Source organism: Pongo pygmaeus, chromosome 2 (assembly GCF_028885625.2).
Source record: "Pongo pygmaeus isolate AG05252 chromosome 2, NHGRI_mPonPyg2-v2.0_pri, whole genome shotgun sequence".
NCBI lineage: Eukaryota > Metazoa > Chordata > Mammalia > Primates > Hominidae > Pongo > Pongo pygmaeus.
This window is the reverse complement of record NC_085930.1, coordinates 39,692,869-39,981,226: the sequence shown is the minus strand read 5'-3', so window position 1 is coordinate 39,981,226 and position 288,358 is coordinate 39,692,869. Positions and strand designations below refer to the sequence as shown.

At 38.7% G+C, this 288,358-nt stretch overlaps 1 protein-coding gene and 1 long non-coding RNA gene across 3 annotated transcripts; both read left to right on the top strand.

Annotated features, from left to right (window-relative positions):
• Positions 1 to 82,850: 82,850 nt before the first annotated feature.
• On the top strand, positions 82,851 to 208,050 carry LOC134739150 (uncharacterized). Of its 2 annotated transcripts, XR_010125671.1 has the most exons (4): positions 82,851 to 83,045; positions 187,936 to 188,040; positions 205,704 to 205,790; positions 207,832 to 208,050. It is a non-coding gene; the product is annotated as an uncharacterized LOC134739150 (long non-coding RNA). The 2 variants fall into 2 exon arrangements; XR_010125670.1 differs by lacking the exon at positions 205,704 to 205,790 and having other exon boundaries at positions 82,867 to 83,045.
• Positions 208,051 to 210,768: 2,718 nt separating this feature from the next.
• On the top strand, positions 210,769 to 213,126 carry LOC129033816 (tyrosine-protein phosphatase non-receptor type 11-like). The gene is given in 2 exon segments (XM_054482849.2): positions 210,769 to 211,677; positions 211,988 to 213,126. Coding segments are annotated over 2 exon segments (1,779 nt in total). The 5' UTR covers positions 210,769 to 210,839; the 3' UTR covers positions 212,929 to 213,126.
• Positions 213,127 to 288,358: the final 75,232 nt, after the last annotated feature.

The following is a 288,358-nucleotide window of genomic DNA, read 5'->3' as shown; positions in this document are numbered from 1 at the left end:
TCTTCACCTCCACCCCCAACAAAAACAGATATACATTCTTCTCATTACCACATGGCACATACTCTAAAATCAACCATATAATTGGATATAAAACAATCCTCAGCAAATGCAAAAGAAGTGAAATCATACCAAACACATTCTCAGTCCACAGCACAATAAAAATAGAAGTCAAAACTAAAAAAATCACTCAAAACCATGCAATTACATGGAAATTAAACATGTTCCTGAATGACTTTTGAGTAAATAATAAAATTAAGGCAGAAATCAAGAAGTTCTTGGAAACGAATGAGAACAAAGATAAAACATACCAGAATCTCTGGAACACAGCCAAGGTAGTGTTAAAAGAGAAATTCACAGCACTAAACGCTCATGTCAAAAAGTTAGAAAGATCTCAAATTAACAACCTGACTTCACAACTGAAAGAATTAGAAAAGTACCCAGCACTTTGGGAGACTGAGGCAGGCGGATCATGAGGTCAAGAGATCGAGACCATCCTGGACAACATGGTGAAAACCCATCTCTGCTAAAAATACAAAAATTAGCTGGGTGTGGTGGCATGCACCTGTAGTCCCAGCTACTCAGGAGGCTGAGGCAGGAGAATCACTTGAACCTGGGACATGGAGGTTGCAGCGAGCCAAGATTGCACCACTGCACTCCAGCCTGGCAACAGAGCGAGACTCCATCTAAAAAAAAAAGAAAGCGTTAGAGAAGCAGAACAAATCAATCCCAAAACTAGCAGAAGATGAGAAATAACAAAATTCAGAGCTGAACCAAAGGAAATCAAGACATGAAAAACCATTCAAAAGATCAATGAATCCATGAGTTTTTAATTAATAAAATAGGCCACTAGCTAGACTAATTAAAAAGAAAAGATCCAAATAAACACAATTAGAAATGATAAAGGGAATATGTCTATTGACCCCACAGAAATAAAAACAACCATCAGAAACTGCTATGAACACGTCTAGAAAAGATGGATAAATTCCTGGACACATACACCCTCCCAAAACTGAACTAGGAATAAATTGACTCCCTGAACAGACCAACAATGAGCTACAGAATTGAATCAGTATAAATAGCCTATCAACCAAAAAAGCCCAGGACCAAATGACTTCACAGCTAAATTCTACCAGATGTACAAAGAAGAGCTGGTACCATTCCTATTGAAATATTGCAAAAACTTGAGGAGGAAGGACTCCTCCCCATTTCATTCTATGAGGCCAGCATCATCCTGATACCAAAACCTGTCAGAGACACAACAAAAAAAAAAAAAGAAAACTTCAGGCCAATATCCTTGATGAACAGTGGTGCAAAAATCCTTAACAAAATACTTGCAAACCAAATCCAGCAGCACGTCAAAAAGCTAATCTGCCACAATCCAGTAAGCTTCATCTCTGGGATGCAGGGTTGGTTCAAGATACACAAATCAATAAATGTGATTCACATAAACAGAACTAAAGACAAAAACTACATGATTATCTCAATAGATGCAGAAAAGGCTTTAATATAATTCAACATCCTTCATGTTAAAATTCTCAATAAACTAGGTATTGAAGGAATACATCTCAAAATCATAAGCACCATCTATGAAAAATTCACAGCCAACATCATACTGAATGGACAAAAGCTGGAAGCCTTCTCCTCGAAAACCAGCACAGACAAGGATGCCCTTTCTTACCACTCCTATTCAACAAAGTGTTGGAAGTCCTGGCTAAAGAATCAGCCAAGAGAAAGAAATAAAGTACATCCAAATAGGAAGAGAGGAAGTCAAACTACTATCCCTGCTTGCAAATTACATGATCCTGTATCTAGAAAACCCCATAGTCTTGGCCCCAAAGCTCCTTCAGCTGATAAACAACTTCAGCAAAATTTTAGCATGCAAAATCAATGTGCAAAAATCATTAGCATTCCTATACACCAACAACAGCCAAGCTGAGAGCCAAATCAGGAAGGCAATCCCATTCACAATTGCCACAGAAACAATAAAATACCTAGGAATACAGCTAACCAGGGAGGTGAAAGATCTCTACAAGGAGAATTACAAAACACTGCTCAAAGAAATCAGAGAAGTCACAAACAAACGTAAAAACATCCCATGCTCATGGATAGGAAGAATCAATATCATTAAATGATCATACAGCCCAAAGCAATTTATAGATTCAATGCTATTCCTATCAAACTACCAATGACATTCTTTTCGAAACTAGAAAAACACTATTTTAAAATTTATATGGAACCAAAAAAGAGCCCAAACAGTCAAGGCAATCCTAAGCAAGAAGCACAAAGCTGGAGGCATCACACTACCCAACTTCAAAGTATACTACAGGGCTACAGTAACCAAAATAGCATGGTTCTGGTACAAAAACAGACACATAGACCAATGGAACAGAATAGAGAGCCCAGGAATAAGGACGAACATCTACGACCATCAGATCTTTGACGACGCTGACAAAAATAAGCAATGGGAAAAAGACTCTCTATTCAATAAATGGTGCTGGGATAACTGGCTAGCCATATGAAGAAGATCGAAACTGAACCCCTTTCTTAAACCATATATGAAAATCAATTCAAGATGGATTAAAGACTTAAATGTAAAACCCAAAACTATAAAAACCCTGGAAGACAACCTAGGCAATACTATCCTGGACAAGGGAACAGGCAAAGATTTCATGATGAAGACACCAAAAGCTATCAAAACAAAAGCAAAAATTGACAAATGGGATCTAATTAAACTTAAGAGCTTCTGCACAGCAAAAGAAACTATCAACAGAGTAAACAGACAACCTACAGAATGGGAGAAAATGTTTGCAAACTGTTTATCTGATAAAGGTCTAATATCCAGCATCTATAAGGAACTTAAATTTACAAGAAGCAAACAAACAAACAACCCCATTATAAAGTGGGCAAAGGACATATACACACATTTTTCCAAAGAAGACACACATGTGGCCAATAGATATATGAAAAAAGCTCAATATCAGTGATTATTAGAGAAATGCAAATCAAAACCACAATGAGATACCATCTCACACCAGTCAGAATGGCTATTACTAAAAGTCAAAAAATAACAGATGTTGGCAAGGTTGCCAAGAAAAGGGAACCCTTATACACTGTTGGTGAAAGTGTAAATTAGTTCAACCATTGTGGAAAGCAACCTGGAGATTCCTCAAAGAGCTAAAAGCAGAACTACCATTCGACCCAGCAATTCCATTACTGGGTATATACCCAGAGGAAAATAAATCTTTCTACCATAAAGTTACATGCACACGAGTTCATTGTAGCACTATTTACAATAGCAAAGACATGGAATCAACCTAAATGCCCATCAATGGCAGACTGGATAAAGAAAATGTGGTATGTATACACATATATTTCTAAGCAGCCATTAAAAGGAATGAGATCATGTCCTTTGTGGGAACACGGATGGAGCTGGAGTCCATTATCCTTAGCAAACTAACTCAAGAACAGAAGACCAAACACCACGTGATCTCACTTATAAGTGGGAGCTAAATGATGAGAGCTCGTGGACACAAAGAAATGAACAACAGATACTAGGGCCTACGTGAGGGTAGAGGGTGGCAGGAGGGAGAGAATCAGGAAAAACAACTAATGGGAACTAGGCTTAATACGTGGGTGTTGAAATAATATGAACAAAAAACCCCCATGACATGAATGTACTTATATAACAAACCTGCACATGTACCCTCGAACCTAAAATAAAAGTTAAAATAAGATTTTTTAGTTTTCTGAAGTTGCAACCACTTCTAACGCACTAAGAAAACTGACAAATGGCATGGGCTATATACTCATTTTAGCCACTACCTTCTACTCTGATGCAGAATCTTAATTAACTGACTTGGCTGTTACTGGTGTTAAAGAATATTAAACGAGGTATTATAAGTAAATCGGCCCTTGTAGTTAGATTGACTTACACAGGTAAATTTGGTTTTGCACTTACGTTGCGCTAATACCCACTTTCAGCTGCCTCCCAACAGATGTCTGCTTTTGATTTTAAGCATAGGTTTTCAAACATTTTTATGAGACTAAAAACACATAGAATCTTCTGAGACATTTTTCTCTAACCACATTCTAGTGAATATTAGCACTCTCCCTTATGTTGTGAGAAAAAAATTAAGTCTGAAACGTCATTTTGTCCATTCTTTAAATATTTCCTATTGCAAAATGTCATAAAAAGTCAACATTAGTAAAACATTGTTCCTAATTTTAACAACTACCATGTGTGAGTTCAAGTTTACAATTGAAAACGAATGACCACACTTGTTATGATGAACAAATATCAGGAACGGCAGTAATGAAGAGTTTTGTGGACCCACTCCCCAACAAAACAAGCATAACTAGTAACAATTATTTTGTAAAAACCTCAACCATTTCAAGTCTCTGGAACTTTTTATAAGGGCACACAGCAGATGAAGAAATACTTATTTAAGAAAATCTACTAAAGTCAGGTAAGAATAGCAAGACTTTGTGGTACTTGATCCGTGACTCTCTCTTCAGTGCAACTTGATTGAAATTCCATTCCAGGTAGGGGTAGCCAATATAATGGATGCCTTTCCTAAACTCATAGCCAAGGATACAGCATCTCACAGAGAGGCACAGGCTTTTAGCCTCTGTCATACTCCAACTCTGAGTTACAGAAGCTAAATCCCTGGTGAGTGTGGTTGTGTCCTGGTGCCCTGCATTTACCCAGTTGCAATTCATAGGAAGGAGGCTCTACCCAGACATGGCAGGCTAAGAGCACTGGGGCCCTGGTAACTTTTGCCACAGCTCACTACTGGAGTGGAAGAGCCATGCCAGGAGAAGCAATCTGGGAAGACCAGAGGCTACTGCTCCTGCTCAGTACTCAGACCAGTCTGCTCAGAGATTTTTTTTTCCCCAGGTGGGGAGGCAATCTATAGGAACAGAGAGCTCCAAAACTCTCCCCACAGGGACTGATTTTATTTGAAACCGAGTGTGGTAAAGTTCAAGCCTAAGGGTGCTCTCAAAAACAATGGAGATGTTGGCGGAAAGCAGTTAAGAGGAGGTTGGTACATCTATGGGAGTAACAACCAAAACCACAGGCCAGCTAATTTAACAGAGACACCCAGCAAGAGACAGTTGAGGAGCCCTCCAGGGGAACAAACCTCAAAAACTGTCCTCCAAAATATTCTATCCCTGAAAAGTGGTCCAAATTCAATTAGATCAGACTGTGGAACAATTTATGCCCAAGGGCATTGCCAAAAACAAGAGATCAATCAGCCAGCAGTCAATAGAGCAATCAGCAAGCAGTTAGTGGAGCCTAACAGCTCAGTGTGATACCAAAGGAGGCAGACAGCTTAACAGAGAGGTCAGGAAAAGGGGCAGTCAAAGAAAGTTTTGCTGAAATCACTGTCAAATCAGGGTGACTGCCTGCATGCCCAAAGCTATGCCCTCTGAAAAGCAACATCGGAGGTTTCACACTGTAGGGGAAATAGACTTCACTAAAATTATCTATCTAAGCCATTAAAAAAATAAACAAGCAGGCAACAAGAAAAACAAGCTCCAGAGCGGGGAGAGGGGAACCAGTATCCAGTTTCTGCAATATATTGCCCAAATGTCCAGTTTTCAACAACAACAAAGAATGAGACATGATAAGAAACAGGGAAATGTGACCCATACAAAGGAAGAAAAAGCAGACGAGAGAAACCGCCTGTGACCCAAGACAGTAATAAGGATCCCTGTGACAAAACAACACTGGTAAAGGTAACTAAGCAATTATAAAATACAGTATACATGCATTTCTTTTATCTGATTTAAATGCAATTGTGTAAAAATTACATATGAATTGTATTGTTGGACCTATAACACATAGAAATGCAATATATTTGCCAATAACAGCATAAAGAAGGTGGGTGAGAGCAAAGATTTATTGGAGTAAAGAAGAGACACCAGACGGTAACTTGAATCACAGGAACAAGTGAAGAGAACCAGAAATGATAAATAAGATCAATATAACAAATTGTATAAATATATACTTGCTTTTTTTTTCTCAGCCTCTTTCATGGACAGAAAAGTATATAAAATAATAATTATAACAAAATATTAACAGGTTTGAAACATATTGTAATATAACAACAATAGCTCAATAATGAGTAAGTGAGAGTAGGCCTATATAGGAATAATATTTCTATATTTCACTAGAATTAAATTTGTTTAGGCTGGGCACAGTGGCTCACACCTGTAATCCCAACACCTTGGGAGGCCAATGCGGGCAGATCACCTGAGATCACAGGTTCAAGACCAGCCTGGCCAACATGGCAAAACCCTATCTCTACTAAAAATACATAAATTAGCTGGGCGTGGTGGTGGGTACCTGTTATCCCAGCTACTCGGGAGGCTGAGGCAGGAGAATCGCTTGAACCCAGGAGGTGTAGGTTGCAGTGAGCTGAGATTGTGCCACTGCACTCCAGCCTGGGTGACAGAATGAGACTCTGTCTCAAAATAATAATAATAATAATGATAATAATTAAGAAAGAAAATAAATTTCTATAAATCTAAAGTTTATTCTGATAACATATGTTTATGGTAAGCCCTAGAACAACCACTAAGAAAGTAAGTGGGGGAAAAAGCGAGAAAAAAAATTAAATGTGAAGACTGATGCAGAGATTGGAGTGATAAAGGTACAAGCCAATGAATGCCAAGAATTGTGGTGTTGGGGCTCAGAAAACAGTACCCTAAAATGAAGTCCTCAGAAGCAAAAGTTTTTCTCTGAGCTTCTGCCCTCCTGTTTCTCAGTCCAATTCTCCCCTGAGTTTAACCATAGAAACTAGAATCCCTCTTCCCCAAACCCATAAAACCTAAAAAGAGTACTCTCACTTTCCCTCTGCCTTTTGGTGTCAAAAGTGGCCATAAAGAAATTTTTATCTGCCTTATTTAACTGTGGGTCATAATACCCCTATGCCAGAGAGAGCCCTACCCCACACCCAGAAGACAGGAATGCATGCTCAGAGAGGCCGAGAGGAATCTAGACAGACAGGCCTTGCTGGCTTCCCCCGTTTGGTCTATTAGCATTGGATCACACCCTTGTTTTCCAATCATATTTCTACACGGCTGTCCGTACTTTGTTGAACTTAAGCATAAAAATGGACTGTTTCCCCTGTTCTTTAAGTCTTCATTCTGGAGACTCGTATGTATACACATTAAATAAATTTGTATGCCTTTTCTCCAATTAATCTGACTTTGGTGAGCTGATTTTTCAGAGAAACTTTAGAGGGCCAAGGGGAGCTTCTCCCTTGAGAGAGGAGAAAAGATTCTGGCCGGGTGTAGTGGCTCATGCCTGTAATCCCAGTACTTTGGGAGGCCGAGGCAGGCGGATCACACGGTCAAGAGATGGAGACCATCCTGGCCAACACGGCGAAACCCATCTCTACTAAAAATACAAAAATTAGCTGGGCGTGGTGGTGCATGCCTGTAGTCCTAGCTACTCGGGAGGCTGAGGCAGGAGAATTGCTTGAACTCGGGAGGCGGAGGTTTCAGTGAGCCGAGATCGCACCACTGAATCCAGCCTGGCAACAGAGCGAGACTCCAACTCAAAAAAAAAAAAAAAAAAGGAGGGAAGATTCTTCCCTAGAGCCTTTAGAGCGAGCACAGGCCTGCTGACACCTTGATTTGGGGCTTCTAGCCTCTCAAAATATGAGAATGCATTTTTGTTTTATTTTCATTATTGATTTTATTTTATTTTATTTTATTTTATTGAGTCAGGGTCTCACTATGACCCAGGGTGGAGTGTGGTGACACATTCACAGCTTACTGCAGCCTCGACCTCCCAAGCTCAGGTGGTCCTCCCACCTCAGCCTGCTGAGTAGATAGAACTATAGGCACCTGTCACCACACTTGGCTAATTTTTGTATTTTTTGTAGAGGCGGGATTTCGCCAGGTTGCCCAGGCTAGTCTCAAACTCCTTACTTCAAGCGATACGCCTGCCTCAGCCTCCCAAAGTCCTGGGATTATGGGTGTGAGCCACTGTGCCCAGCCATCTCTGTTGTTTTAAGCCATTTGGTTTGTGGTAATTTGTTACAGCAGCCCCAAGGAAACTAATAATACAGACATCTAAAACAGTTCTTGAGTATTTTGGGAAATGGGTGTTGGTATTATTTCTTAACACTTAGAAAGTGAAGAAAAGTCTCAGAAAAACTTACCCAAGATTATGAGTCCTGCCCTCCCCCCGATTCATATATTGAAATTCTAACCTTCAATACCTCAAAATGTGGCCTTATCTGGATACAGGGTTGTTGTGAATGTAATTAGTTAAGATGAGGTCATACTGGACTAGGATGGGTCCCTAATCTAATCTGATGGGTTGCTTTATGAAAAGTGGACATTTGGACACAGACACACAGGGGAATCCCATGTGAACATGAGTTGTGCTGGCACAAGCCAAGCACCCACCACACACTAGGAGTCCTGGCACAGACCCTCCCCTCCCTCCCCTGGGGCCATCAGAGGGAGCAAGGCCCTGCCAACACCTCGATCTAGAGCTTCTAGCTCCAGAACTGTGAGACTATAAATTTCTGTTATTTAAGCCACTCTGTGAGTACTTTGTTAACGGCAGCTCTGGAAAACTGTAACACCCATTATGCCATTTCCAAGTATTAATTTTTTGGTTTCTCTTCTTTCAGTTTCACATCTATAGAGACCAAAGTTTACTTATACACATACATACATATATGTAATCTCCATCTAAATATTAGAGGCAGGTTCCTCTTAAGAACATTGTCCATGGCCGGGCAAGGTAGCTCACGCCTGTAATCCCAGCACTTTGGGAGGCTGAGGTGGGCAGATCACTTGAGGTGAAGAGTTCAACACCAGCCTGGCAAACATGGTGAAACCCCATCTCTACCAAAAATACACAAATTAGCCTGGTGTGGTGGCAGGCACCTGTAATCTCAGCTACTTGGGAAGCTGAGGCAGGAGAATTGCTTGAACCCAGGAGGTGGAGGTTGCAGTGAGCCGAGATCATGCCACTGCACTCCAGCCTTGATGACAGAGTGAGACTCTGTCTCAAAAAAAAAAAAAGAACATTGTCTAAAATTTGGAAATAAAGCAGAAAGATAACTGTGTGACCTTTCAAACTCATACTGAAGACTAGGTAACAAGCTGGTCTGAGTCGTCTATCACACTAAGCAAAGGTAATTTGTTTGATTTACTATTTACTTTTGGTTATGGCCCAGATTCTATAAAGTGCAGTCAACTTGGAGAAAATGGATAAATTGCAAATTACTTTTTTTTTTTTTTGGTGGCAATTCAAATGATTTTTGTCCTATAGAAAAAAATAACCTCTGAGGGTTATGATTTCATTGCCCTGTACCTAAATTAGCAATCTTATTTCAGGTTTCTTCCTTTAGTAACTCTCTTTTTAATTTCTCATATCCTTTTTTGAAACAGGCTTACCTTCCCTGCTGATTCTTTCATTAGTGAGTTCTAAACATCTTTGACATCTGTATACTATATACCCATATAAGAGCCATGTTTTTAATTTTTTGAAAATTGTACTTTGACATGATTTAGATCAGTGGTTCTCAGACTTTCAGATTTCATAAAGAAAAAAAATTATTAAAACAAAATAAAGTTGGATGCCAGTTTTAATTTTCCAAGTAATGTCCACTTAAAAATCACAAAATGGAAAACTATCCTCTACAAATACCACCATTTTATTATAGGCTGTGCAGGGCTTTTTAATACCAAAAGAGTGGAATAAAATGCAATATTAACCACATGATATTATGAAAGTTTACCCCATTCTACTTATTTTCCTCATTGCACTGCATTTTGGTAAGAACCTCAGTGGCAGGCATAATTTAGCAAGACTGTGTATAAATGACTGGTTTCCTTTGTACTTGTGCAGCTTCTTTTATTCATTCACTCCAGGTCTTCACTGAGATCTTTCTATGTTGCAAGAAGTGCCTACTATGAGAGAAAGAGCACCAATGATATGCCAAGGAGCTATCTTCTATGTACAAACATGGTTCCTGATGTCCTGGAAAATATATTCTAGTGGAGGAAGATTGACAATGAATAATTACATAATTAAGTGATTATATAATCAAAATTTTGACCAAATTATTATACGATTAAAATTTTGCTAGATATTATAAGGAAAGAGCACACATTTAACAATGTGCATTGAGTTGCTTGTATGCCAGTCATTTCTCAGTGAAAACTACCACCCTGATAGAAGGACCTAACAAATTATTCTCAAAATTGCTTCTCCCAACAAAAGAAATCCACTCTTTAAGGATTAAATGTGTGCCTGAAGGTAGCAGATAGTCAATAGTAGTTGATTTGCCTTGCAGGGCTTCACAAAACCCTCAGAGAGAACAGGGACCTCTTACCTTCCCCTTCCTTCCTTCATCCCTGGAAGAAAGAAACTGGGCACTGATTAGTTTTCTCTAGAGAAAATAAAGTAAATGAGTTTAGTTCATAAGTTAGTCTTTCTGAGAGACACAAAAGTGTGCTGTTCAGCTGATAATATTATTTAGTTAATTGACACTAATTAGCTCGCAGTCCAACAGACTTAGGCCCCATGGCTATGAAGCAATTCTACAAGGAGGGGAGAAGAGTATTATCATGTGCAAATATCCCTTCTTACAAAGTTTCTGGAGAAAAATTTTGACCTGATTGCATAAGTGTGGGCAACTTAGGCTACAGCATAGTTTGTAAATATATAAGAAGAGAACAATAAACAGTTGAAACAATTTGTGCTCTCCCAGGCTGCATTTGAAAGGTGATGTGGAGGACAAGAAACCAAAACTCCTAAAAATTTCTTTAACAAATGTGGGGATGAATAGAGAGAAAGACAAGGTAAGGTAGTTTGACTGAGAATTTGAGACTATTAAGTCGGTTGAGAAACATAAAATAACTGACTCCCAGGAAGCAAAGCCTGTTACATATGCGACCAAAGTGGTTGGGAGATTTCTCTTTGTTAGATAGTCAGGGAATACACTTCTATATTTGTGTATGAAGGCAATTTTCACAAAATAGGTTTGGCAGAGGAGTGGGGCAATAAATAATCTTCTCACTCTTCTACCATCACCAAGATTTATCTGTATTCCTCTGTAGACTTCATGGTTTGGGGATGACCTACACAAGTCAGGCTCGGTGAAGGTGAGGAATGAAAGCCTTTATACACTTTTGAAAAACCAAAAGAAACAGGTATTTAATTTATAGAAAACCAATCAGGTAAGATACTCTGAGGACAAAGGGCCCATTTTGCAACTCAAGGTAAGAAAAGATTGATGAAAAGTTTAGCAGTGTTAACTCTCTACTCTCCCCACCCCCAATAAACCACCAGAAAAGACTATCGATCAACCAAGAGTGAATTTATTAGACTTACAGTAGTGAGAGAGGACACCAATTTGATAAAGTGTTTATAGCTTCTCAAAATGGGGGTATTTATAGGTATTTATAGGGGGTAGTTATAGGTATTTAGGTATTTATAGGGGAGATTTCAAGCTGAGTCGTGAAAAGTAGGTAACTTGGTATTGGGCAGAGTTTATGATGTGGTAACTTTGGCTTGATAAGCACAGCAAGATGAGGTACTTGAAGAGAGTCTTGATAAACAAATTGTTAGTCTTGCTAAATAAGCTGTTAAGTTGGTTCACAGTTTTATTGTCTTGACAATGAGTATTTCCTAGAGTAAGACCAAGTCGTTATTTTTACTTGCCTCAGTATGGTTTCACATAAGAATAGGAAAGTATGCCCAGTCCCGGTAGTGTTTAACTTAAGGCCTCGGAACTATGTTGGTTTCAGTTCTCTGGAGTCTTTTTCATTTTTCTCCAGCCTAAGCTACAGAGTAGAGGATTATCAACTAGGGACGTGATCAATCCAGATTTATATCACTGTTTGATATGTTGTGGTTATATGAAGGGTTTCTGGTGATAGTCACTCCATCCATTATTAGTAACAGATTTTTTTTTTATTGTTCATTTTGTTGGAAGATCATGTTTGGATCATTTTATGGAACAGCAACCGCATAGCAGAATTTAAGACTCTGGAGAGCACACATTTGACAGTGGCAATATAATTTCCATAATTTCTTTCTTTTTTTTTTTTTTTTTGAGATGAAGTCTCACTCTGTTACCCAAGCTGGAGTGTAGTGGCGCAATCTTGGCTCACTGCAAACTCCACCTCCCGGGTTCAAGCCATTCTCCTGCCTCAGCCTCCTGAGTAGCTGGGATTACAGGTACATGCCACCATGCCTGGCTAATTTTTGTATTTTTAGTAGAGATGGGGTTTCACTATGTTGGCCAGGCTGGTCTTGAACTCCTGACCTCGTTATCCTCCCGCCTCGGCCTCCCAAAGTGCTGGGAATACAGGCATGAGCCACCACGCCAGGCCCAACATAGATAATTTCTATGAGAAATATTATGATATGAACTTGTAGTCACTTTTAAGGCAGAAGCCAAGAGTGACCACATTTTATCCCCAATATGAAGAGGCCACACAAGCAGATAGATGGTATTAGCCAAATTACATAATTTCACAATTTTTATGTTTGCCACCCAGATAATTTTAGCAACATTAAAGATCCAAAAGAGGTCTGTAATAATGCAGGTACAGCATTCTTTCCCTAAGTCAGCACACATCCTACCTCGAAAGACCTCTGTTTTGAACCATCACCACACTTGTGAACCTCTTAGGTGAGAAGTTCTACAGCTGTAGCAATGTTGCCATTCTCTGGCTGTTCTCTGTACCATTGTCTGTAGAATCCTGCCTACTTGTTGAGTCTCATGGAAAGTGTGAAATGAAGAAGAAAGCAGTCTGAAATGTTCTTTCAGGGGTTACTTTTAAAATGTAAACCAAAGTTCATCATTTTTGAATTAAATTATCTAAATGTCTTTTTTTCTTAGAAGGGAAGTTTGCAGGTCAAAATGGAGGCGGGGTGATACTAAGAACTCTCCTGAAGGCAGACCTCAGTTTACTCACATTATAGATCCCTGTTCAATTTACAGATCGCAGATCACAGTCAATAGTCTTTTGTGCTTCAAATACTCATACGGGGATGTCAAATAGAATTGGCCTGGCGTAAGGTCTATCACCTAGTGCTAGGCCAATTCTATCTGACATCCCCATATGAGCATTTCCACTGAAAGCAGATCATTGGGTAATCCCTCACAACTAGTAATGGATTTGAAGTACAAAAGACTATTGACTGCAATCTGTAAATTGGACAGGGATGGGGGTTTAGCTTAACTAGTGCACCTTTCTTGCAAGGTCTGTAAAAGTTAGGCAACGTTTTAAATATACCCCAACTGTTCCCTGGCTTTTTCTACATTCTATTTCTGTAAGGGTTGATTGCAAAGGCTAACTCTTCTGTGTATTTTTTTCCTACAGAAAAAGAAACACCACATTTATAGGTTTGACATAGCAGAGAATTTAGACTTCTTGACTCTCTGGTCTGTTATGGTTTTTGTCATCTAAATAAGTTGATTTGTGGAAACCAACTTATTTATAACAAGGAAAAGGTATCAAATAAAGCTGGATGGCACCCAGATAAAAATGAGTACAAATCCAAAGGTCGGTTTGATTGTATTCTTTAGCCAAATTGCAATAAAACTGCTGGCAGTTATTGGAATCAGGCCAAGAAGTATGTAAGCATGCCGAAATATTATTAAGGATGGGAACCGTACAGATATTATGTTTAAGAAATAATAACTTTCTGTTAGCAATCAGAAACTTTAACAAAGAGGAGAGAAAATAGCTAGGGAAATAAAGAATGACATATTGCAGATTAAAGCATGGGAATCACTGGTTCTGGTCATCTGGATCTTCTTCACAGATCTTGAATGGAAGTTGTCTACTATTCACAGTTGTTTCCATGATCTGATGGTCTTAATTTGAAGCTGTCTCCACCCTCAAAATCTATGCTTTTGGAGAATTCCTAAATTCCTAAGGATCCTCAGCTTGAAGTCCTGCTAAGACAGTCTTTTCAGTGATTCATGGATGAATTATATTTCTTTAATTGAGAGATATAGATCTTAGAGTCCGCACCCTACAGTTTTTCTTTCCTATTATGTATTAATAGGATCTGAAAATATCATTTTCATCAAGCTTCAAGGACACTTTTTTTCCTGTGATGTCTCTTTCGAAATCTAAATCTTCTGGATATATAGCAAAGCAAAATTCTCTTTTAGCTTTGATACACAACACAAGTATAAGGATATAGTCAATAATAACTCTGGGAATAAGAACACATTATGAACAGTGAAGACATTGACAAACCTCCAGGGCCTTTGATTTGTGCTATAAAGTATACTATGATCAGCCCTGATTAACGTAAGTATTGGAATCAAGTAACCTAGATATCAAATATTTTAAACAATTATTATACCAGTCTGTGTACATGAACAATAGCATGCTTATTTTAACATAAAAATGTGTATGATATTAAAATGTTTTGTTAATTAAGATAGGAAGTCTAAACTATTGTGATATGTCCATTTTTTGTTAAGTTGAAAAAATAAAAGGTCTCTCTTCATTTTTGACTTAAAAACATCTGGAGAATGCTAAATAAACCTAATTATCTCCATTATTTTTACTTTATGAGGTAAAGGAGCAGAATTTTGTGTTACCTGGTGGAAATTCCAGGAAATCTAAAAATAATTTCAGCATAAAAGACATCTTAACAGTTTGAATGATCTGAATTTATGGACTGAATTCAGAAAATCATAAATTAAAATTGTCTTTAAGAAGAAAAAACATTTAAATACAAGTCCTAGTTTTAAGCAATATTTTGAAGATATACAATGATATATGACTTTTAGTAACTTATTTTTTCTAAGAAAACAAGAAAACTTTTATCAAAACAAATGAGGAATATGTCAAAAACTTAGAGAAATATCTTGGTGATAAAAAAGTTCTTTATTACTGAGCAAAGAACAGCTGAAAATTTCACAAATTTGGTGATGGAAAATAAATGGACAGATCTAAGAAGCTCAGCAAGTTCCAAGCAGAATAAACTTAAGAAAAATCTTCCAAACACATTATAATTGAACTGCTGAAAACCAAATATGAAAAAGAAAATTGTTGAAAAGAATCATTGAAAAATGTCAATGGACTGGGCATGGTGGCTCAGCTCATAATCCCAGCATTCTGGGAGGCTGAGGCAGGAGGATCACTTAAAGCTAAGAGTTCGAGGCCAGCCTGGGCAACAAAATGAGACCCCACCTTTACAATTTTTTTTTAATAGCCAGGCATGGCAGTGCCTTTCTGAAGTCCCAGCTACTTGGGAGGCTGAGGCAAGAAGGCTTGAGTCCGGGAGTTTGAGGCTGCAGTCAGCTATGATTGCGCCACAGCACTCCAGCCTGAACAGAGTGAGATCCTGTCTCTAAGAAAAAAAAAAAAAGATTAAGAAAAAGAAAAGTGTCAGTGATTTGAATAATTGAAGATTTCTCATCAGAAACTATGGAGATTAGAAGATAGTGTAATAACATTTTTCAAGTGCTTAAAGAAAAAAACTATCAACCCCAAATTCTATTTCCAGTGAAAAAAATTCTTCAGGAGTGAAGGCAAATAATACATTCTCACATGAAGGAAAACAGAGAGTTTATTGCTATAAGATCCTGCCTTAAAAGAAATGCTAAAAGAAGTTCTTCAGGTGGAAGGAATTATAACAGAGTAAAAATAGGAACTTTATGAGTTAAGGAAAAGAAACTGAAATGATATCTGTATTATTTTCCTAGAACTGCCATAATCAATTACCACATAATTGGCGGCTTAAAACAACAGAAATTTATCCCTTCACATTTCTGAAAGCCAGAAGGTGTGGCAGGACTGTGCAGTCTCCAAAGCTCGGGGGAAGAATCCTTCCTTGCCTCTTCCAGCTTCTGGGACTGTCAGCGTTCCTTGGCTTCCTTGACTGCATCATTCTAGTTTCTGTGGTCACATTGCTGCCTTCTCTTTCATGGCAGTGTTTTCTTTTCTGTCTTTTATAAGGACACTTATCATTGAATTTAGGACCCATTTGGGCAGTCCAGGATGACCTCATCTTGAGATCTTTAACTTATTTATATCTTCAAGGACCCCTTTTCCAAAGAAGATCACGTTCACCTGTATCAGGGGTTAGGACAGGGACATATTTTGAGGGGGACAGCATGTAATCCATTACCCATAGTAAATCTATAGGTTACTTTTGGGATTTTATGTACTCTTAGTCCATTTTGGCTGCTATAACAAAATACCATAGACTGGGTAGCTTATAAACAACAGAAATTTATTTCTCAATTCTTAAGGCCTGGAAGTCCAATATTAAAGTGCTCGCATAGCTGGCATCCAGTAAGGACCCATCCCTCATAGGCAGCACTGTACCTCTGTATCCTCACATGATGGAAGGGGCAAGGCAGCTCCCTATGACCTCTTTCATAAGGGCACTAATCCCATTAGCCCTCATGCCTAATTACCTCCCCAAAGGCTCCATCTCTTAATACCATTGCCTTGGGGATTAGGATTTCAGCATACAAATTCCCTACATATGAACACATATGTAGTTCATAGCACGTACTTAAAATATATATATATACATCCATCTCTCTCTATATATTTCTATTGAAATTGAAAATTATAACATTGTGAGATGGAATTTTCTATGCAATTTTTTCTATGCATTAGATGTAATATATGTCACAACTACAATATGGGGGAGGTAAAGGTAGTTATGGATTGTAAAGTTTCAGTAGTTTGTCTGAAAGGGTAAAATATTGACTCTCAGTTTACATTTTAGGTAATAATTCAAAAGAAGGTAAGTATGTATACTATAATCCCTAGAGTAACTATTCGTGTGTGTGTGTGTGTGTGTATGAAGAGGTATAGTAAAACACCAACAGATAACAAAATTCATGTAATCCAAGAGAAAAGAAAAAAGGGCAAAAAGGGATCCAGAGGAATAAAAGAAAAGAGAAGGGCTATTAAACAACTAATAATAATATATAGACCTAAATCCAGCCATATAAATAATTACATTAAATGTAAAAGTTTTTGTATTAAAAACAGGGATTGTCACATTGATGATAAAACCAGGACATAACTATATGCTGTCTACAAAAACACCACTTGACATATAATGATATAGATAGATTAAAAGCAAAAGCCTGAAAAATGACATACCATGCAAACACTAATACAAAAAGCTGGAGTGGTTATATTAATATCAGACAGAATAGGCTTCAGAACATGGAAAACTACCAGGAAGAAAGAAGCACTTTAAACAATGATATAAGGCTCAATTCATCAATGAGACATTACTATCTTAATTGTGTATGCATTTAATAACAACTTTAAAAGCTCTGTTTTACCTAATACAGGCAGTAACAGAACTGAAAAGAGACATAGACAAATCCACAATTATAGACTTTAACCTTCCTCTTTCAGTAATTATTTAAAAAGTATGTAGAAAATCACCAAGGATATAAAAGACTGGAACAACACTACCAAGACGTTTAATCTAATTATCATTATGGAACACTTTAATCAACAACAGAATACATATTTTTAAGTGCACATGAAATATACACCAAGATAGTCCATGTTTTGAGTCACCAAAAATTTATTAAATTAAAATAAATGAAATCATACAAACCATAGCCTATGACCATAAATGGATCAAAAAATCAACATAAGAAAGTTACCTAAAAAAAAACTCTATATCTTTGTAAATTAAATGGCATAGCCCTATAGATTACATGAGTCAAAGAGGAAGTCTCAAAGAAAATCAGAAAGTATTTTGAAAATAAAAATATACTAAAATTTGTGGAATGCAGTTAAAACAGTCCTCAGAGGGAAATTTATAGCACTAAAATCCTTATACTGAAAAAAAGATAAATCAATAAGGTTAGCTCTCATATTAATAAACTAGAAAATAAGTGCAAACTACACCAAAAGCAAGCAGAAGGAAGAAAATAATAAAAATGACAGTGGACATCAAATAAATTGAACACGTAACAATAGAGGAGAACCAATAAATAATACCTTGGAAAGATAAAGAAACTGATAAATTTTTAAGAAGACTGATGAAGAACAAAAAAGAGAAGACACAAGGCCAGGCTCATGCCTGTAATCCCAGCATTTTGGGAGGCCAAGACAGGTGGATCACCTGAGGTCAGGAGTTCAAGACCAGCCTGGCCAACATGGTGAAACCCCATCTCTACTAAAAATACAAAAATTAGCTGGGCATGGTGGTGTACGTCTGTAATCCCAGTTACTTGAGAGGCTGAGGCAGGAGAATTGCTTGAACCTGGGAGGTAGAGGTTGCAGTGAGCCAAGATTACACCACTGCACTCCAGCCTGGGCAACAGAGTAAGGCTCTGTCTCAAAAAAAAAAAAAAAAAAAGAGAAAGAAGACACAAAATACTAATATTAGTTATGAGAGAAGAGATATGACTATAGACCCTACGGACATTAAAAGCATAATAAGAGATTACTATGAACAACTCCATGCACATGCATTTGACAACTTAGATAACATGGACTGATTTCTTGAAAGATTTAAAGAAAAAGAAATAGGGAACTCAAGAGTCCCATATCTATTTTAAAATTGAATTCATAGTTAAAAATGGTCCAAAAAAAACCCTCCAGGCCCAGATGATTTTACTGATGAAATACCAAACATTTCTGGAAGAAATAATGCCAATTTTGTACAATTTCTTTCACAAAATAGAACTATTTCTTAATATATTTTATATAGCCAGCATTGCTCTGACACCAAAACCAGAAAAAGATAGTACAAGAATAGAAAATTGTAGACCAATATCTCTCATAAAAGCACACTAAAAAATCCTCAATAAAATAATAATGTAATAACAAATTGGATCCAGGAAATTAAGTGACATAGTTCTATAGATTATATGGGTCAAAAAGAAAATCTCAAAGAAAATCAGAAAGTATTTTGAAAGTAAAAATATAACACACTAAAATTCATGGGATGCAGTTAAAGCAGTCCTTAGAGGGAAATTTATAGCATTAAAATCCTTACACTGGAAAACAAAAATATAAATCAAGAAGAAAAGCCTTCACATTAATAAACTAGAAAATAAGTGCAGACCACCCCAAAAGCAAACAGAAGGAAGAAAATAATAAAAATGAGAGCAGACATCAAATAAATTGAACATATAAAAACATAGAGGAGAACCAATATAAAAGAATAATATTAAAAAACCCTCAACAACCATACATCATAAGTAAATAGAGTTTATTTGGGGGAATGCAAGTCTGGTTCACCATTCAAAAATCTTCAGTGTAATTCACCATACTAATAGACTTAAGAAAAACCATGTGGTCATATCAATAGATGCAGAGAAGGCATTTGATAAAATCCAATGTCCATTTAAGATAAAAATTTCCTCACAAACTAGAAGGAGGATGGAACATTTGCAACATAATAATGCTCATCTTCAAAAATCACCTAGAACTAACATCATATCTAAAGTGAAAGACAAAATATTTACCATCTAAAATCAGGAACAAAGCAGAGATATCCACTCTCATCACTTCTATTCAATGTTTTATTGGAAGTTCTAGTTGGTGAAATAAGCTAAGAGAAAAAAAAGGCATAAAATCAGAAAAGAAGAAATAAAATAATACATATTAACAGACAGCATGATTGTTTACACAGAAAATCCTAAAGAATTGATTTAAAAAATCCAAGAACTAATTCACTAGCAAGGAACAACTAGAAATCAAAGTTTTAAAATCAGGATCATTTTTCAAAAGACTGAAAATTTGCCTAGGTATAATCTAACAAAATATTTTTAGGATCTATCTGCTAGAAGTCTCTAAACACTGATGAACAATATCAACGAAAATCCCAATAAATGTAGAAATACAGTGTATTTGTAGTTGAAAAACTCAACGTTGGCAAAATGCCAATTCTCTCCAACTTTACCTATAGATTTAATGTATTCCCATTTAAAATCCCAGGAGGATTTTTTGGTGGATATAGATAAACTCTTTCTAAAATTTACATGAAAGTGCAAAGAAACTAGAATGGCCAAAATTATTTTGTATGAAAACAAAGTTGGAAAACTCACACTACCCAGTTTTAAGATTCACTATAAGGTCAGAGTTGTCAAGATCTTGTGGTATTGGCAAAAGGGTCAATAGAACAGTACCAGTGGATCAGTATCTGGATTCTAGACATAAACTCACATTTTACGTACCATATGGTCAATTAATTTTTTATAGAGGTGCAAAGGCAATTCAACGGGAAAAGTATAGCCTTGACAAATGGTACTAGAACAATTGGACATTCATATGCCAATAAAATGATCATGCACTCTTACCTGACATTGTGTACTAAAATTTAACTCATAAAAATAAAAGGTAAAAATATAAAAATTTTAAAAGAAAACAGGAGAAAATCATTGTGACCTCAGATTAGGCACAGAGTTCTTAGATATTACACCAAAAGCATGAATCATAAAAGAAAAATCAATATATTGAACCTTATAAAAATTTAAAACATTTGCTCTGTATTCTTTTTTAAGAGAGTGAAAAGACAAGCCACAGATAGGGAGGAAATAATTTGAAAATCATATATCCAACAAAGAACTCGAGTTCAGAATATTCAAAGAATTCTCAAAACTCAACAATAAGAAAACAACCCAACTGAAAAAAAAGTCAAAAGATTTACAGAGACACTTTATCAAAGAAAAATATGATTGTCAAATAAGTGCATCAAATATGCTCAACATCATTAGTCATTAGGGAAATCCAAATGAAAACCAAAATGAGATACCACCACCCACCTATTAGAATGACTTTTTTTTTTAATGACAATATCAATGCTGGCAAATATATGGAGCAACTGAAACTCCTATAAATTGTTGGTGGAAATGCAAAATGAAATAGCTACTTTAGAAATGTTTGGCAGTTAAACATACACTTATCATATAACCCAGGAATCTGGTTCCTAGGTATTAACTCTAGAGAAATAAAAACTTATATTCACACAAAAACCTGGACATGAAAGTTTATAACAGAACAGCATTATTCATATTGCCCAAAAATAGAAACAGATTAAAAGTTCTTCAGTGGGTAAATGGATAAATAACCCACAAAATACTTCTCAGCAATAAAAAGAAATAAATTATTGGTACATGCAACAACATGATTGAATCTCAAATGCATTTACTAAGTTAAAGAAGTAAATCTTAAAAGGCTAACTATGTATGATGTTCTAAAAAGGCAAAAATAGAGGGAAAGAAGATCAGTAGTTGCAAGGCTTAGGCCTGAAGGGAGAGTTTGACTATCTACTGAGCAGGAAAAGAGACATTTTGGGGAGGGTGTGGAATTGTTCTATAACCTATTTGTGATGAAGCTTACAAGAATTTGTGCATGTGTTACACTCATAGAACCATACAGAAAAATGGAACTTTACTTTAAAAATTGAACTAGAAGAGTAATATAGAGATTAAAGTACATAAATATATTTTTATGTATAAAATGTATAAATGTCTGCATAGTCGATTTTATTAATTACCACCTTTAACAAAATTAACCAACTTTTATTTTTCCAGTCACAAGAGAAAACTAGAAGATAGGTAACCAAGATCAATAAAACTATTTTTATGAGCATATATGTTATTTTACTTAAATAAATTTTAAGATGGCAAAGTAAATGCATTTGAGATAATTTAAGGACGTTTGTACATCTCCTTAATCTGTAGTCGTTTTATATATAAAGGCAAAACAAATTTAAAATTATATCTAATAATCAAAGTTTTCTGTTTTTTTCTCATGGAAAAATTATATATCCAAAGATTATTTATTAAATAAAACAATTTAACATTAGTTTAAAATCTTACAGTGACTAAATATCTGGAAAGTACAATTTAAGTCAGAAGATTAAATCCTATGATTTGTAGTATTAGAAAAGTCCACAAGATTATACTCTTTGAAAAACATGTGTCAAGACAATTTCATTTAAATTATTTATATATACACATATATATGTATGTATGTGTGTGTGTGTATATATATATTTTTTATCTTATCTTTTTTTTTTTTTGCTTTTAAAAAGTGATGTATTGGCCTCACCCTAGGCCTCTTTTTCTTTTCTTTTTTTTATTATTATTATACTTTAAGTATTAGGGTACATGTGCACAATGTGCAGGTTAGTTACATATGTATACATGTGCCATGCTGGTGTGCTGCACCCATTAACTCGTCATTTAGCATTAGGTATATCTCCTAATGCTATCCCTCTCCCCTCCCCTCACCCCACAACAATCCCCAGAGTGTGATGTTCCCCTTCCTGTGTCCATGTGTTCTCACTGTTCAATTCCCACGTATGAGTGAGAACATATGGCGTTTGGTTTTTTGTCCTTGTGATAGTTTACTGAGAATGATGATTTCCAATTTCATCCATGTCCCTACAAGGGACATGAACTCATCATTTTTTGTGGCTGCATAGTATTCCATGGAGTATATGTGCCACATTTTCTTAATCCAGTCTATCATTGTTGGACATTTGGGTTGGTTCCAAGTCTTTGCTATTGTGAATAGTGCCGCAATAAACATACGTGTGCATGTGTCTTTATAGCAGATGATTTATAGTCCTTTGGGTATATACCCAGTAATGTGATGGCTGGGTCAAATGGTATTTCTAGTTCTAGATCACTGAGGAATCACCACCCTGACTTCCACAAGGGTTGAACTAGTTTACAGTCCCACCAACAGTGTAAAAGTGTTCCTATTTCTCCACATCCTCTCCAGCACCTGTTGTTTCCTGACTTTTTAATGATTGCCATTCTAACTGGTGTGAAATGGTATCTCATTGTGGTTTTGATTTGCATTTCTCTGATGGCCAGTGATGATGAGCATTTTTTCATGTGTCTTTTGGCTGCACAAATGTCTTCTTTTGAGAAGTGTCTGTTCATATCCTTTGCCTAATTTTGATGGGGTTGTTTGTTTTTTTCTTGTAAATTTGTTTGAGTTCATTGTAGATTCTGGATATTAGCCCTTTGTCAGATGAGTAGGTTGCGAAAATTTTCTCCCATTTTGTAGGTTGCCTGTTCACTCTGATGGTAGTTTCTTTTGCTGTGCAGAAGCTCTTTAGCTTAATTAGATCCCATTTGTCAATTTTGGCTTTTGTTGCCATTGCTTTTGGTGTTTTCGACATGAAGTCCTTGCCCATGCCTATGTCCTGAATGGTATTGCCTAGGTTTTCTTCTAGGGTTTTTATGGTTTTAGGCCTAACATGTAAGTTTTTAATCCATCTTGAATTAATTTTTGTATAAGGTGTAAGGAAGGGATCCAGTTTCAGCTTTCTACATATGGCTAGCCAGTTTTCCCAGCACCATTTATTAAATAGGGAATCCTTTCCCCATTGCTTGTTTTTGTCAGGTTTGTCAAAGATCAGATAGTTGTAGATATGCAGCGTTATTTCTGAGGGCTCTGTTCTGTTCCATTGATCTATATCTCTGTTTTGGTACCAGTACCATGCTGTTTTGGTTACTGTGGCCTTGTAGTATAGTTTGAAGTCAGGTAGCGTGATGCCTCCAGCTTTGTTCTTTTGGCTTAGGATTGACTTGGCGATGCGGGCTCTTTTTTGGTTCCATATGAACTTTAAAGTAGTTTTTTCCAATTCTGTGAAGAAAGTCATCAGTAGCTTGTTGGGGATGGCATTGAATCTTAAATGACCTTGGGCAGTATGGCCATTTTCATGATATTGATTCTTCCTACCCATGAGCATGGAATGTTCTTCCATTTGTTTGTATCCTCTTTTATTTCATTGAGCAGTGGTTTGTAGTTCTCCTTGAAGAGGTCCTTCACATCCCTTGTAAGTTGGATTCCTAAGTATTTTATTCTCTTTGAAGCAATTGTGAATAGGATTTCACTCATGATTTGGCTCTCTGTTTGTCCTTATTGGTGTATAAGAATGCTTGTGATTTTTGTACATTGATTTTGTATCCTGAGACTTTGCTGAAGTTGCTTATCAGCTTAAGGAGATTTTGGGCTGAGACAATGGGGTTTTCTAGATATACAATCATGTTGTCTGCAAACAGGGACAATTTGACTTCCTCTTTTCCTAATTGAATACCCTTTATTTCCTTCTCCTGCCTAATTGCCCTGGCCAGAACCTCCAACACTATGTTGAATAGGAGTGGTGAGAGAGGGCATCCCTGTCTTGTGCCAGTTTTCAAAGGGAATGCTTCCAGTTTTTGCCCATTCAGTATGATATTGGCTGTGGGTTTGTCATAGATAGCTCTTATTATTTTGAGATACGTCCCATCAATACCTAATTTATTGAGAGTTTCTAGCATGAAGCGTTGTTGAATTTTGTCAAAGGCCTTTTCTGCATCTATTGAGATAATCATGTGGTTTTTGTCTTTGGTTCTGTTTATATGCTGGATTACATTTATTGATTTGTGTATATTGAACCAGCCTTGCATCCCAGGGATGAAGCCCACTTGATCATGGTGGATAAGCTTTTTGATGTGCTGCTGGATTCAGTTTGCCAGTATTTTATTGAGGATTTTTGCATCAATGTTCATCAAGGATATTGGTCTAAAATTCTCTTTTTTTGGTTGTGTCTCCACCCGGCTTTGGTATCAGGATGGTGCTGGCCTCATAAAATGAGTTAGGGCGGATTCCCTCTTTTTCTATTGATTGGAATAATTTCAGAAGGAATGGTACCAGTTCCTCCTTGTACCTCTGGTAGAATTCAGCTGTGAGTCCATCTGGTCCTGGGACTCTTTTTGGTTGGTAAGCTATTGATTATTGCCACAATTTCAGCTCCTGTTATTGATCTATTCAGAGATTCAACTTCTTCCTGGTTTAGTCTTGGGAGAGTGTATGTGTCGAGGAATTTATCCATTTCTTCTAGATTTTCTAGTTTATTTGCGTAGAGGTGTTTGTAGTATTCTCTGATGGTAGTTTGTATTTCTGTGGGATCGGTGGTGATATCCCCTTTATCATTTTTTTATTGTGCCTATTTGATTCTTCTCTCTTTTTTTCTTTGTCAGTCTTGCTAGCGGTCTATCAATTTTGTTGATCCTTTCAAAAAACCAGCTCCTGGATTCATTAATTTTTTGAAGGGTTTTTTATGTCTCTATTTCCTTCCGTTCTGCTCTGATTTTAGTTATTTCTTGCCTTCTGCTAGCTTTTGAATGTGTTTGCTCTTGCTTTTCTAGTTCTTTGAATTGTGATGTTAGGGTGTCAATTTTGGATCTTTCCTGCTTTCTCTTGTGGGCATTTAGTGCTATAAATTTCCCTCTACACACTGCTTTGAATGTGTCCCAGAGATTCTGGTATGTTGTGTCTTTGTTCTCGTTGGCCTCAAAGAACATCTTTATTTCTGCCTTCATTTCGTTATGTACCCAGTAGTCACTCAGGAGCAGGTTGTTCAGTTTCCATGTAGTTGAGCGGTTTTGAGTGAGTTTCTTAAACCTGAGTTCTAGTTTGATTGCACTGTGGTCTGAGAGACTGTTTGTTATAATTTCTGTTCTTTTACATTTGCTGAGGAGAGCTTTACTTCCAACTGTGTGGTTAATTTTAGAATAGGTGTGGTGTGGTGCTGAAAAAAATGTATATTCTGTTGATTTGGGGTGGAGAGTTCTGTAGATGTGTATTAGGTCTGCTTGGTGCAGAGCTGAGTTCAATTCCTGGGTATCCTTGTTAACTTTCTGTCTCGTTGATCTGTCAAATGTTGACAGTGGGGTGTCAAAGTCTCCCATTATTATTGTGTGGGAGTCTAAGTCTCTTTGTAGGTCACTCAGGACTTGCTTTATGAATCTGGGTGCTCCTGTATTGGGTGCATATATATTTAGGATAGTTAGCTCTTCTTGTTGAATTGATCCCTTTACCATTATGTAATGGCCTTCTTTGTCTCTTTTGATCTTTGTTGGTTTAAAGTCTGTTTTATCAGAGACTAGGATTGCAACCCCTGCCTTTTTTTGTTTTCCATTTGTTTGGTAGATCTTCCACCATCCTTTTATTTTGAGCCTATGTGTGTCTCTGCACGTGAGATGGGTTTCCTGAATACAGCACACTGATGGGTCTTGAGTCTTTATCCAATTTGCCAATCTGTGTCTTTTAATTGGAGCATTTAGTCCATTCACATTTAAAGTTAATATTGTTATGTGTGAATTTGATCCTGTCATTATGATGTTAGCTGGTTATTTTGCTAGTTAGTTGATGCAGTTTCTTCCTAGTCTCGATGGTCTTTACATTTTGGCATGATTTTGTAGCGGCTGGTACCGGTTGTTCCTTTCCATGTTTAGTGCTTCCTTCAGGAGCTCTTTTAGGGCAGGCCTGGTGGTGACAAAATCTCTCAGCATTTGCTTGTCTGTAAAGTATTTTATTTCTCCTTCACTTATGAAGCTTAGTTTGGCTGGATATGAAATTCTGGGTTGAAAATTCTTTTCTTTAAGAATGTTGAATATTGGCCCCAACTCTCTTCTGGCTTGTAGAGTTTCTGCCGAGAGATCCGCTGTTAGTCTGATGGGCTTCCCTTTGTGGGTAACCTGACCTTTCTCTCTGGCTGCCCTTAACATTTTTTCCTTCATTTCAACTTTGGTGAATCTGACAATTATGTGCCTTGGAGTTGCTCTTCTCGAGGAGTATCTTTGTGGCGTTCTCTGTATTTCCTGAATCTGAATGTTGGCCTGCCTTGCTAGATTGGGGAAGTTTTCCTGGATAATATGCTGCAGAGTGTTTTCCAACTTGGTTCCATTCTCCCTGTCACTTTCAGGTCCACCAATCAGACGCAGATTTGGTCTTTTCACATAGTCCCATATTTCTTGGAGGCTTTATTCATTTCTTTTTATTCTTTTTTTCTCTAAACTTCCCTTCTCACTTCATTTCATTCATTTCATCTTCCATCACTGATACCCTTTCTTCCAGTTGATCGCGTCAGCTCCTGAGGCTTCTGCATTCTTCATGTAGTTCTCGAGCCTGGGCTTTCAGCTCCATCTGCTCCTTTAAGCACTTCTCTGTATTGGTTATTCTAGTTATACATTCTTCTAAATTTTTTTCAAAGTTTTCAACTTCTTTGCCTTTGGTTTGAATTTCCTCCTGTAGCTCGGAGTAGTTTGATCGTCTGAAGCCTTCTTCTCTCAACTCGTCAAAGTCATTCTCCGTCCAGCTTTGTTCCGTTGCTGGTGAGGAACTGCGTACCTTTGGAGGAGGAGAGGTGCTCTGCTTTTTAGAGTTTCCAGTTTTTCTGCTCTGTTTTTTCCCCATCTTTGTGGTTTTATCTACTTTTGGTCTTTGATGATGGTGATGTACAGATGGGTTTTTAGTGTGGATGTCCTTTCTGTTTGTTAGTTTTCCTTCTAACAGACAGGACCCTCAGCTGCAGGTCTGTTGGAGTTTGCTAGAGGTCCACTCCAGACCCTCTTTGCCTAGGTATCAGCAGCGGTGTCTGCAGAACCGTGGATTTTTGTGATCCATGAATGCTGCTGTCTGATAGTTCCTCTGGAAGTTTTGTCTCAGAGGAGTACCCAGCCGTGTGAGGTGTCAGTCCGCCCCTACTGGGGGGTGCCTCCCAGTTAGGCTGCTTGGGGGTCAGGGGTCAGGGACCCACATGAGGAGGCAGTCTGCCCATTCTCAGATCTGTAACTGTGTGCTGGGAGAACCACTGCTCTCATCAAAGCTGTCAGACAGGGACATTTAAGTCTGCAGAGGTTACTGCTGTCTTTTTGTTTGTCTGTGCCCTGCCCCCAGAGGTGGAGCCTACAGAGGCAAGCAGGCCTCCTTGAGCTGTGGTGGGCTCCACCCAGTTCGAGCTTCCCTGCTGCTTTGTTTATCTAAACGAGACTGGGCAATGGAGGGCGCCCCTTCCCAGCCTTGCTGCGGCCTTGCAGTTTGATCTCAGACTGCTGTGCTAGCAATCAGCGAGACTCCGTGGGCATAGGACCCTCCAAGCCAGGTGCGGGATATAATCTCCTGGTGCACCATTTCCTAAGCCCGTTGGAAAAGCGAAGTATTCGGGTGGGATTGGCCCAATTTTCCAGGTGCCATCTGTCACCCCTTTCCTTGACCAGGAAAGGGAACTCCCTGATCCCTTGTGCTTCCCGAGTGAGTCAATGCCTCGCCCCTGCTTTGGCTGGCGCACGGTGCACTCACCCACTGACCTGCGCCCACTGTCTGGCACTCCCTAGTGAGATGAACCCAGTACCTCAGATGGAAATACAGAAATCACCCGTCTTCTGCATCGCTTATGCTGGGAGCTGTAGACCGGAGCTGTTCCTATTTGCCCATCTTGGCTCCTCCCCCATATCTTATCTTAAAAATTTTCTAGACAGAATTGTATCTTCCAAGATCCAAGAAACTAATGGAGGACATTTTAAAAATAGAAATTAGCTCCCTCTCCCTCTCCCTCTCCCTTTCTTCGGTCTCCCTCTCCTTTTTTCAGTCTCCCTCTGTTGCCGAAGCTGGACTGTACTGCCATGATCTTGTCTCGCTGCAACCTCCCTGCCTCGGGCTCCTGTGACTCTCCTGCCTCGGCCTGCCGAGTGCCTGGGATTGCAGGCGCGCACCGCCACGCCTGAATGGTTTTTGTATTTTTGGTGGAGATGGGGTTTCGCCGTGTTGACCGGGCTGGTCTCCAGCTCCTGGCCTCGAGTGATCTGCCTGCCTCGGCCTCCCGAGGGGCTGGGATTGCAGACGGAGTCTGGCTCACTCAATGCTCAATGGTGCTCAGGCTGGAGTGCAGTGGCGTGATCTCGGCTCGCTAAAACCTCCACCTACCAGCCTCCTTCCTTGGCCTGTTAAAGTGCTAAGATTACAGCCTCTGCCCTGCCGCCACCCCGTCTAGGAAGTGAGGAGCGTCTCTGCCTGGCCGCCTATCGTCTGGGATGTGAGGAGCCCCTCTGCCCGGCCACCCCATCTGGGAAGTGAGGAGCGCCTCTGCCTGGCCGCCATCCCGTATAGGAAGTGAGGAACGTCTCTGCCCGGCCGCCCATCGTCTGGGATGTGAGAAGCGCCTCTGCCCGGCTGCCCCGTCTGGGAAGTGAGGAGCGCCTCTGCCCAGTCGCCCAACGTCTGGGAAGTGAGGAGCGCCTCTGCCCGGCCGCCCCGTCTGGGAGGTGAGGAGCGCCTCTGCCCGGCCGCCCTGTCTGGGAAGTGAGGAGTGCCTCTGCCCGGCCGCCCCGTCTGGGAGGTGAGGAGCGCCTCCGCCTGGCCGCCACACCGTCTGGGAGGAAGTGAGGAGCGCCTCTGCCCGGCTGCTCCATCTGGGAAGTGAGGAGCGCCTCTGCCCGGCCGCCACCCCGTATGGGAAGTGAGGAGCACCTCTGCCTGGCCACCCCGTCTGGGAAGTGAGGAGCGCCTCTGCCCGGCCGCCACTCTGTCTGGGAGGAAGTGAGGAGCACCTCTGCCCGGCTGCCCCGTCTGGGAGATGAGGAGCACCTCTGCCCAGCTGCCCTGTCTGGGAGGTGAGGAGCGCCTCTGCCTGGCCGCCACACCGTCTGGGAGGAAGTAAGGAGCGCCTCTGCCTGGCTGCCCCATCTGGGAAGTGAGGAGCGCCTCTGCCCGGCCGCCACCCCGTATGGGAAGTGAGGAGCGCCTCTGCCCGGCCACCCCGTCTGGGAGGTGAGGAGTGCCTCTGCCCGGCCGCCCCGTCTGGGAGGTGAGGAGCGCCTCTGCCCGGCCGCCACCCCGTCTGGGAGGAAGTGAGGAGCACCTCTGCCCGGCAGCCACGTCTGGGAAGTGAGGAGCGCCTCTGCCCAGCCGCCCTGTCTGGGAGTTGAGGAGCGCCTCTGCCTGGCCGCCACCCCGTCTGGGAGGAAGTGAGGAGCGTCTCTGTCCGGCCGCCCCATCTGGGAAGTGAGGAGCGCCTCTGCCCGGCCGCCCAGTCTGGGAAGTGAGGAGCGCCTCTGCCCGGCCACCCCGTCTGGGAGGTGAGGAGCGTCTCTGCCCGGCTGCCCTGTCTGGGAGTTGAGAAGCGCCTCTGCCTGGTGGCCCCGTCTGGGAAGTGAGGAGCGCCTCTGCCCGGCCGCCACCCCGTCTGGGAGGAAGTGAGGAGCGCCTCTGCCCGGCCGCCCCGTCTGGGAGGTGAGGAGCGCCTCTGCCCGGCCGCCCCGTCTGGGAGGTGAGGAGCGCCTCTGCCCGGCCGCCCCGTCTGGGAAGTGAGGAGCGCCTCTGCCCGGCCGCCCTGTCTGGGAGGTGTACCCAACAGCTCCGAAGAGACAGCGACCATCAGGAGCGGGCCATGAGGACAATGGCGGTTTTGTTGAAAAGAAGAGGGGAAGTGTGGGGAAAGGAAGGAGAGATCAGATTGTTGCTGTGTCTGTGTAGAAAGAGGTGGGCATAGGAGACTCCATTTTGTTCTGACTAGGAGAAATTCTTCTGCCTTGGGATGCTGTTGATCTATGGCCTTTCCCCCAGCCCCGTGCTCTCTGAAACATGTGCTATGTCAACTCAGGGTTAAATGGATTAAGGGCGGTGCAAGACGTGCTTTGTTAAACAGATGCTTGAAGGCAGCATGCTCTTTAAGGGTCATCACCACTCCCTAATCTCAAGTACCCAGGGGCACAAACTCTGCAGAAAGCCGCAGGGACCTCTGCCTAGGAAAACCAGAGACCTTTGTTCATGTGTTTATCTCCTGACCTTCTCTCCACTATTATCCTATGACCCTGCCATATCCCCCTCTCCGAGAAACACCCAAGAATGATCAATAAATACTTCATAAATTAAAAAAAAAAAAACAAACAAAAAACTCAGCACAGACAGTGGCACTTAGGACTGAGGGCAGGAGATCCCTAATCCCATCACCATGGCGATATGGCATCATAAACATTCCAGGGTGAAGGCGCAATCCACATTGTGAGGTCCAAATGCTGCCATGCAGACAGGTGTGCTTTTACATGTACAGGAAGGTCATTGAAGGCTCAGTGTTTTATTTCAAAAACTGAATCCCAAGCCCACACATTATTATGCTGTGCTTCTTAAAATAAGTTATGAGATGGGAAATAGGACACCCCCAAATATAGCCAATAGTGAGAGTTTCAAATTGAAGAGAGGCACAACTGATATGTTGAGAACAAGCAGAGATTCCATTCTGTTTTTTTCTTTTTCAACTTTTATGTTAGATTCAGGGTGTACATGTACAGGTTTGTTACCTGGGTAAATTGTGTGGTGCTGAGGTTTGGGGTATGAATGATCCCAACACCCAGGTACTGAACATAGTACTCAGCAGTTTTTCAGCCTTTTCCTTCTTCCCTCCCTCTCCTAGCAGTCCCTAGTGTCTATTGTCACTATCTTCATGTCCATGGGTACTCAGAGTTTAGCTCCTACTTATAGGAACATGAGGCATTTGTTTTCTGTTACTACATTAGTTCACTTAGTGGATTCCAGCTCTAGCCATTTTCCCTCAAAGAACATAATTTCATTCTTTTGTGGCTGCATAGTATTCCATGGTCTATATGTACCACATTTTTATCCAGTCCACTTTTGATGGGCACCTAGGTTGATCCCATGTCTTTGCTATTGTGAATAGTGTTGCAATAAACATACAAGTGCATATGTTAAAAAAAAATAAAAAATAAAAAAAATAAAAATAGAAATTATAGGAAATTAAGCCCAAGTGTCATGTTAATAAAAATACTTTGCAAGCATTATTTTTTACATGATGACAGAACCAAGAAAAAGACATAGAGTTGTTTTTATTGTAAAATTAAATCACTCTAATTTTGTCCAAAGGTTCATCTATCCTCAATGTAAACTCACATGTTACTTACTATATGGTCAATTAATTTTTTATAGAGGTGCAAAGGCAATTCAATGGGAAAATTTTTAAGATTCTTGATTTTATTCTAAACTCTCGGTGTCTAGCTTTTCTTCTCATTTGGAATCCAAGGTCATTAACCAAATTTGCAGTTAAACTTCTTCTCTGAGTTAGTGTTTTATCTGGGAAAACATACAAAAGAAACACAGTTTAATATTTATCTTTCTTTTTGACTTTCTTGACTATTTATCTGGAGTAGATACTCTTAGAGTGTGTACATTAGTATAGAACCATTTTTAAATAATCAGTGAATCTCCAAAGTTTCCTAAGAGTAGGGAAAAGGAGAAAGAAAGGAAGAAAAAACAAAAACAAAAACAAAAAAACACAAATAGCTGGCATCAGATAAATATAATATTAACATTGTAAAGGCTCATTATCTCCCCTCTGCAAGGAAGAGGTGCTATGGTTTGAATGTTTGTCCCCTCCAAACCTCATGTTGAAATTTGATCCTCAATATTGGAAGTGGAGCTTACATGGGTGGTAGAGGTGTTTGGGTCATGCAGGTGGATGGACAGATTAATGACCTCTCTTCAGAGTCGAGTGAGTTCTCAGTGTGTTAGTTCCCCTGAGAGCTGGTTTTTAAAAAGAGCCCGGCACCTCCCCCATGTCTCTCTGGCTTCCCCTCTCACCATGTGATCTCTGTATACCCTGGCTTCCCTTCTGTCTTCCACCACGAGTGGAAGCAGCCTGAGGCCCTCACCAGATGCAGATGCAATCTTGAACTTTCCAGCCACCAGAATCATAAGTCAAGTAAACCTTTTTTCTTTATAAATTAATTACTCAGTCTTGGGTATTCTTTATAGCATTACAAAACAGACTATGACAGGGTGTTTTAATCCATTCAAGCTACTATGATAGAATAATGTAGACTAGATGGCTTAAACAACAGATGTTTATTTCTCATCATTCTGGAGACTGGAAAGTCCAAAATAAAATTGTCGACAGATTTGATGTCCTGTGTGTTAGTCCAAACTGCATAATTGTGTAAGTCCCTCGCCATTTCCCAGACCTTGGTCAAAGTGAAACATTCCGTGGGGATTCAAGCCATGAGAAACAGCCTGCCCAGCCACCGGACTTTCTTATCATATTCTGCTGAGAGAAAGTGCAAGAAACATCATATTCTGCCGGAATAAGGGCCAAACCGCCTCATCATGAGAACATATTATTGACATTTTCCCAGGCAGCAGGCCGTGTTCCCCAGACCTCTCCTGCCCAGGCCTATAATTGCTCCAGCCTGTAAGCAGTGGTGGGCACTAACATTAAGCTGGTCCCCCACCTCTGCAGGTCTTATGCTGGACATAGAGCCTGGATTTGCTGTAGAGCCACCACTCTCTCTCTCTGTGTCTTTAACCTTTGCCTTCCCTTCAAAACCTAACACTGTGAGGGTCTGCTTCCTGGTTCATAGATGGCACCTTTTTGCTCCATCCTCAAATAGTGGAAAAGGAATAAAGTAGCTCTCTGGAGTCTTTTTTATGAGGGCACTAACTCCGTTCATGGGTGCTCCACCCTCATAACCTAATCACTTCCTAAAGGTCCCACCTCCTAATATCATCACATAGAGGGTTAGGATTTCAACACATGAATTTTGGGGAGACACAATTATTCAGGCCATAAGAGAGGGCATAGACATAGATGCAGGAAAACTCATTTTTCACACACGTATATGTGCACATACACAGGATTAGGTGAGAGGAGAGAGAGAGCATGTGAGAGGAACTAAGCCCGTTTAAACAGTAACTCAGGCCCTTGACAATTCTATCAAATTTATAACTTAAAATGATGCTTCTTAATTCCCTGAAGTACAAAAGCAGAGAAAAGGGTTTCTCCTTCTTTATGGAAGTTATCTCTCCTTTAGATTAACAAGACAGAGAATCTCCTCATGAGGGTTTCTTCCTTTTTTCTTTGAATGTACCTGTCAAATGAATAATCTTATTCATGTCAAAATTTTCCCCAAATGGTCACTAAATATCAAAGTGTCCCTGGTGGAATTATGCCAGTTAGAGAGAAATGCACATGAAATAAAATAGGAAGGGAGGAGGCATTCTACCTGGTAGGCAAACAGAATGAGAAGATCCTATTAGAATTGCAGGGGTTACTAAGAATGATGCTTGTGCAAACCTCTGATCTCTAGAAACTGACCAAAGATTATTTATCACCAGTTGGGATCCAGTGAACCCTCCCCTTCTGAGCAGCAAAACCAAATAAAGCAGTTCTCAAGGATACAAAGACAAGACTGAGGAAGATCCTAATAAGGTGTTGCAATGTGGCACAGGACAAACTTTGTCCAAAGGAAATTGATCTGACAAGAACTTCGGGACTTGTCAGTTCTTAGGGCTGACTGGTCTATCCTCTTTGTATTGACTTTGGCTTACTAGACTCAAGCAGAAAGTGACAAGGGAAGAAAAGGAAACAAACAGAAGCAAGTTTCCAAGTACAAGTTTTATATCAGGAAGAGCCAATCAAAGATCATATCTGGAAGACTGCTGCAAAGTTGTGATAAAAGACCAAATAGTATTTTTACAGAAGGTGGAATGAATGACAGACTAAAGATTTCAACTGATTAAAGAAATTATGGAGTGCATCATTCTCAGTTTATATTGAACTGGGGTTGCTGAGAAATTCCTCCTTATAAATTTACATGGAAATTATCATTTTTACTAGTTGATTTCAGTTAATTAGCCTACTGAATAATTTGATGCTTGCACTCACTAAAAGATTATAGAGCACAAGAATACCATTTACAAAATACTTTAAAAGTGGGGATATAAACACAAATAAAGTCTTGTACCAACCTTCAAGGGATTTTCAGTCTAGGTAAAAACCATTTAAAATAAAAAGAGGGCATCCTTGTTTTATTCCTGTATTTAAGAGAATGTGTCTTTCAGTGTTTAAAATAATGTTTACTGCTGGTTTATGATAAATACTTTTAAAAATCACATTATGGGAATGTTTTCCAATTTTCATTTCCTAAGAGATTTTTGTCAGTAATGTAGTTGAATTTTATTGTGTCTTTTCTGTATCTCTTGATATAATCATGTGATTTTCAGCTTTAATAAATGTCTTAATATTGAACTGCTCTTGTGTTACTGATATAAAACAAACTTGCTTTCATATTTCTTTATTACACTTCTGGAATAATTTTATAACATTTTATTTAGGATTTTGGCATCTATATTTATAGGTGCTATTTCGAGTTTCATTAGGATAGCTCAAATAGAGCTTGGAATTGGTTTAAAGAGCAAATAAGAATTCCTTGTTTCAGAAGTGTTTGATGGAGCCTTTCTCTAAAATCATCTAGTACTCTTGCCCTTCTGGGTGAAAAATCTTTCTATTTTTTTCTTACCAATTTGATTCATTCAATGACTCCACATCTATGTGCTGAATGGCTCTATCCAGTAACTCGGGGAGGTAGTCCATGCAGGAGTAATTACCGTGGTGGGCAGTATACTATACTCCTACTTTCTGCCTATTTGGATCTAAGGATCAGTTCAGATTTCTTACCTCCTCTTGAATTAGTTTGGTAATTTTTGTTTTCTTAGTGTTTATGTGTTTAATCTGGGTTTTCAAATTTATTATCATAGGATATACGTTGTAGTGTCTTAAAAATTTTACATTTCTCTCAATTTCCCCGTATATTTGTAAGAATCAACTTTTTGATATTCTTTCCTTTTTATTTTTGGTCAGAAAGAAGATCTAAAAAGATGAATTATTTTAAAAGAGTTAATGTATACATAGTATTTCCAATCTGTTCTGTTTTCTTCATATTGTTTTACTTAACCCTCACAAAACCATATGAGGTGGAGCTAAACTGAAAACCTGTGCCCTTTTAAGAAGCCTATGCCAATTTTCTGTAATTGGTATACTGAAATCTTCATCTCAGTATCTTGCTATTATTTCTTTTCCCTGAAGGAATATTTCTATTCCTTCCGTTAAATTTTTTCTACGTATTCACTGTCTCTGCAAGAAATAATCACTAGGGTGAAAAAATGAGAATACTACCATCACCATGGAGAAAAAAATAAGTGATTTTAAAAAAGAAGTACCTCTTGCTGCCTACTCAAAGCAGGCACAAATGTTTATTTGTTATATGACTGAACATTCCAAAAGCTTTTACCAAAAACAGGTAGGAAAAAGTAGATATACAGGGATTATAAATATTACAAATCTGCTTGGGTAGACAAGAAACAGAAGATAATATTTAAAACATTTCTACTGAGGAAGAGGTTCTGGAATTGAATTTATGTAGGTACAGAAGGCAGAATTAAATTTTAAAAAGTTTATCAGAAAGGAAATTTTGAATAAGTGTGAGGAAGAACTTTCTAGTAATTGTAGCTTCTAACCATGGATGAGAAGGGCTGTCTTACAGTGTAATGGATTTCCTCCCCACATAGGGTGACCATATAAAAATTTGAGAATAAAATGGCATGCTTATAATTATAATTACATAATTCTTGAAGTAATAACTGATTGCTAAATTGATTGTCTTTTATTTGTAAACATATAAATTCTATTCAAAAACTATTTAAAAACGAAATAACAAGATATAATCATAATTTTAAAAATTCCATTGCTTTAAAATAAAAAAGTAATGAAAAGAAATGCACACAAACACTGTCTTGGTGTTTGCTGCCCTGTCATCTTACTGGTGGCCCATCCAGTGGAGCATGGCTGATGCAGCGGTTCTTACTACAGGCTTTGCCACAGCTAACAGGATACCTGAAACTGTCAGCTCACCAGTTGGTGGAGTCTTTGAGAAATAGGGAAAATTATAGGGTGAATTAAGATGAGATGTGCAGGGGAAATAAACAAAGAGATGTCCTAAACTATAGGTATTTTGTTGTTGTTGTTTTTTTTTTTGAAGATGGAGTCTCGCCCCTTTTGTATTTTAAAGCAATATTTTTAAAGTACTTATATGAATTATCTGTATATTAAAATTATATAAGCAGGAATTTTTTTTCTTGGTACTTATTTGGGTACTATAGTCAATAACCTATAGGGGCCGGGCGCAGTGGCTCATGCCCGTAATCCCAGCACTTTGAGAGGCTGAGGTGGGCAGATAACTTGAGGTCAGGAATTTGAGACCAGCCTGGCCAACAGTGGTGAAATCCTGTCTCTACTAAAAATACAAAAATTAGCTGGGCATGGTGGCATGTGCCTGTAATCCCAGCTACTCGGGAGGCTGAGGCAGGAGAATCACTTGAACCCGGGAGGTGAAGGTTGCAGTGAGCCGAGATCAGGCCACTATACTCCAGCCTAGGTGACAGAGCAAGACTCCATCTCCAAAACAAAAACAACAACACAATTACCTATGGCTTAGGACATCTCTGTCTTTATTTCCCCTGCACATCTCATCTTAATTAACCCTATACTTTTTCCTATTTCTCAAAGACTCCACCAACTGGCAAGGTGACAGTTTCAGGTATCCTGTTAGCTGTGGCAAGGCCTGTAGTAAGAACCGCTGCATCGGCCATGCTCCACTGGATGGGCCACCAGTAAGCTGACAGGGCAGCAAACACCAAGACAGTGTTTGTGTGCATTTCCTTTTGTTACTGAGTCCTGCATGATGTCTGTCTTAGTTTGTTCAGGCTACAATAACAACATATCAAAATCTGGGCAACTTATAAACAACAGACATGTATTTCTCGCAATTCTGGAGGCTAGGAAGTCAAGGTCAAGGAACTGGCAGAATCTATGTGCGGTGAGGACATACTTCCTGGTTCATGGTGTCTTCTTGCTGCATCCTTACATGGCAGAAGGAGAGAGGAAGCTCTCTGTGATTTCTTTTATAACGGCACTAATCCCATTTATGAAGACCGAATCTCCCAAAGGTCCCACCTCCAAATACCCTCACACTGGGGTAAGGAATTCAGCATCTGAATGTTGGAGGGAACATAAATATTCAGCTTGTAACAATGTTCTTGAGAAGTTGCTGTTAGTTACTTTGTGTTTAGAGAGGGTTGGAAGTCAATCAGATTTAACCATGTGTTAAAGTCAGAACTCTGCTCACTGCACAAAATCTCAATTACTCCTTGCTGAGACCAGACTGAAGCTCGGAAAGTCAAAGTTCACCAGACCCATCTTAGCATGTTTAACACAACTGTTGCTAATAGCACTAGGTTAAAAATGGAAATCCCTGAGCAAATGCTAAACTGAACAGGTCAACGACACAACAAAGTATACGTGGGGACTATCCCTGGCAAACTAGTCATGAAGATATCAGACATATGAGTTGAATTCTCTTTTATTTAAACATAAATGCCACACAGGCAGAAGAAAGTCAGAATAAAAATTCCATGAGGTGTTTTAAGTATGTCCAAAATGGGATGACCCTTGGTCATTTGTTTAGTCCTTCTTACCCTGTTGGAGGCATCCAAGAAGGGAAGAAAGTAGCCAGCTGGTTGCCTTCTTTCTCTTTGCCCCTGTCTGACGCTTGGGCAAGGAGTGCAGCCTCCTGTGAGGGTGTGGATTGTGGAGCTGAGTAATCTGCATTTGAATCTGGGCTTTGCCTCCTGCTGACTGTGTGGCCTGGAGCAATCCCTGTGTCCCACTCAGTGTCTCATTTTCTCCTCTGTACATTGAGATAACAATAGTAACTACGTCACCAGGTTGTTATGAGGATGAAATGAACTAACACTTGTAAAATGGCATTCAATATATAGCTGTTCGTCAAAATAAAATAGGTTCCAGAGTCATGTGGGAGAGAGAAAAAAATGGTAGCTACTGTGTTCTATTCCTTAACAGACGGGTTCGGGCTTCTCTTCAGTCTACAAGGAAAGAATTGCCTTTGGTGCTAAAATAAGAATCCTATTTGATATGGGACAAAGATACAATGACATGAATGCTACTCTCAAAGGGCCCTTAATGTAGGACCATCTTGCTTGTGATCAGAAACTCGATTAAGGGCTTTTAGGTCCTTGCACTCTGGTTAGGAAATATCTTTAAGATTCTGAAATCCAGAGCTATCTATAATCCTTTTTGCAAAGAGTATCAGCAGCAGACAGTAAGTAGCAGCTTCAGTGAATGAGTTGAAAATCTCTTCAGACTCCCATCATAGTTACAAGAGAGAACAAAATGTTAGCACTGTAAACAAGACTGTGACTCATCAAAATATGGTCCCTGAAATTATGCTCATGAAAACCAAAATGCTATGCATAAGAAATCATATAGCAGCTTCAATGTACTGTAAGATGATGTCATTATTCTGGTTTTATATTAAACTGCCTGTCATTCCATGTTTATGCTAACCCCACACTACTGAGGGGCATTTGATATTATTTTCATTCTGGAATAAAATGTTCTTTAACTGAAAAATTGCTCAAATGATTCATAACCTAAGAAGTACACGTGGGCAGCTCATAATAAAATAAAAGCATTACCTTTGCTAAAGCATTAGAATAATTTTTTAAAGCAGTATATGCTTTGGATTCAATAGTATTTACTATGTTTTTATAACAGCAGTTGAAAAAAAGCACGTACTGCTTTTTTTCTGACCTGCTGTCTTACCTAAATTTTAGTGCTTCTACATGATGCCGGATGCACTTTTTAAGAAAGTAACATCCCAGATTTAGCTACAAATTTGGGTAATCTGGTCATAGCATTCATACTTTTCTCACCACCTCCATCCATTATCATCTAGTTGCGTCAGTCTCAGCTCCAGTTTTTATTATTCTTCAGACACCGTGATGAAAGGAGTCTGAATCACGCGTCAACAGGTAGCTCTTGTCTCAAAAATCAAGGGTCAAGCTCTATGCATATACCTTTGGAGTGGACTTGGCTCAATTAAGACTCGTTGAAAAGCTCTCTGCAGGGCTATGTTACAAAGCAGTTAGTTGCTAAGGGATCAAGAGACCTGATTAGCCACACTGGAACATAGAACATCCACACACAATTCACATACATTTCCATCTGTTCAAATTCTTGGACCCTTGAAAACAGAGGCCTGAGAGTAAGAAGAGGAACACAATTAATGAAGCTCTTCCTCTTTAATTCCAGGGTTTCCTAATATTCCCCAAAAATTTAGGTAGTAAAGGTAACAATTTGTTAAGCAGGAAAAATGTTCTTAGGAGTGGAGATTTTGTTTGTATAAGAAGGCTCGTCTATTTTAGATATGTGCAAAAAAAAGAATTTGGGTCTTTATTAATTTTATTGGTGAGGGGTCATTTTTCATAGGTATAACTCTTTTGTGGTTTCATCAGTAAAAGACCAAGTAATTTATATTTGAAACTCAGACATTTAGTTGTACTGATTTAATTGATGCAGGAATTGGCAAACCATGCCCCTGAAACCCAGTGTAATCACCTGTTTTTGTAAATGTTTGTTAGGACATAGCCACGCTCATTCATTTGCACATTGCATATGGCTGCTTTCACTCAAATACCGAGTGGAATTCAGTTTAAAATAATTACTATCTGGATTTTTACAGAAAAAGTGTGCTGAACTCTGGATTAATGCATGATTTCATAAAACTTCCTCAAACACCTCATGGGTTTTCTGTATGGTTGCTCGCCTTATGGGTCCTGCAGGAGCGGGGGGATGTGATGTAGTTACAGCTGGGCTAAGATCTATTCAGTGATTTTATAGGGCTCTGTGCTGCCTTTGTTTACCTACCCAGACAAAGTTACTTCTTCCTTTGTGTCTTTCTAGACTCTAGAGATGTCTATTTTTAGAGCCATTATTTTAAATGCTTGTGTTTCCTGTTTGTTGTTGAGTAACTTGAGAATAAGGCTCATGCTTCACTTAATTTTTGACTCCCAAAATCTAACACAGTGTTTGGCAGAATACTACAGAATTGAAGCAGTTGAATTAAATTGAGCAGAGTCTCCCAGCATCATCAAAACAGGAACATTTTGTGATGGGTGCAAAGAAAAGAGGCTGAGAGTACATGCTCCCTCACATCAGTTTAAATTGCTTTTTAATAATTTAATATCAACTCTAACCCTAGAGTTACATGAAAGAAAAGGAATTGAAAGCCTGTGATGTGTCTTGATGACACAGCTCAAAGTCAGTAACCAGGAAGTATAATTAACAAAGACAAGGATTAGTTTTTGCTTTTGATTTTAATTTTTCTTTTAAAACAGTTGAACACCATGAACTTCTATTAACTGAAATGATTGAGGGAATGCAATTTAATAGTTAATTTAGTAATCTGGCTAAATAGTAATGGGTTTTCAATTATTTTAGAGGGAAAATGACAAAATAAATAATTATAAGGTCATATTGAAAAATGTTAAACTTGCTTTAATGATTTAGAAAACACCTCAGGATCTCAAAGTAATACAGTTATCGTAATGAACATAAATAGTAGGTGGTCAAATATGTATTGATTTGAATTCTACACTTCTAAGTAGACTGTCTACGAAATTAGGTGGAAAATATGCTGACCCTAGGGTATATTTTTGAAATTGCATCAGAAATTCTTGATATCAGCTTGTTTACTTGTCATTTATATCTTTTATATGAAAGTAAATTGCAGTTTAAAAAAAGTCAGTTATTTGAGTTTCTTAGCTATTTGCCTTGTAGATAAGGAAAGTTTTACAGTTCTCATGTATCTTGAGATTTGGCAGACTTCTAAAACTCTTTTCCTTTCACTTTTGATGCCAGGAGTAAGTGTTAGTTTGTACCCATCTTAAACATCAAAAACAAATATCCTACTATTAGTCTTCTTCAAAAAGTTTGGAAAAGAGATAAAGTAATAGCATATCCTTCTACCAGTGATTGGTTTTCTGTCCCAATGCTCAAAGTAATGACTGGTAAAGACTATGGCTGTAGATGGATAAAGATAAGTTAAAATCCTAACTGAGCCTAATTTGTGATCATGGACAAATTATTTGATCTCTCTATGTTTAGATTTCCTCATCTGTGGAATAAGGATACTTAAGTCACAGGACTATGGTAAGGATTTTAAGTTAATGAACATAAAGCCTTTAGCTACAAAGGTCCTGGCATGGCAGGGCGTGGTGGCTCAAGCCTGTAATCCCAGCACTTTGGGAGGCCGAGGCGGGCGGATCACAAGGTCAGGAGATGGAGACCATCCTGGCTAACACGGTGAAACCCCGTCTCTACTAAAAACACAAAAAATTAGCCAGGCGTGGTGGCGGGCGCTTGTAGTCCCAGCTACTCGGGAGGCTGAGACAGGAGAATGGCGTGAACCCGGGAGGCGGAGCTTGCAGTGAGCCGAGATCGCGCCAGTGCCCTCCAGCCTGGGCGACAGAGTGAGACTCCGTCTCAACAAAAATAAAATAAATAAATAAATACATAAATAAAAGAAAGATCCTGGCATGTAGTTAGAGATCTGAAAATGATAACTTTTTTCCTTAGAGTTTAAATTATTAAAAATTATTGACATTTTATTTTTTAAATAAATTTAAATTTATTTAGATTTTACGTACAGTCAAATTCATTTTTTCTTTTTGGTATATAGTTCTGAGTTTTACCACATGTATATATCCATGTAACCACTATTACAATTGAAGTGGAGAACAGTTTCATCATCCCCTCAAAATCTCTCATTCTCTCTCTCTGTAGCCATACCCTTTCTCCAGCCCTAACCCGTCACAAACACTAACCTATTTTCTGTAGCTATAATTTTTCTCTTTCTAGAATGTCATATAATTGGAATCATCAATTTTTGAGACTGGTTTCTTCACTCAGCATAATGCCTTTGAAATTCACCCACGTTTGTATATGTGTTAATAGTTTGTTCCTTTTATTGCTGAATAGTACTCCTCAGTAAACAGATTTTCTATTCACTCATTGATGGAGGGGTTGGTTCCAGTTTTTGGCAGTTTGGGCATGTGTGAACACATGGGTGTGTGTGAACATATGTTGTATGAACATCTGTTTTCATTTCTCTAAGGTAAATATTGAGGAGTGGGATTTTGGGTCATGGCAAGATATATTTAACTTAAAAAGAAACTGTCAAAATGTTTTCCAGAGTAGCTCTACCATTTTCATTTCAGGAATGTATCAGAGTTCCAGTTGCTCTCCATCCTCAGCAACACTTGGTACTATCAGGTTTTTTTTTTTTTTTTTTAAATTTTAGCTTTTCAGATAGGTGTGAAGTGGTACATCATGCTTTTAATAATAATGGTGAGGATATTTTCATGTGGTTATTTGAAAACTTTGTGGGGTTTTTTTTGGTGAAGTGCTTATACAAATACTTCACCCATTTTAAAATTAGGTTATTTGTTTACTTGTTGGTGAATTTTTAGAGTGTTTTTTAATATTCTTTATATATTCCAGATATATATGAGATATGTATCTTTGTCAGATATATGATTTGCAAGTGAGTTCTCTCAGTTAATGACTATAGAATTGATAGTATAGAATTGCTAGAATTGATAGACTATAGAATTGATGGTATTTTCAACCTTTTTATTTTTATTTTTTGATACAGGGTCTTTCTTGCTCTGTCACCCAGGCTGGCATGCATTGGTGTGATCATGGCTCACTGTAGCCTCCACCTCCTGGGCTCAAGCTGTCCTCCCATCTCAGCCTGCTGAGTAGCTGGAACTATAGGCATGTGCCGCCATACATGGCTAATTCTTGTATTTTTTGTAGAGATGAGGTTTCGCCATGTTGGCTAGGCTGGTCTCAAACTCCTGGGCTCAAGCGATCCTTCCATCTCAGCTTCCCAAAGTGCTGGAATTATAGGTGTGAGCCACTGTGTCCAGCAGTCTTTTCAATCAACATCCTTTCACAAAAGTATTAACATTTGACAAAGTCCAATGTATCAATTTTTTTATTTTATGAATTGTCCCTTTGATGTTACATCTAAAATCTCTGTCTAACCTCATGTCATGAAGATTTTCTATGTTTTCTTCTAAAAGTTTTATAGTTTTATGTTTTGTATTTGTATCCAGGATTCACATTGAGTCATGTTCCAGCGTGGCTAATCAGGTCTCTTGATCCCTTAGCATCTAACGGCTTTGTAACATAGCCCTGCAGAGAGCTTTTCAACAAGTCTTAATTGAGCCAAGTCCACTTCAGAAGTATTGAGGTTTGAGATTCATTTTTTGCATATAGATGTTCAGTTGTTCCCTTGTAAGATGATTATTTCTCCATTAAATTGCCATCACATCTTTGTAAAAAAATCAATTGGCCATATTTGTGTATTTGTGTGGGTCTGTCTCTGTACTTTATTTTTTTCTACTGATCTTTGTGTTTATCTCTTCACCAATAGCACACTGCCTTGATTATTATAGCTTTGTAGTAATTCTTAAATGACTTTCAAGTTCATTCTGCTGTTTCAAAATTGTTTTGGTTAGTCTAGTTTCATTGCCTTTCCATATAAATTTTAGAATCAGCTTGTATGTGTTTACAAAATCATGTTGGGATTGATTGGAATTACATTGGAATTGACACTTTTATTATGCTGAATCTTCTAACCCATAAACACAGTATGTCTCCACTTATTTGGGACTGCACTGACTTCTTTTCCTCAGTATTGTATAGTGTTCAGTATAAAGGTTTTACAAATATTTTGTTCGATTTCTACCAAAGATCAATTTTTGTGTGTCGATTATGTATCCTGAGACTTTGCTAAACCCACCTATTAGTTCATCATGGTTTTTTGTGGATTACTTTGGTGTTTCTTCATTGACAATTTCATCTTTTGCAAACAGGACCAATTTTATTTCTCCTTATCCAATCTTTATGATGTTGACTAGGAGTGATGAAAGTGGACATGTTTTTGTTGTTCCTGATCTAAGGGGGAAGGTATTCAGTCTTTCATCAACAAGTATGATGTTAGGTAGAGGTTTTTATTGTTTTTGTTGTTTTTTGGTAGATTCTCTTTAGCATGTTAAGGAAGTTTTCTTCTATTCCTACTTGGCTGATAGATTTTTTTTTTAATAATTAAGTGATGGTGAATTTTATCAAATGGTTTTTCTGCATCTTTAGTATGATAATATGGTCTCTCTTCTTTAGACAGTTAATGTGGTAGATATATAGTTGGCCATGGTATCCAATGGTCATTATTTCTTTTATATATTTCTGTATACTATTTGCTGATATTTTGTAGAGAACTTTCATGTCAGTGTTCAGGAGTGAATGATTCTGCTCTGTAGATTTATTTTACTTTGTTGACCTTTTTGTCTGGTATTGATATCAGAGAAATTCTGGCCTCATAAACAGATTTGGGAAGTGTTCCCTAAGCTATTATATTCTGGAAGAGACTATAGAATTGATGCTATTTCTTCTTTAAATATGCAAGTGAAATAATCTAAGCCAAGAGATTTCTTGTTTAAAAGATTTTTTCATTAAAAAACTCAGTTTCTTTAATAGTTATAAGGTTGCTCAGGAATATTGATTTCATCTTGGGTGTGTGTTGTTGGTTTATGGATTTTGAGATATTGGTCCATTTCATATAAATTATTGAATTTATATATAATTAATTGTCCATAGCATTCCCTTATTTTCCTTTTAATTTTTGTAGAGTCTGTAATGATATCCCCTATTTCACTCCTGTTATTGGTAGTTTACGTCTTCTCTCTGTTCTTCTTTTTCAGTTTTTCTAGAGCTTTATTAATTTTATTAACCTTTTTAAAGATTAATAAAAACTAATTTTTCCCCTCTATTTATTTGTTTGAGATGGAGTTTTGCTCTGTTGCTCAGGTTGGAGTGCAATGGTGCGATCTCAGCTCACTGCAACTTCTGCCTCCCAGGTTCAAGCAATTCTCCAGTCTCAGCCTCCCAAGTAGCTGGGATTACAGGCACGCACCACCACGTCCGGCTAATTTTTTTGTATTTTTAGTAGAGACGAGGTTTTGCTATGATGGCCAGGCTGGTCTCAAACTCCTGACCTCAAGTGATCCATCCACCTCAGCCTTCCAAAGTGCTGGGATTACTGGCGTGGGCCACTGCGCCTGGCCAGATATAATATATTTTTTAACTTTCCTTGAATTTTCTCTTTGACCTATGGGTTGTTTATAGCATGTTAATTTCCAAGTGTTCAGAAATTTTTCAGTTATCTTTATGTTACTGATATCTAGTTAAATTCTATTATGCTTAGAGAATATATTTTGTAAGGCAAAAATTTTTTAAAATTTAAGTTTTGTTTTGTAACTCAGGATATAGTCTATATTGGTGATGATTCCATGTGCACTTGAAAAATTGTAGTTTGCTTTATTTGATGAAGTTTTTCATAAATATGAATTTAATCCACCTAGTTGATACTGTTATTCAGTTCTACATCCTTTCTGATTTTTGTCTGCTTGTTCTATTAAATACTGAGAGAAACTGAGGTTGTCAAATGTAATTAGGAGTTTGTTTCTCTTTCTTTTCTGTCAGTTTTTGCTTCACATATTTTGATGCTCTGTTGTTATGTCCATATTCATTTTGAAGTGTTTTGGCTTCTTGGTAAATTTATCTATATTATATTAATGTAATATCACTTCTTATCACTTTAGCTTTCCTTTGATTAGTGTTTACATGATATACTTTGTCCATCCTTTTACCTTTAACCTACCTATAGTTTTTCTTTGTAAATCTTTCCTGACAATCTCTATGTGTTTAGACTATGTATCTTTAATGTAATATTGGTATATTTGGATTTAGGTCTACAATTTTATTTTATTTTTTCTATTTTTCCTTTTCCATATTCTGCTGTTCTGTTTCTCCTTTATGTCCTTTCTCTGGATTATATAAACTTTTGTAGTATTCCATTTAATTTGTCTATTGCGTGCTTGACTCTCTCTCTTTTTTTTTTTTTTTAACAATTTAGGTAGTGGTCAATCAAGAGGTATGCATATTTAATTTTCCTGATCTCTTTAGAATCTATTTTTTACCACTTCAGTTAGAATGTAGAAAGCTTAACACCGTATAGGTCCTTTAATATTCCTCAATTTATGTTGTACTTTCCCCACATATTTCACTGATGTACATTAAATAAATCATCAGATAATATGACAATTTTGTTTTTATCTATCAAATGTATTTTTAAGAGCTCGAGAAGTTGTATTTACCCAAATATCTACCATTTCTGTTGCTTTCTCTTTATTCCTGATATTCAAAGTCTTCCTTTTACTTTTCATTTTACTTTGATCTGAAAAACTTCCCTTAACAATTCTTTTGGAGTAAGTTTGCTAGCAACAAATCCTCTTGGTTTTCCGTCATGTGAGAAAGCATTTATTTTTTCTTTATTCCTGAAGGAAACTTTTGCACTTGAAAATGTTGAGTCACTTCTTTGTGGCCTCCATGATTTCAGTTTAGAAATCCACTGTCATCTGAATTATTGTTCCCATTTTCTAGTTAATGTCTTTCTTTCTCACTGCTTAAAAAAAATCCTTTTTCTTTATTTTTAGTTTACAGATGTTTGATTATAATGTATCTTGGCATGGAATTCTTTGCGTTTATTCTGTTTGGGGTTGACTAAACTTCTTTAATCTATAAATCTATGACTTTCACCAACATTAGGACATTTTCAGCCATTATTTCTTCAGATATTTTTCTGCACCGTCCTCTTTTTCTTTCCTTATGGGATGCCTATTCCACAAATACTAGACCAAAATGTACTGTCCCCGGGTCCTCTTTCCTGTCACTTCCATTCTATTATTGAGCCTATCCAGTAAGTATCCTGCCCAGTCTTATATTAGCCTCAGGTTTTACATTTTCAACCAAGTATTTTTATTTTAACACATGTAGCCAGCCAGTTAGATCAACAAGGGAAAACTACGTGTGCATGTTGTGGTTTGTGAACATGTCCACAAACTTTTTATCACTTTTTTTTTTTTTTTTTTTGAGGTAGAGTCTCACTCTGTCTCCTAGGCTGGAGTGCAGTGGCGTGATCTTGGCTCACTGCAACCCCCACCTCCTGAACTCAGGTGATCCTCCTATCTCAGCCTCCCAAGTAGCTGGGACCACAGGCATGTACCACCACACCCAGCTGACTTTTTTGTATTATTTTTTGTAGAGATGGGGTTTCACCACATTGCCCAGGCTGGTCTCAAACTCCTAGATTCAAGCTGTCCGCCTGCCTTGGCCTCCCAAAGTGCTGGGATTACAGGCATAAGCCACCATGCCCGGCCTAACACTTTTTTCATCAAAAGGTTTGCTTTAACTACCCTCCTCTTTAATATTGTTCAGTGTTATATTTGTCATTTGCATCTAACAAATAGAATGCATTGAAAAGTAATGCTGTGTCACTACTACCACAGTCATGCTAAGAAAGTCAACAGCTTCCCTGTGGCTTTCTTTCTTGAGAAACTCATCGCTGGAAATCAGCCGCCATGTTGTGAGTGCACATGTAGACAGCACGTATAGGTGTTTTAGCTGACATCCATAGCTAATCCAGCAGATGCTTGGCACATTATCGCTGCCAAGCCTTGTCAAATTTCAGATTTCTGGGAAATATAAATATTGCTATTATTTTATGCCACTAAGTTTTGAAGAGGTTTGTTACATAGCAAAAGGTATCTAGACTTTTGTGAAATAGAAGCTGAGTGTTTTGTTAAGCTCTGTTTTCTCTTGCTATGGAAGAAGTTTTATCACTTACTGTAGGAACAAAATACATATCTACTTATTTTATTGTTTTGTAATTTTTAAAAGATTTGGAATGAACTTGATGTATTGAGTGGATACTGTTTTGAATTGCCTCTTTTGAACTGTGACTGCATACTATGTACAGCAGAAAGGGCAAAATGAATATTTGGTGAGCAGGTAGGTAGACTATCCGAGATAGGATTGATCAAAGCTGTTTCTTTTTTTTTTTTTTTTTTTTTTAATGCCTTGAGTCTTTTGGCAGACTGCTAAAGCATATGGTGTTCTTTTCACTGTTTTTATACTTTGCTCTGAGGACACTATGGTCTAATGACCATGACCACAGATCTCTACAAATCAAGGCAAACAAGTGGCTACTATGCTCTTGCTTTCTGTTATGGTAATGATATCAATGTTGCCTCTGACAGTTAAATGCTACTAGTTGTTCTCCACTATTATGCAATTCTACCATCCCCACTGACACTAAGGATTCTAGTCCCAAGATAGCATCTACCCCAGTCAATCCTGGGCTACAAAGTAGAGTCACCCAAGAGTGTCTCAGTGATGCTGGTGTCCCCCTCACTGGTGCATTCCTTGCTTCCCTAAAGAAGGATGTGTCTTCCCTTTCCACGGAACATAGTCAGGCAGTAGGTTCTCATAGCTCACATAATTAATCAATTTAAAGATGCCCATTTCCATGATCACTTTGTTCCCTTTATCAACTCCCTGAACACAATCTGTCATCTCTAACTCATTTATTATAAGACAGTGTCATGTCCAAGCTCAAAAGAATCATTGCAGCATCATCTTAGAACTGGCTCCAGGTGTCCTTGCTAGTACATTAACTTTTGAGAGAATGCAACCATGTGAATCATCTGCCCCCATTGTGAGGCTTATATTATGCCCCATATCCTCAGGTCTATTATTCTCAAGATCCACTGCCAGCTTTTGTCAGTACACGAGCCAAGATTTGCAAATCTTTTGGTAAGCTATTTACTCTTGTAGCAAGAACTATTCTTCCTTGCTTGGACTATGCTGAGGTCTTTAGTTACTGTCCGGGAGTCAATGAAGGGAAGGGGAGTCTTACAAGCATCTACTGTAAGATCACTGCATGGTCTCCTGGCAATAGAAGCCTGCTTTTCTAGCAAGGGGCAGAGACTACTTTTGATGACCTAGAGTTTAGGATAAGCTGGGCATTCTAGGCTCTCAGTCATACCTACATATCCCATTCTTTTCATTACATTTACCCCATACCATTCAAGTGATATAGATGCAGCATACGCATTTCACCTGTACCACATCCCAATATGCCATAGATAAGCATCTTAGTCATTGTGAGGCCACAGCAATCTAGGAGTTAGCTCCTTTCCCAACACTTGCCACATGTGACAGTTGCTATCTGACTGTTTAGTAATTCAGTTTCAAAGTCGATAATGAGGGGCATTTTTCTAGAGCCTCTTCCCACACCAATGCTTAAATTGGATTGTCATGAAAGCAGAGGCTGAGATGATGACTTGGTGCAGGTAGTTTATTTGGGACATAGTCCCAGGAAACAGAAGTGAGACAGTGAGGAGAATAAGACAAGAAAGAGAGAAAAGCCAATAAATCTTACTGTGTTGGTTGCTGCTGAGAATAACTGGAACTCAATGCTACTTGCAAAGTTCGAAGTTTATAGAATGTGCCTCAGAATAATCTTGCTAAAGAACTCGAGACTGGTCTGTTTACATAAACACTACTGTTTAACATGGTTCAAGTGTTGTCCCCATGGTTATTAACCCTCCACACTTCTGAGCTGCACCTTGCATCTACTGAGTGACCTTCCAAGACTTCAGATAAATCTCTAAAGCAAACAAAACAAAACAAAAACCAGAGAGATGTCATACCTGCAGAGAGTCACCGACAGTATGCATGGAATTGTTTATGTCAGCTGCACTGAAATCAGATGGACTAAGTAGAAATGGCTTTGGGCACTACCAGTGTCTATCATACCTACATTTATAATGGAGGGAAATGCTAAATTTCAGTTTGAGGTTAGAATGGAATTTCTTTTCCATCTAAGCTAACAGAAGTTTTGGTAACCCATGAAAACCATGTCAAAAACTCTAGGCCTAGATTAGCTGTGGTGGCTCATGTCTATAGTCCCACCACTTTGGGAGGCCAAGACAAGTGGATCACTTGAGTCCAGGAGTTCAAGACCAGTCTGGGCAACATGGTGAAACTCCATCTCTACAAAAATACAAAAATTAACCAGTGGTAATGGCACGCCACCTGTGGTCTGTGGTCCTAGCTACTCACAAGGCTGAGATGGGAGGATCACTTGAGCCCAGGAGGTGGAGGCTGCAGTGAGCCAAAATTGTGCCACTGCACCTCCAGCCAGGTGACAGAGTGAGACCTTGTCTCAAAACAAAAACTAAACCCAAAACAAGACAAACTCCTGGTCTAGAAGCTCGTAATTGTGCATTCTCTTTCCTGGCATATGGGAAGCCTCATTCTTCATGTAAGTTGATCATGTGACTGGGTTCTAGCCAGGCTAGGGGACAGAAGCACAGTATACTACTTCCATGCATAGCCCCTGAAATTATGCCACTCTTCACTTGACAGCCAAGAGAAAATTCAGTGTGAAGATGGTGGAGTCACACAATAGAAGGAACCTGAATCACTGAGTCATCACTTGGAAGAAAGCAGCCCAGACTAGTTACCCAACTCCCATCAGACAGTGACTGGAGTGAGAAATAAGCCTTGTGTATGGTGTGTGTGTGTGTGTGTGTGTGTGTGTGTGAATTTGTAGGTATTTGGGGTTGCTTACTTTAGCAGATTATATTACTTTAGCTGACACAGTCAATGTAGTGTCTTATATAAGATCGATACTTTCCTGATTTGTACTGCACTTTGGTCATTGAAGAAAGTATTAGTTATCACATCTTTATCTCATAGGCACGTGATGAAAATGGACAGAATCATGTTTGTGGTTTGCTTTTAGCCTTTTAAGGACTAGGCAGATGGTTAGCTCAAAGCAGTGGTATAATTATTTCCAGATAAATGATTCCTTTCCTCCTAGTTAGGGAGAATTGTCCGTTGCTATTTTGCACTTGCTGAACACAACTTGACAAAGAAATCCTCCTTCACAATCCCCAGATAATAAACGTGAGAGAAAGAACCAGTATGAAATACAGTCTGCTTTCTCTTTTATCATGGCTGGTTAAGAAAATGTCCTGGATATAATACATAGGAAAGACACACAGATAATCACTCATATTTTAGATGAATAAAAATGAAGCTTGTTTAATAATATGTCTTATCATTAAAAAAAAAAAAAAACGCAGAAGGGTACTATCTATCCAGTGTCAGAGATGGACAGTGACAAAGAAGTAAGAATACTCCCTCTTGTGGTTCTTGAGAGAAATAATTCCTGCTACAAGATCATGTTGAGAAAACAGAGATACTGGATTCAAAGATCACTTCAGTGGATAATTAAAGCTTATCCTTTTCACTGTGACCTGATTTAATGAAGCTAAGTAACCATTTTAGGCTGGGTTGGTGTGGCTCTTCTGGAGAGTGTGAGCTTGCACCGCTAACCTCAGGGGACAACTAAACATGTGACAGGAGGAAAGGACTCTTCAACCTGAACTGGAAAAGATTTTTTTCCCTGAAGGGTAAAAGAAACAGTCATTGTCACTAAATTTCCTTTTTCTCTAACTTGGATCTGGTTCCCCAATGTGGCCATGTACTTGCACTTGGGGAAGATTTGATTTAAGAGGAGTGAATTTGGTTTAGCGCCCTATCTCCTCTAAAACACAGCTCATGCTATTATTTTGTGTGGGGGTATAAATGTGTTTCTCTGATATATGCTTTTCCCCTTTTCTAGGTGGAATCTTACTTAGCAGCTTTGTTTTTCTCGAGGGAGAGTTGATGCCCCAAAATAGGAATTTCCTCATTTCTTAAGAAGTAAAATAGGATGGCACAACTGGAAGACAGCACAGATCCAATGTCAGCAGACCTTTGATGTGCAATTGTGATTTGTTTTCTCACAATTGATATCCCTTACTTTTTGCTGCTAGTGTTTCACCATTAGAAATATGATATCCTCCAGTTATGAGGAGGGTTGACATCTGCATGGGAAATCAATATCATCTATCTATCTATCATCTATCTATCTCTATCTATCTATCTATCTATCTACCTATCTATCTATCTCTATCTATCTATCTATCTATCATCTATCTATCTATCTATATCTATCTATATCTCTCCCTTTCTCTCTGCTTCTGTAGTTAAGAAGTACATATTGTTCTACTCTGCCCAGAGAGGTCCTGGTTTATGCCACTGTCTCATTTGGTTTAAGATTTGTTCCTTTTTCATTTTTTCCAATGAAGAATATAATAATTTCAATTTTATTAATCACAAAATGTAACTTTAAGAACATTGGAGGTAATCTTATTAAAAAAAGGTTTAAATATTATATTAAAAAACACATTCTTCAGAAAAATACCAGACATGATGTTAAAAGCAAAGAAACTGATTAAAATGCATTAATGTGTACCAAGAATAATTGTTCAACTTTTAGCATTTTAAATGTTCAACCAATCAATATAATAAGTTTTTAAAACATTTTGCAGCCTCTAAGATGGCCCCAATGAGACTCACCTCCTGATATTTATTGCCTCGTGCGATCTCTTCACTGGCAACATTGAGGGCATATCATTTCCCTGATCAAGTTACAAAAGACTGTGACTTCCATCTTGCTAGTTGACTCTCCCTGTTGATTTCTCCACATAACGCTTTAATGAAGCAAGGTGCCAGGTTGAAGAGGTCCCTTTAGCAAGGAATTGATGGTAGCCTCTGGTCAATGGCCAGTGAGGAACTGAGACCTTCAGTTCAAAAGCCTGTTGGCTGCTAACAACTAAGTGAACTTGGAAGTGGATCCTTCCCCATCCAGCCTTCAGATGAGACCCCAGCTTTGTGAACACAGCCAAGGAGAGACCCTAAGACAGAGGACCCAACTAGACGTGCACAGATTCCTTAGACATACACAGATTCCTAATCTATACAAACTGTAAGATAGTAAATATGTTTTGTCCTAAGCTGCCAAGTTTGTGGTTTATTTATTTATTGAACAGCAATATATAACTAATACAAGCTCAATCCCTTCTCCCAGCCCAAATTCATTTCAGATTTTAACTTCACTGGAGTGAAGATTGAGCCCAAAGTGAGGCTTAAGCAGTTCTGAATTACCCAAAAGGTATAATAAGTATGTATTTAAAGATCAAGCAAAATAGAAGTAGTTTTTTTGGGGGGGAGATTTGAAATTTCAAATTCAAAATAATAAGCAAAAACACATGGGGGTTGGGTGTGGTGGCTCATGCCTGTAATCCCAGCATTTTGGGAGGCTGAGGCGGAAGGATCACTTAAGCCCAGGAGTTTGAGATCATCCTGGGCAACATATGGAGACCCCCATCTCTACAAAACATTACAAAAAAATTTAGCCAGGTATGGTGTCCTGTGCCTATAGTCCCAGCTACTTGGGGGCGCTGAGGCGGAAGGATTGCTTGAACTGAGGAGGTTGAGGCTGCAGTGAGCTATGATTGTCGTGCCACTGCACTCTAGCCTGGGTAACAGAGTGAGACCCTGTCTCAAAACAAATAAACAAACAAACAAACAAAAGAATCACTGGGGGAGTCATGAAAAAAATCAGAATTTTGTTGAAATGCTTCATATATATTTTATGATGAAATATTATTTATATTTACAATTACAGTTAGGGACACCACAATCTTTTTCATACCTAGAACCTCTAAAAATCTTAAAATGACTTTAGGCTCTGGCATGGAAGAGCCAACACTGAAATGGACTTGAAAGTGCAAGAGGTTTATTGGAGGAGAAATGCCTATGAAAGGTAAAATGGAGAAGAAGCAAGAGTGGGCAGGAAAAACCTTCATATCATGCTGTTGCTCTGACGTGAAAGGAAAGAATGAAGAACTCAGATAGGGCAGGGGGAACCTCAAACCGTGATGCAGACTTGACAAAGTCTCAGCCAATCCAACAATGGGCAAAGATTGTGAGCAAAGATTGCCATTTGAGGAGTCTCACATGAGGCATTAAAGGCCAGGCCCTCACACCCACAGTGTGCCCAGTAATTTGGCTGAAGCTGCTCAGCAAGAACACAAACTCAGCTAAAGGCTGAGGCATATCTTGGAAGTGCTTATGGTTGGCGAATTCTTGTTTAATGGGAGATTCAAGGAGCGCATATCCATGGCTGCCACAGGGCGTGGCATATTCATGGCTCTCCTCTGCTAATTTAATCTGTCTCCTGCTTATCCCTGCAAACTTACCTTGTTTTTGGTTTCTGCTTTTGTCTGTTTTTTTTTTTTTTCATGGATTTTCTGTTTCTCTACAACTTAATCTTGCTTATGGCACTAATTTACCATTTGGGCCTCTGGGTGCCACATCGATTTAAAGCTTGGCTTTTCCTAGCAAACTGACTTAGTACATGTTCCACCTCCAAATTCCTAGGTAAGATAATTTGGTCAGGTAACCATACTGGGGCCATCAACTCTAATGGGAAAGGAGGGCCAAATTATTTGAGACACAGAGCTATTCTTTAGAGAGGCTACTAACAGAGTAACGGACAATTTGCTAATTTCTGTGGCTTAACATAATACAAGTTATTTCATTCACATGAGTCTAATGCAGATGTTGGGCAGTCTTCCTGGATGGCTCTCCTCCAAGTGCTGTCTCAGAGACTCAGGCCTTCTCTCCTTCATAGGTAGCTCTGATATCCTCACCAAGGGCCTTTATTGTCACTTCAGAGTGATGGATAGCGTGAAGAAGACACCTCTGCTCTCAACTACCTCAGGCAGGAAGGCACACATCACTTTTGCTCACATTATATCGGTGCGAACTTGACGTGTTCCCATCTTACACACAAGAGGGCTGGAAATGTGGTTTACCAGTATCCCCAGGAGAAAACAACAACAACAACAACAAAACATTTGATAAGTATCATATAAGCTTCTGCCATAGTTTGCCCTTTTGGTCATCAAATACCAATTTCATGCTTCCTCCCACACATAGAATAAATGAGCCCCTTTCTTAAGTGGAAAACACAAGATCTCATCGAGTCAGTCCCTGATTCCAGTTCTAGGTTCAAGATGTTCAAGTGATGTGAAATTCTCTCCTTTAGTCCTAGATGTGGCTCCTTATGGTTGTGTAGCCCATGATCTGAAAAGACAGTGATCAGTTTGCTGATCATCCCCAATGCACAGTTAGTAAAACAGGCACAAGACAACCTGTAAATATTCTCATTAAAAAATCGGTAGAATGAAAGACACAGGAAAATCATTAGGCTATGGCAATTGTGAAATTCCACTTAGCCAATATTGTGAGAATTTGTCAGTGTGGGGTAGGAGAAGTCCTTTGATTAGTGCCAATTTCTACCGTCCTTGAGGATTTTTTTTTTTTTTTTTTTTGTTAGTCTGTTGCTTTCTGTGACCCCTGGCTTTGCCCTCTAGCAATTTCTTCCAAGTTTATTATTTTCCATGGCCTTCTCTGAACTGGGTATTAAGTGTAAGCCCTCTTTGGGAGTTATATAGCTTTCCTAACTTTATTTGTTCATGGAAGTTAAAGGCTCAAGCTTTTTGTAAGTCTTAAAAGTCCGACATTTTAATTTCAGACTTCTGGTACTGGACAATGTATTTCTCAAAAAAAATGTAGTAGCTTTCTACTTACTCATTTTCATGTGTTTATCAAACCCAAAGTACCTTCCTAGATATAGTTCTCAAGGGTGCTTTACTTTGCTTCTTCAGCTCACTGTCTCACATACTCAACTTAATGATGGCAACCTTGAAGCTGCCAGGCTAGAGTGGGAACAGCAGTCTTAATATCTTTTTGCTGAAAGGCTGAGTCATTCTATCCAAGAGGGTACTAGGCTTCCCTCTAGGCTTCGTGTCTGTTTTTAAATATCATCTTCTATGATTTCAAGTTCAGAAATAGTTGACTTTTCCACCCAGCCAGCCCTTGACTTTCTGTACTCCTCATTCCTTTTAAAGTCTTTCCCCAAACTGCCCAGTCCTTTCCTGAGCTTTTTTCTTGTAATACTTTGCGGCCAGCAGTCAGTAACAACCAACGCACACTATTCATTCTCCATTTTCCAACCTCTCCCCGTAAACCTACTTGCTAAGTAGGTATGTAGTGTGCCTTCCATTTTATGGCAGATGACAATTTTAACAGATATTATGTCACTGTATGGTATGACTCTGTAGGCATTCTGCCTATTATCGCTGTGTTCTTGCTCTTCATTGCTCAAGTGCCAAGCTAGTGACACATATTTCACGTTTTTATTATAGCAATGCTCCACTTTGAAGTACCAATTTCAGTGGCAGGGTAAATAATACTACTGTAACAAACAACCCCAAAATCTCAGTGGCTTATTATAGTATAAATTTATTTTCCATGTAGGTGGAGTCAATTACATATGTTCCTGGTCAGGCAGCTCTCTTCCAAATGGTGACCCAAGGATCTAGACTTTCTATGTAGTATTTCTGCCGTCTTCAAAATGTGGCCTCCAAGATTACCCTGTGAGGGGAAAAGAAACTGCCTCATACTGGATGAGACACATAACTTCTGCTTCTGTTCTGTTGGAGAGGCCTGTCATAAGGGCCACCTGGATGCATGGCTATTGGACACCATCATTCAGCTGCTGGCCCAGAAATAAGAAACAGGTTTGGGGACTATGTAGTCAGTCTCTGCCACATTATCTCAGAATAGGAGGAATGAAGAAAGGAGGCCATGGAAGACATATGCAGTAGAAAAACAAGAAAGGTGTTCTTTATACCTTATAGGCAAGGAAACTGAGGCTCAGAGAAGTTAAGAAAAATACCTATAGCCACCCAGTCACAAAAAGGGCAGAATTAAGCACCAAACATGAGTCTATGTGACTTCCAGTCCCAACACTTACCATTACATCTCAAAGCTCTTTTGGTAGTTTTCAGCAATTAAGCACTATTTACATCTTTATCTACGGTTAACAGAAGCTAAGATTTAAGTGATTTGGGTTATTACTTCTCATTTTACCTGAATTTTAATACTTGCACATATTTTTTGGAAGCCATGGCTGGCTAAGTATAAATATGGAAATGATTTATATATACTTGTCTTCCGATAATTTAGATTCGATGTCAACTTCCTTCTTGTGAAAATTCATTACCTTAATTCTTCATAGACAGAAATTAGCCTCTCCTTTTCCCCATGTATCCACTTACTTTATTTTTCATTTTTGTTCTGATTTGAAACCACAGAGTTAGAAATGGACAATTATTATAGGATTATTATATCTCTTATAGGAGATTCTATCATTTTTCCTTGGTTAAGCATAAACATATAACCTGGTTGTTGCTCAGATTCCTTAGTTTTGAGGGGGAGTAGAATATAAACCTGGAAGGTATCTCTCCTCACACCCATCATTCTCTTCTACGTAAATTATCTTGAGACTCATAAAAGGAAAATGAAATTCTGAAATTAAATTCTTCGTTGCCTTTGTTGGCTGATTTTATCAACTGTCTATTGAATGAATGGTTTAATAGAAGAACTCCCTAAAAACATGCAATATACTGACCAATCTATTTTGCTATTTTCCACATTTTTTCAGAAGTCAAGACACAAAATCTAACTTTTTTGTTTTTGCCAAACAATGAACAGCATTATGTGGATCTTAGACTTTGAAAAAAAAATATGACACATATTATGTAGCCTGAGTACTAGTGCTATGTCCTGCTTTTTGAAGTTACTTTCTGGCAAGGGTGATTTTATCCAACACCAGTTACCGAAGTCGAAAAATATTAAAGATTGGTTGGTGGCCTTTTTTCCCACTTACATTTCTGTCTGCCTTCTTCACAGTTCAGTCAGTTCACAACTGAGCTGTGTGTTTAAAGCAAACTGCATGAAAAAAGTAAATGGAAAGGACTAAATCATTCCTTCCCATAATGCAAATGCCATTCTTGTTTTGATGCTGCTGTTCTCCATGCTATATTTAGAAAACAAGGCCTAATTTTTTTACTTGGCTCTGGACCTGCAGATCTTCTTGCAGAAATGACACTGAATAGTTCTCTACCTGTCCTTTCTGGCAATGTGTTTGGTTAATTGTTACCTTGCCCTTACTCTTTCCAAGCACAAAAACTCTGAGGCTTGTCCTTTGAGGAAGCACAGAAACGAGGGAAGCATAAATCTCCATTTGTCTCAAATGACATGTCAGACATTTAGCCGCTGAGCAAGAAACATGCTCTCTGTGTTCCTCGGAGAGCAGCAGCTCAGAGTGCTCAATGTTCTCTGAGACAGGAAGCTTGGAGATTCCTTATCAATAGTATGTAAATGGAGTAAGAGAACAGGCTGTAGACTTAACTGGAATTCAGACAGGTCTGGGCGTGCCTGGTGTACTGGTAAGGCCATCTCCTCAAAAGAGTTTTCCTGAAGGACTGAGATTTCCGAGAAAATATTTGTCTTAAGAGAGGATGAGTCTGACTCTGTGATAAAGCGTTAGTTGTCTGCGTGATTGTGCGATTCTGTATATAGCATCAACATTTGTATTTTCATTTGACTTGTAGCAAAGACCCTATTATGTTTTGGTCGAAATACTGTGGAGAGCAATAGGTCTATACATAAATCTCCAAAGATCTGATCTTCGAAAAATTCTTACATATAAATGCGCAAACAATGCTTTTTACTGGACCTCTCTGAAATAGTGGGAAGCAGAGATGAAAGAGGATCTTCACACAGTAACTGGGAGGCAGGATTCTAAAGATGCATCCGTGCCCAAGATTTCTGACCTCTGCTTATTCATTCAAATACAAATCCAAGTACTTCTTTGAAGGGATTTTGCAGATGTAATTAAAGTCTCAAGTGAATTAATTGACCTTAAAGTATGGGGATAATCCAGGTGGGCCTGATCTAATCAGATGACCCCTTTTAAGGCAGAGCGTTTTCTGTAGGATCGGAAGAGGAAGTCAGAGATTCAAAACATGACAGGGAGTTGACGCACTGTTGCTGGCTTGAAGATTAGGGAGGGGCAGGTTGTGCCACAGAAGGCAGGTGGTCTTAAAGAGCTGAGAGTGGCTCCTGGCTATAGCCAGCAGAGAAACATGGACCTCACTCAGTCCATATTTGGCCAACAACTTGAATGAGTTTGGAAGCAGATTTCCTTCCTAAGGCCTCCATATTAAAAAGCCCAACCAAGTGAACATCTCATTTCAGCCTTGAGAGACCCTAAGCAGAGAACTCAGTTGAGCTATGCCAGAATTCTGAGCTACAGAAGTGTGAGATAATTTGTGTTATTTTAAGTCACCATATTTGTGGTAGTTTTCTATACAGCAATAGAAAGTTAATGCAATAACACGAGGTTGTGAGGCTTTGTATTTTGTGGGACCCAGGCCTTAGCTGTGGTGGGAGGCCCCCAGCATCCCAGACACGTCATGGTATGCAGTGTTTACCCAGTGGTAAAGGATGGCGAACGGTAAGAACAGACTTGATGAGTGCTTGTGAAACCTCCCCTAGGAATTCCTAGAAATTCTCCTGGGTGGGGAAAAAGAACACTGAAATTCTCCTGGGTCGGGGAAAAGAACACTGAAATTTGTATTATTACAGTAAATATGAGTGACTAGAACCTACACGCTGATGAATTCCAAGGAAATTGACTGCACACGTTTCCATAAACTCCAGCTTAGTTTGATCTCCTAGTATATGCTTCATTTACCAAAAGGAATACGGGGTTTTGTTTCTCTCTCTTTTTTTTTTTTTTGGTTTTGGTTTTGTTTTCTGATTTACTCCTCCCACTCCTAAATTCCCTTGCCTTATTCACAGATCCTGACCTCTTTTGCTAGATGCCATGGGAAGGATTTAGTTAGTATGTCCTTGGATGATTGTGACAGTAGAAAATATCTTTTTCTTTGTTAAATCTTTGCTACTGAGACAAAATAGCAACTTATTCTTGAGAGATAGATGACCTCTTTCAGTATACTTAGGTGCCTTTCACCAACTTCCTATTAAAAATAATGAGCAAACATTTTGTATTGGATTATTAAGAAAGGAAACTGGGTGAAAATTTAGAAGAGTATAGGATTTTCATCTTCTAAGCCAGGATACAGATTAGTACAGAGATGAGTGTGCTATAATTGTACTGTAATTTTATAAAAATATTGTTGGGAAACAATTTTCCACAGATCTTTTGCATTTCTGTACATCTTCAGAGCAGATACATCGACAGCTTTTATTCTGAAATGTCTTTTCAAGTGTGTTTGCATGGCAAACAGTTTTGGAAGGTAAAGATAATGTCTCCCTCCAAAGCAAAGGACAGATTTGCTTGCTATTTAGGATAATAAAGATAATGTCTCTTTCCAGGGCAAAGGATGGACAAGTTACTGGCAGTCCTTTAAAAGTCTGCTATCTCCTAAGCTCAGGGAATCTCAGCTCTTATATAAGTCTTGTGTGTACAGGGTGACAAACTTGTCAGAATTTGCCTGAGACTTTCCTGCTTACAGTAAAGTAAATCTTGAATATTAAGAAACCCTTTGATCTTAGGTAAATGAGGGAGGTGGTCACCCTAGTGAGCTGCATCCATCTGAGATGCACCATATCACTCCCATGAGATTTGGAAGACATGGAAACCAATGAAAAACTTGAAGCTCATGCTGCTTGCTGTGTTGTAAGAAATAACTTTCTTTAGCTCTGACCCAGGAGTCTTGAGCCTTCTTCCAGCATCCTTAAAATTGTGATAGGCTAACTTCTTAGCAAGTAGAAAAAAATCTCACACAGACCCTTCACAGTTCTTTAAAAACATAAGTCTAGTAGTTGCTGGAATTATAATTGGGAAAAAAAAAGGTTAGAGAAATGGAGTAAGACCATAAGCTTCCTCTAAAGTTTTCCAAAATCTGTTTTATGAAATGGATAATTCAAAAGCATATCAACTTATAAAAGTGATTTGTAAGAACCTGTACTATTTTTGTGACTTCCATTGCATTTTTCTCCTCTTATTAATAGATTATTTAGAAGTATGTTACTAATTTCCAAACATTTAGGAATTTTCTAGTATCTTTATGTCACCATCCTTTAGTCTAATCCCACTCTGGTCAGAGAACATACTCAATTCTTTGAAATTTGTTGAGATTTGCTTTGGTTTATTTTGGTAAATGTCTAAGTGCACTTGGAAAAAATGTGCACTTCGCAGTTGTTGGCTATAGTGTTGTCTATATGTCAATTAGGTTAAGGTGGTTGATTATATTGTTCAAATTTTCTATTTTCTTACAGATTTTTTGAATTTTGTGTCTGCTTGTTCTGTCAGTGATTGTAACATTTCCAAATATGATTATGGATTTGTCACTCTTGTCTTTATGTACTGTATTAGGTGATACAAATTTAGGAATGTTTTATTTTCCTATTTATCATTTGGACTATTTCCAGTAATACTTATTGATATGATTTGGCTGTGTCCCCACCCAAAATCTCATCTTGAAATGTAATCTGAATTATAATCCCCATGTGTTGGGGGAGGGACCTTGTGGAGGTGATTAGGTCATTGGGGTGGTTCTCCCGTGTTGTACTCATGATAACAAGTGAGTTCTCATGAGATCTGATGGTTTTATAAGGGGCTTTTCCCTGCTTCTCTCTCCAGCTACCACGTGAAAAAGGACATGTTTGCTTCCCCTTCCGCCATGATTGTAAGTTTCCTGAGGCCTCCCCAGCCATGCAGAACTGTGAGTCAATTAAACCTCTTTCCTTTATACTTAGCCAGTCTTGGGCAGTTCTTTATAGCAGCCTGAGATCAGACTAATACACTTATCTTAACGTCTACATTACTTGGTATTAATAAAATTATACTAGCTTCCTCCTGTTTAGTTTCTGCATGGTATATATATTTTCCATACCATTCCATGGTATATATTTTTACTTTCAAGTTTTCTGTGCCCTTGTATTTAAAGTGTGTCTCTTGTAAACAGCATACAGTGGAAATTTTTTTTGAGACAGGGTCTCACTTTGTCACCCAGGCTGGAGTGCAGTGGCATGAACACAGCTCACTGCAGCCTTGACTTCCTGGGTGCAAGTGATCCTCCCACCTCAGCCCCACCAAGAAGCTGGGAATACAGGTGCATGCCACCATGTCCAGCTAATTTTTATATATTTTTTGTAGAGACGAGGTTTTGCCATGTTGCCCAGGCTGGTGATTGTTTGTTTGTTTGTTTTTAATTTAGTATGACAGTCTTTGTCTTTTAATTGACATCTTTGGTCCATTTGTATCTCATATAACTACTAATATAGTTGGATTTAAGTCTACCAACTTGCTATTTGTTTTCTATATGTCCTATCTGTCCTTGATATTTTACTTTTCCTTTCTTGAATTATTTTGGATTAATCAGTGTCATTTATTATTCCATATTCCCTCTATCAGTTTTTTAGTTACATATTTAAGAAAATTCTTTTAGTGCTTTCCATATAATTATAATATATTCATCCATATCTTATTGCAGTCTTAAATTAGTAATTCACCAGTTACTGTCAAATATAAAAATGCTCAACAGTTTAACTCCATTTACCCACCTGTCACTATTTGTGCTAGCATTTGTAACATGAGTTGAGGAATTTGAATGAAGATTTTTGTATCCTTCTCTCAATCTGTTTACTATCTGAAATTTTGAGACTCAATTCCAAGCCATATTGGCTGCTCTGAACTCAGACCTCTTTCCCCTCGGTCCAATAAGACCGTCACTTTTGGTTTCAGCTATATTTCCCTTAGTCATTATTTGAAAAATGCTCTCAGAAAAAAGTCATAGCATGAATACAGACCTCACCATATGTGCTTTCCTTCTTTCAGGGACTGAGAAAGTCCAGCCTGTACTGTTTGTTTGCCAATGCCTTCAAACAGTTGATTTGTATGTCAACCAGCTTTTATAGTTGTTTTTGACAGAAGGGTTAGTTCAATACCAGCTATTTTATCATGCATGGCTGAGATTGGAAATCCCTTAGAACATTTTTACAAAGAGAAATTTTCGTTTATCTCCTATTTAATAGAATAGTGTTACAGCTCATGTAAATACATAATTGCTTCAAAATCATGTTTTCAAAATAACGAGATGATTCCCTAGCATCCCCAATAATTTTTAGTATAGTTAGGAACTCACAGATTTAAACATATTTGCTATGCTTTAATCCACTGTAGGTATGATTCTTTTTATTTATTTTTGAGACAGGGTCTTGTTCCGTCACCCAGGCCAGAGTGCAGTGGCACAATCACAGCTGACTGTGGACCCAATCTCCTGGACTCAAGGGATCTTCCTGCCTCAGCCTCCTGAGTAGCTGGGACTATAGGTGGGCACCACCATGCCCAGCTAGTTTTTGTATTTTTTATAAAGATGAGGTTTCACCATGTTGCCCAGGCTGTTCTCAAATTCCTGGACTCCAGTAATCCTCTTGTCTCAGCCTCCTAAAATGCTGGGATTATAGGAATGAGCCACCATGCCTCGCCATTGTAGTGTTATTCTTAATGATGTTAAAATGTTCCTATCTTTGACCACTGAAAGCCTCTCTAAGTTAGCTCCTGGGTCCTCCTAATATGACCTTGGGTGTCTTCACTATCTTCTTTGTTATGTGTATGACAAGATATTCCAAGCTTATCTTGTGCATTTTTTCTCTCTAGCGCTGGAATCAACCAAGATAGAGTATGAGAGAAGGATCAAGGGTAAGTTGTGTTCTCAGGGCACTGCCAAGTTTCAGTTAAAGCAAAAAGGTTATAGAGACTAACCAAAGGGAAAGCTGAATTCATAGGCAATTTTTCTGGTGGCAGTTCATGCTTGCTACAGGGCAGAGAGAAAGATTATTAGAAGTAAGCAAAGGGTGAGAGATTAGGTAAAATGAATTGAGTAAAAGAAGAAAAGGAGATGAGATGAATGAAAGCCCAGTAAATACTAACATGTATTGTATTTTAAGCAGATCAGCGTATGTGTGGTTATTTTTTGTTATCAAAATTTTTGGTATATTAAAAATCACCATCAATCAATTTCCATGTCACTGGTAGTTGCATAGACTCAAGCACTGTGCAGGATTGACTGTTTAAGGATATTTTTGACCATGCCTTTGTTTTGATCAAAGATTTACCTGAAAAAAGCATTTCTTTACAGAGCTCAGAAAATTGTGAAGATTTTCTCCTTCTCATTGTCTTGGTATTTTTACTTTGAGTAGTGAGAATAATTGTCAGACACTATAGAGAAAGAGAGTAAAATGTACTTTAATTTGTACATTTTATTCATTAATAAGTCTCCTCCATTCCCTATTACATTACCATAATTGTAATATATTTAAATATATTTATTTCATCTACATTCATTATGTAAAGAATCTCAGGATGTAAACTGCTGGGTAATATTTTCTAGTGAAGAATTGATGGATTTCAGAGAAGTTCCGGGGATGAACAATACTGTATTATCACTTGTAAGGTAATCTTCCTGGGCAGAAGTCTCTTGAAATAGTAAAGATATGCTAATGATGGTAGTTGAATCGTAACGTCATGTTAATAGCGACAATAAAATGGTGTGTTTGTGCGTGCTTTAGATGATTCTCACTGTGATAGATGCAGCAACATCTCTAACTTCAAGAATTTCATTAAGTCTAGTGGTAGAGGCAGGTAAGTTATAGAAAATATTGAGGATAAGTATTAAGTGCTTTAAGAAAGTATGCTTGGGCTGCAGGGAGCATTGTAGGGTTCTCAGAGGAAATGATCCTTGCTCCTTTTTGGAATCATTCCAAGCAGAGGGAACAGCAAGTACATGTGTATATAATGGGGGAAGGATAGGAGATAAGGTTGTAATGTGGCTATATCTAATGGACCTTTATGCCATACTAAAGAGTTTGTACTTTATCCTATACAAATTAGGTAAGGGCAAAGGAATCAGGTAAGGGCAAGGTAAATTTAGTTAGCAGAATAGAACTAGAAGATTTTTAGTAATTAGGTACGGGAGATTAGGGGAAGGGACAAGTTAAGTGTGCTTCCCAGGTCTCTGATTTTAATAACCCAATGAATAACAGAGTGGAGTTGGGTGGGATACAAATGAGCAGCCATTGGGGAAGAGCGAATATGATGAATTTGGTATTTATATATCTCTATTAGTATATTTATCTACAATTGTGTGTGAGTGTATCTCTCACAGTACTTTTTAACCTTAGATATCTCTCCGGATAACCTTTCTACATTTCACAGATAACAAAATGTATTCTGTTTTGACTAGGAAACATTCGTCTTGTCTTGCTGCCCTTTTAGTTGTTTACTTGTTCTGTATGCTTTCTTGTTTTCTTGAGTAATGTTATATACTCTGTGGATATTTTTATAATGAAAAGTCACACATAGGACTTTTTCTCACAGATATAATATTAGTCTCTTTAGGAAAGTGTCATCGTACAAAAATGGGTCAGATTTAAAGTTAGAAGAATATGTCTTGCTGGTTGCAGCTATGACAGAGGTTTCGTACTTGCCAGCTGATCTAAAGTTGAAGGGAAGAGTTAACTGAAAATCTATGAGGAAGACAAGGGCAACATGGAGAAAGACAGAATAATGCTACAATGGAAAAGAAGGCACAGTTTACAAAACTGCTCACACACATTTTTGGCTAGCATGACAGTATGCCAGAGTAACTTGCTATTTGTTTCATGTATAATTTTGAAATGGAAATATTTATACCTCTGAAAGTACAAATGTTGAGACAGATGTGGATTTCCATTTTTTTATTTAACCAAATTCCCTGGCTTTAAAGGAGTTAGCCCAAAGTTGTGAAGAGTCATGGAGCACCACCCAGCATACCTCATGTGTCTTTTTTCTGTCTTGGTTTTGCCTCTTATTACTTCACTCTTGACCCATTGAAATAGCTTCCTACCTTTTATGCCCCTAGTTCCAGACTTCCTTCCTTCTGATACATGTCAAACACTACTAGAAAGAACTTCAAATGCCGTTCTTCCAGTCTTAACAATATGCATGTTCCTTGAGTCAGTTTGTTATCTACAAGACTTCTAGCTTTGTTTTTCACTTCAATGTGAGGTTAATGTTTTTGACATTTCTCTCCAAAAGGCTTGAATGAAGTCCAAATATTTTACCTCATCATTTAAAGTCTTCCATGATCTGACTGCAAATGGATTAGCAGCCATTTTTCCCTTCAGCCATCATGAACCATGTCGCATTTCTTGTTCATGTCTCTTCAACTTCACATGTCCTTGCTACTCATCACTCAAGCATAGGCACCATGAAAGCGGATCTCCAGAGACTAAAGCAATGGGAAGATTTTGAAATGAAGAAAAGCACTCATTCATCTTAGCACATAGTAAATGCTTAGCAATTGTTCCTTGGACCCAATTTAATTAATTAATTTAATTAATTAACAATTAAAGTTAAAAACCACCTTGGAGGTATTTTATGGTTTGAAAACTCATGTTAAAATTTAAGTACCATTGACTTGTAAGAGTTAGGTCACGAGGGTTCCCTGATCATGGGTGGGATCGGTACCATCATAAAAGGGCAAGTTCGCCCCGTCTTTCACCCTCTTCTTCCACCATGTGTGGATACAGCAAGAAGGTCCTTGCCAAATACTGGCATCTGGCCCTTGGACTTCCTATCCTCCAGGACTGTGAGCCAATAAATTTCTGTGCATTATAAATTACCCAGTCTCAGTCGTTCTGCTATAGCAGCACAAAAGACAAAGTGGTTGTTGGATAGGTTCCTAAATCTCTAGAATAGGTTATCTCCAAACACACATACAGATCTCTCTTTTTACAATCAAAAACTAGTGAAAATAAAATTACAGTCAATTTTGGTATTGGCATTTCAATGATTAGCAACTTTGATAATAACGGCCATGATTTACTGAAAACTGACTGTGCCAGGCAATCTAATTACTTTAAGTAAATTATCATGAGATCTTTAAAACTACCTTGTGAGGACTCTATCAATTTAAATAATGAGCGTATTGAGGCTGAGGCTGTCTTTTATTTGCTAAGTACCTCAACTGAGGTTTAAATATCGATCTGAGTGACTCCAAAGCTCAACCCAGTCAGCCATCTGCATTCTTTCATTTAGGAAATATTTTTGTTAACCGACTTAAATGTCTTGTGTGACACTCACAGTGGAGACACAAACATGACCAAGAAACCTGGGTATCTCTCCCTAATGGAGATTTGATGGCTGTATTGCCAACAAAGGAAGAAGATAACCTGAATAAAATTCCTAAGTGACGTTTCAGAATTTAGGTCTATTCTGATCATCATTTTCTATAGTAATCGAATATTACAAGCTGGAGTCCAGTGGTGAAAGTAAATTTTGAGAATATTCCTAACTGTGCTACCTGATTACAGTTTAAAGACCCGTATATTCTGAAGAACAGGAGGTCCCAGGATTGCCTTTCTCTATGCTTCCTCATTAACCTAATTTCCTCTGCCTACTTTATCTCCAGTCATCCCTAGGATACACTAATTGTAATGTTTCAGTGGGTCAATGGAAGGTAAAACCACACAGGTACAAAACAAACTGACTGCAGAATCATCAGTTTTATTTCACAGCATCAGCAGATTTTTGTCCTTATGATTTTTGTTTTAAAAGAAAATGTAGTATGGTTAAGTCAATGAACTTTTAATTCTTTAATTGTGTAGTGGGTGTTCATTATCTGTTACAGGGGAACCACAGAATATTGCCTTTCTTTTTTTTTCCTGAGTTAGGTCAGTAAGGAATATTCTAGCTCCTTCTTGACTGCCTTCTTCCTGCTACTCTAATCAGTAAGGACATTTTTTGTCTCTCCACTTCAGATCTTTTAGTACCTCCAAGTAGTAATAATTAATACATGAAAATCCCCCATGATTTTGGTATTGTGACTTATATGTGGCATATCGATTATCTTATTTTAGCCTTAAATTACCATCAAAAGAAGGTAGATTGGTAGCATTTTCATTTCTATTTTACAGATGAGAACACGATCCTGTTCTTTCTGAATGTAAAAAAAAAAAAAAAACAACAACTAGTATTTGTAGTCTTGCTACCATCAGAAACATCAACCTCAGTTGTAGCAGAGGACCAGGAGAAATGTAAGCTGAACTCGGGTTCCTATTCCTCATTTTCTGTTGTATTTATCAATAAGTACAACACTGAGTCAAGAGCATGACCTTGGACTAGCACAGCAGGAGACGTCCCAGCTCTGACACTTTGTAGCTGTGTGTTCTTGGGCAAGTTATTTGACCTGTCTAAATATCAATTTCATACTCTAAAAAGATGAGGATTCTAATATTTAAAACCTACCTCAATGAAATAATGTTAGGAGCTATTTAATATCCAGATCATCCTCATTATACTTACACTCATCTATTCAAACTGCAGATGTTGTTCTAGTATTCGTTCATTCCTTCAACGAATATTTGAATGTCCACCATGTATTAGACATTGGCGGTGCACCAGACACACATAGCCCTTGTCCTCATTAGAATGTGCATAGCAAAGTGTCTAGTTCATTCAGATATCAGAATCTACACAGTGTATTTAAGAAAAGTCAAATGTCAAAGGTCAGGATTCTGATAAGGAGCTAAACAGTAGATGGACAATGAACTTCCAGTAAGGAAGAAGGAAAACTAGGCATATACTGTTGTTCTAGAAACCAAGCCAAGAAAGTGTTTCCAGATGATGGTAGTGATCAACTGCATTAAATGCCTCTGAGAATTAGAGTGAGAGTCTGAGTATGAAACGTCAATTTGGACAAGATGGACATCATTGGTGTTCTTGATAAGGACAGTTTTAGTGAAGAATGGGAGAACAGAAAATAACTACTTGGTACATATACATTTTCAGGAATGAATTTCCAGCATCCTTAGCTCATGATCACTAGAATTCTTCTGTTCTCAAAAAGAATATTCATCTTTTGGTAGTGTGAGTGACTTACTCAAATTGAGCATCTGCAGTACTGCTATCGACATACCTATTCACCATCAAGTCTTTATCACTGTTATCCGAATATCTGGAAATATAATATATCTTTTGAACTAGCCTACCCATTGCTGGTTTGCCTTTATACTTACCACTGAGTACACCCTAATATCCGGTGATAAACATTCATCACCCTTTCTTATTTTTCAAATATCTAGAATTATTTTTTTTGAGACACAGTCTTGCTCTGTCATCCAGGCTGAAGTGCAGTGGCACAATCATAACTCACTGCAACCTCTGCCTCTAGAGCTCAAACAATCCTCCCACCTCAGTCTACCAAGTAGCTGGGACTATAGGCATGGGCCACCATACCTGGATAGTTTTTCATTTTTTGTAGAGACGAGATTTTCCATATTGCCCAGGCTGGGATATCTAGAATTTCATAATGTGTGATAAAAAACATAACTCTTGATGGTCTGATGAGATGTTCAGTATTTTGAGAGATTTCAGCCATTTTAAGAAACTCGTGCCACCATTTTTAGGCTTCTTTTAGTACATGGCACTTATTTCCCATGCAGAACAAGACATGGACATCTTTTCTTCTGACATGGATTTACTTCTCATAAAGTAACTGGGAGACAAGCACATTTGAGTAAATCTCTCGTTTGGAGTTTTTTTTGGTCTCAAATATTAAGTGTATAAGCTCTGGCACTTGATTTCTTGTTTGGGGAGAATGCTGAGTCTTGAGAGACGGCATGCAAGCTTGCTTTTGAGCTTGACTGCCAGGGCTGGGGTATCTAACTTTCGATGATAATCACTCTCATATTTGAGACAAGGGCAGGGGCATTCACTCTAGAAGTTATAAATGATATTTCAGCCTGGATTGATTTATCAAATTGATAAAGCCAAAAATAATCCATTCAGAGTGATTTTATTACTTCTTAAAAAAGATTTTAAATTTTGCTTCTATTAAAAAATTACCATAAATGGAACATAAAATATACTTTGTAACATGGGTAATATCTGACATTTAACTGTAGTTTTCCCCTTGTTATTATGAGCATGTAAAAGAATTCTAGTATCTTAATTTTTAAAAATGTAATGAAGATTTAGAGAATGGCTAGGACTTTTGTTTTTTAATTTAACTGTAAGTATTTTGTAAGTGAATAAAGCAGGGTTTTGTTTTTCAATAAAAGCCTTATCTTAAGTCTTCTTTATTAACATATACAGTTGTGGAAATTGGCTTTATTGGTTACAAACAACACATACTTTCGACATTTGGAAAAAAATGCTATTTGTTTAGCATTTTGGTTTGTAAAGACAGAACTTTTATTTATTTATTTATTTTGAGATGGAGTCTTGCTCTGTTGCCCAGGCTGGAGTGCAATGGCGTGATCTCTGCTCACTGCAACCTCTGCCTCCTTGGTTCAAGCAATTCTCCTGCCTCAGCCTCCTGAGTAGCTGAGATTACAGGCGCGTGCCACCACGCCTGGCTAATTTTTTTGTATTTTTAGTAGAGATGGGGTTTCACCATGTTGGCCGGGCTAGCCTCAAGCTCCTAACTTCGTGATCTGCCCGCCTCGGCCTCCCAAAGTGCTGAGATTACAGGCATGAGCCACTGCACCCAGCATAAAGACTTAACTTTTAAATGGATACCTTTAAGATTTTCTTGTAGAAAGATCCTTACATAAGTTTTCTAAAGCTAGAGCCTTTCTTAGTCTGCTTTCCTAACCAAGTGTGAGTGTAACAAACTTTTCACCCAAGGATGAGTTACCTGTCTCATGTAGATGGACTATCAGCAATGTAGGCCGTTGCTTCATTATGTGAGATAGAATATGTTCAGTTATTTATTTACAGAATCTATGAGTGCTTGCCTGTCATTGAATATATGCAACAAATCCATAGGGTGAATGCTATGAAGCTATTTCCGTCAAGGGAAAGCTATTCACCAAATAGAGAAATCACAGCTATCATGTTTAAAGGTATACATGCATCTATAGGAAAGGAATAGGGCCTCCAGTGCACATAACATGCCATTTCTTTGTGTAGGTTGCACTGGGGAAAAATATTTTAAGAAATATAGGTAGTACTCATAGCAGATAGGAATAGCAGATCATTTGCTTCTTGCTGCTCACATTTGCTAAGACTCTTATGAAGATTTTCCCTGGGCACATGAATCAGTTTAATAATGATTGCTGCCAGTTGGTGGCTAGACATCAGACTGCCAGCCTACTCAACAGTGTTGCCATCTGCTATTTGGATTCACAGTGTGTTGCTGCTATGCACCACCTCATTAAGAACGGGACCCTTGTGAGCCATAGACAGTGGCTTATTCAAGCGAGCGAAGCAAACTCCTCCCCAAGCCAAATTTGTAGAGGCTGCATGCATCTCATCTTGTTTGGAAATTGCTCTACGTTGATCATGCAGTCTGATAGTTCATTGTCTCTGATCACTTAGGTTTAGTATTTCAAGCCAGGTCCTTGTTTCAAATCAGTGTCAAAATACAAATATGATTATTTCAAAGACTTGTAAAAACTACTCACTCCAATTTTTTTTTGGTAATGCATTCATATCTTAAAGTGGTATTAGTCAGTGGCTTGCCAAACAAATATTTTAATAAGTTATTATAATCCACTGGGCTTTTCTGGATAGATCTTCCAGTCCTGAAGATTTTTCAGTTTTGTAGAATTCCTACTGCAGTTTTTATTTCTTGGAAATGGACTTTCAAAGGCTTTAATCATATTTTCTCTTTTCCTCTCCTGTTAAATATCTAAAAGCAGCTGGAATGCAAAATATTTGTATCTGTCAGATAGACATGAGTGCATTTTACCTGACAACCATGGATTATCTTAGAGTTTTAAACACTGTTACAGAGAAAAGAAAATGTATTCGCATAGGTCACGTAATATTTAGATCTTCTCCATAGCACCTCCATAGATAGTAGATCCTGCAGTACTTTAAACATTAGAGTTACAAATCAAAATTAAGCTAGTTTCAAATCTCAAAGGAATTCATAAGCTGAGATTTAAGTCTTGGGTACCCCTCCCCTTACTTTCCACATAGGTACTTAGTTCTCACACCTGCACTTACCAGCATCCAGAATGTATTTCTTAAGCCCTACACTTGTTAGGTACTCTATGAAAAGGGCTTTAGGCCAGGCACGGTGGCTCACGCCTGTAATCCCAGCACTTGGGAGGCCAAGGTGGGCGGATCACTTGAGGTCAAGAATTTGAGACTAGCCTCACTAACATGGTGAAACCCCATCTGTACTAAAAATACAAAAAGTTAGACGGGCGTGGTGGCGGGTACCTGTAATCCCAGCTACTCGGGAGGCTGAGGCAGGATAATTGCTTCAACCTGGGAGGCAGAGGCTGCAGTGAGCAGAGATCATGCCACTGCACTCCCTGCCAGGCGAAAGAAGCCTCCGTCAAACAAACAAACAAACAAAAAGGTGGGGGGATGGGCTTTGATGCGCAAACAAAATTAGAAAGTGGGGTGTCTCAGACAGCATTCTCCAGGATGCAGATTCTGAGATATACTTTAATTGCAGGATATGTATTAAGAAGTGCCTTTTGCCAAACATTTGTTAAAAGAGAGAGAGAAGTGGAATTGGGAGAAGATGAGTTATAATGTAGGTCCAACGACAGCCTTGGCCAACCCCACAGGAAGCTCTGGAGTTAAAACGGCCCTCAGAGATGTCCTCAGATGGGCAAGAGAACAACTTTGTATCTCCACACTGATCAATCCTTGGCTATGGGCCACTTCACAAAAAAGTGTGACCTTAGGTGAAGTGGTTTTCTACAGCTATGCCAATTTCTGAAGAGGGCTGACAGCTGCAGGCTGCCTGCTAACATTACACCCAGCAAGTGGGGTGCAAGCTGTTCTTTGAAGGGGGATCTGGGTTGCACATCATACTACTGCCACATGGAACACATCAAATAATCTCTTTTGGAGAGTTGCACTAAACATTCACATACGAATGGCTTTGAGAATCTGGCACTGAAGAAACTTTCTAATTTAATTTTTCTCCTGACATCAGTTCATATCCTATGGAACTAGTTTTCCACAGAACATAATTTGATAAATGTCTCCCTAATCTTACAGTGCCTTGCAGGCTGTTAAAAGAACTGCATATAGATGGTTTGCTCCGGGCTTGCCTGCCCTTCAACACGGTCTATCAGTTCTGCCTGAAAACTTTGATGTTGCTATATTAGTTAAGGACCTGCTATACAATGGCATGTATGTACTGTGATGAAATTAACCATCACACCTTCATAGGGGTCAGATGAATGAATATGTGATGGATATACTGTGATGAATATGTCATGAAATAGTGACAATTCACTAAGGCCACCAAGAATGAGCCTGTGAGAAGGTACCAGTATCACTAAGTGCAGTAGTGGCTTTACTCTTTAGACCAGGGCTGATGGTAAATGAGGTGGTCACAGAGCTGGGATTGTTAATATGATTCAGGGGTAATGGACCTTCAAGTCATAGAGGGCTCTGGAGGACTAGTGCTTAACTACCAAAAGTCAAGAGGCCATAATTACTATAACAACTGGTGAAATTGGAGGGGTAGTTAAGGGGGTTTGATTCACAGGGTGTTTAGGAGATAATTAATTGAAAGTAACACCCCTATAGGCAAAATAGATGGGCATCTAACAAGAATGCTGCTTAACGCCTATAACCAAATAAGGCACGAATGGAACCGCACTGGCTCCAATGACACATCACAATCCCTTTCTCAGTTCCTAGACTTGAAGCACTTTTCAGGTAAGGAACCCACAGATGGAAGAACCCATAGGCGGCTGGGTTACTAGGTCACAGGTCACTAGGAGGAAGAACCCTGCTATACATGTACAGACTTTGATGAAATGGCAAGTTCTTCCCCAAATAGATTTATGACTATATGCTGGCAAGGAAGAATATCCAGACATTTCCAGGTTTACTGGGCACAGAGCCTGAGTTGACAATGACACCTAGTAATCTTCCTGGCAGCTAGGCCTGAATAGAGCTGTGCAGCCCAAGCGGTGGACTGAGCCAGCGGTGGATATGCACCACTGAGATCTCTTGCTGTGGAACATAACTGACTAGGGGGGTACCCGCTATTGCTCTCTGAATCCATTGATATAGTCATGCCAAGGCTACATTTCCCATGGGTTGTTTCCAGAATAACAATGATTGAATGAAGAAGGTACGCTAATAATGCAGGCCTATTCCTGTGAGGTAGGGGGCTCCTCCAATGGGCAACTTTGGTTTGAGTGTTCTTCATCAGCTGACCTTAAACTTTTATCGGAATTGTGCTACAGCCTAAGCTTTCTGCTACTCAACCCTCCTTTCTTCCCTCTCTCCTTCTGTATTAGTCAGGGTTCTCCAGAGAAACAGGATCAATAAGACCTATGGATCTATCAATCAATCTATAAGGATTTATAATCAATCTATAAGGATTTATCAATAAATAAACCCTTATTTATTATAAGGAATTGGCTCACACAATAATGGAGGCTGGGAAGGCCCCCAGTCTGCTGTCCGAAGGTCTGAGAACCAGAAGCACTGATGGTGTCAGTTCCAGTTCAAGGGCAGGAGAAGATGGGTGTCCCAGCACCACAGTCAGGCATAAAATTCAAGCTTCCTCCACCTATTTTATTCGGGTCCTTAGAAGACTGGATCAAGCCCATCCACACTGGGGACTGCAATCTGCTTTATTCAGTCCATCAATTCAAATGCGAATGTCTTCCAGAAAAAGCTTCATGAACACAACCAGAAATAATGTTCAATCAGATATGGGGCATCCTGTGGCCCAGTGAAGTTGACATGCATAAAATTAACCATCACACCTCCATGGAGGCCAGAAATTTTATGTATTCTGAGGACTCTTGTCTCTCTGACTTCCCCTCTATTTAAACCGTCAGGCATTCTTTTTTCCCCCAAATAAATGTCTTGTAAATCTACTCCTGTCTTTACATGTGTTTTTTTTTGGAGGATTGGAACTAATAAATTTGGACTTTGTTCTGTCAGGTAGTTTAGTTACTTACAGATCAGCTTTATACTATTGAGGCTTGTTTTTAAGCTTTTTGTGTGGGTGGGGAGCAAGTGTAGTGTAGTTTTTAGTCAGGATAGTTTAGCCCTACGTATATAACACGTAACCTTTCTGGGATCTTCGGCAAGTGCCTGGTTTTCAGTCAGGACTCTCCACTGTGGCTGAATGGAAATTAGGTATTTCCCAATCTCACGCTAATTTTGAGAATTGTTAGGCTGTGTTCCACGATGTACACAATGGGGTCTGTACGTAGATTTCTGGGTTTTTTTTCTTTGTCTACCTTCCTCCTTGTTGATACTTTGTCCTGAAAATTCAAGCTATCTCAGTCTCAACTCCGATCTTCCTCTCCTCAACTCAGCAAGACCCTGATCTCCTGCGATGGGATCCAGAGTGCTGACCTCGGAAGGGCAGGGCAATCGGAGGTCTCACTTTGTTTCCCTGCCTCAGCGATCAAGTTGTATAAACTTTCTCCCTGGCTTCTGGAAACACTGATAGCCAACCCTTTGGTAAAATTTCTAACATATGTACTTAGAGTTTTAATATGCTAAGTATTTAATGTGCTAAGTATTTTCTTTAAAATTCATTTGAAAATATTTTTGCAATTTTGCTGTGATTTATTTTTTGGCTCATGGGTCATGAGGTGTATGTTCCTTAAATTAATGCATTTAGGAAATTTTTTGTTACCTTTATGTACTTGATTTCTGGTTTAATTCACACTCTATATGATTTCAGTCTTTTGAAATTTCTTGAGACTTGATTTGTGATCCAGCCTAACATGCGCCCCAGAACACGTGGTAAATGTTTTGGGGTATACTTTGAAAGAACATGTATTCTGATGTTTTTGAATGTAATATTTTATGTCTTATTCATATTTATAGTATCAATACATAGCACATAGTAGAAACTTAACATATACTGAGTTAAATAATTCAAAGGTTTTATCCTATTGGTGGCAATTCAAGACCAAATAAGAGAGGATGATGATGACATCACTATTTCTGTTAAGATAGGGCCTCACACAACATACAGGAATGTCCAGTTGTCAAGTCATGCAGTTTCTCCCCTATTCTAACCAATGTTAATGCCAACACTTTATGTGATGAAAATTATCCCAGTATTTTTCTTCCTATGTTTCTACCAGTTTTCCCTTCATTGGTTGTAAGATTTATATCACTAGAGCTATTTGACAGTAGGAAACAATTATCTTAGGAAAAGTTAGTGACATTGGTCTATAAAGGTCACGGAGACATAAGAAATGGTTAATTTTTTCATTTTTCACCAAACAATTCACAACTGTTTCTGAGATTACAAAATATTAAACGATAGCTAATATTTCTATGCAATGTTCAAATTTTTCAAGTAAAATCATTTTTTAAATTTTTCGAGTTCCAATGTCACTTTCTCTTTGAACATGACTCAAGGTTAAAACTTATAAATGTACACCTTCTAGTACATTTAACTTTCCTATTTAACCCTTCTGCCAACTTTATTCTGGACACTGAAGTTTTTATTATAAAGAAGGAAGGAAATAGATTTCGATGAGTCTAACAGTATGTTACATAGGCTTATAAGATGCTTCTTGAGTACAGTCTCACATCTTTTCAACCTCTGATTCCAGTCATAGCTCTGGTGAACAGTTACGGAAGATTTTACCCTGCTCTGTGCTGACACTGTCTCACTTCGAGCATGCACCAAGACTCTAGCTTCCTGTCTTAAGACCTCTCTGATGCAGCAATGTGTGATGCTAAGGTACCAGCTGGGCTTTCAGCTAGCTCTGTGCAGCCCAGAGGGATGGGGTGATGGGGGCGGTGGGTTAATGCCCCAAAGGAGTAGCCCTCAACACACAGGAGGTGGCTGCTGATGGAGAAATACTTCTCCTTTCTCCCTGAGGCAGACAGTTCTGAGATAAAGTTTAAGAAGAATCCTGAGAAAGTTTCGCATTATGTAGCCATTAAGAGGGGTAGACCACTTGATAAGAGCAGTATCTGGTTTTGCTTGGACTTAGTTTCCCTTTTCCCCATGTTCACTCCCTTATCTCTCATTCCTGCTCCTGGGTGTTAGACTCATAAATAGAATGTGTCTACCTTTGTCTCAGGCTCTGCTTTCAAGAATAACCTAGATTAAAACAGTGGGTAAGTGCATTGTTGGTACATTACATAATGCAGGGATGTAATTTTCCTTGACTCTGTGTATCTACAAAGAAACGCTTATTCAGATGGCAGCATAGTTGAGGATTTCCACCTTTTTCCTTTTTGAAAGCTCATGGTCCATCCTGAGCCTGACCACCTAAAGAAAAAAAAGTTGTCATAATTAGGTTATAATTAAACAGGCAAATTTCTTTGTGAGGATGGCTCTAAACATTTTTTTTCTGTCTGAGGGAGTCCTCAGCAGTTTGGCTGGATATTTTCGTCTAATATGGAAGAGCCCTCAGTCTACTTAATCATGCAAAGCTTTTGTTGCTTTGGAAACAAGCATATTAAATTTCTTATTTTCCTTGGTAAAAAAGCTGGATCTTGGCTGGGCGTAGTGGCTCACATCTGTACTCCCAGCACTTTGGGAGACCGTGGAGGGTGGATCACTTGAGTCCAGGAGTTCGAGACCAGCCTGGGCAACATGGTGAGACCCCCCTCTCATCTCTATTAACAATATAAATTTTTTTTCAAAAAGTAAAACAAATAAAAAAGCTGGATCTTTTAGTGGTAAAATTCTTTTTGTTAAGAAATTCAAACATAAAAAACATAAATTACTGGAACACTATCAGGGCTTTCTTCATTCATGAAGGAATGCTCTGAAAGATACAGGCAGTTATTAGAAATAAATTGAGATTGCCTATATGCTAGCATGAAGTGAAAACGTTAACAATGATAATTTTTTACTCATTTGGTTCTGAAGACACTTCAGAGAACAAAACTGATTAAAATTCCTCTCTTATTGAACCTGTATTCCAGTGGAACAGAAAGTTAAGACAATAAACCAAGTAAATCATTACAGTACATTGAATTTAAAATAAGGGCTACAGCCAGATATGATGGCGCATGCCTGTAATCCTAGCTGCTTAGGAGGCTGAGGCAGGAGAATTACTTGAACCCGGGAGGGTGGAGGTTGCAGTGAGCTGAGATCGCTTCACTGCACTCCAGTCTGGGCGACAGAGTGAGACTCCATCTAAAAAAAAAAAAAAAGGTGGGGGGCGGGGGCGACAGATGAAAATAAACAAGAGATGGTGTATGGCCTGAATTATGTACCCCTAAAATTCATATGTTGAAGGCCTAACCCCTAGTACCTCATAAGGTAACTATATTTGTAGAACAGGTTTTTAAGGAGGCAATTAAGTTAAAATGAGGCCCTTTGGATGGGCCCTAATCCAATCTAACTGCTGTCTTTATAAGAGAAAATTTGGGCATGCAGAGAGACACCGGGGCACTCACGCACAGAGGACAAACCATGAGAGGACATAGAGAGAAAGTGGCCAATGGCCGGCCAAGGAGAGAGGCCACAGGAGAAATCAAACCTGCTGCCATCTTGATCTTGGACTTCTAGTCTCCAGAGCTAAGAAAATAATTTTCTGAGGGTTAAGCCACTGGGTCTGCAGTGCTCTGCCATGGCAGCCCTGCAAACTAATCCAGATGCTGAGAGAATGTACAAGTTTTTTCTTTGGTTTGTTTCATTGGTAGGTCTCACTGAGAAAAATGACATTGGAACAAAGACCTGTGGAAGAGTCAGTTATATAAATATTTGGGGGCAGGAGCATTCTGGAAGAGGGAAAAGCAATCCCCAAAGCCCTGATCTGGAAGGAGGCCAGGGAGGTTTGATACATAGAGCATTAGAAGATGAGGTGAGAAAGGTATGGAATAGGGAGGCAGTGGCAGATCACAGGAGAGAAGGGTTCTCAGTGGATGCAGGGCCGTACTGTGCACCAATGGGATATTTTGAAAAATTGTGAGGAATTTTGGCATTACTATGATTGGGGTGGTGGTAATGTTAGTGGGCAGGCAACATTTATGTTAAAAGAATAGCCATGCTCAGGACCCTTCCACCCAGCAAAGTATTTTTTCTACATTCAATGTGACTTTTAAATGCCCTGCTGCTCATTCATGGAGATGTAACACTTTATAACTTTTTATGCTAACTTCTAAACTCCATTAATGGCAAAATAGGTAACTGGGATCAACTCTTCATTAAACATGTAAACATTCTGGATAAATATATTTGATCAAATTTGGGGAACCTTTGCTAATACTTTTTCAAGTATTTTTCTGCCTGATAGTTTCTCTCTTTGACTTCTCAAAGTCCAATTTCATGTAAGTTAGATGTCTTGACATTATTTCATGGGTCACTGATGTTCTGTTTATTATAAACTTTTTTTTTCTCAGTGCACTTTAAATTTGGATGATTTCTATTGATCTTTTTTTTCTTTTTTTTTTGAGATGGAGTCTCACTTTGTAGCCCAGGTGGAGTGCAATGGTACAATCTCAGCTCACTGCAGCCTCCATCTCCTCAGTTCAGGCAATTTTCCAGCCTCAGCCTCCCGAGTAGATGGGATTACAGGTGTCCACAACCACACTCAACTAATTTTTGTATTTTTAGTAGAGACGGGGTTTCACCATGTTGGCCTGGCTGGTCTCAAACTTCTGACTTCTGACCTCAAATGATTCGTTCGCCTAGGCTTCCCAAAGTGCTGGGACTACAGGTGTGAGCCACTGTACCTGGTCCTCTATTGACCTATCTTTAAGCTTCCTGATTCTCCTTACCGTGTGTCCAATCTACTGATAATCCCATCAAATAATTTCAGTTATTGTATTTTTCAGTTCTAGGGGTTCCATTTTGCTCTTCTTCTATTAGGTGTATTTCTCTTGAAATTCCCTGTCTTCATTGATCATATCTACCCTTAGTAAGAATCTTTAATAATTTAAAATAGCCATAAATATATTTTAAATTCCTTTTCTACTGATTCCAACATCTGTAGGTCTATTTCTATAGATTTATGATGAAGGTGATGTTGCAGAGCAGTGGGGAAAGGACTTTCTTTTCCAAGAAAAACTTAGGTCAGTTGGATAGCTACATTAAAAAAAAAAAAAAAAAAAAAAAAAACTAGTCCTCACTTCACACCATATGCCAGAATTAATTTTAGGTAGTTAGCACATCTAAGTGTTCCAAGAAAAAACTTAAGGTTCCAGATGGTAACATAAGAGAATGCCCTTGTCACCTTGGGGTAGACAATGATTTCTTACAGGTTAGCAAAAGCACTAACCATGAACAAAGAGTGCTAAGTTAGATCTCAATAAAAATAAAAGATTTACCTTTATCAAAATCTAAAAATGAGAGTTAAAATGCAAGCCTTTAATTAGGAAAAGGTGTTTGCAGCACTTATCTAGAATATACACATCAAGTAGAAGAAGATTAGCCAATAGAAAAGTGGGTGAATGCCTAAAAGGCACTTTACTAAAGAGGATATCCGAGTGGCCAATAATCACATGAAAGATGCTCTTTATCTTTAGTCATCCGAGAAATGTAAATTAAAACCACATAAACCCCAAATGTTGGAGAGGACGTGGAACAATGAGAACTCTCATCATACAATGCTGGCAGGTCTGTAAATTTGAAAAACTGCTTGGCACTGTAATTATAGCTGGTTATGAGCATACCTTAGATATGTATCGCAATAGAAATCTGTATCTATGTGAACCGATTCACAGAATAACGTTCACGGAAGTATTTTCTGTAATAGCTCCAAACCTGGAAAGACCTCGAATGTCCAGTATCAGCATAAGGGACCAGTCACAAAGACCTCATATCATATGGTTCAATTTTTGTGAGATGTCCAGAATAGGCAAATCTATAGAGCAGAAAAATTAGTGGTTGCTTGGGGCTAGAAAGGATAGGGAAGTGGGGTTGCGGGAGTGATAGCTAAAGGGTATGAAGTTTCCAGGTGATCAAAATTTTCTAAAATTGACTGTGGTGATGGTTGCACATATCTGTGAATATGCTGAAAGCAATGAATTGTACACATTGAATTGCATACTTTAAGTAGATGAACTGTATGGTGTGTGAATTATATCTCAATAAATCTGTAATTAAGAAAAAACAACAGGAGAAAGAGTAAATTGTCTATACTCATATAACTGAATTTCATACAGCATAGAATACAATTTTAAGAAAGACTTGTTACATGCAACGACACGGATGCATTCAAATATAATATAAAGGGAAATAAACCAAATACTATAAAATATTTACCAAGTAATTCATTTCATGTGAAATGTCAGGATAGACAAAACTAACAAGGGGATGAAGAATGCTACTATTAGTTAATTTCTTGAGCTGAGTTGCGGTTGCCCGGACATGTTTGTGTTAATCTTTGAAAGTTTACTGAACTATATTTGTAATTTGTACACTTTTTTGTATGCTGCACTTCAACACAAGTTTTATTAAAAATATTTCTAAAAATCCAATTGTTCAGTTGTCCTATAATATGCATTAAAAAAGAATTAAAAAATACACAAGCACTTCAAAAGTTATTTTTTGTGGTTTAGGGTTATGGAGAATTTATTTTCTCCTCTATACGTCTCAGAATTTTCCAAATGACCATGGTAGACATATTACATTTATCACTAGAAAAAAAACTATTAAAATACAATTGTCTGAGATAATCTTGTATTACTTTTATACTAAACTAATTTAGTTCAAATGTGGGGACTTCAGCTTTTGCTCCCAGATGAAAAGAGCTTGTCATTTTGGAGCAAAGGAGGGCGTGGCAGTTGGTCGGAGTGTTTCCTGGTGGCCTAGGAGACTGCCAGGAACTCACCACGGGCCACCGGCCTAGGGGGAGGAGCAGAGGTGCGGGTGCAGAGAGGGATTCAAGAGACTGTGAACTAAACCTGGGTGGGTCCCAGTCCTCACAAAACCTGGGTCCTAACCGCAAAACTATGGCCGGGCCTGGGAAGGGGTGGAGGACTCACTGGCGCTCTAGCCTCTGTGCTGCGTGAATTAGTGATTAGGCTCTAATCTTCACAGTCCTCATGATTCTATTTTTGTAAGGCCAGCAGCTAAGAGTGGTTTTTACATTGTCAAAACAAAGACGAATACGCTACAGAGACAGTTCCAGGCCCAAATTCTAGAGTATTTGCTTTCTGGCTCCTTACAGAAAAAGTAGGTAAACTTCTTGATTAGAGACTTTAGGCAGAAGAATTCTAAGGTATTTAAAATTTTTACCTGGGAATGCGCTTGCTGGTGAGGCGGAGCCGGCGTGAAGCGAGTGTGCCCAGCGGCACTGGTACCACGCGATGCTGGATTGCCTAGGCTGGTCAGACGGAGCAAATTGGAATCCACCGAAGAAAATTCACCTCTGAAGGATCCAGTCTGGAAAGGGATGGCCGGGCTCTTCCTGGGCAGGGGTGCCCAAATGGATGAGGATGCTCTTTGCAGCCCTCGGCGGATCGCAAAGGAGCAGGGCTCCGGTCTTCTATCTGGGAAAGCATGGTTGTCACTCGTGGAGAAGCCAACGGAGCCCCTGCGGAGTTTTCTTTCCTTTTCTCTGCGGCGGGCAGAAGAAGCGCATTGCGCGGTTTGCCCGGCTGTCTGCAACTTTGGGAGCTGCGCCGCGTGGGTGCGGCCGGCCGACAGGCGCGTGCGCAGTGAGTTCTCAGCTCCTCCCACCGCGCAGGCTCGGCGTTGGCCCCCGCGCCCCGTGCAAGTGCGCCCTTCTCGGGTGCCCTAGGTCGCGGGGCAGCTGGGGCGGAAGGGCTTGTTCATTATTTTGAGAGTTTGTTGTGAACGTCATAACCCTTCGTCCTTAAATATTGCCGATACTTGACCTACGCAAGAGACAATGTCATGTGATTCAGCCTAATATCTCAGTATGTATCCCCTAAGAATAAGGGATTGTTCTACATCAGGGTTTCTCAACCCCGCGCTATTGACATTTTGGGCAGGATGAGTTTTTGCTGTCTGTACCCGTAAGGTGGGGGTGACGGGGTGGGATGGGGGGTGTCCTGTGCTAAACAATCACTTTAGCAGCATCCCTGGCCTCTACCCATTAGATGCCAGTAGCAACCCCCTCCCCCAGTTGTGACAACCAAAGATGCCTCCAGACACTGCCAAACCCAAACGGTGTGGTTGGGGGGGTTGAGGGAGGAGGGGTGGTGGTGAGGGTTGGGGGAAAAAGGAGAAGGGCAAAATTGCCTCAATTGAGGACCACAGGATCACAATGCACATCATCATACTTAGGAAATGTAACATTGTTATATTACAATAATCTGCTCTGTTTCATATTTGAATTTCCTCAATTGTCCCAAAATGTCCTTCTTTACTCTATAGTTTGTAAAATGTAAATCCGAGATTTAACAAGAATCACATAGTGCATCAATAAGAACCACATATTGCAGTTGTCAAGTCTCTTTCGCTTCCTTCAATATAGAACAGTTCCCTAGCCTTTTTTGTTTGTTTCTCCTGGTATTGACATTTTTGAAAAGTCTAGCCCAGTGGTCTTCCAGAATATCCTTCAATTTGGAGATGTCAGATTGGTTCCTCATTATAAGATTCACGAGTAATATATATGTACACACAAACATATGCAGGAATTCTACCTGGGTGATGTATCCAATTTTATCTATTTTCAAATGACTTTTTAGCTGTCATAACATTTAATTTAAAAAGCACCCCCCGACCAGCAATTTGAAATATTTTTATCACATACATAAATTTCCACATTGTAATTGGGTCTAAGATATATTTTCTTTTTTTCCCCCCATTGATCTTATTGGCTACTTATGGGCTAATATTATATTGTTTTTATTAGAGACTATATTTCAGTATCTGGTAGGGCTAGACTGCATCATTGCTGTTTTCTTAAGTGCTTTTTTTATGCTGGGTTATTTTTTCATGTTAACTATAGAATATAGCCCCATAAAAATACTTTCAAAAAAAAACCTTCTGCATACCTTTTCAGTTTATGATGTTGCATTTTCCTTTTGAAAAGCAAGGTTTATTTTTTCTCTTGCTCAAGTTTCAGCTTTGTGTCTTTCAAGAAAGCATCGTAAAGGTTTTTCACTTGTTAAGTTTATTCTTAGAGTATTTCTCTTTTTTGATGGTATCGTAAGTGGGATTATCTCTTCCACTTTTCCTTATAATGGCTAGATTCTTACATAAATGAAGGTACTGATTTCTATGTCTAATTTTGTATCTTGCTACCGTATTGAATCTCCTGTTGCTTCTAGGAGTTTCATGTTGGTTGTATCTGCATCTCTCTTTATACTTTTATATAATTGCAGTGATTATCCATTTTGAAGTTCAAATTGCCCATCTTTGGCCATTTTTGGCTCCTTTGTTTATTTGACACAAGCTCGAATGTCTTGATAGCTTTCTTGCTTTCTGACACTGTAAGAGTTCCAGTCTCATATTGTACATTTACTGCCTCAGACCTAGAATCAGCCATTTCTCAAAGGTGTCCTTGTTGCTTCCAGTGAAAAAGGTATTTGAATGCTACAATATGCACTTAAAGATGTTCATGGTTAAATGGCTTATCACTTCCCAGACTCTTCAACACAAGATCTAGGAGAGATGTAGTTTTTCAAAGAAAGATGAAAATAAATAATAAATTTATGTTGATATTTCAATTCTAATAGAAGATTATAGGGTTTTTAACTTACTTGATTTTATATTGCATCTCTTTTCCCCTATGCTGAAAATCATGGCTCCTAAATGATATTAACAGAATTATTTACTTGTCTCCATAAAATATATAATAGTTTCCAAAATCTACCAGTATTACAACTATTAGTAAAAATGTTAGATGTAGTTAAATACAATTAGGCTTATTTATCTCATGTTGTTTTAAAATCTAGGTTGCTTGCTGGGTGCAGTGGCTCATGCCTGTAATCTCAGCACTTTGGGAGGCTGAGGCAGGTGGATCACTCAGGGTCAGGAGTTCAAGAGCCGACTGGCCAATTGTGCCACTGCACTGCAGCCTGGGTGACAGAGGGAGACTCCTTAAAAAAAAAAAAATCTAGGTTGCTCAATTAAAAAGAAATTTAAATCCAAAATGGAAAAGAACCTTAAATATATCTAACGTTTTCTTTTTGAGTGGAATATCTAATTCATAATTTCATTATTTATTTAAATTATCAGTTTTGTTCTGAACACTCTTTAGCTGCATCTTGTCAACTCTAATGTCATGTTTTCATTTTTTTCTAGAAATTCTCATTATCAATTGATATTTCCCTTTGAGACAAGCTATGTTTAATAGAAAAATTTTAAATTTCAAAATGGGGCTTTCTTATGTTTTGATTATAAATTTCTAGTTTTATCATATTATGGTGAATATTTATATCATTTTTATGTGATTTACTGAGGCATACATGTCTGTATTGTAAATTAGAGTCAATTTTCTAAGTGTTTTTGTATTTTTTTGTCTAATTAAGAGAAATGTACTATAGTCTGCTATTATTAGTGTATTTCAATTTCTCTTTGAATCTCTTATAATTCCTACTGTATGAAAGTAGCTGCTGTGTTATTCACTGCATACCTTTTCATAAATCTTTTATTTTCACTGGGAATTGTAGCCTTTAGGATTATAAGATGTTCTTTGTCTCAGTAATGATTTTTGGTCTGAATTTTATTTTATTGAATTGCAAAATCCCAATTCTTTCTTTTTTTTAATTTGCATTTTCTTAGTAGAACTTTACCCATCCTTCCTTTCATTGTTAGCATTTCTGAATTGTTTTATTTTAGGTGGATCTTTGTCTTTTATATACAGCATAGAGTTGGGTTTTCCTTTGAAATCAACCTGTTTTTCTTTTTGTTTTGACACTGAGGTTGAGCCCTCTGTTGGCTGATATGTTTGGTCTCAGTTATCTCCTGTATTATATTTACCTGTGTAGTATGTAGCATATTTGATGGTGATACGTGCTATTGAGGAAAATAAAGGAGAAAGGGTGCATAAAAAATGCTGGGGAGAATATTCTATTTTAAATAGTGGTAGGGAAAGCCTCACAGAGGAAGTGATTTTTGCACAAACACTTGAAATAGGCAAAGGAATGAATCATTTGGATAAATGAGATAAGATTGTTCCTGACAGAGGACAGCTGGGGCCGAGGCCCTGAGGCATAGAGTAGCTAGTGTGTTCTGAGGAACAGCAAGGGAGCTGGTGTGATCAAAGTTGGTAAGCAGGAGAATAGTAGGAGATAAGGCCAGAGGATCAGATAGGGCCCTGTCAGTAGGGAGCAGAGAATCCCTCCTTCAAGAGGAATTTTGGTACCAGATGTTGAAATAATACATCTGCCATACCACAGTAATAAATTAATAACTCTATGAGAACACATAAATAACCCTGGGAATTCCAGCCTAGGTAGGAGAGGAAACTAGGCATGCGGGTATGGTATTTTGGGTACAACTCAAATTATGCATGAAAGTAGCCTCGTATTTGCTAACTTTGGGGGTTGGATTACTAAAGCACCTTTCCCAATCCGTACGATTGCAGCAATCCTTGACTGTTCTTCAAGTCTCTCATCTTTCAGTTTGTAGTTCATATCCTACCTCCAAACATATCAGATATAGATAACAACTATAGCTTTTGGCTATTTATCTGAAGCTGTACATTTACAGAGGAAGAATTTTATTGCAACATTCATATTAATGAAAGGTATTTTGACTAATACATGTTCAAAAAGCATGAAAACACTAAAATTCTATACTCAGAAGCTTGATTAAAGGACAGAAAATGAGAGATTTTTTTGAATTTTTTTAAAAAGTCAAGTATTTGTTTTAAAAGAGTTTTTTGTATTTTTTGTGTTGTTTTTCTTTTTATAAGAATTCTGTTTTGACAGAAAACTATATGGCAAATGTGTGTTTGTGTGTGTGTGTGTGTGTGTGTTGGGGAGGAATAGGGATGAATTCAGTCTGTAATCTAGAAAAACTGTGTCCAGGATAGGAACAGAGAAGGGACAAACTTTATATGTATACACAGGATTACTTTTTCCTTTTCATGATGTGTTTTATTTGGAAGCATTTACATGTTCTCTTTCTCTTTGCCTCCTTTTTTTCTCCTTCACCTTTCTTTTTCTTAAGCTAAGCTGTCACAGTGAAATACTGTGACTAAGCCACAACTCATATAGAAAACTGAACGGTGCATTGTAAAATAGGACACAAAACAAAAGACTTCATCCGAGAGCTGAGATCATCACGAGTACACAGACCCACTGCAGTAATTCAACAGTGTTTCTCAGAGCCCAGGACAATTTCTTCAATTCTTGATATCCTACTGCCCCCTGCTGTTCGTGTGGAAGCACTGACTACAGAAATTAAAGTTTTCATAACATTGCACAGGTTTTAGTGCAATGTTAGCGTGCTATCAAAGAAAGTTAAGTAGTTCAAAGATTTAAACAGAGTAATTTAAGGAATTGCTTTTTAAAAGGCTGAATATCAAAGAAATTACAAAGCAACTTTCTCTACTCTCTAATATGTTGAAGAGAACTCTAATCCAGTTATTTGGCTAATGAATCCGGTTTCGTTTTTAAGTTTCTGAGGGGAGCAGAGCAGAAGGCAATTGAGGTACCTTAGAGATAAATTAGTAAAGAGAGAGCAGGGAGTAGATGGAGAAAATGAAAGACAAAATGTACAAGAAGGAGGGGGTAATGAATAATTTACATCCTCGAGGGTAAAGCAGTTCAGTCCTGAACAGATCGTTTACATTCCTCAGGAGGGTCGGGCAGAAACGGGCTCCACGGAAAAGCCCGGATGGGCCATTTGTGAGCCTCAGCTCTTCTGTCTCCTGCTCCTGGATTTGATCATGGAGACCTCTCAGGGCCGTTAGGATGAGTTGGGGCCTCTGAAGCAGAGCAGAGGCACATCATCTTTAGAGCTGATTTCCTGGCCTTCTCTGCAATTTGTAAACAGCTCAGGGGCTGTCTCCTGGATGTAAGTCAGCCCATGTGCAAATGCGTATGTGTGAGCATGCGAGTAGGATGTTATATGTTCCACGTTTTAGACTCTTAGGGCTGCTAGTTCCTGCGTGGCAGACCTTCCCCTTGGGATTAACTAATAAGGTGCCAGCGTTCCCCATCACTGAGTAAAAGTAGTTAGAAACTTGGGGCCTTGCTTCAGCATTTGTTTTTTGCTGGGACTCTTTTTCCATGAGGAACACGACTGGAGAAGAAACGTTCAATATTTAGAAAATTAAATGTATCCATGTTATGATAGACGTAGATATCCAGTCCGAACTGCTCATGAAAGATGTAGTTTTTGCTATAAGTACTATAGGAGTGTCACTTCTAAAACTCCAGAGCTCCTACTTCAAAGGCACAATGATGGATTTTAAAACATAAAACTTTGAGAAAACATTTATATGGTTTATTTCAGGTAACAATTAATAACCTGATTCGTTAATACTTGGGGCTGTTATGTTCATAGCATTGCTTTTAGTGCTGTCATTTCCTATTTCTCTTGTATGACATATTGTATTAGTCTGTTTTCATGCTGCTAATAAAGACATACCTGAGACTGGGCAATTTACAAAAGAAAGAGGTTTAATTGGACTTAAACTTCCACGTGTCAGGGGAAGCTTTACAATCATGACAGAAGGCAAGGAAGAGCAAGTCATGTCTTACATGGATGGCAGCAAGCAAAGAGAGAGAGCTTGTGCAGGAGAATTCCTCTTTTTAAAACCATCAGATCTCACGAAACTTTTTCACTATCACCAGAACAGCATGGGAAAGACTTGCCCCCGTGATTCAATTACCTCCCACCAGGTCCCTCCCACAACACGTGAGAATTAAAGATGAGATTTGGGTGGGGATACAGCCGAACCATATCATTCCTCCCCTGGTTCCTGCCAAATCTCACGTCCTCACATTTCAAAATCAGTCATGCCTTTTCAACAGTCCCCCAAAGTCTTAACTCATTTCAGCATTCACTCAAAAGTCCACATCTGATACAAGGCAAGTCCCTTCTGCCTATGAGCCTGTAAAATCAAAAGCAAGTTAGTTACTTCCTGGGTACAATGTGGGTACAGGCATTGGGTAGCCATTCCAAATTGGAGACATTGGCCAAAACAAAGTTGCTACAGGCCCTGTGCAAGTCTGAAATCCAGCGGGAGAGTCAAATCTTAAAGCTCCAAAATGATCTCTTTTCACTCCATGCCTCTCATCTATGCTCACACAAGAGGTGGGTTCCCATGGTCTTGGGCAGCTCCGTCCCTGTGGCTTTGTAGGGTATAGCCCTCCTCCTGGCTGTTTTCATGGGCTGGCCTTGAGTGTCTATGGTTTTTCCAGGCACACGGCGCAAGCTGTTGGTGGATCCACCATTCTGGGGTCTGGAAGATGACGGTCCTCTTCTCACAGCTCCGCTAGGCGATTCCTCAGTAGGGACTCTGTATGGGGGCTCTGACCCCACATTTCACTTCCACACTGCCCTAGCAGAGGTTTTCATGAGGGCCCCACCCCCGCAGCAAACTTTTGCCTGGGCATTCAGACATTTCCATACATCTTCTGGAATCTAGGCCGAGGTTCCCAAACCTCAATTCTTGACTTGTATGCACCCACAGGCTCAACACCACATGGAAGCTGCCCAGGCTTGGTGCTTGCACCCTCTGAAGAAGCAGCCTGAGCTGTACTTTGGCCCCTGTTAGTCACCGCTGGAGTGCCTGGGACGCAGGACACCAAGTCCCTAGGCTGCACACAGCATGGGGACCCTGGGCCCGGCCCAGGTAACCATTTTCTCTTAGGCCTTCTGGCCTGTGATGGGAGGGACTGCCGTGAAGACCTCTGACATGCCCTGGAGACACCTTTCCCATTGTCTTGGGGATTAACATTCAGCTCCTCGTTACTTATGCAAATTTCTGCAGCCAGTTTGAATTTTTCCTCAGAAAATGGGTTTTCTTTTCTACCACATTATCAAGCTGCAAATTTTCCAAACTTTTTATGCTCTGCTTCCCTTATAAACTGAATGCATTTAATAGCACTGAAGTCACATCTTAAATGCTTTGCTGCTTAGAAATTTCTTCTGCCAGATACCCTAAATCATCTCTTTTAAGTTCAAAGTTCCACACATCTCTAGGGCAGGAGCAAAATGCTGCCAGTCTCTTTGCTAAAACATAACAAGAGTTACCTTTGCTCCAGTTCCCAACAAGTTCCTCATCTCCATCTGAGACTACCTCAGCTTGTATGTTGCTATCAGGCTTTTGGTCAAAGCCATTCAACAAGTCTTTAGGAAGTTCCAAAGTGTCCCACATTTTCCTGTCTTCCTATGAGCCCTCCAAACCGTTCTAACCTCTACCTGTTACCCAGTTCCAAAGTTGCTTTCACATTTTTGGGTGTCTTTTCAGCCACACCCCACTCTACTGGTACCAATTTACTATATTAGTCCATTTTTCATGCTGCTGATAAAGACATACCTGAGACTGGGCAATTTACAAAAGAAAAGGGTTTAACTGGATTAGTTCCATGTGGCTGGGGAAGCCTGGGGAATTCCTCTTTTTAAAACCATCAGATCTCGTGAAACTCACTATCATGAGAACAGCATGGGAAAGACTTGCCCCCATGATTCAGTTACTTCCCATTGGGTCCCTCCCAGAACACGTGGGAATTCAAGATGAGATTTGGGTGGGGGCACAGCCAAACCGTATCACTTATTAATATTTATTTTCTCAGAGTTATATTCTCCATTTGGGCAGTGCTAAAGATGTGAAGAAACACAGGGTAGGTTGTGTCTTTAAGACTTTTATAGTAATTTAGAAAAATGTAGAACCACAGCATGATAATCATGTAAGAGTGAGGTGGGGCCAAGAGTAAGAAAATAATCTCCCCATTATCTTTTATTCTATCAGTTTATCCTATCCCCTCCCCCCCATCCCATCCACATCCCCTCCCATTTCTCCCATCTACTCTTTACTATTTCATTTTCTTTGTATTGATATTTAAATTTCAAATCAGGAATACTGGCTATTCTGTTTATGTAATTTTGCTCAATCCATAGTACAATGTTTACATATAGTTGCAATAAATCTCTGTTATGAACACCAACACACTTACTAATTGCCTAGCATTATGCTGCTCCTATGTAAAACAGATGTACATTTGATTTTAGGAAAGGAGAAAAGTGAAGTTGGAGGGAAATTATGTGACCTATAGGAAGAATTAGAAATATTTGTTTGTATTCAGACTCTTAGGGGTGATGAGAAAGTTCGTTAGTGAAAAAAGCTAGAACACAAAAATTTCACCTTGTAAGTACCTGCAGAAATATTTCTCTTTAATGGTTTTCTTATGTTGCTAGGAAGGATCAACTTTTAACATTTCCCTTTGTGTAGTTCCTTGTCAGATCTGTGTACATGCGCCTACCAAAGATAGGGTGGGAATTTGCATTTTTGTCAATCCCAGAGAGCAGATAAGTTTAGGAAAAGAAATTTAAACTTACTTTTTTTTTAGAATCAAGAACTAACTTACCAGTGTTTCGCTGTACAAAATTTACAGTTAATTGAAACTTGGTTTTGCCTTCTGAACTGTTTGCAACCCAAATTCTCTGCTCTTATTTGTTTTACTTAAATTGTATTGAATACTAATATCTAACAAAGTTGTAGCCCTAAGTGGTTCCAAAATTTCATTAAGTTACTGAGAAGTGGATCTTCTCTGCAAATGTATTGTGGTGTATATGGTAAAGCTGTATTTCTATTCTCTTCTCTTCCCCTTCTGCGGTTCCAGGGACTCTTCATAGAAAGTTTGGAACCATTTTCTATTACGTGGTAGTGGTAGAAATTCGGATGGAGGAAGTTCACAGGGTTAAAAAAATAAATTGCTGATAATAACAAAATAGTTTCAAGGCCTCTTTTAATTCTCATATTTTGTGATTTTCCTTCACATCAGACATTGCATAAAGTATGTTAAAACAAGGTCCCAACTTTTGAGTTTCATTTCAATTAGACAGTAGTTTGCTGTCTAATTCAATCACTAGGAGAAAATATTTTGTGAGTGTTTCATTGCGTAGGGTGCTGGAATAGATGCTGATTAGAGAGAACTGCACAGACTATGTTCCTGTCCTCAGGTTATTTATAATAGAATGTGAGATGAAAATTTAAAAAAGGTCAAAACACAGAATTAGAGGAAAAGGTGAGTAAAGTATTTAGCATTTTACTTCTATTTCAGAAAAATGTCTCTTGGGAGCCTTGGGAGGCAGGATCAAATGATTAAAAATGTTCAAAGAACAAACCTTCATGTCAAATTATCCACCTGAAAAGTTGGAATTCATAAGTGTAGACCTCCTCTAAGATACACCAAAAAATCAGCCTTTCTCTATCCCCAGACTCCCTACGTCTTGTTTAAGCCTGGATCATCTCGGTTTGGATTGCAGAAAACCAATGGAAATTGTTAGAGCTCCTCCTTATTGATCTTCCTTGCACAGCCAGATAGATAATATGGTTGAGATTTAGAAGAAAAAAGAAGGTCCACGTGACTGAAAAAAAAAATAAGTGTGTTACTGAGATGCTGAAAATATATGATTAAATAGCCCAAATAGACATCACAAATAATTTATGTATCTTTTAAGTTGGTCAGTATGAGGTTTGTATTTAAATTGTATCTCTCCTCAATTCAAATTGCCTTAGGCTTTTGGGTATTTAAAAATATTTTGTATTCATGAACACTTCTTTTATAATTGATGTGGATGTTTGCTTATAGCCCAAGTCTAATTTGTAAGCTGGAAAATTCATTTATTTATTCATTTCACATCTATTATATGTTTACTATGAGCCAAATATGATGGTATGATGGTAGGGATTTTGTTTTGTTTTGTTTGTTTTGTTTTTGAGACGGAATTTTGCTCTTGTTGCCCAGGCTGGAGTGCAGTGGTGTGATCTTGGCTCACTGCAACCTCTGCCTCCTGGATTCAAGCGATTCTCCTGCCTCAGCCTCCCGAGTAGCTGGGATTACAGGCATGTGCCACCATGCCCGGCTAATTTTGTATTTTTAGTAGAGATGGAGTTTCTCCGTCAGGCTGACGGATTTGGTCAGGCTGGTCTCGAACTCCTGACCTCAGGTGATCCACCGGCCTCAGCCTCCCAAAGTGCTGGGATTATAGGCATGAGCCACTGCGCCAGGCCTGGGATAGGTTTTTAAGTTAATTTTTAAGCTTACTTACATTATCATGAGCTCTATTTACCTAAATTCCAAGAAATTCTGTGTGTGGGACAAAGCAGGGTCCCACCAAGTGGCCCTGCTACACTTTGTCTAGATCTCTGTTGTAGCACTTATTGCATTTTTCTTTTTTGACATTAATTTTGTCAGCTGGAATGAGAGCAGAGTGTGGTCTGACTCGATCTGATTGTTACTGTGTCCTCAGCACCTAACACAAAACATACAACACAACAGAAACCCAAAAAGAGTGGCTTGGATGAGTAAAGCATCATGTACACATGCATTGCTCTATCTAAGGGCATTTTTATTCTCAATGGGTGTTAAGGCCATTTCACACTCTGGCATATCACCTCCAGGAAAAGGCAAAACCCCTCTTATCTTAATATCTTCCATAATTTGACTGAATATTGAGCTGAAGCACTTTCACATCACAGTGAAATCTGATTCAAGTCATTTTTGTAATAATTAGACCTTAAGGTTTAGATTGAGTTATCTGGGTGATATTTATGAGAACAACTGTTTTATACTATTGTTAAGAATATTTTTCAATTTCCTAGTAGGTAAAATCAGGCTTTGGAGAAGCAGTTCTTGCCTGGAGAAGCTGATGAGGGGTTCTCTGAGAAACCTTCCTAGCCATCCAGCATTAATTGCTTTCCATGTATTCAGTGGGTTTATGTCCACATAAATACATTTTATGAGTACTTTGAGAATGAAACAGTGCTGAACGGAGACAGCAGTCATATGCAGCCAGAATTTATGTGAAATTACTGATCATTCTCATTTAGGGTGGGAGTAAATGATAGTACTTTGGAGTGAAATTTCTGGTTCTGTCCTTATAGCTCATACAGGATTGTCATTTACTGTTGAGTGGATTGTGAATTGCACAAAAAAACACATTTAAAGTGTATACTGCTTACAGACATTATAAATTTGGTTATTTATTAAGATAATTTTATAAGCAGTAAAGTGTCTTGTTTTAATAAAATCAATATATTATGGCCTATTTTATTACAGATGGAATAACATTTGATGAAGAGGTACATTGTTTTTTTATTTTGTTTTGTTTTGTTTTTGAGACGGAGTCTCGCTCTGTTGCCAGTCTGGAGTGCAGTGGCACGATCTTGGCTTACTGCAACCTCCGACTCCTGGGTTCAAGCAATTCTCCTGCCTCAGCCTCCCGAGTAGCTGGGATTACAGGTGCGTGCCACCACACCTGGCTAATTTTTGTATTTTTAGTAGAGACAGGGTTTTACCATGTTGTCCAGGATGGTCTGTATTTCCTGACCTCGTGATCCACCTGCCTTGGCCTCCCAAAGTGCTGGGATTACAGGTGTGAGCCATCGCACTCAGCTGTTGTTTTTAAAATTTGTACAAAGGCTGTATATGGACTTGCGGTGGCCTGAACTTGGACAAGTTACATAACTCCTTTGGCTTTCATATGGAGATATTAATACCTACCTTGCTAAATTGGTTATAAATATTAGATGTGTGTGGCACACAGTCAGTGTTCAATAAATACTTTTGAATGAATATTAAAGCACTAAGCATAATGTCTGTGACAAAGATTTGGTAAATTGTGGCCCATTTTTGCCTTGAATGAGGGAAATTTTAGATTAATGGTATATGTGTAAATACGTGCCTTTGAAGTTTCTTAAGTGTTTCATATTTTGCACTTAATTACTGCATGGTACTACCTAAAATGTTCCTAATAAGATGCTTGGGATCCTTCTTTAATTTCCTGAGGAGTACACATCCAGTATAAAGGAAATTATGACTATGTGACACATTGAAAGGAAAAATTAGTGACTCATAGTTGGGCTTATTTTGGAATCCTAAAATATTGGAATCCTAGGTTTGGAAGGAAACATTTAATCCAAACTACCATCAGTTATTGAATTTCACTTTATTTATCAGATATATATTGATCAGTTATTATATGTTGGAACTGTGCTATGCATGAGGACTACAAAGATAAATGAGATATTCTTGTTGAGAAGTTATAGACCTTTGTGTGAACATTTCCAGGGACAATTCACAATTACTAACCTTATTTTTAGAAATCTCATGACAATTCAAAATTTATCTTTATCTTTCATTTATTGGCTTAGCTTTTCTATTTAGGGTACAAAGAAGTAAGCATAATTATTTTTTAGAAAAATCTTTCTTATACATGAACGAAATTAAGTTTCTTCTGAGACATCTGTTCTTCAACTGAAACATCACTGCATTACTCTGCTGTTCCTCAAGCCTCTTCACCATTTTGCTCACTCCTCTGAATGCCTTCCAGGTTGTCTGCTAAGATGTGGAACATACACTTACCAGGGTATCCAGCCTCCAGCTGTAGATCAGCCATCACAGAACAATTTCTTTCGCATGTCAGATACTGTCTTTCAAATCTGTGGCATGATTTATACTCAAAACTGTGTGACCAGTATGTACTATAAACTGTCTCATCCCTATTGTTATTTAAAAAGAATATAGATGATCTCTCTAATTCCTTAAGGAGCTTTTCATATACTGTTCCAACCATCAAAATGATAATAATGAGGGCAACCTTGCTAGAGCTCTAGGTTATTGAATTACTATTTGGAAGTCATTTTTGGTCCAGTTAATTAAAGCCACTGTAATTTATATAATTTATGACAGGTAGGTGGTAGGTAGCTAAGGAAGGACTTATATAGTTTTGCAGATCTGTTTTCTATAAATTGCTGTCTCACTTAAACAATTGTTTTCAATAAACAATGTGATAGGTAATTCTACTTATAACTCTAAGCACTTACTAAAAAACCTTAATATCTATTCACTTTTTATTTTAGTTAACAAATGCATGAAATGCCTCTTTGTACCAAGTATACTCTGACTCAGCACTTGGGACAAGTGCCCTGCCTACCAGAACAGTAGAAGAAGACAGTTCTAACTCAGTGACAATTTATAGCTGTGCACACTGCTATGCTTTGCTGCTTATAGAAGAAGGAAAGGACAAGCAGGTGTAGTAATGAATTGGAAGATGGAGACAGGGAAGAGACCTCTGTCTGTATGAAGGGTGAATGTTTGGAAGCAGTGGGAGAGGTAGACCTGGGTAGATGGCATGTTAGTTTCCTAGGGCTGCTATGCCAAATTACCACAAACTTTGTGGCTGAAAACAATAGAAATTTGCTCTTCCATAGTCAGGAGGCCAGAAGTTTGAAATCAAGGTTTTGACCTGGCCATGCTACCTATCAAGGCTCTGGAGAAGAATCTTCCTTTGTCTCTTTCTATCTTTGTCTCTTGGCAATCCTTGGCATTCTTTGGCTTTTATATGCATCCCTCCAATCTCTGCCATCGTCTTCACTTGACCTTCCTTCCTGTGCCTCCTCAGTATCTCTGTGTCCAAATCTCTCTCTCTCTTTTTTTTTTCAATAAAGACACTAGTCATGAGATTAGGGCCTGACTTAATCCAGTATGACCTCACTTTTACTTGATGACATCTGCAAAAACCACATTTCCAAAGAAGCTCACATTTACAGGTCTGGGTAATTTAGTCTGTTTGTGCTGCCATAACAAAATACCACAGACTCAGTAATTCATAAAGACCAGAAATTTATTTTTCATAGTTCTAGAGGCTGTGAAGTCCAAGATCAAGGCACCAGCGGGTTTATCGTCCAGTGACGGTCCAGTCTCTGCATCCAAGATGGCACCTGGAATGCTGCATCCTCTAGAGAGGATGAATGCTGTGTCTTCACACAGCAGAAGACAAAATGGCAAAAAAGGATGAACTCTCTCCATCAAGCCCTTTTATAAGAGCAACAAATCTCATTCACGAGGGAGGAGCTCTCATGTCTAATCACCTTTTAAAGGCAATACCTCTTAATACTATCACATTGGCAGCACTTGAATTTTGGTGGAGAAACTTTCAAACCATAGCCAGGAGTTATGACTTGAACATATCTTTTAGGGGAAACAATTCAATCCATAACAGGTGAGATGGACCAAATTATGAAACACTTTAAATGAAGGTGGAAGAGTGTGGGTTTTATTTATAAGTCAGGGGGCCACTAGAAACTTTAAGTAAGGGTGCTAATAAGATAGTTATTACAGGAAGGTCTGGTGGAGGTATGCTGTAGCATGCTGAGCTGAAAATGAAGTTTAGAGATGAGGATATTAATGAGGTTATCACAGCAGTGTTCCATGGATAAAGCAAAGGAAAGTTCATAAGGGAAGATGTAGAAGAATGTATTTTTTCAAAGATGGCTGCAGCAATGTCTCTCATAGCACTTGCTCTTTGTAATGAGACCTTCTCACAGCCTTATCAATAGGTAGTATCTGTTTCTCTACCTATGCATCTGGGCAGACCCAGTGACTGTTTTGACCAATAGAATAGGGTGAAAGTGACACCTTGCCAATTATTAATATACGCGTAGACTTTTCCTGCCCCTTTCCTACCCTGAGAGCACCAAGCTGTGAGAAGCCTGAGCCATGGAGCTATGTAGAGAGGCCCTGGAGGCAGGGCCAGGGCCAGGGTGAGGCAAGAGAGGTGCCTTGTACAAAATTTAAGCAGGTGCTCTGAGGTGCATTTGCATGACACTGAGAAGAAGTGTCCCTTAAATTTTGCACCCAAGGCACCTCTCTTAACTCGATTCACACTGGTTCTGGACCTGCCGAGGGAGAGGGAGAGGGAGCGGGAGAGGGAGATGGAGAGGGGAGAGGGGAGAGGGGAGACCAGAAACACCATGGGAAGTGCAAGACATTAAAGTAAGGAAGCCATCTTGAACATTGGTCCTCCGGCCCAGGCTAACAGCTGGCACCAAGTGGATCAGTGGTGAACCACCAAGCTGACCCGTCCTAAACTGATCCACAAAATGATGAGTAAAACAAAATTGTTGTTTTAAGCCACTTAGTATTGAGGTAGTTTGTTATGCCACAATAGATTACCTAAAACACCCTCATGTCTTGCCAGTATTATGTGAAGCTAGTAGTTGATTGAGAAAAACCAGGTTGCTCTCTATTTACTGAAATTTAACAGAGCTGAATGCTTGATAGTTCCTTAGGGTGAAAGGATGAAGGAAGTGATGAGAGAGATTATAGTGGGTAGCAGTCTAGGAAATAGCATTTAATGCCTACTTTCTTCAGTTCCGTGCTTAAGCTACATAGCCATATGGCTTTTAATGTTTAGGGTTGGCCAGAACAAAAAGGTACACACACTCACAGTTGGAGTCTTTATAGAAACAAAACTCAAACTCATGTCTGTTTTGATCTATGCCATGCAGAGTGCTGTGAAATTCCCATTTTCAAACAAATGGTCTGAATTCTGATGATAAATGAGTAAAATTTTCCCTGGATCTCATTAGCCCCCACTTGGGAAGGAGGGGAGTCAGTTAACTTCTTTCTTCTTGGCTCTGTCTGAACAAATCAAGCTTTGAATAAGAAGTTTATTTTTATGAAGACTGAAGTTACTAATTTTCATTGAGTACCTCTGTTTTACAGTAATTTACACATTCTTTTGAATGGTTGTTGGCACATTTACTTATTGTCCTCTGAGGCATTTTCTAATTACTTGTAAGCAAGGCTGAGGAAAAAGAAAATCCAGAAAAAATGTTAAGCAAGGGACTGTTTGGTAGACAAGGTGTATTACACATAAAATTAAAATATAATGGATACTTTTAAAAGCCTTTAGTCCATTTTATAGCTTTCTCTGCTTCTACAAGTACATAGTAAGTGAACATTTCGCAACCCATTCATTTCTACGTGATGTTAGACATTTTTATGACCTCCTAGAGTACTTATAATCTGTACTACACAATTTAGCACATAATTATATTCTGTTCATTATTATGTCATTATAAGTTCTCATCCCCTCAACTAGATTATATGATCTTAAAAGTCAGAGACCATGTCTTACACTTCTGTATTCACATTCCAGCTAGCATAGCCACCACTTGGGGCATTTTAATTGATAGAAGCATATTGAGTTCTAGTCCCTCAAATTTCAGTGAATGTATCTGTGGAGCACCTGTCACAGCTCTGGATATAGGGGCAGAGATAGGCAAGTTACTTTTTCTTTCCCAAGGAGTTTGTCAACAAGTGTTAAGTACCAAGTACTAAGGTGAGGGATTGCTTTGATAGACTGACTTCCTTTCTCTTTTTCCTTTAGTATCAGAACAGGGCAGAGGAAAAGCACAGAGCCTTGAGCCACCATGTCATCATTATCATTTTGATGTAGATGGATTATTAGCATTTTTTTACTTCTCCAGTTGGACAAAACCTAATGGTGTCTGACCCAGGGAGTCTTACTTGTCTGAGCCACTAGGCTAAAAGGTTGGCAGCCTTACATTTCTCTTGTTTTGAGTAAGCATCAGGGTATCAGATTCACATTTTTTTAATTGTGATAAAACATACATGACATACAATTTACCACTTTAATCAGTCTGAAGTGTACAGTTTAGTGGTATTAAGTACATTCACATTGTTGTACAATCACCACCATCATCCATCTCTGGAACATTTTTATTATCCTAAACTTAAACTCTGTACCCATTAAACAAACACTTCCTATTCCTTCATATCCCCATTGCCTGCTAACCACTATTCTACTTTCTGTCTCTATGAATTTGACTATTCTAGATACTTCATATAGGTGGAATCATACAGTATTTGCCCTTTTGTGTCTGGCTTATTTCACTTAGCATAGTATTTTCAAGGTCCATCCAAGTTGTATGAGGTGTCAGAATTCCATTCCCTTTTAAGACTGAGTAATAATCTGTTGTGTTGTAATAATCCATATATATAATATCTATATTACATATATATATAATGTTTTGTTGAACCATTCATCCATTGGTAGGCATTTGGTTGTGAATAATGCAGCTATGAACATCGATATACATACTGATCCCCATTATTCTGAACACCAACACTGATTTAATGCTCACAGTGAGCAAAGTATCCTTCTTAGCCGTTAAAATGCCTGGAAGAGTCAATGAATCTCTGGAATTTCATAACTTGAATTCAGACTTAAATACTCATTAAGAAAATATGACTTGGCAACATTTTTTAGATTAGGATCGTGACCAATACTGGGATTCAGTAAATATGTCCTGTTTATTTGTCCTTCAGAGTGTTTCCTGTGTCCATTTTTTTTCTATTTTCTCATGACCAAATTGTATATCCTCATTGCTAGGCAGCAGGACTCCAGCAGTCACATTCTAACTGGTCTCTCCCTTTCTGATTTTTCTTCTAAAATGCTGCTTTGATCATTTTATATTACTGAACAAAAATTTTCAGTGGCTCCTCATCATGTACAGGACAAAGCCCAAGCTCGTTTGCCTGGCACATAGGCCTCTTGGGATCTGGCAGCAGCTTACCACTCAGGCCCTACTTCTTTCACTTCATGTAGAAAGTACCTTAGTACTTGGTACTTAACACTTGTTGACAAACTCCTTGGGAAAGAAAAAGTAACTTAGGCCTATCTCTGCCCCTATATCCAGAGCTGTGACAGGTGCTCCACAGATACATTCACTGAAATTTGAGGGACTAGAACTCAATATGCTTCTATCAATTAAAATGCCCCAAGTGGTGGCTATGCTAGCTGGAATGTGAATACAGAAGTGTAAGACATGGTCTCTGACTTTTAAGATCATATAATCTAGTTGAGGGGATGAGAACTTATAATGACATAATAATGAACAGAATATAATTATGTGCTAAATTGTGTAGTACAGATTATAAGTACTCTAGGAGGTCATAAAAATGACTAACATCACGTAGAAATGAATGGGTTGCGAAATGTTCACTTACTATGTACTTGTAGAAGCAGAGAAAGCTATAAAATGGACTAAAGGCTTTTAAAAGTATCCATTATATTTTAATTTTATGTGTAATACACCTTGTCTACCAAACAGTCCCTTGCTTAATGTTTTTTCTGGATTTTCTGCCCAAGCCAACATTGTCTTCTCATTACCCTCTGAATAAATTATCATTTTCTTGGATTTTCTCACTGCTGTTTGTTCCATCATGTATAAACATTTGGATACTGTCTTCAAGTTTTAGCTTAAATATCAGCATCTCTGCTAACTCTTTTTTTAAAAAAAGGATTTTGAAATGATTGCTTGCTCTTTTGAATGTGTGTGCATTTATTGTAAGACTAATCATGTTAATGATGTTTTTGCAATAGCTAACATTTTTGAGCCCTTGGGCTAAAGCTAAGTGCATTACTTGCATTATTTCATTCATTTTTATAGCATTTTATATGAAGTATATACTATCATTATCCATTATACAGATGATGAATTTGAGGCTTTGAGATGCTAACTTGTCCAAAATCACACAACTGTTAAGTAACAGATCTAGGTCTTGATCTCAAGTGTTTGCCGCCAAAGCATCATTTAAGATGTATATTTATTGCATTAATTAGATTATAGGCTTGTAAGTGAATAAGGGCTTTACTGAATCCCCCGTGGGAGCTACCCATCTGTGGTCAAAGTCAGAAAAAGGCTGTCCATTGAGTAGAAATGTTTTTTAAAATTAGCCCACTGTGGATAAGCTTAGCATGATTTTTCAACTGGTTACTTCATACTGTTTATTCAAGATGAGGAAAGCTTCACAACTGTTCATGTTTGATTAGGCACATTCCTGAGGCACGTCTTTCTGTCATAGCACTGACCACACTGACTGTAGTTATCTGTAACCTGTGTGTCTCCCAAACATCTTTGCTTGGATTCCTGGTACCTAGAACAATAGCTTGCCTGCACATATGCTCAATAAATGCTTATTAAATCAATGAATGCATCTGTGGCCATTGTCCATCCTAAAAATTACTTTCCAAATGTGTTGCTGTTACAGAGTTGAGTAATACTTAAGTCCAGTAAAGTCAAACAAAGTATCTCCTCAAGAAAGCAAAATGACAATGTAAATGAAAACTATATTTTAAAAATTTGTGCTGCAACTTACCTTTCATGATGTAATGGTTTTTGTGGTAGCATTTAACAAAGGATGTTTGAATGTAAGCGGATGATGTCTATATTCATGGAAAAGAGAACCTGTATATTAAAGGCATGAGTGTATTTGGTCTATAGGCCATTTGGGAGCAGGCATATTTCAGAATTTCATACAGTGTTCTTTAAAATTAGCCAATTCTGTTTTTTCTGGTTATGTGCTTTCCAAACAACCTACTGATTAATAATTGGATTACTCAAATACCTCGATACTTAAAAGCCAATACCATAGAGAGTAGATATTAATATACTAGTAAACGTATATTCTACACAAAAATAGAATATGAGTCTGTATGTTTTAATTATTTATGAGTTTGTTAACTTTGTTTTAAAAAATTGAAGCAGAAAAGCTGAGGACCTACCTGACTTAGACAGCAGTGACACATCTAAAATATTTCCCCTAGAGTTCTTGCCTGAGAAGCTAGTAAGATTTTTCTTAATGTTTCTATATAGATAGATCCATCAGTATCTGGCACATTGCTTTGCATACAGTGGACATATAACAAATACTTTCTTTTTATTTTGTCAGTTCAGTAGAATATAGTACTCTGAAGCAACAGTTGTCAATCATTTTCTCTTTGTGACACACATGATAGATGTAACTTCAACCTTCTAATACGTTTCCACTTGCCAACTCAAGTTTATGCTTCATTTTATGTATACCAATTGTAGCTGTACTTTCTGCCTCCCATTCTGGAAGCATATGGAAATGTGCATGAGAACGTGTTGTTGTAGAGGTGATAATAATAAGAAATGATAATAATAATAATACTATAGCAAGAATATTTCAAATACCAATGTAATCACTGTTTTGTTTGTAACCTTGCAATAGTTTCTTGTTGCCTAGAGCCAGTTCCCAAACTTTTGTTTGGGACACAGAACTCACCATAGTGGTAGTACTGGTAGCAGCTGGGTGCCTCATCCCCTGCAGGATGGAGATTCACTCTGGCAGACCTCCAGGACCCTTCACATTCCACACCATCTGAAAAATCTCAAGAGACGTAGGAATTACAACTTAGCATTCATTGTGAGCTCATCTTGCTTCCCAGTCAGATGCGGGTATGTGTAGATTCCTGGACACTCCAGGATTGTGAACTACTCTAGGGAAATCTCAGAGGCAATTTGATATGAACTGTACCTTCCTGAAAGTTTGTTAAAAATGCAGAAACAGAAATACTTTGGCCTGCTATGAAGTTAGAGAAACTGCCCAACAAGGATAAACTTACTTGACTCTGAAGATTTATTTTTGAGCACTGTACTGCCACTTCCCATTTCATTAGGAGTTTAATTCTGATAAAAATTCAGCTCCTCTGCACAACAGAATGTTAATTTTCCTTGAATTTCAGACATTTTAATAATGTCCATCCTAAAAATTACTTTCTGAATGTTCTTTTGTTCTTTTATCCCTTATAGGCTAGTTTATGGTACTTCCAAAAGGATTCCCCAAGCAATTTGGAGCAATCGAGTCAATGATGGACTATCTTTTAATATCCTAAAGCTAAAATAGTAATTTATTTATTTATTTGTGTATTTATTTATTGAGATGGAGTCTCTCTGTCTCACCCAGGCTGGAGTGCAGTGGCGCGATCTCGGCTCACTGCAACCTCCGCTTCCTGGATTCAAGTGATTCTCCTGTCTCAGCCTCCCAAGTAGCTGGGACTATGGGAGTGTGCCACCACACCTGACTAATTTTTTGTAATTTTTTTAGTAGAGACGAGGTTTCACTGTGTTAGCCAGGATGGTCTCGATCACCTGACCTCATGATCCGCCCATCTCGGCCTCCCAGAGTGCTGGGATTAACAGGCGTGAGCCACCACACCTGGCCAATAATTTATTTTTTTCATACTCACATTATGGTGTAATGGAAAGAATGACTAGGTTCAGATCCTGCTTCTACAACTTACATGCTAATTAGACATTGGGCAATACAGTTTCTTCATGCATTCATTCATTCAGCAGATGTTACTGAGTCCTTACTTTGTGGCAGACATAGTATTAAGCTCTGAGAAGAGAAGTCACTAAAAATAATCTCTGAACGTCCATGGAGATTTTAGTCTATTGGGGGAGACTGGCAAGCAAGTTAGCAGTTAAAGTGGAGCGTTACCGTGGAATTATGTAGCAGGGTAGAGTCCTGTGGAACTTAAAACCGAGGCAAGGGTGAATTGAGAATGGGGGAGAGTGTTAGGGAAGGCTTGTTGGGGAAAGCAGTGCTTAAGCTGAGTCTTAAAGCCAAGTATAATTTAGTTGAATATAGATATAGAAAGGAGATTCTAGTAGCATGAACAAGCTAACAGGGAAACATAAAATAATAAAACATGTTTACAGATCAGTAATTACTGTTCATTATTACTGTTACAAGTGTTCCATCTTGATGAGAGAAAGGAGATAAATCTTGGCAAATGTTTCCATTTCCTTTTCTCTAAAATGGAGATAATTATATCTACCTCGTGGATTTGTTGTGAGCACTCAATAAAACAGCCTTTGTCTGGTGCATAGCCCATGCATGGTGTTCAACAATGCCAGCTCCTTTTGCTCCCTACCGTCCACCCTTTCTCTTGCCCTTTCTCACTCCTAATTTTCCTAGGTAGAAACACCCTGTGATGATTAAGTTATCAGTTTGGAAATGATGGCCCTGTGTTGAAATGTGAAGTCTGTTTTGTTTCTGACCTGGATTGTGGAACTGAATGGGGGCCGGGCTCAACAGCAGCATCCCTTATTTTGACCCTGCTCAGCTTCCTATGTCATTGGTATTCAAGGAGGGCACAGGCTCCCAAAGGGCACTGTATTCTTGATCTGTGTGCTTTGCTGAGCCCGGTGCTGAGCACAGGTCATGTGTGCTAGAGTGCCTGGAAAAGCCTTTGAATAATATCGTTGTGTATGCTGTCTTGTTTTTTACCACTTTGAGGTCTCTAAATTTGGATGTGTGTCAGGGAGCACAGTTTTTCAGTACATATTTTTTTCTGCAGAGCAGGTCCATAGCTTCCATAATCCAGAAAATATTAAGGACCCTTCCCTTTGGGGATTTTTAATCTACATTTTAATATTTCTTTCAAGGAGCATTGTCTCAAATACTGAATTGGGTCACGGGGAAGAATTACCTAGTGTGGAGAGATTTCCCTCATCCCATGGTTTATTGTTAGTAAGAAGCTGTTATTTATGTTCAAGTGAAGTTTTCCCAAATGTTTGCCATTTGCAAATATCTTTTATTATTTTCGTCATACCATGGACCATCTATTCTGTAACCTGCTTAATATTTTTCTTTAAATCTCCAGCCTTTTAAAAACATACATAAGTTTAATTTCCTCCCAAGTAATAATAGTTGTGAAGTCATGGGCTTGATGTGCTGGTTATATTTTTCTAATGTATTTTCAAGCAAATCTTAAAAAATTGTTCATTTCACCACTTAATATAGGAGATGGCAAACACAGCCAAGCCATTTTAAAATATATTCTTCATGGCTGCTTTTAAGCTATATTAGCAGAGTTGTTGAGACAGAGACAATATGGCCTGGGAAAACAACCATATTTATTATTTGGCTCCTTAAGAACAGGTTTGCCAACCCCTCATCTTAAATTATCTCCAAACTATGAGCAGAACATAAACCTACTCTGCAGAATGTCACCCAGTGCATTCGTCAAGGGACAGTGTGTTAGATCCTTAACATTTTTTCCAGAATCAGCAAATACTTTACCTTTTTATTCTGGACATGAAATATTTAGTCAATAATATATGTTCTGAGAACTTTGGTGACAAGCCTATTTGAGATCAAAAGAAAAACACAGACATTAAGGATAATTTATATATTTTAAATAAAGGTAATTTTTGCCTATAAAAAATCTAATGGTTAAAAAAAAAAGCATAAAGTAAGAAGTCAAAATTTCCCGGCAAGGAAACTCCATTCTCACCCATTAAAAACAAAATTCCTTATATTTCCTGCTAGTCATTTTTCTGTGCCTATTCAAGAGAAAATACATTCTTTTTGTTTTTTAAAATATAGTATTTTTTAAAATAAAAAATATAAATATGCACCACTTGTTTATAACATATATACTTCTTTTGTTTAGAAGTATAACTAATATGCCTAAAATTATAAGTTGTTTAATATTCCTTCCAAGTATTTCTTGAATTTTATTGAGACGTAATTTCTGTATTGTAAAAATCACCCATCTCAGGTTTACAATTCATTGATTTTTTAGTAAATTTACAGACTTGTGCAACCATTACCGCAATCCAATTTGAGAACATTTCTATCATTCCTGAAAGATTCCTCATGCCCATTTGCCTTTAATCTGTGTTCCTGCCCCAGCCTCAGGCAACCACTAATCTACTTTGTTTCTATGGATTTGCCGTTTCTGGACATTCCACATAAACGGAGTCATATATCATACAATTTTTTGTATCTGGTTTCCTTCACTTAGCATTTCAAAGTGACTTTAAGGTATAAGGGGGAAAGGGTTCAAATAGCCCAAGGTATCTTTATTCTTTTGCTTAGGTTGCTCTAGTTACAGTCAATGATCTGTTTCCTTTGCTTTGGAAATTTGCCTTTGAGACAAGCAGTGATACCAGTGCCAGGTAACCTTTGATGTTTTTAAAGCAGTTCCTGACATTCACCACTTCCCAAACCTGTATGGCACACATGGAAATGTTGATATTTGGGCAGCACTCTGGAGTGAAGAGAAGAGGCTGCTCACCGCTGGTAGCAACAGGTCCAGGTGGCTCTGGACCCTGCCCTGGCCACTTTGAGGGGAATAATATCTTGGTATAGCTGTAGCAAATGTGCGTCAGCCCAGTGTGCTCTGCCATACAGGCTAGGAAGTTCTCCTATAAAGCTTGTGGTTTTGATGTAACAAAACCTTCTCAGTATTCTTATGAAAGTGTTATATGGGCCCAACTCCAAGATCCCTTTTCTCAGCTCAGCTTTTATCTAAAAGGATGACTAAAAGCCTGTTCAGAGGCTGCCAAAACCAGTGAGGAGCTGAGTTAGTCTTCTCTCTAATATGTCCACAAATACAGATGTACCTATTCCTTTTTTAACAACTGAATTAGAGTTCCATTGTTTCAACAGAATTAATTTAATCAGTTCATTAGTTAGTGTGTTTTCCTCCTTTTTCATTATATGAGCTGTGGTAAAATTTCACATTGCCATTTGCATGTTCTTTCCTTCTTGTGCAAATATCCGTAGAATAAATTCCTTCAAGTAGGCCTGCTGGGTCACAGGCTGTGTGCAATTCAAATGTGGATATCTGTTACCTGAAGTGGCAGGTTGATTAGCGCGATCCTGGCCACAGCTGATGATGGTATCAGTGAAAGGCTATGAGTACTAGAGCAGTGGTTCACAGGGTGGGTGCAGGTGGGTGAGGATGAGTGTATTTCAGTGTGTCCTGGATGTGGAAATTGACCGGGGATTCTGATACGGGCACCGCTATACGTGCACGGGTTCACTTCCAGACCACTCATAAAGTGAATATTAAAATAAAGCAAATCACATGAATGTTTTGGTTTCCCACTCCCTATAAAAGTTATGCTTACACTATACCGTAGACTGCTGTGAATACAATAGTGTTATGTCTAAAAAACAATGTATATATCTTAATTAAAAATTGTTTATACTAAAAATGCTAATGATCATCTGAGCCTTCAGTGAGTTGTAATCTTTTTGCTGCTGTAAGGTCTTGCTTTGATGTTGATGGATGCTAACTAATCAGAGTGATGGTTGCTGAAGGTTGGAGTGGCCATGGCAATTTCTTAAACAACAGTGTTGTTTGCTGCATCAGTTGACTAACTTTGATGAAAGACTTCTCTGTAGCATGCAATGCTGTTTGGTAGCATTTTCGCTACAGCAGACCGTCTTTCAAAATTAGAGTCAATCCTCTCAAACCCTGCCACTGCCTTATCAGGGAAGTTTATGTAATATTCTAAATCCTTTGTTGTCATTTTAACGTGTTCTCAGCATCTTCACCAAGAGTAGATTCCACCTCAATAAATCACTTCTTTTGCTCATTCATAAGAAACAACTCCCAATCTGTTCAAGTTTTATCATGAGATTGCAGCAATTGTCACGTCTTCAGGCTCCACTTTTAATTCTAGTTCTCTCACTATTTCTACCCCATCTGTGGTTACTTCCTCTTGAATAATCGAACCCTTCAAAGTCATCCATGAAGGCTAGAATCAACTTCTTCCAGATTCTTGCTAATGTTGGTGTTTTGAAATCCTTCCATGAATCATGAATGTTCTTAATGGCATCTAGAATGGTGAATCCTTTCCAGAAGATTTCCGATGGACATTGCCCAGATCTATCAGAGTAATTACTATCTATAGGGGAAGCTATAGCCTTATGAAATATATTTCTTAAATAATGAGACTTGAATGTCAAAATTACTCCTTGATGCATGGGCTGCAAAATGAATGTTGTATTAGCAGGCATGAAAACATTAATCTACTTGTATTTCTCCATTGGAGCTCTCGAGTGACTAAGTGTCTTGTCAATGAGCAGTAATATTTTGAAAGTAATCTTTTCTTTGAACAGTAGGTCTCAACAGTGCAGTTAAAATATTCAGCAAAACGTGCTATAGACAGATGTGCTATCATCCAGGCTCTGTTGTTCTACTTGTAAAGCAGAGGCAGAGTAGATTTAGCATAATTCTCAAGAGCTCTAGCATTTTTGGAATAGTAACTGAACATTAGGTTCAACTTCAAGTTAGCAGATGCATTAGTCCCTAACAAGAGAGTCAGGCTGTCTTTTGAAGCTTGAAGCCAGGTGTTGATTTCTCCTCCCTGGAACATGGAAGTGGCAATGTGAAATTTTTCTCTATGCCCATATGGAGTCCTATATGGCATCTTCTTCCAACAGAGGGATGGTTTGTCTACATTGAAAATCTGTTGTTTTCTGTAGCCATCATCATCAATGATCTTAGCTAGATCTTCTGGATAATTTGCTGTAGCTTCTACATTAGCATTTCCCCTTGCACTTTTTTGTTTTATAGAGTTTTTTTTTTTCCTTAAACCTCATGAGCTAACCTTCCCTAGCAAATGTTTCTTCTGCAGTTTCCTCACCTCTTTCACCCTTCATAGAATTGAAGAGAGTTAAGGCCTTAATCTGGATTAGGCTTTGGCTTAAGACAATATTGTTGCTGGTTTGATCTTCTATCCAGACCATTAAAGCTTTCTTCATATCAGCAACATTGCTGTTTTGCTTTCTTATCATTTGTGTGTTCACTGGAGCAGCACTTTTAATTTGCTCCGAGAAATTTTTCTTTGCATTCACTACTTAGTTAACTGGTACAAAATACCTAGCTTTTTGGCCTGTCTTGGCTTTCAATATGTCTTCCTCATTATGCTTAATTGCTTCTAGCTTTTGATATAAAATGAGAGATGTGCAACTTTTCCTTTCACTTGAACACTTACAGGGTTATTACTTGGCTAATGTCAAGATTGTGTCTCAGGGAAAAGGGAGGCTATACGAGAGGGAGAGAGATATAGGAATGGCCAGTTGGTAGAGCAGTCAGAACACAACATTGATTAAGTTTGCCGTCATGGCTGGGCATGGTGGCTCATGCCTATAATCCCAGCACTTTGGGAGGCTGAGTCAGGTGGATCACTTGAAGTCAGGAGTTCGAGACCAGCCTGGCCAACATGGTGAAACCCCGTCTTTACTAAAAATACAAAAATTAGCTGGCCTGGTAGTGGGTGTCTGTAATCCCAGCTACTCAGGAGGCTGAGGCAGGAGAATTGCTTGAACCCAGGAGGTGAAAGTTGCAGTGAGCCAAGATTGCACCACTGCCCTCCAGCCTGGGCCACACAGTGATACTCCATCGCCAAAAAAAAAAAAAAAAAAAGCTTGCTGTCATGTGGGTGCAACTTGTGGTGCCCCAAAACAATTACAGTAGTAACATCAAAGATCGCTGATCACAGATCACAACATGTATAATTGTAATGAAAATATTTGAAATATTTTGAGAATTACTGAAGTGTGACACAGAGACACGAAGTGAGCACGTGCAGTTGGAAAATTTGTGCTGATAGACTTGCTGAATGCAGGTTTGCTGCAAAACTTCAATTTGTAAAAAAACAAAAAATGCTATTATCTGTGAAGAGCAGTAAAAGGAAGGGCAATGAAGTGAGGTATGCCTGTACTAGAGTTTGTTTCTGTGTTTTCTGCCCAAATGGTTGAATGCTGTTCTGATTGTATTTGGCATCGAGCTAATCAGAGCTGTCGTAAGGGGAACTATGGTTTTGGGGTTTGTTGTGCTTGGCAATTCTAAGGAAAGTAGCCATTAGAGCAGAAGAAAGTGACCTTACAAACTGATGCTAAAAATATCCCTGGTATACATAAAGAAAATACACACAAACCTCTCATAGCCTTTCTTAAAGAAAGAGTAGAGTTACCTTTCCTAGATATCAAACATTCAGTCTCTATACTGTCCTTTGGTGATGGGATTTTTTTCTCTGCCAATCTGCATTCACTGCTTATTTTAAGCTTTGGAAATGAGCAAGCAAGGGCCGAGAGTGAAGAAGCTGAACACATGCAACATTTATGTGGTTTTGTGCACCATCAAGTAACAAACTGTAGCCTTTGGATCTCTGGACATCTACTTTTGCACTGTAATAAAATAATTCTAGGGCACAATTTCAAGTTATAGGACAATGATACTCTGAGTTTCAACAAGAGGGGAAAATGAAAAAGGATGTTTTTAAGTGAGGGTAGAAACACTTTCAAAATGAATGAAACTCTTTGAATTACAGTGTACTGTGAAATAAAGAAACAGTTGTGGGTCAACTTCAAAATTCTGGTGTTTTCATCTCTCGGAATTTCTTGGCAGTGTCTCCCACTTGAAGGTTTATAGTGAGTATAATGTACCATTTCTACTGATCAAAGAAAGTTACTTGGTGTCAAAAAGCTACTTGGGAACCAGCCTGATTACTGGGTTATTTCTTAATGAGTTCTGGCACATGGTTCTCATCTTTTTAAGAGGGAAAAATGTAACTCGGCAGCACCAAGTGGAAACATAAGCATTTTGGCAAGTGTGGAGATGCAGCACAGCTGGATAAAAACTCTGTGCTTTGAAATCTCATATCTCAAATGCTACATCCGTTTTTAAGCACATTGCACTGTCAGTTCAGGTTTCAATATGAACAGGAACTGGGGCCATTTAATGATATAGTAATAAAGATTGGGATCTATTCGCTGGATTGCTCGCGCTCTCTCTTTTTTTCTTCACAAATAATTTGTGAGGACAACAGGTGAGGGACAATGAAGGAGGAGAATATGATGCACGGGTGTTGCGCTGTTGGCAGAAACCTTGGCAAGCAGGAAACTTAAGACAGTAATTTATCCTATGGCATGGTCTTCGCCTCCTGAATCAGCATTCCTCTGGTTAATCAGGGGAACACAAGGCACTGATGGTTTTTCTTTTAAAAATGCCTTTTATTTTTATTATAAAGTAATACATGCCTATAAAATGCAGGAAATAAAGGAAAATTTAATTGGTAAAGATGTTGCCTACTGCAGCTTTCAGCTTTCCATCTTTGACACACAATTGTCCCTGTAATCCAATACAACTTGAATAAAGACCTCAGTCCCCCAAGCATACAACCTAGTCCTTCATTGGCAGTCAAGAAACATACATCAAGTTGCATACCCTGAGTCAGGCACTGGACTAGGTGCTGAAAATACAAAGGGAACACAGATTTGGTCCCTGACACACAAATCTTACTGGATAGTGGAAAATTATGAGCAATTAAACTAGTGACTAAGTCTGGGAAATTACTGGATATCTGAAGGCTGAATGAATCTGTATAAAGACTAAAAGAGAAGAAGTGTAGAAGTGGCATGTGGTTTTTCTATGAACACATGTGTTTTCTATGAATCTTGGCTTCCTCACCTGTGAAATGAGGAGGTTAGACCAGATGGTTTGCTGGATGATCAACTTGTCCCGGCTTGCTTGGTACTTTCCCATTTTCAGCAGTGAAATGTCCTAGGAATCTTTTTAGTCTCTGTTTTAAAACTGAAAGTCCCTTGTCCTGGAGACCCCAAAGTCCTGGGAAAACTAAGAGGGTTGACCATCCTATTTATATGGTTATTTCTAGTTCTCATATTCCGTGATTGTATTTTGAGAAAGAGTACTTGGTGAAGTTTATGATATGGCCACAGGGTAAGACAACTTAGATTGAAATATATGTACATTAGCAGTACTATTATTATGTTTTTAATCCTAAAGTGTGATTTATTTAAACACATTTTGGGCAAAACAAGCTTTGTGTTCTAGCTTACGACAAAAACATTAGTATTGTATTTATGGGAAAATGAGTTTTATTCTTCCAAGAAAATATCTCACAAATAAATATTTGCAAGCACTTTGCAGGGTCACTAAGTTTTATGCAAGCAGTTATCTTTGTTGTGATTCTCTGTTGTGTCCTCTGAAAGTCTGGTGTAGTGGAAAGAGTACTGGCTTTGCAGTCAGGCAATTTTTGCCTTTACTTACTGGCCATGAGAGCTGGAGAAAATAACTCCTCTGTGATACAGTTTCTTCTTTTGTAAAATATGAATAATAATGGCCACCTGGTAGGGTTGTTAGGAGAATCTGAGTACATGGGCATGTAGAAGTGCTCAATGCAGATATTTTTTTTAAATTTCTGTAAACAGTTTGCTTTCTGTTATACTTAAAGGGATCTGGATCTGTTTGGGATTCAAGTGAGAGAGATGATCTTTGTAGGAGTGTATCAACAAAATCTTGACTATGAATACATATATCCGTAAATACACAAGTATATACATATACAAATATATATTCCTCATTAATATTGCACAAAAGAGCCAAGCCATGTCCTAAATGTTACTACTCAAAATTAAGATCCAGTCTAGGCCATAGAGTCCTGTAAACCCCATTTAAAATAGGGTTGAAAATTTGACTATTATAATGAGGTAAAAATGGATTTGACTTGTCCAATAGCCGTTAAGTCTGATGATTTATTTGTATTTTAAAACACAAAAAAAGGACTGGATATTTGCAGGCGGTACCTTACTGAATGCTGATCCATAGGTTAATCTAACAAGGGTAATTTTACATTTTAAATAGTAACATTTAAAGTCAAAATTCTTAAATGTACACCAAGAATGATGGCTAATGAGTAATAACAGCTTAAGTTAAAAAGCTTAACAATAAGTTAATTCTTGTGTGCATATATTACAAACACTACTGTGAGAAGTAATGTCTAAAGTAAAAAAGAGGGCAGAAGAAAACATCTGATGCTATAATGCATCTAAATAAAGAATGTGAGACATAAAGTTTTGTTCTACATCTTCACTGGAGATTTTAAGGGGCAAGGAGACCTAGCTCCTTGAGATGTATACCATTTGATGACAAGTTGGAGTGTCATTACCCAGTGTTCTAGAAAGTGAATAATATAATTCCTCACCAGCTCTACACTGATGCATTTCTTAGCTAGTAGACAAGTGTCAGTTTGTATTTCATAGACCAAGCTATTTTAACATCTCCATTTTCATTTGTCTATAGACAAAAATGTTTGGCCTACAAAGACACAGCCGTGAATATTGAATGACCTAGTTCAGTATCTATTACCTGAATGTTGTTGTGTCCCCACTGTGTGCAGGGGAGATGTGGTAGGCATTGGGACGGATGATGACGATGATGATAATTAAATGAGTGAACAGACAAACAAACGGCAGGCATATTTCCTATCCTCTAAGTGTTTACAGTTTTGCTGCAGAGGAATGATTTTATGAAATAACATAAGCAATTTAGCTGAGATTATTTAAACATGAGTTTCTGGAACATTTTCCCCCAGAATCAAAAAAGTAGGGTCAGTGCCAAAGCAGCCAGTTCCAAAGCGATGCTCTAAAACCTTAGAAGTTTCCTCGGAGTAACAAAAACTTTCCAGGAAGTGAAGCAGTTTATAAATAGTTTCAGATCTTTGTGGAAATACACAGAGAAACTGGCAGAAAATGAATCCATGGAGATTTTGACAAGACCCCTCTAAGCAAGATCTAAAGACAACATCAAATGGAGTTGTCTGTGGATTATGTACGTATTGTCAGAGACATTCATGCAAAATAATGGGTTCGGTGGTGACAGGGTTACAGCCACAACAAGAAAGTGAGATACAGTTAGTGGAATTCTCAAGTGCTCTCTTAGGATGAATAAACCTTAAGAAAGAACACCCTGCTTTTATAACAGATGAAGAAAGGCTATGGAAGAGACAGATTCTGGTAAGACAGAGCATTCTCTAACACTAAAGATGACATTTCTGATCTATGGGCACGGGCTTTCACATGGGTTAAATGGGTGCAGCAAATAGTGTTTCAGCTGTTTTTGGATTAAATGAGTTGTTCAGGATTTGTAATGTAACAGGCATCCATGGAACACATTTCAGTATTTTAGAGAGCCGTACCTTCTATGTGTCTCAATAGTGTTATTTGAGGGCTCTCTGGGAAGGCTTCTCTTATCTAATTCTCTCTCAAACTTTTGAATAAAAGTCTTATTATTAGCAATTTCTGCGTGGTGACCATCATCATTTCCCTTTGTCTCTTTTTGAAGGTGAATAATTGCCGAGAATGGAAGTACCCTTTCTCCATCACACCTTGGATCAGTGCTTATTAGATTACTTTCCTGATTGATGACAAAGATGGGAAAACTTGAGAACACTTCTCAGTATAGAAGGGGGAGGGGTGAAGAGAGGCTGCAGAAATGGTGTTAGAGTCCCGGATGACAACAGTGCTGGCTTATCAATGTTTTCAGGGCTCTGCCGAATGAAACATGAGATTTGTATACAAGAACTTGAGAGCTAAGAAATGTTTACTTTGCCTAGGAAATACCCACTGGGATATTGTTAGGATGGAAGTAATGAGGAAATAATAATGATGATAACATACTTTTTAAGTTCTCTCAGCATTGTTGAAAAATATGATTATAACATTGCAGTGGTGGACAACTTATCAATACCAACTTCCATGTAAATCTAGGTCAAAGAAAAACTTAACCACAGGGCCGAAAAGATAAATCCATGAGATGGCCTTTAGCAAGGTCACAGAAGAAAATAATTTCCAGCCCTGAGAACCCCGTGATTTCCTTCTTGTTTCTTTTCATCTTTATCCATTCTGTATTCCAGTATTTTGTACCTAATGTTCTTCTCCCAACCCTATGCCTTTCTCAGTATGGATATTTTCGGTCTAAGACCTGAGGATATTGCCACTGTTTTGGTGATTGCTTTTGCACTTGTGTAGCAGCTTTTAAATTCCCATCTTTTTTAGCAGCTGCAGCCAGACAAACATTATGAGTCAGTGGGAGGGGTTTAGAGGAACTGGCTCAGTTCTCAAGGGAGCAGTAACCTTTTGGCAGTCCAACAAAAAGAACATTTAAAGTCCAGTGACTGCAAAAGCTCTCTCTGTACATGTGATAGCAACTGCAGTTTTCCCAAGGTCTACTAAGGGTTTTTTCAGGAAGAGTCAGGTTTCTGCCTATAGAGAGACACATTCCTGAAGGCTTAACTCTGACCTCATAGCTCAAGTGGATACAAAATAAAATCTGGAGACAGCTGGGAAGTGATAAAGGGCAAGGAAGAAATTTGGGGATATGAAAGTGACAATGTTTTATTAAATGTTCTCACTGGGTTTTGTTGCCTGTATACCCTACAGCTCAAATAATGAAGGACAGCTAATCTTTCTTTTTTCAGTACTAGTTCAGGGTACAGGATCTTTCTCTCTACTGTGTTCACATAAGAGATTCTCCAAGAGTTGTTTCCCTACCTGGTGGTCCTTGAGAGCCTCTTAGAGGAATGCGCATTTACAACTCAATCCTTTTCACCTGTTCATCCTCCAGCAGAGGTCCACAGGCTGGGATGTGCCTGTATCTGAAACTTCTACTTTAAGCAACTAGTTGCTGATATTTGACTTTTTACAAAAATGCCAATTTGATCAACTTAAGAGGAATACAAAGATAAGCGTGGCTTGTTGATTTCTACAGGAAACCAATAAATGATTCCTTGTTTCTCCATTTCCTTGCATTGTTCTTCCCTGTACATTATTTTCTTTCTTCTTTATTGCTTATCATAAAAAGAAGAGTAAGGGAGTCTTATGTGGAAGGGATGAATAATAGAAGATTATTTTTGTGGCAAGTAGAAACAATAGATTCTTTTGCTAAATGAAAATTTAGACAATACTTTCTGTGATACACGTTTTGCTAAGATAAGATGTCACAATCAAGAAGTCCGTTTACACTGAAATAGGCAACATAATAGTATCTTAATTAACATAGAAGAAAGTGGTAATTAGAGGTCATTTGGAAAGCTGGAGACGGTGTCCCAATGAGACTGGAAAGTTTTACTTCACGACTCAAGGTACAGGTCTGGGTTCTTAGTTGCAACTAACAGAAAACCTCTGTCCAACATAGGCAGAAAAATAATTTGTTGGAAGGATATTGAGTTTCTTACAAATTGGTGAGAGGACTAGAGATCAGATTTAGAAAGAGATTGGAAATCAAGGGACAGTAAACAGCTGAGGATCCAGCTGAGATCACACCATTGAAGCAGGCTGTTGAGGATCAGTCACTGTTCCTGCTGCCATTTCAAGTGCTGCTTCTGGCAACACACCAGTGTACTGCTGGCCACTAGCCTCTGGCCTCTGCTATGGGGGCCAAGAATATCTCTGACTCTTCCAGCAACTTGGCATCTCTCTCTCTCAAGAATCAAAGGTCTACTCAAGAGCATCTAATTGGTTGAGCCTAGGTCACATGCCTTTGTCCAAACAGCTAAGAATGGTGCCCAAGGCCGGGTGGAGGGTTGAGGGGAAGGAGACTGGGAGGTGGCATTTTCATTTCCAACTCGATTTGATCCATGTACTTATCCTCCAGCAATGATAAGAAGCCCCTTATTTTTTTTAGCCTGTTGGAGGTAATGACATCTACCCTTCTTGTACTTTTGCAGTACTTTGTATATTGGTCTTACTGTATTGTTCTATTTATAATTTATATGTGTGTTTTTCCCCACCTGACAGAATTTATGGAGAAGAGGGATTGTGTTGTGTTTTTAGCATCATAACCTACAGCGCCTTACATGCATTAGGTGCTTAAAATATATGGGTTCAATAAATTATGTTTAATGATGATGTCACAGGGAAACCTAATATAATGCTAATAAATCATAGCAACAGATGTTGAAAGAGTACTTGTTATATACTGGACATTTTCTCATTTCATCCTTATAACAATCCTATGAAGTAGGTTCTATTCTTTTTCATTTTATGCATGAGGAACTAAGGCTCAGGTTAAATAAGTTGTCCTTGTTTATATAACTGAAACTGACAGGGCAGAGATTCTAGCTAGGGCGGTCAAATTCCAGAGCCCATCATCAGAACTGTACTGCCCCCTGGAGGTAAACCACAGAGAAGAGGAAAATGGATCCAATCTTAGAGAACAGAGACCACTAGTTTGCTATATTCTCAATAGATGTTCACTTAGAGTGTATGGTATTTATTTGGTAGGAATCAAGGAATAATTTTATATTTACTGATATAAATGAAATCTTGTTTTGGATTTAATATTATTCTAAAGTAATAGGCATTGCATAGTAACTTGACTAAAAAAGCATTCCTTTTTTGCAGCATTGTGGTTATGTTTGCCTCATAATATAATAAATATAAATAAAATAAATATAAATATAATTTTATATATTTTATATAAATAAATATTTATTATTAATAATAATATAATAAATATTAATAAAATAAATACAAATATAAATAAATAAATCTAAATATAAATAAATCCACATGAATATAGAATATTCATATGAGAATCTTTAAATTTTGTATCTCACATCAAAATTTTTTTATTTAATTATCTGAAGTCATAAGATAGTACTTCATATTTTACTCCAAAACTTAAGAATTTTGTTTATTTTTTCTTTTGCAACAAAGATTTTCTTGCCTAAATATGAATAGGCTTATAGTATAAAGTAACAGTATCCCATTTTTAAGGCATAAATGTATATATTTTTATTTTTAAGCTGAGTTGTATCTGAGAAAGAACATATACTTTCATCAGAAATGATAAAAACGTAGTTTGGGGAAATGTTACTACAAAAGAGCAGCACGTCTGACTTTCATGTACTGTAAGTTCAAAGAGACTGTTTCATGCTGAGTAAGCACAAAAGAAGGATTGGTCCTTGGAAAACACTGAAAGCAGCTCTTCTCTATGAGACTTAAGAAAACAAACAAGTGAATCTAGAAAGAGTTACCAACCTGAATTTAAAGGTGATTGCTTGTATTTTTCTAATTAAAATGTTTTTTTGTCTTTCAAACCAATATTATTTTATTTAGTTATTTTTAATTTTTAAATTTTATTTTAGGTTCAGGGTACATGTGTAGGTTTGTTATACAGAAAAATTGCATGTCACTGGAGTTTGGTGTACAGATTATTTCATCACACAGGTAATAAGCATAGTATCCAATAGGTAGTTTTTTGATTCTCTCCCTCCTCCTACCCTCAAGTAGGCCTGGCGTCTGCTGTTCCCTTCTTTGTGTCCGTGTGTTCTCAATGTTTAGCTCCACTTGTAAGTAAGAACATGCAGTATTTGGTTTTCTGTTTCTGTGTTAGTTTGCTTAGGATAATGGCCTCCAGCTCCATTTGTCTTGCTGCAAAGGACATGATCTCATTCTTTTTTTATGGCTGCATAGTATTCCATGGTGTATACATACCACATTTTCTTTGTCTGTTCTACTGACTGTTGCTGGGTATTTAGGTTGATTCTATGTCTTTGCTATTGTGAATAGTGCTGCAGTGAACGTATGTGTTCATGTGTCTTGATGGTAGAATGATTTATATTCCTTTGGGTATATACCCAATTGGGATTGCTGGGTTGAGTGTTAATTCTAAGTTATTTGAGACATCACTACACCGCTTTCCACAACAGTTAAACTAATTTACATTCCTACCAGCAGTGTATAAGTGTTCCCTTTTCTCCACAACCTTGCCAGCATCTGTTATTTTTTGACTTTTTAATAATAGCCATTCTGACTATTCTTATTAATAATTCTTATTCTTGTTAATAATAATTATTATCACCTAGATGGTATCTCATTGTGGTTTTGATTTGCATCTCCATAATGATTAGTGATGTTGTGCGTTTTTTCATATGCTCACTGGCTGTGTATATGTCTTCTTGAGAAGTGTCTTTTCATGTCTTTTGACCACTTTTTAATGGGGTTTTTGTTTTTTGCTTGTTAGTTTGTTTAAATTCCTTGTAGGTTCTGGATATTAGAGCTTTGTTGGATACATAGTTTGCAAATATTTTCTCTCATTCTGTACCTTGTCTGTTTACTCTGTTGATAGTGTCATTTGCTGTGCAGAGTTTCTTTAGTTTAATTAGGTCCCATTTGTCAATTTTTGTTTTTGTTGTAGTTGCTTTTGGCATGCTTGTCATGAAATCTTTGCCAGGGCCTATGTACAGAATGGCATTTCCTAGGTTATCTTCCAGGGCTTTTATAGTTTTAGGTTTTACATTTAGTGTTTAATTCATCTTGAGTTGATTTTTGTATATGGTGTAAGGAAGTGGTCCAGTTTCAATCTTCTGCATATGGCTGGCCAGTTATCCTGATCTGCTTGTATTTGGATAACAAGTTGCTAATGTGAAGAGATATTGTTATGTCATTATTTTTTTCCAGATATTTGAAGCATTTTCACAGAAATATGCAGAAGTCATGCCGTAATTTTGTTTTTATGCCTTTTTGTATAGTTTTGGAGTAAATTTCTAAAAGGCTAAATTTCTACATATGGACTTACTCAAATTATAAGTTTCAAGTAAATGGACAAATATTAAGGGCAGATATAGAAGAACAATTGATTTTGAGTAGGCTTGTGGGAAAGATTTTGTAGGTGATGGAAGATTGAGCATATTTGTAGTAGAGGGAATAGAGTTGTGGCGAAGGAAACAGCAAAGGTGTGAGGGAGGTAGGAGATTTGTTTATTAGGCTGCAGATTGTTGAAAAAAGTGGAAGAAAAATGATCAGGTTCAATAAAGGAGAGATGAGTGGTGGAAGCCAGAGAAGGGAAATGCAAATATGAAAACTTTCAAGCTGGAGCATTTCCAAGAGATGATAGGCTGCAAAGTGGCTGAAGTGGATCATAGTTATAGTTGTTTGACATTGAGAAGGTCAAGAAAAGTGTGGTGGCAGATGAGGAGCTGTAGATTTTTGTCTTAGGTGGCTAGAGCTATTAAGGAATTTAGGATGTGTCCTGGAGCTCACCAGATGATGGTGATAAAGATGTAGGAAAGTGCATAAGGGAGCAAGTGTGCCTCAGCAGAGGATGCTCAGGGCTGGTGAAGGGCAATTTTTTGACAGCAGCAGTGTATAATATGCAACATCAACTCCTCCAGGCCACTGAATTAAGAGGAATGCAAGATAGCAGCTCCCACAGGATAGAAAACTGGGAGTGAGCATCATATAGGAAAACTGAGATGTCCAATGCAGTCAGGAGAATGTACATCTCGTTTTGGTTGATATGGTTTGGCTGTGTCCCCACCCAAATCTCATCTTGAACTGCAGCTCCCATAATTCCCATGTGTCATGGGAGGGACCTGGTGGGAAGCAATTGAATCGTGTGGTTGGGTTTTTCCCATGCTGTTCTCATGATAGTGAGTAAGTCTCATGAGATCTGATGGTTTCATAAAGGGGAGTTTCCCTACATGAGCTCTCTCTTGCTTGCCACCATGTAAGCTGTCCCTTTGCTCTTCATTTGTCTTCCACCATGATTGGGAGGCCTCCCCTGCCATGTGGAACTGTGAGTCCATTAAACCTCTTTCCTTTTTAAATTACCCAGTCTTGGGTATGTCTTTATCAGCAGTGTGAGAACAGACTAATACATTGGTTCTGTCTTTAATTACTAACACTGTCAATGAGCAATAACAATGTGGTAGACATCATGCTGGATATTGGGAATTCAGAGATTTAAAACAATGTGCCATTATGAAAAGTGGGTGCACGTTGAATACAGCTGAAGTTGGCTTTCAAATCTGACATAATCACCACCAGCTCTGTGGCCCCACTAAAGTTCTCAACTTCCCTGAGACCCAGTTTCTTCATGTATAAAATAAGAATACTAATAATTTACCTTTTAGAGTTGTTTTGAGGATAAAATATAAAGTGAATAAAAAGTCTATCATAGTGCTACCTGAGAGTTGCTATTATTATTGTTGTTTGTTATTGTTATGTTGGTTTCTGATATCATCGTCTGTTGGCGCAGATGTATGTAACTAACAATAAATTGGTAGAAAGACTTAGGTTAAATCCCCCCTGACAATTTTACTTTGGGAACTCTGGCATTGGGTTAAGACTGAACGAGCTACATAGGCCAGGAAGTTTTGTCACTGAGATGAAATAGGGAGGTAGATCACAGGTGGGGGTTAGTAACAACACTGCAGTTTGTGGAGTGATCATGGGTGCAGCCTGGAAGTAAGGTCCATGGTCTGTGTTGGGAACACATTGGTAGAAGAAGCAATTGCATCAGAAACCAGAGAAATCATCTATCTGGGCTTCAGTTTCTCTTTTGTTGGAAAAATATACCTCCCCGCTCCTGTTTCATCATTGTGAAGATTACATGAGATAATGTAAGTGAAAGTGCTTTGACAACTGTGAAGGGTATATCTATATCAGGATGATATATTTATGGATATTTGTGGGCAGAATTTCCAGTGGCTCCTGTTCCATCATCCTGATGAGACATGGAGAAAACGTTGTGCTGTTCTCTACAGGAGAGTAAATCCAAGAGTTGAAAAATATATTATTGAAACATTTGTGAATTATAAGAAAGAAAAATTTTGTAGTTCTGAGGAGAGAGCTTCTCTGGTAACTTCTAGTGTTATTCATCACTAGAAAATATTTTGCTTAGTAACAAATACGGTAATATGATGAAATCTAAGTCATTCTTGGATTCTTCAAAGGAAAAAAAACTTCCATTGTTTATTTGGAATAATATCAGAAAGTAGAGCTTTCTTGTCTGCTAATATTTCTATTCAGACTCGTGTGGCTCTTCTCTTTAAGCAGCCAGCCATCATAGCACATGTTCATCCTTCCCTTTGCTTGTCTCTTGCCTGGTTGGAGCAGGTTCTCCTAATTGAGTTAGCTCTTTTTACATTTGGCCTCCAAATGATTTGTTGAAACTAATTTTTTTTTGAGATCTAGCCAGGCTAAACATGGTGATAATAGGTAAAATGAACAAGTAGAAGAGATTCATTTTCCAGAAAATACTGCCCATTTTAAGACCAGATGTAAAAGATCAACATTCATAATGATCATAGCATAGTGAATGTGATGATGTACCTGAAGTTCTGCATGTTTCAACCTGTTTAGAGTCCTCCCAACAATACTAAAAGCTGCTTGTTATTATGACCCTATTTTAAATGTGAGGGGTTTGAAATACAGAGAGGTAAAGTTACCTGCTCAAGGACTCTATATAATCAGTAGTGCCAGAGTTGGGACTGGAACCCAGATAGTATAGCTTTAAGCGCTAGGATATGCCTTTTTGTTTTGTTTTGTTTTGAAAGACTCACAGAAGAATGTTAAAATGGAAAAAATCAATCAATCAATAAAAGCACTGGAAAGGATAATATATTTAGTTATTATATTTTAGAATAGGAATAGGAACACTTTTTTAAATTTGAAAGAGGTAAAGATAGCACAATAATTGAAAATGTGTTTGATAAATTTATGCAATTTAGTAACCCAAGAGGTGATTCATGCTGGAAACCTCCACTCTTTAAACAAAGTTTCAGTGAAATAAATGTACATTTGGGTATCCTTGCTCTTTGGATATACATTCTCACATTTTCAGGCTTACTTCAGGACCAATCATTACACTCACCTTTTATTATTGAGGTGCTATTGATAGAACCATAGTACTGCACTCGGAAACTGTTTTGTTTGTTTGTTTGTTTTTGAGATGGAGTCTTACTCTTGTCGCCCAGGCTGGAGTGCAGTGGTGCAATCTCAGCTCACTGCAACCTCTGCCTCCTGGGTTCAAGCGATTCTAGTGCCTCAGCCTCCCAAGTAGCTGGGATGACAGGCACCCACCACCACACCCAGCTAATTTTTGTATTTTTAGTTGAGAAGGGGTTTCACCATGTTGGCCAGTCTGGTCTCGAACTCCTGACCTCAAGTGATCCACCTGCCTTGGCCTCCCAAAGTGCCTGGATTAGAGGCATGAGCCACCGTGCCTGGCCAACTTTTTTTTTTTTTTTGTATACATATATTTAAGGTATACAACATGATGTTTTGATATATATAGCAAATATTGTACATAGTGAAATGATTACTACAGTCCTGCAAAGTAACATATCCATCTGTAGGAAACTTTTTATGCTCTGACTTGTGAGATCTTGTTAACTTCCTTGTGTGGGTTTGACTTTAATCTCATGTCTGTGTTGCCCCAGGGAAGTTTCTCCTAGCTTTTCAAAATCACTTTACTAGATTCTAAAAATAATTGCCCTCCCTTTGGCTTGAGAGACTACATTTTGGGTGTCACCCATACGACATTAAATGGAGCAATGATATTGTGACTGGCAAGAGGCTTGGGTTTCCAGTGATTTCTATAATAGCTGAATTTATGGTTACTTATAAAGTACTCTAAGAAGGAACTTTTCATTATGAAGTCAGTATGACAGATTTTTGGATTTCTAAGTCTGTCTTTGCAATATTACTCTGTGCTAGTTTGTTGAAATGTGACACTGCCTCTTTCATTCAGAGATATGGGTACTGAATTGGCATCACTTGTAGCTGTGAATTTTTATGACATATCCATTTCGTTTGAAATTATTTAAAAGGAATGGGCTGGGCATGGTGGCTCACGCCTGTAATCCCAGCACTTTGGGAGGCTGAGGCAGGTGGATCACCTGAGGTCAGGAGTTCAGGATCAGCCTGACCAACATGGTAAAACCCCCTCTCTACTAAAAATACAAAAATTAGCTGGGTGTGGTGGTGGGCACCTGTAATCCCAGCTACTCAGGAGGCTGACACAGGAGAATCACTTGAACCTGGGAGGTGGAGGTTGCAGTGAGCCGAGATCACGCCATTGCATTCCAGCCTGTGTGACAGGGCGAGCACTCGTCTCAAAAAAGATTGCTTTATTTTTTAAATGATTTCATTTGTTTTTGGCCAAGTTTCTTTTTAAGGTAAGATTGTACAATTATTATATTAATAGGGCCAGAACAGTGGTGTATTATTATTTTGCAAAATATTTTAGCAAAAGAAAGGGCCAAATGAGGAAAGTGATCATTCAGTAAGCTTGCAGAGACACACTTACGGTAAACTCGCTATGCAGTTACTTCTGTGGTGCTCCTGCTTTTTTGCCAGTAACAGGAATTTATTTGATTATATAGTTTAGAAATACCAAATTATGCATTCCAAATCATGTTTATTGAGATATGTCATGTAAGACGAATGGCCTGGTGTTTTTTTAGAGCTTGGAAGCTGAGATGTTCCAGCTACAGTTTGGCGTTTCCCTAGGGGACCTGCGGGGAAATGGGACAGCCTAGTTCTCGGCTTCTGTGGCTGTAAGACGATAATTTCCAGCTTCTGCAGGAGTTGGACTGGTGGCCTGGCCCCAGGGAAATATCCTGGTCTCTTGGTTGCGTCTCTTGCACCCTCTGGGTCTATATGCTGCATTCTCTCAGGCACATTTCATGCTCACATGAGAAGAAAACACCCTTATTGGCACTTTCAGGCATCAAGAAGCTTTTACAAATGTTGTCTCTGACAGCTTCGGAAGGGGCTTTTCAGCTGTCCCTGTGACCCCTGCTGGGCTAAACATACGTTTAAAACATGTGGAGGAATGGTCAGGTTTAGAGGCTCTGCTGCTGCTGCTCAGTATTATTCCTGGCTCTATTTTCTGCATGACTTGCCAACATTCTCATTGTGTGGGGCTTGCAGCTGCCACACAGTCATACATACTAGTCTCAATTTGGGGCTTCAGAGCTCCCAAAGTTTCCACCACTTCTGCCAGAAGTCCTGCCGGTTGTTACCACACAGAATGCTTTCAGGTTCGGAGACGAAGCTGGGGAGACTGCTTCTCTCTCTCTCTCCTCTCCCTCATTTAATTACATACTTCAAGTTCATGGAGAAAAGCTCTGCCTGTGTGGTGTCCACCACAGGGCTCTGTGCAGAAGAGCACTTAATGAATGGTGTAGGGTCACCCACCAATGTTTCTCTAAGAATGTCTGGGTTAACTTCAATGCTTCTATGAAGCAGGGGATTCTTCCATTATAGTAATGCAGATATAAATTGATCATGAGTAGGAGATGTGATATTTGACAGCTTTTCATAAAAAAGATCTACCAGGTCTTTTTGAATGAACCTTTCAACTTCCTGCCATCTCCGGTCTCTAAATGTGGCAGTCTAGATTTTTTTCAGGGTAAAGTAAAATAGTAGACGTGACATATTTTGGTTGTCCCATGAGATCTCATTAAAGAGTCTGTAGTATAGTTGATGCTGGCGTTTTTGAGTTGCAGCACTGAGGAAAGGGGAGAAATGAGGTTTGGAAGGCAACTAAAATGTTTCTCTTCTAGGAGCTACATTGGGATCTTTATAAGCATTTTCTCATTTAATGCTCCCAAAGCCCTATGATCTAGTCATTTCACTCCTATTTTAAAAATGGAAAAACTAGGCTTAGAGGGCTAAGTATCATACCCTAAAATACATATATGGTAAGTGGTAGAAAATTTTAAATCCAAGTGGGTCTGGCTCCAAAGATAATGTTCTTTTGCTTGAATATAGTACCCGCCCCAAATTAGTTCACATTTACTTTTGTAAGTGTATAAATGTATATGTGTTCATTTTTGAAGGCTATTTACCTGTGCTGCTATCTACCAAAGCTATTGGCCAAAATTATTACCTACTTTATGAATTATAAATATAAATTATTGAGGCTTCTTTAAGAAATGTTCTGTCTGTATTTGTGCCAAGTAAGAGCTGTCCTTGAATATCATATACATCAGGAGGCTATGAAATGACACCAAAGCCTGTTACTGCTTGTGGCATTTTAGAAAGTTCTTAGAAATTGCTTTCAGAGCAAATTTAGAAACCATTCCTTATAAAGTGCTTGAGAGGAGTCAGTTTTTCTACAAGAGTACAAGTAAGAAAAGACATTCTGGATGGCAGCCTGGATAAGCATGTTGGGATCTTCCAGAGGAGTTGGCATGGCTAAAATGGAGAGTACTGGAAAGTGATGGACCTGGAGCAACAAGGGAGGTTGTACAGCACTGTGATTAAGAGAATGGGCCTGAGAGACAGGAGATTTGGGTGAACCTCAAATCTGTCACTTAGTAGCTTGTGGCTTTAAGCAATTGTTTAATTTCTCAGATTCTCTATTTCATCATGTTTAAAATGGGGATAATGATTCCACCCTCTTTCTCACAGATTTTTTGAAAGTAAACAATAAATTGTGTTTTTAGAGCTTTAGCACAATGGCATGCAGTAAGCACTAACAAAGTGTAGCTATTATTTCCTACAACTAGCAACAAAATGTCTTCTATATTTTGCTAAGGGGTTTAGATGTTTTTCTGAGGCTTTCATAAACAATATGATCAGCAAGTGTTTTAGCCCATTTTATGTTGCTATAACAGAATACCACAGGCTGGATAGTTTCTAATGAACAGAAATTTATTTGGCTCATTGTCCTACAGTCTGGGAAATCCAAGAGCATGGCACTGGCGTATGGTGATGATCTTTCTGCTCCACCATCCCATACTAGAAGGCAGAAAGGCAAGAGAAAGTGAGAGTAAACCAGCAGGAGAGGGTCGAACTTACCTTTTCAAAAAAAATTTTGTGGGTATATAGTAGGCGTATATATTTATGGGGTTCATGAAATATTTTGGTACAGACATGCAATGTGTAATAATCACATCATGGAAAACTGGATATCCACCCCCTCAAACATTTATCCTTTGTGTTACAAACAATCCAATTATACTCTTTTAGTTACTTTAAAATGTACAATTAAATTATTATTGGCTATAGTCCCCCTGTTGTGCTATCAAAATACTAGGTCTTACTCCTTCTTTCCTTCTTTCTTTCTTTCCTTCTTTATTCCCTCCCTCCTTCCTTCCCTCCTTCCCTCCTTCCTTCCTTCCTTCCTTCCTTCCTTCTCTCTCTCTCTCCCTTTCTCTCTTTCTCTTTCTCTCTTTCTTTCTTTCTTTCTTTTTGTCTTGCTCTGTCACCCAGGCTGGAGTGCAGTGGCACAATCTTGGCTCACTGCAGCCTCCACCTCCTGGGTTCAAGTGATTCTCCTATCTCAGCCTCTTGAGTAGCTGGGACTACACGCGCCTGCCACCATGTCTGGCTTATTTTTGTATTTTTAGTAGAGACAGGGTTTTCACCATATTGGCCAGGCTGGTCTCAAACTCCTGACCTCAAGTGATCCACCTGCCTTAGCCTCCCAAAGTGCTGGGATTACAGGCATGAGCCACCATGCCTGGCCCATTCTTTCTATTTTTTTTTGTACCCATTAATCATACCTACCTCCTCCACTACTACTCTTCCCAGCTTCTGGTAACCATCCTTCTATTCTCTATCTCCATGAGTAGAACTTGCTTTTATTACAATGGACTCTCATGATAATGAACCCACTCTTGCAAAACAACATTAATCCGTTCATGAGGGCAGAGCCCTCATATCCTTGTAATCTCTTGATGGTCCCACCTCTTAATATCATCACAATAGCAATTAAATTTCAACATGAGTTTTGGAGGGGGCATTCACACTATAGCAGTAAGCAACATATTAAATTGATGTTTTTGCAAAATAGTACTGTGGAAGATGAATTGGAAGATTTTGAAAGTAGACACAGAGCAAGTTTCAGAAACAACATAAGAAATAAGATACTGCAGGAGCAAAGAAGAAACAACAAATAAAAAACATCAAGGAGATCAGGGTAACTGCTCACTTGCTGGTGGACATGAGAAAGAAGAAACTAGGTTAATTCTGTTGGGGTCTGGATGAATGGGTGGCACCAGCTTCCACCAAAAGAAATCTAAGAGTAAGCAGATTTTAGCTAAAGGTATTATTTTTGAGATGTTGGATTTGTGATGTCGTTGAAAGAGGCAGGTGACAGCATATGACCTAATGCCCATCACCCAGAAGAAAGTCTGGTATATAGAAAGTGCTCATAAATATTTCATAAATAAATGGGAGAAAAAAGCCTGGGAACCATATATATGCTGAAAGAAGGCTTAGAAGTTAATGATATTATCCAAGAAGGTTGAGAAGAAATCCAGGGCTAGACTTGTGGGGGCCCACTAACACTTAGGGGTTGAGAAAAATTAAAGCAGCTCAGAGAAGAGATGGAGAAGGAATTACCAAAGAGTAAGAAGAAATAAATGAAGGTGGTGTTTTGCAAGTTCAAGGAAGAGTTCCAAGTAGAAAGGAGTCTTCTACAATGTTCATTTATAGAGAGGAGAAGTGAGATGCATACTGAAAAGAATCCGTACTGATGATGAGATTAGTCATTTTCATCCTTGTCAAAGGACATTCAGTGGTGGTAGGGGCAAAAAATGGCTTAAGAGAGTTGAAAATAATTGTGGGTGAAGATGTGGGTATAGCAAATGGTGACTGAATGTAACTGTTCTTTCAGTGAACATAGTTGACCCCATTCTCTAATCTGCTACTGTGCATATTGATGGTTGGGAGGGAGCAGAGATCACCTGACCAAGTTGGAAAACTTCAAAATAGTATTTTCAAAAGGATGTAGCTATTCTTTGTTTATAATTTCAGCCTGATGTGAAAGCCACTTTCACTGTAATTTTTAAAAAGTCAGTTAATTCTAATGATATCTTTTGGGTGACAAAAACAAATAAAATCAACTTATAGCTACTTATTACATTTATATTCAATTTTAAATGTAAAATGGTAAATGAAGTTGATGAGAAATTAATTTTTTTATTGCTTAGGTTCTAAGCAATAAAAAGAAAATACAGATTTTTTTTTTTTTTATTGCCTGTGCTCTCAGTTTTAAATCTGAGGACAGAAGTTGGTTTTCATCATCTGGGGCAAAACACATGAAGAACTTCAGTTTTAAAAAGTACAGCTTACGTTATTCAAGTTTATAATGACAATACACAAACAGTCTTGGTATGTATAGTGAGCCACATATTTGTCTTTTAAAAAACAATTAACTTTATTTACATTAGAGATGATTTCAAAGCTAAACTAGCATGCTATTTCATGAATAATATCTATCTTTATATAAACTGCACCCTACATACAATAATGAGATCATTTAGTATAAATTTACAACTTGTATATTCTGAAAAATGCAGGAATTTCTAAATGTCACGGAATTGTCATAAGTAATATCTTCACTGAAATTTCTTATTTGCAAAGAAGGTACTCTCCTTTATTAATCTACTGAGTAATTTATATGTTTTGGAAATAGTGTGTTAATTTCTGTGAAAAGTGATAATGCTATTTATTGAAAGGTCCATTTTTCTGAGAATAAATCAATCCCTTCTTAATCAGTTGTCTAATCTGCAAACATTGTAGGTATAAATCAAGTTACAAATTAAGTTAGACACAGATTGATCTGACAATTGCCTTCAAGTGAAATAGCCTAGACCCAATAAAATTCTCTCCATTGATTTCTAGAAATGGCATTTGGTATAGCCTCATGGTATTAATGTGATGGTCATGGCCTGGTATTTGTACTCAGCTATGGTAGCAGAATAAGCTTAAATTGATAAGATTAGATAAATAGCATTCTTCAGATGTTCTGGATGACAGCATATTTAATGTAATTGCATTTGTCTGCCAGTTTCTGTGTGTTAGAGCACAAAAGATTTTGAACCATGCATAATTTTGATAGAGAAATTCAATCCACTTCCTTCTATAATATACCACAAATTATAAATTTTCATTACAACTATTCAATCACTTGAGAAAAGAATGCATTTCAAATCAGGTTCCATGCCAAATACCTCATTTATAGACCTATGCTGCTTAAAATTGAACAAATTGATTACCTTACTGAATACTGAAATTATTAGTTGGAAGCATTACAACCATCTTTATTAGCTCTAGAATCTAGTAATACATATACTTGTGTAATAAATATTAAGAGCTACTAATATACCAGCTTTTAAAGTGTGAGAATTCTCATTTGCTTAGTTGTCGGGATATGATTATGCAGGACTGAGTGTTGAAACATGACTAAAACATTCAAGAATCCTATCAGCTCCTTCGGGCTGATAATAAATATCCCCATTAGATAGTCTGATGAGATACTATGGGCTTCAGAGCCTGATCATAGTGATGATTTATGCCTGTATGAGTACTCTTATTACAAGATCATGAAAGGCTATGCGATCACTCACTAACTGATAACCACAATTCCCTTATGAGCTAAATGGCTAGTATTTATTTTTTGTTGCTTTAGTATCTGGTTACTTTTCAAGAGGCTAATATTTTAATCAATTGCTTTTGGCCCCAGTAACTACATAACTGGAATATGTAATACTGAACTGAACTATAATATTTAGAAATTCATTGATAGTTCACTTTAAAAAAAAAAACCTCATTTTTTCAAAAGTTGTATTGCCAACCCCATGCACCTTTCCCTTACTTTTAAATTTTAGATTTAAGTCTGTAGCTTTACCAAGGTGTTCGGATTTTTGTCATGCAGAATCACAGAGTCATGATTGCAAGTGATCTTTAAAGTTTCAGATTCTGACTCCAAGCTTGAATCTCCTCCCGGGCATCTCTGAATGATGGGCGTTGGCCAGGACCATATATGTGTTCTCTGGTGTTTGCACTGAGAAAGCCCCGATTTGTGTCCCTACTGAATGAATCCAGTGGGGATTATCGCAAATATTTTCAAGATAAACTTTTTAGTTAAGAGCCAGCTTGAATGGTTATAGTTTTATTTTTATACCAAAAAATAAAAATTTCTCTTGAAATGGCCCTAATACGGCTCTAGGAATTAACAGAGTATGTTGCTTCTACTATTTCAGCACTTTTAATGACTGATATGTTTCCTTTAGTCTTCCATACTCCATGGTAAATGATTCTAATTTCTTCAATCCCAAAGTATTAACATGGTTTGCAGAAGTCAAGAAGGTCCCCCTCATCAAGGTCTTCTGATGTTTACAGTTGTCTTAAATTGTTGTCTCCAGAGTTGAACATGCTGATGAAAAACAATAATAGCTAACATTTTTTTTTTCTAGGCTAAACACTGTGCTAAGTGGTTTATATATGTATTAGGTAGTCTTTAAAATTAAACTTTGTATATTAAGGTAATTAAAGATTTTATCACATGCACTTGTAAGAAGTAATGCAGAGTGATCCTATGTACCCTTTACTCAGTTTTCGCCAATGGTAACATCTTGCAAACTATAGTCTATTATCATAACCAGGATATGGACATTGATGTAGTTTATGCATCCTATTAAGATCTCCCTAGTTTTATTTGTACTCCTTTGTGTTTGTATATTGTGTTCTATGCAATTTTATCTCATGTGTATTTGTGTATCTACCACGCTAGTCAAGATAGAGAGTATTTCCACCATCACAAAGATCCCTGGTGTTGCCTTTATGTGAACATATCTACTTCTTCTTTGCTTCCCCTTCATAACCTCATCCTTAGCTCCTGGTAACCCCTAATGTTTTCTTTGTTTCTATAATTTTGTTGTTTCATGAATGTTATATAAATGGAATCATGCAGTATATAAATTTTAGGGGCCTGGCTTTTTTCACAAAGTAGAATTCTCTGGATAGTCATCCAAATTATTGTGTGTATCAATAATTGGTCCCTTTTTATTACTGAGAAGTATTCCATGGTATGGATATGTACCACAATTTGTATAACTATTAACCTGTTGAAGGACATCTGGGTTGTTTCTAGTTTGGGGCTATTATGAACATGAATAATGGTGTACAAGTTTTTGTGTGAATATGAATTTTTGTTTCTCTGAGATAAATGCCCAAGAATGCAATTGCTGGTACATGTGATAATTACATACTTAGTTCTTAAAGAAACTGCCAAACTGTTTTTCAGAGTTTCTACACCAGCAGTTATAAGTGATCTAGTTTCTCTGTATCCTTGCCAGCATTTGATATGACTTTTTAAAAAAAATTATCCATTTTGATAGGTATATAATGATATCACACTGTAGTTTTGATTTGTATTTCTTTAATGGCTAATGATTTGAACATTTTTTTTTCTTGTGTTATTTGTCATCTGTGTATCCTTTTCAGTGAAATGTCTGCGTGTGTGTCTTTTTTCCTTTTCTAATTGGATTGTTTGTTGTTTTGTTTTGAGAGTTCTTCATATATTCTAAATACCAGTCCTTTGTTGGATGTGTGTTTTGGAAAATTTTCTCCCGGTCTATAGCTTGTCTTTTTATTCTCTTAAAATGGTCTTTCAAAGAGCAAGAATGTTTAATTTTGAATCGGTCCAGTTTATCAGTTTTTCCTCTTATGGGTTGTGCTTTTGGTGTCAAGTCTAAGAACTCTTTGCCTAGCTCTAGATTCAGATGATTTTCTCCATTAGGTTGGTTTAGGTTGGGGTTCAGTTTTTTTGCTTATGAATGTCTAATTGCTCCAAGGCCATTTGTTGAAAAGACTACCCTTTTCCCATTGAATTGCTTTTGTACCATTGTAAAAAACCAATTGAGTGTATTTGTGTGGGTCTATTTCTTGGTTCTCACCAGTATCATACTTTCTTATGTATGGACAGGTTGGTAGAGTGATCATTCCCACTTTATTCTTTGTCAGTATTATTTTAGCTATTCTAGGACCTGTGCATTTCCATATAAATTTTAGAATAAGCTTGTCATTACATGCAAACTTCCTCACTGAGATTTTTGATAGGAATTGTTTTAAACCTATTGCTACACAGTGAATGTTTGTGACCTCCCCAAATTCATATGTTGAAACCTAATCCCTAACGTGATAGTATTAGAAGCAGGTGGGACCTTTGGGAGGGGATTAGGTCATGATGGTGGAGGCCTCATGAGTGAGATGGGTGTCTATATACAAGAGGCCCAGAGGCTTCTCTTGCCCCTTATGCCATGTGAAGCCACAGTGAGAAGATGGCTGTCTATGAACCAAGAAGCGGGCTCCCACACTGCTGGCACCTTGATCTTGGATTTCCCAACATCCAGAACTGTGAAAAATAAATTTCTGTTGTTGATAAGCCACCTAATCTATGGTATTCTGTTATAGCAGTCTGAATGGACTGAGGGAGAAATTGGTACTTAGGAGTGAGGGTAGTGCTGTTACAAATACCAAAAAGTATGGATGTGGCTTTGGAAGTGGGTAATGGGTAGAGGCTGGAAGAGTTTTGACATGCACGCTAGAAAAAGCCTGCATTGCTATGAACAGACTATTAAGGATGATTCTGGTAGGGGCTCAGAAAGAAAAGGGGAGAGCTTTAGAGAAAGCCTCGGTCTTCCTAGAGAATCCCTAAATAATCCTGAAGAGAGTGTTGGTGGAAATAGATGGTAAAGGCCATTCTGATGAGATCTCACATGGAAATGAGGAATATGTTATTGAGTAATGGAGTAAAGGTCATTCTTGTTATAAAGTGGCAAAGAACTTGGTTGAATTGTGTTCATGTTCTAGTATTTTGTGGAAGGTATAACTTGTGAGTGATGAAATTGGGTATTTTGGCTGAGGAAATTCCTAAGCAAAGTGTTGAAAAGTGACCTGGTTTTTCCTGACCATTTATAGTAAAATGGAAGAAGAAAGAAATGACTTAAAGGCAGAATTGTTAATGAAAAAGCAAGCAGAACATAAAGGTTTGGGAAATTCTTAGCCTATTCATATTGTAAAAATAGAGAATGCATGTTCAAGAAAGAACACAAAGGGTATGGCCAAATGACTGTTTGATAAGGAGATTTGTTAGCCCTTTAAACAGAAGTCAGGAGCTGTTCAAGACAACGGAAGAATGACTCTGAAGGCAGTTGAGAGATCATCAGAGCTGCCACTCCCATCACAGCATAGAGGCCGCTGGCACATGTAGGATCGCAGTGTGCCCTGCCTGGCGCCTCCTCACACTGCAGCCTCTGCTCACTTCACTCCAGTGCCCATGCTCCTCAGCTGCTCCAGGTATGGCTCTGGAGGGCGCTGGTGTGGTGTGGCTGCTGCACCCAGCAAAGCTGGGGGGCCATGTTGTTTCTACATAGATTTCAAAGGATCAGGCCTCCCAGCAGAGGCACAGGGCCCAGGCAGAGAACAGCCATGGGGGTGGGGGCCAAGGTATAGGGCTGCTGGGTGAGACAGGGCCACCTAAACCCGTAGGAGCAGTGCTACATGGAGCCTTGGGGTCCCCCTGCCTGGCAAAGCTTTGCGGGCAGGACCACTGTTCAAGTGTGTCTATTGGGCAGGACCTCTGCTTCAGTGGGCCTTGAGGGTACAGCATACAGCCAAAGAAGATTATTCTCAAGCTTTAAGGTCTAATGGAATTAGCTCTACTAGGTTTTGGACTTGAGACCTGTCACTACTTCTTGCCGATTGCTCCCTTTGGAATAGGAATGCCTATCCTATGCCTGTCCCACCATTGCATTTTGGAAGCACATAAAATGTTGGTTTCACAGGTTCACAAGTGGAGAGAAGTTTGCCTAGGATGAATTAGACCTTTTGTCTCTTCCATATCTAATTTAGGTGATATTTTGGTGAGACTTTGGACTTAGACTTTAAATTTGTAGCTGAGATAAGTTTTGACTTTTGGGGCTATTAGGGTGGAACAAATGTATTTTGCACATGAGAAAAACATGAATTTTGGGGAAGGGGGTCAAAGGCAGAATGCTACAGACTGTATGTTTATGTCCCTCCAAAATTTGTATGTTGAAATCAGATCCTTAATGTGATGATATTTGGCAGTAGGGCCTTTGGGAAATGGTTAGCTCATGAAGGTGAGCCCTCATGAATGGGATTAGTGCTCTTATAAAAGAGACCTCATAGACTTCCCTCTCCCCTTCTACTGTGTGAGAACATCGCAAAAAGATGGTTGTCTATGAACTAGGAAGTGGGTCCTCATTAAACAACAGATCTGCCAGCACCTTGATCTTGGAACTCCTTGTCTTTAGAACTGCGAGAAATACATTTCTATTGTTGATAAGCCTTCCAGTCTATGGTATTTTGTTATAGCAGCTGGAATGGACTAAGACACCTATAAATCAATTGAAGGAGAATTGACATCTTTACTATGTTAAATCATTCAAACTATGAACGCAGTATGTGTATCCTTTTATGTAGATCTTTGGTTTCTTTCATCAGCACTTAATAATTTTCTGCATTCAGATCTTGTGCATGTTTTGATAAAATTGATAAAATTATACCTGATTATTTTAGTTTCTTTGGAATGATTGTAAAGGTACTATGAATGTTGTTAGCTGTAGGTTTTTTGTGGATGTTCTTTATCAAATAAAGGTAGTACCAGTTCCTAACTTGCTGAGAGGTATTTTTTGTCTCTTTTTGGTCAAATGCTTTTTATACATCAATTGATATGAACATGTAATTTTTCATCTTTAGGTATTAGTATGGGGGATTGCATTCATTAATTTTCAAATGTTGAAACAACCTTTTATACCTGGAATAAGCCTCAGTTCATCATGGCGTTTAGTTCTTTTTATATATTACTCAATTTGATAAATTTTTTTTTTGCTTATATTTTTACATGTAAAATTTTTACATGTAAATTCTTTGAGCGATATTAGTCTATAGTTTTTGGGGTTTTTGGGTTAATCCTATCTTTGTATGATTTTGATATTCAGATAATACTACATAAATGAGCTTAGAAGTGTTCCCTACTTTCTGGAAGAGATTATGCAGAATTGGTGTTAATTATTCTTTAAGCACTTGGTAGTATTTTCCAGTGGAACCATTTAGCCTGGAGATTTCTTTTTTGGAATCTTTTAAGTTATGGATTCAATTTCTTTAATGGTTATAGGGCTATTCACTTCTTCATCATAATCAAGATTTGGCAGTTTGTGGTGTTTATGGAATTGTTACATTTTTTCTAAGTTGTTGAATTTATGAGCATTACTTTGTAGTATTCCTTTATCATTTTTTAAATGGCCGCAGGATCTGTTGTGGTATTTTCTGTTTCATTGTTTATATTGCTAACTTTTTCTTCTCTTTTTTAAAAATATACTCATTCTTGCTAGAGGTTTGCTAATTTTATTGATTTTTTTGAACAAGCAGCTTTTGATTTCATTGATTTTCTCTATTGTTTTTCTGTTTTCAATTTTATTAATTTCTGTTCAGACATTTACTGTTTTCCTTTTGCTTGCTTTGGGTTTAGTTTGCAATTTTCTTTTTCTAGTTTTTTGAGGTAGCATCTTAGGTTATTAAATTGAGATCTTTTCTCACACGAACATTTAGCATTATCAATATTCCTCTCAATAATACTTTAGCTGAACCCATATATTTTGATCTATTGTATCTTAATTTTCATTCAATTATTTGTGAATTGCTCCGTTTATCATTATGTAATAATGATAAACTTTTTGCCCTTAGTAATTTTCTGTGAATTTTCCTTGATCTGAGTGGTACTTTATCAGGTATTAATACAGCTTCTTTTTTTATTGCGTGGTATATAATTTTCCATCCTTTTATTTTCAACCTACCTGTATTGTTGAATTTGAGGTGACTTTCATGTAAATAGCATAGCGTTAGGACATATTTTTCTATCCACATTTCCAATCTATGCCTTTTAATTGATGGTTTTAGATAGTTTACATTTTAGGTAATTATTAATATTTTAGGGCATAAGTCTGTCATTTTATTAGTTGTTTTCTATTTGTTACCTCTGTTTCTTTTTTGTGTTTCTTTTTGCCTTCTTTTGGGTTATTTGAACATTTCTTAGGCTTCCATCTTGATTGATTTATGTTGTTTTTAGTGTATTTTTTAAATATATTTCTTAGTGGTTCCTCTGTGTATTATAATCTACAAATGTTTCCTATCACAGTGTTATCAACATTTTACTACTTCTAATGAAGTGTTTACCTTACTGCTGTTTAAATTCCTTTATGTTTTCGGCTTTTAAATATCATCCTATTAAGTATCAGACAGCATTATAATTTTTTTCAATAGTCAGTATGATTTATAAAATTCATGGATGTTAGTTTATTTTATGTACTCATATTTGTGTTCTTTCAGTGACTGTTTTTCCTTCCTGATACTCCAAGATTATATTTTCCTTATCATTTTTCCCAACAGTTTAATAAGCCACACTTGAGTTTTTCTCCAAGGTAAGGTTAAACCTCATAGTTTCTGGAACCACTGTATCTATTAAAATTTTTTTCTTATATTCTCTGTATTCTGTCATTTGAAATCTTTAAAAACTACATGAATTCTGTATCTCATGCTTGGACTATAATATATGACTATGGAGACTTGCATCATTTAAATAATTTTGATATACTCTTTTTTTTGAGACAGAGTCTCACTCTGTCTCCCAGGCTGGAGTGCAGTGGCACGATCTTGGCATGCTGCAACCTCTGCCTTCCAGGTTCAAGTGGTTCTCCTGCCTCAGCCTCCCAATTAGCTGGGATTATAGATGTGCATCATCATGCCTGGGTAATTTTTCTATTTTTAGTAGAGACAGGGTTTCAGCATCTTGGCCAGGCTGATCTCAAACTCCTGACCTCAAGTGATCTGCCTGCCTCAGCCTCCCAAAGCGCTGGGATTACAGGCATGAGACACTGTGCCCAGCCAATTTTGATATACTCTTATCTTACTGTGTATATTTCTCCCTTTCTTTAACCATTCCATACTGTTATTCTTTCCAATAGTGTTTTACAGGGATTTCAATACTATCATTCACTTCATTTTATCATTTTTTAATCATCTTTTTTTCTGTTTGAGGAATTTCTTTTAGCTGTTCTTTAAGGGAATGTGTACTATCAGCAAATTAGTTTATCTCTCTATGGGAATTTCTTTATTTCTTCTTTGTTTCTGGAGAATAGTTTCACTGATTCTAAAATACATAGTTGACTGTGCTTTTAGCACTTGAAAAACATTGCACCGTATTTTTTCTGGCCCTCCATGGTTTCAGATGAAAAATCTGTCATTCAAACTGGTTTTCCCTATACACAATGTACTGTTTCTCTGTGGTTGTTTTTTAAATATTTTGTCTTTATTTTTCAGAAGTTTAATTATAATGTCCTTGAGTTGAGTTTATTTTGTTTTATCATATTTGAGATTTGCTCAGATTTTTGCGTCTGTGTACATATGTCCTTTGCCAAAATTGGGACCCTTTCAGCCATTTCTTCAAGCACCTTTTCAGATTCAATCTCTTTTCTCCTTTTGAGAATCTAATGATATGAGTTGGATCTTTTGCTAATTGTCTCTCAGGTTCCTGAGGCACTCTTCACTTTTTAAGATCAGCTTTCTCTCTTTTGTTCAGATTGTATAAATTCTGTCGATCACTGAGTCTGTCCCTTGTCATCCTCACTGTACTATCAAGCTCATTTAGTGAGATTTTTCCCACTAGTTATTGTACTTCTCAGTTCTATTATTTCCATTTGGTTATTATTATTTACAAATTCTGCTATATACTCCAGACTTCCTGTTTTTTCATTTGTTTTAAGAAATTCATAATTGCTTGTTGAAGTATTTTTAAATCACGTTTACAGTTTTGTATTCCATATATTCAATTCATCATTATTCCTTCTCTTTTTTAACAGTTGTACTTTGTTGAGGTATTTTTATGATGGTTGCTTTAAAATCGTTGTCCGATAATTGCAGCTTCTAATTCATCTTGCTGTTGATGTGAGTTGATTGCTTTTTTTTTCATTCAAGCTGTGATTTTTCTGGTTCTTCATATAAGGAGTGATTTTTAAAATTGTTTTATAGACTGTTTGGTTATGATGTTAGGAGGCTTTGGTTCCTATTTAAATCTTGATTTTAGCAGGCCAGGCAGTCATCACTTTTAGGTTTTTGATTTTAGCAGGCCAGGCAGTCATCACTTTTAGGTTTAGTCTTTAGGTCCTGGCCTACTTTTATTGATTGCAGTTCCAGTAGAAGTTTAATTTTAAGAGCTTTTGTGGTGCTGTTTTCATCTGTTTGGTGTCTGGTGCTGCCTGAGCTCTCATGGATTCCTTCTGGTGCTGCCTGAGGGGGGTCAAGGAGCTTACCCAGTCCAGGCTTTCTGGTGACTCTAACTAGGAGAAGGAATTCTATGGGGATGACAAGTACTTCCTAGGCAGACTTTGTGTCTGTGTGTGTGTTTGTACTGCCTAGGAAAAAGGATTTTCTGGCCATAAAGAGCAAGAGGCTTCCTAAACTAGGCCACTGGACTTGATGTGATTCCTCTTTGCTGGTGCTGTACGACAACCCTCAGTAGGAGAGCATAGTCTCAGGCCCAGCAGAGAAGGAGTGCTTTCTGTGACCTTTTGTTGTCCTTGGGATTTCTGATCAATCTGCCAATACTGCTAGGCTTACCTAATATTGTCGTTGGGACTCCCATTAGGACTGGGGAAAAAAATGAGCCTATATGGCTTACCTTCTGTTGATAGATTGGATGTTGGAAAATGCCCGGCCTGGGTTACCTTCTTCTGAGTTAGAGGTCATGAAAAAGCTGACTGTTTATTCTTCCAGTCCTGGAGTCCCTAATCAGTCTATCTTCCCCTTTCCATATTTCAGTGTTCTCTTTTAGTGCCTTCTTGCATTATTTCCTAGGTTTATGTTTGTATTTAGTGAGGACAAGCAACGAGAAACAAGTTTATGCCATGTCGTCTGCTATGCACTATATATATGTTAATTATAGGAACTACTCTTTGACATAGGAATAGTTGCCTTCCTGCTGCTGCCTGGCATATAAGACACTTTTCTTCAGTAATTGGTGTTACAGCTGTCAAAATGTTTTGAAAATTATAAAAGGGGATTTTATTATTATATTAATTTATAGTCTAGTAAAATCTAGAGTCATACATTTGGGAAGATTATATTTCATGTATTTTTCCAGCAACTATACTTTCCTTCTCATTTTCCCCAATAGTTTAATCAGCCACACTTGAGATTTTCTCAAAGGTAAGGTTAAACCTCATAGTTTCTGGAACCATTATACCTATTTAAGAAATTTACTTAGGTTCTATATATTCCATCATTTCAGATCTTTAAAAACTACATGAATTCTGTGTCTCATGCTTTGGGATATAATATATGAATATGGAGACTGGCATCATTTAAATAATTTAGATATACTCTTATCCTGTTGTGTACATTTTCCCCTTTCTTTAACCATTGCATACTGTTAGTCTTTCTGATAGTGTTTTACAGGGATTTCAATACTATCATTGATTTCATTGGTGAAAATGGGAAAAAAATAAGAGTTGAATAGATCTGTGGTCTTTGTCATTTGTTAACAATATACTCCTTTCTCCCCAAAGGGACTTATTCATCTGTAAGACTTCCGTTTGTTCTAATGGAAGTCTTGCTCTTTACTATATTCTCTATCATTTTTCCTTTCATGTTTACTCCAAAACTTCTTTCTAGGTCACACAATTCTTACTAGTTCTCCTAAGTAGAGAAAATTGTGTTGTCATTATGTAAGGAAAATGGTTAGTTTTTTCTCAAATGTGAAAATAATATTATTGCATGTAGGTACTACATGGTATTATGTGCTGTTCTTCATATACAATGATAAAAATGATCTATTATTGCATCAGAATGAAATCCCTTTGGATGGCTTTTTTTTTGGTGTTGATGAATCTTGTTTTTATTTGTCTGTATGATTTCATCTTTTTTCTCCTTTGTAATCAAGGACATGTTTTTGAGGTAACTGTCAGGGATAAGGGTACAATTAGAATATGACAACTAATCATATGAGATTTGAACCTGGACATTAGCCTCAAAGCACTGTTTGGATTGAGCTAGCTATCTATCTGACACTATCATTAATGATACTATGCAGAATTTTTGTCAACTGAGTTAAGAAGTTGCTTTTTGCCTTACATAAAAGTTATTTCAGTTTCTGAGGATATACTCAGTATTTTGTTCTAACTATTCACTCTTAGGAATACATGGTCATGAAAGGGATATTCACTACCTAAAGATAAATGACTTATTCAGATGAAACTTATTTTGTAGGTTACTCTTATTTTTAGACAAACTCTATTGTCCAAGGTTATTTCTCATCCTTATTTTTCATGTAAACAAACATACCTCCTCTATTTTTAATGTTTATCTCCTTCCGTTTCTCTAGCCAATAATCCTAGATGTGAGGAATTATCTTACCCTCGGACCAAAGGAGGCAGCAGATGCCATAGCTAAGTGCATGGTTTTGTAGTCAGAATGCATCCAAACTCCACAACTTAGTGGCTTTGTGAACTTGGGCAAGTAAATTAAATTCGGCATACCTCAGAACAAATTGGCAAGATAATAGTCTATTTTTCAGGTTTTCAATATTTAAAATTAATTTAATTATAGTTGTGTTTTATCTGGTGTGGGTCCCACCCTATGGGCCTTATCCAGTGATATCCGGTTTTTCTTCCTTGTTCCTTCTTGATAAAATTCACATAGTATAAAATTCACCATTTTAAATGCACAATATTATTGAATTCAGTATAGTCATAAGGTTATACAACCATCATCCTTATCAAACTCTAAAACATTCTTATCATCCAAAAAAGAAACCTTGTACCCATTAGCATGCACTCACTATTTCCCGCTTCCCACTAATACACCTTCTGTCTCTATGGATTTGCCTTTTCTCGATATTTTGTATAACAGAATCATAAAGTATATGGCCTTTTATGTCTTTCACTTAGCATAATGTTAAAAGGTTCATCCATGTTGTAGCAGTATTTCACTTTTTTTTGCTGAATAATATTCTGTTGTACGGATATGCCTATTTGAATTATCCATTTATCAGTTCATGGATATTTGGATGGCTTTCACATTTTGGCTGTATGATGATATGAACTTTCATGTATAAATTTTTGTGTGAATATGTTTCAGTTCTCTCAGTTATGTACCTGCAAGAGGAATTACTGGGTCACAAGGTAACTCTGTGCTTCTACATTTGTTTAACTTTTTGAGGAACTGCCAAAATGTTTTTCAAAGTTATTATACTATTTTACACTCCCACTAGCAGTGTATGAGAGTTTAAATTTCTCTCTACATCCTTGCTACCTAACACTTGTCATGTTTTTTATTTTTGTATTTGATAACAGTCATCTTTGTGGGTGTGAAGTGGTATCTCATATCTCATTGGTGTTTAATTTGGATTTCTGTGACCATAAATGATGTTGAGCATCTTTTCCTGGGCCCATTGTCCATTCGAGTATCTTCCTTAGAGAAATGTTTATTCAAGCACTTTGTCCATTTTTCAAAATTGGGTTATTTACCATTTTAATGATGAATTTAAGAGTTTCTAAAAATTCTTCATATTAGACTGATCACATCAATCATTTGCAAATATTATCTTGAATTCTGTGGACTGTATTTTTACTGTGTTCATGTTGTTCTTTGAAGCACAATGTGTTTTAATTTTCTGAGGTTCAATAGAAAGTAAAAGTAGATTATTTTTACTTTAGTTTCTTGTGTTTTAGGTGTTATATGTAGGAAAATATTGCCTAATTCAAGGTCGTGAAGATTTACTTCTTCTAAGAGTGTTTAGGTTTTAGCTCTTATATTTAGGTCTACGATCCATTTGAGTTAAAATTTTTATATGGTTTGAGGTGGGGTCCAATTTCTTTTTAGTATTGGTAGCTAGTTTTCTTAGAACCATTTGTTGAATACTTATTTTACTAGTAAATTATCTTGGCATCTTTGCCAAAAACCAATTGTCCATCAAGGTATAAGTTTATTTTTGGATGCTCAGTTCTGCTTTACTGACCTATATGCCTATTCTTATGTCAGTACTATAGCTTTGCAATACATTTTGAAATGAATTTTTATGATTTTTTGGGTATTCTAGATGTTTTTCATTTCAAAACATATTTTTTAAAGATCCACTTGTCAATTTCTGCAAAAAGCTAGCTGGAATTTTGAGAGGGATTGCACTGAAGCTGATAATAATTTGGGGAATATTGCCATCTTAACAATATTTAGTTTTCCAATCCATGAACGTAGGATGTCTTTCCATTTACTTAGGTTTTCTTTAATTTCTTTCAATGATGTATTGTACTTTTCAGTGCACAAGTCTTGAACTTTTGTTAAATTCATTCTAAGTATCTTGTTGATGCTATTTTAAATAGAATTTTTTTTTAAGTTTTATTTTTGGACTGTTCATTGCTAGTGTATAGACATAAAATTGATTTTTATATATTGATCTTGTATCCTACAACCTTGCTGAACTCATTTATCAGCTTTAACTTTTTAAGTGAATTCCTTAGGATTTTCTATAAATAATATCATGTAACCTGCATACAGTGATAGTTTTATTTCTTTCTAATCTGGATGCCTTTTATTTCTTTTTTAATTATCTAATTTTCTCTGTATAGAGTCTCTAGTATAATGTTAATAGATGCTATGTGAATGGACATCCTTGGCTTGTCCCTGATTTTAGAAGGAAAGCTTTCAGTCTTCTACCATTAAATATAATGTTATTTGTGGGGCTTTGTAGATGTCCTTTATCAGGTTAAGGAGATTCCTATCTATTCCTAGTTTGTTGAGTTTTTTTCTAATCATGAAAAGATTGTGGATTTTAGAAGATTTTTTTGTGTCTATTAAGATAATATGTGTTTTTTGTCCTTTATCAGTATGATATATTGCACTATGATTTTCATGTATTGAATCAACCTTGTATTCCTGGGATAAATCTGACTTTGTCATGGTGTGTAATCCATTTTATTTGTTGCTGTATTTGGTTGCTAATATTTTGTTGAGAAATTTTGCATCTATATTTGTAAGGGAAAGTAGTCTACATTTCTATAAGGGAAAGTAGTATAAGGGAAAGTGTAAGTGTGTATGTATGTGTATGTGTGGTTTCTTTGTCTGGTTTTAGTGTCATACAAAATTATCCTCACAGAATGAGTTGAGAAGTACTCCCTCCTCTTCTATTGTTTGGAAGAGTTTGTGAAAGATTGGTGTTAATTTTTAAACATTTGGTAGAATCCATCAGTGATACTGATTCTGGACTCTTCTTTGTGAGTTATTATTATTATTATTATTACTAATTTAATCTCTTTACCTGTTACAAGTCTATTCAGATTTTCTATTGCTTCTTAAGCCAGTTGTAGTAGTATACATCCAGGAATTTCTCTATCTCATCTAGGTTATTTAATTTCTTGGCATGTAATTTCTTGGCATGTGATGTGGTTTGGTTCTGTGTCCCCCCCGCAATCTCATCTTTAATTGTAATCCTCATGGGTTGGGGGTGGTGCCTGATGGGAGGTGATTGAATCATGGGGAAAGACTTCCTCCTTGCTGTTCTGGTGACAGTAAGTAAGTTCTCATGAGATCTGGTTGTTTGAAAGTGTGTGGCACTTCCCCCTTCTCTGGACTTCTGTTTCCTGCTCCACCATGGTAAGATGTGCTTGCTTCCCCTTCACCTTCTGACATGATTGTAAGTTTCTGGAAGCCTCCCAATCATGCTTCCTGTTAAGCCTGTGGAACTGTGAATCAATTAAACCTTTTTTCTTCATAAATTGCCCCATCTCAGGTAGTTCTTTTATAGCAGTGTAAAAATGGACTAATACAGAAAATTGGTACCAGGAAAGTAGGGCACTGCTATAAAGATAACCTGAAAATGTGGAAGTGACTTTGGAACTGAAAAACAGGCAGAGAGTGGAACAGGTTAGAGGGCTCAGAAGATGACACGATGATGAGGGAAAGTTTGGAACTTCCTAGAGAATTGTTGAATGGTTTTGACCAAAATGCTGATAGTGATATAGAAAATGAAGTTCAGGCTTAGGCAGTCTCAGATAGAGATGAGGAACTTATTGGGAACTGGAGCAAAAGTTACTCTTCTTATCCTTTACCAAAGAGACTGGTGGCATTGTGTCCCTGCTCTAGGGATCTGTGGAACTTTGAACTTGAGAGAGATGATTTAGGGTATCTGGTAGAAGAAATTTACATCTGGGTAAGCAGCAAAGCATTCAAGATGTAGCCTGGCTGCTCCTAATAGGATACAGTCATATGCATTCACAAAGAGGTGGTCTGAAATTGGAACTTATGTTTAAAAAAGAAGCAGAGCAGAAAAGTTTGGAAAATTTGCAACCCGACCATGTGGTAGAAAAGAAACCCCCATTTTCTGAGTAGAAATTCAAGCTAGCTGCAGAAATTTGCATGAGTAAAGAGAAGTCAAATAATAATGGCCAAGACAATGGGGAAAATGTCTCTAGGGCATGTCTGAGACCTTCACAGAAGCCTCTCCCATCACAGGCCCTGGGGCTTAAGAAGAAAAAAAATGGTTTTGTGGCCCAGGCCCAGGGCCCAGCTGCTCTTTACAGGCTTAGGACATGGTGCACTGTGTCCCAGCTCCTCCAGCTCCAGCTGTGGCTAAAAAGGGCCAAGGTACAGCTCAGGCTGTGGCTTTGGAGGATGTAAACCCCAAGCCTTGGCTGCTTCCACGTGGTGTTGGGCCAGTGATGTGCACATGGCAAGAGTTTGGGAACCTCTGCCTAGATTTCAGAGGATGTATGGAATTGCCTAGATGTCCAAGCAGAAGTCTGCTGCAGGGGCAGGGCCTTCATGGAGAACCTTTACTAGGGCAGTGCAGAGGGGAAATGTGGGGTTGGAGCCTCCATACAGAGTCCCCACTGGGGCACTGCCTATTGGAGCTGTAAGAAGATGGCCACTATGCTCCAGTCCTCAGAATGGTAGATCCACTGACAGCTTGCATTGTGCACCTGGAAAAGCTGTAGGCACTCAATGGCCATTCAAGAAAGAATCCACGGGGGCTGTACCCTCCAGAGCCACAGAGGGGGAGCTGCCCAAGACCATGAGAATCCACCCCTTCCATCAGCATGCCCTGGATGTGACACATGGAATCAAAGTAGATTATTTTGGAGCTTTTATATTTAATGACTGCTTTGCTGGGTTTCAGACTTGCATGGGGCCTGTAGTCCCTTTGTTTTGGCCAATTTCTCCTATTTGGAATGGGAGCATTTACCCAATGCCTGCACCCCAATTGAATCTTGGAAGTAACAAACTTGTTTTTGATTTTACAGGGTCATAGGCAGAAGGGACTTGCCTTGTGTCAGATGAGATTTTGGACTTTTGACTTTTAGATTAATGCCAAATTGAGTTAAGACTTTGGGGGACTGTTGGGAAGGCATGATTGTGTTTTGAAATGTGAAAAGGACATGAGATTTGGGAGGGGCCGGAGCAGAATGATATGGTTTGGCTCAGTGTCTCCACCCATATCTCATCTCGAATTGTAATCCCCACATGTCAGGGGAGGGGACTGGTGGGAGGTGCTTTAATCATGGGAGATGACTTCCCTTTATTAGTCTGTTTTTACAGTGCTATAAAGAACTTACCTGAGACTGGGTAATTTATAAAGAAAAGAGGTTTAATTGACTCACAGTTCTGCATTGCTGGGGGAGCCTCAGGAGACTTACATCATGGTGGAAGGGGAAACAGACACCTTCTTCAAAAGGCAGCAACAGAGAGAGCAAGAGAGAGTGTGTGTGAAGCAGGAACTGTCAAACACTTATAAAAGCATCATATCTGTGAGAACTCACTCACTATCCTGAGAACGGCCTGGGGGAAAACACCCCCATGATACAATCACCTCCCACCTTGTCCCTCCCTCAAAACCTGGAGATTTTCAGGATTACAATTTGAGATGAGATTTGGGTGGGGACACAGAGCCAAACCATATTATTTCATTCCTGGCCCCTCCCAAATCTCATGTCCTTTTCACATTTCAGAACACAATCATGCCTTCCCAACAGTCCTCCAAAGTTTTAAGTCATTTCAGCATTAACCTAAAACTCAAAAGTTCAAAATCTCATCTCAGACAAGTTCATTACTTCCAAGATAACAATTGGATACATTCTCTTATTCCAAATGAGTGAAATTGGCCAAAACAAAGGGGCCAGAGTCCCCATGCAGGTCCAAAACCCAACAGGGCAGTCATTAAAATTAAAAGCTCTGAAAGGATCTCGTTTGACTGCATGTCTCACATCCAGGGCACACTGATGCAAGGGGTGGGCTCCCATGGTCTTGGGCAGCTCTGCCCCTGTGGCTTTGCAGGGTGTAATCCCTCTCCTGGCTGCTTTCATGGGCTGGCATTGAGTGCCTGCAGCTTTCCCAAGTGTACGGTGCAAGCTGTCAGTGAACCTATCATTCTGGGGTCTGGAGGATGGTGGCTGTATCTCACACCTCTAGTAGGTAGTGCTACAGTGGGGACTCTTTGTGGGGGTTCCAAACTCATATTTTCCTTCCACACTGCCCCAGCAGAGGTTCTCCATGAGGGCTCCACCCCTGCAGCAGACTTCTGCCTGGACATCCAGGCATTTCCATCCATCCTCTGAGATCTAGTCAGAGGTCCCTAAACCTCAATCCTTGACTTCTCTGCACCTTCAGGCCCAACACCACATGGAAGAAGCCAAGGCTTAGGGCTTGCATTCTCTGAAGCTATGGTCTGAGCTGTATCTTGGCTCCTTTTAGCCACAGCTGGAGTTGGAGCACCTGGGATCCAGGTCACCAAGTCCCAAGGCTACACGCAGCAGCGGGGTTCTGGGCATGGTCCATGAAACTATTTCTTTTTCCTAGGACTCAGGGCTTGTGATGGGAGGGCCTGCTGTTAAGATCTCTGACAGGTCCTGGAGACATTTTCTTCTTTGTCTTGGCTATTAACCTTGGGCTTCTCATTACTTATGCAAATATCTGCAGCTGGCTTGAATTTCTCCCCAGAAAATGAGTTTTTCTTTTCTATTGCATTGTCAGGCTGCAAATTTTCCAAACTTTTGTGCTTTGCTTCCCTTTTAAACATGTTTCAATTTCAGATCATCTCTCTTAAATTTAAAATTCCAGAGATTTTTAGGGTAGGGGCAAAATGCTTTCAGTCTCTTTATTAAAGCATAGCAAGAGTGACCTTTGCTCCAGTTCCCAAGAAGTTCCTTATCTCCATCTGAGACCACTTCAGCCTGGACTTCCTTGTCCACATCATTATCAGCATTTTGGTCAAACCATTCAACAAGTCTCCAGGAAGTTCCAAACTTTCCCACATCTTTTTAATTTTTTTTCTGAACCCTTCAAACCATTCCAGTCTCTGCCTATTACCCAGTTCCAATGTCACTTCCACATTTTCCAGTTACCTTTGTAGCAGTACCCCATTCTCCATGGTACCCATTTACTGTATTAGTTCGTTTTCACACTGCTATAAAGATACTACCCAAGACTGGGTAATTTATAAACAAAGGAGGTTTGACTCACAGATCTGCATGGCTTAACAGGAAGCATGATTGGAAGGCCTCAGGAAGCTCACAATCATGGTGTAAGGTAAAGGTGAGACAAATACTTCATACCATGGTGGAGCAGGAGAGAGAGACCCAGGGAAGGGGTAAGTGCCACACACATTTAGACAACCAGATCGCATGAGAACTCACTCACTATCACAAAAACGGCAAGGGGGAATGATATGGTTTGGCTCTGTGTCCCTACTGAAATCTCATCTTGAATTGCAATCCCCATAATCCCCACATATCAAGGGAGGGACTTGATGGGAGGTGGTTTGATCATGGGAGCAGTTTCCATTATGCTGTTCTGATAGTTTTTAGTGTCAGGAGTGATTTTTTGGGCCAGGCCCAGGCCCTGTTGCTGTGTGCAGCCTCAGGACTTGGTGTCCTGTGTCCCAACTGCTTCAGCTCCAGCTGTGGCTAAAAGGGGTGAAGACGTAGTTCAGGCCATTGCTTCAGAGGGTATAAGCCCCACCCCTTGGTGGCTTCCACAGGGTGTTGGAACTGCAGGTGCACAGAAGTGAAGAATTGAGGTTTGGGAACCTCCATCTAGATTTCACCTCTCTCCAGGTCCCTCCTGAAGAGTATTTCATTTGCAGTTGAGAAAAATATATGTTCTGTTGTATGGAATGTTCAATAGATATCTTCTAGGTCTAGTTGGCTTATGGTGTTGTTCAGGTCTTTTATTTTCTTGTTGCTGTTCTTTCTAGTTGTTCTATTCATTATTGAAAATGGGATCTTAAAGTTTTCAGCTATTATCATTGATATTTCTCTATTTAATTGTCACTTTTTCCTTCTTAAATTGGGGGCTCTGTTGTTAAGTGCATATGTATTTATAAATGTTGTATCTTCTTGATTTTGTCACTGTAAACATCCTTCTTTTATCTGGTAACAATTTTTGTCTTAAAGACTATTTTGCCTGATATTAGCATATCCACTCTACCTCTCTTTTGGTTACTGTTTTCCTGGTATATGTTGTATTGTACTTTTACTTTACTAATTTTTGTCTTGTATGCAGTATGTAGTTGGATTATGGTTTTGCATCTATTTTGCCAAGTCCAATTAAAAGTCCAATTAAATTATAAAGTTATTACTGGTGAGTAAATTTGCATAGTCCTCTATTTTATATAGACATTTGTACATTTATTTCCTCAGGATAAATTTCTATAAGTGTAATTATTACTTTAAAGTAAATGCCTGATTTTTATTTTGATTTTTTTTCTTTTTTTTTTTGAGAGCTAACTCTTCAATTTTAGACCACTTTTCTATGGTACACTCTAACAGGTAATCAAGACTTATGGCAACATTGCCCAAAGAGTTAATGGAAAATATGGTTTTCACAATGATAAAATCTTCCTTGAGTAACCCAATTCTGAGATAGGTATCTTTCCTAAGTGTCCCCGCAGTATGACATACTTCTTCTATTATGATCACTGTTTATTGGTCAGTATCCCTTGATAGACTGTAAGCTCAGTGATGTCTGGTGATGCTGCCTTGAATTGTATTTTACCTGTAATTCCCAGTGTCTGCCTCAGTGCTTTGTGCATAGCACATACTTGATTAAAATAATTAAATTGAAGAGCAGAAGAAATAAATTACAAAGAATTTTGTAAGTACCTCCAAATAATTCAAGGTACCTAAAGTAGGACAGGCACTACTCTCATTCAACTTCTATCCTTTCATTATTTAAAGCTCTCTTTATTCTTTTTTTAAACTTTTGTTTTAAGTTCAGTGGTTCAAATTCAGGTTTGTTACATAAGTAAACTTGTGTCATGGGGGTATGTTATACAGATTATTTCATCACCCAGTTATTAAGCCTAGTACCCATTAGTTGATTTTTTTTTATTATCTCCTTCCTTCCACCCTCCACCCTCTGAAAGGCCCCATTGTGTGTTGTTCCCCTCTATGTGTCCATGTGCTCTCATCACGTAGCTTCCACATATAAGTGAGAACATGCAATATTTGGTTTTCTGTTCCTGTGTTACTTTGCTAAGGATACTGGCCTCCAGCTTCATCCATGTCCCTGCAAAGGACATGATCTTGTTCTTTTTTATGGTTGCATAGTATTCCATGGTGTATATGTACCATATTTTGTTCATCTAGTCTATCATTGATGGGTATTTAGGTTGATTCCATGTCTTTGCTATTATGAATAACACTGCAGTGAAAATACGTGTGCATGTGTCTTCATAATAGAATGATTTATATTCCTTTGGGTATATACCTAGCAATGGGATTGCTGAATCGAATGATATTTCTGTCTTTAGGTCTTTGAGGAATTGCCACACTGTCTTCTATAATTGCTGAACTAATTTTCACTCCTACCAACAGTGTATAAGCATTCATTTTTCTCCACAACCTTACCAGCATCTGCTGTTGTTTGACTTCTTAATAGTAACCATTTTCACTCATGAGAGATGTTATCTCATTGTGGTTTTGATTTGCATTTCTCTAATGAGAAGTGATGTTGAGCTTTTTTTCATATGCTGCTGGCTACATATATGTCTTCTTTTCAGAAGTGTCTGTTCATGTTCTTTGCCCACTTTTTTTTATGGAGGTGTTTGTTTTTTATCTTGTAAATTTGTTCCTTATAGATGCTGGATATTAGACCTTTGTCTAAGGCATAGTTTGCAAAAATATTCTCCCATTCTGTAGATTGTCTGTTTATTCTGTTAATAGCTTATTTTGCTGTGCACAAGCTCTTTAGTTTAGATCTCATTTGTCAGTTTTTGCTTATGTTGCAATTGTTTTTGGTGTCTGTCATGAAATCTTTGCCTGTGCCCATGTCCTGAAGTTATTGCCTACATTGCCTTCCAGGGTTTTTATAGTTTTGGGCTTTACATTTTAATATTTAACCCATCTTAATTTTTGTATCTTATTGTATCAGTCCATTCTCACACTGCTATAAGGATACTACCCAAGACTGGGTAATTTATAAACAAAAGAGGTTTAATTGACTCACAGTTTTGCACAGCTGGGGAGGCCTCAGGAAACTTACAATTATGGTGGAAGGTGAAGGGAAAGAAGCACCTTCTTTGCAAGGTGGCAGGAGAGAGAGAACACAGGGGAAACTGCCAGTCACTTATCAAACAACAAGATCTCATGAGAGCTCCCTCACTATCATGAGAACATCATGGAGGAAACTGCCCCCATGATCCAATCACCTTCTACAAGGTCCCTCACTGAACATATGGGGATTACAATTTTGGATTACAACTTGAGATGAGATTTGGGAAGAGACACAGCCAAACCATATGATTTTGTCTATGCCTTCTCCCAAATCTCATGTCCTTTTCACATTTCAAAACCAAATATGCCTTCCCAACACTTTCTCAAAGTCTTAAATCATTCCAGCATTAACTCAAAAGTCCAAGTTCAAAGTTTCATCTGAGACAAGGCAAGTCCCTTCTGCCTGTGAGCCTGTAAAATCAAAAACAAGTTAGTTACTTCCAAGATACAATGGGAGTGCAGACATTGAAGAAATGTTCCCATTCCAAGTGGGAGAAATTGGCCAAAACAAAGAGCCACATGCCCCATGCAAGTCCAAAACCAGGCCAGGCAGTCATTAAATCTTAAAGCTTCAAAATAATCTGCTTTGACTCCATGTCTCACATCTGGGGCATGCTGATGCAAGGGGTGGGCTCCCACAGCCTTGGGCAGCTCCACCCTGGTGGCTCTGCAGGGTACAGCCCCTGTGGCTGCTTTCACAGCCTGCCATTGAGTGCCTGCAGCTTTTCCAAGTGTATGGTGCAAGCTGTTGGTTGATCTATCATTCTGGGGTCTGAAGGGTGGTGGGCCTCTTCTCATAGCTCCACTAGGCAGTGCCACAGTGAGGACTCCATGTGTGGGCTCCAACCCCACATTTACCCTCTGTATTACCCTAGTAGAAGTTCTCCATGAGGGTTCTGCCCCTGTAGCAGACTTCTGCCTGGAAATCCAGGTATTTCCGTCCATCCAGTGAAATCTAGGTGGAGGTTTCAAAGATCAGCTTTTGTGTTTTTTATACCCGTAGGACCAGTACCACATGGAAGAAGCCAAGGCTTGGGACTTGCACCCTCTGAAGAAATGGCTCGAATGGTACCTTGGTCCCTTTTAGCCATAGTTAGAGCTGGAGCAGCTGGGACACAGGGCACCAAGTCCCAAAGCTACACAGAGCAGCTGGGTCCTGGGCCTGGCCCAGTGAAACCATTTTTCCCTCCTATGCCTTTGGGCCTGTGATGGGAGGGGTTGCTGTGAAGGTCTCTGATATGCCCTGGTGACGTTTTCCGCATAGTCTTGGCTATTAACTTCAGTTCCTCATTACTTATGCAAAATTCTGCAGCCAGCTTGAATTAGTCCACAGAAAATGGGTTTTTCTTTTCTAACACATGGTCAGGCTGCAAATTTTCCAAACCTTTATGCTCTGCTTCTTTTTTAAACATAAGTTCCAATTTCAGAGCATCTCTTTGTGAACACGTATAGCTGAACACTTTCAGAATAAGCCAGGTCACAGCTTAAATGCCTTGCTGCTTAGAAATTTCTCCTGCCAGCTACTCTAAATCATCTCTTTCCAGTTCGAAGTTTTATAGATCTCTAGGGCTGGGGCAAAAGGCCCCTAGTCTCTTTGCTAAAGCATATGATGAGTGACCTTTTCTCCAGTTCCCAATGAGTTCCTCATCTCTATCTGAGACCACCTCTGCCTGGTCTTCACTGTCCATGTCACTATCAGCATTTTGGTCAAAACTATTCAACAAGTCTCTAGAAAGTTCCAAACTTTCCCACATCTTTCTTTTTCTGACCCATCCAAACTGTTCCAGCCTCTGCCTGTTTCCCAGTTCCAAAGTCACTTCCACATTTTCACGTTATCTTTATAGCAGTACCCCACTGTGCTTGTACCAATTATCTGTATTAGTTCATACTCACAGTGCTGTGATACTACCTGAGACTGGGTGATTCATAAACAAAAGAGGTTTAATTGACTCAAAGTTCCACATGGCTGGTGAGGCCTCAGAAAGCTTACAATCATGGCAGAAGGTGAAGGGGAAGCAAGCACTTTCTTCGCAAGATGGCAGGAGAGAGAGAGAACACAGGGGAAACTTACCAAACAACCAGATCTCATGAGAGCTCCCTCACTATTATGAGAACAGCATGGGAGAAACTGCCTCTAGGATCCAATCACCTTGTACCAGGTCCTTCCCTTGACACATAGGGATTACAATTCAGATTACAATTTGAGATGAGATTTGGGTGGGGACATAGCCAAACCTTATCAAAGATGGAAGTAAGTGGTCCAGTTTCAGTCTTCTGCATATGGCTAGCCATTTATCACAGCACCATTTATTGAATATGGAATTCTTTCTCCATTGCTTGTTTTTTTTTCTTCAGGGTTTCAAAGATCAGATAGTTGTAGGTGTGTAGTCTTATTTCTGGATTCTGTATTCTGTTCCATTGGTCTATGTGTCTGTTCTTGTACCAGTACCATGCTGTTTTCATTACTGTTGCTCTGCAGTATAGTTTGAAGTCAGGTAGCATGATGCCTCTAGCTTTGTTCTTGTTGCTTAGGATTGCCTTGGCTATTTGGGCTCCTTTTTGGTTCCATATGAGTATTAAAATAGGTTTTTCTAGTTCTGTGAAGAATATCAATGGTAGTTTAATGGGAATAGCATTGAATCTGTAAATTTCTTTGGGCAGTATGGCCATTTTAATGATATTGATTCTTTCTATCCATGAGCATGGAATGTTTTTCCATTTGTTTGTGTCATTGCTGATTTCTTTGAGCAGTGGTTTGTAGTTCTCCTTTAGAGATCTTTCACCTCCCTAGTTAGCTGCATTCCTAGGTATTTTATTCTTTTTGTGGCAGTTGTCAATGGGAGTTTGTGATTTGGCTTTCAGCTTGACTGTTGTTGGTGTATAGGAATGCTAGCTATTTTTTTTTTTTTTGAAATGCAGTCTCGTACTGTCACCCAGGCTGGAGTGCAATGGTGTTATCTTGGCTCACTGCAACCTCCACCTCTTGGGTTCAAGCAATTCTTCTGCCTCAGCCTCCTGAGTAGCTGGGATTACAGGAACCCACCACCATGCCTGGCTAATTTTTTATGTTTTTAGTAGAGACAAGGTTTCACTATGTTGGCCAGGATGATCTTGAACTCCTGACCTCATGATCCACCCACCTTGGCCTCCCAAAGTGCTGGGATTACAGGAATGAGCCACCGCGCCTGGCTGAATGCTAGCTATTTTTGCACATTGATTTTGTATCCTGAGACTTTGCTGAAGTTGCTTATCAGCATAAGAAGCTTTGGGGCTGAGATGATGGGGTTTTCTAGATATAGGGTAATGCCATCTGCAAACAGGGATAATTTGATGTATTAGCTCATTCTCACACTGCCATAAAGAACTACTTGAGACTGGGTAATTTATGAAGAAAAGAGGTTTAATCGGCTTATGATTCTGTGGGCTGTACAGACTTCTACTTCTGGGGAGACCTCAGAAAATTTACAATCATGGCAGAAGGTGAAGGGGATGGAAGCACATCTTCATATGGTGGGCAGGAGAGGGGAGAGGTGCTATAAACTTTTAAACAAGTGGCACTAAGGAGGATGGTGTTAAACCATTAGAAACTGCCCCCATGATCCAATCACTGCACACCGGGCCCCTCTTCCGAAACTAGGGATTATAATTTGACATGAGATTTGGGCAGGGACACAAAGTGAAATTATATCATTTGATGTCCTCGCTTCCTATTTGTGCTTTCTTTCTCTCTTTGCCTAATTTCCCTGGCTGGAACGTTCAATACTATGTTGAATAGGAGTGGTGAGAGAGGGCATCCTTGTCTTGTGCTGGTTTTCAAGGGGTATGCTTCCAGCTTGTGTCCATTCACTGTGATGGCTGAATTAGGTTGCCATAGATGGCTATTATCATTTTGAGGTATGTTCCTTCAATACCTATTTTATTAGGTATTGAAGTTTATTAAGTTTTTGACATGAAGGGATGTACAAAAATAGTGCTGGTAGTGTTCCTACTGAAACTATTCTAAATAATTAAAAAGAAGGGATATTGAATTTTATCAGAAGCTTTTTCTACAAGAAATAAATTCAATATCCCTTCATGTGAAAAACCTAAGTGATTATCTATTGAGATAAACGTGATTTTTTTTCTTTGGTTCTGTTGATGTGATGAATCACATTTATTGATTTGTGTATGTTGAACCAGACTTGCCTCCCAGAGATGAAGCCTACTTGATCATGGTGGATAAGCTTTTTGATGTGCTGCTGGATTTGGTTTGCCAATATTTTGTTGAGGATTTTTGCATCAATATTCATCAAGGATATTGGCCTGAAGTTTTCTTTTTTTGTTGTGTCTCTCCCAGGTTTTGATATCATGATGATTCTGGCCTCATAGAATGACTTAGGGAGGAGTCCCTCTTTTTCAGTTTTTGGAATAGTTTCAGTAGGAATGGTACCAGCTCTTCTTTGTACATCTGGTAGAATTTAGCTGTGAATCTGACTGGTCTTGGGGTTTTTGTAGTTGGTAGAATATGTATTACTGCCTCAATTTCTGAACTTATTATTGGTTTGATCAGGGACTCAATTTGTTCCTGGTTCAGTCTTGAGAGGGTGTATGTGTTCAGAAATTTATCCATTTCTTCTAGATTTTCTAGGTTATGTGAATAGAGGCATTTATAATTCTCTGATGGTTGTATTTCTGTGGGGTCAGTGATACTATCATGCTTATTGTTTCTGATTGTGTTTATTTAAATCTTCTCTCTTTTCTTCTTTGTTAGTCTAGCTAGTGGTCTGTCTATAAATTTTTTCAAAAAACCAGCTCCTGGATTCATTGATCTTTTGAATGATTTTTCATGTCTCTATCTCCTTCAGCTGAGCTCTGATTTTGGTTATTTCTTGTCTTCTGATAGCTTTTGGATTTGTTTGCATATGGTTCTCTAGTTCTTTTAGTTGTGATGTTAGTTTGTTAACTTGAGATCTTTCTACCTTTTAGATGTGGGCATTTAGTGCTATTAATTTCCCTTTTTACATTGTCTTAGCTATGTCAAGAGATTCTGGTACATTGTGTCTTCTCATTAGTTTAAAAGAACTTATTGATTTCTGCCTTAATTTCATTATTAACCCCAAATAATTCAGGAGCAGGTTATTCAATTTCCATGTAATTGTATGGTTTTCAGTTAATTTCTTAGTCTTGAGTTCTAATTTGATTATGCTGTTGTCTGAAAACTGTTTGTTACTATTTCTGCTCTTCTGCATTTGCTGAGGATTGTTTTATGTCTGATTATGTGATCAATTTTGGGAATAAATGCCATGTGGCAATGAGAAGAATGTATGTTCTGTTGTTTTTGGGTGAAGACCTCTGTAGATATCTATCAGGTCCATTTGATCCAGTGCTGAGTTTAGGTCCTGAATATCTGTCAATTTTCTGTCTTGATAATCTGTTTAATACTGTCAATGGTGTTAAAGTCTCCCACTATATTGTGTAGGAATCAATGTCTCTGACATTCTCCAAGAACTTGCTTTATGAATCTGGGTGCTCCTGTGTTTGGTGTATATATATATATATATATATATATTTTTTTTTTTTTTTTAATTTTTTGAGATGGAATTTCACTCTTGTTGCCCAGGCTGGAGTGCAATGTCGTGATCTTGGCTCATCACAACTTCCACCTCCCAGGTTCAAGTGATTCTCCTGCCTCAGCCTCCGGAGTAGCTTGGATTATAAGCATGTACCACCACACCCAGCTAATTTTGTGTTTTTAGTAGAGACAGGGTTTCTCCTTGTTGGTCAGGCTGGTCTTGAACTCCTGACCTCAGGTAATCTGCCCTCCTTGGCCTCCCAAAGTACTGGGATTACAGGTGTGAGCCACCACGCCCGGACTTTGGTTCATATATATTTAGGATAGCTCTTCTTGTTGAATTGAACACTTTACCTTTTTTGTCTTTTTTGATCTTTGTTGGTTTAAAGTCTGTTTTGTCAGAAAGTAGGATTGCAATCTATGCTTTTTCTTTTTTTTTTTCTCTTTTGAGACAGAATTTCATTTTGTCACCCATGCTGGAGTGCAGTGGTACAATCTGAGCTCACTCCAACCTCCGCCTCCCAGGTTCAAGCAATTCTCGTGCCTCAGCCTCCTGAGTAGCTGAGATTATAGATGCATGCCACCATGCCTGGCTAATTTTTGGTATTTTTTGTAGAGACACAGTTTCACCATGTTGGCCAGGTTGGTCTTGAACTTCTGACCTCAAGCTGTCTGCTCGTCTCAGCCTCCCAAAGTGTGGGATTACAGGGTGAGCCACTGTGCCCAGCCACCCCTGCTTTTTTTTGTTTTCCATTTGCTTGGTAGATTTTCCTCCTTCCCTTTATTTTGAACCTGTGTGTGTCATTGCATGTGAGATGGGTCTTTTGAAGACAGCATACTGATGGGTCTTGACTCCTTATCCAGCTTTCCACTCTGTGTCTTTTAATTGGGGCATTTAGCCCATTTACATTTAAGGTTAGTATTGATGTGTGTGGATTTCATCCTGTCATCATGATGTTAGCTGGTTGTTTTGCAGACTTGTTTATGTGGTTGCTTTATAGTGTCACTGGTCTGTGTACTTCAGTGTGTTCTTGTAGTGGCTGGTAATGGTTTTTCCTTTTCATATTTAGTGCTTCCTTCAGGAGCTCTTGTAAGGCAGGTCTGGTGGTAATGAATTCCCTCAGGATTTGCTTGTCTGAAAAAGAACTTATTTCTCCTTTGTTTATGAAGCTTAGTTAGGCCAGATATGAAATTCTGGGTTGGAATTTCTTTTCTTTAAGAATGTTGAATACTGGCCCCCAATCTCTTCTGGCTTATAATGTTTCTTCTGAGAGCTCTGCTGTTAGTCTGATGAGCTTCCCTTTGTAGGTGATGTGGCCTTTCTCTCTAGCTGGCCTTAAAATTTTTTCTTTCATTTTGACCTTGGAGAATCTGATAATTATGTGTCTTGGGGATGATCTTCTCATGGAGTATCTTACTGGGGGAAGTTCTCATGGATGATATCCTAAAATATGTTTTCCAAATTGGTTCTATTCTCTCATCTCTTTCAGGTACACCAATCAGTCATAGGTTTGGTCTCTTTACATAATCCCATATGTTTTGGAGATTTTATTATTTCCTTTTCATTCTTTATTCTCTATTCTCATCTGCCTGTGTTATTTCAGAAAGACATTCTTCAAACTCTGAGATTCTTTTCTCCACTTGGTCTATTCTGTTACTAATACTTGTGATTGCATTATGAAATTCTTGTAGTACGTTTTTCAGCTCTCTCAGGTTCATTATATTCTTCTCTATACTGGCTATTTTGTCTGTCAGCTCCTGCAATGTTTTGTCATGATTTTTAGCTCTCTTGCATTGGGTTACAACATGTTTCTTTCACTCAGTGAAGTTAGTTTTTATTCATATTTTGAATGCTACCCCTGTCATTTCAACCACCCCAGCCTCAGCCTAGTTCTGAACCCTTGCTAGAGAGGTGATGTGGTCATTTGGAGGAAAGAAGACACTGTGGCTTTTTGAGTTTTGAGTGTTCTTACACTGATTCTTTCTCATTTTTGTGGGCTTATCTGCCTTTAATCTTTGAGGTTGCTGACTTTTGGATTTTTTTTTTTTTTAACAGTCTGGCCACTCTTCTGTAGGGCTGCTGCAGTTTACTTGGGGTCCACTCAAGTCCCTAGTTGCCTCAGATTTTCTAGTTCTTAGAGGTATCATCAGTGAAGGCTGTGAAATAGCAATGATTGCAGCCTGCCCCCTCCTCTGGGAGCTCCATCCCAGAGAGGTACAGACCTGTTGCAGCCCATATGTATCTGTAAGAGTTGGCTGGAAGCCCCAGTTGGGAGGTCCCACCCTGTGAGGAGGAATAGGATCAGGGACCCACTTAAAAGAAGCAGTCTGGCCATGTTTTGGTAGAGCAGCTGAGCTGTGCTTGGGGATCCTTTCTGCCCCTGGTTTGTTTGGACTCTCCAAAGCCCATAGGCTGGAATGGCTGAGTTCCCCAAACTACAGAGATGGTGGCCCACCCCTCCCCTGAGTACTTCATCTCAAGGAGAATTCAAATTTCTCTTGACTAAAGAACACTAGCAGGGGTGGCTTGAGGCCCCAGTTCAGAGGTTCTACCCAGTGAGGAGGAATGATATTGGGGATTCACTTGAAGCAGTCTGGCCACACTTTCATAGAGCAGCTGTGGTGTGCTGGGGTATCACTTCTGGCCTGATTGGCTTGGGCTCTATTTTAAATTTTTAATTTTTTTATTTGAGACACGGTCTTGCTGTTGTTTCCCAGACTGGAGTGTAGTGGTGCAATCACGGCTCACTGTGGCCTCAACCTCCTGGGCTCAAGAGATCCTTCCACCTCAGCCACCTGAGTAGCTGGGGTTACTGTTGCATGCCACCATGCCTGACTAATATTCTTGCATTTTTTGTAAAAAATGGGGTTTTGCATGTCATCCAGGCTGGTCTCAAACTCCTGGGCTCAAGTGATCCACCTGCAATTCCTTAAATTTGTATTTCTTCCTGGAGAGTTTGTGTAGTGTCTTGTCCCACCAAAAGAATGTGTGAAACTGGGGATATTAATGTTTTAGAACTATGCAGATAAATTTTTTTTGCATATCTGGCAAGCCCAAACTCCTTTGATTTTCCTAGTTTACTCTTTTCATGTTCAAATTTAACTTGTGAATGTACTAATGTACTTTCTTAAGTACCAACTCTTTGTCTCCTGACATTTAAGCCTTTAGCAATGTACCCATAACCTATATCTTCAAGCTCATTTCCCATCTTTTCAACTACATTGCACTAGTAACACTCAATTCAAGCTCATCTACCTTTGTCTTTTTTTTTTTTTTAAGTCTATTTAATTCCCTATTGTTGGAATATCCTTACCTATACCTCTTTTGGCAATACTTTTCATTCTTGAAGGCTCGGAGGAGTTTGTTATTACCCACCTTCTGAAGCCTACTTCTGTCAGTTCATCAAACTCATTCCCCATCCAGTTTTGTTCCTTTGCTGGAGAGGAGTTGTGATCCTTTGGGGGAGAAGAGAAATTCTGGTTTTTGGAATTTTCAGCATTTTTGTGCTGGCTTTTCCTCATTTTCATGGATTTATCTACCTTTGATTTTTGAGGCTGGTGACCCTTGGATGGGGTTTTTGTGTGGGGGTCCTTTTTGTTGATGTTGATATTTTTGCTTTGTTAGTTTTTTTTCTAACAATCAGGCCCCTCTTCTGCAGGTCCACTCCAGACCTTGTTCACCTGAGTATCAGTAGTGGAGGCTGCAGAATAGCAAAGATTGTTGCCTGCTCCTTTTTTTGGAAGCTTCGTCCCAGAAGGGCACTGGCCTGATGCCAGCCAGATATCTCCGGTATGAGGTGTCTGCTGACCCCTGTTGGGAGGTCTCTCCCAATCAGGAGGCATGAGGGTCAGGTACCCACTGGAGGAGGTAGTCTGTCCCTTAGCAGAGCTCGAGTGCTGTGCTGGGAGAACCCTCCTTGTCTAGATTAGCTGCTCTCTTCAGAGCCAGCAGGCAGGAAAGTTTAAGTTGGCTGAAGCTGTGCCCACAGTCACCCCTTTCCCCAGGTGCTCTGTCCCAGGGTCATGGGAGTTTATCTGTAAGCCCATGACTGGGGCTGTTACCTTTCCTTCAGAGATGCCCTGCCCAGTGAGGAGGAATCTAGAGAAGCAGTCTGGCCACAGCTGCTTTGCCGCTCTGTGGTGAATTCCACCCATCCCAAACCTCCCATCCTTTTTAGCACTGTCAGGGGAAAACCACCTATTAAAGCCTCAGTAATGGTGAATGTTCCTCCCCCCACCAAGCTTGATCATCCCAGGTTGACTTCAGACTGCTGGGCTGGCAGTGAGAATTTCAAGCTAGTGGTTCTTAACTTGCTGGGCTCTGTGGGCATGGGACCTGCTGAGCAAGACCACTTGGCTCCCTGACTTCAGCCCCCTTTCCAGGGGAGAGAATGGTTCTGTCTCAGTGGGGTTCCAGGCGCCATTGCAATACGAAAAAACTCCTGCAGCTAGCTCAGTGTCTGCCGAAACAGCCGCCCAGTTTTGTGCTTGAAACCTAGGGTGCTGATGGTGTAGGCACACGAGGGAATCTCCTGATTTGCGGATTGCAAAAATCATGGGAAAAGCGTAATATCTGGGCCTTGTAGCACAGTCTCTCATGGCTTCCCTTGGCTTGGGGAGTGAGGACCCCAGCTTCTTGCATTTCCTGGGTGAGGCAGTGCCTCGCCCTGCTTCTGCTCACCCTCTGTGGGCTGCTACCACTGCCCAGCCAGTCCCAGTGAGATGAACTGGGTACCTCAGTTGGAAATGCCGAAATCACTTGTCTTCTGTGTTGGTCTCTCTGGGAGCTGCAGACCGGAGCTGTTCCTATTCAGCCATCTTGCCCTCTTGCCCCCTTTCAGTATTGAAATCCTCAAAATCATCTTTGGAGAAAGGTGTAGACCGGCCTCCTGGACATTCATACTTATCTTTGGCAAATAAACCTTCTAAAATGATTAAGACTCACCTTGGTTATTTTTATTGATTTACACGGCTATAACACTTTATGCTTCCCTAATTACAATTTACCACTTATTAAATTTTTATAGTGGTCTTATACTGCTGCATAACAGATTTTAATTTATTTAAAATAAAGGGCAGCCTTTGCAATTTTTGTTTTCTCCAAAGTGACAACATGTGTCTTGTATATCATAGGCAATCAGATATTAGTGAATTGAAACTGATTGTCCTACAACTCTATCCTTTCCTTTTCTGCTCCTCAGTAATTTGGGCTCTTAATATTTCCTGTCTGTCCTAATTTGATAACATCCTAACCGATTTGGCTGAGTTCATCTGTTTTCACTCTACATGTTGTATGATAATAATTTTTTTTTTTTTTTTGAGGTGGAATCTCTCTCTGTTGCCAGGCTGGAGTGCAGTGGCGCAATCTCGGCTCACTGCAACCTCAGCCTCCCTGGTTCAAGAGATTCTCCTGCCTAAGTCTCCCAAGTAGCTGAGACTACAGGCATGCACCACCACACCCAGCTAATTTTTGTATTTTTAGTAGAGACGGGGTTTCACCATGTTAGCCAGGTGGTCTCGATGTCTTGACCTTGTGATCCGCCTGCCTTGGCCTCCCAAAGTGCTGGGATTACAGGCGTGAGCCACCACGCCCAGCTGTATGATAATAATTTTATAACCCAAGGCAAATCATGCCTTTTTTGTGCCTCAAACACAATATTGCCTTCTAAATAGGATCAGTCTACTCAGTATGACATCCAAGATCCTCTCATCTCTTTGCCTTATCTACTCAGTGTCTACTCTAAATTCTGTGCATTTGTCTTCGTACCCGAAATGAGGTCTGTGGTATCATAGTACGTATAGGAATGACATTAATAAGTTACACTGGGGTAACTGCACACAACTGCTTATGACAGGAATAATAGACATAGGGTTTCTGGCTGCTTCATTCTTCACCCGGCTGCCCCAAAAGTTGAGAAGTTACGTAATCACAGCTATAACCTATTTAAGACACAACTTGGAGGCAGCTTTGTATCATGCTTACACACCATTTGGCTTGCATTTGTGTTGTCTCCTTTTTTAGGAAATATTGCCCTCCACCAATTCCATGGGCTCCCCCTGCCGCATTGCTTTCATTGTTAAAATGTATACCAGTCTTTCAAGGCCTGACCCTGATGTTGCCTCAAAACTTTTATCTGACTTCTTTCTCTAAAATTGTGTTTTGATTTCTGTTTTCTCCGTAGCATTTTATTTATATATTTTTAATAAAACTACAAATAATCTCCCTGGTATTAGGCATATCCTTGTTGCCTTCCCTCCCTTTAACTCCATAAGGTTGCAAATCTTTGATTTGCATTCTATTCACTATTTAATCTATTCGCTTTTTAATCTTCTTTAGCAGACAAACAGTAGCCTGCACATAGAAACATAGAATACACTTTTTTTGAGTCGACTTGCTGGGTATCTCATAAAAGTAATGTTTTATGCTATAAATAGAAGGGAACAGTTAGATTGATAGTGTTTCTTGTCATTTCTTTTAAAAAATAAATTATTAAAATAATTAGTTAAGTGGTTCTCAAACTTTAGTGAGAATAACCTAGAGAGCTTATTGAAACACAGATTTCTAGGTTCCAATCCCAGAGGTTTTTTTTTTTTTTTTGAGACAGAGTCTTGCTATCGCCCAGGCTGTAGTGCAGTGGCGTGATCTCGGCTCACTGCAAGCTCCCAGAGTTTTTATTCAGTAGGTGTGGGATGGTTTCCAAAATTAGCACTTCTAACAAGTTTGCATGTGATGCTGATGGTGCTGGTCAAGGGATTACATTTTGAAAATGCTGCATTGAGCTGCAGATATGCTTGTTTGGCTTTAGGAGGTCTTGTGAAAGTATCATTTTAGAAGGATATTTTTTGAATACGCAAGACAAGGTAGAATTGTTGGGTGATATAACAAAACCAGAGGTTACATTTTCTGACTGCAGCCATTCTTTGTTAGGCTTATGCATAGGAAATAAGAATGTTCCTTTGGGATTTACTCTTTTGCATTTATACTGGTATTCTTAAACTACAAATGTACAATGCTGTGCCAGAGAAGGTACTCCCTGTGCAGCATGCATCTTGGAGCCTCTTTATTTTGCTTATTATCCACTAGAAGCCAGAAGTCACCAACTCTACATTAGATTAATGTCCAAGTTCCGGAGGACAGTGGGGAGAAGGGCCAGGTTGTCTTACTCTGCTTCCATCTTGAAAATGAGTGATTACAACAAATGTCTGGTAGAGGAGAGGACAACTAAGAGTGAGAGAGACACGTGTTCCTGGGGCCAAATAATTTCCTTTTTATGCCCTGTGAAGGGCATTTACCCCATAAAGAACAGACCATTATTAAAGACAGTGTCATTTTAATTATGTTGCTAGTTTACCAGGGCTTTATGGATGACACTTGTGAAGCTGGCCATCATTTATAACACTGCTTCTTGGGATAATGCATTCTGATTTCCAAATAGCTAATTTGGAAATCAACTCAGGGAACACAACCTGTCTGCAAATTGGGTACTGCTTGTACTGCAGTTTCTAGAGCATATTTGTTCTACTCATTTCCTAAAATGGCTCATTTGTATACAGCAGGGTAATAATACAAGCAGGTGCTTAGTCTGTGCAAAGAAATTGACAATTTCCTGTGGATATTGTCTATTCACATAGGGTGGAGACAATGATGTAAAAACTTTGTGGCAGTTGCAGATTCTCATTCTGGATCAAAGGAAGGGTAAAGGCTATGTCTGTTAGTTAACACTACAGTGTTATGAGTACACTAAAGGTACTGGGTAAGTAGTGGCCTCTCTGGGATGTGTTTGGCTGGTAGGCAGGTGGAGGAGGACCCTTAGGAAGTAAGGACCAGAATAAGAGGAGTACACTGTCTATGACACACAGTGATAGTCCAAAAACAGTGACCAAGAGGGTTATGAATGTTCATTTAACCAAATTTTGTGTGGATATCTGCACAGTATTAGCAATAATAGCTAAGTAAGTGGTTTTGAGTGTGGAATGTGGTGACCTATTTTCACCAAATAGGTTCCCCAGGAAGCTGACTCTGAGCCAGAGATCGGCATGCAGGATATTTATGAGGGTGAGCTCTTAGGATCAAAATCTATATTTCTCAGTGTTTTCTAGAGAAATAGAAATAATGTTTTACCTGTTATCTGGGCATCCCTTAGCCCAGTCAAGTTGACACATAAAATTAACCATCACAACATCAACAGGAAGCAGGGCTGGGCTGAGCCCCCAAAGCTTCCCTCAGCCAGGGCTGTGGGGGGCTCTGAGATTGGGATGACCTCTCAGCATTTCCCTGGTTTGGGCCAATGGGACTGGCCTGTATTCTTCTGTATCCATCAGTTGTTGGATATAGGGTGCCCCCTGGGAAAGGGGTTGTGACTTTGGCTGAGGAAATTCTCAGAGAGGGCTGAGAGTGTCTGCCAGTAGCCAGGCATGTATCCTTCTGTTCTGAAGGGAGGTCTGAGTGTCAAGGCAGAGCATCCATGACACCTGTTCAGGAAGTAGGAATGTCTATGGCAGCTGGGAATACATAGAATAGGCTCTCTCTGTAAGGGAGAATCAGAGGTCCTTAGCAAAGGTCCATGGTTGCAGGTGAATAAGCAATTACAGGGCACTGGGTACCTTAAAAGGAACTAGAATAATATAACATGGCCTTGATTTATTGAGCTTCATCAATATGTTCATCAACTCATATATAGTATTACTAACCCATACAGTAGCCTCAAAAGTAAGTACTGTTAACTCCACTTTACAGAAGAAGGCTTAAATAGAAAAGTGCTGGCTCATGGCCAGATAGGTGATAGATGCCTGCAGCAGACTCCAACACCAAGTCTCTTTCTGAAGCTCCTGCTCTTTTGACTCTGTTCCCTGAACAGACTCTGGAAATTTAGTCACACAAATTTTCAAAGCCAGGACAAATCCAATAGTAGCTTCAGAATGGCTGAGCACAGGCTGCAGGAAACCATCCCAGGGTGCCAGGCTTGAGGTGATATGTGTTCCTAATGATGAGTGAGCCAAGGCCCCGAGAGGAGCTTGGCCCACAAATGGGCAGAGCTGGGGAGGAGCGATGGCAGACAGTGGAGGCAAAACCTTGGTGTTTCCAGCTCAGAATGAGGTAGCTGGCTGACTGAAATATAATGATTTGTTATTGGAGAATCAGGGTTGCCAATTAAACTCATACTACATTGAGCTGTGCAAAGGGCTTGTAGCTCTATTTTCTACAGAAGATATTTTATCTCCTTTGAGAACCTCTTTCTGTCTAATTAGTGAGAGGGGAATAAAATATCTAAATTTAGTCATTCTAATTCAATAATTTAAATGGTCTCTTAAGGTAAATCAGTTTCTTTTAGATCAAATCCTAATCTTTCAGATTGTTACTTCCTCACTCATATTTTCTTCCCATATGATGTTGGGATGTATGGAGATATAAGTGATTTGGCCTGATGATTTTGGGGAATAATGATGGGGCCTCCGGGAGCCACGAGCAGGTCCTGGCACTGCCTCCTCTTCTTGTGGCAGCAGTTTCCCTCATTCTACTTGTCTGCTCAGGTCAAGTGGAGTTCTCTTTGCTCATGCCTCAGTTATATCCCAGAGGACCTCCCTGAAGACTCAGCCTCAGCTTACCTTTGATGGGCTTCTGGACCTCCCTGAAATCTGCTTGCAACTGATCTGATTCCCAACTTTGGTCATTCCAGCACCTTCCAGTGTCTGTGCCATTTGACTTTTATAGCAGATACCTCCCTTGCCATCTAGCACTATCAGCTACCTTCTGCATTGCTCCACAATGCGTGTGGAAACATGAAACTATTGTCCATGCTTCTCGAGAGCTGAAGCCACCTCCAGAAAGACTCTAGTAAGGCCCAGGCCTTCCATCTCTAACCAACAGTGATGCACCACCTCTCTCATTCTGCAGTGGTCACTCCTGTGCTGAGGTGAGGACAGCTTCTAAATCACCTCACTATCTCAGACAGAAATGGGGTCAGAGGACAACAACTTTTGGCTTGATTCCCAATCTCTACCTTGTTGCCTGCATTAGTCGAGGGGAGGACAGCGAGATGTTTTGTCTTTTTCTTCCTCCTGCTGTCTTCCCACTGCTGCAGTGCCAAGCTCCCATGCTCCTTCTCCCATCTCATGGGAACCTGCCACTTCCTCATAGGCCTTTCCTCTTTTCTTCTTTTTCCAGATCAATGATGGTGGAATTGCTACTAGGGGGCAGGGAGAAGACTGAAAACACATCAATTTAATATTCCCAAATATTCCTTTTCTGTGAGCTATGGCACACATAATGAATCATCTTTCTTTGCACCCTTTCTCAGCATCCTGTTTTTGCCATGCAATGCAAAAAATGTACTATTTGCCTTAATTTCCCCTGACTTATGATGCCTCTGAAATAAATACTTGCCAAAGTGGAGGAAAAAGCCTTTCTAAAACTTTGCAAATAGATGAATTGCTGAACTTAATAATTTAAGGAATCTCTTGGTTGCTTCATTGTGTGGTCACAGTAATAAGAAAAAGAAGTTATAGTTAAATTTCTCAGAAATTGAAATATTCATACATTGAACTATTTCTGATATAATTGTAAAGAGTGCTTTTTAAAAATTTTATTATTATTATACTTTAAGTTTTAGGGTACATGTGCACAATGTGCAGGTTTGTTACATATGTATACATGTGCCATGTTGGTGTGCTGCACCCATTAACTCGTCATTTAGCATTAGGTATATCTCCTAATGCTAGCCCTTCCCCCTCCCCTCACCCCACAACAGTCCCCAGAGTGTGATGTTCCCCTTCCTGTGTCCATGTGTTCTCATTGTTCAATTCCCACCAATGAGTGAGAACATGTGGTGTTTGGTTTTTTGTCCTTGCGATAGTTTGCTGAGAATGATGGTTTCCAGTTTCATCCATGTCCCTACAAAGGACATGAACTCATCATTTTTTATGGCTGCATAGTATTCCATGGTGTATATGTGCCACATTTTCTTAATCCAGTCTATCATTGTTGGACATTTAGGTTGGTTCCAAGTCTTTGCTATTGTGAATAGTGCCCCAATAAACATACGTGTGCGTGTGTCTTTATAGCAGCATAATTTATAATCCTTTGGGTATATACCTAGTAATGGGATGGCTGGGTCAAATGGTATTTCTAGTTCTAGATCCCTGAGGAATCGCCACACTGACTTCCACAATGGTTGAACTAGTCTACAGTCCCACCAACAGTGTAAAAGTGTTCCTATTTCTCCACATCCTCTCCAGCACCTGTTGTTTCCTGACTTTTTAATGATTGCCATTCTAACTGGTGTGAGATGGTATCTCATTGTGGTTTTGATTTGCATTTCTCTGATGGCCAGTGGTGATGAGCATTTTTTCATGTGTTTTTTGGCTGCATAAATGTCTTCTTTTGAGAAGTGTCTGTTCATATCCTTTGCCCACTTTTTGATGGGGTTGTTTGTTTTTTTCTTGTAAATTTGTTTAAGTTCATTGTAGATTCTGGATATTAGCCCTTTGTCAGATGAGTAGGTTGTGAAAATTTTCTCCCATTTTGTAGGTTGCCTGTTCACTCTGATGGTAGTTTCTTTTGCTGTGCAGAAGCTCTTTAGTTTAATTAGATCCCATTTGTCAATTTTGGCTTTTGTTGCCATTGCTTTTGGTATTTTAGACATGAAGTCCTTGCCCATGCCTATGTCCTGAATGGTATTGCCTAGGTTTTCTTCTAGGGTTTTTATGGTTTTAGGTCTAACATGTAAGTTTTTAATTCATCTTGAATTAATTTTTGTATAAAGTGTAAGGAAGGGATCCAGTTTCAGCTTTCTACATATGGCTAGCCAGTTTTCCCAGCACCATTTATTAAATAGGGAATCCTTTCCCCATTGCTTGTTTTTGTCAGGTTTGTCAAAGATCAGATGGTTGTAAATATGCGGCATTATTTCTGAGGGCTCTGTTCTGTTCCATTGATCTATATCTCTGTTTTGGTACCAGTACCATGCTGTTTTGGTTACTGTGGCCTTGTAACATAGTTTGAAGTCAGGTAGCGTGATGCCTCCAGCTTTGTTCTTTTGCTTAGGATTGACTTGGCGATGCGGGCTCTTTTTTTGGTTCCATATGAACTTTAAAGTAGTTTTTTCCAATTCTGTGAAGAAAGTCATTGGTAGCTTGATGGGGATGGCATTGAATCTATAAATTACCTTGGGCAGTATGGCCATTTTCATGATATTGATTCTTCCTACCCATGAGCATGGAGTCTTCTTCCATTTGTTTGTATCCTCTTTTATTTCATTGAGCAGTGGTTTGTAGTTCTCCTTGAAGAGGTCCTTCACATCCCTTGTAAGTTGGATTCCTAGGTATTTTATTCTCTTTGAAGCAATTGTGAATGGGAGTTCACTCATGATTTGGCTCTCTGTTTGTCTGTTATTGGTGTATAAGAATGCTTGTGATTTTTGTACATTGATTTTGTATCCTGAGACTTTGCTGAAGTTGCTTATCAGCTTAAGGAGATTTTGGGCTGAGACAATGGGGTTTTCTAGATATACAATCATGTCGTCTGCAAACAGGGACAATTTGACTTCCTCTTTTCCTAATTGAATACCCTTTATTTCCTTCTCCTGCCTAATTGCCCTGGCCAGAACTTCCAACGCTATGTTGAATAGGAGTGGTGAGAGAGGGCGTCCCTGTCTTGTGCCAGTTTTCAAAGGGAATGCTTCTAGTTTTTGTCCATTCAGTATGATATTGGCTGTGGGTTTGTCATAGGTAGCTCTTATTATTTTGAGATACGTCCCATCAATACCTAATTTATTGAGAGTTTTTAGCATGAAGCATTGTTGAATTTTGTCAAAGGCCTTTTCTGCATCTATTGAGATAATCATGTAGTTTTTGTCTTTGATTCTGTTTATATGCTGGATTACATTTATTGATTTGCGTATGTTGAACCAGGCTTGCATCCCAGGAATGAAGCCTGCTTGATCATGGTGGATAAGCTTTTTGATGTGCTGCTGGATTCGGTTTGCCAGTATTTTATTGAGGATTTTTGCATCAATGTTCATCAAAGATATTGGTCTAAAATTCTCTTTTTTGGTTGTGTCTCTGCCAGGCTTTGGTATCAGGATGATGCTGGCCTCATAAAATGAGTTAGGGAGGATTCCCTCTTTTTCTATTGATTGGAATAGTTTCAGAAGGAATGGTACCAGTTCCTCCTTGTACCTGTGGTGGAATTTGGCTGTCAATCCATCTGGTCCTGGACTTTTTTTGGTTGGTAAGCTATTGATTATTGCCACAATTTCAGATCCTGTTATTGGGCTATTCAGAGATTCAACTTCTTCCTGGTTTAGTCTTGGGAGGGTGTATGTGTCGAGGAATTTATCCATTTCTTCTAGATTTTCTAGTTTATTTGCATAGAGGTGTTTGTAGTATTCTCTGATGGTAGTTTGTGTTTCTGTGGGATCGGTGATATCCCCTTTATCATTTTTTATTGCGTCTATTTGATTCTTCTCTCTTTTTTTCTTTATAAGTCTTGCTAGCGCGCTCTATCAATTTTGTTGATCTTTTCAGAAAACCAGCTCCTGGATTCAGTAATTTTTTGAAGGGTTTTTTGTGTCTCTATTTCCTTCAGTTCTGCTCTGATTTTAGTTATTTCTTGCCTTCTGCTAGCTTTTGAATGTGTTTGTTCTTGCTTTTCTAGTTGTTTTAATTGTGATGTTAGGGTGTCAATTTTGGATCTTTCCTGCTTTCTCTTGTGGGCATTTAGTGCTCTAAATTTCCCTCTACACACTGCTTTGAATGTGTCCCAGAGATTCTGGTATGTTGTGTCTTTGTTCTCGTTGGTTTGAAAGAACATCTTTATTTCTGCCTTCATTTCGTTATGTACCCAGTAGTCACTCAGGAGCAGGTTGTTCAGTTTCCATGTAGTTGAGCGGTTTTGAGTGAGTTTCTTAATCCTGAGTTCTAGTTTGATTGCACTGTGGTCTGAGAGACAGTTTGTTATAATTTCTATTCTTTTACATTTGCTGAGGAGTACTTTACTTCCAACTATGTGGTCAATTTTGGAATAGGTGTGGTGTGGTGCTGAAAAAAATGTATATTCTGTTGATTTGAGGTGGAGAGTTCTGTAGATGTGTATTAGGTCTGCTTGGTGCAGAGCTGAGTTCAATTCCTGGGTATCCTTGTTAACTTTCTGTCTCGTTGATCTGTCTAATGTTGACAGTGGGGTGTTAAAGTCTCCCATTATTATTGTGTGAGAGTCTAAGTCTCTTTGTAGGTCACTCAGGACTTGCTTTATGAATCTGGGTGCTCCTGTATTGGGTGCATATATATTTAGGATAGTTAGCTCTTCTTGTTGAATTGATCCCTTTACCATTATGTAATGGCCTTCTTTGTCTCTTTTGATCTTTGTTGGTTTAAAGTCTGTTTTATCAGAGACTAGGATTGCAACCCCTGCCTTTTTTTGTTTTCCATTTGCTTGGTAGATCTTCCTCCATCCCTTTATTTTGAGCCTATCTGTGTCTCTGCACATGAGATGGGTTTCCTGAATACAGCACACTGATGGGTCTTGATTCTTTATCCAATTTGCCAGTCTGTGTCTTTTCATTGGAGCATTTATCCCATTTACATTTAAAGTTAATATTGTTATGTGTGAATTTGGTACTGTCATTATGATGTTAGCTGGTTATTTTGCTCGTTAGTTGATGCAGTTTCTTCCTAGCTTTGATGGTCTTTACATTTTGGCATGATTTTGTAGCGGCTGGTACCGGTTGTTCCTTTCCATGTTTAGCGCTTCCTTCAGGAGCTCTTTTAGGGCAGGCCTGGTGGTGACAAAATCTCTCAGCATTTGCTTGTCTGTAAAGTATTTTATTTCTCCTTCACTTATGAAGCTTAGTTTGGCTGGATATGAAATTCTGGGTTGAAAATTCTTTTCTTTAAGAATGTTGAATATTGGCCCCCACTCTCTTCTGGCTTGTAGAATTTCTGCCAAGAGATCCACTGTTAGTCTGATGGGCTTCCATTTGTGGGTAACCCGACCTTTCTCTCTGGCTGCCCTTAACATTTTTTCCTTCATTTCAACTTTGGTGAATCTGACAATTATGTGTCTTGGAGTTGCTCTTCTCGAGGAGTATCTTTGTGGCGTTCTCTGTATTTCCTGAATCTGAATGTTGGCCTGCCTTGCTAGATTGGGGAAGTTCTCCTGGATAATATCCTGCAGAGTGTTTTCCAACTTGGTTCCATTCTCCCTGTCACTTTCAGGTCCACCAATCAGACGTAGATTTGGTCTTTTCACATAGTCCTATATTTCTTGGAGGCTGTGTTCATTTCTTTTTATTCTTTTTTCTCTAAACTTCCCTTCTTGCTTCATTTCATTCATTTCATCTTCCATCACTGATACCCTTTCTTCCATTTGATCGCATCGGCTCCTGAGGCTTCTGCATTCTTCGTGTAGTTCTTGAGCCTTGGCTTTCAGCTCCATCAGCTCCTTTAAGAACTTCTCTGCATTGGTTATTCTAGTTATCCATTCGTCTAATTTTTTTTCAAAGTTTTTAACTTCTTTGCCGGTGGTTTGAATTTCCTCCTGTAGCTCGGAGTAGTTTGATCATCTGAAGGCTTCTTCTCTCAATTCGTCAAAGTCATTCTCCGTCCAGCTTTATTCTGTTGCTGGTGAGGAGCTGCGTTCCTTTGGAGGAGGAGAGGCACTCTGCTTTTTAGAGTTTCCAGTTTTTCTACTCTGTTTTTTCCACATCTTTGTGGTTTTATCTACTTTTGGTCTTTGATGGTGGTGACGTACAGATGGGTTTTTGGTGTGGATGTCCTTTCTGTTTGTTAGTTTTCCTTTTAACAGACAGGACCCTCAGCTGCAGGTCTGTTGGAGTTTGCTAGAGGTCCACTCCAGACCCTGTTTGCCTGGGTATCAGCAGCGGTGGCTGTATAACAGCAGATATTGGTGACCCGCAAATGCTGCTGCCTGATCGTTCCTCTGGAAGTTTTGTCTCAGAGGAGTACCCGGCCGTGTGAGGTGTCCGTCTGCCCCTACTGGGGGGTGCCTCCCAGTTAGTCTGCTTGGGGGTCAGGGACCCACTTGAGGAGGCAGTCTGCCTGTTCACAGATCTCCAGCTGCGTGCTGGGAGAACCACTACTCTCTTCAAAGCTGTCAGACAGGGACATTTAAGTCTGCAGAGGTTACTGCTTTTTGTTTGTCTGTGCCCTGCCCCCAGAGGTGGAGCCTACAGAGGCAAGCAGGCCTCCTTGAGCTGTGGTGGGCTCCACCCAGTTCGAGCTTCCCTGCTGCTTTGTTTACCTAAGCGAGTCTGGGCAATGGAGGGCGCCCCTCTCCCAGCCTCGCTACCGCCTTGCAGTTTGATCTCAGACTGCTGTGCTAGCAATCAGCGAGACTCCGTGGGTGTAGGACCCTCCGAGCCAGGTGTGGGATATAATCTCCTGGTGTGCCGTTTTTTAAGCCCGTTGGAAAAGTGCAGTATTTGGGTGGGAGTGACCCGATTTTCCAGCTGCCGTCTGTCACCCCTTTCTTTGACTAGGAAAGGGAACTCCCTGACCCCTTGTGCTTCCCAGGTGAGGCAATGCCTCGCCCTGCTTCGGCTCGCACACGGTGCGCTGCACCCACTGTCTGGCACTCCCTAGTGAGATGAACACGGTACCTCAGATGGAAATGCAGAAATCACCCGTCTTCTGCATCATTCACGCTGAGAGCTGTAGACCGGAGCTGTTCCTATTCAGCCATCTTGGCTCCCTCAACCAATTGTAGAGAGTACTTTTAAGCCTGTGGTGTAAGATCAGAATCTAAGAGGTCAAATGAGCAATTTAAAATAATTAATATTAACGACTTTTTTAGTCATTCAGTTTCCTTTAAGACCTCATCAGTATGTAGTTTACTTTCATCCCCTACTAAGAGGCCATTTCTAACATTTGACAGTGTAACTGTGTTTTTTTTACAAATTTAGTATTCAGAAGTGCTGTGTAGTTGACAGTCTTCTACTCAGCGTGTCCTCCCAAAACAGGAGACCTGGTGTTACCTGGAGCCTGTTAGAAATGCAGAATCTTTGGCTCACTCCAAACCTACTGAATCAGAAGCTGCATTTTAACAAGATCCCCAGGTGACTTGTATGCACATTAAAGTATGAGAAGCACTAGTCAGCGACACTGGAGAAAACCCTGCAAAGAGGCATTATTAAATTCACTCAGTGTATTTTTATAAACCATTTATAACAAATAATAAAATGAAGTGGAAGTAAATCATCCCTTTGCACTCTGGTTCTTATAATATTATTTTTCAAATCTGTGCTCACTTCCTTCCCCTAATTAAAAAAATAGACAGCTGTTCACTCTGTGCACCTGGGTTAACCCGGGTCCAGGCTCAGTTAGGTTTCTGCATCAGTCAAGCCAGCTAAGCACAGCTGTGGCATAGCTTCAAATCAGCAGTTCTTCAGGCCACCTGTTACAACAAACTACATTAAAACACTCCCAAGCAATCTTGTCTCCAATTCCTTCCTCCCCTAGCCCCCAGTAGTATGCCATAGTAATTGAAAGCAATATAAATTACTTGTCAAAAGTAAATCTCTATGAAGAAAAGCAGCTGTGTTATATTGAGAGGACCTAATTTCACTAAATAGTTCCCTTCCTCCACATCAGTTAAAACCACAGGAGAGAGGGGTTGGATGATGGGTTATAAAATTCCCTGAAATCCCACCAGAAGAGGCCTCTACAGCCAAAGCAAAATGAGGATCTAAACAAGAATCTTGCTAATGTAGCCAAGCCCAGAACTGCCGGGATAACTGAGGATAAGAGTTGCTTTGTTCTCCCTTCCCACTCCCTGCTATTTTCTCCTTCTCAACCCCCCATTTAGCTTTACCCTCAGTGATTACTCTACCTTTTTAGCATTCCAAGAATACTTCTAAGCATCTACCTCTTTCTGTGTACACCCACCGTTTCCTGCTCAATAGTCTTTTGTTTCTTGGTTAACTCAGTAGCGAGGCTATTGAGTCCTGGCTTAAAGCTCACATCTTCAAAGACAGGGGACCAGAAACATAAATGGGCACACTCAATAGTATGCAGCAGAGATTTAGGAAGAAAAAGGACAATGAGGTCACAGAATCCAATGCACCTCATGATAAGTGACAGCTTTTGGCTTTGATTAGGGAGGTCCAGCAATTATCAATAAAGATGATAACATCAGTTATACTGGAACGCCTACATCATGTTCATTTATTTATTACAGAGCTTTGAGGGAGGAATTATTATCATCACCATCATCACCGCTTTAGAAAACCAAAGCTCTAAGAGATTTTAGAAAATTTCCAGTTAGTAAACTGTTGTATTAGAATTAACACCTAAATCACTGCTCTTGTTACAACAGCCTGCTTCCCTTCTGGGTGTCTCAGCAGATGGGCACAGCATGAATACAGACATGTCTGGCAACAAGGTGATATGTGGATTTGCAGCCAGGTAGTCATATGGTGGGTATTAGGAAAGTCTGCCTGGAAGTAACAGAACATCTGCTGTGGGCCTAGGGTTCAGGGGCAGGACTTGAATGCTGAAAGTAAAACCAAAACTAGGTAGGGTCTACTCTTAGGAGAATTAGCGTTCCTGACAGTTGTCAATTGTGGACCCTCAATTCAGGTAGAAGTAGTCATCTGGAATACAATGTGGGAACTGAGTTCTAGCAGGCAGTGACTAAGAACTAGGGACAGCAGTGGAGGAAAAGAAGGAAACAAGGAAGTAGGAAAAACATCCCATTTTCACTTGAGACACGGACCTGTTGAAACCTGCCCAGTTGTCCCATAGAACTGATGTTTATGGGGGTTTTTTTTTTTTGAATAAACATAGAAATGGACTTTCCCAGTCTTAAAACTTGATAAAATTATAGTTGTCTTATCTGAGTTCCTTCTTGAGGAAACCAGCCCTCAGGCCTCCCAGATGGTATCAAGGAACTGAAACTCACCAGACCACCACATCCAGATAATGAGAAACCAGACCCTTTATCCCTCATGATATCCTTACCCCACCCTAATTTCTGTTAACCTGCATGTGATTACCATTCTTCCCTGCTATATAAACCCCTAATTCTAGTTGATTGAAGAAATGGATTTGAGACCGATCTCCCATCTCCTTGGCTGCAGCATCCAAATAAAGTCTTCTTCCTTGGCAATACTCATTTTGTCTCAGTGATTGGCTGGCTGTGTGGTGAGCAACAAGACCTAGATGGAACCCCTGGTGTTTCAGTAACACCATGAATAGAGTGAATCGTGGAATTCCCTCTACTAAGCATAGACCTGGTCCTAGAGACTGGGATGTAGTGGAGTGTGAAGGTGGAGATGAAAACAAAGATGGAAAAGACATTTTCTGGAGCTTTCTTTTGTGGTACTAGAGATTTAAGTGGAAATTACAAAGGGTCTGACTTAAGCTAATTATAAAAGGAATCCTCTAAGTATCCAGACTCCAAGTTTAAGACCAGCCTGAGCAACATAGCAAGACCCTGTCTCTATAAAAAATAAAAACAAACAAAAAATCAGGACTCCAAGGTGGAATAGAATGCCGTGTGAAGGCATTATGTTTCTGTCCCCAGAACTTACAAAAACATTTCCGTGCTTACTAGGCATTTAATGATTTCTGTCACACTTCTGATAACAATCTAAACTTTTACTGTGGCCCTGAAGCCCTATCTAATGTGTCTCCTGTCTAGCTCTCTGACCTCCTGTCTATCATTTTCTCTATACTCACTATTCTCTGTCAGGGCTGCTTGACGGAGGTGCTGGTATTTTGGTTGGGAAAATTCCTTCTGGAGCTTTTTCAAATACTGCTAGATATTTAGCATCCTTGGCCCCTGTTAACAAAATACCAGCAACACCCCCTTGCTATCACATGCCCCCACACACTTCTAATGCTCCAGGGGAGACTTGATCTGTGGCTCCCTGGCATCCCTTCACTTTAATATGTGAAGCTTATTCCTGTCTCAGGGCTATCACACTGGCTTTGAATCTTCTTCCCGTGATATTTCATATTCTCGTTTTTCAGTCTACATACCACTTCCTCTAAGGGCATCTCCCAGCCCTCATTCAGAGCATTTATCATGATCTGAAATTACTTTTTTGGCTTTTCCTCTTTCTCCTTTTTCTTCCCCTCACTAGAATGAAATCCTTATGAGAAGGAAATTGTGTACTTCACGTTCACCGCTGTACATTGACACACAGAAGACTGCTTCATGTGTGATAGATCCTCAAATGTTTTTTGAATTTTATGAATTAAGGAAATGGAATTTTGAATATTATTAATAAAGGGATAGATGATCACTTTCCAAGATTGTATAGAGGAGGTTTCTGCATTAGGTAGAAAACTGTATTTCATATCAATGTAAGACTCAACTATTCTTTTCTGTAGTTTCTAGAATGTTTGAAGGAGAAAGAATTTTGCTCACTGAGCTTCTAATAAATTTTAATGGAACACATACATTCAAACCATAGCATCTCTCAAGTTAATGTTGAAAAAATGATTTTAAAAGAAAAATCAGTTAGAAAAGCCAGGTACCTTTTCTAAAGGTCAGACTTATTTTCAAATTAAAGCAAAATGGCCAAGATTAACCCCTAACCCCAACCTTAAAAAGTTAACCAAGTTTGTTCTCCTCGTGAATGTATTCTTATGGGGTGATGGTAATGACACTTGGCCTCTGGGGCCCCTCACTTACCCAAGGCCCAGAGAGAGTCCTTACCATTATGGTATTCATAATATTTATTCTGTTTTTAAAAAAGAGAAGCCCAAAATTGTAAAAGCCTCAGGCTCCACAAAATCTGTATCTACTTCTATATATACTATTAAAGTAGACATAACTCCCTCTTGGTTATTGCAACCCAGGAAAAAAGAAATGGACAGTGGCAGTGGGGGTGGAGTGTGGGGAGGGTGCTTGTTTCTATTTTCAAAGACTGTTATTTAAAATGAACAAATGATGGAAATATCCATGCCTGAAAGTAAGGTGATCAAATGAACACACCTAAGTACTAAAAGAATGGAATATTTTAAAGAACTAGCTGCTGTGGAAGCTGGTACAACATAAATTATATATACAGATAAACTGAACATATTTTATGGCTTTTAATGTGGATGTATGGCAAATTCCCTCTTCTTCATATTTTCCTCCTTTGAGGGTGACTTTAAGGATTGTAGAAGTTTTTTTTTTTTCTTTTTTCTTGGAAAGATGTAATAAGGACTTATGAACAGAAGACATGTCTGTGTGCCAGGCAGCTGTGAGACAAAATCATGGATCTCCACACTGTAACCCCCAAGACCCAGGACTTATATAACCTAGGGAAATGTTGATTCAGAAGGGATGTGTAGGACAGTTGAAGTACAAGAACATCAAGGTTGTTTCACCCAAGGGCAGAATTTATGGTAAGTACCTACTCTTACACAAGGAACAAGCGATAAACTGGAAATTTTAGAGGCCTTCCTGGAACTGGGGTTAATCAGAAGTCAATATGGTAGATTAGCATACAAGATGGAGTGGCTTTGGCCTCCACACTCCATCCCTTTAATTCAGCTCTTACAGTTTCATCTGGCTTCCTCTTCTGTGATGGTCCCTGAGCCTTTAGGGAAGATGCTTGATATGGTTTAGGGTTAGCAGTAGTATGCTGACAATGGAAAACAGAGCAGGCCTACTGAGATTCCAAATGAGGGAGATTCCCAGGCTTTGTTGAATCATCTCTAGTTTTTGAAATACTGTGACTTCAGTTTTCTCAGAAGTAAAACAATGAGAGAGATATTAATAATTTGAGTAGTAGAATTATAATGTATAGCAGGATTAAAATCAAAAGAGAATTTGAGGCCAGGTGTGGTGGCTCATGTCTGTAATTCTAGCACTTTGGGAGGCTGAGGTGGGTGGATCACTTAAGGCCAGGAGTTTGAGACCAGCCTGGCCAACATGGCGAGACCCCATCTCTAATAAAAATGCCAAAAATTAGCCAGGCGTGGTGGTGCACACATGTAATCCCAGCTCCTTGGTAGGCTGAGGCATGAGAATCTCTCTTTTTTTTTTTTTTCTTTAACCCAGGAGGTGGAGGTTGCAGTGAGCTGAGATTGGGCCACTGCATTCCAGTCTGGGTGACAGAGTGAGACTCTGTCTCAAAAAAAAAAAAAAAAAAAAAAAAAAAAGAATTAGAATGCCAGAAAAACAAAAACACAAAAGAACCTATTCCATTAAGAAGCCAACTAAAGGCATCATGAAGAAAATTAAAATCCAGTTCTTCTTTAGAGATTTGTTGTAGTAAAAAAATAATTCAGGATTAACTCAAATTTTAGGCAACTAATAACTCCAAAACAATGATTAGGGCTAGCATCTAAGTTTTTCTCTCTACAGTTTCCCCATTTCTACCAAGGATAAACCATACTAGGACAAATTTATTTTCAAAATAAATTTTAGTTTTATTACACGTGGCGTGATTATTTGTATAAAGTGTAGCAAGAATACTGATGGGCCACATAGGCTCTTTTTAAGTTGGCTTTGCTGGAACTTTTATAAGAAATTTCCAACTTTTTAAAAGCCTCAAGGCAAGAAGCCAAGCCAAGGATTTGCCATTAAACTGTGCTTGTAATGCCTCTCTTCTCAAGGTCCCAAAATATCTTGAGGTTCCTGAGCCTGTTAGAAAGTGACATTCTTTTTTTTTTTTTTTTTTTGAGATAGAGTCTTACTCTGTCACCCAGGTTGGAGTGTAGTGGCATGATCTTGGCTCACTGCACCCTCTGCCTCCCTGGTTCAAGCGATTCTTCTGCTTCAGCCTCCTGAGTAGCTGGGATAACAGGTGCCTGCCCCTACACCCGGCTAATTTTTGTATTTTTAGTAGAGATGGGGTTTCGCCATGTTGGCCAGGCTGGTCTTGAACTCCTGACTTCAAATGATCTGCCTGCCTTGGCCTCCCAAAGTGTTGGGATTACAGGTGTGAGCCACCGCGCCCAGCCAGAAAGTGACATTCTTTACTTACCACAGATCAGGAACCTTGTAATGGAACAATTTAAACAAGATACCAGGCTAGTCTTTCCAAGAGGCTTTTTATTGGCTCTATAAAGTTGACTTCAAATCCTAAAAGCACTCTGATCATATCTGAAAATATGCTATTCCAGTCAAAGCCTTGGAAAAATAACCAGTGTCTCAAATTTTGTTCCATTATAAAAGAAAACACATTCTTACTGAATTTATGCAAATAACTAGATTGCCATAAAATAAGAATACTCCTGAATAGTTTCCAAATTTTGGATAACTCAGGTAGAGAAAAAGGTAAATTTTGCTCTTTTTGAGTATTTGAAAAAATACTCAACTTCTTGTTAAAAGAAAAATTTCAGCTGAATTAAATTAGTGTTTAATTGAACAATGAAAGATTTGTGAATCAGGCAGCCCCTGGAATCACAGCAGCTTCAGAGAGACTCCAGGGATGCCTCGTGGTCAGAACAAATTTATAGACAAATAAAAGGGAAGTGACGTACAGAAATCAGAAGTGAGGTACCGAAACAAGTGGATTGGTTACAGCTCTGCAGTTGCCTTATTTGAACACAGTTGGAACACTCAGCAGTGTGTGAGTGGTTGAATTACGGCTACTGGGATTGGCCAAGACTCAGTGACTGTTACAGGTGCATACTCCTAAGTTAGGTTTTCAATCTTGTCTACCTATTAAGCTAGGTTGCAGTTCATCCATAAGGACTCAAATATAGAAGTATGGAGTCCTTCTCAGGCCATATCTAGTTTGCTTTAACATTCTCTAAGCTATAAATAGCTCAAAAGAAAGAAAGATTTCCTTGATTCTTCTTGGAGTAGCACCCTTCCAAACAGAATGTTGTCCATTCACCTGGGAACTGCCATCCACAAATCAAGCAGCTCTTTGTCAGTCAAGTGAGACCTGTTTATCAGGCACTGTGGAATTCAGTGGCTCCTTACACAGTTCTAGAGTTAGTCCTGTGGTAAAAGTCTTTCTACTTACGACTGTCACTTCCTGGCACTTCCCAGGTAGTAAGATCTTATAAACCACTTGTGTTTTCTCATGGAACTCTTTTGGCCATTGCTATCCCCCTTAGCACAGGAGTAGCTTCATTTAATGTCACATAGCAAGGCAGTAAATGCCCCCCAAGTGGAAATTCTCTAGTCCAAAGTGCCAGTAGTCGTTGTTGAGAGGTGCTCACAAGCTTCTGCCATAAGCCCCAGTAAATGCTCCATAAACAGCTATTTGATGGAGAATTCCTTTTGACCAACACTCCAGCTTCTACTCTACACTCTGTAGGCTCAGGCAGTCTTAATTCCCATTTAGCATGTCCAATTAATACTGCTCAAAGGGAAGATTGACATGCCTTCTTTGTTTACAGTACTAGGTAGGGGAAGCGTTCCCTGGTTAGATACAGCATCTGTTTTCATAAAAGGTTTAGTTAAAGAATACGCAACTACTTTACATTGAGCCTGTTTAAACATTTCAACTTTTAACAACCCTTAAGTTTTTATCTTCTGTTCCCAGGAACTTCTCTTTTCCACTCCCATTTTACACTCTGGTGAAAAAGGATTTGGGTTCCCAGCAAGGGATTGAGCTAGGGAACTCAGGCCCTTTTGTCAATCTTTGTTTTGATTTACCTGCCTCAACACTGGCCCAGGTAGTTGTTGGTCAGCTTTCTTACTGTAACCTCTGCCTTCTGATTTTTTTTTTTTAATATTTCTCCAATCTGGGGTAAACGTAGAAAATTGGTTTGAGGCTCTCTAATATTGGGGGCCCAGCAGGGGCTCTCTTTGGTCCACTCAACCTTTGATAGTGTGTTAAGGTCTTTGTTTTACCTCATAAATTTCCATTTATTTCATTCCATTTCTTAACCAACTAAAGATTCCCAACCTGCTGGGATGGGTCCCATGACCCTCCCCTTCTTTTTTCTCTTAGTTTCACCCCTATCAACTTTTTTTTTAAAATAAACCTTACTTTTTAATAAGCAGTTAAAATGTTTCACCTTCCTAGGATGAGTCCTTGGATTCTATATATATGTATATATATATATATTTTTGCTTTTCCCCATGCTCTTGTTAATTATCCTAATGTTTTTATTAGCATCTGTAAAACAGATGAGGGGAAGTTAAACCAGCACATTTGATGCAGCTTCCTTAACTGTCTTTCAGTTTGTAGCAGCAATGGTGTGACCGTGCAGGAGGGGACCCTTTAACTGCAGTACTTCACATGACCTGGGTAAAGGGCATATTCAGCAGGTGAATATCCCTGTCATCATAAAGCCAGTTCCACCTGGCTTGCATACAAAGCATATCAGTTGCTTCATCTAGGGTGCTCAATTGGGCATTTATAGGGAAAGTTGGGAAATCCCCCTTCTCAGGATAGACAGACCTTACAAATGTCTTTTATCCGGTCCATCAGGCCAGCTATTGCCTCTGGAGTAGCCGCCTGTGTCTGGATTATATATAGCCACCTGTGATTGTCCAATAGTGAACTGTGGGTCCTGCATCAACCCAAACAGGCTCTTCTACTCTGCAGCATTTAAAACCAAAGATACTGCCCCTAAATTATTACTCTCGCAATCCATTTCAGTAAAGGTTCCTTAGGAAGTGGATAATACCAATCTTCAAAATAGACCAGTTCTTTCACATTATACCTTCTGCTTTCAGTCGTTACTTGGTTTTGCCCTTCCCTCACATGAAATATCAGATGCTCACATACGTACACATTATATACACATGACACATGTTGTTTTCAACTGAGCTTTTTTTTTCCTTCTCTCTTTTTTTTTTTTTCAGAGATGGAGTCTCGCTCTGTCACCCAGGCTACAGTGCAGTGGTGTAATCATAGCTCACTGTAGCCTTGAAGTCCTGAGTACTTTCATGGTAACTATAGGTCTCAGAGGTACTTTCTTTTGTCCCTGCCATAATTTTCCCCTTCATGGGTAGTTTTGAGGCTAGGGGCCAGAGCTCAGACAGACTCACATCTGAGCTTGGTTCAGCCTCAAGACCCAACCCAGTGCTCTCTTTTAATTTCATTTCAGCTATTAGAGATAACAATAACAGAGGAATTAAATATTTCACTTTCTGCTTCTTTGTGTGCCTTTCCTAATGCAGTCAGAGAACCAGCTTCCCAGAGTTTGATCCATCCCTGAATTCCTCTGCTAACTTTTACCTGTAGTAACTGAATGCCGCACAGCTGCTGCTCCATACCAGGGTAACCATGTGGCCAGCTGGGAATCAAAAGCTCCTCATTCTTCACATCATATCATTTTTCCTTCATTTTGAAACAACCTCTAAACTAGGCAAAATTATTTTTCCTTTCAGCCAAAACCATACATCTGTGTTCCTTTATAACCTTCTTTACCAAAGCACATCTTTATTTATACATTCTGTATATAGAATTATATCTAATAGTTTTAATTACATGTACTAACTACTATTTTAACTCTTAGTAACCCCGATTTCCAGTGAATAACCTAGGACTATTTAATATAATATGACTTTAAGATTTTAAGTTACTGAAAAACATTTGGAAACTAGTTTCATTTACCAAAGATTACTAAAGTCACAGCAGCTAAAAGGCATTTCTATTTTTTCTGAGTTCTTTCATATATTTTGGCAGTGAAATATCACATGCATATGACACAACTTATTTTCAATTTAGTTTCTTTTTTCTTGTTTTGTTTTGTTTTGTTTTCTGAGATAAGGTCTTGCTCTGTCACCCAGGCTGGAGTGCAGTGGCGTGATCATAGCTCACTATAGCCTTGAACTCCTTAGTTAAGTGATCCTCCCACCCCAGCCTCCTGAATAGCTGGCACTACAGGCACGCATCACTGAGCCCAGCTAATTTTTAAGTTCTGTGTAGAGATGTGGTCTCATTTTGTTCCTCAGGGTGGTCTTGAATTCTTGACTTCTAGAAGTCTTCCTGCCTTGGCCTCCCAAATTGCTGGGATTACAGGTGTGAGCCACTGCACCTGGCCAGTTTGTTTCTTAATTCAATTACTGACTTTAGAGTGGAGCCCTTTAAGGAAAAGGGCTAAAAAAGTATGCAGTTTTTTAGGGCCTAATATTTATTGCAAGGCAGAACACTCACATCCTCGCAAAAGCCAAAGAAATCAGATAATACAAAAGAGAGAAGAGTTTTAGACCTGGAAAAAATCTGTCTGCTATGCAACTTTTGGGGTTCCATTAAGAAAAACAGAGGCTCCTCCCAAAAAGGAGTCTGTGGTGCCTTTTCTGTTTTCTCCCAAGGGAGTCCAGGCTGTCAGAAATTCCTTTTTTTTTAGGTCTTTTATGTGGCATTGAGAGTGGCAAGAAAAAAGAGGGACAGGCAGAAGCAAATGGAGAAACAGAATTCAGTTGACGGAGTTTAACAGAGAAAAACCAGAGGCCTTATAACAACACATGTGTATACATATATACCCCCAAATACTAGTTTTCACTAAGTTATACATATATACCCCAAATACCAGTTCTCACTAAGTTGACTTTTGACTATAGAGCTCTTAAAAAAAAAATCTTTTTTTTTTTTTGAGCCGGAGTTTCGCTCTGTCGCCCAGGCTGGAGTGCAATGGCGTGATCTTGGCTCACTGCAAGCTCCCCATCCTGGGTTCACGCCATTCTCCTGCCTCAGCCTCCTGAGTAGCTGGGACTACAGGCGCCTGCCACCACGCCCTGCTAATTTTTTGTATTTTTAGTAGAGACGCGGTTTCACCGTGTTGGCCAGGGTGGTCTCGATCTCCTGACCTCGTGATCTGCCCGCCTCGGCCTCCCAAAGTGCTGGGATTACAGGCGTGAGCCATCGCGCCCGGCCAAAAAAATCTTTTTCCTAATTGTAATTCCTACTCAAGCCGTTTTACTTTAGCCATCCACTGCAGCAGCTGCCCTTCCTTAGTGCATGTGATGGACAGCTTTCCGCTGACAGTCACTCTAAACGTGCCTATGTTTTTGACGTGTCCCGTACCCATGCATAAGTGTCTGAAAGGTGAGCCACACCATTCCAGGAAGTGACAGCCACCTAGGACCTCCCCCATGGATGCTTCATTCCCTTTGCTCATTTCTTGGTCTTTCAGCTCCTGATCTGGCTCGCCACGTGTTTCGTGGTAGCCAGGTCTATGCAAACCTACCCCCAAGTCCATGGCAGCTGACAGGCTAAAGAAAGAGGATGACAAATCCAGTTTCTTAGAAAGAAACATTTAATAGAGACTCACGAACAGAAGCCATGTCTGTGTCCCGCGGGTGGTGACTAGACAAGATGGCGGATCCCCACTGCAAAAGTTTCTGTAACTTTCAAAAAGTCAAGGCCTAGATCAGCACTAGCAAAAGCAGCAGGAACAACTTTAATAAAATCACTAAGACAGAATTCACACAAGGAACTCAATGTCTGTAAAAGTGAGTAACCTCTAAAATAGCAGTCCATAAGGGTAGGGTTGGGGGTGGTGGTCAGAGGTTCTCTTTGAGATTCTGAACGCTTTATGGATGCTCCATCCAGAAAAAGGCATAATCAAATTTTGCATATGATTTTGGGGCTTGTTAGACTCCTCTGGAAGTCCATCCATGGTATGAAACTTGGCTAACCTTTGATTTGTCACTCAGCCCTCCATTTACTCAGCTCCACTCACACTTAGATGATTATATATTATACATTATATTGTATTCCTTGATTTCAATAGAATATTATCTAGCAGACATACTAATATTTTGGTTATTTACTGTATATGAAAGACACAACTTCTTTCTTTTCTTTTTTTTTTTTTGAGGCGGAGTTTTGCTCTTGTTGCCCAGGCTGGAGTGCAGGGGCGTGATCTCAGCTCACTGCAACCTCTGCCTCCTGGGTTCGAGCGATTTTCCTGCCTCAGCCTCCCAAGTAGCTGGGATTACAGGCTCCCACCACCATGCCTGGCTAATTTTAAAAATATTTTTAGTAGAGACGGGGTTTCACCACGTTGGCCAGGCTAGTCTCGAACTCCTGACCTCTGGTGGTCCACCTGCCTTGGCCTCTCAAATTGCCGGGATTTACAGGTGTGAGCCACTGCACCCAGCTGACACAACTTCTTTCTAAATAATCTTTATGCAACTTATAAGTTATAATCCTTATTATCCTGACATATAAGTATGACCCAATCTTTGAATTTAGTTTCTTTGTTTACTCGTCAAATAATCTCTCTCCCATTTTTAATTGTAAGAAATTAGTTCTGTAACATAAGTGAGCCTGAAAGAAAGAGAACAGTCTCTGATAATGGAGTAGTTTTTATCAGACTTATCTTCCCAGTAGTCCCACACTGTCCCACTCACACAGTCATGCTCAGTGCCTTCCCAGGGGCATCCCATAGCAGAATAAGATGCACATGGCTTTGGGATGGAAGGAAAGGCAAGACTTAAAGGACTGGGCTGCCTAGTCAAACCTCTTTGATGTGTTGCATGAAATTTTTGAAGTTTTTATGGATATTGAAGGCAAGAAGAGATACAATAAGAAGCTCAATTAACTAAATGACTTACCTTTTATCAAAACTTCATCTCACCCTGATGGGCTTTCAATCATCTCCCTAGTCTCACAAGTGAGCACTGAGGGATCCTTGCTCTGGAATTAGTCAGTTCTCTATGAATACGTATTTAAGAACGTTTTTCTCTGTAGCTAGAATGTCAGGTCAGCTACCCGGGCATTTACTTGGTTTCTGTCCTGATAGAGCCCAAGTGCTTATGTGATAACCTAATTCTCTTACCTTGTCCTCCTGTTCTTATGATTTATAAAAATTATTTTCCTTGACTTATTCTTCAATAATTGTGTCATTTTGGCTCCTGCCAGATTAGCGACTTCCTTGCTTTCGATTCTGACTTCATTGTGTCCCCTAAACCCTAAATGCCTACTTGACTTCGGCCACTTCCTTGCTGACTTCCAGTGGCACTAGCGTGTGTACAGACACACTCAGTTCCATTTACTTGTGCCCAGGTATGTGCACTCACTAGCCTCACAATCATCCACACTCACATCCCCACTTTCCCACAATCACTCGCACTCAGTGTCCTCCATTTACTCAGCCCCACGCACTCTCGCCCAACCACACACACTTGTTCCATTCACTCATGCTCCTGGTCATTCCCTTCACACTCACACTCCTTCACACTCATGACCAGCCACCCGACTGCCCTCCATTTAGTCCTACTTGGTCTCAGCCAGCCCTACCCATATACACACCAGAGTCAGCTCACTCACAGTCACACAGTCAGTCCCTCAAATGCAGTCACTCCCTCAGGAACTCCTTCCCTCTCACTCAGGCACAATGTCTCATTCATCCTCAGTGCCCTTCACACGCTTCATATACACACTGGGTATGTGTCACACCCAGTCACACAAATTTCAAGCACAGCCAGTCCTACCCACACTTATTCACAGTTATTTCACTCATGCCCAGCCCCACCCACTCACACCTAGTCACACTCACATGTGGTCCCACACAGTTCCATTATACCTAGCCTCACACAGTCCTACTCATACCTAGTCACACTCAGTCACGCTCACACGTGGTCCCCCACAGTTCCAGTATACCTAGACTCACACAGTCCTACGCATACCTAGTCACACTCAGTCACACGCATACATGGTCCCACCCACTCACACTCACACCTAGTCACACTCACATATGGTCCCACACCGTTCCAATACACCTAGTTTCACACAGTCCTACTGACACCTAGTCACACTCAGTCACACTCACACATGGTCCCACACAATCACACTCACCTTAGTCATACTCTATTCTACTATCTCTCAGAGAATTCCACTCTATTCCACTCTCTCTGTGTCATTTGTCCCCTCAGGAGGATGCAGCATTCAAGGTTCTATCTTGGAAGCAGAGACTGGGCCCTCACCAGATGCTGAACCTGCTGAGCACCTTGATCTTCCACTTCACCTTCATCAGAACTGTGAGAATTAACTTTCTATTATTTATAAATGACTCAGTCTAAGATATTTTGTTATAGCAGCAGGATCAGATTGAGACAAGGAATTTATACCAATTTAGACTATGCATGAATCCGCAAGAATCCAAGTGGCACAAGAATCTAGCACCAAAAGGGCAGCTCAGGGAAAGTTGATTCAGTTTAATATTCAAAAGAAGAGGCAAAACTAATTCTAGAAACTTGTTCCCTTGAGATGCTCGGAGACGTGCCCTGGTTTAGAAAGAAAATACAGAATGGAAGCTTTGCTCTAAAAGACAGGTTCTTGCATTAGGAAAAGGGTTACTTCGGACTCATTGGCTCTAAATAAATTAGTCAGGAGAAAACTAATGAATGTTACCATGGAATTATCAATAGGACTTAGCCTTCTCAAAATAGTTGTGAATGGTATGAAAGAGCAACAATGAGTTAACCAGAGAGACTTGGAAGGTGTTAATTAGAAAAAAAAAATGTCGTATGGAAACAAATGTTGGTACAAACATACAAGTAAAATTTTCAACTGTGTCATTAATACTTTCATCGTATAATTAATTTCTTGGGTGCTAAGAATTCTGAATTTATTGAGGAAACGTCTGATTGCAACAAAAAACTTGTCTGGCTTTGGGAAGCAACAGGCTTAGGAAAAAAATTAAAGGCATCTTTACTAGAAGTTCAAGGTGAAAACACTGCATTTTTTCTAGTACTTCACTACGTAATCTAAAGAAGTCTGGAAAGGAGCCAGTGAATTAAAAATATAGCTAGAGGAAACCTTTCAGGGAGAAGACTTGTGGCAGTAGCAGTCTGTGCAAACATTCTCTTTCTCTTTCTGTCTTTCCAAGCAAAAATTAAACCTTGATTATCCCTTTATAAAAATAGGGTACTCATTTACCAGTGAAATGTGGGAACTGCTTCTCTTTAGCAGCATAGTACCCAATTATTCTCATAGAAAATAATTTTATGTAATTAAAAAAATATACTGTCTTCTTGGTATGATTGTTCTTTTTGTGTGTACAGATAACCCCATTTAAAGTAATATTTAAAGCTCTATCTTGGATTTCTTGAGGGTTTCTGGTTTGATTAGGCCATGTGAGTAGATAAAGAAATGATGCAAATGTGGTGACCCAAGAGACAATGTTCAAAGGTAGACACCACCCAGGTGACATTTCCTCATTGCTACACATATGTATGTACATGTGTATGTGTGTGCGTATTCACATACCTTTGGGAAGATCCAGGTGTAGCCAGAATGCTCTCACATGGTCGTCATTATCAAAATTCTCCCACTATATCCATCTCTTCACTTTTTGAGGTCATGGCGGGTTTGAATTCCAGGATTTCATGGTTCTATTGTATCTGTGTGGGAACCATGTGACTAGTTTTAAGTAAATATTATGAGCAAAGGTGACTTTGGTTACTCTCTGGTTAATTGCAATTCTCTCTGGGGCACCCTTTAACTCTGCGATGTTTGAATGGTGACTGCTTTATGAGCCTGAGTCTCTGAATAACTAAAAGGAGCAGAATCCCCTGTTAACCTGTTATGGACATGAGTAAGAAAGAAATCTTTCCTGTTTGAGTCGTCAAAACTATGGGATTGTTTGTTATTGCAGCATACCCTAGCCCTATTTGGACTTCTATAATCTGATAGTAAGGGCAGATTTGGGGACAATTTACCAAAAGCAGAATTATAATTCTGGTGACTTAGTTTGGGAAAAGAAATTCCATTTGACATCCAGAGATTCCATCTCTAGAAATCAAGAGAAATTGCTTCAATTTTTACAGATTCCTATTTGTTTTTGGACTAGACTCCAAAGAATTTGTTGTACTGTACAATTTTTAAGAAACTTAGGCTGAATAAATCACCTGAAAAATTCATTTTTGCCTGTAGAGCTGCTCATGGACTATGTTGAGTAGTAGAAACCAGTTCTTACCACGTTGCGTTATACCACAGACAATGCTAGTTTTTCTTAGCAAAGTTGAACTAACTATAACTTTGATTTATAATATATGTTAATATGATGCAAAAATGATAGTTCTTTTGTTTGGGTCTTTCACTGAACACATTTTATTGATTGCAGAGTTGTACAAAGATATTTTAGAGAGGGTTGGGGGGGGTGCCTAAAAATGCTGAGTTTGTTGGCAGAATCGAGATGACTCCTAATTTCTAACAGTGTCATTTTTCTGAGGCAGGAGCCAAATGTTATATTGTTTTAGCCAAGCTTCTTGAAATATTGGTCTATAATTTCTTTCCTTGCTTTCTGACACTCTTACTTACAGTCATTAAGTTTTAGTCACCATCTTGACACCAAACGTGCACTGGAAAAGGTCTCTAATTTACTCCAGAGCAACAGGATCTTTGGGTACATTTCGGACTTACTATTTTGATCTCCTGGAAGCTTTAGAAACTGACATATAATTGTTTATGTCAACTTTATTGGATTGCATGGTCCCCATATATTTGGATAAACATTATTTCTGGTGTGAAACAACAGAGTGAGGTTGTTTCTGGATGAGATTAGTGTTTGAATTGGGAGACTGAGTGAAGCACTTTGCCCTTCCCAGTGTGGCTGTGCATCTTACCATCTGTGGAGGGCCTGGGCAGAATGAAAATGTGGAGAAAGGGAGAATTCGCTCTGTCTGCTTGAGCTGGGAAATTAATCTCATCCTGCTTTCAGACTGGGGTTTCTACCATCTGGACTTCTGGTTCTTGGGCCTTTAAATGTGGACTGGAACTATACACTGGGGTTTCCTAGGTTTCTGGCTTGCAGATGGAAGATTATGGGACTTCTCAACCTCCATAATTATGTGAGCCAATTCCTGTAATAAATCTCTTTATACAGATAGATATAGATGTGTATCTGTATATATGTCTATCATCTGTCTATCTGATCATCTATCTCGTATTTGTTCTGTTTCTCTAGAGAACCCTGACTGATATCCTAACCAATCATTGCCTTCTTGAAACTCTTTCCTACCATTGTTCCTCGACGGTAGTCTGGCTTGGAGGTTCTCTTTCTTCACTGGAATCTTCTACTCCATATCCTTAGGCTCCTTTTCCTCTCCTTATCATTTAAATATTGGTTAGTATTATTTTCTTTTCATTCCACTACCCGAATGCTGATGATATACAAATCTTTTTCTCCATCATAGAACTTAGTCATGGGTACAAGAAGTACATTAAAAATATGCACCTCCTGCTACTTTGATTAGGATGTTCTATGGGGCTTCTATATTCAACCCATCCAACAGAATTCATGATCTTCCCCTCCCTAAACATCTCCACTCAAAGTCTGTTCTTTCTTTTATATTTCCATTCTTGAGAAATGAAACCTCCATCTGCTGAGCTATTAAACCAGAAACATGAGAGTAATTACAGAACCTTCATATATAAGTGTTTAAATACTGTTGTTTCAACTGCCTAAATATCTCTTGAATTTATCTCTCCCCCAATATCCTCATTAAAGCTTCCATATTTCTCTGTCTTTTTTCCCATGAATTAGTAGAGATGCTCCCTGACCAGTTCACTTTCCTCCTGTCTTAGCTTCCCAATTTACCTTCCACAGGGCAGTCAGAATGATCTTTCCAAAGGCAAATCAGAATGTTTCCCTTCCTTGAGGAAAAACCCATCAATGTTTCTGCATTGATTTAGGATTATACTCCAAACTTTTTTATATGGTTCACAATGCTCCTGAGGGCCTAGAACTTTCCTGGTTTTAGCCCTGAAATTCTCGCCATCACAGACAAACCTCATTCCCTGGGCAAACTGCAATGGTTTATCGTCCCAGCTCAAAATATCTTTTTCGTTCTGGTCTTCTTGACTTGTCTTCAAGGTTCTGCTTAAGTTGATTTTTTCTAAAATCATATCCCAACCAATTTTTTCTCTAGCCTGAAATGTGTATACAGTGCTTGTATGTCCTCTAAGAAAAGGGATTATCATATTCTACTTTAATCTGGTCTTGCTATACTTTGTGCTTTTTAAAGAGAGATGCTCTATTGTTTTCATCTCTACATCTCAAACACATCTAGCACAGTGATTAGCACATAGCCATTGATAAATATTTGTTGTATGATATTAGAAAAACTCAGGGCATCCATCTTCATGCTGTATTCAATAAGTAACATACCTCTTTGCTGATTAACTTAGTATTTTCACATTTTTATTGTTTTCACTTTGAAGTACAATCTTTTATTTTTCCTCTTCTATTTTACTACTATTATTTAACTCAAAAATAGTGATTATTTTTCTTGTTCTCTTAGTAGATCCCCCCGTAATATGTTTAAATTCATTTGAACATTTCCTGCTTCTTCCATCCTAAAAGATTTAGGCGTGTTTGGAATAATTAAGAATATTTACAAAAAGGATTTCTTACAACACTTAGTGAGGACCAAAAAGGTACCGGGTTCTGTGAAACCTAAGTGTAAACTGAGGAATTTTGACTTCTGCCCTACAAAAATTTACAGTCCAGGTAGTAAAGCTGAACAGTGTAGCCTGAAAATCTATTTTAAAGCTGTTTTCCCCCAGTCCGAAGACATAACCTTGAAGCTTACTGCAAACCCCCCTTTTTTTTCTTCTCCTTAGTCTTAAAATATGGCCTTGGAGTGTACTTTCTTTGAAACACCATGTCCCTCCCTTTCCTGCCATACACTCCCTCACCTCCTGCACATTTATCTAACTGTATGCTTGTATCTAATTATGTGCTTACTTAGAAGTTCCAAAGGGCTAATCTTAAAACAGACGAAGCATAGAGACCCAGCTGCCAAATTCCAGAGATTACCTCAAGGCAGTTAGTCATCAACCTGGCCAGTGCTGAGATGACACCAGCCTGTGCTCCAGATGGCCCAAGGCTTGAGATAGCACAAAACATTCAGACCTTGGACTCAGCATCCCTCCCTCATGCCTCCCATTCCAAGTTCCCTTTTGTAAGCCCCTCTTCCCAGCCTAAAGTTTGAAGTGGTTCCTAGAGGCAAAAGCCAGCTGCATCCCCACTGTTAGCTTTAGAAAATAAAGTCATTTTCCTTTTCACTGCACTTCGTTCTTGTTACTGCTTTTGCAAGTGGTGAGTAGCTGAGCATGAGCTTGGTTACGAGGCAAGCATATGCTCTTAAGAATTTCATTTTAAAAAGCCCAAAATTATGAATATATAATCTAATGACCTGGGAATCTCTTCCTGTAATATACAAAATGTCTTTTAGGGATAAATAGAGGTGGGATATTTAGTTTCTTAGGTGCCAAACACAACCAAAAAAGGCATATTTGAAACAAAACTGAATATTTCCCTTTTCCTTTCATTGATTTGTTTTAAATTTTAGCTGCCCTGTTTTTAATTTTCAAGAGCTTCTTGTCTCTCATTATTCCTTTTAAATAGTATTCTGTTCTTTGTTACTGACGTAAATTCATTTCTCAGAGAATAGTAATGGCCAATTAAAAAAATGCTTTCTTATATCCTGCATTCCCTCTTTTTCCTTTGTATTCCTATTTTTTCTTTTTTCCCCTATTTCTAAATTTTTTTCTGCTGGAAATTTCTCTAAAACACTTGTGGCGGTCATGTTTGAAGATTGAGGCAATAGAAAGTTGATTGGAAGCTGCAGGCCAGGGGAACTTATTTGCTGATAATTTACAGGGTAGTCCAGGGGAACTCAGCTCTTTCATTAGAAGCCTTCAAATTTGGCGTGTCTTTTCTTTGGGACTATTTGATTTATTCTAGGGAGGCATCCTCTCATATACTATCTTGGGGTGGGGCTTTAAGCCCAGCTCTAGCATTCTATAAGCAGGGAGGAGGAAGGAGGCTGAGGCTGGATCTACTATTCACTGTGAAACTGCTTATTCAGTCCTATTGTCAGCTCCATGTTCCCACCTTCCTGCCTTCTACTTAGGCCTGGTGCCCTAAATCTGAAGCCTTCAGATTCTGTCCTTTAAGAAAGCAGTAATGGTGGGGGTGAGATGTGAGAGGGATAACCACCAAGCTGCCAAGGATGCAAGGATGGTTGAGAGTGGCCTATAGATTTTTTTTTTTTTTTGACAGTCTCGCTCTGTCACCCAGGCTGGAATGCAGTAGCGTGATCTTGGCTCACTGCAACCTCTGCCTCCCAGGCTCAAGCAATTCTCATGCCTCAGCTTCCCAAGTAGCTGGGAGTACAGGTGCACCCCACTACCTTTGACTAATTTTTGTATTTTTTGTAGAGACGGAATTTTGCCATGTTGGCCAGTCTTGTCTCAAACTCCTGGGCTCAAGTGATCCACCAGCCTTAGCCTCCCAAAGTGCTGGCATCAGGTGTGGGCCATGGTACCCAGCCTGATCTAATATTTTCACATAAAGAATTTTAATTAATGCCTCTGGTTATAATCATATACATCTTACTCCTATTTGAACTATTTTGATAGTTCAAATCCAGAGTCTTTCAAGGAATCCTCTTTGTAGAATACTCTGTTCATACTTCTTTCATATATTAAGTCTGTTACTAATCCTATATCTGTTTTCTATCTTTTAAAAAATTATTGAAGTCTTTCAATTTTGGTAGTCTTATATTATTTTCTTCTCCTTGGAACTTGTACCTTTTATATTTTAATTCTCATATTGTTATTTGGGGAAAATTTCAGGACAGAGAAGATGTACATATTCAATCTACTGTTGTTTCAAAGAAATTTATTATGCCTTTGTTTTCTAATTTTCCTTTGCCACATTCACTGGTTATGTGAAGAACATACTCTACTACTTATTCCTTCTAAAGCAATGACACTTTAAATTTGTCCTTTCCAGTCACTGTTTAAGTGCAATGAGTGTGTTGTTGGCAATATAAGGCAACATGTTTATAGAACACGGCCTATAGATGAACGAGAAACTAATCTTCTTTAGAAATTCTAGAAAAAATCAACTTGCAAATATATCTAATCACTAAAAGCATGTTCTGTGCATATAGTCTTTATTTACTAGTTATCAAAGGGTTATTTTCATGCAAAATAAAAATATACCAATAAAAGCCTTAAAACTTTGGAGAGCTGATTTTCTACTTCATGTTTTTTTTTTGAAATGTCAGACATGACTAAGGAGTGAGGTCTTTTTCTTTCCTTTCTGTATAGATATAAAACCCCCTTTCGATCTCCTGGTTTTGTTGATTTTGTTCCCTATTTTTTTTTTTTACTTTCTATTGCCTGCACTCTGGTCAAATCACCCTCACCACTCACTGGCTGTAATGAAAATGGCAAATACCTTCCCTGCAGCCTGTCTTCCCCTAGCCCAGCCTGTTCTTCACACTGCCATCATAATGATGTTTTAAAGACAATTATAATCATAATCCTAGAGCAGAGATTGTTAACCTGAAATCATCCATGGTTGATCAACTTTATAAGTCTGTGAATCCCTTACATTATAGACAAAAAATAGTGTTTATGATTATTTTATTTAGGGGAGAAGCCTAGGTATTTCATCATATCCTTGAAAGAGTCTGTGACACCTCCAACTTTTAAAAATCACTCCACAGAGAATCAAGTTGATGAATAACGATGAGAATAGCCGATGATCTCAACACACATGACTACCAAAATCTCTATTATTTTCCTGGAAACATGATTACTAGAAATCTAAATGGCATCTGTGATTGATTGGTATCCTCTTCCCCCCACGTAAGAGTGGCAGAAGAATGACTGTTAGCCAAGTGTCTGTCAAAATGAACTACAAATATATTCATTAGAAAACAGGCTGTTAAAATGGATCAGGTATAAATATGTTTTGCATATCACAAAAAGACACCTAAATTAAGGAAAGCTGTGAAAGAGCAGATAGCCATTTTTCAATTATATATTACCAATGTGGCATTTTTTGATATCTTAGTCAGTAATTCGAAGGTCTAGAAATGCCATATGTGCCTATGTAATTTGGGGTCACTGCTTTTGATACAGGCAGTGAGTCTAGAAATTTCTACCTCACTCAGAACAATCATGCTATGACTTTTTCCTGCTTGTGCAATTACCAAGATTTCACACCATTTAACACTTTTACGTTTATGCACATGAATATTTACAGGGAAATAGACTTGGGCATTAAAAAAAAAAGTCATTCAGCTTCCTTGACTTCATCAGGTTGTTTGTGGAGAGGCTATTTCACAAGCACACAAGCTACAAATCAAAGGTATATGACACCTTTTTATATTATCAGGCAACATGGTGATGAAAAAAATGAAATGGAGTTTGTGAATTTTATTACTCCGGGTGACAATTTAATATGTGGGTGATTGTGTGCAGCTCCCAAATGAGATTTGTTGCATCCTCAGAACTGCATAAAATGTCTAAAGAGAGGGGCAAGCTTCCACGCCATATATAGACAGACTCATTGGATCTCCCGAGGAAGTCAGATTGGAAACTTGTAAGTCCACAGTCATTCACAGACGATAAAGTATGTGAAGTGGGGAGCAGGAAGAGGCCGTGCTTGCATGAAGAATTTTAATGACTTAACATTTCTTCTCTTCTTATTAATTTTAGTGTAGGGAGGGCAGTGAGATAAGGAAGTCATCAGTCTTGCATATGTCTTTTTCTGCTACAGATGGTACAATTGTTGATTTGGTACAAGCATCATACCAAATATGTATGCAGGAAGCCAAAAAATAGAATCAAATCAAACATGATTTTATAGTTGTTATTATTCCTAAAAATATCTGTGCTCCTGTAGGCATATGTTTTAGATAGGAGAATGCTATTGGAATTTCTGGTCTCTGCATTGAGGGGCTGTTGGTCTTTTGGAAAGATGTGCTCATTGAATGGGACAAGCTTGCTCCAAGAGGCATTGCTAGGGCTGCTCCCAGACCTACCTGTGATTCAAGGCTGTGCTTCTCCTGTGCACATGAGACAGGTGAGTTATGTTACTTGCTAGGTAAGAAGGAGGGGAGGAGATAAGTTACCTGAAATCATCTGATGCATTATTATCCCCTTCAGTATGGACATAATGTCAGAAGAGGATCACTGAATCAGATAGGATAAAGCATTCTTTCGACCTCCCTACTGGGGGCTTATCTGTCCTGTTGTGCTGTACTTCTGTGCAGGTGGAAACCAGATGAACTCAAACCACTTGTCTGATTAAATGGGCCAACTGTTTCAGTCATTGCCCAAATAAATGGTGTTTCTGTGCCAACTTTCATGTGTATACTTTGGAGGAAATTGTTACTTCATATTCTAATCTCGTCTTTTTCATAGGAGCCTTAGAAGTATTGGAAAGCTGTTTTGAAATCCTTTTTAAAAGCTAAGATTGAGACTCACAATTTTTTTCCTTTATATAGGTATTCTCAGTTTAAATTGCTTTACATTTTTACTTTTTCGTTTCACAAATAGAAAGTAATTTATTTTGTTCCTCTTTGAGGGTGCTAAAATAGGATCACCGATTAGAAACTGATAACCACCCACTTGAGCCAGAATTCCTATCTTCTTATGAAACAGCGCTAAAACATTTGATGTAAAATTCCTCAGTATTTTTCAGATCAGACCGTCATTCATTTAAAAAATTTACCTACCTGTGAAAGATCAGAACCTGTACTTTCAGGCTACTATTCCCTTATTAAATCAGTGAGCAAATGCCCTTAAAAGGGACATTCAATTGAAATAAAAAAGAACATTATTTGAGTGCCTGTTGTATGTCAAGCCCCTTGAAAAGCACTGGGGAGAAAAAAGCAAATATTATAGCATATAGGAAAGTAAGTAAAGATATTTAACAAACGACACTAACACAATGTGATAAGTGCTGTGATAGGGAATTTGGCTCTGTGATTTCAGTGTCAGTGGATTTCTTATTCAGTTAATCTCATCTGCCAAAGAAAATATTTTTGTAATGAGGAAATGTCACCTCTGTTCACCATTGGAAATTACTATTTATCAAGTTGTCATTTACTTGGATAATGTTATCAGGTATTGTCTAGCAGATAATATAGAGGGAAAATAGAACTATCTTCAATAGAGCCCCCTTTGACTTGTAAACTATGATACTCATAATGTTTAGTGCATGCTGTATATTTAGCCTCCTGCCCATCTGGTCTTTTGTTGAGGGACTGAACAATTGGTTTCCATAAGATCCAGTATTAATGAGAGCCCTCATTGTGGTTATTTTTATTACTGTCTTTCTTGAGCCATTTTTTTTCCAAATGAGAATATTTACTGGGTACAAATGTAATTGCTTCAGAGATTTCCAGAAAAGGTGCTAAATTCACCCTTATCCCAAAGCTGAATTTTAGTTGATCTTTTTTCCTCACCGACTTTTTCAGTTTTGTTTTTCACCACTTACAAATAAGAATCAGTTGCATGTTCCAATCCTGGAGGTCTGTGAGTTTCCAAACTCTGAAGAAAGGGGCAAGAAAGGAAGAGTTAGGGATGTTAGAAGAGTTAGAAGAGTTACGAATGTTCCTATGTGCCTTCCATCTGTCTTATACCTGCTGTGTGAGGAGCGGACGCCAACACCCAAAGCCCTGGACAAAGACTTCCTCCACAGTCACTTTCCTCTGACCCACAGGAACCTCCTTGGCTCCTCTCCCTCTTGTCTTCACAGCTTGACTTCCCCTTGTCATCTTGCCCTGTTAGGATTTGGCACCCTCAGAGCTGCTCTGGAAACCCCATAGGGCCTGTCTCTGGCACTTGTACTACTCCACTCGCTCTCAGTAATGTGAGCGTGAGTTGCCTCGTCCCCTTGCCTAGCCCTTCCATAACATGGCTGGAAAGTCTTGTATGTGCTGTCCCCAAAACAGATGAGACAATGTTGACCCAACAGAAGGAGCATGGTCACCTAAGTCCCGGTGGGGGGTGGGGGGTGGGGGGAGGCCGGTGATGGGGAAGCGCACAGTGAAGGAGGCCTTGGATTTGGTGACAAAACTCATTTTGGGAGCCTGGAAGCTCTCTGGAACTGGACACAAACTCTTGTCTCTGTAGTTTGCTTACCCAGGGAACTTGGGTAAGAGCTAGTGAATAACTCATATAAGTATTATATGACATTAATAAGTAATATCGTTTAGCCTGAGTTTTTGATACAGTTTTCAACTGCGTGATGTTCTAACTCTGTCTGAGTTTCACAGACTTATTTCTCCAGAGTAAATTGACTTATTCTTCTGAGCAGAGCCCAGGTAGCCTAGTTATCTTAACTGTGAGGAACTGATAGAGCTCTCTGTCTCCTTGGGAAATGTTTAAAAATACATAAAGCAAAATTATATCACCTTAAGAACATTATGAGTTTAAAAGCATGCAGCCAGCCCTGCCAAATTTTCCTCTGCCTTTGAGAACTGGAATAATTATTATAAGTGCAGACAAAAGTAAGTTTCTCTTGCAGGCAGATTTTTGTGATTGCACTCTGGACTTTCGTCCAGAATTCTTTTCAGTTTCTTAGGAAAGCTAAATGAAATTGCTGCAGTAAGGCCAGAGGGGGGCACCAAATAATCGTGATTGATAGAGTGGTTTGGCTGAGCATTTGCGGGAGGCTCAGGCATCAGGCCTGTGAGCTTCTGTGTCTGTTTTGAGCATTTTGGGCATAAAACATATTGAAGTCTCTTTGTTTACGGAATCGTCGTCAAGCCAGGAGCTGACACCCGAGCTTCAGTGGCCCAAAACGTACTCAGCTAATGGGGAAGCAGCAGTTGGCAGGATCTGTGGTTGTAAACATTTTAGAAAAATTTCTTCACTCTTTTTAGCTCCTTCCTTATTTCACTTATCAGAGTTGAATTGTGGAAAGAACTGAGAAACAAACTCTGCCATGCTCTTGGAAGGCGAGAATGCAGAGATGGGTCATTCTTTCTGAGACAGAGGAATTATTGGCGGTTTTCTAGCATTAATTGTTCTTGATAAATTGCTGAAATATCTATTTGGTCTTCAGGAAACTGGGGAGCATTCAATACCATTTAAAGTGTTTCTGCATTATTGGCTATTTCAGAAAAGTTGGCTTCCTCTGCTGTACTTCCTAAAGCCAGATTTCTAAATTCAATACAACTTTCAAAGCTATTCTATTACAATTGTTGCAATTTATCTAGTATGGAAAAGTAGTGTTTCATGCTTCTTGGTAGTTACTACTCCTTGTGATCCGTAGTTTGCTTAGATGTCCCTATTTATAGTGAATTAATTTAGGGCAGTGGGCAGGGGCCAGGGCAAAGGAGTTGGAATGTCCTCTATTCAACTGAGGAGGGTCTAGGTACGCTTACTTCATTCTTTGTCAATACATGATGGATTCTAAGTCTTCTAGCAGAATACGTGTGCACAGAAAAGTGATTAATTATGATCATGTCAAATTTGAGACTAAGTCCTGAACTATAATCTGTCACCTCAGTTTTCCTTTTAGACTTTTTGTATAGTTTAGGAATATTTCAAAAGTGTCCTTTGACCATTTCTTTTCGTAAAGCAAAATCTGTGATCATGGGGTTACACGACAAGTAAATTGATGCACACAGAACAATGCTGACTCAGGGAGACAGAGGCTGTGAGGGTTCTTATAAATGCTGACCCCTTCATATGCCGACATGTTCACTTAGTGTTTACGAACTTGAGCTCCGGAGCCAGACTACTTGGGTACTTGGGTAGGAATGACGGCCCTACGACTTATTATCTATTGACTTTGGCAAGTTACTGAGCCTCTGTGTGCCTCAGTTTCCTCATCCATAAAGTGGAGTAATGGTAGTATCTTAGAGTTAGCCTGAGAATTAGATGAGTTATTATATGTAAAGCAGTTAGAATAGAACCTGGTGTATACTACTTCATAAGTACATGCTAAATAAATGTTTTAGGCCAGGCAGGGTGGCTCATGCCTGGAATTCTAGCACTTTGGGAGGCCGAGGTGGGTGGATTGTCTGAGCTCAGGAATTCAAGACCAGCCTGGGCAAAATGGTGAAACCCAGTCTCTACTAAAATACAAAAAATTAGCTGGGCGTGGTTGTGTGTGCCTGTAATCCCAGCTACTTGGGAGGCTGAGGCACGAGAATTGCTTGAACCCAGGAGGTGGAGGTTGCAGTGAGCCAAGATCATACTACTGCATTCCAGCCTGGGTGACAGAACTAGACTCTGTCTCAAAAAAAATAAAAAAAGTTTTAAAGGTGATATAAAACCTATTATGTCAGTCCTATAGAATTTTTCCAGAGAAATTTACCATCAGGTGATTTTTATATGGGCATATATTGACTTAGTTGTTTCCTGTGCCTAGCTTCCTGGCTGGTATCTTAGGACCCTGCTGTTCTTTTATGCCTATAGAAACCTTTGGCCAGACGTGGTGGCTCACGCCTATAATCCCAGCACTTTTGGGGGCCGAGGCGGGTGGATCATGAGGTCAGGAGATCAAGACCATGCTGGCTAACACGGTGATACCCCATCTCTACTAAACACACACACACACACACACACACACACACACACACACACACACATACACACACATAAATTAGCCGGGCATGGTGGCGGGCACCTGTGGTCCCAGCTACTCAGGAGGCTGAGGCAGAACAATTGAGTGAACCTGGGAGGCGGAGCTTGCAGTGAGCCAAGATTGTGCCACTGCACTCCAACCTGGGCAACAGAGCGAGACTTCGTCTCAAAAAAAAAAAAAAAAAAAAAAAAAACTTTTAAGAGACAAGAAATAGAACAATCAAAATCTTGTACAAAGATCATATTACAACCGACTCTTCAACATAATTTATTTAACAAACATTCATATAGCACTTACTATGTGCCACACACTGTTTTAAACGCTGTACAAATATTAACTCATTTAATCCTCATTATAACAGAATACTTGTTGAATTTCAATTAAGTGATGTGGGAAAATCCTGTAGCCTGGTGTCTGACATGATAATCCTTTAATAAATATTTGTTGAAGGAATGAATAGCTGTGAGTGACTCAATCAATCAGTCTATCTTGTTTGGCTAACAAAAAAAGCAAACAATACACCAGGATGTTATATTAAGTGGCCTAGTGTGTTCTCAGAAACTGGAAACAATTGAGACTCTTTATCCACAGCCGTATTCAGTTTGTACTGAAGGGACTAAAGTGGCCTAAATGTTCCTGTTCCTTTCTGAATATTAAGTCACTTGCTATTTTGATATTAAGCTTAGATGTTTAGATATCATAGAATTGGTAAAGTCTTGGTGACTTGTAGGCTGTTACATTCAACTTATATTGAATATCTTAGTGTACCATTCTAAATTTCCATTTTTATCTTTATTTTGGATTTTGAGCAGACAGTATTATGATTCTGTTTAAGACATGAATTCATGCCAGTTTTCCTACACTCTTTCTATTGCATTCTTTTGTTTTAATCTTGGAGAACATATTTGCATCATGTTTCTTAATTTGTCACAGCCTGAGAAGTGACGTTATTGAATGACAGTAGGAGCTTGAATATTGTGCTTTGAAATGCCATTGAGGATACCATTATTCACGTGACAGCCCTGAGAAGATTAGCAAATAACTACTTAACATTTTATAATGCTTTATCGTCATAAAAATCCACATATTAAACTTGAGGAATAAATTACTTAAAAATATATCATTTCTATTCAAACACCATTTGGAAAAACTTGAGAGATAAATACCAGTTTTTAATGAAGCTACAATAAATGTTTTTATTCACCATGTTATTGCTCCAGCCAATTGTAGATTATTTTTATAATCACTAAATTAGCTGCATTTAGCCTTAAACCTACTTGTTGAAACACAGTTAACGTGATAGAAGAGAACCAATGTAATAACAGTCTAAGACTTCAATAGTCTCTGTGCCTGTCTCTCTTTTCTCTTCCTTTCTAGGTACCAGTTGAAATGATCTCTTCCTAATCTATGACAAGTATCTGGGAATGTGGAATTTAATGTAATTATTATTATTATTTTTTGAGATGGAGTCTTGCACTGTCACCCAGGCTGGAGTGCCGTGGCGCGGTCTTGGCCCACTGCAACCTCTGCCTCCTGGGTTCAAGCGATTCTCCTGTGCTCACCACCACGCCCAGCTAATTTTTTTTTATTTTTCGTGGAGATGGAGTTTCACCGTATTAGCCAGGATGGTCTCGATCTCCTGACCTCGTGATCCGCCTGCCTCGGCCTCCCAAAGTGCTGGGATTACAGGCGTGAGTCACCACGCCCGGTGGAATTTAGTTTTTAAAAATGAAAGTGTGGAGATGTGGTACTGAAGGGCACGTGGAAAAGAGTGGGTACCTTTCCACGAGGAGCTCAGGTCCCTTTGGTGGCTATGAAGAAGTGGAGAGGAAAGATCAAATCTGCAACCTCTTATCTCTGAAATTAGATATTGTTGATCCTGCCAGAGTAGACATGGGATTGTGTGCAATTCCTGGTTTCAGGGAAGTCAACAAATCTTCTGAAGTTACGATGTAGTTAAAAATAACAGTTGAGGAGTGAGATTGCCCTGTGCCTCATCCAGTGGTCAGAGGTGTAAGGTGGGTTGAAGTTTATAAATTGACAGTCAATAAAATCTGTCCCAACCCCGGCAAGTAATTGGCAGGCTTGAAGCCTGAGAAGAAGCTATTTAAGTAGACCCTAAAAATTCTAGTGCAACTTTGACACCCCTGTTTGGGTATAGTTCTGGGATAGAGGCGGAGGGGTGCTCTCCTGACTGCATGTTGGAGGTTTTTGATGGGATTAGGGGCAGAGTGATGAAAAGATGACATTATTGGTAAGTCCAGATTTCAGTTGTGAACTGATACTTCAAGTTTTGGTAGTACTGACAGTGGACAGCCCCTCAATAGGATGAACAGGTTTCTGATAGGGACTGTGACGCCTTCTAGCTTTAAATAAGACATCTGAATTCTGTCTCCAGAGATAAGAGGCACAGACTGTTGGTCTTAGATACTAGGATTCCGGGATATTACAGAATGGTAGTATGCGGCGGGCTGTCTGGAAGAAAGACACTGGACTTGTTTAGTTTGGTTATAATCTTGTCCGTGTCAGTATTTAATAAACATTCAGGTGGCTCAACAAATTTTATGGAAAAAATATTGCATGACAGTAGGAGCTTGAATATTGTGCTTTGAAATACCATTGAGGATGTCATTATTCATGTGAGAGTCTGTGGAGTAGGAGCCTCAAGTTCAGATTACCCATTCGTATATCCACTCCCACACATACATATTCAAACATGCCGTAAATTCTCATTTACTGCCTTCTGCCTCTTTTCCTTCCAGAATGAAGGAATCTCTTGACGAATGTGCCCCCTCCTGGCCCTCACCCCTCACATCCCTATCAAGCCAGATTGGTCCCCTCAGCCTCCCTGAACTTGCCTTGTTCATCATCATCCTAAAATACTTCTCATGCTATTTCTCTTACCTGGTTGTTCTCAGCTTTCTCTTTTTGCTTCTGCGAATATTATCCATTCTTTAAAGTTGAATGACCCTTCTTTGGCTACTTTTCCAAGCTTGTGCCCTTTCTACAACTTCATCTGTCTTAATAGATTGAAAACTTCTTCAGAGTAAGGGCCACGTCTTTGTTTTCTTCTTTGCTATATTCTGTGTACTGTACCCACTCTGGTGATGTGTGACTATAAGCCAGGTAATGAAAAATCCTATTTTTGCAAAAAGGAAAGTTTTGCTTAATCTGCTTTGTATTCTCTAAATAAACTTAGCCACTGCCTTCACAAATTACAGATTGCTTCTGATAAGTTCATTTTTAAAAATGGTATCAAAAGTCCCCTTTTGTTTTGTTTTACATTTATCCCCTTGAAATTCTCCTTGACTGTAATCATGGTCAAAGACTTGAAATAGTTGGAAGTTTCCTCAGGTGGACAAAGGTGCTGAGATTAGATGTTCTAAAACATAACTTCAGTCATTAAGGCCATAATCTGAATTAAGTTTCCTAGTAAATTACTGAAGAATGCTTATTTAAGTCTTCTGATCACTGTACCTTGTTATGTATCAAGATATCACTTTGTATCCCATGAATATGTACAATTATTATTTGTCAATTAAATAAAAATTTTTAAAACACACATAAAAATAAAGTTATCTGAAAGCTATTAATTTAAAACTGATCCAATTAGACAGATGTATCACTGCAAGCTACAGTGCTCAAATTTATGATATTAATAGTGAAATAATTTACCGTTACAATATATTTAAGCTCCCTGGAACCTTAATGTCAAGCATATTGTTAGGCACACATAGTAGGTTCTCAATAAATATTTGGTGAAAAATTGATATATTTTAATGTATGTATATTTGAGTGAGCTATTTCTGTTTTTGGTGTCCTGTCCTGATTTATAATGAAATCTCTCAATCTAGATTATTTTGGCACATTGCCAAACATAATGTAATGAAATAGAAAATTCTGTTCATACTAATTTATGACCAAATCTAAAACCTCTTTGAAATTAGTAGAGGTGCCTTTGTCTTCACAGAGCTTGGAAGACAATGAACCATTTTTCACAGAGATTATATTTAGTTATTTTCTTTTTGTAACTATTTTAGCACAAACTGGCAAACAACTACATCAGCATTATCATCTTTATCCTGTATTCATGAACATTTAAATTAAATTAGTATTCTTTAGGTTACATATGACATAACTTAAATTTTTTTCTGGATAAATGGTTATTTTTATAGTTGCATTATGGACTTTGGCCTTATTCAAAGAATACATAATTTAAATTCCAACAAGCTTTTAAAACATTTTCTTCTAAGCAATGCCTGCAAATTAGTCTTTTCTTTCCCTTTTTAGACTGGGGCCGTGGCTGAGATGTCACATGGGAGATAGGATCACAAATTTCTGTTGTATCTGGATGGAGATCAGCAGGAGGATCTATGGGTGAGAAGAAGCACAGTTACAGATGGATTCTAGAGCCTGCTTGCTGATACAGGCTTGCAACTGTGGACTTTATAAGCTTAGTTTTTAATCTGCTATCAGCTAGCATAATACCATAAATGCATAAGAAACTAAGTATTCAGTCTTAAGAGAAATGCTACCTTGACCTGACCCTTTCTCCAAATAAATTCACAAAATATCTCATCCTCTAGGATGCCAGACAGAAATACCAGTTGCAATGTTTTGTTGCATAAAGTTTATTCTAATTTAGTGGCATATAAAGTCATCATCTTGCTTGAACAAACATCTTATTAAATTGAGCATGTCTTTTATCCCATGAAATGAAATTAATTTTGAGATAGTTATTTTTCAGTAGGAAATTTATTGAGTTGATAGAAAACAAGTTATATAGTCTTCCAAAGAATATGTTACATCCATTTGCATTTTGTTTTTCTTCAGCATTGTTTGGTTTTTAGAAAATCTTGTAAGCTAAATATACTAACGTAGAAATTGAAAGAAAATAATCAGAGATAGAGCAGTAAATTTGCAGATAAAGATTATTCTTAAAACAAATGTTCACCATAGTTTTATTTATATAAAAAATCCCAAACTACCCAAGTCTTCAAATAATAAAGACACTGTTAAAAAACTGTTACCTTTCCATTTATGGATTATTAGGTAGACTTTAAAAATATTTTAAAAGATGTTTTAAAAGACTATGCCATTTTCCCTAATGTAAAAACAAAGTAAAAGACCATGACAAACCCCCAGAAAACCAACCTGTATATTCAATGTACCAACCAATTGCATATACACTAGAATTTTTGTTTGTAAATAGACGAGTGTGCATAAGACAATATGTTAAAGTACAGACACTTCCTACCTAATACAGATTGAATTCTTACTATGTATTCCGTTCCCACTATACTCTAGGCTCTTGGCTAAGCACTTTAAGGGCCTTATCACATTTAATACTCACAGGAGCACAATAAGATTGTTCCAGGCAAGCCAGAAAATCACACTATCAGAAACTGATTTGCTGGGTGAATACTTTCAGATCATTTTGAAGTTGAAAATCACAGGCAAACACTTTGAAGCCATGTCAGTTGTGTATTGGAAGGAATTAAACATGCAAATGTAATGAGTGCAATAGATTTTAAGAGTGTGTTTTTTCGGAGGTGATGCAGTAATTGCTGTGGTTGGGACTGTCTCTTGAAGTGGAAACTAGACAAGTAGGTTTAGACATTAAAATTCCTAACAGTGGTTTGCTCCCTCTGTAGCCTTGGATAGAGCACCTGTCCCTTAACACATTAGAGCTCCCATAAAATAAACTGCTTTACCACAGCTAAAAGGAACAGTCTCTTTGATGGAACTTGAGCTACAGTTATGGTGGTTTTCCACTAGGTACTTCAAAGAGGACATCCTTTCCTGAAGAACAGAAGAACCTGAAATGTTTGGAGCCTAAGGTTTCTAGGATCTTCTTTTGCCCATTTATTGCCCTCCTCCCATCAACCACACTGACATTTGAAGGGTTAAAGAGTGGTGTTGCATAAGGGTTTGCACTAGGGAGCCCATTTTCTCCTGAGAATTATTATATTACTTTATGTTGCCAAGACATACAAATGAAGAATAACTGGTTTTAATACATAGAAGAATCAGGCTTGTTTTGCTTCTTTAAGAATAATACATAAAAATTGGTGGCCATTTATTTTTGCACGTAAGGAAAATAAAATGCAGAGAAGACTGTAATTTCCCTAAAGTCACACATCTACTGCATGAGAGACAGAGTCAGAATTTCAACACAGGTCTGTCTGGCTTCAAAGACCTTGGTTATTTCAGTAGTGGGACCATAGATCATATTTCTTCCTTTAAAAAATATTTCCTCTGTATTTTTCTAGATCTTAGATGATGATATTGCTTTTATAATTAAGCAATACATGTTATGAAAATAGAAATAAAATATTTTTATGTAAGCTGAAGAAATGAGAAAAGAGATTTTTCCTGTTAAGGAAAAACAAGTTCCTGTTCTTCTTTTCTATTGTAGACTGTTTGCTGTGATTGCACCTGCCATCTTATGCAGAAATGACCTGAAAACAGACTGAAACAACGTGTTCTACAGCCTGAAAATATCTACCTTGACTTACAGTTTCATTAATGCTGGTGTGATCAGACTGGACAAAAATTAGCATATGTTATTAACTAATCTAATTCAAGTACCAATTCTTAATAGAAACATAAAACAATAAAAGCAATTCAGAAAATATTTACTATTTGATTTCTTCAACCTCCAAACAGGCTTGTGCTTAGCTGTAGAAACTTGAATATATACAAATCTACATGGATAGAATTCTTAGTCTTCTTTGGGCCAGGTTTGTTAGCCCCTTGAGAAAGGAAACTAAAGTTTTGGAATATATTTTTATTCATGAACCTGGTCTCTTTAAGACTTCTGAGGAAAAGAGCTGCTGGGCAGATGAGTAGAATATGTTACTACTGTTCTGACATGTCTACCCATCAAAACTAGCTGATACAGTACACTTTAATGACCCTTCTATAGTCAAAACTGACATTGACATTGACATTAACAGAAAAGATTTGGGACAAAGAACTGTGTTCATGCCGCAAATCAGCCTCAAACTTCACCACAAGCTGCAGATTTTATGCTACTGTATTCTGCTTAAGCACATATTTGTATTTATGTAAATCAAATGATCCTTTAATACTTAAGGACTTTATTCTGGGTGAGTTAGAATCACACTGTTTTGGCAGGAAAACTCTTTGATAGGAAAAACTGTATGGCTTGATGATTTAAGAGCTAAAAGTAGCCAAATCAGGAACTACTGAAATTCTTCAGTACCTGTTAGAATATCTCCTATTTGAGCCATGTTTGTAAATGATGTTCAAAGGCATTTCAAAAGCATGTAAATTAAAAAAACAATTCACTTGATTCTGCTATGGTTTAAATATATATGTCTCTCCAAAATTCGTATGTTGGAACTTAAACCCCAAAGTGATGGTGTTAAGAGGTGAGGGCTTTGGGAGTTATTATAATTAGGCCAGGAGGGCTCTGTCCTCATGAATGGGATTAATGCCATTATAAAGGAGACTTCAGAAAGCTGCCTGGCCTTTTTCTATCTCTTCTGCCCTGGAAGTACACAGCATTCATCCCTTTTGCCCTCCCACCTTTTGCCATGTGAAGATGCAGTAACATGCAGTCACCATCTTGGAGGCAAGAGCGCAGCTCTCACCAGACACTGAATCTACCTGCACCTTGATCTTGGACTTCCCAGCATCCAACTATGAGAAATAAATTTTTATTATTTATAAATTACCCAATCGCAGTATTTTTTTATAGCAGTACAAACAAACAGAGACAGGTTTTGACAGTCATATAAAATTTCAAGTACTTTTTAAAAAGAAAATTTAAATGTTGAATGATTGAAGATGGTGAAAGACTGGACACTGAGAAAACATGCGAGTAGGGGTTGTAGAAATGGAGTATTCAGAGACATAACTAATTTAAGCTATCTCTAGGACAGGGTTAAATAACAGAAAAATCAAATGGGCCTCTGACTGGTGGCGTGTTTTGTTTGGGTACTAAGGGGTAGAGTTGTATTAGTCCATTTTCATGCAGCTAATAAAGACATACCTGAGATTGGGTAATTAATTAAGAAAAAAGAGGTTTAACGGACTCAAAGTTCCACATGGCTGGGGAGGCTTCACAATCATGGTGGAAGGTGAAAGGCATGTCTTACATGGCGGCAGGCAAGAGGGAATGAGAGCCAAGTGAAAGCAGAAATGCTTTATAAAACCATCAGATCCTGTGAAGCTCATTCACTACCACAAGAACAGTGTGGAGGAACCACCTCCATGATTTAATTATCTCCCACCAGTTCCCTCCCACAACACATGGGAATTATGGGAGCTACAGTTCAAGATGAGATTTGGGTGGGGACACAGCCAAACCATATCAAGAGTGTTCAGCTTTAAAGAGTGCCTGAGAGTATGGGTCCAGGAGTTTGGACATCCACAGCTATTGTGACTCTTGGCATAAATTGATAACTTTCAAAATTAAAAGAATTCATCTTAAACTGTTAGTTCCTCTGAAATTCCAGCAAAATACTCAGGTTTGAGAATTTCTGACCACTGCCTATTAGCTTTAGGTTAATAACTAGAAGATAATTAGGCTAAGAGCTCTATCAGTTATTTTATATTTGGAGTGATAAATGTCAATATTTACATGTACGATTTAGGTCCTTTTGTGTGAATCTTTGCATTGTGGCAAATTGAGGAAGCCCTAGACATTTGGGATAATTGATTTGGATTGCTAGAAGGAGCCTTCCCTGTTTTTCACCACAAAAATATTGGTTATTTCCATGGCCTCAGTATCCCAGGAAAAACTGAATGAAATAGCTACAGGGAAAACTCCTAGGTTATTGCTTCTGTTGATTATTTAATCTTAGTAAATAGAATATTTGATAGAGATTTTAACTGATCAATGAGAGAAAATATTTTTTGTTCTGTATGAATACAACCTGATAATTCTACCAAAGCAAGAGTGGAATAAAAATCTTTCCACTGACACAGATAGTGGTGGATATGGGATGTAATACAGCAGAAAAGAAAAACACAGGCTCACAATGGAGATAACGCATAGCTGAGAGAAACTTTCCTAGGTAATGAGCATTTGCAGCTAAGATTTCCTAGGGTGTTTTGGAAGAAAACAACTGCCACAGAAATGCAGTTGGGAAAGACTATGTTGAAATTATGAATTTTGCCATTTGTAAAAACAGAACAAATATTATTTGTGAATTGTACTGAAAACATGGATATAAAGAAGTGATCATTGTGGGTGGAGGAGGAGCTAGCCAGGCCGGGGGGCGGCTGCACAGTCTCCAGGATCCCCAGGCCAGGAGTGGGGTCTGTGCATGACCGGCTGGCTCTGCCCCACGTCCAGTCCTGAGCAGGCCTCTCTTGGGCCAGCCCGATGTGACTGAGCCCAGCAGACCCTGAGCAAGGAGCAGGTCCATCGCGGAGCCAGAAGGCAGGAGGAAAATGACATCATGGAAATGGTTTCACCCAAATATCACTGGTGTGGAGGCAGAAAACCTACTGTTGACAAGAGGAGTTGACGGCAGTTTTTTGGCAAGGCCTAGTAAAAGTAACCCTGGAGCCTTCACGCTTTCTGTTAGAAGAAATGGAGCTATCACCCACACCAAGATTCAGAACACTGGTGATTGCTATGACCTGTATGGAGGGGAGAAGTTTGCCACTTTGGCTGAGTTGGTCCAGTATTACATGGAACATCATGGGCAATTAAAAGAGAAGAATGGAGATGTTACTGAGCTTAAATATCCTCTGAACTGTGCAGATTCTACCTCTGAAAGGTGGTTTCAGGGACACCTCTCTGGGAAAGAAGCAGAGAAATTATTAACTGAAAAAGGAAAGCATGGTAGCTTTCTTGTACGAGAGAGCCAGAGCCACCCTGGAGATTTTGTTCTCTCTGTGTGCACCGGTGATGACAAAGGGGAGAGCAATGACGGCAAGTCTAAAGTGACTCATGTCATGATTTGCTGTCAGGAACTGAAATACGATGTTGGTGGAGGAGAACGGTTTGATGCTTTGACAGATCTTGTGGAACGTTAGAAGAAGAATCCTATGGTGGAAACATTGGGTACAGTACTACAACTCAAGCAGCCCCTTAACACGACTTGTACAAATGCTGCTGAAATAGAAAGCAGAGTTCGAGAACTAAGCAAATTAGCTGAGACCACAGATAAAATCAAATAAGGCTTTTGGGAAGAATTTGAGACACTGCAACAACAGGAGTGCAAACTTCTCTACAGCCAAAAAAAGGGTCGAAGGCAAGAAAACAAAAACAAAAATAGTTATAAAGGCCAGGCGCGGTAGCTCACGCCTTGTAATCCCAGCACTTTGGGAGGCCAAGGCGGGCGGATCAAAAGGTCAGGAGATCGAGACCATCCTGGCCAACACGGCGAAACCCCCTCTCTACTAAAAATACAAAAATTAGCCGCGCGTGGTGGCACACCCCTGTAATCCCAGCTACTAGGGTGGCTGAGGCAGGAGAATGGCATGAACCCGGGAGTCAGAGGTTGCAGTGAGCCAAGATCACCACTGCACTCCAGCCTGGGCAACTGAGCGAGACTCCGTCTCAAAAAAAAAAAAAAAAAAGATACAAAAACAAAACATCCTGCCCTTTGATCATAGGGTTGTCCTACACAACGGTGATCCCAGTGAGACTGTTTCAGATTACATCAATGCAAATATCATCGTGCCTGAATTTGAAACCAAGTGCAACAATTCGAAGCCCAAAAAGAGTTACATTGCCACACAAGGCTGCCTGCAAAACACCGCGAACGACTTTTGGTGGATAGTGTTCCAAGAAAACTCCCAGGTGATTGTCATGACAATGAAAGAAGTGGAGAGAGGAAAGAGTAAATGTGTCAAATACTGGCCTGATGAGTATGCTGTAAAAGAATATGGCATCATGCATGTTAGGAACGTCAAAGAAAGTGCCACTCATGACTATAAGCTAAGAGAACTTAAACTTTCAAAGATTGGAAAAGGGAATATGGAGAGAATGGTCTGGCAATACCACTTTTGGACCTGGCTGTACCACGGAGTGCCCTGCGACTCCAAGGGTATGCTGCACTTCCTGGACGAAGTGCACCGTAAGCAGGATAGCATCATGGATGCAGGGCTGGTTGTGGTGCACTGCAGTGCTGGCATTGGCCAGACAGGGACGTTCATTGTGATTGATATTCTTATTGACATCATCAGAGAGAAAGGTGTTGACTGCGAAATTGATGTTCCCAAAACCATCCAGATGGTGCAGTCTCAGAGGTCAGAGATGGTCCAGACAGAAGCACAGTACCGATTTATCTATATGGCGGTCCAGCATCATATTGAAACACTACAGCGCAGGATTGAGGAAGAGCAGAAAAGCAAGAGGAAAGGGCACGAATGTACAAATATTAAGTATTCTCTAGTGGACCAGACGAGTGGAGATCAGAGCCCCCTCCTGCCTTATACTCCAATGCCACCCTGTGCAGAAATGAGAGAAGAGAGTGCTAGAGTCTATGAAAATGTGGGCCTGATGCAACAGCAGAAACATTTAAGATGAGAAAACCTGCCAAAACTTCAGCACAGAAATAGATGTGGACTTTCACCCTCTCCCTAAAAAGATCAAGAGCAGACGCAGTAAAGTTTATGTGAAGACAGAATTTGGATTTGGAAGGCTTGCATTGTGGTTGACTACCTTTTGGTAAGCAAAATTTGAAATCATTTAAAAACCACTGTATTTTAACTCAACAATATCTGCTTCCCAATTACTCATTTCCTCAGATAAGAAGAAATCATCTCTACAATGTAGACAACGTTGTATTTTATAGAATACTGTTTTAAATTGAGGAAGCAGTTAAATTGTGTGCTATATTTTGCAGATTATGAGGATTCAAATTCTAGTTATAGACTTTTTTTTTCTTTTTATAACCTTAACCAGTTTAATTTTTTTTTTCATTGTGTGGGAAGATGAGAAGAAATGATTTGGGAAAATTAAGTAACAACATCCTAGAAAAGTGAGAACAATCTCATTTACCATCATATATTCAGTAGTGGATAATTCATTTTGATGGCTTCTATTTTTGGCTAAATGAGAATTAAGCCAGTGCCTGAGACTGCCAGAAGCTTACTGGTCTACCTTTGCATTGGCATTAAAGAGTCATAGAAAAAGAATCATGGATATTTATGAATTAAGAGGTGTGGTTTTTTTTTTTTTTCAGCTGATGACCAATTACAGTTCGGCTGTTGACTGAGAAGTTTGTGGTGGGAAAACGTTTGCCATATTTTCTTTGCATTTGAGTAATTGTCTTGTACTTAGAAAAAAGGTATCTATGAATGACCAGTGTTTTTGGTTGTCAAATGTTGCTCACAAAGTTACCCCAAAAGTTTAGTGGCTTAAAACAATCCCACCCCAAATTGTTCTTCAATCTGAGCAGGGCTTAGCTGGGCTGTTCTTCTGCCAGCTGCAGGTGGCCACTCAATATGGTCAGCAGGTTGGCGGAGAGACTGGGTTGGCTGGGGTTCTCTCTCAGCCTGCAGTCCTGAGTCTTTCCTTCTCCGTGTAGTCTCTTTCAGTGGCCTGACTAGCAGGGTAACTAGACCTCTCACATGCAGTTCAGAGCTCTCAAGAGCTCAAAAGCAGAAGAGGCCAGGCCTGCTGAAGACTTAAGTCCAGAATTGTTGCAGCGTCCCTTCTACTGCCCTCTATCGATGATGACAATGATGATGATTTTTTCTAAACAGGAGAGAGCTGGAGTATGCCTCTACTTATTAAACAAGTCACAAGCCCAGCCCAGATTCAAGAAAAGGGTATGAAGTGGAGGTGCAGTTAATTGGGGGGCCACTAGTCTAACAGATGGTCACAACCAGTGCCATGGAAAACCAAGGATATTAGCAAAAGGGGAAGTTGCTAGTGACCTTGGGAAGCCAAAGCTGCTTATAGTTTCTGGGACAAGCTGAAAGTCAGACTAAGAAATAAGGAGAGGTCCTTCAAGAAGCTTCCTGAATGATTTCTGCCAGCCCTGAGCCTATTTCTGGAACCAGCACTTGGGGAAACTGATCCTGTGAGAATGGATGTGTTTAGGGACACAGGGCTTTTGAGAGCAGCACCACCCCACTGGGCCACCTCTAGACTTGGGAATGTGACGTTTTCTTAATGCCACTGGTTTTCAGTCAGGCCACAGTGAGAAGGAACAGCCCTAAAAGGCCTCCAGCCAGGTTGAAAGAGCTCATTTTTGTTTTAGCCAACCGGTAAGATTTTCTAATGTTCTACCTTAAGTGCCTTCTCCAAAGACATCCCTCTTTTCCTCATATGTTGAATCATCATTCAGTATATTTCAGTTAAAATATCATTGGTTGACTTTTGTAACGGTAATAAAATGCTATGGCATCTTTGCCGTGAAAAAAAAAAAGAATTGATCATTACAATAGATATTTGTGGACAATATCATTGGTGTCGAATGCAAACAAGGTTTGCAGATGAAAAAAAATTAGATGACTAACCAAACCTGAGGCCAAATAGAGTAGTGCTAGGTCATTTCCTTGGCTTCCCTAATTCCCCAGGAGGGAAGAGCTGGGTGCTAATCAACTAATACCAATAAACTGTTCTTCCTTTGCCCCTAATTTTTGATTTTTCTATAGGTGAGCAGAAGAGAGTGAGTGTGTTTGAGGGTGAGTGAAGGTCAGGTTTCCATATCTGCAACAAAGCATTTGTTGTTCAAAATCTCCTCCTGCATTCTAAGAAGGGTGGACCCTGAAGGCATACTTGTATTTGCTGAGGTGGATGGTGAGTGAGGATACAAACTGGGGAAGTTAAGGATCTGCTACATTGCTTAATTTAATGAAAGTGGATTGAGAGGTTGGGGAAGGTAGTTCCGGTAGCAGTGAGTTGGCTACGGATGTGGAGAAGAGTTTTAAGCAACGGAAGTGGGAGAGGAAATTAGGGGCAAAGGAAGAGCAGCTTAAAGCAGAGCGTTTCTGATGTCTTGCTGGGTAGTTAGAACTCTCTTTTTCATTTCCACATAGACACTTTAGCCAAAGTGACTTCTATTTTTGGAGTGCTGTGTGTGTGTGTGGGGGGGGGGGTGTGTGTGTGTGTGTAGATAGGACATATTGAAGCTGCATCCTTGTCTGGGGTAAATACCTGAGGTTCATTGTCTCCTGGCAGGGAAATCGAGGATGCGGACACAGGAAGTGAGTTTAAGAGTGGAGGTTTGGCCGGGTTCGGTGGCTCACTCCTGTAATCCCAGTACTTTCGGAGGCTGAGGCGGGCAGAATACCTGAGGTCAGGAGTTTGAGACCAACCTGGCCAACATGGTGAAACCCCGTCTGTACTAAAAATACAAAAATTAGCAGGGGTGGTAGGGTGGTAGCAGGCTCCTGTAATCCCAGCTACTCGGGAGGCTGAGGCAGGAGAATCGCTTGAACTCGAGAGGTGAAGGTTGCAGTGAGCCGAGATCGCGCCATTGCACTCCAGCCTGGGGCACAAGAGTGAGATTTCGACTCAAAAAAAAAAAAGAGTGGAGGTTTAATAGGTGAAAAAAAGAAAAGAGAATAACTCTCTCTCTTGCAGAGAGAGGCGTTCCCGAGTGGGTCTTCTGGTTTTGTGGTCAAATGCATGAGGTTTTATAGATGAGCTTGAGGAGGTGGTGTCTGATTTACATAGGGCCCAAAGATTGGGTGGACCAGGTGTGGCACTTACATAGTGTGCTAAGAAGCTGGTCACCCCACCCTAATCTTTTATTATGCAGATGGGTTTTCTACCTGGCCAGCGCCATGTTGTCTGTTCCTTACTGTACATGTGGTTGACAAAAGGGAAGATGGAGCTGCTATAATGAACATGCCTAGCCCCCAGGTAGCCTTTTCCTATTGGCACACCTGCCGGCATTTACCTATGGAAGCTTTTCACTTGCTTATCTGTGCTTGCAGCTTGATTTTTCAGGCTGCTTTTTGTTAGAAAAGAAATGATTTTGGGGCTGCTTTTTATTAGAAGGAAACCTTACCAAGGATTCTCGCACCCTCACTAACTAACTTCCTAAATAATTTCTTTCTAGCTCCTATATCAATATCAGGTCTGACTTCAAGGCACATTTGGGAGGAGACGAGGGAAGCCCAGTGAGGCCAGTCTCATTTGAATTACAAGTGAATAAATTGAATTTTAAGCTGTATGCAATTATTATTCTGTAATCTATCAAGTATATTTAATCATATGATAGATTATAGAATCATTATTTATCTTCATTTATCTTTATAGAATACTTATTTAATTCCCACCCCTCTCAGAGGTTATTACACAAAAGTAACTGAGTTGGAATATGTGCTGACAATTGCAGTCAAGATTCTGTGGCTAGAGGGTAGAGGGAGTAATAGAGGTTTTTATAGAATGATTCCAGACAAACTTTCATTTCTATTGACATGAGCTTGACATAGTATATGCCTACAAGTTATCGTTATTTGTAGATTAATAGGACAGTTTATGAGCTTCTTATCCATTTTAGTCAAGATATAATTCTTCATCCAACTAATGAGGGATTGTTAGCACATAAATAACATTCCAAAAGTGTGTTTTGTCCATTTCAGTAAGTCAAATACTTATTCAATTGGTGATAAAAGCAAGATCTAAATTCACGAGCACTTTATGTCCTTCCTCAGTTGAAGGTATAACAGGAAGTAAATTAAGGTTCTATATAATTTATTGGATTTTTAAAAGCTTTGTGCACTTTTCCTAAAAATGCCTTGAGGCATTAACAATAAAATTAACTTAAGCATCTGCATCTACTTACAGCCATAATGATATATTCAAATGGAAATCAAGAGCATGCAAATCAAACAGTATGCTGTTACCCTTAGAATATTGAAAGGTGCATTAAAGATATATAGTTATTTTAATAAGTAAGGATGAAAACCTTTCATGTGTCCTCTTTTTATACATTCTGTACTTCTCTTGATCGAGCAGCAAAACAAACAAACAAACAAAACCAACAAAAAACCAAACCCTCCCCCAAAACTAATAGAAGCTAAGGTTCAGGGGCTCTACTTTGAATGTGGATATCCAAGTCTTTTCTTCTGTGTCTGTGCCCTGCCATAGCCCCTTCCTCCCTCACACTGTGCTGGGGATAGCTCTGCTTCTTGCACACACCAGCAATCCTCCATCGTAGAGCTATGCTGGTCACACACACCTTACCTGAGTGCTTGCTGCCAGAGAGCGGCATGCATCATTGTTCTAGAAAGTGGTCTTTCTAGTAGATTGCTAGAGGGCCCTTTACCTTTATGATTTATTTATAAAACAAAATTCTAAAATGTAAGAAGGAGGAGTAGAAATATACAGCATAACTCACGTGGGGAATAAAAGGAGCTTTGAAATTTTTCTGTAACTGATTTTATCTTGCATTGTGATCTCTTTTGTGCTAATGAGGTAAAAACTGAAACTTGACAATTAAGGATAATTAAGTCTCTACTGGTGAAAACAGCCTCTTTAGATAAATATTCAAGCCGTTCGAAGTTCAAACTCCCTCTCAGAGCTATTTCTTTTCATACAAGTGAGACCCCTGCCCTCCCTCTCTTCCTTCCCTGGGTGGCAGGTAGGTGCAGGAGGAGACTCAAGTGTCGTCACAGTGGTGGGTGGGAACTAGAAGCCTGGACGCTGGAACAGGCGCGAGTCCACTGAGTCCTCACCACCAATGTGTCCTGTCCTGCTTGTTTGTGGGGAGAGACCTTGGTCTCGCTGCCTTTATCGCTGACGTATCTGGTGCCCGGCACGAATAATGCAGTGGGCTCTAAATTGCTGGACTGTTCCTGATGATGTCTTCCCTCTCTACCTCTGCTTTCACTGATGCTCTGGATCCCTGAGGTTTGGCTGTGACTCTCATTTAGCCCCAGCTTGACAGTCGGCCATTCTGCTCACGTTCTCAGCGTCACTTCTCTATCTGTGCTTATCTGCAAGGCCAACTCACTATCCTGCAACCTCAGCTATTCCCTCTGGGATAGAGGACACTGAGGGGTTACTTGCATGTCACACTGAGGACCTGCAGAACTCAAGGTACTCTCTCAGGCCTTCTCTCTGTCTAAGCCTGTGATGAGCTATTTCACTGCAACATAGTCACTTCAGGTTGGCAAGGGTGATTTGAGGGGTTGCCTTTCAGAGTTCCAGTGGCATTTGGCTTTCCCTTTAAGCTTGGGTATTTCTATTACTCTTCTTGACCCTGATCTATAGGTCTTTGTAGTCTCTCCTCTCCACTGCCGTTTTCCTCTTATTTTTCCCTGTGAAGAAGGAGCCATTTATCTATGGGAAATATAAAGGGAAAAAAAAGACAAAGGTGATCAATTCCCTGTAATCTTTAGTCAAACACACATCTCAGTCCCAGCTCTCCAGGGTTTGTTGTGTGCTGTGACATCAGCTCCTTTGACGACTGCAAGTGCAGATGCACAGCCAGTGGCTGTGTTAGCAGGTAATTGGTAGAGAGAAGAGAAGCCACAGAAAGCATCCTAGGAGGATCTGTCACAAAAATCATAGTCAATAACTTCAGAGTGTCAGCAACAGGAATGCAAGACAGTTGTCATCTAGAAGTATGGATTTGTTTTCACTAACTCTATTCATCTCCTCAGTTGAGAAATGAACTAGCTCAGTGACTTTTTTGCTTCTTGTGTTTAACCCCTCATGGAAAGAATAGAGTAGGCACCAATGATTTTATTTTTACTATATTCTTACATAGCAACTATGTTAGTTTGCTAGGGCTGCCATACCAAACCCCACACACTGGATGGCCAAAACAACAGACATTTATTTTCTTGGAGCTCTGGAGGCTGGAAGTCCAAGATCAGGGTGGGGGTAGGTTTGGTTTCTTCCGAGGCTTCTCTTTTTGGCTTGCAGAGGAACCCCTTGTTACTGTGTGCATGGCCTTCTGTGGGCACTCATCCCTGGTGTCTGACTTCTTAGGAAGATACAAGTCATATTGGATTAGGGCCCCACCCTAACAGCCTCGTTTAAACTTAATCACCTCTTTAGAAACCTCATCTCCAAATATGGTTACCTTCTGAGGTACTGGGAGCTGAGATTGCAACATATGAACTTACAGCAGGGACACAGTTTGGCCCATAATAGCAATGGCATTCTAAGGAATTTCGGTACTTTTAGATTATAACCATTACTAAAACAAATGTAAATACCATCCCTGCTTTTCAGATCATGAGACACAAGAATAGGGAATGGTTACATCAGAGGTTTCAAAGCTCAGGGGAGAAAGTGAGAACTTAATTCAGTTCTCTTAGAATGAATGGGATATAGGCTCCTACATTTTAAATTTTCTTCTTTTAATTACACAAAAGTACTTTAATATGTGATTGGTGGGGAGATTTCAAACTATCCAGAAAAATATAGCATCATTGTCTTTCTGACTTTATATTCACTCTTTCTGACTTTATAGTCACTCTTCCTTTGTCCCAGAGATTAATATTTTAGTACCTGTTCTTTCTGATAAAAAATAATATTCATATATAAATATAATGTGCAGGTTTGAAAATTTTAATTTTGTTTTTCTGATACGGGGTAGTACTATATGTACTGTTGTTTGGCTGGCTTTGTTCCACTTAACGTGATGACTGAGAGTTCTTTCTATGTTAGTATAAGGCAAGATTTCTCAGCCTTGGCACGATTGACATTTGGGGCTAATTTTTTGTTGGGAGGGTGCTGTCCTGTGCCTTGTAAGGTGTTTAGCAGCATGCCTGGCCTCCATTCACTAGATGCCAGTAGCACTCATCCCTCTGCCAGTCGTGCCAACCAAAAATGTCTCCAGATACTCATTGCCAAATGTCCACTGGTGGGCAAAACTGCTCCTAGTTGAAAACTACTGGTATAAAGAGATTTCTCTAATTTTTAAAAATTGCTGCATATCCAGTGCATGGATCACACCATAGTTTACTTTACAATCTTCCTATTAATGGAAATTTAAGATATTTCCATTTTGTTATCATTAGGAGCAATCCTGCATTAACCATCCTTACATATGACTCTTTTTTATATGTACTAACCACCTTAGATTAAAGTAGATTGCCAGAAATTCAGTTGCTGGGTCAAGGAAAAGGCATATTTTATATTTTAATAGATGCTATGAAATTATCCTTCAAAAGTTTCGTACAATTTGGATTTCCTGAAATGAGTGCCCATTTCTTCACAACCTTGCCAGCGCTGAATAATATCAAATCTTCTAATTTTGTTAGTGTGACTGAAAATATGTATGTTGTTATATTTCTCTAATTACTAGAACTTAAGCATCTGTGTACTTGTATTTCTGTTTTTGTGCCTTGTTTGTCTTTCTTGCCCCAACCATTTTTATGAGTGGTTTGATTTGTAGGAATTCTTCATATGTATTCTGGCTCCGAATCTTCCTGTTACTGCATGCATTGCAAATATTTTTCTCCCAATCTGTTGCTTATTTTCTAACTTTGTTAACACAGCCTTTTATGATCAGAAATTTAAATGTTTACAGTTAAGCATTTGAAACTTAATTTAAGACAGCCTTCCAAACTTCTCTTATATAATGCTTTATAGTTTTATTCCTCTTAATGGATTTTTATCATGCTTTACTTTTTATCATTTAGTTCTTTCACCCATCTATAATCTATTTTTAAGACTTTTTTTTTAACAGGAGTTTTAGGTTCACAGCGAAGTTTTCCATTTATCCCCTATCCCGACACATGCATAGCCCCCCATTTTATCAACATTCTCCACCAAAGTGGTACATTTGTTGTCATCGATAAACCTACACTGACACATGATCACCCTGAGTCCATAGTTTACATTAGGGTTCACTCTTGGTGTTGTACATTCTGTGGGTTTGGATAAGTGTATAATGTCATGTACCCATCACTATAGTATCATACAGGGCATTTTCACTGCCCCCAAATCCTCCGTGCTCCACCTATTCATCCCTCTCCCCATTCCCAATCCCTGGCAATCACTGATCTTTTTACTGTCTTCATAGTTTTGCCTTTTCCAGATGTGATACAGTTGAAATCACACAGTGTGCAGCCTTTTCAGATTGCTTTCTTTCACCTAATAATATGCATTTAGCTTTCCTCCCTGTATTTTCATGACTTGATAGTTCATTTCTTTTTATCACTGAGTAATATTCCATTGTCTGCATGTACTACATTTTATTTATCCATTCACTGGCAGCAGGACATCTTGGTTACTCTACGAATCACCTTAGATTAAAATAGATTGCCAGAAATTCAGTTGCTGGGTCAAGGAAAATGCATATTTTATATTTTAATAGATGCTTATGAAATTATCCTTCAAAAGCTTCGTACAATTTGGATTTCCTGAAATGAGTGCTCATTTCTTCACAATCTTGCCAATGCTGAAAGTTTTGAAAATTATATATTAAGTTACTACAGTCATCCAGGTGTAGATTTTTGTGTGGACATGATTTCAACTCCTTTGGGTAACTATGAAGGTACATGATTAATTGCTGAATCTTATGGTAAGAGTATGTTTAGTTTTGTAAGAAACTGCCAAACTCTTTTCCAAAGTGGTTGTACCATTTCACATTTCCACCAACAATGAATGAGGGTTCCTATTGTTCCACATCCTTGCCAGCATTTAGTGGTGTTAATATTCTAGATTTTGGTCATTTTAATAGATGTGTAGTTGTATCTCATTGTTTTAATTTGCATTCCTCTGATGACATATGATGTGGAACATATTTTTCATATGCTTATTTGCCATCTGTATATGCTTTTTGGTGAGGTGAATGCCAATGCCTTTGGCCTATTTTTTAATTGGGGTGTTTATTTTCTTATTGTTGAGTATTAAGTGTTCTTTGGATTTTTTGGACAACAGCACTTTATTAGATGTATCTTTTGCAAATATTTTCTACCATACTGTGGCTTTTCTTCTAAGTCTTTTGATATTATATTTTGGAGAGTAGAAGTTTTTAATTTTAATGAAGTACAGCTATCCGTTATTTCTTTCATTAATGATGACTTTGGTGTTCAACATAGTTAAAAAGTCATTGCCATACCTAAGGTCATCTAGGTTTTCTTTTATGTTATCCTCTAGAAGTTTTTAGTTTTGCACTTTACCTAGTATCATGATCCATTTTAAGTTAATTTTCATGAAGGGTGTAAGATCTGCATCTGGATTTATTATTTTTTTACAAGGGATGTCCAATTTTTCCTGTACCACTTGTTGAAAAGACTGTCTTTGCTCCATTGCATTGTCTTTGCTCCTTTGTCAAAGATCAGTTGACTATATTTATGTGGGTCTATTTCTGGGTTCTCTATTCCCTTTAATTGGTCTATTTGTCTATTCTTTTACTAATACCACACTGTTTTGATTACTGTAGCTTGATAGTAAGTCTTGCAGTCAGATAGTGTCAGTTCTCCAACTTCGTTCTTTTCCTTCGATATTATGTTGGCTATTCCGGGTCTTTTACCTCTCCATATAAACCCTAGAATCAGTTTGTTGTTATCTACAAAATAACTTGGTGGGATTTTGTTTGGGATTGTGTTGAATCTATAGATCAAGCTGGGAAAAACTGATATAATGACAATATTGAGTCTTTCTAGCCATAAATATGGACTGTCTCTTCATTTATTTAGTTCTTTATTTTGTTCATCAGAGTTTTGTAGTTTTTCTTCTGTAGCTCTGGTTTTCTTAGATTTTCTTAGATTTAGAACTAAGTATTTTACTTATTTGGGTGGTAATGTAAATAATATTGTGATTGTAATTTCAACTCCAATTGTTTATGTCTGGTATATATGAAAGTGATTGACTTTTGTATCTTAACCTTGTATCTGCAATCTTGCTATAATCACTTATTAGTTCCAAAGTTTTTGTGGATTATTTTGGATTTTCTACATAAAGAATCATATTATCTGATAACAAAGATGGTTTTATTTCTTCCATCTTCATATGTATACCTTTTGTTTCCTTTTCATGACTTATTGTATTAACTAGAACTTCTAGTACAATGTTGAAAGGGAATGATGAGAAGGGACATCCTTGTCTTGGTCCTGATCTTAGCGGGAAAGCTTCGAGTTTTTCACCATTAAGTATGACGTCATGCGTAGATTGCTTGTAGATTTTTTAAATCAAGGAGTGGAAGTTCCCCTTCATTCTTAATTTACTGGCATGTTTTAGTCATGAATGGATGTTGGATTTTGTCAAATGCTTTTTCTGTATCTCTTGATAAAATCATGTGATTTTTGTTTTTTAGGCTATTGATGTGATAGATTACATTAATTGATTTTCAAGTTTTGAATCTGCCTTGCATACCTTTTATATTCACTGCAGATTAATTAAACTTTGTACTCAGGAAGGAGAACAACGAAAGAGGTAGAAAGGGTCTGAAAGAATATAGCCTTGTATACCTGATATAAATCCCTATGATTTATTTTTTATAAATGGTTTCATATAGGAATTTTTTTTTCCACTTCTAACTCAAGCATTTGTATAAACACATTTGAAGCTGTTTGACCAATCTTCATATAGGTTGCTGTGTCTAACACAGATATGATGATAAAAAACAAATACAATTTGGATTTCTATCCATATTATTTATAGACCTCCTATCTCTCCTTTGCATAGATAATTTGTGGCACTTAGGACAGGTGATTTTCTAACTGCTGCCTTCATTATTCCTACTGGCTGCCTGGCTAAAAGTGGATGGAATAGAGCTCTCCCTGAGTAAGGAAGAGAAGAGCAGAATTCTGATTATTTGTAGCTAGTGGCAGAAAGCAGGCTCATCATCCACATGAGGTCTTTAATTTCTTTTTCATTTTGCTGTTGCCAGTCCTCTTTATTTATACCATCCAAGACCTAAATTTTCTTTTTCAATGCCATTGTTGGTTAGTCTGGCTGGCTCCAAACAAGATCACCACGTATTGAAGGACCTGTTGTTCTTGGATTGCAAAACCATGAGGATGACCAGGTGAGGAGGGTGGGGTGCAGGAGGGTCTAGGAGGCAAAGATCTGAAAGGGGCTGCTGTAGAGGTAGCAGCCCAGAGCCTGAAGCTTTAGCAGAGATGGAACAAATCTGTGCATTCCCTACACTTCATTACCAATTCTGCCCCCACACTGGATGAGTTCAAGCCCTTTTATATTCACTGCAGATTAATTAAACTTTGTACTCAGGAAAGAGAACAATGAAAGAAGTGGAAAGGGTCTGAAAGAATATAGCACGAGTGATATTGTACATGAATTAGAACAAAATAAAAATGTAAGTGGGAGGTGATGTCTGTTTCCTCCTCTCTGACCTCATCTCCTACCAGCCTGTCCTTCCACTCTCACCAAACTCTGGCCATGCCTCCTGCTTGCTGCTCCATGAACACACCAAGAGGCTGCTGTTATGGATCTTGCCACTTTGATCAGAGCACTGTTTCCCCAATCTCCCCAGCACATTAGCTCCCTTTCTTCAGTCTAGGCACACAGGAAACCTGTTAATGAGACCTTCTCTGGGCACCGCCTGTACAATAACATGCCTCTTCACTCACTGGGCCCAGGTTTATCTTTCTCTGTAGCACTTAATACCTTCTGCTGTGCTATGTATTTCACGTATGCACATTGATTACTGTCTGCTTCTCTTACTGAAATGCAAATTCCAAGAGGGAGTTTCTTGTTTCTTTGGTTGATACCATGTCTCCAGTGCCTACAACAGTACCTGGTGCTCAATACGTATTTGTGCTGAATGAATAAATATATTCAGATTATTCAGCTAAGACGTGGGGAAGATAAGGTGTGAAGTGCTATCATCTGATTCCTGTTTTTTTTTTTTCCTTAGGGACCCCATTTAAAACAAATATAATATTCCAGGATGAGGGAAATATACTTCTAATGTAGTTTTTGTTTGTATCATTTACTGTACATCTAAGTTGTGGTAACTTAAAGGGCATATTAAATGTGCTGAAATAAATGCTGTTGTCAGTAACTTTGGAGTTTTGTGAGATAAAGAAGCAGAAACTAAGGGAAGCAATGTTACTAAGATAGATTTCCCTTCTGCCTGTGGCTAGCTTGCACCTCTCTATGAGGTCATCCATGCAGATCTTTCTATTTCAAGCTTGTTTCAGTAATGTGCACTTTTAGGTAGAGAGTTCTTCCTTTTCGGATAATAGGATCAATAAAAGATTAGTGGGATGTTTCTTGAAAACTAACAAGTCAGCCAACAGAGGACACACGTATGTTTGGGTACAGGTAATACTTTTTCTTCCATAGTACCCATTTCCCAGTAATTGTGAACATTTTCTCTTTACCTTATGATATTATTATATAGAAAATAGAATCAACTGTATATAGTTTTAATAAGAGCACTGTAATCTGCAGAGGGCCAAATAAAACCTGTGAACCCCACTTTCCTGTCTTGTATATTTTCATAGAATGTTTGAATCTTTTTGCAATGCAAAATTTAAAAAATGAAATGCCTGGAGAGTATTTCCCTGAAATTATATCCATTTTCAGATCCTATCTCAAATTATATGTTCTTCATAAGATCATCCTGAGCTCTTCAACCTCTTTGGAGCTTCTTACTTTAGGACAAAGAACTACTTTGGACTTTTCTGAAAATACTTGCTGGCTTTGTATTCTAATAAACTATATGTACATGTCCCATTTGCTCCATGAGACTGTACTTTAAAAATTTATAGATGAACTTGGGATAGGCCTTTTAAAATTGAAAAACAAAGTTGCAAGTGTCAGCTTCATAATAAGATAAAATGGGATTTTAACTTTGATTGTATTTAAGGCACCCCAAAAACTTATTTGGAATAAAAATATATTTTAATACTTATCAAACTATATTATTAAGTGCTCGGAAGTGAGAGAATGCCCTCTAACATCAAAGAGTTCTGGTGAAAAGACATTAAAATAAATATATGGAATACTTGGGGAATTAACAAAAAGAGAAATAATGAGCAAAATAAAATTCTTGATTCTGATACTTAAGCCTTGTGTTGTTTCTAAGAGTTTCTCCTGTAGAATTATGGCACAGAAAGAAGGCAAACATATACAGAGAGACAATATAAATTTTCCTTTGAGTGAACAATGCAATTACTAAAATTGCTAAGCTGAATATTTATGCTATATAAAACGCCAATGTTTATTGCTTTTGTATACACTATCAACATGGCTACCAAGACTGTCCCATGCCACAGTACCTTGTCTTATTAAATGATATTAAGGGTGAAGAAAGGATTAACTTGTATTATTTAACAAATACTCTCTGATATTGAGTAGTTAACAATTTTTTCTTGAAATTGTATGCCTATTTTTGAATACTTCAGTGTTTGCCAAAATATTGGTTATAAAAGAATCACCTGCTCTAAGCCTTCTTTTGCAGGGATAGCACTCAGGAATAGGTTAACTGATGCTTTTTTGAAGATGTTATTCCAAGTGGGATTTGTAATATGTGGTTGGTTCTTCGGTCTAAGCTAAATCTTATGTTTAATAGCTTTATTGACCTAATGAGATACTACTAGAGACTTATTGAGAGCCCACCAATTCAGTAAGAATCTTTAGAGATAATAGCATTGCTGCACATTGGATCCAAAAGACACCACTCATTTGTCAATGACCATGAAATCAAGTGGAAATGGCTTCCAGTGAATGTCAGATGTAAGCCAGGGCTGGAGATAATATTTTCAGTCAACAATGCCTATAAAACTGTCAGAAAAATAAAAGTTCCGTTGGTTAAAAATGAAAAACCTTTTGAAAATCTTTCTAGGCAAGCCAAACATATCTGACTTATGTGGTCGGCATTTTCAAGGCCATTTTGTTGTTGTTGCTTTTTCCCTTTCTGTATAAGCAGAAACTAGTTATCTGAACAGGGAGTAGAGCACAAGTATTTGTTTCCGAAAAAGTTACCTGAAAGAATAGCTTAGGAACTGACATGAGTTCTCTCTTTCTCTTTCCTATCTGAATATTTATACAGTTGCTTTTTCCTCTGCCAGGCACACGGTGTTGGAAATCAGCCTACGACCAAGGATAATATCAGGATTATGTGCTTCCTTCTGCATGACATGCTTTTATAGAGCATTGGTTCTGGAAGTAATCACTGACAATTACTACTGTTAGCTACATGGTATGACAGAGACCCTTAGACTATATCCTTCCATGGCATTTTCATTACAAATCCTACTAAAATGTGATTCATTGTCTCAAGTATTCCATACATTACCCAGAATCACGGTTTAATGCTGGCATTATAAACCACTCCATACTATTACTTTTTGATCTATCAAACAAAACAAGGTTCTATTGTCCAAAAGCTGTGTATATGTAATAGCAAAATAATATCTATTGAGTCTTTATAAGAAACTAAACTTTTTTAATGTAAGACTACATTGAATGGAGGCTCCATCTCCATGCTATTCATTTATTTTATTATTGTTGACATTAACCAGCAGAGCTACGTCTTCTAAAGGCTTTTCCCTAACCCTTATAGACATTCTAAGCATGTCTGTAGAATGTAAGTTGTTTCAGAATAAGAGCTACATCTTTTGAAGGTGTCCATGAGTTTGTAATATTTAATATCTATGGATATTGTATTAGTGATACAATACATTTAATACAAAACATTAAGTGATAAATAGAATGAACATGACCCTAGGCTTTGTTTAATTCTCATTTATTGTTGAGAATCATAACAATACTAGTGTTTTCCATCTTGAAGTTCCCACTACCTCATAGATAATTTCATAAGCTGTCTCAGAATTGATCACTTTGTCCTAGCCTAGATGAGTTCCTGCATATGTGCAATGGGCCACCAGGCTCAGTTTCTTTAGACAAGACAGAAATCAGGAGGGACCTACCTAGAACTTTCCAAAGTGCTGAATTTCTTCCAGCTGCTCTTTGGGAGACCAAAGCTCTTGGGCTGTAAAAATGAGTGGACCTGTGGTGTCTTCCGGTTTCCACTCGTGTTAGTTCCTTCTTCTTATTGGTAGGTGATGAGGAGTCTGGCTGTTGGCCAAAAACCTATGTGTGATTTTTTTCAAAGTTGACCCTAGGAAATTACAAAGGCTTCACCTAGCAGACCTCACTGGAAAAGCTACCCTCCTCACTCCAGACTTAGGGCACAGCCAGTGCATTGCATTCTCTGAAGGAAGTTGCATTCAAGGTCTCAGCCCCTCTGGCAGGCTATGCTCTTAGTCTTAGCTGCACTGATAGCCTAAGTGCCTCTATTTGGAGACCTCCTCACTGAGAAAGTTTGGCAGAAACCTTCCTCAGGTGCCTCTGCCGAGACGGCCTTAGCTATGGGACGGGGAAACCTTGAAGACACTTTTTATAGTGTCTTCACTAGAAGAAAAGTACTCAGTACTTTTCCATTCCTGACCCTTCCCTTTCTCCCTCCTCCAGACCTTTGGTTCCATAAAACAGCAAGAGTCTTTTGTTTGAGACACCCTTGGCAGTGATGATTCCTCACATCTGTGTCCCATGCGGCTCCATCTGACCATTCCCTACTGCTGATCCATGGCAAAAAAACGAACAGCAATGGAGCTGGCACTTTCTCCTATTTGGCCTCTTTCTTATATTATGGCAGTAACTGATGGAAGGTTTGACTGCTACTTTTATTTTGTATTATTGTCTTAATTGACAGCTACATCACCTGGCAACTCAGTGCAACTCAACTCAGTCCTTGACAGAAGATATTGCTTTCATGTAGAGTAATCTCACCTCATTCTAATTTTACATTCAAATTCAAACAAGAAATCTAATCATTGAACCACAACTTAGATTAGTATACAGAGGGGGGAAATTCACTGTTTCGGTTTTTTTGTTTGTTTGTTTTTCAGCCAAAGTCTCACTCTGCTCCCCAGGCTGGAGTGCAGTGGTATGATCACAGCTCATTGCAGCCTTGAACTCCTAGGCTCAAGCAATTCTCCTGCCTCTGTCTCCTCAGTAGCTGGGACTATAAGTGTGCTACCACCTGTGTCTTTTAAAAATTTTTTGTGTAGGGGTCTTACTATGTTGTTCAGGCTGGGAATCAACTGTTGACCATTACATGGACAACTCGTTTTACAGATGGAGGCAATGCTATTATGGCGGGTAAAACTCACACCTGAGCTGTCTTCCTTCCTCTGTCTACCATGCCCTGCTTTACCTTCCATGTGGATAGAAATTTTAACCAATAATATATCCAATTAAACAATAATCAACATTTATTGAATGAATACTTTGTGTCACATACTGTATTGGGGATATAGTGATAAAATACCTCACAAGTTCTGTATAAAATATTGGAGCAAAATATAAATGGGTAGTGCTAAAAGCAATGCGTTATATTTTCAGTTCTTTACAATAGCAGGGTGCTTACTGATGGTTGGGTGATATGGAGACAAGTAGGGGAAAGACTCTTGGTGGCTGGCAAAATTTAAGTAGCATCAGGATTCTGGCCAAGTAGGATGGAGCTCAGGGAATGGTACAAATACCACTATGTCATTGAAATGTTGGATAGGTAACAGATTAGTAATGTGAATGGAAACAGTAAGGTAGGTGTCAGAGAAGACACGGAAGGTTATTGTGATGCAGAGAACTATGGGTATATTAATAAATGGTTAGCTGGTCTAATCCCATAAACAGACTCTAAACATTAAAGCTTCCACTTCCAACCTCATATATATATATAATCAAATGTTGATAGGCAGTGAGATTGGTGACTTATCTACTTGCCCTGGTGAGGACTGGTTTATGAACTGGACCAGGATGTCCTTGTTGTACAAACTAGTAAGTAGGAAAGAAGTTTGAGCAGAAACTGAGAGATCGTTTATGACTGGCTAATCTGTTGAAAGGGATAGACCTTGTATATCTTTAAATACAAGGATTTCTGCTTTCTGTTTTGTGGTAGAAATTTGCAAAAGACTCCAACTATATAAATGACAGCAACTCAGTACACTTTAACAGCAAAGAGCTAAAGCAACACAGTGAATTAAATTCTAGAAAGGGATAGGCCCTTCCTAGCAGAGAAGGACTTATGGCTGCTCTCATCCCAGGGGAAAAGGTCAGTAGAGAAGGCAACTATTTACCTCAAACTGGGTAAGAACAGACCAGATGAACTTTTAATAAACATTTAACCATGTCTGTGTGTTGGTTTGTTGTGTTATACCCCAAGAAGCCTCAGTCAGAGATCAAGGCCACACCTGCCCTCCAATTTTTGCTCACTGGGAATATAGAAGCAGCATTGTTAGGGCTGGGGGCAGGTCAGGAACATGGAGAGAAACCCCTCTGGCATACAGCGGGTTTACTGACTGCAAGGCAGTGGGCTGCTGATGGCTAGGGGAAGGACAGTAGGGTGGAGAGAGGTCTTCATGCTACCTAAATCCTGATGCTACCTAAATTTTTCCAGCCACCAGTGCTTCCCCCTACTTGTCTCCATATCACCCAACCACTAGTCAGAAGAGCAAAGGGAACTCCACAGACATCTTAAAAACTGGCAGATAGGCGATAAATCATGGAGTGACCTCTGGAGCATTGCTGGTGTTCAAATAACAATTTCTGATTGCACCATAGAAATATTTGAAGGCATTGGTGACTAGAATTTAAGTAAAGCCACAACAAATCCAGACCCAGCTCAAGTACACATTAGACCTACTCAGCCTGGAACTGGCACAGCATCATTTCTGTTGCATTCTGTTGGTCAAACCAATTAACATGGTAAGCGCCAAGTCAAGAGTAAGGGAAATAATCTTCATCTCCTGATGTGAGGAGTGAGTAGCATTCGCACACAAAGAGGGGAGGTGTTGTTGGGACCTCTGTTTGTAGACGAGTTACAGTATTAAGCAGTACATTTAAAAATAACCCATTATTCTAGGAATAAACCACAGTTTTAAGAATAGGCCAAAATAAATTAGAAAATATTTTAAACTAAATGAATATGCAACCTATCAAAATTTGTGGAATGCAGCCAACACAGTTCTTAGAGGAAAATTTATAATGTTAAATGCTTATATTAGAAAAGACAAAAGGTTTAAAAACAATATTCTAAGTGTCCTATTTATGAAGGTAGAAAAACAAGTTAAATCCAAAGTAAGAACAAAAAAGTAATTAATAAAGAGTAGAAATCAATGAATTACAAAATGGACAAACAATAAAGCCAACGAAGCAACAAAGCCAAAAGCTAGTTCTTTGAAAAGACTAAAAAATTGATAAAACCGTAGCAAGACAGCTCAAAGAAAAAAGAGGGGAAAACATCCCACAAATGAATAATACCAGAAATAAAAAATGAGATATCACAAAAAAGATAATAACTTTATGCTGGTAAATTTGGCCATTTAGATAAAATGAATAAATTATTTGATAGACACATATTACCAAAGCTGATACAAGAAGGAGAATATTTGAATAAACACAAATCAATGAAAGAAACTGAATTTGTCATCAATCACAAGGAAACTTCAGGAGCATTTATTTTTACAATTTTTTTCTCTAAAAGAAAGGATGAGAGAACAGTCTAACTTGCATTTTGAGCATATCTCTGATACCAAACCTGAAAAGGACATTTCAGGGTGAGAAAAATAGAGAAATATTTCTCATGAACATAGACACAGAAATCTTTGGTAAAATATTAACAAATACATTCCAAAAGTATATAAGAAAGTGAGAAATAAAAATGTTACCAAGCCCCCCACCGACTGAACAGAGACCCCTTCTTGGCCAAGGAGACCCCAGAGAAACCTTGAAAACTGGGTTTCCAGCCATGACAGGATGGGAGGTCAGATATAGCTTCCTTATTAACCTTCAACCAGGATTCTTTCCTAAGGAGTAAGCAGAGACCAGCTTTAGAAAACAAGACATGGATGCCTCATTCCTTTATGGCCTTTAGCCAGTTATCTGAGGGCATGACCAGACTTCCTCGCAATGCATTCCTTCCTAAAAACTGACCAGCATCTCCAGGCCGGTTTTGGCTGACTTGTGCAGAGGATGTGCAGTAAGCATGTGCATGTCCTCTGCTTCACCTTTTGACAGCAGAGAGCTGACAACTCCACCCTCAGATCATGCTAACACTGCCATTTTTTTTGAACATGTGACCTATGAAGAGGCATGTGCATGGTTTCCTCTTTTGTAAATATTTATGACTCGTCTTATAGCTTATTAAATATGTATATTTGGCCACCCTGCTCAGCGTGAATTCCTATTTCCTTTGCCCCTTCCTTGAAGTGCTTGTTCTTGGCTTTTACTGGAGACTATGCTTCCCAGCCAGCAGGATGGGCAGCCTGAAGATTATGGGCCTTTATGAGAAATAAAGCTCTCCTTTCCAAATTTACGAACCTTGTGATTCTTCAGTTGACAAAAGTATAATAAATGTATTACATTAAAACGTGCCATGGCCATTCATTAAACCAAGGTAAATATTATTGTGTTAATGTAAACTAGTCATTTTTTAAAAGAATTTGAGGCAGGGTCTCACTTTGTCACCTAGGCTGGAGTGCAGTGGTATGATCATGGCTCATTGCAGCCTCAGTCTTCCCAGGTTCAGGTGATCCTCCCACCTCAGCCTCCTGAGTAGCTGGGACTACAGGCATGGGCCACCACACTGGGCTAATTTTTTGTACCTTTTGTAGAGACAGGGTTTTGCCATGTTGTCCAGGCTGGTCTTGGTCTCCTGGGCTCAAGCAATCCACCTGCCTTGGCCTCCCAAAGTGCTAGGATTACAGGCATGAGCCACCACACCCAGCTTAATGTAAACTAATCTTAAAATGATTATATAGTTAAAAAATTGATGATGGAGGATAACAGATATGCTTTTCAGTTATCACAATTACAGGATAGGTTGTTGGGTGTGACTTTAACATACTCGAATCATTAATTCTGTTAGGCATGTTTATTAAGTTTGGCTGTTGCCTTCAGGCTGTTGAATGTGTAATAATTTGAAGTACAGTTACTGATAGAATTTCTATCTATACCTGTGTATCGATCTATGTATGTATGCATCTATCTACCTATCTAATCTGTCTATATGGTCACATTAATCCATTTTCTTTAATCATATTCTTGTTATTTATCTTTCTACACTAGTGCTTCCTAACATGTGTTGATCACAAATTCTACAGGCTGTTAGTAGTTTAAGTGAAACCAAACAGGCTTCTTTAAAGCCAGAAATTGCAAGGCGTTAATGGCCCTGATGCATGTAATAATCCCAGAGGCGGCCTACTTGGGAGCCAGCCTGTGACTGTCAATGCACTCCCCAAACTCACCACTCTGACTTCAGACACCTTAAAGAATAATGTGGATCTTAATCATTGGTATTCTTGAAGAGATAAACATAGTTTATGCAGTAAATTACAAGGCAGAACATTTCCGTATCCATCACTGAAGCAGCTACTCAAAAAATACCTTCTCTTTGCCCCATAATCTTCCTTTTTCCTTCCTCCTTTTCCCACTTATCTGTCAGTCTATCCATCATTCTGTGTTCATCTATCTCTCCACCCATTAATTAATCCATTCATTCTCATTCTTTTTCTACTCCTTTGTGTTTTTACTCCACACAGTTCTTTTTTTCTTCTTTTTCTTTATTTGCTTTTTATATATATATATATATTCTTTATTTGCTATATATATTCTTTATTTGCCATATATATATATTCTGTTCCCAATATCTTTGACAGCAGCCTTGGAATTTTAACACAGTCTATGCTGTGTTTTCTTTTTTCCCTTTCTTTTCCCTTTCTTTTCTCTGTCTCTCTTTGCCTCTCTTCTCTCTTTCTGCCTCCTCTTTCTGTAGAAATAAGAAGTACTTTGAAGTCCTGGTGAGAAAAATTTTCCATCTAATTATATTTCAGTTTTCTAAGAGAGGTGTATTTATGTTATTTAATGTGTACTGTTTCCTAAGCTTATTTAACCACATAATTTTTTGAGGGGCATTTTTGAAACTAATTTTATATTGAAAAATTAGTTTAATAATTTGAAGTACAGTTACTGATAGAATTTCTATCTATATCTTGTATCAATCTATGTATGTATGCATCTATCTACCTATCTAATCTGTCTATATAGTCAGCATTAATCCATTTTCTTTAATCATATTCTTGTTATTTATCTTTCTACATTAGTGCTTCCTAACATGTGTTGATCACAAATTCTACAGGCTGTTAATAGTTTAAGTGAAACCAAACAGGCTTCTTTAAAGCCAGAAATTGCAAAGCGTTAGTGGCCCTGATGGCTTTAACCTGATGGATACCCTGCTCTATTTTAATAAATTATATCTTCCTTTTTTTGCTTTTAAAATAATAAAAGGAAAATAAATACTTACTGTAAATGAAAAATATACAGAAGTGTGTAAAGTAAAAAAGTTAAAATTCTCTATACATTTCAACTAATGGTATGCTCCATGGAGGGAGGGGCCAGGCTCTATCAGGTTCACCACTGTGGCATCGTGCCCAGCATAGTGCCAGATACTGAGGAGACCCTAAATAAATACATGTTGAATCTTCTAAACTGACACAAACATATATGATGCATTGGTTATTTATCAGGAGCTAAAATGTATTTCAACTATTTTGCATTTATGTGTCATATAGTTCTTAGTCAGTGGCTCACAATGAACTCATAGTTAATGCAGTTACTCTATGTAATGTGAAAGTCCTTGTCGAATAGAACAAATGCAATCCAAGGCTTTAGAGTGAATCATTCAACTATCTAGGAATGCATTCTCAGAGGTAATGAGCTACTGGGAATCTCCCTACCCAACCTTCATTTAGAAACCCAGGATTGTATTATATCCAGCAGTCTCTAGGGTCACCTGCTATCTACTGAATGCCAATCACATTTTCTCTGCATCACCACTGGCAATGGTAGCTATACTCTCATTCAGGAACAATATTAGAAACCTTCAAATCACAGTCTCAAGTAACTGCTCTTTTGTCTATAGTGGAAATCAGTGTTGGCAGATGTCTTATAATTTACAACCATGTTACCCCACATATTATCTATGCAGATCATAATTTAAACTTATTTTGATAACCAGTTCTTTAAACTTGAAAACAAACTCATGGAAGTTGTAAAATGGTTAAACAGCATGGAAGATAATACAGTATAAATAAGTCTAGTGACCTCAACCCACCTAGCCTGCCCTTTCCAGAGATAAATGCTCTCATAATTTCCCATGTTTCCTTCCAGACATTTTTTTTTTATCACAAATTTTATCTTCCAAGATTGTTTTTTGGGAGAAAGTTAAAGGCATATAGAGAAAACACATAAGAAGAGATCATTAAGAAGAAAAGAAAGGAAGAAAAAAGGAAAGAAAAATAAAAAGAACCTATTAGATTCTATATACTAAAACAGGAGATAGAGATTAAAAGAAACACACATGCACACCCACCTTTTGTACCTCAAACCTCTTGCTTTCCATGTCCTTCATGGGATGCTGAGAGTCCTAGCAAATTTTTTTTGTGAATAAAAACTCATGGAATGGAAGGTGTCTTGGCTGTTGTCCTAGAGGTTTTGCATTTGATCACTCCTCCTAAGAAGGAGTCATTTTAAGAAAAATTCCTTTCTCTATTCATAACTTCTTGTGTCATAATCAATCAAAGATGTTCTCAATGTGACAATGACAGGTGGGGTGATACAGGTTTGGAACTGGGCAAGTTTATATGAGCTGTCTTTACGCCAGCAATTTTGTCTTCCCAGGAAACACTAAGGAGCAATTTTGTCTTCCCAGGAAACATTAGGCAACGTCTGTAAACATTTTGGATTGCCATGGCTGGGGGTAGTTAAGCATTGCTGGCATCTAGTGGATGGAGGCCAGGGATGCTGCAAACATCCTGCAAGGCACAGGACAGCCCACTATAAGAAAGAATTATTTGATTCAAAATGCAATAGTGCTAAAGTTAAGGAACTCTACTTTATCTTATTTTATTTTTTTGAGACAGAGCCTCACTTTGTCGCCCAGGCTGGAGCACAGTGGCATGATATTGGCTCACTGCAGCCTCTGCCTCCTGGGTTCAAGCAATTCTCCTGCCTCAGCCTCCCAGGTAGCTGGGATTACAGGTGTGCATCACCATGCCTGGCTACTTTTTGTATTTTTAGTAGAGTTTGGGTTTCACCATGATGGCCAGGCTGGTCTTGAACTCTTGACCTCAGGTGATCTGCCTGTGTTGGCCTCCCAAAGTGCTGAGGTTATAGGCATGAGCCACCACACCCGGCCAGGAACTCTACTTTAAATGAACTCTTTTGCAACTTTTTTCTTTTAGGGACAGTGATTTTCATTAGAGAAACAACTCAAAATAAGCATCAATATCAACAGCAATAAAATCTTAGACAGTTTTCCACTGGGTTTAAAGTTTGGGCTCTTGAACCTCAGAACATAATGGATGAGTTTGGTGTTCTACTGATTCATCCAGAAAAATAATTTTTCATAGCATTATCTATCCTTGGCCTTTTCCCTTTTTAACCTTTCTGATTATATTGCCAATGGAAAAAGCCAATCTGTTTCAGTCAGATGAAACTTGAACAGCAGGGAATAATAGCAAATAACTATATAGTTGTTTGGAAAATAGTAAAAATAGACAATAAGTCCCATGTTCATTGTCTTTTGCCAAGTTTTGTTACCAAGTTTTGTCTTTTGCCAAGTTTGTTTTAGAATCTTTTTTTTTTTTAAATTAAAAGTGGTTACATAAATCCTTATTAGGGTGAAGCCTGATAACTGTGTTCTGGTGGAATAATTGTATTTAATCTGCTCATTTCTGAATGCCAGAACAGATTAAAGCATATGAAAAATTAAATAATGTGAGATTGCAATGACTCTGGGTTAGAAAGATTCTTGACCCATAGTAAATCCTATCATTGCTTCATTTCAGTGGAGTTTATGGCCTAGAGAAAAATGTTGAATATTGAATGTTAAAGTTGTCTTAGTGAAGAAGGAAATTAGACCATTGGAACTGCAATAAAATGGTTTGGAGGATGTGGAACTCACTCCTTTAAGTTGTTGACAAGAAAGTAAAGGCTCTAAGCTGGTAAGTGGCTGGCCCTGAGTCAAGGTTAGTGGCACTCCTGGGGCTAGAGTTCAGGGCCCCTCATCTGAGTCCAGTGTTCTTCTGGCACTATTTCTATGCTGCAGCTCATAATTATCTCTATGTGGCCAGAGCTACCCAGAGTAAAATATACCAAAGACAGACCATAATGCCTTACATGTATTCATCACTTCAGAATACTTTCACACATATTCTCTCATATAAAAATCAACCTTATTACCTAAATAGGACAAGAATCTTGTCTCAATTGATCAGAGAAAATTGAAATTCAGAGATATGAATTCATTCATTTTAAGTTAAATAACTATTAATAATAGACACAGATGTTTCAGCCCAGGACTCTCCTCATCATTTAATTGCAGGTTTATTACAGGCACAAACTGGTATACAATTAGCCTCTCTTTATAGGTGGCTTACCATGTGCCTGGTACTGTGCTAAGGGCTTGGATTAGCCCATTTATTCCTTACAATGACTCTAATAGGTTGATATGATTTTTTTCTCACTTGCTTGATGAAGAAACTGAAGTTTAGTGAGGTTCAATATCATTGATTTAGCTTAAGTCTGTATTAATGATAGCTTTAGACCAAGATCTGTTTCATACCAATATCCATATTTTAATCATTATACTATACTACCAGCATTGTTCAATATGGTGTTTCTATGGCTATTTTGGTAACTAATACAATGATTGAAATAGCCATTGCACATCCAATTTTATGTACTGATGTTCTGATTTTCACAAAAATCTTTTACACTTTTTAGCCCTTATTTATAGCTGATGCTGGGGAGAATGGAGGCCATAGGTTAACATAATTTTCTTTTTTTTCCTTCTTCATTTATCCAGTAATTTCTATCTGATTTCCCTCCCTCAGTATTCCTACACTTACCCATTCACTCTACCCTACCCAATGCAGCAGGGGCAGGCTTTTTAGGAAAGGTATATGATTGTGTCATTACTTAGAAGCCTTTAATGGATCACTCATAACTTCAGACACAAGGTACTGCATGATCCACTCCCTGCTTTATTATAATTTTATGTCTTGCTAGTTCACTTCAGACTCTGTTCCAGCCACCTTGCAGTTTAGTATCTCCTCAAGCTCGGTGTGTGTGCATTTTCATATTCTTTGAATTACCTCTCCACACTGCCCCCTGCCTCCTTCTTCTGCCCCAGTGTGGCCCTAATTCTTTTGTTCTTTAAAGCTCCGTTTAAGAATGTTCATGTCCTTTGTAGAGACATGGATGAAGCTGAAAACCATCATTCTCAGCAAACTATCGCGAGGACAAAAAACCAAACACCACATGTTCTCACTCATAGGTGGGAATTGAACGAGAACACTTGGACACAGGAAGGGGAACATCACCCACCAGGGCCTGTTGTGGGGTGGGGGGAGGGGGGAGGGATAGCATTAGGAGATATACCTAATGTAAATGATGAGTTAATGGGTGCAGCACTCCAACATGGCACATGTATACATATGTAACAAACCTGCATGTTGTGCACGTGTACCCTAGAACTTAAAGTATAAAAAAAAAAAAAAAAAGAATATTGCTTCTGAGCTCCCCAAACACCCAGAATATAGTTCAATCATGGCTCCATCATGTAGAAAATAATTGACTTTACTTTCCAACTATACTATGAGCTTTCAATAGAAGGGACCATTTCTAGGCCTGGCATGGTAGCTGACACCTGTAGACCCAGGCTGAGGCTGAGGCTGAGGCAGGAGGATTGCTTAAGACCAGGAGTTTGAGACCAGCCTGGGTAACATAGCAAGATTCTGTTTGTAGAAAAATAAAACACTGGCCAGATGTGGTGGTGGTGGTGTGCCAACAGTCCTGGCTACTTGGAAGGCCAAGATAGGAGGATCACTTGAGCTGAGTTTGATGTTGCAGTGAGCTATGATTGCACCACTGCACTCTAGCCTCAGTGACAGAGTGAGGCCCTGTCTCTAATAAAATAAAATAAAATAAGAAGGGACCATTTCTTAGTGTCTTTATTTCTCCAATGCTTAGCTCAGCTCCTGTCCTGTAATACTAAGCCAATAAAGTTGAATGAGCGTGGTAGTATGAAAAGAAGTTGAGGATTGAATAGATATGGAAAGCATAGGAAAGAGAAGCATGAAAGATAGTTTCATGAAAGAAAGAAAGACATCTCCTTTGGGTAACTGGGAAGATTTTTATGTTATTAATTGAAACAGGATATTTAAGATAATGATACGAATCTGCTGGCGAAAAGGGAAGTTAGTCAATTTGGTTTGCTCGTATGATATGTACAATATAATAAGGTGACCATAGAATAGTAATCTTCAACCTGCTGTAAACATTATGTGTCTAGTAGAGTAGTTAGAAATTTAGGTTTCATGGACCAAAACAATTTAGAGAGGCTCTGTTAGCCTTTGTAATTATAAAATAAATAGATCCTAAGTTCCTCTTCAATGCATATATTTATGAAAATGAAAGGAAAGAATGAGGCCGACTTCCTCACTCAGACTCCAGGTTTCCCTCCATTACATTTTGACATTGCTCAGGGAGAAGCAGAAATTGACCCTAAACTTTATAAGCAGCTGATCTGCAGCAAGCGAGTGAACTTTATGAGCTTAGCTGAAATGGGATGCTATGTACAAATGGAATGGTTTTTTTGGTAGCTAAGTGGCTCTTCATAACATTGTATAAATATCATTCATTGAATTAGCAGAGTAGGAGTAGTTTGCCTTAAGATATTTATGTCTTTGGTTGAATATGCAATCATATTATTTAAGCAGAAATTTGTTTATGTATGTGGACCTTTTTTCTTAGAGTCTGGGCTGTGGGAACCCAGTCTCGGCTGGAAACAAAGAACAGAGAACAGTCCTATGAAGAATAAGCTGGCTTTGTGAGAATTATACAGAAAAAATAGACGTGTAGATAGTACCTGGCTAACTTGGTCTTTCCAGAATGGACCCATCTGGCTTCTTCACTAGTATTTTATCTCCTACATACTTTGCAATCTTTTGGCAAAATTTAGCCACAATAATTTCTAATTCTACAAGATTTTGAATGTATAGAGAGCCTCTCTGATTCTCTGGCAGAGGGGCTAGTGAGTAAAGCTGAGAATTATCTTAACAGAGAACTTACTGTGAATGCAGTTTCAGTATTTAAAAGGTGAGCTCACCGGTGGCCAGTAGGACTGTCATGGCAAGTGCTGGATAGCATCACAATTTTTGCCTTCCCAGGCCTTTCTCGGGGCATGTCAGTGAACAACTGAATATGAGCATCCTGAAACAAGGAATGCATCTGCTATATGCTGAATTGTAATGCTTCCCGAACACTCAAATTTACATTTTGAAGTTCTAACCCTCAAATTTGACCATATTTGGAGATAGGTCTTCACAGGGTTAATGAGGCCATTAGGGAGGGCCCTAATCCAATATGGACTGGTGTCCTTGTAAGAAAAGGAAATTTGATGCAGACACACATAGAGGGAAGATATAGAAAGACATAAGGAGAAGATAGCCATCTAGAAGCCTAGGAGAGAGGCCTCCATCAGATCCTTTCCCCAAGACCCTCCTTCCTCAGAAGGAACCACCCCTGCTGGCACCTTCCGCTTGGACTTCCAGCCTCTAGAAATGTGAGGAAATAAAATTTTGTTGTTTAAGCCATCCAGTCTGTGGCACTTTGTTATGGCAGCATTAGCAAACTAACATGGCACCTTCTTGCCTTTGTAATCTCAGGCCATATTTCAGGCACAGCCTGGGATATAGCAAGTTTTTAATAACTGTTTTTGAACCAAAGGAATAGAAAAGAGTTAGCACAACTTGTGGTACTGTGCATAATCCACAAACTATTATCCATTAAAAAAATTAACCAATCAGCCAAGAGTTGCCACAGATTTATGTGAGAGCTTGTAGTGGGTGCTGTGTATCCACTGTACTCACAGATGTAGGTGTCAGCCCTGGCCTTAAAGAGGCTTCACCTGGGTTTGCTCCTCCTAGAAAAGTACAGACTTAAGGAGTGGTCCCACAGTAGCCCTCTCTGCACAGGTGGTCCTCTTGCCTTGTGCCTCATCTTGCCTGTACTGATAGTGGTGCTTTTTTTTTTTTTTTGAGGCAGAGGAGGAAGGGCGTCAATAGTTTAAAGAGCCTCCTAAACACATACATTCAAGTGTTCCTGCCAGTAGGTGGGGGAGTCGGCTGGCATAATCAGAGGTTGTTTTTTGCCCTGGGCTCCAGGCTAATGATCAGATGATCATTAGGGTCCACTGGAATTTAGGCATTCTCCATTTCTCAGTATAATTTTAGTGTTCTTTACTTAGCTTTGTAGCAGAAGAGGATATTTACCCTGTAGGTAGACTATTAACTGAACTTACTGTGGCGTTGAATGAAACATAAAATACACAAGGCTGAGTGTAAGTTAGACCAAAAATCTTTTCTCATATTGACAGCTGGCAGATATTCTCTAGCCATCCAAGCGTTCTTCAACATTTCCGTCTTGCTTTCTGGGAATGAGAATTATTCTTCACAACATTCTCTATTTCGCATACATGTTGTTGTCTCTTTGTAGGTGCCATTTTATTTTGTTCTTATAACAATTCTAGGCAGTGAATACAATTGTCATAGCCATTTTACAGATGAGGAGATTGAGGAACACAGAAGTTAAGATCATTTGACGAAGAAAGCTAAGGTTCAGGGAGTTTGGACTTCTTCTGGAGCCCGTGGCCCTTGTTGTGCCTCATTATGTCCCTGTTTCCACTGATGTTCTTTTGATCCCTGTCTCCTAGTCTTTTCTTTCGGATGGAGTTTGTGCAATGGGTAGAGTTTGGGAGGACTTGCAACTTCCCGATGGCAATTTCCTAACTTTCCTGCTTCTTTTCTTATGTTATTCTTTGTGACTCTGTGATTCCTCTACTAAGCATCTTCACTGAAGGAAGCTGTTTGCTCCATGTCTTGCTACTGTATGTCTTAATACTACTGCTTCTCCCTCCTCTCCATTCTAGCCCTTCATTTTGAGATTTTAGTCTTGTCTGCTTCATCACCATCCACTTTTTTCTTGTATCCTTTGTGTTTTCTTTCTTTGCATTGCCTGATACTACACTCTGTTTATCTCTGGACTTGTCTGCTCTCTAACCTATTATTTGGCTCACCTAAGAGGCCTGGACATTGGATAATTGGTTTCATGTAGTCTTGTGGTCCCATTTAGTTCATTTGTCACTTTATAGGTGAAATGGAAGCATGTGTTTTGTGCAGGAAGCTTCCCTCTTTAAGTGGGAAAAGACCTACCTGTGAGATGACCTGCCATGAAAATTATATTCTCCGCACACAAAACAAACTTTTTATGATGTTCTCACATTTTCTTATTTTCAAGAGACCCTATGACTGATAGATATCAAATCACACAGAAGCTTAATCCCATATGCTTCTAGACTTGAATTTTCCAGTATGTGTTCCAAGGAGCCTTAGTTCTGTAAGAACCTCCTTAATTATTAACATCATGGTAACATCTTCCTTTTGCCAGATACAGGATATTGGAGGTGGAAGGAGCCAGTCACAGGACTCTGTATACTCCTTGTGGCATAATCTGTGCCCCTCACTCCTGATCACATTCCCCGTCTCTCCACCACAAAGTGCCCAAGAGACCCACTGAAGGAGGCTACAATAGCAGTCAATCATCACTTTCTCCAGGATGTCATCGAGCCCTGCATCCTCACTTTCCTCAGTTACTGCAAAAAAATCCAAGCCTCCCACTCATGCCCCATCCCTAAGACCCTTATTCTCACTTTCTTAATATAGCTGTGCACAATTTCTGATGAGTTCCAGTCTCCCTCCCTTCCTGGAAATTCTACTGTACATTCTGGAACTCACAGTGTGTGTACAAATCAGAAGAAGCTAGATTTTACTGTAGTAGCAAATCAAGCACACACACACACATACACACAGCACCCTAAAACACTGCTGGTTCCTTATAAAACAAAGGTTTATTTTTCACTTTGTATTCCACAATTGTTGGCAGGGAGTCGGTACTCCAGAGTCACCCAGAGATGAAGCTGACAAGGGCTTCACAATCTTCTGTCAAAAACATCTGGAAATAAAGCCTTCTTGGCGGCCTCAACAGGGTAAGAGTGAAATGGGAGACTTGCTCATGGGTTTTTTTTTCACTGTTTCAGCCTAGAAGTGACACATGTCATTTCTCACATTTCTGTGCCAGAAATATTCAGATGACCTTGCCCAAGCACAGGGGGGCTGAGAAATCCTCTCTCCCCATGGCTAAAAGAGTAGGGGAATGATATTAGTAGTATCTGTCTTTGAGATTTAAAAATTCCCCATCTTCAATCTCTGCTCATAAATTTCACTTCGACTTCTTGTTCTAAGTAAAATTGGCTTTTCCTAAGGTCACTGCTTCCCCTGTAGCTCTCAAATGATGGCTGTGTTTTCCCCTGCATCCCAGGTGCTTCTGGGCTTTTGAAGGTATGATAGTACATCTTTTGTTTCTCACTTCTCCCAGAATAAGGTTTTCTCTTGCTTTCCACACTTTTCCCCAACATCTCCTCTGTTCCCTTAAAGCTCATACCATCTGACTGCACCATCGGATCCCCTTCCTGTCGCAGACATCTGTCATCCTTCCTGTCATCCTTCCTTCCCTCTGCAGCCATGTGTTAATGGAACATTTTAGCACTCACTATATTTTGATTTACTGCATTTTTCTCCTTCATGTCTTCTGTCATTTGTCTTGGTGACTTCAATAGCCATGAGTACAATTCTTCTCATACCTTGTTCTTGACCTCTTCCCTTCAAAATGTTTTGCCTTTTACTTACCTCTGACACCTATTGTCTTGATCATCCTCTAGACCTTTACCTCTGAAACCTCAATTAATAGCATCTCACTTACTAGCCATCACTTTTTGTTTTTCCTTCTTAACCCCCTTGTTATGGGCTGAATTGTGTCTTTCCCAAATTTATATGGTTAAGTCCTAAGCCCCAGTACTTCAGAATGTGACCATATTTGGAAATAGGGTTTTTAAAAAGGTACTTAAGCTGAAATGAGGGCATTAGAGTGAGCCCTAATCCAAGTGACTGTTGTTCTTTTAAGAAGAAGAAATTAAGGCACAGAGGGGAGATCCTGTGAAGATACTGGAAGAAGATGGCAGATATGATTTGGCTGTGTCCCCAGCCAAATCTCATCTTGAATTGTAGCTCCCATAATTCCCACATGTTGTTGGAGGGACCTGGTGGGAGATAATTGAATCATGGGGACAGTTTCCCCCATACTGTTCTTGTGGTAGTGAATAAGTCTCACAAGATTTGATGGTTTTCTAAGGGGTTTCACCTTTTGTTTGGTTCTCATTCTCTTTCTTGCCTGCCACCATGTAAGGCATGCCCTTCCCCTTCTGCCATGATTGTGAGGCCTCCCCATCCACGTGGAACTGTGAGTCCATTATACCTCTTTTTCTTTATAAATTACCCAGTCTCAGGTATGTCTTTATCAGCAGTGTGAAAACAGACTAACACAATAGCTATTTACAAGCCCAAGGAGAATGACTTAGGGCCAACCCTGCTGGCACCTTGATCTTGGGCTTCTAGACTTCAGAATAAATTTCTGTTGCCTAAGCCACCCAATCTGTGATCCTTTGTTATAGCAGCCCAAGCAAACTAGTACACTCCTCTAATATCCTTGTGTTCTTACCTCCCCTTCTCAGCTCACATTTCGTGGTCAAAAGAATAATAGTGGTTTTCTACACTTCTTTTTTTTTTTTTCTGGTCCCTTATCTCTCTGCTATATGTTATAACTCTTGTCTGGCAAAACTTCCACCATGAGTATATCTAACTCTCCTCTTAGATAAAGCCTATAGCCAAGCAGCTAAGCATGGCTAAAAGAAAACAACCCCCATGCAGTCCATGCTGGGCCATCTCATTTTCAACATTTCTCTAATCCTTCCCTCTCTTGTTCCCTGAGAAGGCTGATTTAGACCATCTTCTTTGTCCTCTGACTTCCAATCCCCTCTAAATTCTTAACTGATGATTTGCTTCTTTTTCTAGGCCAAAATAGAAGGAATCAAAAAAGAGTGCATGATTCTGCCTCCACCTAATCTACTAACTTCCCACCTTCTGAACTCTCATACTCTGACATCTTGCCTGTAAAGTGAATGAATCATTCACATGCCCAGCTAAGGCAAGCTGTTTGCTTGTGCTCTGGATTGCCTACTCAAGGAAACTGCTCCTGCAATTGTGTCCCCGACCTCCTGCATCAATGCCCTCCTGCTTTCTGGAGAACCATTTCTATCAGCATACTCGTATGCCTCAATACTTCATGAGAATAGGATTTTTTGGTGGTGGTTGTTTGGAGCTATACTACCAGCTCCCAATCTTAATGTACACAGTAATGATTTATTTCTTGCTCATACAACATCAAATGTGTGCCAGATGAGTCTCCAGGACCACTCTCCTTTGTGAGAGTGATGTGGGGATTCTGGTTCCTGCAATGTGTGAGGCCACTGCCTCAACACATGGCTCCCCGTGTCCCTGTGGCAGAGGAAAAGAGAGGGGAAGATGGCATACACATAGTAGGGGAAAGAGAAAAACATTAAAATAATTTTTTTTCATCCTGGGACAAGCTGCTTTAGAGATAAATAATTAAAAATCCATGATATTTTAATTTTAATCGTGCTATCCACTATGTGAGAGGCCACGAACCACTGACAAATAAAATGAGGATGACGATCTCCTTTGTATGCTCCAGACATAGTAGTTACACAGTTTTCTTTCATTTCATTTGTGTGTATGTCTGTATGCATGCATGTGTGTGTATGTGTGTATGCATGCATGTGTGTGTATGTCTTCTCCATAGAATTCATAGCAGTACACTCCTCTTACCTTTGGGAGATAAAGGGTGATTTCATTCAATAAATCTGAAATGGGAGAGAGGAATGGTTCCTCTGGGTTAAGTTTTTTTTTCTTACTCTACAGAATATGAAACAAAATGATCTGAATTCATAAACGAAAGGAAACTATTTGCTGTCCATTCATGTCAGGGTGAGAGCAAGTGAACTTGTTTGTGCCTGTGCATATCTGCTTGGGGTTTTCTGTAAGCATTCGTATGACTCCAAACTAATTTTTCATTAATGTGTGAATGAAGTGGGAGAGAGCAGGTGACTAGAGGGATGACAGATAGCTGCAACAAGAAAGAGCATCTAGTGGTCCAGTCAGAAGGCATGTGCTAATCTTTGGTTTTAAGATTTCAGTGGCATCCACTTTGGGAGACCGACATGGGCAGATCACCTGAGCTCAGGAGTTCGAGACCAGCCTGGGCAACATGGTGAAACCTCACCTCTACCAAAAATACAAAAAATTAGCTGAGGTTGGTGGCATGCGCCTGTCCTCCCAGCTACTCGGGAGGCTGAGGTAGGAGGATGACTTGAGCCTGGGAGGTGGAGGTTGCAGTGAGCTAAGATCATGCCACAGCACTCCAACCTGGGTGACAGAGTGAGACCCCATCTTAAAAAGCAAACAAAAAACAAAACAAAACAAATAATCCAGCAGCATCTTTGTATTTACAAATATGTCCTTCAAAACTGATAGAACTAATGAAGAAGAATATGGTATATAGTTGCTTTTTGTTATATAACAAAGCATGTAAAAATTTTAGTAGCTTAAAACATGAGTTTATTGAGCTCATGATTCGGTGGGTCAGTGGTGTTTTGGGTTCACTAGTCTGCAGTCAGCTGCCTATTAGCTAGGCAGTTCTGCTTCTGAGGGTTGGCTGGCTGTAGGATGGGTTGAAGATGGAGATGCCTGGGCCACGTCTCTCATCTTCCTTCAAGACAGCCCAGGTATGTTCACATGGAAACTGGGCAGGATCCCAAGAAAAAGAGTGGAAGAACGCAAGGTTCTTGGACCCAGGGTATGGTACAGGTACACTTGTAACTCTGCCACAGTCAGACAAGGTCAGACACGGCACAATGGCAGCCCATATTTAAGGAGGAAGGACAAGAATTGCAAAGTTAAGTGCAAATGGCTATAGAAAAAGAAAGAGAAATAATTCATGGTCATTTTGTAATCTACCACATAGGACAAACACTTGAGCAGTGCAGCCTGGGATATTTAAAAATTGTTCCCTCACCTACTACTAGCCAGTGAAGAAAGAAAAAGTCAGAAGCATGTCTTTAAAAACTAGGCCTTACTAAATATTTCTCTTTTGCGTGTCAACCTCTACTGTCACTATTAAATAGTTTTAAGAAAATAGCCTTTTTTTTTTTAAACAAAAAGCTTCCATTTCTAAACTCATTTATTTTCCAGTGGAAATAGTATTTCTGAAAGAGGAAGTGTGTTGATTGCATTGAGAAGGACCAGCATCTTGTCCCCATGGTAATGGCATCTTGAATTCTCCAAGTGTTCACCACCTGGTGTTTTGAAGCCCAGTAGCAATATAGCAACACATTATACAATGTGGAAAAAGGAGTCTACTTGTATAACATGTACAATGACAGTGGGCCCACAGGTGAAGTTTGGAATCAGATTAAAATTATGGCCTATGAAATAATAAGAATATGGTTAAATTGCTAAAAATAATAATCATAATAAATTAGTCTTTCTTGTAGAAGATACTTGGATAACTCTGCTACCTGTGAAAACTACTCTTTGCAACAATGTAGGAATAAACCATGTTTTAATGTTTTTGAATTCATCTAAGGCATGAGGTTTACATGCACATGTGCAAACACACACGAATATATATACATGTGTGTATATATATGTATATATGCACACACACACAATTGCTGAGTCTTGAATTTGAACCAAAATGATAGCAGCCATAATTGGCCATTCTTAATTACTGTATTATTTAAAATGATTACTCCTATCCTGACTTACTATAGTCTTTTAAAGAAGATGTTTAAAAAACACAACGTCTAAGTCATAAGATATTTGGTGAATGGTTGCCTTTCCACAGAAATTGTTCTCTCCCCCAAACCCGTGTCTCAGTTGGTGTCACTGGGGCTTTTGGAAATTAGAATTTATATTCAAATGAAGCTGCATCTTCACGCAGTGATTTTAGGTATATAAGTGACAGATTTGATATCTGTCAGTATCTATGACTACTATTAAGCTACACAGGAACCATGAGAGAACAAATCCTTGCTCACTGTGATAGCTGAATGGCTGCCTTTACTGCTGAAACTGTGAAGCAATTTTCTATTGTAAAACCCATAGTAATAGAATTCAGGAAGGTGGATCCCTAGGGGGATTGAAGACGGATGTGTGTGGGATGTTTTTGAATGAGTCACTGGGCAGAGTTGGAGGTGTTCTTCAAATTAGAAACAGGAAGCTAGTGGGTTGCTTGGAAAGGCAGACGTGAGCTTTGAACTAAGAAGAGATGGAGGTCTTCCTGGACCGTGGGAGGGATCTGACATGAGGCAGAAAAATTCCCAGGATGATGTTATCCTCCTAGAGGGAATACACAAAGTATGAAACCTAAATCCTGACACTAACTGCAAACATGCAAACAGTAGGTTAAGACTTTCCCCCTCATTGGCTACTGTCATGATTAAAGAAATGATTGTAGCAAATGTGCCTTAAAATTGTAATCCACAAAGCACTTTCGTCTTCACTGGGGGTTCCTGCAGGAGTAGTGAGGAAAAAGAAGGTAGGGGGAGATTTTATGAAAGAAAACATTGCTGATGTACACCTCTCTCCCCTGTTCTCCTTCACTTTTTCCCCTTCCCCAAGCTGCGAAGAAGCCGTTCCCATGGGGCTCTGAGATCTAGGATATGAAGGGAATATAGAGTGGAAGACCTTTCTGGTTGTGTCTCTCAGGTCACTTGACAACTGGATGTTGGTTATCTTAGGAGAAGGAATTCATGCTCAACAAAGATTTTCCTTGCTTGTACTTGGATTCCATGAGGGCCCATTTATAATCCACCCTAGATAGTCACACAGATGCCTATCCTCTATATGTCATTCATTTGTCACAATCACTCTATGATGAATATATTTGTAGGTCACTAATCCCATATCCACAATGCCAAAATCTAGAAGGCTCTATATTGGAAATTTCCTTTTGTAGTTTTGGTGGCAATACCTGACTTGAATGCCATGAAAATAGTAATACATTTTATTTATCTCTTTCATTGGATTATTGATACATTTTGCTGAAGGAATATCAATATGTTTGCTTACTAAGTACTGCCTCAGACATTAGGGGTGTCATATAAAATTCAGTATATGCAAGACATTATGTTATTATAAAATTTTAAAAAACCCTGAAATCTAGTCACAAGAACTTCATGTAAGAGACTATGGATGTGTATTTTCTCCAAATGAAGGAGGAAACTGATGTTTAGTGAAGTTAATGGCCGGGCTTGAAGTCACATAGCCAGGAAGTGATGGGTTGGGATTTCACCTCAGGTATATTGAAACTCCGTAGTTTCTTTCTCTACCAAACAGCAACCAGTTTCAATGAATTCTTTGTTTCGGGGTTAGGAAATTATTTTGATATACCACTTTCAAAAGAATAATGTAAAATGTGTTTGAGAGCTGTTGCCATAGACAAGCACTCACCATCAATCTATCACCCAAGTTATAGAAGATGGAAAAACCTTTCATTGTTCTTTCAACTAGCAGAAGGCTGTTCATTCCTTACACTTTTCTCTTTAGCATTAGTTTTTGGCTGACATACTGGCTTTCTGTCATCCAAAACTGATATGCTTTGGCTCTGTGTTCCCACTCAAATCTCATGTTGAATTGTGATGTCGAGTGTTGGAGGTGGGGCCTGGTGGGAGGTGATTGGATCATGGGGTTGGTTTCTAATGTTTTAGCACCATCACCCTAGTGCTGTCTTGTGATAGATTTCTCACAAGATCTGGTTGTTTGAAAAGTGTGTAGCATCCCCCAGTCTTCGCACGCTCTCTCTCCTGCTGTTATGTGAAGAGGTGCTTGCTTCCCCTTTGCCCTTCTGCCATGATTGTAAGTTTCCTGAGGCCTCCCCAGCCATGCCTCCTGTACAGTCTGTGGAACTGTGATTCAATTAAACCTCTTTTCTTTACAAATTATCCAGTCTCAGGCAGTTCTTTATAGCAGTGTGAGAACAGACTAATACACAACCTGAATGTCTTAGTAACACAAATAAAACTTGGTGAGTTTAAAGGTAGTTCCAAACACAGTGTGCTTGCCCAACTCTTCCACCCACATGGACCCTCAATATATGAAGTTTGAATCTTGAAATCAATGTCACTCTTTCCAGATTTGGTTCTTCATCTTAGTCCGAGTCTATATTCTTTTGTTTTTCCTTTTACACACTCTGGGAAAGAGTGTTGTCTGATATGATGCAATTTTGACATTTTAAGGGCTTTTTCGAAAGGTCTCATTTTTTCTTTTGTTCCAATCCTGTGCCAAATCATAGGATTTCATTGATTTAGTGGTGAATAGTTAGGATTTCATGATTGCAATCATGTTTATTTTAGAAATGGAAAATTGAGTAAGGCAGAAATCATCTATTCAATGCAATCATATTTTTTAATATTTAAAAATGCTACATAGGTGTGCATATAATACAGGATTGGGAATTGGAAAGTTAGGTTCTGATTTCTGCTTTGCTATTGTGAAAAAAACAAAACAAAACAAAACTTAATCTTTGGACTTCTGCTTTATCATATGTTAAAGAATTAGGTAGCTTTAAATGATTTTCATATAATAACCCAGTTTAAACAATTTTGCCAAGAGTCTTAACACTATGCTACATGTGAAACAGAGCAACACAGAAGTAATATTATCTCTGAAGTGCATTTTAAAGACTTATATCTATGGCCGGGTGCAGTGGCTCACGCCTGTAATCCCAGCACTTTGGGAGGCCGAGGTGGGTGGATGATCTGAGGTCAGGAGTTCAAGACCATTCTGGCCAACATGGTGAAACCGTGTCTCTACAAAAATACAAAAATTAGCCAGGCATGGTGGCGGACGCCTGTTAACCCAGCTACTCAGGAGGCTAAGGCAAGAGAATCGCTTGAACCTAGGAGGCGGAGGTTGCAGTGAGCCGAGATCACGCCATTGCACTCCAGCCTGGGCGACAAGAGTGAGACTCTGTCTCAAAAAAAAAAAAAAAGACTTTATCTAACGTCACGTTTTCTTACTAGTGAGTGATTTTTTTCATCTTCTGACTTGCTGCAAGAGGGTAGTTCCCTAGTTTCAATGGTTTTGAAGTTAATATTTTCAGCTTCTGCTTAGTGGATATTTATATGAGAGGTAATACTTGCCTTTTAATTTCTTTTCAGCTTTTCTACTGCTCTCTTTTTCTTATTACTTCTTTTTAAGTTAGCTCCGACTTTGCTATTTTTGGAGAGAAGCAATAGGGATGGCATAGTGGTTATAAGAGTTTAGAAACAATTGAGATGAAAATCCTATTTTTGTTGATATAATTTATATGCAATTTGTAGCTTCAAAATTAAACACTGACATGGTCATCTTTTTAAAACTAAAAAATGGTATAAAATTCCTAGTGCATGTGTTTTAAAAAATTCTTTCATAGTGAGCAAATCGTGCAAGATATTAATTTTTTTCCCTAAAAGACTATTCTAAAGTCTCCCTGAACATGTCACTTCAAAATGTAAACAAAGAAACAAAACTGTCATCTATTGGAGTTGGCTGTGATTTTTGTCTTTTGTCTTCTCTGTCACACTAGTTTTCAGTTCTTTGCTATAATGTGGCCCACTTTTCAAAGATGCAGTTGTGTGGATTTCAGGGGGCCGTCAGCTTGCCTTCCCCAGGTGCTCTGGGCCAGCTCTGGTCTCCAGATACCTCTGATGGAGGCAAGTCCCAAAGTTGATAACTAGGAAGAGACTGTGTATGCCAGGGATGGATGACAAGATGTGCTGAGCCTTGGGGAGACGCGGCAGGATGTTACTAATGAAAGAGGGCCCTGCTGCTGAGGGAGGGGAAGGAAGCAGATGTGAGGGCAAGATTCAGGAGACAACCTCAGCGTTCCAGAGATACAGGATGTTATGGAGGAGGGAGAAAAGTAAGCTGGCATTTGGCAGAATGCACAGAGGCGAGACTCGAGAGTGGGCGGTGGAAGCTGAGGCTTTCAAAGATTTCTGACCTTCTGTTTGCCAACTTGGAATTAGATTTCTTGATGGAGGGGGAGAATCGGGGAAGAGGGTAGAAAAGGCAGATGCCAAGAGAGATTACTGATTTGGCAACCAGACAAAAGGATGCTGCGGCTGGCACCTGCAGCAGAGAAGGGCAGAACGGTGTAGCCAGTAGGTCTAAGGCAACGGGCTGAGTGCCAGAGTTTGAGCTGCTACAGAGCGGCCTGAGATGGCCTCTTTTTTAGACACGAGAAAATAGTCTGTAGAGAAATAAAATTTAAAAATGAGAAATTTAATATCTTTGGATAGATTTTTAGGATTGGCATTTACAAGCGTATTCAGTTGCCTTTCTCCTGTCTGAGGAACATAACCTTTTGTGGTCAGATTGATGATGCTCTTAAAAAAAAAAAAATCCCAGCAATATCGTTACACTTCCAATTCCAAAACCGAAGTGGTGGGATTTGACTACAGGTTTCCTCATTTCCCCAGCAGTGAATACGAAGTGACTTTTCCATGTCCCAAATGTTGACCCAGAAAAATATCATTCCCTGTGAGACAGGAGTAACTGATTACATTAGAATACAATTTTGTTGCCACAGAAATCAGGAAACTTTCAATTTAGCAGCTTCATTCTAGGGTTTTTTGCTCTGGGCTTTCAGCAAGCGTTTGCGTTTCTATGTCCCATATCACCGTGCACCACTAGATGTCACTGTTACTCGGGTCTTTGGATAACATAATCAACAATATGCCTGCCCTTTTGTGCCTGGGGAAAAACAATCTTCAGAAGGGGAGGATAATACTGTCTGTGTGAATTTAAATAAGACCTCTTTACCTGGCATTTTTATCGAAAAGCAGATACTCCATATGTTGTGTTGATTGCTGTTTCCCTTTCTGTTTTTGAAAGGGAGAGACTGAATTAAATGCGTTTCTTCCCACAAATGTACCTTACCATTTCTCCTTATTCTCAATTCTCCCCTAAAAATGTAGCTTTTAGCTCCATAATATAAGAAATATTTGTTAGAAAATTAGGAAAATCATCATTCTATGGGTATTTAGAATCTATATATGGACTGCAAATGTTTCTTCCCTAACCTCTTCCTAACCTTAGAGAACTTCAAATGCATTGTCTCATTTCCTAAGGAAAAATGTTGTAACTCTAGCTAGGAAAGGAATCCTGTGAGAGCACAGCAAGTCAGCGTTAAGAATTGAATTTTCATGATTACCCTCGGATACATCCTTGAACCCAAGGGACAAATGTTGCCGTGAGTTTCAGGTTGTTTAAATGGTAGGGTTAGACACACAAATCATTCATTTTCCTGCTAAATTTCCTTTTCTTTTATTGAATATTGGATACAAGTATGTCTTTTAAGATGTGGCCATTGATTCATATATACCAGAGCATTATTTAAACATGAAATTAAATAAGATAACTAAATAACAATGCATTTATAAAGCATTCTTGAAAATAGATTAATTATTTAGAGCATTTGAGTGAAAAGTCTCAATACGATTTCACTATAGCAAATGATAGCCATTAATAAGTCATAACAGGATAATAACATAAAACAAAAAATGAAAACCTTACAAAATATATCTTAAAAAGCGAAGTAGGGCTTTACTTTGAGTTGAGTTGGTGGTACAAAATGAATCAATTTGTTCTTTTTGGAACTTTATCTCCAACCGTGTAATATTTGTGTCTTTAACTGTTGGCTGCCTCTAACAGTTACTGAGCCAATTGACCTCCAAACTAGGACTACATCAATCTGTTTTCTCTCTAGCTGCGATGCCACGGTATTTATAGGTTATTCTGCACTGGAATTTTACCCCCTGGAGATAACTTGTAGCTATGGGCCAATGCCAACTCATTCTAACTCATGTGGGGATAATAGTCCTTAAGATGAAGTAGCCATGGACTTTAAGAATGTTTGGGGTCTTATTCTCTCTGCTCCTGTTCTCAACTCCTCACACTTTTTCCCCTCTCCTCTCTTCCTCTTTCCTTCGGTTCTCTGTTCTCTATTCTTCTCTATCTCTTTCTTTTTCCTCCTGCCCTTTCTGTGTTTTCCTTCCATATGTGTGACCCTTAGATTTGTTGTAGAACTAGATTGGAGATCGAATTATGATCACTTCTATATTAGTTTCCAGTGGTTTCTGTAACAATCCAAATTTGGTGGCTTAAAGCAACAGGCATTTATTATTTTTCAGTTCTGGAGGTCAGAATTCTGAAACCCATTTCCTGGGCTGAAGTTAAGATATCTTAATTTCAGAGCTGTCCTCCCTCTGAAGGCTCTGAGTGTATCTGTTTCCTTGCCTTTTCCAACTTTTAGAATTGCATTCCTTGCATTCTTTTGCTCCCCACCCCATCCTTCAAAGCCAGCACTGTAGCTTCTTCAAATCTCTCTCGCTGCTGAGGCCATGACATTGTCTTCTCTCTTTTGTGTCAAATCTCCTTCTGCCTCCCTCTTGGGACACTTTTGAGCATATTTAGGGCCCCCCTTGATAACCCAAGTTAATGTTTCCATTTCAAGATCCTTAATCACATCGGTAAAGTCTTTTTTTTTTAATGTAAAGTAACACTACAAGTTCCAGGGATTAGGACCTGGATATATTTGGGGGCCATTATTCAGTCTCCCACAGCTTTTTAGCTGTGTGTTTGTGCAATTTATTTAGTCCCTCTAAATTTTAGTTTCCTTGCCAAATAGTGTTACAGTGAGGATTTAATGAGAAAATGCTTGCAAAGTGCTTAGCATAGTGCTTGGCAAAGAGTTAAAGCCACTTTAAATTAAAATAATTTAAGTGCTAATAAATATTACTCCTGCTGTCAAATAAGATTATCTCATTCTTTCCCTCCCACTCATCTTTATGGTACTTCAATCTACCTTCTGACCTCATCACTCTACCAGAACATTTATTTCAAGGTCTCCAGTCTCTTCTAGCTGGCCAAATTCTTGGGCTTCATTTAGCAGCATTTAATTAAGGTAAACCACTTATTTTACTTAGAAATGCATTCCTTATTTTGCTTCTGCCATAACATATTTTCTGTTTTTTTTTCTACTTCACTGGATACTTCTGTTTTCTTTACTGTCTTCTCCTTCTTTTAATCTACAGTAAAATATGGTGTTCTTCAGAATTCTGTCTTGAAGACTCTTTGTCTATTTTTATACTGAGATGAAGAGTAACCTGGCAGTTTGATGATCTTAAAGAAGGTAGTGGGGCAGGAATAGAGACAGCAAGGGGTGGGAATGGCATGGGACAGAGCTGGAGTTGTTGTCTGGATCAGATTCTGTGGTGACTGACAGGCCCTGGTATAAAGATTTTGACATTAATCTTAGGAGTGTTCAGATGTGTCTTAAGCCTCAGAAACAGATTTTGACATTGGTGTATTAAGTAGGTATCTGAGTCAGTTTGAGTTGCTATAACAAAATACCATAGACTGGGTGGCTCATTTATTTTTCACAGTTCTAGAGGCTGGAAGTTTGAGATCAGGGTGGCAACATGATCAATATCTGGTGAAGGCCCTCTTCCGGGGTCTAGACTGCTGACTTCTTTGTATGCGCACATGATGGAACGAGGGTGAGAGAGCTCTCCGTGGTCTCTTTTGTAAGGGCACTTGTTTCATTCAAGGAGGCTTCACTCTCATGATCAATCACTTCCCAAAGGCTCTGCTTCCTAATACCATCACATTAGTGGTTAGGATTTCAATGTATGAATTCTGAGTGGGTGTTGGTAGTGAATGCCTGAATTATTTCCTCTCCAAAAGGTCTACAGCTGATGACCTTCTCCTTTCTGAAAGCTGCTGAACTGTGAGCTAACCTACTATCTGGTAATTCTGAGCTTGGATAAAAGGTGTCAGAGGTGTGAGTGGAATGTCAGGGGCACAGCTTTAAACCCTATATTTAGTAAGAACATGGGAATTTCCTATGAGTTGGAAAAACATCACTAATTGTGGCTGTGATTCAGGCAGTATTGTAAACACCTTTCTGCTGTGGCTGGTGTTAAGGCAAGAAGGAATAGCCTTAGCTATAGCCTGGTCTCCTAGCCAAGGGACATGCAGTGGGAGAGGCCCAAAAGGCCCTCCAAGAACCTACAAAGAGCCAATGCTTGGATAACTGTCTCACAGGTGAAATTGCCAAGTAGTCAATGTTCAACAGAGAAAACAGCAACAACCTAAAGAAAGAGAATGGTGGGCCTGTCGCCCGTCATCGTGGTCGCTCCAGTAACTATTTCTCTCCCTGCCTCCTCTGACTGCTGCTGAAGCTTCGATGGAGAGTGCTTCCTCTGGAGACCACACCCCTTCCTCCCTACCCTCAAACACTTATAGTCAGTAGTGTGTCCTGCTTTTGTAGAAGAGGGAGATATTTAAATAAATATAAGAAAATCTTAACCCAAACTGAAGAAATGTCATAAGAATGAGGTGAGAGATCTATAAGGAGCTTGTACCTAGGTAAAAAGAAGGTGAAAGGAGACATTTGATAGGTATTAGTGGGGAAGATGGGAAAATAATTCCATGTTTATAGTTTAATGAGTTGAGATTCTTCAATCAAAACAAGTAAACATATGTGATTTAATTTTATTATCATTTTGCTCTGTATAACAAAACTTCGAGTTAGGTGTTCCTACCACGATCTTGCAGATAAGTAAAATGAGGTTTCATGAAACCAAGTGGCTTGCCCAAGGGCACCAAGATAGCAAGATGCAGATGAGGGACTGGAGCCCTCCTGTACTTGACTTTGAAGCCTGTGCCCCTTCTCACCCACTGTACCGTTACGTAAACCATGCTGTTAAATTGGTCTCATGGCAGTGGTGAGTTTAGAGCTTAAAATGAATAACTATTAATGATATTACAATTCCACATAGATCAGTCACCTAAAATTGCAAAGGGTAGGATGATGCAAATAATTGGCTAAGTCTGGAGGCATAATAGTTCTGATTTTGAAGTTAGATTCTGCTAAGACTGCAGAAAGAACTATGCTACTCCCCTATGTGTTCTTTATCCAATCACTCTGGATTATTTTAGCCATAGCGTATGATTTTTGTATTGTCTATTTTCCTTCATCCACCCCCTTTAGAATGTCAGCTCAATGACCTTTTTGTCTTTTTTACTGATGTTTTGCGAGCAACCTAGAACCAAAGCTTGGCACTTACGAGGCCCTCCTTAAATATTTCCTGAGTAAATGAATGAAAGAAGAAATGATATGTAAGCTACCACCTAAATTCTACCCTGGAGTTACAGGCAAAAAAGAAGGATAAAAAGGAGGAAGAAGAGGAGAACCTCAGTACAGAGCCCATCTGGTTATTCAAGAGTCAGTGGTTGGCAACGTTGCAGAAACATGTCATTATGGTCACTGGTTGTCTTTATAATGGGTTTGGTGACACTTGCATAAAAAAATCTGTGAAGGGACAGTCACCGTAAGAACCCAGTTGCATCAAAATTCTTTTTCCAAAAGCCTAACCAGGTGCTGAGCTGCTTCGTACCTGGGCTACAATTTCTAAGACTTTTGTCACTTATTTGGGTGGTTGGGGTCTAGCTTAAGTCAAAGAGACTTAGCAAATAAGCGTAACAGATATGCTGGTATGCCTGCTAGAAGTTTCTTTCTAGAGAGACCAATGGTCTTCTTGGTGAGATGGTTTATTCTTAAAGGGATTTGATTTTCATCCAGTAATGAAGATTTCTTGTTTGAGTGCAAGAGCATACAAGGCTAGAGTGCAATAGTGCAATCTCAGCTCACTGCAGCCTCTGCCTCCCAGGTTAAAGCAATTCTCCTGCCTCAGCCTCCCAAGTAGCTGGGATGACAGGCACCTGCCACCATGCCCGGCTAATTTTTGTGTTTTTAGTAGAGATGGGGTTTCACCATGTTGGCCAGGCTAGTCTTGAACTCTTGACCTTAAGTGATCCACTTCCCTCGTCCTCCCAAATTGCTGGGATTACAGGCATGAGCCACCATGCCAAACCTCTCAGCATAACTTCTATTAGACACGCAGTTGAGTCATATGGTGGATGTAGATGTGTTTGGCAGAGGGGATGTGTTTGTGTTCTGAGAGCTCAAAGTGAAAAGCTACTGGATTCAAGTCATCATAAGATATCAAGGTCCAAGCAGCCCTACTTTGAGATCCCTTCTTAGGTGATGCAACCCTGATAATGCAACTAGGGATAGTTTTTGAATGAGCTGAATGGCATTGGTAGAGTCATTCATGAGTTCATGTGAAATGCTTTGCAGAACCTCCCAGAAGATTGTGAAAGGGTTTGAGGGATAAAGGCCAATGAATCCTTACTGTTGTACTCAGTGCAATTATGCAAGTATGCAAGTAAATTTACCTAGGTGTTTGAATAAATATAACTACTTTTCAAAACTCATCAATCCATAGTCTACTTAAAGGGAACATACATAATCGTAATAGTTTCCTGACAAATGTAGTCACCTTCATTCTATTGTTTTAGATGTTAAAGGAATGAATTAACTAGATTAATTAATTAACTCCCCTGCCTTCTTCTCCAAATGATCATCATTGTCAATGTCCTGACATTGGTCCAAGCTATCTTTTCTCCATACATGCATCCACTAACTGAGATGTCACTCATTCGGTCTGGTGTTTGGCCTTTGGTGTCACTTCTTGCTACCATTATCGGAGATGTCAGTGTTACCATTTGGTGGCTGGCTGTGAAGTGCTCTGCTGCAGGGAGGTTCCTTGTTATGACCCCAGGACACTTCAAGGACCCCCTTTCAGCTAAGTTCTACGTGCTTCTCAGGACCAGAGAGATTGGGCTTCTCTCCCATGCTATTGCTGGCTGAGCAAAGGATGTCTTTGTTTGGCTGCCTCAGGCGCTCTCTGACAAACTTTTCTCTGTTGCAACTACACCAGGGGATCCTGCATTGGGAGGGAAATTGTAGGACTTATTCCCTCTTTAGAGTCCCCACCTAGGAAGATAATATGCTTTCTTTTTGCTCAGATTTTAAAGCATTTCTGGGAGTTCTATTATTGTCTCCCATTACGAGGCTAGTCAAGTCATATTTTGATTACACACAAAGGTGGATGCTTAAGGTCACCTTTCAGAACTGAACTCTTGGCCAGGCACAGTGGCTCACACCTGTAATCCCAGCATTTTGGGAGGCCAAGGCAGGTGGATCACTTGAGGTCAGGAGTTCAAGACCAGCCTGGCCAACATGGTGAAACCCCATCTCTACTAAACATACAAAAATTAGCTGGTCATGGTGGCGGGTGCCTCTAGTCCCAGTTACCAGGGAGGCTGAGGCAGGAGAATCATTTGAATCTGGGAGGCGAAGGCTGCAGTGAGCTGAGATTGTGCCACTGTACTCCAGCCTGGGTGACAGAGCAAGACTTCATCTCAACAACAACAACAACAACAACAACAACAAAAATTCCTGAGCTCTTGATTTCAACTGTTTCTCTTCCAGTCTTTCTCATCTTAGAAAAGAGCCCCCCATCCACCAGGGGAGTCATCTCCAGGTTCTGCCTTTTTCATCCACTCCCACATTTACTCCAACACCAAGCCTGTCAACTCAGCTTCTGAAACACCATTCCACCACCTCCAGCATGGCCACATAGCCACCACTGTTTCTAGATGGTTCCGTGACAACAGCCTTCTATGTCTCTCCATATCCACTTTTGCTTCTACAAACCATTTTCCACAATGCGGACAGAGAATCTTCTTAAAAGTGTAAGTCTTATCCCCCTACTCTGTAGCTCAAAACCCTGATAATGGCTTTCCCTTGCACTTTGCACAAAATGGAAACTTACATAGACTAAAGTGATTTACTTCTTTTCTAATAGAATCCTACTTCTCTTCTCATCCACCTTGCTCTGGCCACACAACCTTTCCTTAAGTTCCCAGACATGGGATGCTTTTCCCTACTTTGACTATGCTCTTCCCTCTCCTGGTCTCACCCCTGCTGTCTACGGCATGGCTGGCTCCTCAGCCCTCTTGTATTCATTGATATACCACTAGAACCTAGCACAGTTACTGGCACATAATAATACTAAAGTAAATGCTTGTTGAATTAATGAATACTTGAAAAGAAACCAGTGCTGTGGAACACCATTGTTAGGAGAGAGGACTCTGGGGCCAGACTTTTCTGAATTCAGATCCCTTCCCAGTTGTGTGACTTGGGTAAGCCACTTACTCTCTCTGTGCTCAGGTTCTTCACTGATAAAGTGAGGGTCATAACTATACCAACCACATAGGGTAGTTTTGAGGATAAATATTTTAAATATATTGATATATGTAAATATGCCTGGCATATAGCAAGCACTATGTGTTAGTGATTATTAGAAGAGGGGAGACAGATTCAAGACCATTGTCCACGTGGACCTAGAGAAGGTGAGTTGGAAGGTGGGGGAGAGATTTTGGCATGACATTGACAACCCCTTGGTGAGAGGGCAGTAGCATGGGAGGTAGAGACCCAAGGGCTTCAAACTGGGCAGGGAAGGGGACAGGGTACAATAGGTAAATCAGAGAGACACCTCGGAAAGGAGAGCAATCTGTATTCTGTCTGAGAGAGGGACTTCAGGAGGAGTATTAACAAATGAGAGCGCCACCAACAACAAAACAGTAATTGCTGAATGTTGCCTGTGGCTTGCATGGGACTGTCTGTCATTGACAGGGACCAAACAGCTCCTGATTTGGGCAGGGATTTATGAAACTGATACTTTAGAATTTATTTTTCTCTGTGAAAAAATCCTGATCAACAATCATAAGAGAGAAAAGGTATGCGTGCTTGCAGACATGTGGTTTGAAAATTACTTATAATTCTCCTATTACTGTCTGCCATGAAAATACCTCAGCCTGACAAGATCAGAGCTACTGTCATCCTTTTACATTTAATTTTAATTTACATGAAATAATGTTCTTCCTGCTCCATTTCTTCCAATCTTTTCTTCTCCTCCCCTGTTCCTTTTTCCTTATCACTTCAAAGTTACTCCTTTCAGCAATGTCATCTCTTCTTGCTGTAATGTGCTTCACCTTTATACAGCTAATAAAGGCATTATTTTCATTTCAAATTTATGTCTTCTGTGGCTACACTTCCGAGCAGTAGAATTAAACTTAGAAAAAATAATAAGCTGACTAATAGGAACGATTTCTCTTTTATTAACCATCACTGGCTAACATTATTTTGGAAACTTTTATTTTTGAATTTAATTTAGAAATTCAGGGAGCACTAGAAAAACTCAGCAATGCCTCTTATTTTTGCCTCCTTCTTCCCTTCCTTTTCCCTACCTGTCTTCCCTCTTTTACTTTTCTATGCCTTTATAACATTTCATAACATGAAAAAAGATATATTTTATATTTTGGCTATGAGTTTGAATATTTTCTAAACCTTGGATCTACTACTAATAGATTTACAAACAATTTTCTTTACAAAACTGTTTGCTGTGACAAAAGATTCTGCATTGGGGATTAACTTTAGTACACGATTTCTGCTAACTGAGATAAATATACAATGCACAATTTTAGGGGTAGGAGTTTAGCTTTTTTTTTCAGGTCAGCAAGTATGCATTTACTGGTTAACGCTTTTAGAGTCTGAATACTGTCCTGGATGAATCATGAACTTGCTCTAATTTGGTAATTCTTTATGCTTTTATGTGCTTGCACCAGAGCTATGCTTCTTACCATAATTTATTTCCTTCATAATTGTTCTGCTTTGGAATATGGAAACACTCAGTGCTCTGATTTCTTCTTTCTGGTAAATTCAGGTCAGCTTCATCTCTCATTTCAACTCTAACCTCTGACGATGGGCCACCACATTCATATCTGGTGTTGAAAGTTCTGAGAGACTTTACTTTTGCTAATTCATTTTCTCCCCCAAGAGATGAGGACTACTATTCTTTTGAATTATTGCATCCATTTTAGAAAAGGAACTAATTATTTTTTATTTAACAAGGAATATCCTGTGACTGATATAACTGGATTAATGTGAAAATGCGTAAGAGGTGATGAGGAGGTCATTTTCTCCAAGAAAATGTAATTTTAAAAGTGATTTAAATGGAACATAAAGTACACATGAATATGGTTGCTTTTATAGCTAATGCAGATATCTTACTTCTATCACTGATATTCCTGAGTGTTTTATACTAGCAGATTCTCTGTAAATGTTTCTTAATGTTAACAGTTTTCTCATCCTCACTTTTGTGCTGTTCCTTGGAAAATTTACATGGAGTTTTGAAATGTATGTGTATACGTAGATATAGATCTCACATTTTCTAAGATGATATCATTGATGGTGATCTTGATAGTTGTGTGTGAATGTGACCTCTAAAGAATATGGTTTCAACAATACTTCTCTCCTTGCTGCATAAAGATCCATTTTTGTGCCCTGGCTTGCAGTCCTTCCTTCAATTACAGGAAAAGCTTTGTTTCTTCCAGGGCACATGCTTTGCTGCACTGTTGGGGGTTTTATGACAATTATGAATTTACTTCTCAATTTTCTGTATTGCAGATTCCATTTCAGTTCTATAGAACTGGCTACAATTTTAAAAATATCATTCATTCTGTGTATGCTACGCATCTCAGCAGAAATGCTTGGAAGATAACAATTTTTCCACGTTATTGACTTTGGTGAACCTCATTGCTGCTGTGGAAGGGGATCACAGCAAAGCAAAACACCCTCAACATTTTAGCAGAGAAGAGGGCTCTAGTTAGAAAACTTGGCTGGGAGTAGTAACAGTTACTGCCTCCATTCATTCGTTGATCATTAATTCAAAATCTTTAAACTAACATTTATTAATTAAAAAGCGGAACTTCTTGCTGGAACTTTTTTTCATATCTGCTTCATTTTCTCTGAAGGAGCTTTTATCTTGTAATTTAAGGAGGATTTGTTGTTGTTGTTGTTTGGGCCATGCTGTTTATGTGGCGGCCTTGTAGAATTAGGATGGATTTCAGTTGTTGCTAAGAAAATGGACTAAGATGCCAGGTGGAACATCATCGGGGTCTAGTCGTCACAGTCATAGACAGTTAACTGCAACACTCTTCCTTTTTGACCTTCCAGTTTGTTGATGTTCAATTTAACGCAGACACCAGCTTTTATCAATTTCTAAAGACATGCTGATCTGGGCTTGATGCTCTACCTAGTTATTCATGTCCTCCCTGCAATGAGAGGTTTCTACTTCTCTCCCAACTCCACAATCCTGGGATTCGGAAAACAAATCTCCAAAACTACTGCCAACTTCTAGTTATATGTTATTGACAGAAGCTTTTGAAACCTGATACAGGCTGCTGACATTTGTTTTGTATAGGCAACTTATCATTTCAGAATAATACACATCATCTAAAAAGCATGTCATAATGAGATATATAGTATCTCTAAAGTAAGTCCAGGGGCAGAGTTATCAGTGTGCACTGAAGCTTCCAGATAACTTGCGTAGTATGTTTTGTTCGTGCTTACAGATAATCCCATGCTTGTTTTCAGGACTAAATAAAACTGATACCATCATGTGGTATTTCATTCCTTTGCTCACGAAATGATTAGTTAAGAGACCATTATTTCTGAAAAAAAAGATACTTATATTAAGATACTCTGCCAATTCTGTAATACTCTCTCTTCAATATTCTATTGCAGAAAATATCAAGTCACCTAGCTTCAGCTCTGCTTGTCTTTTATTTGTTCTGGCTAACCACTGTGTTCCTCTTATTCCTTTGAGAGGGAAATATACTGATATATATGTAGTGTAAAATGAATATGGCGAATCTAGAGGGGCATCTAATGACCATAGCATATCAGCAGGTGATATTTGACTCATAGTCCCCAACTTCTGATAGTGTTAGGATCCATAATCTACTAGAATACAATTTCCAGTGAGAGTGATGCTTCTTAAACTTTTAATGGGCATGTGGATCACCGAAGGACCTTGTGAAAATTGCAGGTTCTAATTTAATAGTCCTGGGGTGGGGACTCAGATTCTACATTGCCACAAGTTCAGCACTTGAACCAGGCCTAGACGAGAAGAACATTTTTTATTTTAAATATAGGCCCTATACTGCTAAGAGTTCTAGATAAAATTGACATTTTTGATGTCCATGCAGAGAAACTGAGCCCAATGAGAAGGCCTTACTGCTGACATTCATCTGCTGAGTGGATCCACTCCAAATTCTCAGCACAGAATTCTGACAGCATTAAATTCTTTATTCTGAAAAGCACTGAACTTGTGCAGGGCCTGAAAGTGTTTGACAGTTTCTCCAGTCCAGTGGAAATGTACAGAGACAGCTTGGAAAGAGAAGGGAAGCAGAGTACCTGGAGGCAGAAGGACTGGGTTCGAGCCCAGCTTTGCCTCTGCTTGGCTTCATAGGCTTGAATAAGTCATAGACCCTCTTTCAGTTTCCATTTCATTGTGTATAAATTAGTGATAATAGTAAAATGCAACTTTATAGATTCGCTTTGATTTCAAATGTGAGAATTATGTAACAGTGTTTTGTAAATGTCAAGTGCTACGCAAATATTAGTTGAGGGGCCCATAACCTGCAATGATGATTTACACTCACATCAGTACACCAGTGTTGCCTAAGCTTCTCCACTTTGTTGTTGTTTGTTAGCAATGAACATTCTGACTGAGAATGTAGTATTTTATTGTTTCCTCTGGATGTCATTTGTGTACATAGTTTGGGTATAATTCTTCAGTTAAAAAACCCCAAAATATTATTTTTCCCTTAAACACCAGGATTGTCATTACTCTCCCAGTATGTTTTGGGGAAAGGGGGAGGGATGGCTAGCTGTATGAGAGATAGTTTAGGACTCTGGAAGATCTAACTAGTGTTGTGTGGTGGTCATGGATATCCTGAGTTACCCACAACTTCTGAGAATTGCTTGATCAACATGGAGGTAAAGCTGGTCTCAGGAGAACATGCTGTCCTTATCACCTAGGGAAGAAGTTGGCCTACAGGCAGCTTTCATTTTAATTGATTTTTTGATGAGCATTGACTTTATCAAGTCCTATACAAAATGCCCCATGGCATCTGTCAGTGATAAGTGACAAGAAAGTCATTAAAAGTTTAGTGAATGCTTAAGAATTCTTTATCAACAGGCATTGATTGAATACCCTCTGGATAATGATGATAATACTTGCATTTATAACTTGCAAGATATTCCCATAATTCTATTTATGATACAGCTTTCATTGAATCACTTCCCTTTTCTGACATAAAAACCCATCCTCATGGGGCTTGGATTTTTTGTATGCATATTATAGACTGCAGCAAAGTTTTTATTTTAGGGAGACAAAATATATCAAAATATACATCATTGCAGAAACTAAAATGCCCAATAGCTGCTTTGCCATTTGCCTAGTTTGATGTAGGCCCATTTTCTGCTGCTTTTCTTTCCAGACCTCCTCTGATTTTCCTCCCAGTCTTGGCCATGTCTTTTCATGCCTGTCGTTTCTCTTCTATAATTAGAATACACTGAGGATTTGTCATTGAAGTTTAAGTTATATGAAGCATCCAAGGTCTTTCATTTAAGGCACTGTTTGGAACAAGGTAGATGACTCTTTCCGTGGACATCTGGCTTACACGGTCTTCCCATTGCAAATGAGGCCCCATTGGAATTATTGGACTCATCACCCAGCTGGCCAGACTTGTGATTGAAGAGGTGTGTCCTGAGTGAGGATCCATTCTCTTGCAGGTGCTTCTGAAGTGCCTGTTTTGTCTCAGACTCCTGTGGTGGTTGCATTCATTGGAAGACTAGTTGAAAATAAATGGGAAAAGGCCAGTAAGAATTTCTGAAAATTCCAAGTTGAGGAATATGTAGAGAAAATGGAAATTTATTTGTCAAAAATATATGGAACATATCGTATCTGATGTAAATCTGCATCTACACATGAGGAAGTTAGAAAGAAAGATAATTGAAATAACCTGCTATTAATAAACAGAAGTTTTCTAAATGTTTGCTGCTTGTATTCAATCATTTGTGTATAATATAATTTATGTTTAATCACACCCAAAGCCTTGCCAAGTAGGTCCCACAGGAATTTCTCTAATGAATACATAAGCATCTCTTGTATTGAGCATAGTAATTGCTTATATGCAAATGATTTTAAGTACTTGAACAGTTTGACTTAAGAAGGATAAACATTATGTCTGTAATCTTGTATATGATATTCATTTGCTTAGCAAGCCATTTTCTGATGGATTACATAAAAGCAAACTTTATAATCAACTGAATACAAATTATCCTGAGTTTGGAAAAACAAATTAATGAGGTTTTATGATCCTGAGTTCCAGACCTCTCCACCATCTGATTCAATATGAGACAGTAACATGAGTTGGTACAAATGACTTAACATTTACATTGATTTTTAGTCTATATTTTTTTCATATTATCTTTTATGTGAATCCCTAGGTAATTTTGAAAAATAGAATTTATATTAGCATTATGGAATTAGACAATCAGGCAACTCGGTTTACTGGTATTAGTGATAGCACCTTCACCCTTCATGCCATTTGTGAGAATAGGTCTTCTGGCATATTTATCAACCAAAGGCAACCTTGGTGATACTTCTCTTGGATCTCAAGGTATCACCTATCTATTTTAGGTGTTAATTCTTAAATATGAAAAAGTATAACCATAATGTCTCAGAGTTGTCAGGACCTTCGAGCTTAGCAGAAATTATAATTTCCAGAAAATCTTTTGTTTGTAGTTTCCCTACTGCAATAAGAGGAGTATTTTTTTGTGTTTGTTTGTTTGTTTGTTTTGCACGTGGAGCCAGACAAATACACACATCACCGTCATCCACCGTAACCACACATATACACACTCATTACAATCAGGTGATAAAATAATTTATTATTAGAGGCAAAAAGCATGTAACTAATTTTGAACCACACATATATGTGTCCCTGTACCTGAGAAACAGGACTTTGATTCTGATCACGGAGTCACCAATTGATATAAGAGAAAGAAAAAGAGAGCTCCCTTCAAAATCCATCTGAAATTTTTTTCAGAATCTGTCTAAAAGTCCCCTAATCAGAATTCTGCTTTCTTTTTATTAATTTTCACAGATATGTGACCTTCTGGATCCTAGATTTGAGGAAAATTTCCTATGAATGTATTTGCCAGGACATACCCTCTAATGTTCATGTGTTCTCATCATTTACCTCCCACTTACAAGTGAGAACATGTGGTATTTGGTTTTCTATTCCTGCATTAGTTTGCTAAGAATAATGGGCTCCACGTCCATCCACGTCCCTTCAAAGGACATGATCTCATTATTTTTTATGGCTATATAGTATTCCATGGTGCATATGTACCACATTTTCTTTATCCACTCTGTCACTGATGGGTATTTAGGTTGATTCCATGTCTTTGCTCTTGTGAATAGTGCTGCAATGAACATATGCATGCATGTGTCTTTATGACAGAACAATTTCTATTCCTTTGGGATATACCCAGGAATGGGATTGCTGGGTCAAATGGTATTTCTGTTTTTAGGTCTTTGAGAAATTGTCACACTGTCTTCTTCAATGGATGAACTAATTTACACTCTCAACAACAGTGTATAAGCATTCCTTTTGCTCTGCAGCCTCACCAGACATGTGTAATTTTTGGACTTTTTACTAATACCCATTTTGATTGGTGTGAGATGGTATCTCATCGCGGTTTTGATTCGCATTTCTCTAATGATCAGTAATGTTGAACTTTTTATCATATACTCATCGGGCACATGTATGTCTTCTTTTGAAAAGTGTCTGTGCATGTCCTTTGACCACTTTTTAATGGGATTTGAACAAACATTTATTATCTACTATCTGGTGAATACAGTGAAAGATGCTGTAGATATAATGATGAACAAATTAATATCATTGCTGCCTTCATGTTGCTTATGGTCTGGTAATAAAAACAGACATTAATCAACTAATTACATAAATATATAATCAAAATGACATAAAAGTATATGAAATGTATAGAATGTTATGGCAGACTATTTGAGGAGGATCTTGTGTAGGTTTGGATTATTTGGGGTCTAGAGAAGGCTTCCCAGGAGAAGAAGGAAGGCAGAGAAATGCAGAAATGGACCAGTACATAGAAAGGACTTGAGATGAACGGAACCATGAAGTGTGAGGAATTTGAAGAAGTTTAAGTGTACCGGAAGCACACACAGGGAGGTTAAGTGGAGGCCAGAATGAGCAAAATGTCTATGGTTTTATTAAAGACCATTTTTGAAAGAGAGTGACATGATCAAATTTTCATTTTAAAGTAACATTTTGGCTGCAGTATGGAGATTAGAGTAGACGTGAGTGCTATGGACTGAATTGTGTCCACACACAATTCATATGCTGAGGCCCCAAACCCCAATATGACTATTTGGAGATAGGGACTACATGATGGTAATAAAAGTTAAGTGAAGTCATAGGAAGGGTCTTAATCTGATAGGACTCGTGCCTGTATAAGAAGAGGAAGAAACACCAGTGTGTGAGGTTGTGAGATCTTTCTCTTTCTCTCCCTTTCCCTCTTTCCCTACCCTGCACCTGCAACATGCACATAGAATAGGCCATGTGAGGACACAGAAATGAGGTGGCTGTTTGCAAGCCAAGAAGAGAGGCCTGACTAGAAACCAAGCTTGCTGGCACCTTGATCTTGGACTTCTAGGCTCCAGAGCTGTGAGAAAATGAATTTCTGTTGTTTAAGCCACCCAGTCTGTGGTATTTTGTTATGGTAGCCTGAGAAGACTGATGCAGGAAACTGTAATGGATATGGGAGTTCTGGGTAAGGGACCACAGCAGTAGTTCAGATACGAGATAGTGGTAGTATGTATGACAGTGGGAATGGCAGAGAAAGAGAAAAATTTACAAAATTGGGAGACTTTTCGTATGTGTAGAATTAACAGGATTTGGTGTTGGAGTGTATATATAAGGTGAGAGAAAGAGGGATTAAACTCTGTGACTTAAACTAGTGTGACCTGCACAACTAGATGAATGGCTTGCTCACTTTAGGAGTCACAAGAGGAGCATCAGGTTGGGGCCGTAAACCATAAGTTCAGATTCTCTCACATGAAGTTTTGGATGCCTTTGGATGTGTTGAAGAGACAGATGGGACTGGAGCTTAAAGAGAGAAATATTAATCAATGCTCACAGAATCTGTTACTACTTGACTTCTCAGAATGTTTAACATGTGTAAATATATTATTATGACTTGTGACTCTCTCATACAAGCTTATGATTTCTTGTGGGTTTCTAAACATTGACCTCATTTCTGAATGGAGAATCCCCCAGGGCTAGTAGTCTGTAGAATATAATTGGTAAATGCTTGTCTGTAAGTGTATTTTTAATCGTTCTCTTTCCCTGCTGCTTGATATTAGTAGCTTTTGATTTTATTTAATAAGACATATTTTAGGCACATGATGGCCAGTGGATTCACAAGTTGTGGGAATGAAACGGAGAAGCATTCAAGACAAGAGCTTCGGCTGTGAGCATTGCCAAGGACCTATAGAGTGCCTGGTGGTAGCAGAGCTGAAGGCCCAGTGTAGAGCTGGAACAGCCCATGCCTTCCAGGCCACTCCTAGATAGTGTACAGAGAGAGAGAGTGATTAAAAAACACCACCATCCTCAAGTCCTTGTCCCTCTATATAATTGTTGACTATTTTTCAGAGCTATACCATTCCTGAAGTTGAATCTATCTTAAAAACTTAAAACATGAATGTTTTTCTTGCATTGGCCTACACCAAGTTTTCAAAGTTATTACCTAGAGGTTCAAGTCAATTGAGTTTTATGGGCTTAGAATTTAGATAAATAGAATTTAATAAGCTATAATTCTCCTTAGCATTTCTGGCAAATGTATCATACTGTGTGCAACTTTCTACAACTGACTTTTTCATTCACTTATATTCTAGAAATTTATTCATCTAACTACACGTAAATTTGTCTATTTTTAAGCTACTGCATAATGTTCTATAGTATAACTATGTCAAAATATATTTAGACATTTAATTATATTCAACTAGATTAAAAAAAAAACGTATATACCAGGTAAATTAGTAGCAGATACAGGAAGAGGAAGATCAAATACAAGAATTAAATCATTCTGCCTGCTCTTTGCCCAAAAGCTTATATGAGCTACAAAAAGTTTACTTTATTTCTGTTAATTACCTCCTCTTCATGTTTATTTTTGAGAGATAAATGACTGCATAAACAAATTTCCAGAAAAACTCTTTATGCTAAATTTTATTCCTAATGTCAAATCCTCCATGCCATTTTTCTTGTTGTTCCAAAAAATATGACCTTTCACTTTTTTAATGCTTCCTTTCCACTCCAATTAAATCACTTGGAAGCCTGCATTTGAGTTATTTATGAGAGCTTCTTAAGGCACACAGCCTCTGCCTTTGTGTCCCTCGCAGTGCCTTGCTCAATGTGGTCCCACAGATATTTTTGGTTGGATTTTGAATTAAACTAGATTACTTTTTCAATTCTGGTGATTGGGTGACCAATGTGTTCTTGAGCTTCATGTGTGTCTTACCCTTCAGAGAGACAATTTTTCTTTTGAGTGACAGGTTTGGAGGTTAATGGTTTAAACATTTCCCAAAGCAGATCTGTTTGTGATCCATGCCTTCTAATACCCCCTTCCACCTTGCTCTGCATTGTCTACATGAAATATGGCCGCAGAATAATTGCTGGATAGTTGGAGATGTTGAACTCAATTATCAATTGCTACAAAGTAGAGAAAAGAAATTACATGAGCCATAGTTTTCATTATGAAATATTCATAGAAATGAGGTTCAACCTGTGTTACAATAAAATGTTAACAAGACTTTTAAGAAGGCAATTAAAGAAACATGTTTACTGCTGGGATAACCGAATTCATATCTATTATTCTTTGGTTTGGCAAAAAAGGGTAGTTTAGGGGTAATTTAAGTGTAACATAGGTATATACTTGTTTTTCTCCAGGAAAACTTCCATTGTTATGAAGTTTCTATATGAATAATTTTAATTTTTTGAGATCTCCCTGTGGCAAAAATAAAACAATCAGAGGCGTATTTATATACTTGCTCATACCTTTCTGCTGTAATATGTTTAGTAGCAATTTAAATTACCTTAATTTAGGAAGGCTCAAATCCCCTAAGAGCCTTTGCTGTCCACGTGAAGATCAGAGTCAAGGAAAAATGACACTGCTCAGAGCTTAGAAATTCTCAAGCAGAGGCAGAAGTGGGAAGTCAAACTATCTGCCAAGAATTAATAAGCTGAAATAGGATGAGAGGAGTTCCTTCTTCCATTTTTTTCCATACTCCTTCCTTCACTGACTCAAAGCAGCTGTGGAAACTGTCATTGCCCTGCCACTGTGCATGGCAAGCCTGGCATCAGCTGGACTTGTTGGCTTGTGGGCGCTGCCTTTGTCAGTTTCACTCTTGGCATCATGGAACCTGACCATCCTGGGTGTGAATGCTGCTGAGCTGCTCTTCTGAAATGTAAGAAGATACTATTGATTGCAACTCTGGCATTTTATAACAATAGTAAGTTCCTTGACAGGCTATCTAGGCTCTAGCTTGGCCATTTACACTACAGGGGAGAAGGGACATTTCTTATATTGTGTGTGCATTTTTAGCTTTTTAAGGCAGAATTCTGGAATCAACAGTCACTTTTTGTTGGAATTGCTAATGCCATACGTTCAAATTATACAGTATGCACTGTATACCACTGTGTAACACACTAGTCACCATGACTTTGGATATAAATCATCAGTAGGAAGCAAAGTCAGTATTATGTTGAACCCAAAGGAAGGAGATGAAGGCTACAGCATGAACACAGTAAGCCTGGGATTAAAGAACCCAGGCTTTTCTGAGTTTTAATCTAGCATATTCTGAGCTTCTTAGATTGAGTCTTTCTTCGTTACCACATTCTTCTATAAATTACAGGCAAATGGAAGACAGATAATGTCTTCTCACTCTTTAGCATAAAACTACTGGTACTGAATTCTGAGTATTTTGGTCACACTGTGTATTCATAGGTATTATTTTTGTTGGTGATCGCAGCAACTGTGCAGATAATTGCAGAGTTATCATCTCGATATGATTCCTTCTGTGATTAAAAAAGTTTAATATGTAAATGTAATTCTGGAGAGCACTGCCTTTAAATTTTATTATAAATTTTCAACACACAGTTATGCAAATCTAGGACTTCATATAGATGGACTGAAAGAATATACAGAATTTTACATTTGTGGGAAATACAGTGTTGATGAAGTACCTAATTAGGAGGATGATCTTTTCTGAGAGGGAAACAAGTAAACCTTCTGTTTCTTTCTGCTTAAAAAGAACATTAATGTTCCCTCATCTCTTCCTGAAGCCTTCCTCAGGATGGAGATACCATCTGAGTCACATGTCTCAGAGTGAGAAAGCAGTGGAGTGCAGATGCAGTTTTTTTTTATCCTAGTGAAATGAAATACCAATTTTCTGGGATAAACTGTAAGTTCAGAGAAAATAGAATTTCCTGGCATGACAATTTTGGACATTCTTTGAGTGTTCATCAAAGAAGGCTGTGAATTGCTTCTGTCAGTGTGACTGGCACAAGCTCTTACAATTGTTGACAACTTGTAATTCTTTTTACTGACTTTGAAACAATTATTGACAATATAATGCAAAAACTTTCATGTTAATGCAATAACAAAAATAAATGATTGAATACAAATTTTCAAATAATACCTCATACTTAGAAATTAAACCTCAGAATGACCTATATTTATTGTCATTCAATGACCATTTGATTGTATCAGGGTTTGCACTTGATTTCAGTTCTAAACAAGTTTTAAAATTTGAGGTGGCCTCCAAGGTGTCTACGTAGTTGTACCGGTTTGGGCTAACACTGTTATTAATTCTGCTGGATAAATTGCTTATGACTTATGCTTTTACTCAGTGGCTGCCATATTTCAAATTATGTTGTAAATTGTGCTTTAGTCAGATTGTTTCTATGTCACAGCTAGCTGTGTTCTTATATGCTGCAAAATTGTTTGTATTCTAATAAAGTTCACTTCTTGATTTATCATACTTTTACAAGCCAAGATCTCAGATGATAACACATATTTATTATGGTGTTTAATGCTGCTTTCCACCTTTTGATTAAAGACATATTTAGTCAACTAAAATGGGGTTTGATTTAAATTCCAATTAACCTTTTACTTCCTCTGTGCTTTTTAAGTGCATAGTGTTATTGTACCTTGATAATAGAGTACAGTTTTATTCCTTAATTCCCTGAAACCAGTTATATTTATTAAGCCAGTTTGAGGCTCCGAACTCCAGTTATACTGCTGGGATGACTAAACTAATCATTGTGAAATAAAATAAATGGTTCCATTTATACAATTCTTAAACTTTATTTTCTGAAATTTTTGGAAATGTGAATAAGCTATTTCTTAATAAAAGTTATTAAAAATATGAGCTACAGTTTTGCAAACTTGGATGAGCATCGTATGAATCTAGCTTTTGACACCACCACCTATTCAAACATATTTAATGCTTACCTTATAAGGTGCTTACCTTATATTCCATTTAATTCAATAAGACATGGGCACTTGAGGCCATTGTAGTATGAAGCTGAATGGCATTTCCTAACTATGAAAAACTCACTACCTAGCAGGGAAGACAAGTACATGAATAATTAGTATATTACATGGTAAGTTCTGATGAAGTAGTGTATATGAAGTAGGGTGCAATGCTAAGAATGGAGAATCTGATCTGAGACAACAGGAGAAGGCTTTCCATGAGAGGCGGGGCATTTGAATTAGGTCAAAGTCAGAGTCTATCAGACACATGAAAGGATAGGGGATGAAATTCCAGGCAATAGAATAGCATAATCAGAGGCAGAAAGCAATGAAAGTGTATCATGGATTTGGAAAACTCTGAGTAGTCAGGAATAAATAGTTCATGGTATGTGTGTGGGAGGTGGGGAAGGTGGGGTAGAAAGGTTGGTATAGGAAGGGTAGTATATTAAGATAAAAAGTTTGCATAGCCACACGGCTTTTTTTAAACTCTTATTTTAAGTTCAGGGTTATATGTGTAGGTTTGCTACATAGGTAAACTTGTGTCATGTGGGCTTGTTGTACAGGTTATTTCATCGCCCAGGTATTAAGCCTAGTACTCATTAGTTATTTTTCCTAATCCTCTCCTTCCTCTCTGCCTCCATCCTCCACTTGGCCCTAGTGTGTGTTGTTCCTTTCTATGTGCCCATGTGTTCTCATTATTTAGCTCCCATTTGTAAGTGAGAACATGTGGTATTTGGTTTTCTGTTCCTGTGTTAGTTTCCTAAGGATAATGGCCTCCAGCGCCATCCATGTCTCTGAAAAGACATGATCTTATTCTTTTCTGTGGCTGCATAGTATCCCATGGTGTGTATGTACCACGATTTCTTTATCCAGTCTATCATTAATAAAAATTTGAGTTGATTCCAGGTGTTTGCTATTGTGAATAGTGCTGCAATGAACATACGTGTGCTTGTATCTTTATAATAGAATGATTTATATTCCTTTGGGTATATACCCAGTAACGGGATTGCTGGATCAAAGGTATTTCTTCTTTAGGTCTTTGAGGAATCACCACACTATCTTCTACAATGGTTGAACTAATTTACACTCCTACCAACAGTGTATAAGTGTTACTTTTTCTCTGCAACCTTGCCAGCATCTGCTATTTTTTTGACTTTTTACTAATAGCCATTCTGACTGGTGTGAGATGATATCTTATTGCAGTTTTGATTTGCATTTTTCTAATGATTAGTAATGTTGAGCTTTTTTTTATTATTATACTTTAAGTTCTGAGGTACATGTGCAGAACGTCCAGGTTTGTTACATAGATATACACATGCCATGGTGGTTTGCTGCACCCATCAACCCATCATCTACATTAGGTATTTCTCCTAATACTGTCCCTCCCCTAAACTCCTAACCCCTGACAGGCCCCGGTGTGTGACGTTCACCTCCCTGTGTCCATGTACTCTCATTGTTAAACTCCCACTTATGAGTGAGAACATGCAGTGTTTGGTTTTCTGTTCTTGTGTTAGTCTGCTGAGAATGATGGTTTCCAGCTTCATCCATGTCCCTGCAAAGGACATGAACTCATCCTTTTTTTGGCTGCTCTAGTATTCCATGGTGTATATGTGCCACATTTACTTTATCCAGTCTATCATTGATGGGCATTTGGATTGGTTCCCAGTCTTTGCTATTGTGAACAGTGCCGCAATAAACATACGTGTGCATGTGTCTTTATAGTAGAATGATTTATAAACCTTTGGGTATATACCCAGTAATGGGATTGCTGGGTCAAATGGTATTTCTAGTTCTAGATCCTTGAGGAATCACCACACTGTCTTCCACAATGGTTGAACTAATTTACACTCCCATCAACAGTGTAAAACATTCCTATTTCTCCAACATCCTCTCCAGCATCTGTTGTTTCCTGACTTTTTAATGATTGCCATTAACTGGCGAGATGGTATCTCATCGTGGTTTTGATGTACATTTCTCTAATCACCAGTGATGATGAACTTTTTTTCATATGTTTGTTGGCTGCATAAATGTCTTCTTTTGAGAGGTTACCATTCATATCCTTTGCCCACTTTTTGATGGGGTGTTTTTTTTTTTTTAATTTGTTTAAGTTCTTTGTAGATTCTGGATGTTAGCCCTTTTCCAGATGGACAGATTGCAAAAATTTTCTCCCATTCTGTAGATTGCCTCTTCACTCTGATAATAGTTTCTTTTGTTGTGCAGAAGCTCTTTAGTTTAATTAGATCCCATTTGTCAATTTTGGCTTTTATTGCCATTGCTTTTGGTGTTTTAGTCATGAAGTCTTTGTCCGTGTCTATGTCCTGAATGGTGTTGCCTAGGTTTTGTTCTATGGTTTTTATGGTTTTAGGTATTACATTTAAGGCTTTAATCCATCTTGAGTTAATTTTTATATAATGTGTAAGGAAGGGATCCAGTTTCAGCTTTCTGCATATGGCTAGCCAGTTTTCCCAACACCATTTATTAAATAGGGAATCCTTTCGCCGTTGCTTGTTTTTGTCAGGTTTGTCAAATATCAGATGCTTGTGGATTTGTGGTGTTATTTCTGAGGCTTCTGTTCTGTTCCATTTGTCTATATATCTGTTTTGTTATAAGTACCATGCTGTTTTTGTTACTGTAGCCTTGTAGTATAGTTTGAAGTCAGGTAGCATGATGCCTCCAGCTTTGTTCTTTTTGTTTAGGATTGTCTTGGCTATGTGGGTTCTTTTTTGGTTCCATATGTAATTTAAAGTAGTTTTTTCCAATTCTGTGAAGAAAGTCAGTGATAGCCTGATGGGGATAGCATTGACTGTATAAATTACTTTGGGCAGTATGGCCATTTTTGCAGTATTGATTCTTCCTATCCATGAGCATGGGTTGTTTTTTTTTTTCCATTTGTTTGTGTCCTCTCTCATTTCCTTGAGCAGTGGTTTGTAGCTCTCCTTGAAGAGGTCCTTCACATCGCTTGTAAGTTGTATTCCTAGCTATTTTATCCTCTTTGTAGTAATTGTGAATGGGAGTTCACTCATGATTTGGCTCTTTCTCTGTTATTGGTGTATAGGAATGCTTGTGACTTTTGCACATTGATTTTATATCATGAGACTGCTGAAGTTGCTTATCAGCTGGAGGAGATTTTGGGCTGAGATGATGCGGGTTTTCTAAATATACAATCTTGTCATCTGCAAACAGAGACAATTTGACTTCCTCTTTTCCTGATTGAATATGCTTTATTTCTTTCTCTTGCCTGATTGCCCTGGCCAGAACTTCCAATACTATGATGAATAGGAGTGGTGAGAGAGGGCATCCTTGTCTTGTGCTGGTTTTCAAAGGGAATGCTTCCAGTTTTTGCCCATTCAGTAGGATATTGGCTGTGGGTTTGTTATAAATAGCTCTTATTATTTTGAGATATGTTCCATTGATACCTAGTTTATTGAGAGTTTTTAGCATGAAGCGGTGTTGAATTTTGTCGAAAGCCTTTTATGCATCTATTGAGATAATCGTGTGGTTTTTGTCACTGGTTCTATTTATGTGATGGATTACATTTATTGATTTGAGTATGTTGAACCAGCCTTGCATCCCATAGATGAAGCCAACTTGATTGTGGCGGATAAGCTTTTTGATGTGCTGCTGGATTTGGTTTGCCAGTATTTTATTGAGGATTTACACATAGATGTTCATCAGGGATACTGGCCTAAAACTGTCTTTTTTTGTTGTATCTCTGCCAGGTTTTTGTATCAGGATGATGCTGGCCTCATAAAATGAGTTAGGTAGGATTCCCTCTTTTTCTATTGTTTGGAATAGTTTCAGAAGGAGTGGTACCAACTCCTCTTTGTACCTCTGGTAGAATTCAGCTGTGAATCCGTCTGGTCCTGGACTTATTTTGGTTGGTAGGCTATTAATTACTGCCTCAACTTCAGAACTTGTTATTGGTTTATTCAGGGATTCGACTTCTTCCTGGTTTAGTCTTGGGAGGGTGTATGTGTCCAGGAATTTACCCATTTCTTCTAGATTTTCCAGTTTATCTGCATAGAGGTGTTTATAGTATTCTCTGATGGTAGTTTGTATTTCTGTGGGATCAGTGGTGATGTCCCCTTTATCATTTTTTGTTGTGTCTATTTGATTCTTCTCTCTTTTCATTAGTCTGGCTAGCAGTCTATTTTGTTGATATTTGCAAAAAACCACCTCCTAGATTCATTCATTTTTTTTTTTTTTTGAGATGGAGTCTTGCTGTGTCACCCAGTCTGGAGTGCAGTGGCGTGATCTTTGCAAATTGCAAGCCCCGCCTCCCTGGTTCACACCATTCTCCTGCCTCAGCCTCCTGAGTAGCTGGGACTACAGGCGCCCACCACCACACCCAGCTAATTTTTTGTATTTTTAGTAGAGACAGGGTTTCACCATGTTAGCCAGGATGGTCTCGATCTCCTGACCTCATTATCCACCTGCCTCGGCCTCCGAAAATAACTTATTGATTTTTTTGAAAGGTTTTTTGTTTCTCCGTCTCCTTCAGTTCTGCTTTGATCTTAGCTGTTTCCTGTTTTCTGCTAGCTTTTGAATTTGTTTGCTATTGCTTCTCTAGTTCTTTTAATTGTGATGTTAGGGTGTCAATTTTAGATATTTCTTGCTTTCTTTTGTGGGCATTTAGTGCTATAAATTTCCCTCTACACACTGCTTTAAGTGTCCCAGGGATTCTGGTACGTTGTATCTTTGTTCTCATTGGTTTCAAAGAACACCTTTATTTCTGCCTTGATTTTGTTATTTACCCAGTAGTCATTCAGGAGCAGTTTGTTCAGTTTCCATGTAGTTGTGTGGTTTTGAGTGAGTTTCTCAATGCTGAGTTCTATTTTTATTGCACTGTGGTCCGAGAGGCTCTTATGATTTCCATTCTTTTGCATTTGCTGAGGAGTGTTTTACTTCCAATTATGTGGTCAATTTTAGAAAAAGTGCGATGTGGTGCTGAGAAGAATGTATATTCTGTTGATTTGGGGTGGAGAGTTCTGTAGATGTCTATTAGGTCCACTTGGTCCAGAGCTGAGTTCAAGTCCTGGATATCCTTGTTAATTTTCTGTGTTGTTGATCTGTCTAATATTGACAGTGGGATGTTAAAGTCTCCCATTATTATTGTGTGGGAGTCTAAGTCTCTTTGTAAGTCTCTAAGAACTTGCTTTATGAATCTGGCTGCTCCTGTATTGGGTGCATATATATTTAGGATAGTTAGTTCTTCTTGTTGCATTGATCCCTTTACCATTATGTTACACCCTTCTTTGTCTCTTTTGATCTTTGTTGGTTTAAAGCCTGTTTTTAACAGACGCTCCACCCTGCTTCAGCTTGCCCTCCATGGGCTGCACCCATTGTTTAACCATTCCCAATGAGATGAACTGGGTACTTCACTTGGAGATGCAGAAATCACCTGTCTTCTGCATTGATCTCATTGAGAGCTGCAGACCGGAGCTGTTCCTATTTGGCCATCTTGCCAGCAACCTGAACTTTTTTTTCATATGATTGTTGGCTGCATGTATGTCTTCTTTTGAAAGTTATCTGTTTATGTCCTTTGCCCTCTTTTTTAATGGAGTTATTTTTTTTCTTGTAAATTTAAGTTACTTATAGATGCTGTGTATTAGACTTTGTTGGATGCATAGTTTGCAAAAATTTTCTCCCATTTGGTAGGTTGTCTGTTTACTCTATTGATAATTTATTTTGCTATGCAGAAGCTCTTTAGTTTAATTAGATCCCATTTGTCAATTTTCAGTTTTGTTGCAGTTGTTTTTGGCATCTTCGTCTTGAAATTTTTGCCTGTGCCTATGTCCTGAATGGTATAGTCTAGGTTGTCTTCCAGGGTTTTTATAGTTTTGGGTTTTACATTTCAGCCTTTAATCCATCTTGAGTTAATTTTTTGCATATGATATAAGGGAGTGGTTCAGTTTTAATCTGCATATGACTAGCCAGTTATCCCAACACCATTTATCGAGTAGGGAATCCTTTCCCCATTACTTGTTTTTATCAGGTTTGTTGAAGATCATATGGTTGTAGGTGTGTGGTCTTATTTCTGGGTTCTCTGTTCTGTTCCATTGGTCTATGTGTCTTTTTTTGTACAAGTACTGTACTGTTTTGGTTACTGTAGCTCTGTAAAATAGTTTGAAGTCAGGCAATGTGATGCCTCCAGCCTTGTTCTTTTTGCGTAGGATTGCCTTGGCTACTTGGGCTCTTTTTTGGTTTCATATGAATTTTAAAACAGTTTTTTCTAGTTCTATGAAGAATCTTCATGGTAGTTTAATAGGAATAGCATTGAATCTATCAATTGCTTTGGGCAGTATGCCATTTTAATGATATTGATTCTTCCTATACAGAACATGGAATGTTTTCTCATTTGTTTGTGTCATCTCTGATTACTTTGAGCAGTGTTTTATAGTTTTCTTTGTAGATCTTTCCCCTCCCTAGTTAGCTATATTCCTAGGTATTTTATTCTTTTTATGACAATCGTGAATGGGAATTTGTTCCTAATTTGGCTCTCAGCTTGATTTTTGTTGGCGTATAGGAGCGCTAGTGATTTTTGCATGCTGATTTTATATCCCAAGACTTTGCTGAAGTTGTTTATCAGCTTAAGAAGCTTTTGGGATGATACTATGGAGTTTTCTAGATATAGGATCGTGTTGTCTCCTAACAGGGATAGTTTAACTTCCTCCCTTCCTATTTGGAGGTCCTTTATTTCTTTCTTTTGTCTGATTGTCCCAGCCAGGACTTCCAATACTATGTTGAATAGAAGTGGTAAGAGAGGGCATCCTTGTCTTATGTCAGTTTTCAAGGTGAATGCCTCCAGCTTTTGCCCATTCAGTATGATGTTGGCTGTGGGTTTGTCATAGATACCCTTTATTATTTTGAGGTTCCACATGATATTTTGATGCAGCCTAAAATGCTAAAATACTTTATTTAAATTATTATTGAAGGGTCAAATAACACGCACAAAGATACTTTTACTCCATTTCTGACACTCTTACTGCTACCCCTTCCCTAAACTACCTAGCAATGGGGTAAAGATCAAGATTGTAGGGGGCTGTGAGAGATGGAATGGACATTAACCAATGTCCATTTTTGGTTTCCCTAGATATCTGGAACTACACAAATGATAAAGAATGAGTCAGAACAATTGCTACAAGTTTTCCTTTACACTAATAGGGCTCAAAGGTGAACACTTGCATTATGACTAAAACCATGCCTCACTAAGGATTTAACTATAATTGGCACCAGGATGAAGGTCCCACATCTAGAGACTTCCTTGACTCTGTGGAGAGAGGTCAAGAGAAACTTCCAGATACCTACCCCTCCTTACCTCTAAACTCAGGTCATCACCCACACTATCTACCTTGAATCTACCAGGACAAATCTTATGCCTTCTATCCCTGATTTGTCAGACACTAAAAGAAGCCCCCAAACCAGCCATTCTTCGTCTCTAGCACTCCTGTAAGGCTTTGCATGACCATAGTTTCCCTTTTCCTGCCTATCTTCAACTCCTGAAACATTTCCATTGTGTTCCCCAGAAATCAGGGTCCTGCAACAGGACCCATATGTGACCACCTTCTTATAGAAACGTTTAAATCACTTGTTTTGCTCTAATGGAAGCCTGTTTCTCCACCTGTCTACTCTATGAATCCTTAAAACACAACTTACACTTTAGCTCTCTCAACTATTGATAGTTTTTGTCTCTCAGATCTCATACTCCTGGAACTTGGGTAGAGTTTTATGTCATCAGCTTATTTTGTCATCTGCTTATTCACTCGCTATCATTTTATTGTTATCTCACCTCTGAGTTGTTCACCTGCTTTCATGGATTTTTTATTTTTATTTTTTTAAGATAGAGTCTCACTCTGTCGCCCAGTCTGGAGTGAGGTGATGCGATCTCAGCTAACTGCAACCTCCGCCTCCCAAGTTCAAGTGATTCTCCTCCCACAGCCTCCCAAGTAGCTGGGATTAAAGGCATGCACCACCTCTTCCGGCAAATTTTTTTGTATTTTTAGTACAGACGGGGTTTCACCATGTTGGCCAGGCTTGTTTCGAACTCCTGACCTCAAGTGAGCTGCCTACCTTGGCCTCCCAAAGTGCTAGGATTACAGGCATGAGCCACTGTGCCTGGCCCTTCTTTCAACTACCTGACACTTTTGTCAACATCATTCCTGCCCTATTCAATTTTAATTTGAGGATCTTTTCAACATTCTGTTCTCCAATGATCTTTTTCTTTATCTTATTTTATCTCTCACTCATATGCTATTATTCTAAACCATGTCCTTACCAATAATTACAGCCCAACCAATATATTAATTTTTGGCATTTTGCTCTCTGACTAGGCTTGAATTCTATGGGCAATCATTATAGATGCTTCTTGCACACATGCTCCATTCTTTTGTTCCTCTCTTACTTCATCGAACTTACTTGGATAAACCACAACCCTAGTTAAAAGAGCTCTTTGTCTCCTTCACACCTGCTCCTGTTCACTGACTGGAGAGAAATACCTAATGTGCTCAATGGTCACATTTTAAATTCATGGTCATGAACATCAAATGAGTTTTTAATGCTATCTGGCAACCATAATGAATTTTCCTGGACTGCTGTGGACTCCTGTGCTTCTATTTCATGCTCTCTCCTCTTTCCTCTAACCTCTTAAGCCTTGCTCTCCATTTGCAATCTCAACTAATGATATTGGTCCGTATTTTACTGAGAAAGTGTAAGCACCGCTAAAAGAACTTCTGAGGACTCCCACAACTGCATCTACTCATCGAATAGCTTTTGCACTAATATTTGTTGCCTTTGTGCTTCTATCTGGGCTCTGATCTAAAGCCAATCCTTCCACTTGTTTACCAGATTCCATTCTTGTTTCCCTATTTGATTCTCTTTCCTCTTGAAACCTCAAAAGTGCACTTTAGCTATTATCTACATTCTTTTATTTTTTAAAAAAGCAATTATATTGAGATATAAATAAATTGCTGATGTTTGAAATGCACAAACTGATTAGTTCTGGTATTGCAGACATCATGAAACAATTCCCATTATTTAAGATAATGAACTTACCCATGACTCTCAAAAGTTTCCTCATGTCCCACTGAAATCCTTCCCTTTTCATCCCTACCCACTTTCCTATCTCTAGGTGACCACTGTTTTGTTTTCTGCTACTAAAGAGTATATTTCTTTTTCTAGAATTTTGTATGAATGGAATAATACAATATGTACTCTAGTTTGTCTGGCTCTTTGAACTCAACATATTAATTGATTGTATGTATATGAATAGTTTCTTCCTTTATATTGCTAAATAGTATTCCATGTATAGCTACACCAAAATTTGTTTATCTGTTAATCTTGTCAATTGCTACAAAATGGATCAGTTCTAAGGAAATTGCCATCTTAAAAATATTAAAGTTTTTGACACACGAATATGGTTTAACTCTATTTATTTAGGTTTTCTTTCATTGTCAGCAATATTTTATAGTTTTGAATGTATAGGTACTACACATTTTTGTTAGTTTTATTCCTAAGTAGCTTGTATGTTTTGTGTTATAAATGATACATTTTTAGGTACCAATTGTTCATTACTAGTATTTAGAGATAAAATTGGTTTTGCATATTGATCTTGAACCCTGCATTCTTCCTGAACTCACTTATCAGTTTTTGTATCTTTTTTGCAATGTTTCATAAAATTTTCTATGAAGATGACCATGTCAGCTGTAACTAATGACAGTTTTACTTTTTTTTTCAATAGGGATGCCATTTATTTATTTATTTGCTTGCTTTATTGCACTGGATAGAACCTTCAGTATAATGTTGAATAGAAGAGATGTGGACAGACATCCTGGTCTTATTCCTGCTCTTAGGAGAAAAGCAAACATCTTTTTACCATTTAATATGATGTTAGCTGTAGATGTTTCATAGATGCCTTTTATCAGTTTGAGGAAATACCCTTCTGATTCTAGTTTGGTAAGACTTTTTATCAAGAACGGATGACATATTTTGTCAAATGCTTTTTCTTTGACTATTGAGATGATCGTGTGGTTTTCAATTTTAGTTGGTTGCTATGGTGAATTACACTGATTGACTTCTTTTTTTTTTTTTTTTTTTCCTTTCTTTTTTTGAGATGGAGTCTCTCTCTGTTGCCCAGGCTGGAGTGCAGTGGCGTGATCTCAGCTCACTGCAACCTCCGCTTCCCGCATTCAAGCAATTCTCCGGCCTCAGCCTCCCGGGTAGCTGGGACTATAGGCACCCGCCACCACGCCCAGCTAATTTTTGTATTTTTAGTAGAGATGGAGTTTCACCGTGTTCCCCAGGCTGGTCTCGAACACCTGACCTCAAGTGATTTGCCTGCCTCGGCTTCCCAAAGTGTTGGGATTACAAGTGTGAGCCACCATGCCTGGCCTACATTGATTGACTTCTGAATGAGTGAATCAATCTTGCATGTCCGTGATAAAACTCACCTGATTATGATATTGTTCTTTCTATATATTGTAGGAAGTAATTTGCTGATATTGTGTCAAAAATTATTGTATCTGTGTTTGTAAACAATCTTGTTCTGTAATTTTCTTTTCTCATAATGTATTTATCTGGTTTTGGTATCTGTATAAAGCTGGCTTCATAGAATAAGTTAAGAGGTGTTGACTCTCCCTTAAATTTGTGGATGATTCATGTACAATGATATTATTTCTTTCTTAAATATTTGGTAGAATTCTCCAATGAAACCATCTGGTCCTGAAGTATTCTTTGCGGGAAGGTCTTCAACAACAAATTCAATTTTTAAAATATGTATAGGGCTATTCAGAATATATATTGCTTCTTGAGTAAGATCTGGTAGTTTGTCTTTCAAGATATTTTTATTTAATCTAAGTTGTTGAGTCTATTGGCATAAAGTTAATATTTCCATATTATGATCTTAATAGCAGTACAATTTATAACTTATCACCTCTGTCATTCCTGGTATTTATAACTTGTGTCTTCTCTTTTCCCTAATCAGTATGGCTAGAGGTCAATTAATGTTATTAACCTCAAAGAATAAGTTTTTGTTTTATTGATGTATATTGTTTTCTGTCTTCTGCTTTATTTATTTCTGTGCTAATCTGTGCTATTTCCTTTCCCTTGGTTCTTTGGGTTCACTTTGCTCTTCATTTTCTACATTCATATGTAGAAGCTGAGGTCAATGATTTAATATCTTCTAAGTTGTGCATTAGGGCTGTAACTTTTTTCTGCATACTGCTTTAGTGGCATTCCTTAAATTGTAATGTGTTGTGTTTTCATTCTTTTCAGAATACTTTCAGTTTTTTAAAAATTTAATTTTTATTTTAAATTCAAGGGTACATGTGCAAGTTTGTTAGAAGAGTATGTTTTGTGATGCTGCAATTTGGGCTTCTATGGATCTCATCACCCCGATAGTGAACAGCATACTCAATAGAAAGTTTTTAAGTCCGTACTCCTTTCCCTCTTTTCTAATCCCCCAGTGTCTATTGTTTCCATCTTTATGTGGGCACCCAGGCTGTTTCCATGACTTTGCTATTGTGAATGGTGTTGTGAAAAATACATGAGTGCAGGTATTTTTTGGGTAGAAAAATTTATTTTTCTTTGGGTATATACCCAGTAAGGGGATTGCTGGATCAAATGCTAGTTCTATTTTTAGTTCTTTGAGAAATCTCCACACTGCTTTCTACATGGGCAGAACTAATTTACATTCCCACCAACAGTATATAAGAATTCCCTTGTCTGTAGCCTCACTAACAGTTTTTTTTTTTTTAAACTATAAACATTCTGACTTGTGTGAGACAGTATCCCATTGTAGTTTTGATTTTTATTTCTCTGATGAGTAGTGAGTTTGAGCATTTTTTCATATGTTCTTTGGCTGCTTGTGTGTCTTCTTTTGACGACTGTCTGTTTGTGTCCTTTGCCTACTTTTTAATTGGGTTATTTGTTTTTTTCTTCTTGATTTGTTTAAGGTTTTTTTTTTTCACGTTGGCTTTGGAAACTCTGATAACTATGTGCCTTGGGGATGGTCATCTTGTATAATATCTTGCGGTAGTTCTCTGAGTTTCTTGAATTTGCATGTTAACCTCTGTAATGAGATTGGGACATTATCATAGATTATATCCTCAAGTATGTTTTCCAAGTTGCTTACTCTCTCTTCTTCTCTCACAGGAATGCTAATGAGTAACAGGTTTGGTCACTTTGCATAATCTCATATTTCTTGGATACTTTGATCATTTTTTAAAATTCTTTTTTGTTGTTGTTGTTGCCTGACTGGGCTGATTTGAAGGACTGATCTTTGAGCTCTGGAATTCTTTCCTCTGCTTGGTCTAGTCTGCTATTAAGGCTTTAAACTGTATTTTGAAATAACTATAGTGAGTTTTTCAATTCCTGAAGCTGTGTTTCGTTCTTTCTTAATATAACTATGTGGTCTTTCAAATCTTGGATGGCTTTTCTGGCTTTATTGGATGGGATTTCAACTTTCTCATGGATCTCGTTGCTTCTTTGCCATCCAGATTCTGAATTCTATGTCTGTCACTTCAGACATTTCAATCTGGTTAGCATCCATTACTAAGAAGCTAGTGTGATCCTTTGGACGTGATGAAATGCTCTGGCTTTTTGAATTGCATGAGTTCTTGCTCTGATTCCTTCCCATCTGAGAGAGCGGTCACTTCTTTTTCTTTTGGAATTTGCTGTTGTTTGGATGGGGTTGTTTGTTTTTATACTCTTTTTTCCCTTAAGGGTTTGACTGTGGTGTATGTTTTATTTAGTCCATTGGCTTTGCTTCTGGGTACTTGCACAGGGCCAAGGCTCTGTATGGTTTCTGTGGTTGTAGATAGGGTTCTGCAGTGGGTTACACAGGTGTCGTATGCTGAAACAATGTATTTTTGTTTGGTGGTGTAATTCAGGCTGCAGCTCAGTAGATAGGCTTTTACCTGCACTCACCCTTCCTTTTGTATTTCAGTGCTCTGGGGAGGGGGGCAAGAGATGACTCCCTCTCCCTGTCTGTTCCTAGGCCTTGGTGCTATCCTCTTCAATTGCACCACTGAGCCAAGTTTTCTTTGCCCCAAAGGGGACTTTGGTGGGCTGCATCCCCTCTTTCCTTAGGGTTGGTCCATGCCGAAGGTTAGGTTGCCAGGAGGCCCGTGACTCTCCAGTGATTCACCAGTTCCGTGTGCTTGCAGGAGTCAGAGTGCATGCATTGTTGGGTATGGCTGCAGGTGGTCTGTTGATGCAGTGGGTCAATGGTGGAGGATCCCCAGGCAGAACAGTGATGCTGTGAGTGTGCAACCAGTATGCTGCCCACAGCCCGGGATTTTCAGAAACATTGAACTACTCAAACATCTCTCAATATGCCTTGATCTTCAGTATCTCATTGCCTTGTACATACTATTCCCTTTCATTGACATGCCCTTCCTTGTTCCTCATCCACTTCTTAGCCTAGGCCATCAGAGCCACATATACACATCTGACTCCCTCAATGAAAATTGGTTTTCTCTTCATACATGCTTTTAGTATATTTAACATTCTGAATCTGAATCTAATTGTTTGATTATGCATCTCTTTTCACATATAGCTGTGATCAATGAGAAATATTTGATTCGTGCTTTTTATTTTTTTTTTAATGTACCTAGTAACCTAGCATATTATTTGGTACACTATAGTGAAGTTCTTAATAAATTATTTGGGATGATAAAACAAGATGATGAGGGAATGAGTTGCAGTGGTGGAGGATGGAAGAGAGAAAGAGAGCGTGTGTGTGTTTGTGTCTGTGTGTGTCTATGAGCACATGTATGTGGCAGAAGGGGAGTTAATCAGTTGGATGTGAGTCATGAAGCAGATAGAGGCATTAAGGATGTCATTTAGGTTTTAGCTTGGTCCTTTGGACAAATATTCCAGCCAGCAGGAAGACTAGAGGCTGTGATGGACACAAAAATAGTCTATTGTCCTTTAGGAGACAGTGGAAAAATATCCCTGAAATGTTTTATGTACTCTCTAACTTATAAAGGAAAATATGATGCCTGCATGCCTGTTCTTACCTGTACATGAGTCCAATTCTGAGTCAACTAAGTGTTGAAAAAAATACTTTTTCCAGTATTGGGTTATCCTTAATTGAGCACAATATTGTACATCCACTGACAATCTAGCCACATTTACAGTCATTAATATCTTTAGAAAATTTATAGCTGCTAAATTGAAGAGTTTTTGTATAAAAGAACTCTAAAGTGGCAATGTGATAGCTTGGGTGACAGTGCATAGTTTGATAAATCACCCATGGTTCTATAGATGCTGACTGAGAATAATTGATCTGAAGGAAATCTAGAAGTTTCACTTTGGAAACCAGTTCACTTTGAGGCTTTTATTTTGGGTCACAGTGGTACATTTCAGAGTAGTAATATAAAATTAAGTAACAGTGGACATTCTTCTTCCTTCTTTCTTCAGTGGTAATCTGCTCTATTGTATGATGGGTAATCATCATATATAATCACAAATAAAGTTTCTGGTTGGAGTTGAATCACACAAACTCCAAATCCACAGTGAAATTCTG